This window comes from Strix uralensis, chromosome 3 (assembly GCF_047716275.1).
Source record: "Strix uralensis isolate ZFMK-TIS-50842 chromosome 3, bStrUra1, whole genome shotgun sequence".
In the NCBI taxonomy this organism is placed as follows: Eukaryota; Metazoa; Chordata; class Aves; order Strigiformes; family Strigidae; genus Strix; species Strix uralensis.
This window is the reverse complement of record NC_133974.1, coordinates 65,074,760-65,318,552: the sequence shown is the minus strand read 5'-3', so window position 1 is coordinate 65,318,552 and position 243,793 is coordinate 65,074,760. Positions and strand designations below refer to the sequence as shown.

At 38.9% G+C, this 243,793-nt stretch overlaps 1 protein-coding gene across 2 annotated transcripts; it reads right to left on the bottom strand.

The window, feature by feature from the left end:
* Window positions 1-5,912: 5,912 nt before the first annotated feature.
* PDE7B (phosphodiesterase 7B) lies at window positions 5,913-187,571 on the bottom strand. Of its 2 annotated transcripts, XM_074862599.1 has the most exons (14): window positions 187,281-187,571; window positions 187,036-187,150; window positions 125,820-125,880; window positions 44,382-44,465; window positions 31,232-31,383; window positions 29,954-30,017; window positions 28,254-28,349; window positions 26,476-26,576; window positions 24,933-25,064; window positions 18,672-18,763; window positions 17,470-17,614; window positions 15,386-15,482; window positions 11,332-11,412; window positions 5,913-10,817 (listed from the first exon to the last, which is right to left on the bottom strand). In XM_074862599.1, the coding sequence occupies exons 2-14, from the start codon at window positions 187,054-187,056 to the stop codon at window positions 10,600-10,602; spliced, it is 1,344 nt and encodes a 447-aa protein (XP_074718700.1). In that variant the 5' UTR covers window positions 187,057-187,150; window positions 187,281-187,571; the 3' UTR covers window positions 5,913-10,599. The 2 variants fall into 2 exon arrangements, with proteins under 2 accessions (XP_074718700.1, XP_074718699.1); XM_074862598.1 differs by lacking the exons at window positions 125,820-125,880; window positions 187,036-187,150; window positions 187,281-187,571 and adding an exon at window positions 92,206-92,527.
* Window positions 187,572-243,793: the final 56,222 nt, after the last annotated feature.

Sequence of the window (243,793 nt, the reverse complement as noted above, 5' to 3'; positions counted from 1 at the left end):
CCAGCAAAATGTACAGGTTTTTTTAAGGTACTTAGAGGTGATCAATTCACTTTTTCCACAAAACCGTGGTTTAGCTACTTTATCATTAAAGTAAATGCTGTCCTTTCACACCTAGCTCCCTACAGGATCTGTGGTGGTTTTCTTCTTGCGCTTTGAAGTAACATGAATCTGTTATTAAATTATTTCTATTATGAAGACTTGTGGTAGGAGCAGTATTGGTGTCCCTTTTGGGGTTCTGATCTATAACTAGAGCGCTCCAGAGTGTAACCATAGTGCAAAGAAATAAATTCCACTTTTATCTAGAATTTTATGTACAATGTGACTGTTGAGCTGTAATAATCAAAATACCAGATCATCTTCTTAGCAGTTTATATTTCAAAGCCTGCAAACATGTAGGCCTAAGTAGTGGAACTGTTCAGAAGAAAATGAAGGCTGTTGGTAGTGCGAGGTTATGTTGTGATATGTTTAGGTATAGGGCAGATGGAGAATTTGGCAAAAGACAGCTGAAGTCCAGACATTTTTCCTACACTCCTTCCTAAACAAACATTAAGAGTAATATTTTTATCTATGAATCCTTAAAACGGGGAAACGGAAATGTATACAATAATGTCTTAAAAAAAAATAGTCTTCATACTGTTGTAAAATGTGCTTAAGTAGTGTAACAGGAATTGAAGCTGACCTGAGCTTCAGGAAGATGTTTCTCTTGAAATCAAAAAAACATGTTTCAATACATTAAAACCTCATACATACATTAAGAACTCAGAAATTACCAAGAAAGACAGAAAATAAAAAGGAGATTAGAAGTAACTCTTCCTCCTCTTATTGTGCCCTTGCATGTGAGTCCTTGCTTCCACTTAACTCAGTACCTTTCTGAGTTGCAGCGAAGTCTCTTAGGCCTCTCTCATGTCTAGATGATAGCTAAGCTTCTCAATAATTTCATTTACTTGCTGTGTTCTCCAAGTGAGCTGTGAGCTGCTTGCTTATGGCTCTCCTGCATGAAATACTCTGCAGTATCTGACCTTTTTCTCTTCCAGCCCAATCCAGAGCATCTCAGAGAAGGAAGAATTCCCCCTCTCTTTTGGGCATAATGTATGATTGGGAACATAATAAATACCATACTTTCCCAAAGAAATTTTTTTTTTTTGTCTTGCTTGTGAGTAGTTGGTGTATTCAACAAGCTGACTGTAATTGGGGGGGGGGGGTGGGGGGCAGCAGGACATCTAAGAAGGTAAAAATAGGGGCTTAATCAGTTTTAGTCATCTTCAGAGGGGACTTCTGATACAGCGAGCACAGAGGAATTGAGGATCAAGTGCAGAAGGAAGTTGACTACACAGATTCCTTCACTTCAGTACACTAATACCTTCAGGTAATATAATTTGTGTATATTATCTTTGTAGCTACAATGAAGGTAAATGTACGAAGTGTATTTGCTATGTTGAAGCTTTTGTATACACCTTTATGCACCTGAAGTATACAATGTGCCAATGTCAGCTGTTTTGAGTAGCTGAAGTACCCATCCAACATCACCACTGACTTATTTATGTTTCTTAGTTTGCTTAATGTCTGTCTTCAGGCAGTCTTCAGGTAACAGCATTGTTGAGGAAGGTTTCCCTTTAAAGCGGGAGTCAGGGCAGTTAGCATACATATGTATATGCATCTTAGTTAGGCCTTAGTGCTGATAAAAGGTAGTTCAAAGCACATAGTGCAAATGGCTACTCCTTCATGTTTCTTGCAGTAATGGTAGAACTGATGGTGTTGACTTTTTTGCTACATTGAGGGGAAATGTGTTGTGCGTAGGTACCATAGAGGACAGTGCCAATGTCCTGAATAACTTGTTATATACATGGAACCTCATCCTAGCAAATCAGTACTTTTTAAACAAAGTAATTCCACTTGTGTTTTGGTCTCAGTTGATGATACTAAAATATATTTTTTTTTCTCCTCCCTCGAAAGGTTCAGTTAATATTTATTTATCCACTGCAAAACATGAAAGATACAAAAGAGTGGTCTTTGGGACAATATTTTATCTTTCTTGTTGAATCTGTCTCTAAATCTAGCATATGTTTCAGTATTTCTTTGGATTTCAATTGCCTGAAGTGACTAGCCCTGAGTTTGTCTCCAGATGTTAGTAGGCTCTGTTATAGAAATGAGGCTGGGTGTCAAATACATGTCTAGGTGCAGCTCTAGATTTTTCGTTTTGGTAGCTGTATTTCTTTCATAAATATGCTTATGTGTGAGCTAAGCTCATAGGAAGCCTCTGCACGTATGAATGAAAACTCTGGATTTGGAATTAACAGCTGCTGACCTGCATGAGTAAGTTATGGAAGTGTCATTCTAAACAGAAGGTTGATTTAAGTCTTAAAGTATGTTTCCTCCAAGATTATGATTTTAGAAATGTTTGTAATGATGAGTTTTCTTTTTGTTCATATAAGTGTTAAATCTTTTAAGTTTTGCTACGTGGTTAAAGGTTAATGTATTCTTGTGGCAACAACTTCCACATGTATTGCTTTACTTTGTTTTACCTATATTTTGATTTGGGGAAAACAGAAGCTCCCAATCTGCCCAAATGTTCAATTTTTTCATAGGTGGTACTAATGAAGCTACAGGTGGTTTTTTTCCTGTCTCTTCTTTCTGCAGGTTTTTCATGATTCAAATTGCTTTTTGCCACCCTTCTTTGCACTTCTCACTCCTGTACTTTGCACCTTCTAGAGAGGGGTGATTAGTATGAAAATGATGGCATAGAATTTATCTCTGGGTGGTAGGAGAGGTGGAGATAATAGTTGAACTCACCTTTATCCCTGTTTGTATGAATTCTAATACTCCGTTTTAGTTACAACTTACTATGAAAACCAGGTCCCCTTCGTAATTTAGTACAATATATTTAGAGCTCTGTAGGGTATAGGATTCAACTCTTCTCTCTGCAGCGTATAACATTGTCTGACATGAAATTCATCTGCTGTTGTGATACTTGCTTCCTTGTGTGTTTAGGCCCATGTGGCCCTGTGTAGACAGACACCCAAGGTAGCTTTTAGGAAGTGGTGCTGCTGGTAGCAAAATTCAATTGTCATGCATAGAGCTGTTGCATGATGTTTAGTTAAACTCTGCCTGAGACCCAAACTAGCCCAGGATATAGTAAGGTGATCCATCGATTTAGCAGCAGAGCTAATTTAAGCCTTTTCTTCTCTATCTTGTCGTTCATTTTCTGTCTGTCCATAAATAGCTGTTTGAGACTACTGTACACAACAACACTGAAAGAACAAGAGGTGCAGGAGTGGGAACCCTAGTCAGTCTCACCTCTGTGCCTGACAAGATTATGGAGCAGGTCCTTCTCAAAACTAAGCTAAGGCACATAGAAAATAAGGTGGTGATTGGTGACAGCCAGCATGGCTTCACTAAGGGCAAATTGTGCCTGACAAGTTTTGTGGCCTTCTACAATGGGGTTACAGCATTTGTGGATAAGGGAAGAGCAACTGATGTCATCTACCTGGACTTGTGCAAAGCATGTGACACTGTCCCACACAACCAACATCCTTGTCTAAATTGGAGAAACATGGATTTGACAGATGGACTACTCAGTGGATAAGGAATTGGCTGGATGGTCTCACTCAGAGTTGCGGTCAGCAACTCGATGTCCAGGTGGAAACCAGTGACAAGTGATGTTCCTCAGGGGTCAGTACTGGGACCAGTGCTGTTTGTTGGCGATGTGGACAGTAGGATTGAGTGCACCCGCAGCAAATTTGCTGATGACACCAAGCTGTGTGGTGCGGTTGACACACTGGAGGGAAGGGATGTGCCATCCAGAGGGACCTGGACAGACCCGTGCAAACCTCATGAAGTTCAACAAGGCCAAGTGCAAGGTCCTGCACATGGGTTGGGGCAATCCCAAGCACAAATACAGACTGGGCAATGGTCTGTGGATTGAGAGTAGCACTGAGGAGAAGAACTTGGTTCTACTGGTGGATGAAAAGCTGGACATGAGCTGACAGTGTGCACTTTCAGCCCAGAAAGCCAACTGTATCCTGGGCTGCCTCAAGAGAAGGGTGGGCAGCAGGTTGAGGGAGGTGACTATGTCCCTCTGCTCTGGTGAGACCCCACCTGGAGTACTGTGTCTAGCTCTGGGGCCCCCAGTATAAGATGAAGATAGGTCTGCAGGTCCAGAGGAGGGCCATGATCAGGGGGCTGAAGCACCTCCCTTATGAGGACAGGCTGGGAGAGTTGGGGTTGTTCAGCCTGGAGAAGAGAAAGCTCTGGGGAGACCTTATAGCAGCCTTCCAGTACCTAAAGGGGACCTACAGGAAAGCTGGGGAGGGACTTTTTACAAGGGCTTGGAGTGATAAGACAAGGGGTAATGGCTTTAAAATAAAAGAGGGTAGATTTAAGATTAGATGCAACAAAAAATTTCTTCACTGTGAGGGTGGTGAGGCACTGCAACTGGTTGCCCAGAGAGGTTGTGGCTGCCACCTCCCTGGAAGTGTTCAAGGTCAGGTTGGACGGGGCTTTGAGCAACCTGCTCTAGTGGAAGGTGTCCCTGACCATGGCAGGGGGGTTGGAACTAGATGATCTTTAAGGTCCCTTCCAACCCAAACCATTCTATGATAAGCCTGCCTTGTTGCTAAAATGAGCATATTTTGTAACTACACCCATGTTAGCTCGGAGAGGATTGGACTGTGTTGGACATTGGAGAGACCCTGCCTTCCTCGCTTTAGGGAAAAGGAGTGTCTGTCACCTAAATAATTGTCACATGCATATTGTATTGCTTCTTAATGAATAGTTATATTTCAAAGATTCTCCATCTGAGCTTTAAACCACGGTTAAGTCTCTGGCCAGGACAAAAAAATTGCCGTATTATTATTTTTTCTTTTGCTGTTAAGTTCGATGATTAATTTCAGCTTGCTCTTTGAACCATGAAACATCAGCATCCATACAGACAATGCCTGTGTAGAGTAGGAAGATGTATTGACTTAGCTGTACTTGAAAAGAACACTGCTAAATCTGTTGTGGAAAATTGTGAGTGGTTTTCCAATGCTGTGTAAAACTTCTCCTGGAGAAACCATCACAACTCCATCCATATATAGGACAAGATCTCTAAGGGGCTTCATTCTAGAATTCATTCTGCAATTCAGGTTGCATACAGGGAACACATGAAAACACTTTTTTTATGATTCTGAAGGGTGGTTTTTAAGAAAGTAAATTTAAAATGTTGGCTAAATAACACTGAACCCAAATATATTTCCAGCTCCTCTATTCAGTTCAGTTGTAGCATTTGCACTGCACAAACTGTGTAAGTGTTTTACTGAAAACTTTGTGGTACAAATGAATTCTGGCTTTAGAAATGTATCGAAGTCAAGAAGAGTCCCTGCAGTGACAAACATTCATCAGCTATGACAAGTATTTCTCACTTAGCAATACTTACCAGTGTAGAATTCAGTACTTCTCATATTTTCAGTTAAACTTCACAGGCCTCTGTCATGTTGCACATATATACAACATGGTCTGCAACTGGGAAATGAGAAAAAGAAGGCTAAAACTGACCCGTGATACTGGAGAACTAGTTACTGGAACTGAAACAATAGTAAAAGACAACTCCGTCTTCTTTAAAAACTTAAACAGGTAAACATCTTTTCTGGGGTTTGAAAATCTTTCTGGTATATGCTTAGGAGAAATATATGGAAATAGTTTACTTGCTGATAGCTCCATTGAAATTCCTACAGCAAGGCTAAGGGTAAACTTAGAGAAAAGCTCTTCTTAGAAACAGTGCACTAGGAAAGTGATTATCCTGCTGGTAGGAAGGAGAGGCAGTGGGAAGATGGAAGCAGCAGGGCTTTTGTTACCTTGTCAAACCAGAATGTCTTCTGCAAACTAAGGAGATGCTTTCAGTCAACTACCTCTACCAATGAACTTCGGACACTTCATTCTTTTTCTTTTTTATTAGTTGTCATTCTTTGACATGATGAATACTTACAGCAGTATGTTAAAAAAGATACAGTTAAGTCTCTTGGCATCACTGCATAGCAGTCACAGCATTTTCACACAATCTAGTGCTTCCTTTCAGAATGATGCATATGGCATATATACGCACATATGGGGGCTGATTCTTGGTCCCAGTGAAGCTGGTGGGACCAGTGTTTGGCCCATAGAGTTGTATAAGATATGTGAATATGTATATATAAAATGCTTTACAATAAACATGACATATACAATCTTGAATTCAAAGATAAGCAGAATATATTTTACATCCAAGTTAAACTTATGCTCTGCACTTAAAGTTTATGTACCTAAAATATTGGATGGATTATAGAAACAAATAATAAAATAATAATTTGCACCAATCAGTAATTTTGATACATATTCATAGCATGAAGCTTGCCTTGGGGTTTTATTTGTGTTTTGGGGTGGTTTTGGATTTGCAGGATCTTAATTCAAATTTAAGTATTGATTTTTGTGGGCCATGAGTTGGGGGTGGTGGTGTCGGGAGGGGAATGGGAATACTTTATGGACAACTTGGATGAGTGACTTAAAATATAAGGCTATAAATTATGACTGGTACCCTGACTGGTGCCTGAAAATAAAATTTTAACTACTTGAGTGTTTCTCCTTTCTGAGGAGAGTCCATTTGGAAGGACTAGTATGCATTCTGTCTCTGTTTTGTTGGAAACTTTTAATAGAAATTTCAACCACAGCTTGGAAAAGCTGGTGAGATAGCTATGCAGTGTGAAAATGGGCTTATCTCATCTACTGTGGTAGCAGCCTTCTCACTGATCATTCAGGGAGACTTGTGATTTTTGTCATGAAAAAAAGTAGTTTATAGAAAAATAATTGACCCACGTTGTAATTAGTTAGATACAACTGCAGATAATGTGTTGGTTTTTTTTTTTTCTCCATAAACTCAGCTACTCCTCTCCATTTCTGTATTTTGAAGGTACACATTTTCAATAGTCCTTTTTCACCCTTTTGGCTGGTGACTGGAACGTTGAGCCTTAAAAACCTAGGTTAAATCTTTACTTACCAAAATGCATACATAGACGTCATTTTAACAAGCCTAAAAGTTTCACTTATTGCCACTTTCTTTTATTATTGTTGTTATTTATACAGAATTTCCCTCTTTGATCGTATAAAATCTGCATTTAAAGAAATTGTATTTTAATCGAATTGTATTTGTGGGGCATAAAAGCATTTTAAGCTCCTGCTTTTAGTAGTTTTCTGCTTCTTTCCTTATATGAAAAACCTAACTCAGTTTTAAAATTTCAGAATCTTTCAGCAGCACTGGCTCAATAAGAAAGAAAAATCATTTATAAGGGCTTTCTGTAAAGTGGCTAATAGGGCTGACAAGACAGAAATTTGTTATCTGCATAGATGTTTTTCTATTCTGTGCATTCTGTTGGCATCCTGAGGAGAAATCCCAGGACAGAAATGTCCTCTGAACTAGAGAATACCAAATATGTATCACAACTGCTTATACTGAGCACTGGTGCTGTTGGATTGGCTGTATCAGGTATGATTTGGCTTCTTCCATGGGAAATCAAATGGTAGCATTTTGTGTTACAGACCCCAGTGAATCTGGCTAGCAGGCATCTGCTGCTAGAGCCCAACTCTTCAGCATGCTTTTGTCTAGAGCACCTGAGGCAAACTGGCCCAGACCCAAACTTGTGTAATGAGTGGTTTACAAGTACAGAAGCATTTCTGGAGCCACCCTGAACCTATTTCAAGAATTGTTTCATTAGACAAGGTGACTGAAATCTAGCAAGTATGTTCAGTGCACCAAAAAACTGCACAACCTGTTCATTTTAAGACCAGCTTTTCAAAGTTGGGAAGTTTTAACTTGGTAAGAGCAGACTTGTCATAGACCCTGTAGGCTCCAATTACAGAAAAGGTCTTGGTTTTATTGTAGCTGTAACAGAACTTGATTTGTACCTAAGCTTTCCTGTTGGACCTATTTTCTGGAAGCTCCTCAGAAACAGCTCAACAATGTATCTGTCAAGAGCTTTTTATGCTGCTAGACACCCGGTTTGTTTAACTAAACTTCAGAACATCTTAAAAAAATTCTTTGAACTAGATGGAAAATGGCTTCCATTTCTTAGTAAAAAGACAAAACGAGGGAAATTATATCCTTTTGTATGTGCTTAAGTGCTTCTAAGGAGCACATTATACTGCTCCCGCAATGTCCTAATAATTGTCCTAAATCTGTCAGGAGAAGGAAAGACACACCTAAAAAGCTGCAAAATGGTGATGCTCCCCATCCCCACCATCAGGTGGTTAAAAAGACATTTATGTCCTGTGGTTAGAAATAATTTTGTTCTTCAACAACTCTTTCTCTTTGCTCGTTATAGTACTCCTATATATGAGTCCCATTTAGAAGAGTGAGGAAGAAGAATGTTTTCTACTTCTTACAGTTTACAAAACAGTAGAGAAGAAAAACATCATTCTCGGGATGCTTTGTTCTCACAGTGATTTCCACCTTCCTACTTCAGTGGGTTTCAGTCTCTTTCTCTGAAGCTACATGTCCAATGAATTAGTAGAGTAAAACATCCTTTACTAAAACTTATGGTTTTTATTTTCCTTTAAACGTTATTAGTCACCTTATGAGCATGAACACTTTGTCTAATCAAGTCAATATTCTCTAATTGAGAAAAAGTCTATTATATCTCCCCTTGCACTGCTATGAGTAAATATTATCTTTCTCAAACACCAACTTAAATAGCTCTTTCTTTGTTGGCCTCTCTGAGGTATTCACATCCAAACATTATATGGCCATATCTGCTAGTTCTTTTGGAAAACAGCTATACAGATTTGATGTACCGGGGGTTTACAACAACACTATATTTTACCTGAATGCAATTAATTTTTCTGGGGGCATAGGAGAAGGGGACAATCACTTTGGTGCAATGCAGTAGTGTCTGAGAATACAATCTCATTGAAATGATGGAAGCTTAAGTAAAGTTTTATAAAGACTATCTGAACTGAGGTTGTTTATGGCACAGATAAGGCCATGTATCTTTCACAAACACATAGAAAATTCCTCAGCTACTATGATAGTTATGACGATTTTCCTTAATAGTCTGACTACAACATGTTTTTCCTTCACTGAGTAAGACTGATCTAAAAGTCAGTTGAAGTATTTTTTTAATTAAAAGAAAAATACAAATGCATTTTGATGCTGGATATCTAAGGAGGGAATGTGGGGAAAAAATCAGCTACACTGCAACATCACTCAAGAAAACAACTGGACTCCAGAACTATTACAATGTCGTGCTTTGCAGATCACTAAGCTATTTAATAAAAATTCACACTCTTAAATAAATGGTAATCAGATTGAACTGTCAAATTATGTGGTGTTGCTGTGGGTTCTGGTTTTTTTTTTGAACCAAAAACTTCAGGCTCTGTGAAGCATTTGTCTAGACCAATGTGCAAGGTGCCATGGATTAACAACACCGACCCATATGGAATGTGTTTGAAGTTTTCAAGAAGTTATCCTGCCAGACTTCATTCCTTAATGACCTTTGATACACCTTGGATAGTGGAAAGGCAGTTCAGAATCGTATCTTGTGATCGTATGATTTTGGCAGCTATCAGAAGATGAAGGATGCTAAAAGTTAAGGCTTTCATCCACAAACAATGGTGTATATTAATAAACTCTATACCATATTTACAAATGCTTTCTCTTGTATTAAAACTAACAGTATTCTGTTCACAGTGCCAATGTTTTTACAGGTAGCAATCCCACAGTACTCCAGTATTTTGGCATGGGAATCAGTAGCGCTTTGTATTTACAGAAAATGTACATATATGAATATAAACATGTTACTTGAAACAGTACTCAAAAGATAGATCTGCTCGTGTTTCAAAGGCTTAGACTGTATGGCACCTTCCCGTCCGCTTGCGAGGGAATACCGTTCCTTGCAATGAGAAGATGCCTGTATTTTATCCAAAGTGGCATAAAAATGATTACCAAAATGAGCCTTGTTACACTGGAGTTGTGTAGATGGAGAGTAACTTCAGTCCAAGGTTTATAGATCTGTTGTTTAGTGCACAGAATACAAAAGTTAAAAAGGTTTTTGTTTTAATTACTAAAATAACCAGATTCTCTCTGCCCTCTGTGAGCGCTGTCTCACTTAGCTAGTGTCCTCTGGATGCTGAAGATGCTGGTGGTTTAATGTGCAGCCCAGCTGCCAGCCTGGAAAGCATATGGCGCTCTGGGCCTATATACATATGTCACAGTATGACTTGTGGTAAATGAATATATAACCAAAAGTGACTTTATCTCCTCTGTTCTCTCAGTATCCTCCCTGCTTCATGGCAGCCGTAACCGGCCCAGCTTCAGTACTGCTGACTGGGACTCCGCATTCAGGCAGTTCATGATCAGGAGTGATGAATGGCATCAGGCATATGCAGGATGAAGAGAGGGGAAAGGAACGTGAAGGAGATCCAGAAAGGAACCCAGCAGAACTGTGGGCTTGTTCATGAGGACACTTACAGCTTCTGCTTTGCCACTTCTTCCCCTTCCACAGTCTTGACAACAGGCTCCTGGCTCCCCAGAATTTTGTTTGCTGCTGTGATCAAGATGGAGATAGCAGTGCTATAAGGAAAAGTGCAAAGCTGCCACTAAGGAGTCTCTTCCTTCTTTAAAGTCTGTTCTTGGATGCCAGTCACTTGACCTGAGTGGTCATTGCTCCTGCTACTGCTGTGTTGCTTGTGGAGCAAACTCCTCCACTTGGCCTTGTTCCTCCTGAGATGGTTTAGCATATTTCCAGATAGGGGGGTATCGCCTGTAAACTGGGCCCACCTCTCAAAGAGTGGCTCTACGATGTATGTCATGAACCCTGGGGAAACACACAAAGGACAGCAGGTGAGGAACAACTTCATTCCTTGAGTTCATCCTCTGTGCCTTGACAGGATACAGTAATATAAGTGGCAAAAACCTTGATGAGAAATAACAATAAACACTCAAGCAACCATCAGTTCCTTTTGAAATGCACAGCTTTTGACCAGCACACATGAGAGGATGTGGCTCTATCTGTGTGTCTAACAGTAAAACCTGTGAGAGACAGCATCCTTCTCTGAGGAGATTTCAGACCAATATTTAATCACATGGCTGCAGTTGTTCTCCACAGATATTAAAATGGCCCCTTTTCTCCCTATCCAATGTCTCCTTTGTCTTTCCGCTGAATATTTGGCTTGAATAGGTTTCCTTTTGAACATTGTTTAGAATGTGAATTGTGACTCTTACAGTACCTGCGGTTATTATTGTTAGAACAACTGGGGGGGGGAGGAAAGTTTCTCTTTGAGCTTGTGCATACTGAGATAAACATGCAGAGAGGAGAATGAAACTAATACCGATCTGTATGCTTGGTATTGTATCCTTCTGCTGATTACAAAGGGGGCTTATCTCCAGTTCAAATTTTTGTTCCAGGTCACCTGCAAAAAAAAAGAAAGGAGAGAAAATAACAGACTCTCACAGTGACTGCAACTGTGTGGATCTGAGCAGTTAGAATCTTCCACCAATGATGACCATGTCAAATGTCTATAAATACCATTGTTGTTTGGACTTTTTAGGTATCGGAGAAACTGAGTATCCATACAAAGAAAAATCTCTCTCAGGAAAGGTGACTTTTGAATGAACATTAAATCTGAGCACTTAAATGTGAGTATCTTAATTTTTAAAATAAGATTCTCTCACATGACGTATTTTTAAGACATTCTAATTCATATACTCACTGTTGAAATGTCTTCCTACTAGAAAACTGCAGAATATAAATTTTAGAAGAAATGCTGCTCTTTTAGTACTGTGAGTTGCTACTGTGTGCTTGTGGAAATGGCTGTTAAAGGGCAGTGTGATGGAGTCTGGCTGTCTGCAGATGTGTCTGCACTAACAAACTAATAAGGGCCAGAGCATGGGCTTGGGCAACATGTGTTCTTGTATCAAGAGCTATGGAGTTCAAGTTATAAATGCGGAAAAAGGATGAAATTAAAAGTTTGTCCTATTACTGTGGTGTAGCTGGGTATGAGGGCTATGCCTCTGCTGCTACACTGAACTTGTATCACTAATTCCCTGGGTGGTCCAGGAAGTCCCCAGAGAGTCATCTGCACAGGACTGACTCGAGACAGCAGACAGACTTGAAGTGCTTGAATGAACTCCTAGCCACCCACCTTCACAGCAGAGTATTTGATTAACTGGAGCAGGAGGCCTCTAGGTGCAAATCTGGGACAGCCAGATTCCTGCAGGCAGCTCCTGCCCTGGGGTCTGTTTCAAATTGTTGAAGAACAGCCTGGCTGGGGGATCTGCTTACTCCAAATGCCACCTCAGACTGCTCCTGCTGCAGAATTGACCAAATCTGGCATTGAGAAGATGCTTATAACCAGTCAGTAGGAAATATTCCTGCAGATGCAGAAATTGTCATGCATAACAGTATTCTGTACGTAGCTAAATCAGGAGATGTTTTTTATAAAGTTGAAGGTAATCAACAGCAATAATCATGCATATGCTGGAGTGGTCGCAGAGGACCACAGGCCAGCTGGATTTAAGAATTCAACAGAAAAATGGCTCAGGGAGTCTCATTCGCCTGTTGTCATCCAAACAACAATCACTCGACTTGTCCTGCTGGAGAGATTGCATTTCCCCATGCAAGCAATTACTCCATGCAAAGACTGCTGTAAACGAGTTAGGTTTTGGGTGGTTCTTTTTTTTTTTTTTTAAACAAACAGTCTCTCTGTGAGTGCAACACATTCATCCTTTGTGATTGTTAGGCTTCTCTGAGGCACTGCCACAGTACAGTCTTGGTTCCTGCATGAGGTACAGGACCTTTCCTGTCCACAGCAGGCGAGGGAAGGGAGACTAACTGTGATGCCATTTGCCCTCAGACAGTAATATTTCATCCATTTGTTTTACTAATAAGGATGTAGCAAGGACTAGTTATGCAAAACCTTCCTATAAGACGGGCCTGCTAAATCAGACAAAATATTGTATTCAACCCATAAAGAAACATTTTGCTTTAAATTCACTGTTTTTAAAAGCTCTTTTCTCTCTAGTAACAGTTTTGATTTAAATGCTACTGTGCTACTCAGGTTCTACAGCCCCATATAAAATACCATGTGAGTTTTTAAGTCTTGCCTTTCTTCTCTCTGCAGCATGCAATTTCTTCTTAAATGTGAGGGGATTTTCAGTTTTAATTAGATATTCAGAAAATATCAGGGAAACATTTTTAGCTTCGCAAACAATCAAAAGGAACAATTCAGCAACACTGAGACAAAATAACAGTTTGTCATGTTTCCAAATGTGCAGTTTGACTGTCCTCTTCTTCTCCTTTACCCCCTCCAAAAATTTTTGACCGTCTAACTCCTGTGACATCCCCTCTATAGGTATTCTAGGTTTAAAATGGTTGACCTGTCTTGCTCAAAGTGTATCAACATCTTGTTGTCTTTGACAAGTCATTTAATTGACAAAAATAAGATTTTCCTTTGCATGGTAAGAATTAAATGATGGTCAGTATTTTTATGTTTCAAGTTGCTATAAAAGTAACTGCATGAATTAGCTGCTGAGAACTTTCATGCTGGGGAAAACCTTCTAAGCAATTTTAAAACCTCACCAGAGAAACTGATCATTAATGTTGCTTAAACATTAGCCATTTTCTCAAAACCTTGTGTCTTCCCAGTTCCAGTTTTATATAAACAAATCAAGTTGCATTACTTGCCCTGTGTTCCTAATTGACTTTTAAAACATTTGAGAATGAATTATTTTTCTAGGAAAGGTTTGTGTTAGGAGCTGCTGTAGGCATCAGGTGCTCCTACCTGAGTTGTATATTTTATTTGGTAACAGATGTAGTGTAGATGCACCAGATGACTGGAAGATCCGGATCTGAGTCTCTATTGAAATGGCATTAGAAATGTTTAATACAAAAAAACATTGAAACTTTGTATGCATTCCAGAAGGAAGACTAAAAAAGGCACTAATTGCAGTATTATCTACCTCATTTATAGTTAAAAATCAAAACATGAGAGCTGTGGTTTTCAAATGTTAAAATACCTTCAAGCCCCAGCATTGTGTGTAAGGTCTACAAGAGAGGTCTACAATAGCATTTTAAAGTGATAATAGTATCTAAATACATGCTATTTGATACTGTTTTCTGTTTCACTTACCAGGATTATACAGTCACCAGTGATAGCCAGACCACAGTTTCTGTATATTCTCCCACATGAAATGCTCTTTTTCTCCCTGTTACACTTCTAACTGGTCTCGTATGCTCCAGTGTCCTCTTTTGGAGGTGTATTTTAGATGTTATACTAACAAATTTTGAGTCTTGGGGAAAAAGCTTACTTTTATAAGAGTTGAGAGTGCTGTCTTTCTCAGCATTGTCCCTCAATACACTAAAGGTGAGGTATTGCACAACTGGGGCCCCATCTCATGAGCTGGATATTGGTTATGCCTTGACTATACATATGACTAAAAAACCTGCATCTGGTAAGTTGCTTATGTTGCTTCAAAAACATGAAAGACATTTCACCAGCTTAAACTGACATTGCTGATCTACTTGTCCTTGTTATGGAAGAACTCTACCAGGTACCAGCTCGGATGTGGCTTAAATTTGTAGTGCAGAATTTTAAATGAACTGTGAACTTCACTGTGTGCTCTTCCAGTGTTTGTGCCACTTGCCTTTGGCTCTCAGGATGCTCCAAACAAAGAATTTAGCAGTGATTAAACCCTGCTGCACCCTGTGTTGTAGCACAGCGTGACCTTGCCTATGCAGATAGAGCCAAATGGTGTAATTACCGCGCTTCAAAAAAGCCCCTGCCTGCCTGCGCTCTCTGCAGGGGTTTGAAAACATTTGCAATAGGTCCTAGCTGAGCTTTGGCTTGCCTACTTTGGCCCTTTCAACAGTGTTAGAAGAGCTCAGTGTGCTGGGAACTGCGTTTGAACCCTTTCTCTGCGTTTCTGCACAGAAGAATGTCACATATTTGGGAAACAGCGAGGGTAAGGCTCCCATCGGAGCTGTAGTTGGAGAGAGTGTGAAAAGTGAAATAAAACACTGTGGACAGCAGTAGGATTTTGGTGCAGTGTAGGCCTGGCACCATTCCAGTTCAGAAATGCTAACAGTGACTGGAGGGTCCTCGGAGAAGAACCCAGCCGGGGCTCTCCAGCCAAATGCAAGCGCTGAGGCACAGCAGAGCTCTCCATCCTGCCTGATGCTGCTACAGGAGCAGCAAGGGCAGAGAAATACTTGCTGCTCTTCTACGCCTTCCTACTTTTCAAATGAGGCATAGCATCTCTTCAACAGCTCCTTCTTGAGGGACGTTTCAAGGCAAACTGGGTAGGCTGAATGCTACCTCTGTCTTGACATACAAAACGCCTGGAAAGCTGAGGTGAAAGAGGACTGCCACACATGAAGGGACTGACCTTGACGGTAAAACTCTTCGCAGACCCTTTCACTCCACTGTTTGCTCAAATCCCAGAGCCGGCAAGGGTTGCAAATGTCAGCACACTTGAGTGCAATCTGAAAGCAAGGAAGAAAAGTAGCGGTGAAAAAAGAATTTGATGTCCAGCAGTGCTTCAGCAGTATATCTGCAGTCATGAAACTCCCAGGCCTCACCAGCAACGTTGGGAAGGGTTAAGATCACCTTTTAGAGATTCAGCCTCACCCAAATATGCCTTTTGAGGAAAGAGCAATTTAAGCCGCAAACAAAACTTTCATTCAGCCCTCTGCTTTACCATAGTGAGAACAAGAGGAGGGCCAAATTCCAAGGCTGCAAAGTGTTTTGGATATTCCTTGCAAGGAATAAGCCAACAAAAGCCTCAGGCTGGCTCCTGCTGACTGCCTGGCTCAGCATCCATGGCTGATGACAAGGAAGGGAAGAGCCAAGCTGGTGTATTTGGGCATCATTTCTCTGCGGTCTCAGTGAGTGACCTTGCATCTCACTTCAGTTACACTTCATCTTAATGTCTGCATATTTTTGTTTACAAACCTAAGCACAGGGCTTTCCACACCACCCCTGGCTTGGTTTCACTTAGCTAACTAGTACTTATAAGTGCTTTGCAGGGGAATGAGTACAGGAGGGCAAGAGGTTTTTAAAATCAAGTAACAACTGCTTCAGAAAAGTAAACCATGTAATTGTCTGTCTTACTGCCTTGGAACAAGATGTCATGTGCCTTGTTCCTTCACAGATTGAATGCAGTCAGTTAGCCTGACAGAGGTCAGAAGTCGTTCTGGCACCCGGGAGGAAAACATAAGAAATATTTCCTGTATAAATTCAGACCTGTGAACTGGAGGAGGGAAGTCTCCAAGTCTCTTTTCTCTCTGTATTAAATTGATTAGCCTTAATGTGACTATTACAAGGGCCTGTGAAACATTCTTTAACTTAACCTGATCAATCAAGATTTCTTGATCTTTTTTCTTCTTCCACAACTAATCCACCATATAAGTAAATCTCACCATGTCTGTGCCCTAGTTCCTGTCTTCAAGAAAGTGCATAAGAAACTTTTTGCCACAGTTGAGATCTGTAATCCCTCTGCCTTTGGCATTTGCACAACTTTCTTGCCTAATCTGTCCAGAAATATGACACGCCCACCATCCTGGCCTGCATGGTCCATGCAGGAATCTGACAGAAGGATTGTGCTTGATGGAGGACAGGCAAGCAGATCGCTACATGTCCCACACTGCTGGAGAGGGAAGAATGAACAGATCAGCACTTCCTTCCTGTCAGCTTTCCTGTAACCTCGACAAAGTGATAATGTGTAGATGTTTGTTTTATAAATGATAATAATTATTTAAACTCCTTTATGTATTTAAGAGTGAAATTCACATCACTTCTCCAGAAAAACATGTATATGCAGCTACTTTAATCACAATAATGCATTAATAGGTAGAGGTTTATTCTGAAGAGCCTGTTAATGACTGCAGCTTAGCTGGAAGAACCAGTCTCCATCTATTTGATTTTTAAAAAAAGCATGTTTTCTTCATTAGCTGGGCAGCTCCACTACAGAAGCACCTGCTGCCATGGCAACAGCTGTCTCTGCAGAGGCAGTTTCTGAACATCCATCCCAAGAACGCGACTTGGGCACCTGATGTCAGGCTGTCTTGGAAAGAATAACAAGGGGGCTCTCCTGCACGGTGCCAGAAAATAACACCGGTGAAGTGATGTTTGCCAGAAGAGAGACTATAACCGAAGCATTACCTGGCAAGAGCAGCAGTGGTCTGGAAATAAAATAATTAATAGCTTATCTTCACCTCTTACCATCTGACACTCTCCTGTACCTGTTGCATTCACAGCTTTTTAACTCAAGGAAATTACATAAGGAAATACTGGAGGCACATTATGCTTGCATGACATACCAGGTGGCAGAAGGAAAGTGTTTATGGTGATAGGTAAGGAGATGCTGATGTCCAGACACACTAGTGTATGCTATTCTAACATATACTAGGAAATACTGTGACTTGAAAAATGAATAAAAAACAATAGTAGAAAAATATTTTTTAAAGTTACCTGAAGCATAAAATGTCTGTCTTGTGCATCCTCCAGCCTCAAATCCTGATTGTCAAGGTGAGATTTCAGACGGATCAAAAACTCATTCTGCCTGTTGATGTCTGTTGCCAAGATCAGGGAGCCCAACTGCTGCTCAATGTCCTGTCTGCAATTGAGGAAAGTAAGACCCTTCAATCATGGAACCATTGAACATTAATAGCTCAAAACAACGTGCTATGGATCATAGCTAGCATAAAGCTTCCTCTTTCTTTATGGATCCAGTCTGATCTGTTTGGTCTCTGCTGGGGTTTGCAGGGTACAACTGTTCTAGCTGCCTAAATGGGTTCAGGAGGAATAGATAATGTAGAAGAAAAACACTTGTTGGCATAGGTGGTTCTGAAAGCTTCTGAAAAGTGCTAGGAAAGTAAAACCAAAACAAAACAACAGCACGATGCATCTAGAAAAATGCTCACATCTTACTTCAGTTGCTCAGAGCTGGGTGGTGAATACTGCAACTTTGAAGTTGCAGTTAAAGTTGTGAAGGACTTAACTGAAGTCCTTTAAAGTACAACTGAAGTTGTTGGTCTGATGCAAAGGATTTCTGGAGGGATATGGAGTTTACTGTTTCCAGGTAACCTGTTTATATTCTTGGTAAGGTCACCTGTGATTAATATTGTAGGCTGTTCAGTGTCTCAGTCTCCATTCCTTGATGGCAGTAACACTGCATAAAACCAGCAGGTAAAAAGTTACCATCGACCTGGCCAAGGTACTCATGGGGCTTCTTTTTTTTGCTTCACCCAAGAAGATGGTGAAGGCTGAACCACACCTCCTGTCAGGGGTGGAAGTCCTGAGCTGTCTTGATGTTACTCAACCAACTCCTTCATTTTTCTATTTCATGCTTTTTAATCACTAAATCTTTCCATATTTGGTTGGTGCTATGTAGAACAAAAAATGCAATCAATGGATCTGAAAAGGTCCATTCCTGATGGGACTCCCAGTGTTTCTGGTGCTGACAGTGCCAATTCCTCTGCTGCTGAAGTGGCAAGGTCTTAGGAAATACTTCTGCTGTGTAACTTTGTCTCATGATTTCCTACTGCCACCAAGAGACGGCAGGAAGTTCAGCCTACTCTGAAGCCTGGGCCTCTTTCTCAGTGTTGTTTTAGGAACAATGAAGAAAGCCATGGGTTAGTTTCAGTGATGCATTTCCTCCAGCGGACACTTACGTCACCTCCTTGGGCAGATGGGCCAGGAGCCGTGATTCTCGAAGCATGCCTATCGTAGATCGCCAGTGATGATTTTCTAGCACTGAAACATTCTAGGAAGGAATAAAAGGAGTAAATTCAAGGATTAGGCAGGTATCTGCAGTACAGATACAGATTCACCATATCATATGATGCCTAGAGCTGGTTGGAAGTGCTGTAACATGAGCCTAAAACGTGTGCTTTTTAGCAACCTTCTGGATTTCAGGAAATGGTCTGGATTTCTACAGTTAAGGAACTTGTGCTTCTAGGTTTCCTAGCTAAGGTCAATCCTAGAGTCCTGTTGTTCTACAGTTTTTGAGTCCTGCTGTGAACAGAGGACCTAATCTCATCTGAGTGGGAGGTAGCTTGCATTCTAACAGATTTATTAACAAATGAATTAAAGCATGAGTGCAAAATCATATTTTTACCTCCTACTGATCCCAGGTTGTCTTGTTAGCTTCTACAGTTTGAATGCAGAGCAGGCAAGAAAAAGAAAACTAAACTGCCAAATTTCCCTTGGAGTCAGGGAACTGGAAGCTGCCTGCAGCTGCTCAGCGAAAGCAGGAGGAGTATCAGTATCACTGAGCATCTGCAGGCTTCAGCAACTTAGTCTGCAACAAATTTTGAGTCCTTTTTGTTTCTTTGCTTCCAACTAAGTGGAACCAAAGTTAGGCTGGAAAAAATTCCTAGGGAACAGAAACCCAGCTTTCTAGGTTGTCTGTAAATTACAACAAACTGGGTATCTTGTGTCTGATGACTTCATATTACTATCCTAACACACAATGCGTTTGTCAATCATCACTCGTTTAGTTCACAGAGTACTTTCTACCACTGAACACCTCAGAAATGTCACTTGTTCAGAAACCTCTAACACAATTCTAATTCACAAAAGCATCTGCTTGCTGCAGAGAAGCAGTCCAGCAAAGCACCCCTCCACTGAACGGCACAGTCCTGTTATCCACAACAATGTACAGTGTGAACAAGATGACTGTCACCTAGCAATAGGGACCCTCTCAGGGGACTTAATGATCCCTGTTTTGGGCAGTTTATGGCTTTTGCAGTAGACAATCACTGGACTAAGAAAAAACAAACACAACCAAACCTTTTGGGCAGGTAGCAGAGCAAGAACTCCACCCCATCACTGCCAACTGGGAAATGAGTCAGAATCCCTCTCTCCAGCCACTGTTAAGCTCTGCATCCCTTCTGCACAGTCCCACAGCTCTGAGGTGTAGTAGTGCTGCCTTTCCTGATGGATGTGATGCACAGCTTCCACTTCTCCAAGAGGGACTGAACAGTATTTTCTTCTTAAGGCTTCCCCATCCTCTTTTGTAATCCTGTCATACCTAATGACTGTTGCAACACTAGACATTGCCAGTAACCAAGATCCAATCTGCATTTTGATCATCCTGTCAGTGTTTTTCTTGAAATTTTGTGCTCAAAATTCGTGTAAAGGTGACAGTACAAATTTGATTGATTTCCTATTACAGTATTTTCTGCAGTATGATCTGTTGCTTTTGAATTCACACAATTGCTGATATGTTGCTTTGATATTTCTTTGTTTTGTTTTGTTTTTCCCCTAATAGAAATCACAGATACTGGGGAAAAAACAAATCACAACAAAACCAACCCCAAAACTTTCCAACCATGTAAAGACTAAGTCCTTTTCCTTAGAAGAGCTGACAGACTCAGAACTCACGATCAGCTTTGCAATATCCAAATTACTTTTGACAGCAATTCTGTTCATTAGCCAACTTAAATATCCCTCTTCTCCTTTTGTCCAAATACATCAGGATGGACTTTTGCAACCCAGCACTCTAACCAAGAAAAATAAGGGAATGTAACAGGACATAAAATTTTTTTTTCTTCTTTCACCTCCCTAATCTGAGCTGAATCCTGGTCACAGCACTCACCCCAAATTCATCTTCCTACCTTAAGGTAAATTAGACAAACCCTGCCTGACTGTCACTTTTGGCTTTTGGGAAGGCTTACCCTTGTTTAAGGCAGTGCTTGTGTGCATAGTTCCTGCACCCTGGTCTGACTGCACCCTTGAAACATCCCAACTGAGAAGATCCCCCATGGATCAACCACTCTGTGCCCCCTTTCCCTTCTAGCATGGTGGCATTACTTGCTGGAAGTTGCCTCTTCAACCAGGGAATTACACTCCATGGATGCAATGGCTCTACGGTCACACTGAAGGCCAACCAGAACAGGACTGAGCATGTAGGCATCAAAGAACTTTCTTGCATCCAACTAATAGTTACTCTAAGGAAAAAATCAAACTCATGTATCCATCCCAGAGTATTTCTACTTCTGTAAGTTTCTGCTCTTTGCCTGCAGCTATAAGGAGAACTTAAACCAAAGCTGCTGCACCATCTAGCTTCCCACACTTAAAGTACATGGAGGAAGGAAAAGGAAAGGTCAAGTTAACAAGCAACAACTGAGCATGAAGTCATATGACTCCCTTCTTAAATGCAAACAGCCAGAATCCCTGAAGCTGCTGCCAACAATTAGTAGAGTCAGCTATTCCACCTAAGAACACTCTACTGCCTTATTAAGACTAATTGCCATGAGCTATCTGATTGCCCAGGCTGGTGGGGAGGTAACCCATGCAGACAAAAGTCTGTGTGCTGGTTTACGGACTGGTGTTCTCGGCTCTGCTTCCCATAACTTTTTATTTTTTTTTAAAACTGAGTAGCACAGGTTTGTTTTAAAGGCTGCATGATAGGAAGACTCTGTCACATCTACCACTTAATACTAGTGGATTGCTATAACACAGACTTCAGAACCCTGAGGAAAAAGAATTTTTTTTACTTAGACTATCACAAAATCTCCAATCCGTGACCCTCCCTGAGCCATTCAAACCACCGCATTTGACATACGCATTTGGAAAAGAATAGTAACTTGAAGAGAGGAAGACTTGCTTAACTAGGTGCAGAGAAAAATTCAGTTTTAATTCGGAGTGGAATGGGATCTAAATTTCTTTCAATCTGGCCATCTATTCTTAGTCACTGAGCAGTTGGTTTAACTACACAATGTTAAATACCTGAAAATTATACTTTAATTAGAAATGGTGCTTTTAAGGAAGACTGCAAAGTAGAACTGTCATAACTGATGTCCAAAACATATTGTCCTGATTCTAGTTTATATACATCTATATTAAAGTTGCAAAGCATTCTTTCATAGATTTCTCAAACCTGTTTTGTACTACAGATATTGTATGTGATCATTCCAGACATCAAAACTACTACCCTTCATTTAAGAGCCAGAAAAAGATAGATCTCAACTCTCTTACTACTGAAGTAAAAAAATAACACTGTATTTATATCAATGCCATTTGTTTTCTCAGGAAATTCATACATAATTCTCAGTAAAATAGACCTTTTTTTTTAAAAAAAAAAAAGTATTACTTTTTCTGGTATTAGGTTTCATGTGGAGTTTTGGATAAATACAAGGCAGGATTGTATCTGGCTGAGCAACCTTGAATTGTATGCTACTTCCAGTCAAAAGAAGCAGAAATAATGATGGATAAGCCAAACGTATCAACCAGAATTTGAGTTATTTGTGACTTTTAAGACTACAGAGACCTAAAACAATGACTATCAAGCAAGAATAAAACTTCTATTTTTCATTTTAATGGCCAATGAAAGTTAGAGGCATCACATAACAAGGAATGCCGTTGTGCTCCTCACAGGAGAAGTAAGTGACCTCCAGATTCCTACTGTCACTTTCTACACTCTCAACTGTCTTTGTAATGCTGGAGACTTGAATGAGGCACTTACATTTTTGTGGAAAATTATGGTGCCTCACATGCAATAGTCTCTTGTGGAAATTACCCTATAGATTACAAAAAAAATGTCTTGCATCATAAAATATGGGTTTAGTTTGAAAATAAATATTGAAAGTTCTGAACTCCTTGGTGATGACACCTATCTTCCTGAGACATGATTCTCCTCATATATGCACTTCAGAAGCTGTCAAACACTCTGCATCTTTGCCAAATACTGACATTGTTTTGCATAACCTTTTTTTCCAGATGATTCAAATGTAAAGTTCTAATTTAAATGTGCAAACAATCAAGAATAAAGAGATGCCATAAACAGATAACCCTTAGTCTCAGTTACTACTGCCTCAGTGACAGGTGACTGCAGCTATGTTAAAACTTACTTACTTTCATTTGATCGTTTTTCTGATTAGTCCCAGCAGTTCTGTGGCTCTGCTACTTAAAAAGCAAAAACCCAAGTACTTTTTTGTTTCAGTTTCAAGCACTTGTTGAAGTACTAATCTTAAAAAGAATGTAATTGATTGTTTTAAAGACTATTCACTGAATCTAAATTTGGATTAAAAATGTTTTCAGCAAAACTTTTTTTTTTCCAGCATTGTTATTTTGATTGGCATCCATGTACTGTATACTACTAAAATCTTCGGAAACAATCTGGGTTCAATTTCAGATAAAATAATGTAAGTCAAACTTGCCAGTAAATGTCCCTAAACAGGATAGTTAAAAATCGTATTTGCTGCTGAAAGATTGCATTTTTCTGTATTGTCACTGCCTTTTCTAATCAACATTTGAAAGTATATTCAAGCCCAGTTAGCTGAGCAGAAGCCACCTCTCCAAGATACTAATAGTTTATTTTAGCTACACTTCTTTCAGATTAGCCTGAATTTTCAACCAAATTATATATCACTGTTTCCCACTATTAATTTGAGGACTTGTTGTTTATACCTTTTCATAGGACCAGGGTTTTTGTGGAATGGCTCTACCCACTCCTCTTCAAAGGATCCTTAACATGACCTTCCCAAAGTCCCCTGACTTAGTCCCCTGGCTCTTCTCCCTCCCCACTCAGCTGGCCTGACATTTCCACAAAATGCACCAGACACGTATGGGGATGACTTAAGAAGCTGCATCAGCTTGTGATGAGGACAGTCACAAAGTTTTAAGTGTCTGAGCATCACCATGCCCTGGCTGGGGCTCCCACGGTGCAGCCTGTTCCTGTATCTCAGGGCAGGACAGCTGCATTATTACAGAGTCCACTTCTATGGGAAAACCCAAATGCTGCTTGAGTAGGGCAGGACAAGAGAGAATCTCTTTTCAAGTAGTAAGCAGATCACAGCAAAATCTTGATTTGCTAAGTATGTGTAGAAAGGTACATAGCTATTAGCGAGTCTTCTTCAGTTAGATTAATTTTTTACTTGGGATACTCTGACACCTTATTACAAAGGCTGAAGCTGACTCTTCCAAAGGCTAAAAATCAATACCATCTCCATTTATTAGTTATGAATTATGGTTAGCGCAACCAAATGATTTACAGCATTGCTCTGGCACATATATTTAAGTATAATGTAAAGAATAGAGATGTACATATATAATAATGTATACATGCATGCAAAGATTATACACCTAGGACAGCTGTAGATAAAATTCAGAGTTACAGTGACTGCCATGGGCCAAAACTACAAATATATTCAAAAAGGACCACAAAAATCAGGGCAGGATGGGTTCATTGGTAGTTATTGAACAAGAGGGTCTGTGTTTTTGTTTCAGGGAAGTCTTCTACTGCTTGCCAGAGCTGGGAGGATGTATACCAGGTGAAGGACAGCTCTATACTTATCCCAGGCTTATGTTTCTCTCTGAGATCTTTTACTGGCTGCTCTTAGAAACAGGATACTGGTCTAGACAGCCTGTGGTGTGACCTACAGTGGCTGTTTTTAAGTCTTTATTTATATCTCTAGGCACGTTTGTGTAAATATCCACAACTTTTCCTTTGGTTTCCTTTATCTTTTTTTTTTTTTTTTTAAATTGCAGTATTCATTAAGTGTTTAATTTTACTAGAGCCACATGAAGCAAAAGTTTCTTTTAATGCAATGCCAATTTAGAACATGCCTGCTGCTTACTTGCTCACTGAAGGAAGATGAAGTACAAATTGTCTCACCATGATTTTTAATCTCCTATCCACAGTTCCTTACCCCAGATGATCTACAGCAGAAATAACCCAGGCAACTGATTTGGGTTAAATGTCCTCCACAAAATCTGACATTTCCACCTTCTTTCCCATTTATATCAGCTTTGCTGTAAGGAGAGACACCCAGTGAGGAGCTTAACTGAAATTGTCCAGACTCTAAAGTGCAGGTTGATTTGATCAACATCCCCCCGCTGCCAGATTTTGGCATTAAAGTTCACTGCAGATTGCTTAAGACTCTCCTTGACACCATTTTATGTATTATCAACTTCATGAGCAGTTTTACCTGGTAGAGGCTGGCAAGGTGGTGTTTAGTTTTGATCAGAAATGGTTGGTTGACCCCTGGATGATCCACATCATGAGCTGCAGCAGCCAGCAGTCCGAGCATGATGTCCGATGGGGTGAGGAAGTTGGCAAGCTGAATCACACATAATAATCACAACAAGAACATGAACAGTAACCACTTTTTTTTTTCTTTTGGTAAATAAACTAGCTGACAAGGCATTGCTCAGTTTTGTAGGCATTTGTGCACAAATGTCAAATATAAAATAGATTTTGTGAACGGTGTTTTTAAGGTGGCTGTTGAACAAACATCTATAAAGATATCAGACTATATAGTTGTATTTTATTACAGTTTGTATTTCTTATCTCTCTATCATTCATGGCAATATAAAGATTGTTGTTATACAAGTACTTGAGCATAGTCTAAAAGATTCACTTTAAAAAATAAGTATACTAGCAGGTTGGCATATGTTAGCATACATGGTCAGAGCTCTGTCTCACACGGTGTTTAGTAATACCAACAATACATCAAGCTTCATTTTTGCAGCAGAGTTTATAAACTTTTGAAATTTCAAACTTGGCTGTTAGATACCTCAGTTCAAATACAGGTATTTTATTACAGAACATAATTTACCTTTTTACTTCAGACATCCAAGTTTGAAAACCTGCCCAGACTTTTTTCTTCTACACAGCTTATCATTTAGAAGCAAATTTTGTTGTCATTGGAAAAACAAAATAGGAAGTCTTAGCATTTTCTATTTCTGAGAGTGAGGTAGCAATTACCAGCCCAATGAGTCTGTACAGAGTACAGGTCTATGAGCTGAATGAAGCATCCTGAGATGAGAAATCAGGAGCAGTATGGTACAGATTCTGGATGTTGGCTGTCCTCCGTACTTCTTGACAGAAGGGACTTGCAGATCTCGCAGGAGATGGAAATGCAGGAAAGCTGGGGCCTGCTTCTGTCCTCGCTTACCATTACTATATTCTGGTCTAACAATTTGCTAATTCTAGCAGAACTTTCTTTCACTGAAGTCAAGCCAGGAAGGGATTAGTTATATTCTTATACTGTGGTTCAGCATTACAGTATTACAGCACCCTCCAGTAACACACCAAGCAATGTCACACCCTCACATTGTGAGGGCTTGCTGCAGCAGCCAGAAGCTGCTGTTTACTTGTGCAGACAATACTCTTGCAACAGACCCAGTCGAAGGGACCGTTTTCCCCTTTTCTGGTGTTGCACTGCCCAATTTAGTATTTTGAAATATTGATGTGAGGATTGCAGCCGCTGGTGGGCAGCTGGTACACACGGTCACGGTAGCTGGAGCTCATACGACAGCACTTTGGTACGTCGCCTGCGTGATGGGAAGTGACTCCAGTAGCTTGAAATGTCTGTCATCTGTTGCTGACTCTGCTACTGATTTGTTGCTGACTTCAAGCATGCAATCATCTTCCGCTATCTAAAAACAGCTTTTTGGGTTTTTTTTCAATCCTGGGAAAAAAATTTGAGAATTATCTGGAAGCAACATAGCGTGAAAGGTTGTCATTACCTTGGGCTCCCTCAGATAGCAGTGCATAGCTTGTGTGACATCAGCAGCATGAACAGCATTGTGGTATGGGTTTTGGCTGTGGTAATCTTCTTGAACCATAACTGGGAACCAAAACAGAAAACAAAGATCCTTTTGTCTCTGAATGCCATGAGCACAAATGGGAACTGGATTTAAAATACAATTTGAGGTTTTACAGTCAGCTGCCTAAGGAGTTTCTTCAAATAGCTGTAGCTTACTTAGACTGGTGCTCTTATTGGGATACCTTTAGAGAAAAAATGCATGAAAGGATTTGTGAGGCCCAAGGGGATATACTCGGTCTAGTTCATAAATCAACTCTTTCTTGCCTTAGTGAAGGCTCTCATTCAGGAGTAAAATAAATAAGGAAGAGAGGCAAATTTATCCACAACGGAGTGTAATTATTTAGGCTGCTGTCATAGGGGAGTAATATGTCATTAAGGCAGTACCACCTATTTTACAGCAGCAGGGGGTGAGGCCCTGATATCCTGGCATCATTTGTTATTTGAGTGACTAACTACAGTCAAAGGCATTCCTACATCTTCCAGGCAGAGAATCAAAAGATACAGCATTGGAGTATTCAGAGCAAAATCTTCTGTGATAATTTTAGTCACATGTACGTGTTCATTTTAAAACACCAGTCCCTCTTGTTTTAGTTTGCAGTGCTGGAATTGGTTCAGCTGGACCAGGAGCACCAACCTTTTAACTCTCAGCTTTCACTTGCACAGAAAACCATCGAGCTCTGTGCTTCTGTTCCTTGCAGCAGTGCCTGCACCATTAGGTGGTCTCAGAACAACACCACGTGAACACTGGAAGCCGCCTGTGAACTTGCCCAAAGCACTCTCCTAGGCACTATCAAATTAATCAAACAGGAAGGTAACAGGCATGTTTCCCATGGCACTCATCTCCAGCATGGGGAATGCCAAAGAAAGTCCTAACCTTCAGTTTGCTTCCAGCTCCATAAGCATATGAAGTTACAGTAGGTAATCCTTTAAACCCTGAGTACCACTAGCTCTAATTATCTGAGCATCGACTTCAAGGCTGCCCACAGGAGTTAGAAATGGCAGGGAGATTTTGTCTGTCTCCACACTGGAGGAATGCTTTCCAGAAGCAACAGTTAGGCAGTTTTAAAGAAGACACCCTGCCTTGGAAACTCTGCCTGACAGCCTGACAAACCGGCATTCAGCTGCATTCAAAACATGATGCAAAAAGTAATTGATTTTGGCCAATTTCTTCTTTTGGTTCACTGACAGCATGGGGCTAATATTTCTGTTGGCAGTAACAGCAGCAGGGGCTTTCATCAACACTATTCAGTGCAGACAGCTTGATATAATTTGTTAAATTTTGTACATAAGCTTTTAACTGCCCTGGGTCTCAGTGGTCTATTAGTCACTAAAATAATTACACTGCACCACAATTGTACTGTGCACGAGTAGGGTCTGTAATGTCTGTCTGTCTGTGTGGGCCTGCTCGGCCGACCACATCTCTGCACAGCATACTTTTTTTTAAACCACCAGTGCAATTATGGTACAGGGATGCTTCAGCCCAATGCAGAGCTTTTTGAAGTCCCTCTATTGACTTAACAGGTACTGAACCGAGCACCTGAGTGCCTGCAAATTATGTGTATCACAGAAATGTTTTACTGAAATATTTGCAACAACATCATGATTCTACATAGATATGCAGACCAAGGCAGTGCCTTCTTTGATGCCCTACTTAAGCTGTAAACTGCATTTAAAGACGGCTTTGAGGTGAGCACTTACCTAAAAACCTGTGTAATGTAACCATATCTAATTGGAAATGGTGAATAAGTCCATGCACATTGAAGAGATGACAAAGCAGTGTTACGAGACTGTTTCCTAAAAGTAGAAAGGAACAACTCTTAGATTAACAAACCTTAACAATCCAAGCAAGACTAAAATCTTGGTAATTTCCTAACTACTCATCAGCTCCTATCATCTTAACTCCTATCATATGAGCTTAGATGACACTCATATACTCAAAAGTAGCTTATATAAATTACTCCTATATATCTCTCTATCAAGATTTGATGGTATGGCTGTACCAGTAGAGTGCCATTCTTGTGAACAGATGCCATAACGTCATGTTTGCTGTTTCAACATAACACAGAAAGAGAATTGACATGTTTTTAACTGGAAGTCTTTTGACAGGCTTGTTTGAGAACTACATCATCTTCATAATTGAGGTCTACCTCCAGAAATGACAGAAAGGAGAATGGCTTTTCTGCCACTTCAGTTTGCCATACTGTACTAATTAATTAATTACTGAGAAATCAGCAGGTTTTAATTACATTTTTTATTTTACACATGGCTTTAAGAACACATCATTAACCCATGTACCTAGCTCAGCTACAACTGCATCTCATAACAATGATGCAGACAGGAAAAACGAGTTGCAGCATTTACGGTCTCAAGTTACGCTGATGTTACACTGGCCTTACTGTGAATCCAATACTGCAAACACTGGCAAAATTGAGCCTAACTAGTATTATATGATCAACTATACATACACACAGTATTTAAAAAAGTTTACACTGCATAATTCAGCAGCAATGTTTCCAGAAAAGTAAGAAAACAACCAAAACATACAATGTATAAACAATGTCAGAAGGGGGTCTTTTCTTACTTAATGTAACCCAGGAAAGAAATAAATATATGTACAAAGAAGGCATGGAAACTTATTTGCCCTTGACTATTGAGCGGGGGTGCAGAAAGGTAATTTAGAAGAATTATGCTTTTGCTTCGCTTTGACATTTGCTGTTCTCTCCACTCTTCACTGCCAGTCACTCAGATGAATTACCCTCTAAACCAACTTTTCTCTACACCTTCTTCCCCAGCCAAACCTAATTAGATTGGGGGGAAGGAATGAAGGATCCCATTCCTATGATCAATACATAAAGGAGAAAGGTGTGATCATGATCCTCTTCAGCAGTTACCTGATCAAGAGGTATTGCCTAGACACTGGTGTGTGTGTGGTGTTACAGGTAGGTATTTAGACAAAACATTCCACAGAGTTTTACTGTCTTAATGAATTTCCTAACTTGTGCTGCTGAACAGAAGCAAATGTATCTTCAGTTAAAGGTATTTCGCGTTGATAGAAATCGACTGATTATGGAGGTCTGGACTTACTGACCAATGTATCTAATAGGTATATTTAAAGTACATTTGGAACTTCCTGGCTAAAGGAAACTGGAAAACTTCCTTGAAAAGGTGACCATAACAAATATAGGAGATTAGATTAATACAAAACCAGACAAAACATTATTCTATAGTTCACGAACAGCCTGAAAATGTTCAAGGATATGATTTTAGGAGAATTTAACTGTGTCCAATTTCTCTTCAGTAATCTACACTGGAAATGTTTAGCAATTAATTAATTAGGGTTTTTTAGAACAGTCATATATGAGAGAGATTAAAATAAAAACTTTTAAAAAATTACTTACCATTTGTCAAGCGGTCAAACAAGAAAATGTCAAAATCCCACATTCCCACTTTGGATAGCATGTGCTAGGAAAAACAAATGTGAAAAGGCAAATGACTGGTATGTCAATCTGTAAAGCAGATTTAAATTATTATTCCACATTAATCAATCACAGGATTGGTTGCTGCAGCTTTAAAGTTTTGTTTGGGAAAGCTATAGAGACGTGTTTCAAATATCAGACATCAGGAACTGAATTTAGCTGTACTGCATAAAATGTCACTTGCACTTTTAACTAAGGAGGTTTTGAACTTGACACTAAAAACACCTTCTAAATGGATCTCAAAACAACAAATAATATAAACAAAATAAGAAAATATTCCCTTTTACTGCACAACTTTTTAATTGTTCTTTCATGTCCCCAAATCAATTCAGTACAAATTCTCCTAGGTTTTTATTACAATTTGCTAAACAAACCAATACACAGGAATAGCCTTATAAACTTAGATACAGTGCTTCTCTGAAGCCCACTCAGTCATGCAGAAGAATCCATCATTACCACCATATACAGTGTTTTTACAGCTACAGCAGTTCAGTCAAGAGACTGAGTCTGGTCTAAGTGTATGACCAACAATGGCATGTGCATGAATGAAATGTGTGTTCACTCCCATTGCCTAGTCTATATTCAAACCAGTTCTGGATTCTTAATTACTTTCTAATGCCTGGCACATAATCTTCTCTTGCAGAGAGTAAGAATTGCCTAGGGACATAATCCCAATGCTACCAGTTGTGCAAGTTTTGTTAGAAAATACCATTGAAACCACGTATAAGAGCTGCAAGATAAGAGAATTATATTTTGATTATTGTGAAGTTCTTTGCAGTGAATATTCCCTGTTTCTTAGCCTTTGCCATTACGGAGAGCTATTGTGGGTTGCCTAATAGCTGCTCCAGACCAGCTGAGAGACAGCTGTCTGTTTGCAAGTGGATGAATTAAATCCCATGTCAAGACTGCACTTACTTAATTCAGTAATTCAGCCAGGGATCCTTCATCCTTTAATAAATCCAGATTATAATTTCAGTTGACAGAATCTGAAAATGCTGAATTTTCTTGTTGCTCTGGGACTAAGCCTTTAAAGCGGTAAGCATAAAAGAGGAATGGACAGTCTGTTTGCTGTGAGGCAGGCAATTAATGTGGGTCATTTAAGAAAGATCAGCCATACATTTGTTTATCTGAAGACTGAAACGAAACTGACACTCTCTGGAATATTATTAAAAGAAATGGAGATCTGGAGACCTGTCTTACCCTTGCTTGCCCAAGGTAGTCCTCATCCAGTAGGTACAGAGAGGCTTGTGGTACAATTCCACGCAGTAACCGGGATGCATGGAAATACCTCTGGAAACTTAACAGTCTTTTCACTTTTTTCTTGGTGCCGATTTCCCCTGAGAGTGTAGTATCTGTGAAAAGCAATCAGTACAGAAATCATGAAACTCAAGATGAAGGATGACATTCTCAGGTATTTAATAAGAGAAATAGCAAGAACTTTATAATAGTGACACAGAAATCATAAAGTTCATGCTTCTTCCCCACCCACACGAAGAGGCAGTATTCAATCCCTATATTTCAGCATAATATATGTGTTTATTTCAGAAAGAAAATACATTCCAGTAAAAAGAGTACTATCACAGGACTTGGAAGATCTTGAGTTCAGTACACTGCCTGTAACTGGCTTTAATGTGACCCAGGCTAAGTGACTGGGGGGCTGATATATCACCTAACTGTACATGTCTAGATGGAGCCTAAATGACTAGGCAGAGTTAGGTACAAGAAAGCTCTTACTCTTCTGTGCCTCTGTTCCCTAGCTGTACAACTGAAAGCAGCAGTAACTTGCTACCTCACAGGAGTGTCACTGGAATATATTAAAATTACATAGCACTAGCATACAAGGTGATCTTCGATATAAAACCAAAAATGTGACAGCAAAAGGAACCTCAAAGTACAGTTTGAAAGTACAAATGTATGACCCACTTTTGGAAAATGAGAGAAAAGAGAGAAAGAAGTAAGAATAGGTTAATAATCCTATTGTATTGTCTGCTGTCCTTCCTACATATTAATATAACTATAAATGAAGAAAGTATTTTAGTTCTACAATTAGGAAAGCAAGTATACTCAGGCAATACATGCATTTCTGGTTACTCAACAGAATACATTCTTTTCACTCAGTAGCAGGATAACTCTAATTCCCTAATGCTGTATTATGAGTTTTTCGTATAGGGCTAAACGTGACACAAAAACCAAGGCAGTTTTTATACAGTATTAAATCAGTAATTAGAGTAATTAAATTACCTTATTGTTAGTAAGGAAAATATGCAGGCTTCATAGAACTGATAATGACTTAGGTAATTTCATCTGAACTTTTAACAGAATGTCACGTACAACTGTGATGTTTTCATTTTGCAGTCTGGTATAAGTTTTGGAAAAAGGGAGGACAGAAACTGGGCAGTTGTTCGAAGGAAGTAAGATTCAACACAGTTTTATTCATAAAAGGAACTGAAGATTAAGCATTCCTTTCAGAGAACAGTAATGATCGCTTGAGATAAGAAGCTGCATAGCAACTCACTGGATTTCAGATTTAAATAACAGCTCAGGAAAAATATCCATGGACTGAAGACGACTCTCTCTATTCTACTATTTCTTTTTATGACAAAATGCTGACCATTTGTTCTGCTGTGAAATTAAAATATGACTTTGTATGCTGGTTTTATGAGTATTATTATTTTGAGAGGTTTTTCAGAGAAGTCATTAAAGTTTTTCTGGATCATAGATATTTCAGTATTTGATTTCTCCAACAGCAGATGTGTGAGCACCTTCTGTGGCAAATTTCTTCCTTAAGTAATCCAATGGCTATTGAATGACACAAAGTCAGCAACAACAACAAAAAACCATACTTACATACTGAGTATCAATAATTAATATATTTTATTACACCTGTAAGTCTCACACTTCTCATGGGCAGCCCAAAGATCCCACTGAGTTTTAATAATATAAAAGCACAAAATAATTTTATTGCGACTTGACAAGCCATGTGTTTTCAAGAATGCAAACAGTAACAATGTCACTACTGTACCAGCCTGAAGGTTAGATTTTCATTTATGATGTGCCAGCACCTGCCTTAATTCTCTCACACATTTTAAAAGCTGGAACAATTTCATGGCCCGTTGAAGGAGTGACTAACGTAGGTGCTAACAGTTACCCAGTGACAGCGACATGTGGAGGAACCGGTAGACTTGTTTTCACATTTCATTTATATAGTGCTGCTAAGAAGTGGCTGGCATTCAGTTTAATTCCTGGATAACAAAACACTTAAAATTAATTCACTTTTTAAACTTGTGTCTGCTGTTTCTCAACTTCCCAACTCTCCTAATTCCATTTTTGCCCCCCCGACTGTTACTGCTTTCAGGTAACAAGTTTAAATTTTAAAGTACAGAAAACTTTCCTTTTGTAGTACATTAAAAATGAGTAGTTGCTCCAACCAATTTTTATCTAAGTTACTATCTGGTTTTGAAAACAGATGACTTAAATTACTACCTATGCTCCTCTAAACCGTCTTTAAAACTCACATGTGGAGTGGCTGTGAATGACCTGAAGGTGAAGGTTTGGCCCGAGTCCCAACAAGCAGCTGTACGTTGGATTATGAAGAAGTGGTTACTTTATCCTTTGGATTATCAGATTATTTCAGTAGCACAAATACTACTTACCAAAGCACAAACACAGCAGGTTGAAATAAGTAATTTCTTATTGTGAAACATATTTTCTGAATTGAATGATCAAACTTGTTGCCACTCCTTTGTCACATTGCTCTGAATGGTTGTCATGGGTCTGAACTGAAATTTAATCATCAGCAGACAGCACCTCTGAAACATCACTTGCTGCTTCAGATGAGCACTGTATTACAATACATTATGCAAAAAACATTACCCACAACAATCTCTTGCTCTGTATTTTCATTCATAAGGGAAAGAGTTCATAACACTGGTAAAGAACAGTAGGAAATGTACTTTCAAAACTGGGCTCTTGACAGAACAGCCCAAAAACCGCACTGCAGGCTAGCCACATGCAAACTCTGGATGTTGACTTAAAGGACATCATGTTAAAATCACATCTTTTTGGTTATTTCAGTAATAACTGATTTGTCTATGAATCACAAGACTTGTCAGATGATTGCTATGACCCATAACAGATTACTATGCCATCTGCAGTAATGTACCTTATTATGATGGTGTCTTGCATAAAATCGGACTGAGACTCTGCCCTGCTCCAAGCACAAAACACCCCAAACTATTATTATCTCACCAGCATTTTCTCTTTCTCCTCCCAAGATCAGTGTCAACCGAAAGAGAAAAGCACAGCCATATGAAGTTGAGAGAAAAAGGACAATTAAAAAAGAAGAGTAAAAGGTGAAGCAGCTGAGAGTGAATGCTCAAATTCTGTCCTCAGTTGCACCTGAATCTCCCAGCAGTGAGGAGCCATTCCTAGCATATGAGATCCACCAGGTGACATAAAATCAAGATGCAGTTTTAAGAGGAAGAGTTTATGTGAATGACTTATAATAATATGCTGAACATACCACTTCTTTACTAACAACTGCAAATTCTAATTTAAATTTTAAATATAAAATTTCAGTGATGACACCTGATGGAAGTCATATAGTGACTTTGAAACAGAAAGTTATTGATAGCTATTTCTAGTTAAATTGAATTACAAGTAAATTAATCAAAAAATATCATTGCAGATATCTCTGAACTTGAGTTGTAGAACCACATGCTATATTACCTAGTTAAAGAACACAGGCTGGAAGCCTCACATGGGAAGGATTTAGTAAATATGTGCAATTTTGAAATTAACACAAAAGATGAACAAGAATGACTTTTGTTTATACCCATAAAACTTCCTTTGAGAACCACTGTTTATTCATTGTGGCAACTTCTGAATGCTTTGTTTACCTAAAAAAAGCATCATCTGTATCTCTTAAAATATGCCCATTCTCATATCCTGTGGAGTTACTGCCTAGCACGGCAGTTGGAGAAACCCTTCTTTGTATACTGAACAAAGTTACTGCAGGAATTACATAGACATATTGTATAAATTACATACTCATTTACAGAAGTGTCCGTATAAGCATTCCTCACAAAGCTTAACTTCTACCTTCAGAAAGCCTGAGCTCACAGCGTATCTCCTGATGTGTTTCAGCACGCAGCAAAAGTGGTTGCATTTTTCTGTGCGTAATTTTATAGCCAAAATCACAAATACACACTATCAGACCATGGATGATGTCTAGATACCGCACGTGGCCCTCAAGAGGTTAATAAGCTACAGGAATCAATGGCTGCCTTCTCTCTCCTTACAAAGTTCCTCCAGTTACACAGATCTGCTTGCCTTAACATGATCTATGGCTCATTACACCCCAGCTTCTGTTATTTCAGGGAAAGAGGTTTCCTGCACTAGGAACTGCTACCACTTTTCTTTCAGATTTCTTTCACGTTGCTGCGTTAGCGTGTGCCCACAGGCAGTGTGAATATAAAAATGATGGAGGTTATGTTAACAATGGTTGAGTTAACATCCAGAAACAATCACATAAATCAAATTTGGACAAGGATGTACTTAACTCTGCACCAGACATTCATTACATTGTTATTGTTCTTTCAAAGTAAACAAACTTGGTTATGCATTCAAATAAGGCCTCTGAGTTTTCCTTCACAGTATTGCCTTTTTCTATTTTATTGCACCTCAGTGTACAATAAAAACAGGTCACCCAGCAGCACGAGTGGATAACAACAGGTTTATTAATTTTCAAAAGCCAACTGATTCAGAAGCAGAAAATGTTTTTCCTCTTCTTTCCGAAAGGATGCAGAATAAATCAGGTCGTCAAGCACCTGCCTTTGACTCATATGGTTTATAATACCCTTCCCCCTCTTCTGAGGATGGAAAGACTTTCTGTACTCAGCCACTGCTCTACAACTGTATGCCTGAAGAGTCAGGCAGGATTGGTAGAGAAGTGCTGGAATATCTGGAAGATACAGTGAGAGGATCAGACCTGCAATTTACTGTCCAGACAGTCTGCAAACAGCAAGGACTCTGGAAAACAATTTGTCTCTGGTTCTATATGTTATGGAGGGAATTTCCTGCACTGGTTCTTGGCTTGACAGTTAAGTAGAATGCTTTTATTTGAGAGTCCAAGAGATATGTAATTGACTTATGAGGAATAATTGGTGTTTGTCCATTTTTTTTGTGTGTCAAATCATGCCAGGCATTTAGATCACCTTTACTGAAGTCTTGTTTGGCATACTCATTGCATGACTTGGTTGCTAAATTCTTCTTATAAAGAAGAGCACACAGCACTGATGATAGAAAAAAAATTGCTGTGCCTTCTTAATATCTTCTTAAATTATGGATTTATCATATTATCCAGAAGAAAACCACAGCATGAGTAGGGATAGCTGAACTAGCACAGGTAATCTAAATCTTAATTCCAAACTTAGTATTTCAAATTTGAATTTTGGAGAAGGCACTGGTAAACTGAAAGAACAGATCACCTCTTCTCTCTGCACTGTCTAGGCTTTCCTGTTACCTTTTATCTTGCAGTCCAAAAACCTTTTGGAAAGGAAACACTGCAGTTTTGAAGAAAGGCCTGAGAAAATGCACAAAGCACCAGAAACCTATGTAAAAGGATTGTCGCTTGAAAGATTTCAGTCTAGTGTAGAAGGACCAAAAAGCTCAGATGAATATCCCAGTTGTACTTCTTAATTGTCTGTGGCTGGTGTGAGAAACTGACAAACAGGTTTGATTCAAAAATCATAAGATTGTGTCAATTTCATCATCTGAATATACAGTGGTCACTGCAACTAAGAAGCCAGACATTAACACCTTGCACTGTATCTACAGATAAACAAGTGTTGTACTGAAATCTTGTAAATGTAGAAATCCTCATGAGACTTCCTCAATCCAAAAAGGTTGTGCTATAAACATTTTGGTTTTACTTGCTTCTCTAATGTCTAAACAATTTTTTGTTCCTTGACTTTTGATAAAAATCAATTTTAGGGGTCAAGTGCTTTCTGTTTGCTGGCATTTTTCATACGGGTTGCAACTGTATTATTTCTCTTTAAATTTTTTTCAATTAGGAAGAGGCTGTGAGAAAGAGATGGGGAGACGGAACACATCAGAGAAAAGCAGAAAATTAGAAGTAAAACAAAAGATCTTTAAAATTTTATGCTTTGAGTCAAGATTCCATTCTTCAACCACCTGCACAAAAACAATGCAGAGCCCTGCTTACAGAAGAGGTGCTTGTGTGCTTCTTTGGCTAATGTAGTTAATGAAATGTGACAGATTCTGGGACATCAACTTTCCAGGTCACCTTGCTGTGGGGTTTCCTCTTTGAACACCACTTGAGGTAACAGCTCAGTTTCCAGATCATAAAGTTCCTGTACATTTGTTGGCACCTTGAAGAACGCTAGTCGTGCAGCTTCCCCCCATCCCAAAATATATTCCTTTTGATGCTGTTTGAGACTACAGAACTTAAGAATTACGCAGATTATCCCACTTATATCTAATTATCCCATTACACCAAGTTCTGGAGCAACTAGGGTTTCAAAGCCCAGTTAGGTAACAGAATATTACAGGAAGAGGAGTAGATTAAATCCAAATTTCAGATTAATTTAGATGTGTTTCTCTTCACAATTTGCAGCCTTTACTGGGGTCATCAATCATCTTTATGCAAACAAACATGTTGGCATCTTTTAAGCCTCCTACAAGTTCTTAGGAAACGGCATATTGTGCTCCATTTCGCCACAAAGTCGTTATCATTTCAATATGAACCTTCACTTTGCCACTTCAATCCTTGTACAGTAGCACAGTCAGGACCTTTTTTTCCTAAAACTGCAAATGTTCTATAGCTGATTATAGTTTCTCCAACAGGAAATGGTACATCTCCTCCCCCTTCAGTCCCCTTGAGAAAAAGCAACATAACATGTAATAACAGCAAACCCAGCTTTCATTTATCATCTTAATGATCCCTTCTCCTTGTTCTTTCTTTTCCTTTGGTCATTTGGAAAGCATCCTCAGTGTTATCTTCAGTAAGCCCTTTCCCTTTTCTAATCAGCAAAAAGAAGGTGGGGTGGCAGAATGGGTCACACATCATTTGGAAACTTTTAAAGGGACATTCTCAGTTGAACTGAATCCCAAATCTTATTAAAAAAATAAGTTACAAACCTGTACAATCAGGTCAGTGTTCGCTAAGACTTTGTGTGTGAAGAACATCTAGTTCTTTGTTTGCTCTGCTTGCTCTTGTGAGTTCTGAAGCATTCATAACCCAAACTGCTGCATTTTGTTAGCATATGAGGGCACGTGCATCAATCAGTTTTACATTCTGGCTTTCATTTTCTACAAATGTAGCGTAAAAGCTAAACAAGGAGCATGAATGGCAGGAAGTATAATATACTTTTCAATCTACCTTGTTATTAAATTTTGGAGGTAACAACTCTTAAAAAACACTTAAAAGCACAAACAACATCTCGAAGCAAAAAAACTTGCTGTTATTTGATGAAAAGGAGGAACCAGACTGACTTCCAATGACAGGAAGAATTTTTGAATATAGTGAAGTATTACCAGAAAACATAACAATCTTTGTGCTGAAACATTAAGAGAATTCCAATTCCTCTTCCTTTAAATAGGTAACTGAAAGCAAGGCCACAGGCTGACTTCAGTTCTGGAAATGTTCTTCCCATTCAAACCAGACACAAGCTAACCAGATTAAGAAGCCCATGTGCCTGCAGGATGTTGATGAGTACCTTTTGGACATGCTTATCCATAAGGAACTAAGGGAGGTATTATGTAGTAATGATGCAGACCTTGTAAGATGTCTCCCTTTCTAATTTAATAACCATCTAGAACTTCGGACTCATCTCCACGAGCTGAGTTGGGATCCAAGTAACCCAATCAACCCTTGAAACTTCTTCACAAGACTTTCAGTGTCCTAATTTAACCTGGGTCAGAAATATCTAAAAAGGCATCTCTCACTCCCCACTTCTTTTTCTAGCCAAAGGCAACAAAACAAGACAGTTAACCAAACTCTTTTTAACCTCACTCATTTGGGTTCAGGTTACTTGATGGTTCAGTTTTGGGTTGGTGGTTGTGGTTAAGTTTTATTTTCCCTGGAGATGCGCCCTACCTGAAAGCCCTGGAGTGTTCAAAATCCAAAACCAAAAATAAATGTAAATTTTGCAAATGGACCCTTCTGTAGACAGGCAGAAACCACAGATTCAAACATCCACAGACTTATGTTCTTTGAGATGGAGACTTTTTCATGAGTTCATATATTCCCTTACTAACCCTAACAACACTTTTCATTTCTGCAGTACCTAATTCATCACTTGCAGCAAAGCATCACTTTATTTGCAAACAAACTGAAAACCAGGTGTATTTTGCTTGACTCAAATCAGACAGCAAATCAAGGACAGAGACTGAATGGTACCTAGTATCACTGTTTATCACCATCTGGTACTAAAAGTGTATCATCCATACTAACTTAATTTGCTAAGCTAAGCTTAAAGAGCAGGTGGAGTTCTTTTAGATTCGGCTTCTGCCTGCATGACAATACCAAGATCCTAGGTAATATGCAGATATACCTTTGGAGTGTCCATGTTTTGACCTTTTAGATATTCTCAGATACCACTCTATGTTCCTGTTCTGCAAGGTGTAAAGAAACAGAAATCTCTTCGGGTAACACCATTTTCATTCAGAGACCCACTTTGCTGGTCACATACTACATCCTCTCCTTGTTATCCCTCCTAGATCAATATAGAGAGAAGTGAATTCTGTCAGACACTGGGATACTGTGGATAGCTTACTGAAAACAAGTGGATGCAAGATAATGAAAGCAATGGTATGACTGATACCGTGACAAAAACAAAGTGTCCCTAATGAAGAATTTTTCAGGAAAAGTTAAAAATGCAAGCAGAAATAATTTTAACTACATTATTCCATGACAGACATATTTAAATATAGTCAATTAGAGGCTAAAAATTTTGTTATCTGCAAGCAAAAATTCAATCCAGAGGAAAGCCTAGCATAAACAAGATGGGAACTGGAGAATCACTGTTTAAGTCTTAAAAATCTCCTTGTCTTCTGACTTAAAGCTCGATAAGCAAATTTGTAAATAAAGTTACTCATCTCAGATGTAAACTATGTTATTTTGTTACTCAACTTCACCTGTCAATAAAACAATCTACATAATTGGAGCAGGGTGAGGTCTTCTTGGTTACTGCTGCACTCCTACCTACAGTTCTAGATTTATTACAAGGAATTCCCTCAAACTTCTGGTTAATGCAATGAAGAAGTGTGCCATCACAGTCACCAGCACAACTCATCATGAGATAATGAAATCTATTTTAATCAATGCATATTACTCACTGGCACGATCTGGTTCAATGACTCACTTGAGCAACTTTGTCAATCACAGAACTAAATTATTGCTGCCTTACCTTATAGTTCTTTATTTCTCAAATCCAAACTATGCTTTGCTAGAAGGAAAATTGGATCAAGCTAATTTTCACTGCAGAAGTGTTTCAAATTTCTGAATTATTACCCTGAAAATCTCCTTTACTATCCTGTGAACAAAAAGGTTAATTTAATTCACAGAAATGCAGAGGTGCCAATAAACTGCCATCACTAATTTCAACCTTTATCAGGTTAGGTTTTCTTCCACTGCTCCCATTTTAAGGACTGGCTTATTTGCATGAAGAGAAAACCCTCCCCTCATTTTCCTATAAACCTATAGGGCTGTGCAAAACTTGTATCTTTTAGTTTAGGAGTTTGTAAAGTCTGAGTATTTGTTCAAAAACACTCTAGTGAACATGGAGCCTCAAGTCTGCCATGTCCAGCTTTTTTTTTCTGGGGTATATCTGTGGCCATCAGGAGCAGGTGGTCCCCCTGCCTTACGACGTCAGGATGGAAAAAGGGATGGTTGGCTTGCCTCTGGGTGTCTTCACACCAGGCTGGCTAACAGTCAGGATGGAAAAAGGGATGGTTGGCTTGCCTCTGGGTGTCTTCACACCAGGCTGGCTAACAAGCATCGGCTGCTGCAGCTTCCCTGGGGAGAGGAGCTGCTACATAGCTTCCCCTCAAGCTTCTGGCTTGATACTGTCAACACAAACAAGTATCTGGTTGGTCATGCAGGTCTCCACAAGTTGCAGGGACTGACTCAAGAGACTGAGGCAAACCTATGCTTCTCGCAATGCAGAACCAAGGAGTTCTTGGTGACACAGGGGTATTTCACATTCAATTTTGTATTCCAGTGTCTTCTTAACATTCCCAAAACCCACCAGTGAACTACGCCTCAAGGAAAGCTTGCAACTAGGCAGAGAAAAGACAGGAAGATGCTAAAGCCTTGCATCTCCTCCAGACATGATCCTGCAAAATCCTCACAGTCCTGACAGCCTGGCACTGACAAGGTGAAATAACACTCACTAACTTCCTATATATTGCAGAGAGGCACCAGAGGAATGTGTAGATGGCATCACAGACGTTAGCTCAAACAGCAAGAAGCCAACATTAATCCAGTTGGCTTTGATTAGGGCTACAGAAGATCCCATTTTCAGAGCACAGGAAGTCTTCCTATCCAAAAGCACTTAATAGTGTCTTAAGTTACACAGTGACTTTACTGCAGGACTCCAGAAAAAACAAATGATATGGCCTACTCTGTGTTAACCCCTAATAGCCATCCTAAGGAAAAATCCACTTTGGTTTGACTGAATCTGTAAGTATGTTAAAAAAGTTACATTTAAGTAACCTTTAGTCTGACAATTGCAATGCCCTGAATTTTTTTTTAAATTTCAATTTTCACAACGAATGTCAACTCTGTTCAAGAATGAACTTCAGTGTTTTCCCTTAGTTTAAAACAAGGGTGGTACTGTTATTTGGAATAATATTTCAGATGGTAGAGGGAACAATCACTATTTAAGCTCAGTTTGTCTGAATTAGTGAGAAGCTGGAGTAATGTTGATGCTGCATTTCTTTATAACTTCTGAGGATATTTACCATAAAATTTTCTGTCTCATCCCTCCCTTACTGCAACAGCTTTCAGTTATTGCCCCCAAACAAATGTAACATGGTGCCAAAATTTTACTGCAAGTATTAGCTAGGCGCTTTTCAAAAAAGTCTGCAGTAGTGACATTTATATATTTCTTTTTGATAGGATGGGCAGCATCATGGGTTTTGCTGTTTATAGGGAAACTGTTTTGCTGTTTACAGCAGAAATTGATTTGACAGACAGATGTATATGAACAAATAATATGAAAGTTTGTTTACTTCCTGGAAAAACACATGTCTGCGTGCTCTGACACTGAGCATCTTCATTTACCTGTAGGTCACTGAGTCAGCCAGGCCCAGTGCACTTGCCATCTATGAAATTTGTAGTCAAGTGTCTAGAAATATCACTCCATTTTTCACTGAAAAAATAAGCCAACACCACTCCCTAGGCAGAAAGCAGTAAATACGTAAAAACCTGAAAACAATGGGAAATCCAAAATCAGGACCCTGCTTTTCCTTACACAGAGATCATGGTAAGCCGTCGTGACTTCTTTCAGATTATAGTAAAGCAGTAAACAGAAAGAATAAGTCAGATGTCCCCAAGACAGAGAGCACAGGAACATAAAGCCCCAGCTGCCCCACCTCTGTGGGACCAGAGATGCATGCGGAGAAAGGCATCGCTTCTAAGTTCAGCAGTTACAGGAGAAGGGTTATGCAGAGTGCCCTGCTCCTTGTATGATCAAAGGCTGAGTATTCGCCAGTACATCTCTCGACGTGGATCTCTCCCTAGACAGCCCACAGACAGCACCAGCAATTCCCAGAAGCTGGCAGGATCTGAAGGATGGCAGGATTCATCTACAGGCGATAAAAGTGAAAGCCCTATTGCCGGAAAAAAAGAGCTGAAAACTTTTTGGTTTCTTTAACCAGGTAGAGGAAAGAACATGTGATGAGAATTTTACATAACGTGTATGTATTAAAATTTAGTCACACTCGAATGTGAATATACATTGACTTCTACTTCATGAATGAAAATAACTGGTTTATTTTCTCTCAGACTTTATTAGGGCATCAACAGTAGTATTTCCAGCTAGCCTAAAACAAGTTTTCATTGGCAAGCCAGGACTAAATTATCCTCAGAGCTCTGTTCAACCAGTACGTTATTCCCTTTGTCCAGGAAAAACTACCGGACTGATCTTACCCCTTACATCTTCCCACCTCAGCCACAGCAAGCACTCTGATGGACTTACGGCCTAGAAAACACCTTTCATCAGTCAGACCAAAAGCAAGCACTTTGCCAGCTTGGGCAAATGCAGCCGATCAGAGTCTATGTCCTCCCTTTCCTATCAGTCCCTCTTTTCTCCTGAGTCCCAGCCAAACCTCACCCTCTGTGGCTGGGCTTCTCCCCTACTCCCTGTCACCCCCCTCCATTTATACAAAGAAGACATAAAACTTTGGTTTGATAATTGCTTTTTAACGAAAAGCATAATTGCTAGAAGCTTAAAAGTGTTATCACTAAACAAACTGCCGGAGTTGCAGTCTGTTTTCATGAAGACAGTGAATAACTTTTGTTTCAAAGGTTACACAGAGTGATCTGTGCAGTACACAAGGACACACTGAGATCTGCCTGTGTCTGAACACTGGAGTTAACACAGCATTCAGACTGAATGCTACTGGGCCCAAGACTAAGTGTTCTCTTTTTTTTATTTTTTTTAATTTTTTTTTTATTTTTTACACACTGCCTAATGAGTCTGCATCAGTATAGAGAACCCATCAGGTGAAAAAAAACCTAACAGGATCTCGATTTTTTTGTTTCTTTTAGTTTTTCCCTCCTTTATTTACAACAGTGGCAAAATAACTTCAATCAAAATGAGGTTAAGATTATTTTTAACAGATGTTCACTGCTGGCCTGACCCAAAATCCATTGACGTCAATGAGAAGACTCCATGGGGCTTTGGATTGGGTTCTAATTGTTCGAAAAATTAATGTTATTGTAAACCACTGGTCAGTGCTGTCACATGCTCCCCTTCTGTGCCAATTCTATATGACCGGATAACAGACTCACATAAATCTGTTCCAACTGTTGGCTAAGAGGCTAAAGGACACAGAGGTTTATCTTTTTAATTCTGAAGCACCCCCGTCCCCTCCAGCACACCCCATGGCACTACTGTATTTACTTGACAGACTCAGCATTATGGACAGTATTCATACAATCAAAACATTTCAAACACTGGGTGGGAATAATAGAATTATTAATGCTGACTGTGTGAAGACAGCTGAGCTACAGATACATATGAAATGAGATACTTTGGTTCGTATACTTTCAATACAGATTTTTTTTTTTTTAATGCAGACCTGAAGGAAGGGTTGCACTTACTGTTAAGAAGACGGAAGTCTATAAACGGGTAGGAGCCACGGCGCTCGGAGAGAACCCCTGTCTGACCTCTCACCCGTGCATCTCCTGCAAAACACAAAAACCCCAGAGACGTTAGAAGGGGCAGCTGCCTTTCTCTGCTGTTTAGATCTAGATCTATTTTCTATTCAAAGTGATGATGTTACGCTCCTCCAGTGGGAAAACTAAGGTCCAAAAAATCATCTCCCATGACATCCCTGGGTAATTGGGTAAAGCAGTACAGCTGATCCTCTTATCAGAACAAAGGCACGAAAAAACCTCATGTTTATCCTACTGAACAGCTTCCTGCCTAGTAAGTAGACTCTCACTGCTTCAGGAGTAGTGCAGAGGTCCATTTTTTTGCCCAGACAAGAGCAGTTGGATTCTGACTGTCATGGCATCACACACAAAGGTCTCAACCCTGGACTAGGCTCACAGTCCAACTGACTTCCAAAGCTGTGGGACTGGTCTCACAATCATGAGCTGATGAAAAAAATCCCCAAACAAAATACAAAGATTTTTTTAAGGTGGGGTTTTTTTGCATTGTTTTTGTTTTACTTTCTGCTCTTTGAGCACTCTGGAAAATGTCAGCCTCAAACACTGAAGCTGCTTTATGTAAGTGAAACCTTGATGTTCTCAGATAAGCATTACTCCAGAGCTTTAGGATGTATATTTAGATATCATAAAGTGACAACACTAAGAATTAGTATTGCTGTGTAATTCACATTGATTAGTTCCTGACTTACCATGTAACATTGATGAAATAGGCAAAACTCATTTAAGGAGAAAAATGCTACTCAGATGAGTAAGAGTTACAAAACCTCTGTCCAAGTAGATCAGAAGTAGTGGGAAGCAGACGTCATTTTTACATTTCTAAAACCTTAAATTATTGTTTCTTTATACGCAAATAACAAGACCAAAATATTAAAAATTCTTAAATAAGATGAAGTTTGGAGATTTTAGAGATTCAGGTTAGAGTACTCTAGTTCTTCACAATACCAATTTCTCCTCTACAGAAACACTGGCCACAGTGTTGAAAGCATACCCACTGCTCTTCCTCAGACAGCTCACACTGTAGGCCTCTCAAAGTTTGCAGCAAAACTACGAATTATTAGTTAGTTTGAATTGTGCTTCCTCTGGGATACGAATATAGCATCTGACTAATCTAAACAAAAATAATTTAAGAATCTGGCTGCTAGTGCTAGCTTCTACTGCTTGTGTTTAAAAACTAGAAAACATCTTGCAGCATAAAAGAAGGACCTAGTTAGATGCTGTTATTTTTTTCTATCGAACGTTCACTTAAAATGTGCTTACAATTATGTTTAAGGGAAGAAAGCCAAGTAGCACTATTAAGTTAAATATTTGAGGTGGAGAAAAACTTCTGTGCCCTCTAGGGGTCCTTAGAGGTATGAAAGACACTGGAATGTGCACTCAGATTAAGAATACTTCAAACACAGTCACTTTTGATTATAAATATAAATCTATTTTCCCTCTCTGTACTTTCGCTTTGTTTCTGTGTTTCCAGAGACAGAACACGTGTTCCCCATACTCAATTCCCCCTTGCCAACCACTCGCTCTATGGAACCAGCCCAAACCAACTCAAGTTGTTCTTGACTCCACTTACCCCTCCTGATAGCAGGGGCAGGAGGTGCAAACCTTTGCCTGCTCTTCAGCTGTTTCATTTCACAGGTATGACAATAGCGCAGGTCTACCTTCATCAGCAGTTTAAAATCATGTGCAACTTGTGGCAATGGAGGTATATCACATAATCATTCAGGTTGGAAAAGACCCTTGGGATCATCGAGTCCAACCATCAGCCCTACTCTACAAAGTTCTCCCCTACGCCATATCCCCCCACATCTCATCTAAACAACCCTTAAACACATCCAGGGATGGTGACTCCACCACCTCCCTGGGCAGCCTATTCCACTGTCTGTCTATTCCACTGTCAATCTATTCCCCTGCAATCTTTCTGCTAAAGTGCAGAAGGGTGGAGCAAATAATTGGGGAGTTTGTGAAACACCAAAGCAAGATGCATCAGCACCCACGAGTCAGAGCTCATACGGCAGCACCCGGATTTAAAAGCACTGCTCTCCGCCACAGGTAGACCCATCAGATTGGCTGATTTGCTCAGAAAGAGTAAGAATGCCAAGTATATGGTACACATTATATAAAACCCAAAAAATCAGACAGGCTTGTGCCTGTCACTACTACAAGCATCAGCAAATTAAGAACGGGTGTAAATGCAGAGCATGCCTTGATTGAAGCTTTTGTTTTTTCCGTATGCACCGATGAATTAACAGGAAACTGCAAATAATCCCCTGCATTAACACACTGATAAACATATCACTCCTGACTAAATCAACTTTGGAAAGATACTTTGGAAAAAAAGAGAAATTCAAACTCCAAAAATTTGAAAAAATCCTAAAACATATGATACTGTAAACCCAGAAAGATTGATCTTTCTGGACATGAAATAATGTATCTATCAGATCAAGAGAGGTACCACAGTACTAGAGAATAACAAAATTGTACACAGTTATGTATCCAAAAAATTGCCTAACTCTGATCTTAATGGTATGACCCCAAATTTTCAGGAAAGTAAGTAGACAACTGGAACACAGGAGAAAACACAATGTGGGCTTATCAAAAGTAGACCATACAAGATAAAACTTGATACTTAATTACCTTGAAGAAAATAGCTAACTCAGACAAAAGGAAAAAATTGATACTGTAGTGCATTTCAACCATACGGACTTTGTTAAACATGTAAGAGAAGGCAAGACAAGAGTACAAAAACTGAACTTGGAAAGGACTTAAGAGTAAGAATATAACAAGGTGCACTGAAAGGAAACTTTTGCTTGGGAACAATTACTGCATGAGGAGATTCATATTAGGAATAGTCTTAAAAATGGTCTCTAAAATGGTCTTTTATTGATGATCTCGACAGAATTAGGAGAGCACTAGTGAGACTTGATGATAACACAAAGCTGGGAGATACCAGATATATACAGCTAGAACTATTTTAAATAAAGTCCACTGTTACTGTCACCTTCTCTGCCCCAGTTGCTCCATGGCCCAGCTACCTGTAGTTTCATTTTACTGGTAGTCCAGCTCTCTCTCCTGGTGCTGCTGATGTCTCCTACAGAACTAAGGCTAGCCTACTCAGACACGTATGTACACTATACAGGCAAGGTAATTTCAGTAAAGAGAGGGAAAGCAAGGGAGGTATTGCTGCCATTAGTCAAAGCACTTTGTTAAAAGTTCATCTGAAATACTGTCTCTGAGGAAGCTGAACTCCTCCTGGAAAAAGTGGAGAGAAGGTCCTCTAGGAAGATGATCAGGACGCTAAAGGCCATTTTATAAAAGGAAAATCACCCTGTAGTAATGTGCACCATTGACAAGACCACTGATAAGCAGCAAAGTGCGAAAAGAAACACTTGGGTGATCAGAAGAATATTCTGAAGGAGGAGATGAAAACAATTGAAGCAGCTGATGGCATGGGCTTTATACACACTGAAAGATGACCTGAAATAGTTAAGGACAATGCATGATGATCGATAAACTTGCTACTAGCTCTATGTTCCTCAAACTAAGAAAATGTGAATGCGCTTTACTTAACTGGCAAAGTCGAGGACCTGAAGTCATGGAAAATTACTGATGATTCTGATTGGCTATTTGTGCCATTTTACGTTTTTTACAGATAATAAAAGTTTGGGCTGTCTCTAGCACTGTAGGAATCTATATGCAGAGTAAATCTGCATCCCCACTGACTTAGTAACAGCCACTAAAATCCTTATATTTGAGGATTATTAACTTCACCCTCAGGGAAGGCAAGTTTCTGATGAGTCAAAGATGTTATCAGTAGCTCTACCTCATGAATCTGTTATTTCAAAATACTTCGCCAGGTGCCACCTAGTCTCTTTCCACATCATTAGAGAAAGATTAGTTAGGAAGTGGTGGTGGGCTAAATCAACCACACCTGCCTTCCTCCATTTTTTCTTGGCTCACTTATTTGGAAAACATTTATATTCTTCCCTATTGCTTTTAATTACCTCTAAGTACACTCAACAGCGATAATAAAAATAGGGATTGCACTAGATGTACACCATACCACATGATTTTTAGTTTCTGAGAGGCAAAGGTTGTTCGCGGCAACGTACCAGACTCTCTTTTTTGCTTTGACAAAGGATTTTGAGGGTGACTTTCATCAGTCCAACAGACCTTTACATCTTTTTGCTCTCCACATCAAAATCAAGCTAAACAATTGTTCTGACAATTTATGCAATTAGCAGTTTTAGATAAATAATCCTTTTTGGAGCAAAAAGAAAGGATTCTGTGGAAACAGGGCAGGAAATTTTGACAGCTCATTGTGTTCCCAAGTGAAACAAGCAGGGTGAAGGGAAACGACAAGGGTACAGGTTCTCTTTGGCTGCTTTGGGCTCAAGATGCAAGGCTGGAACATTTTCAACCACAAACACAGAGGGCTGCACCCTTGCCAGAGCCAAACTGCCATAAGAACTTCCAGCAGGAACATCTCCCAGGGGCCACCACGCTCTTGAATTTTACTTTGTCCTCATTAAAAGAGACAAGAAAACAAATCGAACAAACCAAAACAACTTACATTAGGTAACAGGAGCCTGTGTGGCGCATGTGTGACTGACATGAATGACAGCTTATAGTCATGGGAAAATCAGATATGGGGCAAGATCCACTGTGCTACTGCGGCCATAGCATCAGCATGATTTCAAGATGGGCAGAAGGATTAAAAAAAAATAAATGAGGCAGCTCTTAGCTGCCAGTCACATCTGGAGGAAAGAGCCATCTGCACTGAGGAAAACAACTTCTCCGAGACTTGCCTGAAATGATGTGGGATTCAATTTCACTGAGCAAGCACAACAAATCAGGAGCGAAAACAGGGCCATAGCTGTGACAAAACAACAGAGCAGCTTCATGCAGCAGCAGTTAGGATCAGCCACCAAATTACTGATTTTAGTTAGTACACAGCTCCGTGTGGTAAGTCAGGAATACCACAGCAAATTCACAAGAGGTTAGAAGTATTTATTCTAGTCAAGCTTTTCGACAATTTGCATCCAAATATTTCTTAAACTGACTGTTTTAGAACACATACTGCAGTGGCTGAGTACTTTCCATGGAAAACCAAGTGACAGCAGTAAGGCCTCTCGTGGACTTGATGGAGCCCCTGACTCCTTCACTATTCCAGTTATGAAAAGGCTTGGGATTTCTGAGATGAAGGAAGATGAGTTGTTGATGGTTTAAGCATCATTCTGGTTTTGGTGGAAAGCTTTCTAAAAGAGGGAAGTGTTGCTGTGTAAAAGTAGCAAACTCAGATGAAAAGTTAGGTTAAAAACAAGTAGCAGAATTACTGTAATTATTTTTGATTTGAAGACGTCTAATGCTTGTTCATGGTGATTTCTGCTTGTTTGGATTATTTTCATTCTGTTGTATTAGTGTTATAAAGGTTACTGTAAATTCTTGTCTGCAGACAGAATTTTATGCAGATTTCCTCATGTGCATAAGATCTTCAGTGAACATTTCCTTTGAACAGACACAGCAGGACTGATGTTAGAGGTTACAGAGACAGGACGACTCTCCTTTCCAGCAGGAAAAACAGGGGGAGCCACCTCACTTCATCCATTTGTAGGCATTGAATTTTTAAGCATGTAAATATCACAGAATCATCTAGGTTGGAAAGGACCTTGAAGATCATCTAGTCCAACCGTTAACCTAGCACTGACAGTTCCCAACTACACCATATCCCTCAGCGCTATGTCAACACGACTCTTAAACACCTCCAGGGATGGGGACTCCACCACCTCCCGGGGCAGCCCATTCCAATGCCTAACAACCCGTTCTGTAAAGAAATACTTCCTAATATCTAGTCTAAACCTTCCCTGACGCAACTTGAGGCCATTACCTCTTGTCCTATCGCTTATTACTTGGTTAAAGAGGCTCATCCCCAGCTCTCTGCAACCTCCTTTCAGGTAGTTGTAGAGGGCGATGAGGTCTCCCCTCAGCCTCCTCTTCTCCACACTAAACAACCCCAGTTCCCTCAGCCGCTCCTCGTACGACATGTGCTCCAGAACCTTCACCAGCTTCGTTGCCCTTCTCTGGACACGCTCGAGTAATTCAATGTCCTTTTTGTAGTGAGGGGCCCAAAACTGAACACAGTAATCGAGGTGCAGCCTCACCAGTGCCGAGTACAGGGGTAAGATCGCTTCCCTGTCCCTGCTGGCCACGCTATTTCTGATACAAGCCAGGATACCATTGGCCTTCTTGGCCACCTGGGCACACTGCTGGCTCATGTTCAGCCGGCTGTCAACCAACACCCCCAGGTCCCTCTCTGACTGGCAGCTCTCCAGCCACTCCTCCCCAAGCCTGTAGCGCTGCTGGGGGTTGTTGTGGCCCAAGTGCAGCACCCGGCATTTGGCCTTATTGAAACTCCTACAGTTGGCCTTAGCCCATCGCTCCAGCCTGTCCAGGTCTCTCTGCAGAGCCTCCCTACCCTCGAGCAGATCAACACTCCCACCCAACTTGGTGTCATCTGCCAACTTACTGAGGGTGCACTCGATCCCCCCGTCTAGATCATCAATAAAGATGTTAAACAGGAGCAGCCCCAAAACCAAGCCCTGGGGGACATTTCAAAACATGAGGTTTTCTGTGACATATGAAGCACGGTTCTACTATTTCTGGTAATAGTCCTAATGAGCTCATGAGTAGTGATTTCATCCAATGCATTCTGCAGTTTCATTTCAGAATGCTCTGCAAAGGAAGGTAGCTGTTGGTACTCTCTTTTCACAAAAAGGGGATAAAATGATGGTGTAGAAACCATCATTTGGTTTTGTAGATATTTTTTATGCAGAAAATCACTTAATTTCCCTGCAGTGGTCCTACTCCATAAATGAATTATTTTTATTTTTTTTACCAGTCAATTACTTGAGTTTCAGCTATTCAACATTCCATCTCCAGACCAGCAACAGTTGCAGATGAAACATTTCACTCATCCTCCATTTTCTTACAAAGCTGTATTTTGGAGTAAAAGTTGGTTCTTATGCTCAACATAAACTAGTGGCACTGCCTGACTGTATCTGCCAACTGTAATTTCTGCCCTCCTTTACTTACCAAAATCCATACAACTGCTGTATCTTAATCTCTTAAACAGTATTATCACCATTGCTTGTGCCAATCAGTAAAATGCAAGAAACAGAAGCTGACAGCCTGTTCATAAAACCCTCTCCAATGCTAAAAGTCTCCTGGTAAGTTTGCTTTTGCACTGATGCATAGCCTATCTGGATATACAGCCAGAGGAAGACCCTAAGATCCACAGGCATGCCTTTAACAGCTGGTCCCTTCTGACAAAGGAGAATTTAGAGTGAAGTTAAAGGAGTATGTCACAGGAACTCTTGAAATCCTTCCTTAAACCGTATCAGATCACATCAGTAACTCTGGTGAAAAGATTCTGAATTGAAATATCTTGAGGCAAAGCTATCACAACATGCACACTTTGGGAAAAGTGCTTGCAGACAAGTGAAATCCAACAGGATGAGAAAACTGCCATAAAGAACCAGGTAACAGCAGTAATCAGAAATTCACATACTGAAGCAGTACCCACATTGCCCTCCTCATGGACTTGTTTACTCTTGCGTGAGCAAACGCAGAGCCTGCAAAACTAAGTCGCTATCTCTGACTGAAAAAATGGTCAGAGTTCATTAGGACAGACAATCCTGCATGTGCTGAAGAACGTAGCTTTCCAAAATGTCAATACATTATACTGCACTGGAAATACTTTCAATTGTTTCTGAGTGTGATAATGGGCTACAAATCATTGCCTTAAGGTCAGATGCACTCGCAGGTATAAGTCAGTGGAGTCAGTGGTGCCTCTGCCCAGTGACTAACGCTTAGAGACTGAATTGCGTTTCAGAATTGCATGTTTTTGTCTTTGACTGAAGATGGAGTCTAAGACACTTTTGTTCCTAAATTAGGTGCCATGATTATGAGCACAGTATACCGGGGGAAGAATCCAAGACTTTGTAAGGATCCTATTCAGACAGTTGAGACCACACCAAACCTCTTAATCTGTAAGTATGCTTTTCACTGTGATTATTCCTGTGAATGCTACTATTCACTTTGTAATAGATGTAACAGACACATACACCTTCAGTTCACAGCAATGTGAGCACACCCTCAAAAACACGCACTATGTATGCTCATATAGTTTAGCATTATCCCACACCTCAGTTAAACAAAAATCAGCACTTGTTATGCAATAGTAATTGAAGTACTGTTCTCTATAAAAAGAAATAAGTACTCTTTGATACTACTGCATGATACTTAACTATCACCATTTTCTAAACAAAAACACAAAAGTTTATATAAAAGTTTACATGAAGTGCTAAACCACAGGACACAAAGCCAGAAAGGGAGCATGAGAACACAAATTACACAGACTGCTTATTCACATACAAAATTTTAATTTTGGAGACATGAGAAATTCAGATATAGAAGTTTGCCCTCACAAAGTTTGCAAAATTCACCCAATGGCTTTCATGTGCAGAAGAAGAGATAGACAAATGCAGGTATCTAGCATCCGAGAGAGTTATATAATAATAATAATAAAAAATACTGTAGCAATAATATAAGAAATAATTAATAATAATATAATAAAATAATAAATAAAAGCAGGGGACAGGTCCTGGAAAAAAGAATCCAGTGAGAAAGCACAGAGACTTGTATAAATGCAGCATTTTAAGTGCAGAAGACTGAAGTAATCTATCACCACTTCCATACCTGAAAGGAACAGTTAGACAACGATCTTGACCTTGGTAGTTTGCTTGAACTATACTGTAACAAGTTCGCCATCTACTATTTAGGGGGCTGAACTCACTAGTAAAAGATGAAAATGAAAGCCTGGAAAAACAGGCAACTAGGAGGAGACGTGATTCTGCTTTTTTTTTGAGTGATCCATTTATAATTCCCATTCTTGCCTGCAGTTTATAGCACTCACAAGCAGCACCATATGACCGATGGCATCCTGAGAGTCTCACTGCTGCTGTGATCCTGAATGGCAGCACTTTGGCTGACCTGAGGCTTATTATAGCCCTGCTGCTCAGCAGGGTTCAGAGCAGTAAAAGAGGTCCCAGGGCACTTTGCTGGATCAGGAAACCAGACTTGCAGTGGACAGGGTCCTCTTAGCCAATTGGATATTACCATTTCTAATATTTCTAGGGCTAAGAACCACCTGTCTGTATTTTGAAGTTTTTATACCGCATTATTGTTGGGGTTTTACTCTTTTCTGTCTACAGGTATTGATGACTGACTTTCCAGGGAAAGCAGGTATTAATATAGATAGGGCGCTGAACTGTCTGATAATTCTTGTCTTCCTAAATGGTTAGATAGCTTGTAAATTACTCTGCATTAGAGGATGGGAGCCATGTTAGCAGAATCATGTTCTCGCATGGCTATCATTGCTTTTGCTCTAGACCCCTGCTGGGAAGTGGCAAAATTTACTGGTTTTCTTATGTATGAAATTGAATCTAAAATAACACCTTAAAAACTAAAGGATACATCCTGAAATGTTAAGAGCTGTAATAAAAGTAATAACAACAGCTACAGTATGATCTTAGCAACAGGTAGTAGGTTACATCACCATGGCAACTTTGAAGATAATATCTTACTGTCATGCTACTCCTATCCCTCTCCCAAATAAATTACAGCATAAATAAAACCACATTATTTAAATTGTACTTTTTGCATTCTAGTCTTCTGCTAGATTCCCAAATATTAAAATAAACATGTATTTAATAACAAACTTCTAGACTTGTACACTTCCAATTCCATAGACACAAATCTCCAAACTAGGTTAAGTACTTTAATATAATGACTTCCATTTTGTGTGAAAGAAAAAGCACAAAGAATCTGTGTTTTGTACAAGACCAATGCCAAAAAGAGGTATAGAGTTCAGATCTCTATGCATAGTGCATTAGGTCAAGCTACTTCTATTGCCATTGACCAAAAGATATGATTTTCTTCACTCATAGTTACACCCAGACCCTAAGTAATCCCTATAAATTATATCCTCTTAACTCCAATAACATTCTAGATACAGCTGCTCTTTCAGAGATCCCTTTGCATTTGCCTATGTATTGCAACTTCAAATGGAATTCTCGTAAACATCTACATCTTATTCATGGATTTCTGACCTCTACATGGATTTCTGACCTGAGCATTATCAAGGCTTTAAGGCTTCCACTGTGAGAACACAACCTAACTCCTTGAATCTGCCAGTGAGGGTTTTGCAGTTGAAGAACAGATTATTTTTCTGCACAAAGTTGAGGTGATGGATGAGCATTTATTCAACCAAGTTTGCGTTACTGTTCTGCGTTCTCATTTCCCACCTACCTATAATTTTTAAGTGATCTTTTAACTTTTTTTTTAAATTCTACAATTTCCTCAAGAACCACTATTTGAAAGTATATCCATTTTATGGGTTGCATTGATGAGCTACCTGAGCCACAAAGTAACATTCTCATTTTCTGCTAAAGCACTATTATGTAGACAAGCAGAAACTGGTTGATACTACAATCCATGTGTACTTAACATAGCTATTTATTAAAATTTGAGATATTATAGATACTTAATTTATGTAAAGTAACAACTGATATAATGACATAAATATTACTAGAAAAATGCTGATAATTCCAAAGTGGAATAGAACAAATGGAGCTTGTTTTGGGGAAATGTTCAATAACTTGAGATCAATGTTTTTTATTTCTGAGAGAGAAAGAGAGGGCACTCTTGGAATTAAAATGCAGGATGGCAATCGTAAACCCAGAGCTCATTTCCTGGTTTCTTATGGAACAAATTGCTTCCTTTCCATGCCTCAGTTTTCCACTTCTGTGTTTTGTTTGTTCTGTGTAGACAGTGAGTTCCCTAATGCAGGACCTCAGCGGTTCAACAGCATTTTCTACCTGCAGTCCTGGTCTACATCGCCACAATGCAAACACTAATTATCCCTGCTTTTCATGCTAGCAACAGTTAAGTTAGGCAACATTCAAAGAAAATTAATGCAGAGGGTTTTACTCATGCCATCAAACCAAAATTTGCTTTCAGCTCTTAACAGGACACTTAAGAAAATTTCCCTCTATTTCCACAGCTTTGCCCATGAGATTTCTACACCCTCCCTTTCAAAATATACGTGTTCAAAAATGTAAGTAGCAATACAGCAATTGCCATTACAGCAACACATCGCCTACTTCTGAAATGCTTAACATCAGTCAAAACCTAAAGTCTGTCAATAGCTTTTACAGATGGCAGTTTTGCCTGTGGAGGAGCCAAGTAGGAAAAGTGCAAGACTTTTGATATTTGCTGCCTTCTCATTTTGCCCTAGAATTGCATGGCTGCCATTCGCCTCACACAAGAGGAGATAAAGTCTCTGCTGATTCTGCCTGTCTCCCTGTATCTAACATGTCTGCCTAAAGATCATATGGTGCTTGCACAACCCTTTAAGGTACATCTCTGTACAGAGTCAACTACAGAGGTGAGACACAATAAAGTAAATGAGTCTCAATTTTGTGCATTAACCCCAGGATGATCCTTCCTCATCAGTCTCTGCATGTTCTTCACCTCCTCTTTTCCAACTCCCCTCTGCTCTATATGCATATATATGTATAAAGTCCTCAATCAGGTGTGACCCTTCTTCTTCCTCCCCTTCTCTCTGACTCACTGGTAATTCAGCCTCCCCTCTACTCACTGACTCCTCCCGAGGCTGGAGTACTGGGCAGCTTTGTACCAGCAAGCCCAGCAGTGTTGGCCACTTACTCCTCCTGATGGGGCTGCCCAGGAATCTCCATGGCTGGGAAAAAGCAATGAAAGGGGGAAGGAGGAGAAGAAAGCACTGAGCATTGGCTCAGCAGCACAAGAAGGTGCCTGTAATATCTTGTAGGAGAAAACTTTACTCACCACCTGAAGCTTTGCTCTGATTGAGAGCTTTACCTACACACGAGACTGCAGGAACAAATGTTTGAGATTAATCATTTGACTTTTGTTTATACATCATATATTGCAATAAATTCTTTTTTTGCATTCAAAAGCAGTATCTATGGCAAATAGCTGGAAACCTTATTGGTTTTATATTTGGTTTAGTTTCTCTGTGGAACATACAAATACCCCCATAGCTCAGTGGATTACTGAACAATAAGGCAAGAGAACTTTGTCCAAAATAAGCACAGGTAACCTTAGCATTATTTGCTTGTTCAAGATAAGTATTTCCTGAGCTAGTCCACATTTTATCACATAATATTTCTTCATCAAAAATTATTTTGATGAAAAATTCTTTTTAAGAATGTTTTACTGTTTAGAAAAAAATAAAAATAGCGTATAAAGACAACATAACTATTTGGAGTAGAACCTTCTTCATTTTGATGCTAGACACAGGAAAAAAGCTGCATAAAGTGGAAGCTTGACTGTTCTACCGCTTGGAAAATGCTCTTCTTTTCCTGTTTTTACACTGTATTTTTCAAATGATCGGATCTTCGAAAAAAAAACATAAAAAAATAAAAAATGCAAACTACCAAATCCAGAACCCTAACCTAACTAGAATTTAGCAAATATGCTACCTCTTGCACTTAAACAGATCACTGATTTGCACCATCTTTGCTGTGTACTATGCATTTAAAATTAAAAAATTTAGAAAAAGTGTGGCAAAAGCGAATCAACTTCATGTTACTCAAACACTAGCCTACTCTCTGTGCCCTGTTCTCTGTTATGGTTCAGCTGCATTAAATATTTACAGTCTAAAGTACAATTAAATAACAGTTTACCTTCTTTACTCGTTGCACATTCTTAAGAGATGTGAGCATGAGATGGCTCAAAGAAAAATAATTAGCTACATATTTCTGTAATTACAAAACAGTTGATCTATTCAGGTGTTTGCCTAACATCTAATTAGGTGTTTGCCATTGGCAAAGAATGGTATTTCCCCAGAACTTCGTTTCGTGTTTGCCTGACCGGGATGTCAAGCAGCAGCAGGAGCAGCTGGCGCTTGGGCTTCTTCCCCAGCAGATGTGCTGGCAACCATGGCTTTGCTGAGGCCATCAAATGGGCAAGCTGCTGCCAGGTAGCCTCTGCCCGACTTGTTCTGGTGAATATGGGGCTCTATCCCAGCTCCTTGTTCCAGAAACTGCAAAACTTTAATATCTGAAAGGAAGAGAAACTAGCAAGATATGCAGAGAGGGTTAAACATAGCTCACTGTAACCGGAGTTCCTTTCAGTGACCCTTTACATCACCAACTTCTTTCCTCATCCCACAAGTATGTACAGCTACTCTTTATTTCACTTTGACACTGAAGTTACGAACAGCAATGTCACATAAGGGACCTGCACTAAACACTACCCTTTGGGAGGAAAGGCCAGGCATATCTGAAGAGAGGGAAAACCCTCTCTTGCCCTGGAAACAGAAATGGATCGTGCTTGGCCTCTCGCTAAGGAAGATGGACAGAACAGGGGAGGGAAAGTATTTTCCTCCTTCCTCCTACTCTATACATCCTTCCACAAGAAATGGGGAAAAAAACTGGTTTTCAGATAGCGAACTACTTGCTGTTCAACTTTGCATCAATACATATTTGTTTAATAACCTTCCAAAACCACCATGAACGGACAAACACATGAATCAACATTGTAAAAACTGTACTACTAATCAATCTCCTAACTAGCCTAACCCAGAAGCCTCCATTCATGAACCACTACGCTGGAGCTACACCTAGAAGCCAGGTCTGCAATTCGGGCCCACCATGGGCATAAACCTTGCCAAAGCTTTATCTACTCTGTCAGTGCCAAGAACGCTACTGGAAGGCATGTGCAGGCATCCCACGCCCAAGAGAGCCTGCAAGGCAGCTTCCTGGGGATGCTGGCGGTCCAGAGCATGTTGGCATCATACCCCTTGCGGAGGCCAAGACAGCCTGTAAGAACTTCCTATTCAATGTTTTCCAATTACTTCATCATTTAAGAAGTGTAACTGGTAAACATATTTAACTGTGCTATCTACATTGCCTTATATTTGAAGCTAACTAAAAGCCCTGTGCATTTTGTCCATGTTTTTTGTTAATATAGAACTACAAGACCAAACCAGCAACAGAAATATTATGATTATTTCAAACTATTTTACATGAGAAGTGCCCAGTCCTCATACTGACAGCGTATGCTGCAACACTGCCTTTCTCCACAACTAGGGCTGAAAACAAAAGCTGAGGGTTTTGTCTCCTCTGTTTTAAAATGTTCCCAGGGAATTCAAATAATTGCTGAAGTATTTCAGAAAGAGGAGGAAACTGCAATCTAAAACTTCTAATACAACAAACAAACAGACCTTTTTGGGTGGAGGCAGAAAATACTGGAGATGTTTTCATCAATCCCAAAGGAACAGTAAACCGTAAAAACAATAATTTAATTTTGTTTTGTCTCAAAATTTACCTTTAAATTCCAGCTTAGCAGCCTAAGAGTTCTGTCTTAGATATTCATAGAACAGATCCTTTGCTGGGCAATCCAGCTCCTCAGGCTCCTCCTCAAATAGTATTTTAAAGGAGAAAGAGCAAGACAGCGCTTCAGTATTTGCTCTTCACAAACCCCCGTAAATTCCAATAGAGAATAACTCTGCAGAGATTTCTTGGCATGTGCATGTGAAGGTATATAAAAAGCATTTCTTGACTTATCATACTCTTGTGCAATTCATACCAAGCAGATTTCTTGGGAATTGCAAGACATAACACAGAAAAAGTAGTAAGATTACTGTCTTTTTCTTCAAAACAGATCAGCTTGAATAAATACTGAGTATATCTTAAAGTAACATCCAGAGAAAAGTTGTGTTTTTCCTAGACTCTACCTTAACAGTATATTCAGTAGCTAATGGTTACCAAACAAAAATCAAGAACTGTATGAAAAATAATCCTAACTAGTTAGACTCTACTTACAGATGATATCTAATACAAAGGTTCTGCAAATTAGCTTTTGAATTTATTACAGAAAGTCATTCAAAAGCTCTGCTTGAAAACTCACAAGAACCTTCTCTCCCCAAATATTTGGCTAGGTTTGTCTCACTGAACCAGTGAAACACGTACCTAATCACTTGAAAATTTTGAAAAAGTTAAATTTTAATTTGCTTCTACACTGAAGAGAAAGTCCATGAAGGTTTGTAAGAATCAGCTCATCATTATCACATTACTGCATAATGTCAGAAAATTCTGTCTGTAGTTGTAAAACTGACTAATGTTTTGGACCAGGCTCTAACACAAGATGTATATTACTGGGAAAAACGCTGTACTCTGTTAGTTCCCACACAAGTGTAACAAGGTAATGTATACTGTATTAATGGATATTCAAACACAGATCCTGCATCAACTACATGGAGAAAAACTTGATTAAAATTCTACCAGAAGACAGAAGCATACCTAAAATCTTAATGAAGGACGTATATTCCAGGTCACTTTAAAGTAAGTTTCTTGCTTTATTCCTCCCCCAAACCTAATGGCTGAGAAATTCTCTCTCCAGAATGCAACAGGATCCATCACAGAACAAAGGGATTGTTATAGAGAAAAATAAATCACTTTTTCTAGCATCATCTTATTTGTGTGGCAAGTATACCGCTTCTGTGAGCTCATACTTCAGATTTGTTGTTTCAGTATGAGATGTTCTTACTCTCTCTGTTTTTATGAAATGAAGCTCAGAAAATGTTTTTTTCCTAGATCTAGGAAGAATATTTTTTCCTAGATCTCAGGTATCAAGTACTGGTGCATTCCGTCCTTGTGTTGGCTACTGTGGTTGCTCTGCTGGCCCATCTCCAGGTGTCTCAGCAGCCTCGGATGCAGATGCGTGCTGGGCAGAGAGATCTCGTGCACAAAGGCCGGTGGAAGTGGCTACAAGTGGTTACTCCCCACAAGGGAGTTGAACAGCCTGTCCTGCTTTTTCACCTGAAAAGACAAATCTCATTTTCCTGAACTGATTTTCCATTTGTATTTAAAAGGGGAAAATAATTTCAACTCTCTGGAAACAGGAATGGGGTTCTGGAGGTGACTCAGTCGCCTTCCCATTGCCTGATCTCCTCTATGACATCATTTTCCAATCTCAGTAACTGGTATTATCACTGAGGCTCCTAGAAAAGTAAACGTGATGGTCTGGTGAGGTGCTGGCAGTAACAAGAAGAAAGGAACAGGTTGATGTTAACCTTCCATAGAAGGAGCAGCCCAGCCAGTGCTCCCCCCAGGCCCCTGAAACAGAGGCAGAAGTCACTGTTCCCAAATCTTTCTTTTTCAGAAACTGAGCATCTGCGTTCGGATGCTGCAGAATCTGCAGATACTGCAGGAACCACTGGGGTCAGTGAAAGAACAAAAGTTGGTGGGGATGCTAGGGGGTAGAAACAATCTCAGGCAAACAGGGTCCTATCATAATTACAAAGACACGCTATTCTGTTTGCATATTACAGGAGGAGGAGTCTTGATATTTCAGATCAGAAACTGAGTTGGAAATAATAACTTGAAAAAATCACATGTATTCAAGACCTTGACCCAGCAGCCACAGAACTCGGTCTCCTCAAAACAAGCAGTGACATCCTGCACTCCTAGGGCAGTCATGTCAGGCTGCAAGGACAGTTCAGTAGAGAACACTGCACTTTTCAAATAATAGATTCAAAATTAACTTATTATCCTTTTTTTCTCCTAGTCAGGTAAAAACCTGGAGTGGAACAGACAGAAATTGCAAGAAATTGAGGTTAATAGTTGCTTTCTAAAATGAAATATATGTAACTGTTAGTAAGAAGTAAGCCTTGTATCCATCCTTAACATACTAACACATACAAAGGAAAAATACTACATTATACACTAGTATTGATTGGAATTCAGAAGATTCTGGCTACAGAATGTTTGTCCTTCAGATATGGATCCTCTTCTTTTTTTGATCAGTCCAATCGGATGAGAAACTGAACTATGTTTTAGTAAATCACAGGTTTTGGTAGGGGAGGAAATTATTGCTTTGAGCAATACCTTGTCTAGCAGTTGTAAAAGGTAGGATATTGGATTTTCTTTCTCTATAAAATGAGCTTCTCAGAGAAAAGCATAGGTAGCTAAACCAGAGTAGTACAGAGGCTGTTATTTGAGTTTCTTCCACAACTACAAGGTACTGGAAAAAGAATCACCTTCCCCAACAATCTCTGTACTACTGCTTACCATCATCAGAAAACATGAATGGTCATAAAGAGAAATAGCAGCTATAGAGCACAAATGTCTTCTTTACACTACATTTAGGAGAGGGTTGAAGGAGTAGGGGGAGATCAAAGGCAACTATTTTACATCTTTCCCCACTGTTTAGTTCAAACTTCCTTCCCTGATTTTTTTTCTCTGAGATTTTATGTACGAAGTCTTATCATATTTTCTGTTGAAATCAAATAGATTTTAGCTTTCATGAAATCCTATGTTATCTAATCAGTAGTGGAGCACATAGTGTTATGAGAACTTTTCTGTAAATATTAATATTACATACAGTAAAAATAAACATACTGAAAAAAACGCTCCTACACCATACGGTATCTTCAAATATCTTCAGATTATTTCACATCCTACTTTTTGCAGGGCAATATATTCCCTGACCAAAACAGCCTTATATGTTTGATAGATTCTGAGAAGAAATTGTTTAACAATCTTAATTCCCTAATCTTAACAGCAGCAAAATATATTCATTTTCCTGAAAGCTATTCCACACATCTGAGAAAGCTTCATCTCTACCCATTCTTGAAAGGCTTTTATTATTTTAAACAGTACAATAAACTTTCAATAAAACCTTGTGTTTTTCTGTTGCATTAGTATGAATTCTTACCCTACTTGATGAATTTGAGGGGTTTTTCCCCTCCTAATTTTTTCAAAATAGCAGGCACTTAACATTTCAGATTTATCATAATTAATTTTATACCTGAAGACTGCCCACAACATGTGTTTGCTATTCTATTGCTTTTAAGAGGAAAAGTGGGTTTGTATAAACAGCCCTACATCATCTGCCTGGCAAGCTATCTGCTCCATCTGTGAGCGGCCCTTTAGTTTGGAAGTTCCTGCCTAATTGCTGCAGACAGATGTTCTCCTGCTGTAGCTGTAGACAACAGCGGAGGCTCCTGCCATGTAAATTAACCAGCTTAAAGACATTGCTTTCCCTGATTCAAAAGCCTAAAAATCCTTATACACAGCAGAAACACAAGGTCTCACCTTACCTCCAAAGCCACATTTTCCTAAATGCAATGTTTCTAAACATTCCCTCTAGCTGCTCAGTGGCATTCTCTTTGTCAGGTGACCCCCAGATAACACACCTGTTATTATTCTGCATTGTATAGCTCACAGCAGAGCTTTTCTATTATTATGTGAAATTTGTCCCCCTACCATGAATCCATACTGCTCTGGGTATACATACCTAATGTGTTCCTAGTCTGTCAGTACTAGTGAGAACTAGTTGATTTGCATGAATGAAATATATACAGATGACGAGCAGTCTCTTCTTTTAAGAGTATTACAAATACCTTTGCTTTCTGAGTTTGTGAACTTTTCTATTCGCTGTTTTGTGTAGCTATCAGTTATCTTGATTGATCAAGGGCTAGACTTCTAACCTGCCTATTGCCTTTTCCCCCAACACAGACTGCTCAGGAAATATTCCCCCCAATATTTGGGGGAGAGGGGACTGTGCACAGCAGCAGTCCTCATGTTCTCAGGTATCTCCTTCAGACCACTCTAGAAATGCATGTTTTATAATGGTACAATAATACATCTGTCTGTCTTTGCTGCTGTATATAAAGAAGGGCTTTTCATCCCTGTAACAGTTACTGAAATAATTTTTATTGGCTGATCTTTTCCACCAGAATTTACTAAGCCCCTACCCTTCCATTCTCTTTGTCTTCAGCACATAAATCCACTCCTCTCATAAACATAAACCTGGCCAATGCTTTTATAAACCTGCTGAATATCACCAACTGTATTAGGAAGTTCATTGATGAAAACTGCCTTTATTTCTCTGACATAAGAGTGAATAATCACCCAGGCTACTTCTCCAGTCTCTTTAATAAGGTTTCATCTTCTTTTGCCTCTCCTTTATGTTTTTGCCTCAAAATGCACTATAGCAAGGAAGGCCCAGTCAGCTCTCAGCTTTGTTAACCACTCAGTTGTATGTCTCACCCACCTGATACTTTCCTCTTTTCTTTCCCCCCCTCCTTTCCCCAACATAGGAAATTCAGCCTAGCTTGGTGACAAATATGTTTAACCTCTCCTCACCCAAGCACTGGTCTCCTTTTCAGACAATCTTGGCCAACTACTCTGAGAGACCAGCATTGTACTATACTTGCCAGAGACTACTTTTCACTGAAGTAGTCTGAGACAATGCCTGAAACACTCTTACATCCTCCCACACAAGTTGGAAGACTCTAGCTCTCTCTTGAATTTTCTTGAATTAATGAAGAGGTTGCCCACTGAGGCTGTGCAGTCTCCATCCTTAGAGGTTCCTAAGACCTGGCTGTGTAACGTCCAGAGCAACTGGGTCTGAGCTCACAGCTGAGCCTGCTTGGCGCAGCAGGTCGGACTGGAGACCTGCAAAAGGCCCTTCCACTTTTGTGGTTCTGGGGATTTTAACTCAATGTTATGATTCTGGGCTTGCCTGAGAGTAGAGGATGGCAATGTTGCAGGCAGCTCTGTGCGATTCTTTACCGCTGCAGCTGTTCCTGCTTCTGGAAAGGAAAAAATGTCTTGCTTTTAACATTTAACAGGATCTTCCTTCTCCACTCTGGGAGATTTTTATGTTATTATTTTCTTTCATGAATCTGTACATCCACCATATTCTCTGAGAGTTCTGCTCCCAATGTTTCTCCCCATTGTCCAGGCCATTGGCCCCACTAATCATTCCTCCTGCATCACATTTAATCCAACCAAATCCCATTTCTGCCAAAGATTTCAAGAGACTTAATTTCTGAGATTAACCTATCAAGACTATCTCTGGTAGAGATGTCAATGTACTTTTCATCTTTGCTTTGGCAGGAAGCAGAACAACATCTTGAACCCTACAAATCTTGCCTGCTGTAAGATCATGTTCTCCTCCCTGATTTTCTTTTGGGGAAACTGTTTTTCAAACTGTCTCCTCTTCCTCTGGTCATCATTCCATGCAGATGGGCAGCACAGGCAGTCTGCAGAGAGCCCAGGAAGGTGCAGTGCTGTGCGCCATCTGATCCAGCACAGGTCTGGGTCAAGGCAACCATCTGTGACCTGTCATAGCTTTTCTTCACATCAAAAAAGTCAACACGCCTCTTCTTCTCCCCCAGTGTTCATTTTTTTGTTCATTGACGCTTCCTTGTACATTCCAGCTTCAGACAGTACTGAAAAATGCCACTTTAATATTGATCCAGCTGCATCAGGACTGAAATAGACCAGAAATCCTGCAAGAAATCTTGCTTAAGTGTTAACCTCTGTTCAGAGTCATTGAACAGTTAGGCTGCCAAATTCCTGATGAGAAGATGGTTGTTATTAAAACCTTATCTTCTCATCTACAAGACCTTACTTGAAGTCTTGTAACTGCTAGTTTTGGGGACATATTTCACACCACACTTTAGCCTCATGTTCTTTGCGCCAATGAACATTTTTTTTGGCTCTGCAAGGTGTTAGACCTTCAACAAAGTGCAGGTAGGTGGGTGGTGGTGTTCCAAATCTCAGACCCTGTCGCTTTCTGATTGTTCAGATTTTATTTATGTTTTGATTTTGTAGTAGCTTTCCCACAGTCTCTTGCATGCGCTTATTAAACTGCTGAGGCACATGCAAAATCTTGCTATATAGGATGTATATATCTTGTTTCCCAGATATTTCTCACCTAGAGGTGTCCAAAGAGCAACTAGTCATCAGTGGGACAAAGTTTTAAGCAACACTTTCCTTAATCAACACAACTATTGAAATTCACTACATATGTTTGCAGAAATAATTCAAATCTTGTGAGAAAAGTCCCTTCTACTCCTTCAGTTGCATGACAATGAATCAGTACTTTGTAACTGGAACTATTTAGCTAGGCAGATTTACACCAGTAATTTACAAGGCTTTGAAAAACAAAGCATTATCAGGTTCCACTTGGGCATTTGGCATCTTTCAGACAACATGTCATCATAAGACGTTACACCATGCTTTGATCTGTGAAGTTTCCCATGTGTTAAGTGATTTTTAGAATGCAACTGCTTCAGAGCACACGATTTCTTTTTTAACTCTCACAGTTAAAAATACATGCTTCAAAACCCTGAAATAGATAATACGTGTGATGTATCCAATAGCAAGACCGTAAAGACGAGTACACTAGTCTCATCATAGGCTAAAAGTCAAAGACAATTCAACTTAGCAGCTGGAGAAAACAGTACCGAACTAACATGTATTTTACTCAGCTCGGCCAAGTCATCTCTACTCTTCTCTGTAATATCCGAAAGTTCCTGTCCCTGAACTGCCTCCACTGTTTTACTGCTGCAAATATTTGTGTGGCAGCCACAGTAAAAACTGACTCATCTGAAAAGGAACAAAAGCAGTCTGGTACAAATTTGGTTCTCTCAGCCACATCAGCTTCCCAATTATCACTTGGCATCAGCACAGCAATGAGAACCAGTGCACATCACCACTAGTAACATTTACATGGCAATTCTGCCCAGGAGTAAAATCCAAGTACATTGTCTTTTTTTTTTTTTTTTTTAAAACCACAGGATAGATCGCACACATTACTTATTCTAACGACAAACTATTAATGCATGGCAATGATCCAGGACTTCTCTAAAGGCTGTACTGGCAAAGCAGCAAGTGGCAAAGTTGGCCATGAATTAAATTAGACTGGTATAGCATTTGAGCAGCCAGGTGCCTGAACAATCCTCCAGTGGGAAGAAAGGGAAAGCACAAAAAAAATTAAATATAAATATATTATTTACACACATTTAAAACACTGATTTATGTACATATATATTTAAATACATTTTAAACATTTTTAAGATGTGATGTCTCCCAGAGCAGTGTATTGATGAGGCAGTCAAAATGGTTTCAGCATAAGTTTTTTTATTGAGGGAAACAAAGATTTAAACAGTGAAAATATTTCAGGAACATGCGCCTTACCCAAAATTTTATTTTACAGCGTGATTCTAAGATGAAAGAGTCTGACAAAAAGATTGACATTGGGAAAATAAACTGTCCTCTCACTCTCTCGTTTACACTTTTATTCACTGGGAAAACATATCTGGGGATAAACTGCGCTGACCCTGTTATGTCTTCAAGAAACACTGAAGATTTTTTATGAGTAGTGATTAAGATCACAAAATATACATTTTTTTCAACTAGTGTTGTTAGGGGTTGCTTTCCTTTGCAAACCCGTCTACAAATGGTCAGATGGATCCTGGCCAGTTCAAAATACAGGAAGAAGAACACCAGCATTCTGCAGTTAATGCAAGCAAGGCATGAATGTAATACAGGCTCAGTTCATTCTCATGTAGCTGTTAAATATAAAATCTATTTCACAGATGGGAAACCGATGCTGGAAACTGAAACTGACTTCCAAGAATCCAAGGTTTTTAAACCATCAAGTCCAAACTCCTTCATATCGAACATCGCTCATGCTTCAGCTGACTATTAATGAAAAGATTTAGTTTAACCTAAGATGTTTCGGTCTCCAAGAGACTTCTGCACTTCAGGACAAAGGTGGAAAACTGGGTGGCACCTCAGGTTTTCAGTACCTGTCCTCCTTACAACAGGCAGATAAGTGATGTGCCCAGACTGCAACAGATGAACAAATGAAAACCATCATGATCCCCAAATGTGACTTATTTTAAAGTAAATTAATGTTGAAATTGAAAAGGGTCCTGTATTTATACTCAGGTCACTAAATGATCCTACCACATAGCTCTGAGTTTTCATGACACAAAACGTCACTACAACATATGGAGCAAGGTGCAGGGCTGGACCTGAGTTTTGGGATTCTCCTAATGCAGTCCGTTGGAGGGGTGGCTCCTGGTTCTGGGACCCACTCCACAAATGGGCAGATTAAGTGCCATGTCCTAGCACCACTTTCTTTTTTCACTTGGATGCAATAAAAGGTGAGTCTAATCGCAGGTGCAATTGAAGCCTTCCGTCTGCCAGGTCAACGCACACTGCCCTACAGTAATTTTTTTCAATCTCTAAGACAGAGGCAGGAGACAAGTGGCATTAACTAAAACCCACTCATAACTAAGGGAAGTGCTGATACAGAGAACTGAAAAATCAGATGAAAATTAACAGAATAGCCAGAAGCAAACAGCATTATGTCCTTGAAGCAAGGGAGCATTCAAAGAGCATCTATTCCGTAAGTTATGGATAATTATCTCTCACTAGAGTTTTGAACCTCAAATTACTAAATTTCATTAAATCTTCTCAGACCTTAGTATAAATACCACTGTAGAAATAAAATGTCTTTCCTCTACAGGAGGTATTAGTCCTGAGGAAGTCACACTGCTAAGTGGAAAAGTCACTTTGAAAAAGACCTTGCGCATTGGCTGAAGCAAGACAACAGACAGCAGTCCGTTTCTACAGCATGGATCCTAAAGGGCTGCAATGTAACAGGTTACTGAACAACTGTGCAAAATGAAAATAGTAACATACACGCACCCCCAAAATACGTAGCAGGGACACAAATGATGCAGTACAGATGGCTGCTCTAAAGGATGTAAATACAAACAAAACACCCCACTGCCCAGAACATGATGTTCTTGAGCGTGTCACGGCTAGAGTGACATCTTTAAAAATATCTCATTTGTTAGGTATGAAAGATGGTATGTAATTACTTCTTCACAGCTCTCCAGTAGGTCCAACATCCTTCCTCCTTTGTGTGAAAAATCTATTACAGTTGACTCTGAGCCTCCATAATTGTTCTCCATTAGCGAAGATTTACATGATATTACAGCTGTCACTGAATGTCAAGGTAATTTCCCTGTTTTCTTTCTCTGGATCCTTTTAGAAATTCTAGTTTAGAGTACCTACTGTAAACATGTTCTAACAGAGGAGACTGCTAAAGAGAAAAAACCCTAAAGGACATGAGACAGTAATTTTGAAATATCTTGTCATTACAGAATTGACATTAATGAGTTCTAGCTATGAAGAATTTGTCTTTCTTTTTGCACCCAAGGAAACACTGTGAAGAGTGAAAAATTCAATTTTCTTATCTGACAATGGCACCAGGACAGGGTGGAACAATCTGTCACTCCACTTGGAAAGTTGGTAACGTGATGTTTTTAATTCAGTGGCTTCAGTGCTTCTCAAAAAACCCAAAGTCTCTTTTTTGTAAAAGGCACTTCTGAGGACTACATGCCAAAACTGGCTTTAAGTTCTGCAGGCCTGAGAACTGCCAGAAAGGCCATGAGCTGCCTCCAATTTCCAGCTGCAAGCTTGGAGAAGAAGCAGGCGCTGGAAACGTAAGCTGCCTCCCACACCAGTTCTGCTGTTGGAGGAGTGAGGCATGCTGGTCCATGACACGGTAAACGGGCAGAGCAGCATGGAATTAAAATGTCCTGGCTGTATACACACCTGTGAGACACCAGACCTAAAAAAGATGTAGCATAAGCATCCTCTCATCAAAGTTGTTGTTCTAGATTACATGGGATAGACCTGAACTTGGTCGCTATGAGAACCCAGGCTGCAGGTACAGCTTCTTGGTGGGTGTGACTGATGCAATTGATTACAGCGGTGTTTGCAACAGATTTGTTAAGATTGTCTTCTCAAACCCTACAGACCCAAGTTATGCCCTGCATTTCTTACTGACAAGTGTAGTCAAAGACAACACTGACTTCTAATCAGGAAGATTAAGATTCTGAAAGAAATACATATGACAGTGCTTTATAATGCCATTTAGATATGGAAACTGAACAGTTTGGAAAATCATAAAAGGCAAGAGGAATGTATTGGCTGATACAACTGGATCACTGCTTTTAAAATTGTTCCTAAAGCAGATTTAGACCTTGGCTGATTTTTTTTAGTATGGGTGGCTCTTTAATTTACACTTACTAAAGATTATTCAGGAACTACTTATGAAAGCATAAGTGAACTTTAAAAGGTGTAAGATCCATTGGAAATCTGCCCTGGGCAGATTTGGTTTCATTTTGAATAATCCATCTTTCTTCCAAACACAAGTCCCATTGATTATCACTATGGAGGAAATCTGCTTTCCGTTAAAAAGTAATTAAGAGTAAGTTGGTTTGCATTCACTTCTCTGTAGCCAAGTCTTCATGTCATAAAACAACCACTACCATTTACACTATTGGGTGAACTTCTCAGGGGTATTAGCAGGGAGTTTTGAGGGCTCTGCTGACCCAGAGGATGACGCGCTCTGTTATTCCTGAGGATCACACTGCAGATCAGGAGAGAACCATGCAAAGGGAGCTAAAAGGGAACAGCTACAGCCACCACTGACCATGCTGAGATGATTGAACAGAGCAATTCACTCCTAATGGCTCCATGCTGTCCATAACGACCTATCAAGAGCAGTACATTCTACCTGGGAAAAATAATTATCTGTCAAGTAGCAATTTTTCAAATAAAAGTAAAGAAGCAGTTCTTGAAGGCTTCAGACTATATCAAACATTGTTTGCCCCTAACAACCACTGTAAGTGGGGAGGGAAAATACTGCGATACTATTCTGTGCTGAAGGGGGGAGACCAAGAGAAAAGCAGAAAGCTAGAATTGTTTTAAGCTGTAATTCATTACAGATTTTTAAAAAAACCCCACCACCTCACAAAAAATAAAAACTATATACCTCCAACATGGTAGAGATGTTTCCTTAATGCTTTAGCACATGGAAGGAGAATACCATTTATCCACAATCAGGAAACTGTCCAAAATCATGGTCCACAGTTACACACATTAAGTATTTAGGAGAGACATCGAAATCATGCTTGAATTGCTAACAATTACTTTATGAGTGAAGTGATAAACAGAGATAACTCAGGTGAGAGAAAAATTTCCTTTTGCTCTTTCTTTTACTTTCTCCTTTTCTTACTTTTTAGCATCACACCAAAGGAAAGGCAGTTGCACAGGTCAAGAGACAAAAGTATTAACAAAACAGCAAACCTTCAGATCCTGTGAGCTTTACCAAAAATTATTTTGGCCTAAATCCTTAAAGAAAACTTCATAAGCTTTTAGGCAGAAGTGGGGCAAGCCACTTAAGGTCCATCCAGGCAAGTAGCTGTGTAGTGTGTTGGGTCCCACTGAGTGCTGGGTCCTGCTGCACCGACTTCTCCAGGACTCAGGCAGGAGGGATGAAGGAGGGGGAAGGACTGCTTCCTTTCCCTGTGGCTGCAATGGGAAAGGATTGGGGTAAGCAGCAAGAGCTGTATTTGCCCTCTGCCTGGTTTGTTTATACCTTCGGAGCTGCTGGGTGCTGGCAGCAGAGCAGGTGGGCAGCCCTGCCATGCATGTTGCATCTGGGGGTATGAGAGCACTCCTGGCTGCTCTTACTCTGGCAATGTGAGAAATAAAGGCAGCTTTGGGAAGGGAGTGGACTTAGAAGCTAAGATATAGGTTTCTCTTGAGCGTCTGATCCACGCCTCATATTGCCACCGAGGTGAGAGTCCCCATGGACCCATCCCAGCCTTCCTATAAAAATCTCTGGGGAGGTCTATTTGGGGAACAGAGAAACTCCCACTCACAGCCCGTACATCCATCTGAGCTCTCTCAGCCCATTTCTCCACATGCCCATCTGCTTCTCCTAGAGCTTCCACCCCTCTGCATGGCCTGGCAAGTCCCACCAGCCTTTCTCAGCCTTCCTTGTCCTGAATTTTACTGTCACCAAAATACTGAGCTCTGCTGCCATCAAAGGTAAGGACAGAATATGCATTCCTGTGTCTCTGCTCCTGGAGTGGCCAAATCCAGTTTTGCCTTCTCCATAGAGAAACCTTGAGCTGGCTCTAGATCAGACCATCACAAACTAACCTCACCAGAGTGCAGCAGAACCTAAAGGCTGAGAGAAACCTATTTCCCTACCTCAAATACTTAAACGTAAGCATTTGCATGTGAGCTACATGCCTCAGTTCCCATTACAGTCAAAGCCGAAAGTCGGTGGAGCCTAGAGAGGTATTCAGTCGACTCAATTTCTACTGGCTACAGCAGGAAGTCAGGTATCTAACGTCAGTACCTTGAAGCATCTAACTTGGAGCTGAATCACTGACCCCTAGTGACCAAGAACAAAATTCTCTAGAACGACAACAACTCCAGGACAAGCTGTATAGAAAGCAGATAACTATGTTAAATGCTGGGGGTAATTTAGAATAATGTGTAAAAGTCTATTAGATTCACCTTATTTTTTGTGTAAGTGATGCAGCAAAATATTTTCAACTGTTATCTGACACAAAACTAACTGGATTTAAAGGCTATCAGTTCAACAGTACCAAGGGAAAAAAAGACATCTAAATAGGTTTTCAGCAGAAACCTACTTTCTGGATATTACCCAAGAACACTTTAGCTTTCACCATGCTTTCTCATTGTAAATACATACTTCCCTTGTCTTAACTCAGGGAAACCGTAACATACTAAAACATTTGCTTTCCATAGCAAACTATGTTTAAACTTAACTAATTAAACTAAAACCCTAGCAACCAACTACTAACATAACACAACTATGCTTTGTGAAGTCAAAACTCAGAAACCAGTCATGACCACAGTAATTATATAATACTTGTGGTCACATTCATTGAGCTACATAGTATGGTGCCCGTATCTGAGTATTTACTGACTTATAGGTTTACCACAGTTCATTAACTACCATCTCAAACATTCTTGATTAGCAGTATGTGAGATGCTTTCAGGCTGTACAGAACCACTGCAAAGCAGGAAAACATCCTTTGTCAGTTTGCCTAAATCTATAAATCTTTACTATCTGAAATTAGTGAATACTTAAAGGCTCCTGTTGTCTTTCCAAAGTCCTTCCCACACTGTAAATGTAAAAATCACCACTCTTGTGAAGTATCTGATACTCCTACTTCACTGCACCCTCACAGCAGCTATATGCAACAAGAGAAAATGAGGATTTTCAGCAATAAGGGAGTAAAAAAAGGATCTTTAAAACCTGTGTGTGGGAAAGTGCAGTTTGAGATAATATGACAGTTTACTCAGCTAACTGAGGAATGCTATGATTGCCCAGATGATGTTCAGTGCATTTTCATATATAGATGAAGTTCTGCTTGCTTAACGGAATTAGTGCTAGAATGAACAGCTTTCAATCCTGGAGATGGAGATACAGTTTTGCTTTAATTTCTTGCCTTTAGGTGGAGTAGGCTAATGGAAAGGCAACATTTTTGGTCTCAGCAAAGAGACACAAAGAAAGTTAAATCACATTTTGCCTGGGTTGGAAATCCTGAGGGAATAGTCCATCTCACAGTATTTTTGTTCAGTTTCCACTAGATTTTAGGTAAAGAACTCTAATTGGCTATGATAAAATTAAACATAACATCTTCAGGTCAGGAGTAAAATTACTCTAAGACATTTCTCTACGAGCACACAAATTAACATCTACGGCTTTGACTATTCCACATACATAAGGCAGATGGCTACGGCAGACCACTTATTTTGGTCCAAATCCAGTCAAGGTTCACATAAACAGGCCTTGTATGATTCACAGCCTTCATGTCCTCAAAATAATATTGAGATAAGACTTCTTTGCAGGCTTTTGTGTAAGCATACATTTCAACTAGCGTGGGCTAAACCCAGAAACTGTAGGGGAAACAAGTAAAGCGCTAGCAAAACCCAAGAGCATTCTTCCAGGTCTCAGAAGACACTGTTTTTAGTGTGTGGTTTATCTGTCTTTTGGGGTACCCCTGTGCAGTTTCTAAGAAGTGGGTCTAAAATAAGAAACACAATGACAGAATGTGTTTGAACCATGGGCGCGCCTGCAACCGGAAACTGAATTTCAATACGAATTTTGCAAAGGCACCTCTTGTGACAGCAAACAATTACATTTCTCTGCTTTTCTAGATTTTTCTGAAACTCTGTGAGAGAAATGGCAGTTTTAAAAAAGTGCTGACGTACTGACATGTCATCTCCAGTTAATTACAATCACTAGCATCTCTGCTATTTGTAATTCTGAACAGATGAATTTCTATGGAACCAGTAAGAGCATGAACAGAAGTACTTTAACCCATGAGTATTTTTATTACATATTTCATACTTTATAGTGTTGTATCAGGATGAGAGAAAATAAGACAGAACTGTAAGGAAGGAAAGCTTGAGTTGCTATGTGACTACCTTCTGTGATTCTCACCTTTACACTCACAAGAACTCTATGGAGAGGATGATGATGTTCTCATCACTTCTGCAAAAAGAGACGAGTGCATGCTGTGCTCCTCTGGAGACATTTTTTTACTCTTCCTGCTTTTGCTTTCAATCTAAAGCAAATTCTACACTTAGTAGATACCTATGGCCACTCATCATTATTTTCTGATGTTCGTGGCTCAGTGACAAAACCTCTCATCAGAAGAAGGAATTTCTTCTCTCATCAGGATGTTTTCCACCTCTTGGCCTCTGGCATTTCCTTCATCCACCTGCCCATCTTATCAAGAGAGATGTATAAAGTTTAAAATATACTGCATCGGACACTCCTCCTTTCCGCAATCTATTTAGCACTGCCAGCCACTTTTGTGTACAAACTCCGCACCCCAGCATTAGCAGCAAGGTGGAGCCCGTGGGGTACTGCATGAGAGGACTGGCGGCTTCTCCCACCCAACAGGTTGTGTAAACTGTGCAGGTGACTAAGTTTTCGACAGCTCAGGGATGATTAAAATCTCCCAAGAACCTGGAATGTACCTCTGTTTAAGCAGAAAGAAAATGGTGGGTAAATAAAGCAAATTCATGCTTACTATTTAGCAACAGCTTTTCTCTCATCATGATTTCAGTTTTTGTAATCTTCCTGTCGAAAGTTGTTTATTTCATACACAGGCACTGCTGCATAAAGCCCTGCTAATCTGCCCTTGCCGCCTCCTCCTGTGCTTTGAATATAACAAAAGGTAATCTTTCGTTATTTTTGTAATGAAAAATGTGAAGGACAGGTACTTTTCATTTAAAGGCTTCTTTATACAAGTCTGAAATAGTATGTTTTAGATATAAGCATTAGATATTTATTAGATGTAAACAAAAGTACCGTCAAACCTGACACTTGAAACAAAAAATTCTCCTTTCCCCAACACCACTCTGTTCTTCCAGCTACCGTATTATTTGCTGTACTGAGCTTCTGACCAGAAGAGACAGTTCGCATTGGTAAATACAGTGTAAGTTTCGAACTCCATTAGCATCCAGCACATCTGCTTGCCTAAAAGCTTTCCTTTTGTTGTCTTTCATTAAAGAATCATGCAGTGAGGTGAAACACATCTGGATATATAATGTTCATGCTTTCAGGCTGGGTACGTCACCCAGAGCACGATAAGATGTTACAACTGCACTTTCAGAATTTCAGGACTGAAGTAAGAGTTAAGTGGACAGGACTGGCACTCTCACGCACCCAGCCAGTCTTTCATGATGCTCTGAAACTGGCTTTCTCCAGCTTTTCCTTCGTAAGAGTTGCTACCCACCATCCAGTCATGAGTTGCTGGACACTTAGGAAACAACCAAATCCAGCTTGCTTGGACTGACATTTTGAAAACTCAAAGCCATGAAAAGGATTCACAGCTCAGAGTGATCTAATGGTTAGAAGGGACAAAAGTAGAGAATGCAGCCTAAAGCTTTTCCATGCCAGCCCTTGTTTGATCCCATTCTACCCTAAAAACACCTTCAGGCCCAAACCCAGTACAGCCCCAGGATGGACAGGCCTGAAATGCATATGCCACGAGCCAAAGAGCAGAGTAAGTCTGAATTTTGACCAAGCATGTGTATTTCTCTAAAAATAAATAGGGTTTTTTTTGATCCTGCCCCAGTCCCTATAGGGTAAGTCAGATTTACAACAGGGTGTTATAACTAAGGATTTGGACCCTGAGCTATTAAATTTCGTAACTTTTTCATTTGGACATCTGCACATAAGTAAGTATCACTCATTGCTGCTCCCAACAACTTACTGTTGTGTTCAGTGACAAAATACATAACCTTGAAAAGCCTTACCAACCCTGCATTTCAAAGGCATTTCATAATTGTTTACCTCTTGGCCTGAACAGTAGTACTGTATGTACAAGGCCCCCTTGAACTTGTGTAACTCCAAACTGCTTAGAAACTTTTCCTCAAACGATTCTAATTTCTTCAGGAAAAAAAAGCAAGCAATAATTATAAAATATTCAAACAAAGGATTTTTGTTCAGGCTTTTTTGTTAAAAATAAGAAATTTGTTTTTCTTTTACCCCAGAAAGCCAGTTTTCATTCCTACTTATTTCAAAGGAATGCCTGCAATTTTGCGGTATTAAGCAAACCCCAATTAGCAGTCCACAAGGTGTTTTGAAAAACAGTGCCTAATGTGTTACAGACACATTTAGTGGCCAACTTCCAACAGCTTGAAAAAATGCCTTTTTTGAAAGAAAGTTTGGGAATTAAGTCACTTCAATTTTACTGGGAAATGCTGATAGAAATAATTCTTCCAACAGTTAATAAAACTTTTTTTTTTTTATTAGTTGTTGGTTTATGTTCTCTTACAGGAACAGAGCAGGGTATTTGTGGCAGTTGAGAAATTTGGTTTCCTTCAGACTTTCCTTAAAATCCAGTTCTACAACTACTTCCTGCTGAGCAAAGTGGTTAGTCTTACAAATCTTAGTCGTTATTTGAGAACAGTTCCAAACACATCCATTGATTACATTTGTTTATTTAGATTTTCTTTTCCGTTTTCTGTAATCTAATAGCTGTGGGGTTTTTTTCACCTGTAGAGTGCCTAGCATAATAGGGCATCTAGACTGCACAACAGAGCAACCTCCAAGATGGGGTTTTACAACAGTATGAACAATAAAGGATGAGGAGCAGTGTTTAATTTGGGAGTTATCCTGAGCTATCAAGACTATCACTGAGCAGAACGCCCTGACACAGCTTACCCACACTTCAGAAACAAGACCCCACAGATTTAAAATACCCAAAGGAGCACTGCCATATACAAACGACACTGAAGCTACCGCTCATTCACAGTGCTGAGGTTTTATTCCTCCCTTCCTCACCAGAAATGCGGAAATGTTTTATGAATGCAAAAGTCAGAAGGAAGCTAAAGGACATTATACATATGTGCATGTCAAATGCTTGTGACTATATTATGCCATGTATTTTATATTCCTTAATTTCTCTTCCCTGCAGAAGAAAAAACCCTCATCCTGTTGTTAGTAATCCTTTACAAGTGATCACGCCCTAGCCAACTCCAATAAGCACGTTTTATTGCTCAATTAGTTCTTTATTTCTATCATGCCTAGGAACAGAAGCTAGATCTTCAAAAGTTTAAACCTTTTTTTTTGGCTCACATTCTACGCACACTGTTTCTAAAACTTCCATCCTTTCTCACTGACACATAAAAGTTCCTGGCCTCCTTTTTCCAGTTGCTAATCATGCCTCAGCTCCTCATGAAACTCCAAGAGGCCGTGGCAGGCTCAGCTTCTTTCTCCCATTCATTTGCTAGCATGAAGTGGGGCAGAGTGGGCCTTATGGAACAGATTGACAGAAGGGAGAAAGCTTTATTAAAGTCACACTTGAAAGACTTTCATTATCATCAGGATAAACCCAAAGGGAACAAGTATCTTAAACTTTGATAATTTTTTACTGAATAACGTGCATCTCTAGAAACATCATAAATTACAGATCAGCAGTCTAGATAGTGTAAATAAATAATGATTGGTTGAATTAGACATACCATTTAATTCCTTCAATAGCATGTCAAAACTTATTTCTGTCTTGGTCTGAGAAGTCAGCTTTGCTGGCCAACTGCCATTTTACACTTTCTTGGATTAAAATTTGCAAAAGGAAAATATATATTTTAAAAAATGAAAGCTATAAATCAGTAAATTAAACATTTCTGAGGAAGGATCAGAGCTTTAACTGAGTGATTTTTACAATGTTGGCTTTACTTTATGATTTATTGGGCCTCAAGCAGCCAAAATGGGGTCAGACAGTGAAAAATTTTCCCTTCTGGTTCACTCCAGTTCAGTCTGGGAAATTTGGAAGGGTTGAGTCACTTACAAAATATGGGGCCCAATCTGTTCATTACAACCACCATACTGGTATCTGGTCTTGCTAACAGGCCACTGCTTTCAACAATGCAAAGTCTTCCAGGCAGTCACCAACCTTCAAGTATTAAGTGACGGTACTCAAAGTGTATATTGGTTTATAAAGTAACTGCCACGCTGCTGAAGGTACCATACCTCTAGCTCTGTTATGTCAGAGGAGCATGCAAACACCTCTAGCCTCCCTCAATGCAAAATGAGCTATTTAACCTCACTAATGAACTTGAACCTACTGCCACAGTTTCCCAACGTTATCATGGCTACGGTCCATCTGTACCCACATGTTGCGGGCTGGTTTTAGAGGTGAACTGTACAGGACACTGCAAGACAAATTCTGTTTTCACCTCGCTGCAGGCATAATAACCTCTGTACAGGAGATCAGCACTAATGGCAAAGTAAATCCAGAATGAGGGAGGGTTTGGCCCTTATCTTACCTGTTAACTAACACGAAGGCTCTCTAAATCCATCCAGTTTCAAAGCTAGAAATTCAAAGACAAGATTATAAGCTTTTTCTTGTTGAATTACAGCAGTAAGAAAAGCTGCCACTCTGAGCCTAAATAAAGTGTATTTAGGGCTTGGGCTCTATTTCAAGTTCTTATTAGCTCCTGGAAAGGTGCCACAGCAGCTCAAAATCTCTCTTGCCTGAAGTTGCGTAACTCTGCTGTACAAAGAGATCTGCATCTGCATGGAGATAAGACCATTCCTTTTGATTCCCCGTTTGTGGCCCTGCTTAGCTCTGTACAGCTATATTCTCCGTGTGCTGAGCAGCCCAAGCCAGAGAGGCAGGTCTGCTTTCAATCTCCACGTCCTCCTGCAGCCCAGGAAACACAACCCCATGCCACACAGCAAGAAGGCACCACCAGACCACCGCCGATCCGATGCACAGATCACCTGTGACATGTCAACACTGTTAGCCCTGAGCAACTTCTGAGTGCCTCATGCATAATTCACTCTTCCTTAAAGTGGTTTCTGTGTGTATTTTGATGGCTGACACTCCAAGATCATTTCTGATCTGTTGCACACTGGAATCTAAGAGCTCTAAATGCTAGCTGACTTCCCCTAGAAGGCATTAAGTTATACACAGGGTCTTTGTTCTCCACCCCCCCCAAAAAAAACCCCTAGCACCTTTCCTGTAAACCAGTTCATGCCTTCAGTAGCTAAAAAGGAAATAGAAGAAAGTCAGTTCCTTCCCCCACCCTGCATCTTGCCACAGACGCATACAGAACACCCATTGCAGTGGTCACCCATCCTCCTGCCTCTCCTGGGTATCTTTTCAAGCAGCGGAGACTGCTCTTTGAAAGCCATCTCTTGTGGTAACAGTTTGCAGGTTGCATTTTCAGAGCCTGTCACTGGTGATTTAGGATAATCACAATCTGCGGCTCCACCAGCTTGACTTCTTGCCTCTCTCAGCGGTCATGCTTTCAGGTGTGGCTTTCCACCCAAAGCAAGCAGGAAGATATATCACTTGAGGCGTGAGAACAGGAGCTGGCAAGCAGCTCCTATTTTTTTTTTTTATATATTTTTTTCATGATTTCCCCATGTTTCTTAATTTGTGGAAACATCCTGTAAACACAGACAGCAAAACCAGATATTTGCCCTGGTTCCATTGTAACTTCTGTGCTTGCAGATTTTACATTTGATAACAGAGAGAGAGAAGTAACAAAGTTTTCATTCTTCTACTTCCTCTCCAAAGAACAAGTAATCCTGTCCCCAAAAGGGAGAGAGTACCACCTCTTTTGTGCATTGCTGCCTCCTGTTCACTGGCCACCTTCCACCAGCCCCTATTTCTGTAAGAAGTTTGTCCACAGACATCTATTCATGCATATCAAGCCTTAAAGAAAGCATTTTCTTATTTCATCCTCAAGATGACAGCCTGCAGTGGAAGTGATATATAACCTTGCTTTCAAATTTTTAATTTATACAGCATTCTTACTCGATGGGCTACTTAGATTTGCGATGTCCTATAGCACTACAGAAGCAACGTCGAAGAAGTCATTCTTTCCTCATTTCAGTGCGGCTTACTTTTGCTCTCTGCTTATCCAGTCTGATTAAATTGCTGTTTTCTCCATTTAAAAGGTTTTAAAACAGTCATCCAACTGTTCTGATTTCCCATGGATTAGTTGCACTTCCCCCCCAAGCCATCTGTCTGGCATTCATATTTTTACATGCTTTTCTTTTTACTATCATGCTGCTTCATATTATTTGATCTCTGCTCCTTCCACTTCTGCCTCTGTGTGTGGCTCAGACAGTCCCGTGTTATTTTATCAGCCTCCAACTGTAAGAGCAACGTGGGACAGCAGATACAGTTTTGCTGTTGTATTTCCTACTTGTGCTTGCTCACAAGAGGCTGAGGCCCTTCTCTTGATAAAAAGATGTTTCTGGGAACAGGAACAGAACATTCAAGCAACAGTATTAAAGCCAAACAACTTCTACTGGCAGGACCTTACCAGTTCACCTGGGAAAGCTGCTGGCTCCTGCAAGCCATATGGTTTTGGTGGTTGCAATGTTTGAGATGCAGAATATAATGAGGTTTTCACAGAAAATTAAGTTTCGGTACCTACTCTCTCCTTCTGGACAAAGGTGAAAGAGAAGCTCCCCCAGGGCAAAAAATACGTACCTCCTGGCAGAGACACATCATTTAAATAGTTGCTGTCTGGTAGCACGTGTGACAGTCACCCCAGTAGCTTCATCTACCCTAACTACAAGAAGGTGTGGGGTGATTACCTGGGGGAAAGTAGGAGTTCTATTGACTTGAGCTAGGGACTAGGTATTTGTGAGGCATTTCACAAGCCATTCATAGAGCAACAGTGAAAGCTGTATTTGTAGGGGAGATTAAATGTCTGCAGTCTCCAACGGGACAGCCTTCTCTACCATGTGCTGTCCTTTGGTAAAGGAAGGGAGCAGTAAATGAAATTCTGCCTGTAACAAGGAGGAAGCGGGGGGGGGGGGTGTGTGTGTGCACAATAGGGGATAATCTGGTGCTGAAAGAAGCATCAGTTCTGCTGTGCAGAGGTGGAGGCTGCAGAAGGGGAAGATGTAAAAGGCTATCTTAAATACAGAAGAGGCAATTAAGACTGCAGTTTTGGGAGCCAGTTAAGTTGAAGACACAGGTGTGCATTGCAACAGAAGAGAATTAATTTGTAGTGATGTAGTCAGCCTGGTCATGGCAATTTGGAAAGATGCTTAAAGGCATGGTGGCTGAGGAGTATGTCAGGACAGACTTTGCAGTAGGAAAGGAGAACACATGACTAAGAAGAGGACTTGACTGATGGTGAAAAATAAATCCTGTATCAAACTGGTCTGCCTTTCTAATGTGGAGGAGAACTGGACCAGGAGACTGGATCTTCTAGCTGTCTACATTTTCTCACCCTTATCTCTCCATCTGATCTAGACTCAGCATGAAAACTGAAGTCACTAAGTCTAAATGGGAGAACAGGGGAAAAAGAAAGTTAAGCAGATGACCAGAAAAACACAGATTCTCAATTATGATCTAAGCTCCAGTAGCTCTGCCTCTACTTTGTAGTGTTGCTCTTAACTCATGCTGTTAACAAGGTCACATGCAAAACATTTTTCTGTCTGTATGACAAGACAGCCAAGTACAGAGTGCTTTCCCCTTCTAGTCATTTGATCCTATTCAAAACATATAATCTCCCAGGTCTCCAGTCTGTGCAAAGCCAGACATCAGCACATTTTTGGCTACAGGGCACCTACAAAAAGATTAGTGACAGTCTTGTGAGGCTTGTGTTGCAGATTCTGTCAAGGGGCCAACATTTAAATAAGGTACCTTGCATTTTCATTATGAGAATTCCAGCCCATTATTAGCAAAGTTAGTTTAACTTTTAGTCTGTTTTGCCAGCTACTAAGTACATATTTAATGATGTGCATTGCTGGCAATGGGGGAAGGGAAGATCTAGTCCATTGCTATTCCACTGGGAAATTAAATGAGCTTGCAGAGTATGCCTAGTTAGAGGTTATAACTTTATTCTGAATTCCACCTCTTTAATGTAATTATGATTTAATAGCTACACACCTTCAGTAGATGATCACATTTTACAGATCCCAGCTTACAACTCAGAAAACCAGAACACTGGGTTCTGTAGGTAGCTCAAGCATTTATTTGACATTAATCAGGTTGCTTCTTAGACACTTAAAGTCAGACTTGTATCTTAATGAACCAAAACTTCAGACCTAATTACTAGTGAAGATTTGAGCATCCAGGTTCAACCAAGGATCTGCGAAATCTTGTCAAAGGTCATACATTTCTCCTGATTATGCCAAGTGGGTAAGTCATGCAGACCACCCAGTCAACACACCCCATTCTAGTTAAGACTGGAAAATCCCTTCCTCCCGATTCTCTTATTTTCTCCCCATGCAAAATACAGTCTTAAGCACGCTTCTGTCTTAAAATACTTAATATTATTTGCTGCACTTCACTTTGCATGCAGTATGTTATCTGCACTAGCCAATTAAGTCCTACTATCCCTTTCACTTCTACGGTAAGGAACAGTTGAGGAAGAAACAGAAGATATCATATTGAAACCTGATTACTCATGAGGCTGGGCCAGAGTAGTCCTGTAACAGCTCCTCTATTCTCATGCCTGCAGCATGTCTTCAAGATGAGCGCCCACACTGCCATGACTTGAGTTGCTATCCTTGCTATTTTCTGTCACTTTGGCTGAGATGCACGAAGCTAGAAAAACTGGTAATTCACAACTCACGAGCTGCTCCTTAAAAAAAAAAAGTATATGCCAGTCAATGCACAACTGCATCAAGCTCAGCTTATCTGTACTGCCATGCGCTTGATCCACAGCTGCAATTATGGTTTCCAGTAAGAGGGCAGGACTACTTGACAGAAAAAAGGTGGGGGGAAAAGCTGTGCCATCACTGGTATATAGCGGTGATCACTTCCTTATTCATGACTGACAAGGAGGGAACTTGGGACTAAACTGAAGTGAGACACTCTAGCGCACTGAATGGCACTAAAGAAATTCCTCTTCTCTCCTTCCAACTCCTACCCTTTGGTAGTCTCCTGTAAGTGTCTGCTGTTCCTCGCTGCTCTGCTTTCTTCAGCTTGCTGACTCTAAGCAGGATGTTCAAACTGACCTCGCTGGGAAGCTTATGCTGATGCTCTCTCATGTAAAAGCCTTGCCCCTCTGCCATTTTAGGGCTGTAGTTCTCAGCTATGCAGTAGATTCTTCTCTGCTTAGTCCCTTTTCCAGTGGTCATGGAAAGCAACACACCTCTTTTATACACACTGAACTGGAGTTCAAGAAAGGCCCTAGGCAATTGCCAGTATTAATTTACGCAGTTAGCTTTAGTTCCCAAATGAGAGCATGAAATGTATGCTCACTAGCACTTCCAGGAAGAAGAGAAAGCAAGTGTAATAGCTGTGCAATCATGTATAAAGTTCAGAATCTCCACAGTTTTCTGTTTCTCATTGTTAGTGTGCTTGAACATCAACTGAATCATTAAAGTAATCTGCAAGCAGGGCATACAGAATTCTTTTTTTTCCTCTCCCTTCTTTTAATGAGACAAACCTGCATGCAAAACCCAAGCTGGATCAAATCACTCTTTTCGGCATTTCACAGGAGCCCAAACTCTCTCACCCCTTTATTGTCTCAGTTCCATTTAGAATTAGAAATGCAATTGCCGAATTACTGTGAAGGCAGCTGTTCCTGCAGTATATCCACTCAGGCTGGAAGCAGGAAATAAGAAATCTTCCATGAAAGCCTATAATTACAAGATTTCCAGCTTAAGTTTTGCACACATGAACTATTTGGAAGATGTTTGGATAAGCAAAGTTTGGAATGCACAGCTATTTGGATAAGCAGCTGGGTGCTTCACTGAACCAGGTCTCCTGATAATCAAGATACATGCACAGATAACCCCTCAAGGACTAACTGCTGCTAACCTTAACTAACGGAAAGCTTGTTCAGAGAAGCACTTCTTATTAGACAAGGAAGAACTTAGCCAACAGCTATTAAAAACAGGCTAGTGGACTGTGTACTTAAGGTGTTTTCTGCACCTGTCAAAATTATGATGGCTAAAGAAATACTCTGTGCCTGCACTTTCCAATTGTTCTGTATGACTTTTAATTGAATATTCACCTGGAGGATTTGTGCAACACACTAGTTTTGGACTATTTTGGAACATAGCTCTACCAAGCTGAAAAATAATTCCTTCTACTTAGATGAACCTACTTTACAATTTAACTTTCAAGAGCAGTGTTCAAACAGTACTGTGTAGTGTAGTACTTAGTTTAGAGTTATTCTGGTTGATCTGTAATTCCAGCACCTGAAAACAAAACATTCAATCTCAAGGCGGTGCTTAAGCAACAGGGAATGAAGTAATGCCTGCCACAGCACAGTGCATTCTGAAAACCCTCCAGGATATCGCTTCATTTCTAACTGCACCTGCACAAAGCATCTTTGAAGTAGGCCTTCGAGTTAACACTTTGCCCTTATCTTAGGTCAGGGAGAGCAGGAGAACACCAAGATAACAGTATTTGAAGCGCATTTCCTCCACACAAGTCAGAGCTGGCTACAGAGGAAAGGATTTCATACTCTCCCAAGGGAAGTGGAGCTTCACAAGTTTCTCTTTCAGAAGGGCTGGGGAAGTTTACAGCAATTTCTCCAGATGGTCTCCTGTGTATAAAGAGACACTTAAAGAGTGCACCTTGCACAGGATTTCACCTACAAGTACTGCTGAACACGCCGGTTTAGAACAAAGCCCATCCATGTCCATGGAAAGACCCTCCCTGGCTTCAGTGCAACTTGAACCAGGTCCTCAGCTCTCCAGACTGGGGAACGCTCCCACAGGGCAGCACTCACAAGGATTGCCAGCAACCTCTGCTAACTGTTTTAAAAATTTCATTTTCTGAGAGAACTTTGGACAATACCTGAATTTCAGGGTATTTTGTTCAAAGATCAATGGAAGGGGTTTGCCCCTTTATTGCTACAGTAATAAGGGGTAGATCTGACAGGAATACTCTTGATGGTGAGCCTGCTAAACCCTTCTTGTGTTTGACCCTCCTCTTTGTACACACCTTAGACCACACTATATTCAGCTTTGCAGCATCAGGACTTTCACAGAACAATGCCTCCTCCTAGCAGGTGACAGGTTAAGACAAGGAACTTTTATGATCTTATGGAGACTTGAGGAGGCAAGAGGGAAAACTATAGTTGGCTGTCCACAGAAGAGTCGAAAGAATGCTTTATCTAGGAGCTTAATAAGAAGGATTTATTCCTTCTCTCATACAGAGTTTGTTTGTTTGTAGCCATAACAGCGACAGAAAACATTTTATGTCGCAAGCTGAGGAAAAAATGAAGAGCTGAGACATTTTTGTCTTGTGTTTGCAAGTCTACACCAAGAATTAGTCAAGTACTTAAAAGTTACTGTAATTTATCCCGTAATTAAGCAGGCTAAATGCTCTTTTTGAACAAGGTTAGGATGACTTACAAAAAGCTTTTAACAAATATCAAAGCATGTTTCAAGCTGGAAGTATCAAACGGGGTTTTTTTAAGTGTTTGCACTTTTTAGTCCAGGCCAAGGGAAGACAGGAGGACTAGCATGTTTTACAGCATCATGGCCAGAACCAGGTGCCTAACTGCTGTGAAGAAACAGCCTGAGGTCAATCAAGTTTTTTCAGTCAGCCTAAAGCAGCTGACAGTGGGGACTTCCTGCGGTATAACTCCAATTCAGACAAGTTTGCCCATTCGTAAAGATGCCCCTTGGAAACATGACAGCAGTTAAGCAGCATGTGAGCAATCATAAGTAACATGGTTTAGCATATTCTGAATGCAGAGCCCTGGGGAGGGGGTCAGAATAGACCATAATGGAGAAGATGGTGACATGGGCACCCTTCTCCTTGTGTTGCCTGAAAAACCAAACTCACACTTCATAAAGCAGGACTACAGAAAGCTGTCTGGGATGCACGACTACAAGCAAACAGTTTGAAGAAGTATGACAGACCACAAGCTGTAGGTTTGTTATGAAGGAGCACTGGAATAGCAAACACGTTGCATATAACGCTCTACTCTGACTTTAGAAGCACTGGAAGTTAGATGCAGTATCATGCCACTCATGGTGCATTTTAAATGTTTCTCACAACATTTAAGCAATACATAATAATAATAAGGCATGGCTAATACCACTACTACTTTCTATTGGTAGTCGTTTATCAGTTTAATTCTTCACAGAGTATAAAGCACTTAAGAGTCAATTTACCAAAGATAAAACTATCAGCTCTAACCCTAATGAAGCAAACAAGCATACAAAATAAAACCCCATCAGAAAGCCTGTTTGTATTATAGTGCAGTAACTTTTCCTTTAGAAACACTATTTTTACATATAAAGCTACATCTTTGGCTCCTGATATTTAGAAGAGCTTCACTGAAAGCAACAGATCTCGCCACCATTTTACAGCTCACCGGAATTTGCTCTATTTGTGTTTATAGTTTCCAGCAGACTGCTGATTTATCTCTGAGTCGACATATAAATAAAACCTCTGTCAGTTTTCCAGCACACGAGCCGCATTACCTTCTGCATGTTGGCCAACACCCAACCTGGGCAATTACATTTTATCTGCTAACTTTATCCTGAAGTTATCCTTAACTCTATATTGTAATATTTTTCTTTCTGTTGTGGTTGTACATAGTTGAACAGCTGCTCAAAGAGCTTCTCCAACTATTTCTGCAAACAAATTTTGTTTTCCAACATTCACAATAATGCAAACAAAAAATGTGCCAGCAAGGCTGAACTGAAACACCATTCAGAAATTGTTGGGATTTTCAGATTATTTCTTCTCTACTGTTTATCCCTGGCCTAGCTCTTATTTTGGTGGACCTGACAGTGCTAGGTTAACTATTGGACTTGGTGATCTTAAAGATCTTTTCCAACCTAAGCAATTCTATGATTCTATGATTCCGAATACCCCAAAACCCTAACAAATCCACAACAGAATATTTACAGAAGAATGAAGTAGGAAAGAGTGGTTAAGCACTTAAAGGTAGAGTTGAGTGAAAATCTTCACCCCCAAATTAAACAGAGTCTGGCTGACAAACACATCGGCTCATTTTGACATGTTCAAAACCAAAGACTTATAACATCAGTTCAACTTCTCATTCTGCACTACATTTTTAAAATACTCCTAAAAAAGGACCATAATTTGAACAGTGACCATGATTTAATGTCTCAAAATGGATTTTTTTACTTCTGAAGCCAATTCTCTAATTAGTCAAGTATTTTGGAAAAAAAGTAACTCTAAATCACATGCATTACTAACCTAAGTTCAGCCATAAACCAAAGAGTTATGTTTGAACAGCACAACCTACAGATGTGGTCTGAATTCTAAGTCTTTTATTGCTTGGTCTACATACACACACTATAGAAGTGGTACTGCATACTGTTTAATTTCACTGTTCTTAATGAAATCATCACACGCAGTTCCACTGATTTAACCAGCTCTTCATGAGAATATGGAACAGTACATTTCTTCTTCTCAGGGGCTGGAGTTTCAACACAACAGTCAGAGAGCAATCAAAGTTGCCACAGGTAGCCTTGATTCTATCAAATTCACATTCTTTGTCCCCAGTATGTGTAATAGATTTAACAAGTCTCAACATAAACCTTAAAAAACAAAACAAAATAAAACAAAACCTAATCTCAGAAAGATACAGCAAGCTGCCCTTCTGCCTGCTGTGCATCTCTCAGTAGGACACAAATGAAGCTGTTTTCAATCTAAGGAATAACACAAAAGACTGGTCAGATGCTAAGACAATGCCATTTGATAGCTCATGTGGTTTATTTATTGCTGGGATCTACATCTGTGGCACCTACATGCTCAACATTAACTACAGAAAATCATGAGCTTTCTGTTCGCCAAACCCCCATTTGGTTCTCAGTAATTCATAGCATGCATGCATGAGTTTCAAGACATCACAACGAAACATGATTCAGCAAATGCACACTGGAACAGGTTGCCCAGAGAGGTTGTGGATGCCTCCTCAAGTGTTCAAGGTCAGGCTGGATGGGGCTTTGAGCAATGTGATCTACTGGAAGGTGTCCCTGCCCATGGCAGGGAGGTTGAAACTAGATGATCTTTAAAGGCCCCTTCCGACCCAAATAATTTTGTGATTCTATAAGTAATGACAGGAAGGGGAAACATGAAGTTTATTTTAATGTGCACAGTAAAGCTACTGCACAGCATGATAAAAGTTGTTCATTGCAAAATAAAAATTAAGTAGAAGGCATGTTTCCTTGGATATCATGGAAGAACTGAGTCTTTGGGAGGTCTTGTGAGTAACTTCAGGGAAGACCTTCAAGCAACCACTGAAGCAGCACACAGATGATTTAACTCCGACCTCTCAGGTCAGAGAGGTGTATCACAAGATTGCTCAGCACACAGCTGCAAGGTTTGAAAGAGCAAGGGCAGTTTGGACAATGGCAAGTAGTTTGAATAGATTACTGAGTTGGAAAGGAGGCAGCTGATTGAAGAGAAGTAAACGGCCACACCAATAATTGGGGGAAATTTTCCCAGCAGCAAAGTGTAATAGGAGTGATGTGTGGTACTGCTTGTTTTTCCTCCTCGTGGCAAAGGGACTCATCAGTTAACAATGAGCATGATGCATGCCTGAATCAGAACCTACATTTCTGAGAAAACATCTACAGACAGAAAGAGGTGGAAAAAAACATTCAGAGTTGTTTCAAAAAACCCACAGAGATCAGTGTCTCAACAGACCTCGATAATTCTAAATACCACTGCACCTTCTCTGAAATTCTCGTATGTCTGCTCATGTGCAAGACTCAGTACAGAAACTCTCACTGGAGTTATCTGGGATGATCACGGCAAATTTAAGAGGTTGCTAATGCTCATAAGGAAGACTCTTGGAGGCAGACCTGTACCTGTTCCCCAATCAGGTTTGTTTAATCTGCAAAGCTCTGCTGCTGAGCTCTAGGAGAGGGTGATAAGAAAGTTAGGGTCATAAACAGAACACAGTTCCCTCCTAGAGATCAACATGGTTTCAGTTAAGAATTATTTGAATAATTCAATTGTAATAATATCAACACATGCTGTTATTCAAGTAAAAAGTGTTGGCTTGCAAATAATCTATTTGAAGCATTGTAAGGAATGACACTGAATTATACCCATTTCCCACCCAACGCTTTTCAAATTAATTATGTTCCATTATTGCACTTTCTTACTATCACATGGCCAGTCTGAGTGTGTGAAATGGCTTCTGGCACAGCCACACAGAGTCTTCACCAAACCACAGTTTTGTGCTGATTTGGTCAGGGATTGAAACAGGGGAAAAGGAGTTACTAAGCAACAGCAGGCCAGAAGCAGGAGAAAGGTCTGCAGTCTTAATTGATCCTAACTTTAAAAAGCAGTGCAGCAGTAAGAGAAGGCTCAAATCGTGAATTTTATTGCTTTGGAAGGGAAAATAAATCATCATTAGAAACCCCAGGCAGGCAGTCTCTATGAGATCTGGGTTCTTCGTTTATCCCAACTATATGCTGCATGATGTATTGCAAACACTTTTTTTTGTGGAGAGATTGAGTAGCTTATTCTCAGTACTGAACAAGAAGATGAAAGACCCAGATACAGATCTTTTATTTGAGAGCCCAGGATACAGAGACAGTTTTGCTCTCTAGCAACTCTCTACTCCTACCTCAGGAAAGAGGAATGCGGTAAGAATTATGGCTATATGGGTCCCCAAGACACTGCCATCCACAGAACTGACATCATGTCCAGATACAGCTCTCCTTCCTCCTCACCACCTATGGTTAAGCGCGTTGTTCCTTTCTAGAAAGCCAGTCCAAAGCCGAGTCCAATCACTCAGGCTGGGACAAGGGAATTTGCTTAGCTAAATCTCTCTTAACGTGATCAAGCAAGGCAGAAATCCTGACAGTTTCCTTCCAGAATCCACATCTATTTCCTCCTCTTCTACTGTAAACAAAGTAGTTCCATGAAGATGTGATAACAGAACATGAGTTATCACATGAAAACTTATAAATTTAAATTAAAAAGCCCTTGATATGGAAAGTGCAGTGAACTCTACTACTGAACAATCAGCCTTTATTTGCCTAGCTAGCAGTATCTTGAGCAGAAGTTATTTGCTTCAGCTTCACCTGAAGAAAACTTGATTTCCTATTGAAATACTGCCTTTCTATAAGATACAAGTTATACAGTTTGTTTTTTTTTAAAGGAGCCAAACATGTACAAAACACCATACAAACACAAAGCTGAGTAGCTCATGCTACTGATCCTTCCAAATTATTATCTTTTCTTCCCATTTCTGCATTCTTTGATTTTGCACTTATTTAAGTATACCAGATTTCAGCATTTACTGGTTTTCCCACATACTCCAATGTACTTAAAGTGACTAAAATGAAACCACAAGAGGTAAAACTACTAGAATGAGTGCTGCTGAGGAGGAAAAACCAGCAACCCAGGTCTCTCAAACTGTCTGATGATTCGTATTTAAAGTGTTGAGAGTTAAGAGTCATCCTCTGCTCTGATTTGTACTGGTGCAAGTCAACCGAGCTTATGAAATAGGATCTGGCTCCATGAAGAGGACTGTCCCTTCACAGGATACGAGTAGTAGCCACTTGAGTAAATGCAAGTTACTCATATCCTGCGAGTGGACTAATCTGTCTCTGTACATTCATGCACATTTTTAGTTGCCTCCAGGAATCTGAAGGCGAATCTCATTTGTTACCTAATGAAACTAATTTCACCAGATATAACACAAGCATACTGAAAAACCACTATTACTCATACATGAGTGTAACCAATGCAGCATTGCTTAAGTTGTTTGATTAGGGGTCACCTCTGAACACTCACCATTCACCACACAAACCTCAATCTCCCTAGTTGGCTATGGTACATTCCCAGCTGATTTGCTCCAAGTCCTAAAGAGCAATTTGACCTCCTCTTTCTTTATCCACAACACTCGTACTTACTATTCTTTTAAACTAAAGTGATTCCCAGAGTGGGGTGGCAAGTTGCACATCTTCCTTGGAGCCTGAGAACTTACCTTCCCTTGTCCAAAACAGAAGTGAACCATGCATTTCCTAGTTTAACTGCAAACATCTGAAGTAATGGACATACAGTGACCAACCAGCCAACCTTGATGGGCATCCAAAAGTGATACACAGATACTTGTTTACTATTTAACTTTATATATACAGTTACACACACAGAATACATACATACACACACGCGCACTTTGAAATACCTGCAACGAGATTATTCTACATAAGACATTAAATTATTCTGGTTCAAAATACTGTAAATTGTTGGTCTCAATAAAGGGTACAGCAAAGGAAGATGAAAGCACAATCTTCGAAGACTGAATGCACCGGAAGAGTTTAGTGACCAGGTTGCAGAGATGGGATAATGCTGAGTTCTGAAGGAACGAGCCACACAGTTCCAGTATGTCTGTTAAGTCACAGTAGTATGACGATGGGAGAATAAAAACATCATCAACTGATACTGAGACATACGCCTATGAGCCTGACTTCAACAGAAGCCAAGAGGTTTTGAAGAAGGCAAGAGGTTGCTTCCATCAGAAGGCAACAGGTTTTGAACCATAAGCAATGTGGAGAATGGGTTAAGACGCAGTATCAACTAATCAGAAGAAGTACCGTGCTAACATGACAACTCATTCCCACCTAGTGAAAGTGCAAGAAGTCTAACCTGGACTTCCATAACGCATTTGATGTGCTGCCATATGGCTCCGTAACTGTTAGTGAGTTAGGAAAAAAATGACATGCGAGATTTATGCACTTAATAAAAAAGCATGTGTCCTTTAGCCAGTAATATACCACTCAAAGAGAAAGTGGTGGGATGGGGCAGTGTTACTCCAAGAATGGGCCTCGAGTTGTTAATACTGGTAGCTAACGACCCACAACCTTACGAGGCTGTCGCTCCGCGCTGCAGATGGGAGGCACGGGAAGATCGTGTCGAATGAGCCAAGCACAAAGATCAGGGTGAAGTCTGACGGCGTGAGAGGAGAGGCCCTGCACTGAGAAAGGCACAGCGGGAACAAGCGGGGAAGCCCTCGGCGCTTGGGGGGGGGGCGGCCACCCCCGCTCCTGCAGCGGCCGGGCGGCCCCGGCGGCGCCCCCACCCCGCCCCGGCACCTCGACCGCGGGCCGCCGCTGCGGAGCTCCGTGCGGCGGCCGGGAGAGGCTCTCCCGCGCCGGCAGCGAGCCCAGCTGCCCTGGCTGAGCTGTGCCTCACAGCCGCGGAGCGACGTGCTCTAGTGCTAAGCTGAGCTTTTGTCGCCCCGCGTATAAAAGCGCGCAACAGATGGCACGGGAGAGCGTCGTCTGCAGACGGACCTGACTTCCAGAGCCGGCACAAACTCCGCGTGTGCGTGCGGATGCGCTTGTGCGTGTCCGCGGGGGGAGAGAGCGAGCGAGAGTTGCCAAAAGCACGGTTTTAAAGGCGGACGCCCGTCGGGCAGCGCTCGCCGGCCCCGCGCCTTTCCCACCCGCCCCGCTCCGGCCGCGGCTCCCAGCCACCCCCGGCCCCCCGCCACGTTTTCCCCCCGGCTTCCCCCGAGCAGCAGGGGCGGGGGAAACCTACCTGCCGAACCGCCCAGGGCATCCTCGCTCTCCAAAACCCCTCTGTGCTTCGCCCCGCGGAGCTCCCCCTTGGATTTCCAAACGAGCTTTACCATCTTGATCATCTCGGGCAAGTCCCAGGCCAGGGTCCCCTGCTGATAACCGGGCAGGCTGCCCATGGGAAAGGGCATCGGCTCTTCCCCCGTCCTCCTCCGCCTGCCCGGCTCTGTCGCGGGGAAGAAGCGCTCCAGCACCGGCATCCTGGCCCGCGCCCCCCGCCGGGGAGCCGCAGCCCCCCCCCGGCCCGAGCAGCCGCGATGGGCATCCAGAGCGGGGCGGGGGCGCCCGGCCGCCCACCACCGCCGCCCCCCGGCCCCGGCCCCGGCCCCGGCCCCGCGCTGCCGGCGCGGAAGGAAGGAGCGAGCGCCGGGCTCCGGCCGCCGCCGCGCTCCGGCCGCCGCCGCGCTGGCCGCCCGCCCCGCTGCGCGCCCTCAGCCCGCCGCCAGGCGCCGGCAGCCGGGGCGAAGCGGCTGGCGGGCAGGCGCGGAGCCGCCGCTCATGCCGGCGCAGCGCCGAGCCCCGGGGGCGGGGGCTCGGGCCGCTGCTGCGGCGGCTGCTGCTGCTGCCGGCGGCGGTGCGGGGGCCGGCGCAGCCCGGCAGCGGCACTCGGGGCAGGGCCGCCCCTCACGCCCCTCTGGGCGCTAAGGAGTGGGGGGGGGGGGGTGGAGCAGGGAGGAGGCGGTTTGACTTTATCCCTGCTGGGATGCCATGGGGGAGCCCCCACCCCGCCACCACCCCCGCCTTCCTCCTCGCCCTCGCCTTCCTCCTCGCCCTCGCCCGGCTGGCTACGGAGCCGGTGGGGGTTTTGGCCTCTTAGTCAAACCCCGCCGTAACCTCGGCTGCCCCGCGGCCGGGAGGAAGGGCGGTGATTCACGTCCCGCCGCTCGCTGCGAGAGCCGGGAGCGGGACACGAGTCCGCGGGCGGTGTACGTGCCCCCCCCCCCCCCCCCCCCCCCCCGCCCCGTTTTCGGACGCCAACCCGAGGGAAAGTACCCAAACCGAGCACGCAGGAGGGCAGCGAAGGTGCCGGGCGCTCGACGGGTCGGAGAGGAGCGAGCTGCTGCAACGACGGGTTTGGGGAGGGTGCGGGGTCTGCCCCGCGTCCTCATGGCTGGGGCCGCCGAGCGCCACCTGAATGGGTTCACGCTAGGACACTGCCTGGTGGCAGCGATCATTCACAGGCTCCGACGAGAAGACAATTATTCATCGCTAATCTTTAAAAACAAGGCAAAGCCGCCCGGGAGAGGGCTCCGTCTCACGCAGAAATGAGGGGGGGTGCTGGGGCTCTGCAGCCGTCAGCGACCCTGTCCCTGGGCTTGGGGGCGGCCTTCGGCCAGGCACCGCAGCAGCACCCGTCCCTTCCCCGGGGTCCCTGACCGGGAGGGGCCTTGCGATTTTCAGAACTTTTATTTTGCCTTTATACAATATATGCCTCTTAGCCTGCCACTGGTACGGGTCTGTCCTTTAGCTGTCAGTTTACAGAGGGTACAGCAGAGGAAAATTACAGAAGACTTACTTAATGGGATTTCAGTGGGCATTATAGTACTTCCTAGCATGCATAGTAATACATTTGTCTTCTCCAGGTTACATTCAATGTTCTGCCTTCTTTCCAGGTGGAAAAAAAAACCAAACAAACCTGGCAAAGAAGCAGGATCTTCCTTCACAGAGGAAGAGGAGCCAAGAGAATGGACTGAAAATTAATAAACATCCTTAGGTGTAGAAAACAGAGAGCACAAGCCTTTCCTCCTCATGCCATCATCAGCAGGGGCAGCGTGCTGTTCCCCTGTTCTAGGATCCTCTGCCATCCTTATCTTAATGTTCCCACCTCAAACTGACAACTCTAATGCTTTTCAAAAACTAGCCCTATTTTGACTGCAGGCTGTAGTGCCGTACTGTTTGTATACTACACTTTCAGGTGGCTCTGTCCTGAAAATTGTGAAGCGCTTCCGAAGTATTATACTATTGTTGTACTGTTATTTTGCAGAGACCTTAGCATCAGGATATCCTGACTCTTGGAACAAAAGGGTTAAGAACAAAGAAAACAAATAGATGATGTGCAGTACAGTAGCACAAGCATTAACACATTCGTACAATCTATGGTTACAATTTTGTGGAAAGGCAAATTTATTGTTGTTAGGTTCATATGGCTTCTTGTGATATTTTAGGTTTTTCATATTAGTGCGTGTTGTGCAATTACTCTAAAGCAATGTTGTTCCTGTTAGAGAGGGGTAAACTAGGCAACTGAAGTCCAAAAGACTGAGAAGACTACTTGCCTACAGGGCGAGTTAAACCTTACACCCCAACTGCTTCACTTTGGTTTTGAGCTACAAGGAGTTGCAGTAACTTTTTTTTTCAGTTACTGTTTTTCCTCTTTGTTTACCTCTGCACTTCCTGCTCCTCGCTGGGGCAAAGAGCAGAAGCGCCAGAGCACTGTTAAAGAAAGGCTATCCTTGTGGCATTTCCAGCTTCACTGGATACAAAAAATACCAGGCATCTCAGAAGAGAATGTATTCATAGATGCCCAGCCCAATTTTTAGATGAATATCTGAATATTTAAGTGCTTAACAGAACAGCCATCAACCCTCTCGATAGCAGCAACAGCAATCTTCTGAGTTTTCAAAATCTCCACTACCTTTTTATGTCCTTAAAACTGTGGAAAGTTTTGTGCCACCTGTAGTCGGGTCACTTGGGTATGTACCTGCCTTGTCGATAGGATCAGGCAGTCAGAATCAAAGCATTAATTATTGTATCTCTTTTCACTTACAGTTCCACAGGTGCAAAGCACGAGGCCAATCAAAAACCAAACTGAAACTGTGATCTGTTTGTTAGAGTTTTAGTATTTCAAAGAAGTTATGTAATAAACCTAACTATGTATTTTTTCTGGGAAAATTAGTGTCAAATGAAAGCAACTGCTTGAGATTGCCTGGAGTTTCTCCCCCCCCCCCCCCCCTCCCCATTTCTGGCCAGTTTAAGGATCAGCAGTGGCAAATGAAAAAGAATAAATAGTGTAAAAAATGTTGCCTGGCACTAATGGGTATGTCTGTAAATTAATACACCTTATTCTTACTAAACTTGTGCTTCACAGTTGTACTACAATTCAGTGATTACTTATCCTTAATTCATCCAAGATTTTGCTGATACTGATTGACTTTTGTTTTGTCTTTTTTGTTATAAGAATGGATCCAGATGAGAGCTGCTCACAGGAAAGCCTGGAAGATCCTTGTTTATGAGGTATCATCTGTAGCATCACTCTCAGAGACTTTAAAAAGACAAAATGCTCAGATTTTGCAAGTTCTCTTTTTCTCTGACTTCAGTTGTGCTGTGATGATTTGCCCAACTTGAAGATGTGACCTCAACATAATGCTTTTCATTGTGCTTGAGAAAAGCCATCAGAATTAAAAGATAACATGGTCCTACACAGCAATGTACCCAGGCATTTGTGACTGCATTTTGAACAGTCCTTCAACAAGCTCAGCTCACCTAAAACTTCTCTTTTGCATTCCCACTTCCAGCCAGACTTTAAGAAGTCTTTCAACAGAGATGGATGACTTTATTGCTACTAACTGCATTTCTCTCTGACTCCAAGTCAAAGCAGCTTAAGTGATTACAAGAGAAATATAAATGTATTAGCTCTGGCCCTCGTTCATCCTGAGAACCAATGCCAACGAAAAGGCGAACAGAGTCATCTGAAAACCTGACAAGGCAGTGCATATTTTCACAGGTAGACACGAGAACTGGAAACGACCTGAGGAAAGGAATACTGTGGTGGGAGAAAAGGGAAGGGAGTAAACTGACAGATTAATAGCTGGTGTTTCATAATTGGTGTCTCTTAAAAAGCTTTACTTGTTTGCTTATTCACTCCAAAGTTATGTACTAAGAGCAGCAGCAGCAGAATTGCATGCCAGATGGTAGAGGAAGTGCCTCGTGTATCTTTCCAGTCTACTGAAGCCTGCAGGGCCGTCGTTAACCCACTGCTCTGGTTTTCATTGCAAGTCCCTTTCTTCCCCTTTTTTCTTTTCCTTCCTTCAAAGAAAATGGAGGGAGGGGGAAAGAGGAGGAAAAAAAAAAAAAAAAAAAAAGAAAAGCCATGGTTTAAACTGGCAATAGCACCATCCTTTTGGCTTTGAGCTACCCCGTCCTGTGCCAAATATACTGTCTCCAGCAGCTCTCCCACAACAAATCAGTCCAGACACACAAAAGCTGTAAAAAAAGAATGGTGAAGAAAGATCCTTGATTCCCCCCCTCTACCCCCGCCCCCTCCCCCCTAGCCTTTTCCTTTTGCTTCCCTCCTCAAGCTTCATTCTCCAGCAATGACCTCCTGCTTGCCAGTGCTGTAAGTGATACTGGGACCTCCAGCCTGCAATGTTGCTGACAGCTTCCTTAGAGTACAGGCGTCTTTGCCTTTCTGTACTAACACAGCATTGTAAAGGAGAAGTTATATTCTATTATTCCTCTCACTTCTATCTGATAGCCGATGTTTGAAAAAATGGCTCATAAATTAGTAAGAGTGGCAGATTCATTACTATTGGAAACTTTGTCTATTCTTTCAGCTAACCCACACCACTGCATTGTGTCACAACTTACAAAGAATATGTTCCCAAACAAACACCTGAAAAAATTTGATATTGTCTATTTATACAGTACATTATTAAAACAAAAAAATGGAAAAAGGCTACCATTTTTTCAAGTGATTAACAAACATTAAATACTCCAAATGTAGAGACCAGTTTCAAAGACTATCAGATACTGATTTTTAGAAAGTGTAAAGCATGTGTCTTTAGATGGCACTCATTAGCAGAATCATCTTCAATCAGTAGTCACTTATGAAAAGTATGCCTTTGCCTCTGTCCTAGGGGTCGCAGAGTCATGCAGAGACAATAGGCTAGACCATTGCCTGGGGTCAGACCCAAGTGATGACACCATCACTGTGATCAAGTTTTAGAAGACTTCAGGGGTGTGATGTGACCTTAAGAGAAAAGAGAAGATTGCGAATGCCGGGGCACAGTCCTTACACATAAAGTAAAAAAAAAAAGGTGCTGCAGATTTGCAGGGCAGCCTAAAATGAGCAGTAGAGAAAACAAGAATGTGAGTAACTTTTAGAAGGGACAAGGGAACAGAGTACCTAAGAAGCTTGGAGAATAGGATAGTTGAAACATAAGCAGGCAGAGTTATGCAGAGCTTGCAAGAATTTTTCTAATGACCTCCTGGAAGGTTTCTTTCATTGCTTGAAAAATCTTAGTATAATTTTCTTATTCTTTGCCCCACATTTGTCTCATTCCAGATGTCTGTTATTTTTAAATGTATTCTTACTAATCAGAACAATTTCTCATTTATTTTTACCATTGCCATTACTTTATTAAGTATGTATAATTTAATATTTATGATTATGAATAATTTTAGATTTATTTGGGGAGAGTTACTATGTCTTTGCTCTAGACTGGACATACTAAATTCTATAAACTCTATCTCAGAACTTTTTCCCCAACCCTGACATTATTTTAATATTTTTACTATGAATTCTTAACAATTTGCTAACATTTTTTTTTGATGCATACTCAAGGTACACAGTAGGAGATTTTTTCATCTGCTACCATCTCACTGTCAAGAGTAGTGAAATGAGTTTCTCAGGGAATGGTATGATGTGCTATTTGTCATTGCCTGAGCTGCACACAGCATCACTCTTTGAGAGTCTCACCTACTGGGAAATGTTGAAGACAGTCAGTGGTGTTCTATGAGTTCATGGTAATCTTTTGTTTGTTGTCATCAGTCAATCAGACTCCTTGGAAAAAGGTTCTGGAAACAGAGGAGTGAGGATTACTTGAGTTCTGCAGGGCAAGGAGCCAATTCCTTTTTCTTTCTTAGCACATGTGAGATAGCACATTTTTATGATTAACAATTTGTACTACTAACTAAGCAAAAATGCTTGTGGTAAAGGAATAAACAGAAGTCCGTAACTAATTGGAAACAGTGAGGTTGTGTAATTTTTCCATTGCCTGCACTAGAAAATTAAAAGTTCAGCATACTGAGTCTGATGCTTAAAATCTCCCACAGTACACAGTGAAATTCTCTGTAGCTTTAAAGGAAATAACAGATAATAGACTCATTTCACCTTAATAAACCATGATAAGAAAATAATAATGATAAGCTGAAGGAGAAGAAGGGAATTGCCAGCGCTATATTTAACTGTGTTGCACAATGTATCTGATGGACTCTATTAGTTTATCTCCTCCCTCAATTCTTACATGCAAGCGAGATTTACCTGAGCTAAGGTAAAGGCAAAAGATTTAAGAAAAGCTCATTGCCATCCCCAAAGAAGCTGTTATGCAGTGATCACTGCAATGGTTTTGCAACAGATGCTTAATAATGGACTAGGGTAATGGAGTGGGAGGTTAAGAACAGTGCGTCTAATTGAAAATGTAGGCAGAAATCAGGTAGGCAGAATATAATAACCTATTATACGAGACAGTGCAAATGCTAGTCATCATCTTTATGTAATAAACCTATGACAAGAATAACTGCTGCATTCTGCAGTATTCCTTTTTGTGAATAGGTAAAAAAAGACTGAGTAGAAAAAGGGACTAGCCAGATGAGAGATGCTTATCTCTTAAATGCATAACTAATATTAAGTAACTGGATAGTCTCAATGAATTCAAAAGGATTACTGCTGTCTTTAAAGCTGAGCATGTGCATACATATTAAGTACCTACAAATTATGGCAGCATTTTGAAAGATGAGAGATGCACCACATTTGAAATATTTCTTCCTTCACCTACTACCTTAATGAGCCGGCATGAGTAACTGTATAACCTATAGTATCCTTGCCCCTTATGGTATATGGAAAAGACTTGCAACTATAATTTTGTCTTTTCCTGTCTTTTGAAATTATAATAACAAAGTTAGTAGCTGAAAAATCTGCATTAAGTGATATCTAGTTTAAATTTTTGACAAAGAAAGCATAGTACAGTAAGAATAAATGGGATGGAAATATAATGATAAATACAGAGGAATAATATGGCTTGCTCCTTCATTTGTAAATCAGATATCACAAGATCTGATAACTTAGTTTTTCATTTTAGATTGCAAAATGGAGAGGACATAATATTTGACTAGGAAAACAAGCACGATTTAAAATAAAATTAATACATATTTCTTTTAAAACGTTTCATATATTTGATGGCTGCACATATTAATATTGCAGAGTATCTACTCCTTGTTATTCTTCATTTTTTGTCTTTTTGACTTTAATAATTCATGGTGAATTTCTCTCTGTGTGTAATCCCATTTAGACCCTATAATGATCATTAGGATGGCATAGGTTAGGGATAGGCCTTGTGCAGACCTCTCCCAAATTTATTCCTATTTGCAATGCAAGAGTAAAGTAATACAACTGAATTGGGTTTTGCCTGATGCCATGTACGTTCTGATAGCAGACTTATCACTAGCAGTGACTAAGTAAGCTTGATACTTTGGTCAGGTTGAATACCTAGGCCACTAAATTATAGCAGAACAAATACAGATGTGTATTTTGGATGAAATATCTATGGGACATGAGTACTGTTTCTACATTTATGCTCACACTGTAACCACACTTTCTGTGTCTTTATTCTGTCTGCACATCAGCTTTCCAATGATGTACACACCCCAAAGCTGAGGTTATTTGCCCTCTTACAGAAGTGCTATGGCTTCATTTCCCTGTTTGTGTCTTGCATGACAGCAGCGAGTACAGTTTGCTGTGGGGATGGACAGGAGATACAGCTGGGAAGTCATGGGAAAGGTCTAACAATGATACACAAACATCCTAGTGATAAACTAAGCTCCCTCTGACCTAGTTTCTCATGACTGCAAAATCAGGCCATATTTACTGTAATCAAGCTCTTTGCGTTTCTTACAAATGCATTTGTGTAAATGTAGCTCCACCACTATCAGCAGCTTTGGAGCTCTGCTGTCACCCCTGTGCTGGCATTTTATTACCATGCTATCAAAACCTATTGATAATCACGCAAACGCATGTTTGTTCTTTTCTTCACTACAGCTTCCACTCGAAATGTAGTCTTGCTGATGATGCCGCTGCAGAAAGAAAAAAACTCTTGATAGCCTGGGAGGAAAAGCTATCTATAACTGGTTAAAGGCATCCACTAGATCTGCAGATGGAGGGGAGGCTTTCTGGAAAAACTGTTTCTCTCAGATGTATTTGGGCAGGCTGCTCTCAGTAATTCAGTTCCAGCTGAAGTATGCTTTCCAAGATATCCTGACCATATGTAAAACCATAAATGTTTTCCAATGTTTCCTAAGATATCTGTTACAACTTTTTTTTCAATCCAGGCAATCACACATCATTTTGCAGGGCTCTGCACAGCTCTTATGATAGCAATATTCATTTAGATACACAGTAATTGTAAGATACGTTATTTTAAAAAAACCCATAATTGATCAAAAGCTTAGTAAAAGAGGAAAGCATTCAGGTTATTTTGATAAGATGGTCATGCAAATATTATACTCTATACAGATTTTTTCCCAGACCTTAGCCACACATCAGAATATGAGCTTTGGTCATGGTATTGACATCCATAAACATCTCTTTCCGTCAGTAGCAATGGGATTTCAGAAGTTTTCAGGTGGGATAGTCAGGCCAAAATTTCTGTCTCCCTTTCACTGTCTGTTCAATTCTAGGGACTATATTTGCCTGTGCTTGATCTATTTTTCTGAGGTCTGCAATATCATATGCCAAGTCAATTACAAGACATCACTCGTTATTTAATCTCACAATCTGAAGACTTTTGGGTTACTCTCTTTAGCTTGCCTTCTGCTGACAGAGATGCTCTAGAAACAACAACAAAACCATTTTCAGCCACCTTTGAGTGGGATGAGAGAGCTAAACATAAGAGTGATTGCTCCCACAAACATTTTCTCCCACCCACAGTTGCAGTCTGAAGATGCTTAATTCAGAAACCAAGCTCAGATCCTTAGAATGACAGGCATCATCTTCTCTCTATAAATGCAGGCTTGGCAAAGAGTCACCCTTTTTTTGAAGTCTGCAAAGTTCTGATCACACTCAGAGATGCTGACTGAAGGAGATTGCTGTGTGTCTCCATTAGCCAAGGCAAGAAAATTTCAGTGCTCAAGGGAGCACTGAACTGCCAGGGACAATTGTGCTCCCCAGTTCTGTATTCCACGCTTTTCATACAGCTCTGGTCATGCTCTTGAGTGCTTTGAAAAGTGGAGGTGTTAGACAGTGTTCGTTACTGTCCCAAAATCAGAATTAAAAAAAAAGTCCAAACGATGGTCTAGTCTGTCTTCTTGCTAATGCTGGCTTGTTTTTAATGGAATATTATGCATATACTAAATAAGTAAATGGTTTCTGTTATTTTTATCAGGAACTTCTTATGCACTTCAATGAAACCCATTACACAGCTTTTGCTGTTATTTTTAAAGTATAATATCAATGTTCAAGTAATACCAGATGAAACTGGTTTCAGCCACCATTAACTTTGGCTTTTCAGAAAGGGAAAGAAATCCTCCAGTATTTCCAACTTCAGCTGGAACATTGGCACAGGAAACAATTTAGCGGGGCTAGCATGCAAGGAAGTGATGTAACTTTTACCAGGTTTTGTGACTGTGTGGAAAAAAGTCAAACATCAGTTGGCCTATCACCCTATTAAACCACTAGTTTCCTATGCCAAAGAATTGGAAAATGAACTGCATCTCCTTTGCTGACATTTGCCATCTGTATCAGCTGTTTTTTTAATGGCTAAATCTCAGGTTTCCAACTGTGCCATCACATGTGCTTGTATAAGTCCAATAAGAAATACTTACTTAAGTCTAATTTTTGCATGAACATAAACTTCCTTTTCTAGTCACAGCATAAACAGAAGTGCATGCTCCTCTAGGACTACCTGCCGGTTCCTTTCTATTTTCTTTTAAAAATCACAGTTCCTTAGTTCAGAATACAATTGCTAACATAATAAAAATAATGTTAACAGTAGCAAGTTGGAAAGCAGAATTTGTTTTATGAAATGTCAGACTTTGTTTTTATTAGAAATTAGAAGTTAAAACCAAATGTCCATCAGGCAGAATTTAAAAATTCACAGTAAATTACTTCTGAGAAAATATTTTTTTCCTTTTGATGTAACAAGTATTCTGTTGAGATAACTTCAAAACATTGCATTAGAATAACAGATCTTATAACCTGATATTTGAATAACATTTAACCTGGTATTTGAATAACATTTGAATAAACATGTTAGAATATTAAAGTCTAAATAAATTAACAAAACAATAGCAAAGGAAAATTACCAGAAAAGGTCAGAATGTAATGCTGGTTGTTTTCTTAACAAATGAGAAATGAGAAGGAACTTTCCATCATCGAAAAAATGTTAATAAAAATAATTTTTTTAGAAAAAAAAATGTAACACTGCCTTTTCTGAGGCGAAATTACTCCACTGAAAAAATTCATCTTGCTGTAGCTATCTTACTGAACATTTTCTGTCTGAAAGTGTGTGGAAGCAAGAGCAAGCACTGGACAATGTGAATGCAAGAATGGGGATGCAGTTGGGTAAAAAGCTTAATGACTTGCAGGTGGCTTGTATGTGGCATGGAAGAGAGAGGAAGACCTGATAGCATCTCTGTAGCACTCAGATATCTTTGAACTGACAGTGGTAAAAAAACAGCCTTAGCAAATCTGCAGTTAATGCCCTTTCCTGTGGCTGGGGCCAACGGGATGTGATGTACCGTGGTAAGAGGAACTGGCAGAAATTTCCCTGTTGAAGCATAGTGAAACTATGGAGAGAGAAACAGGAGAGAATGAATGGTAAAAAAGAACTCTATACATTCAGTGGCTGGTAGCTATTTACTATGGCTAATTACTTTTATTTTATAAAAAAGATAATGAAAGGGGCAGACATTTATTAAGCAAGCAATAGTTGGTCTAGGTAAGATGAAAAATGCTAACTTTGTAGACTATATATTTAAATCTTAAAGGCAAATAGAAGTTTTATTTAACATGTACATCAATTTTAGGTTATTTTTGTCATTTCCCTGCAGCATAAAGCCAAATATAACTTTCCTAATTGCTTTTTTTTCTTTATTACTGGATGCCAATATGGATGCCAGTGCGTATGTGGGAGTACAAATCATTTTGGATTAGATCAATGCTAACAGATGTCTGTGTGGTTGGAGCCTTGTTCTACTAGATGTAACACAGACAGGTCCTAATTATTATTCAAAGGTCAGTGTAAGAAACAGGAACTCTTTTTCAACACTGACTTTAGATACCCAGCTTGGCCACTAACTTAAACAGAGAATGAGACAGTCACCAAGGTGCAATTCAAAGCACCCAAATTAGCTTTCTACTCTGTATCACCCTATCACAAAGCCTGCGTCTTCTCTTTGACTCAAAGAGGAGCCATGGGAAAAACAGCTAGATAATTTAACCAGCCAAGTTTTGTGCTGGTGTTTGGGTAAGCTGCTGTACCCTAAATGACAATAATGCACAGTGGAGTAGCATTTGGCACAGACCAAAGACCCTAAATTATAACAATTGCTGTTTAACAATTGTTTAGTAGAATTCATCACATCTTTGGCAGAAATCCAAACAACCAAACTTTCCTTCTTTTTGTTTTGAGGTTCAAACATTCCATTGCTTTCTAAATAAATAAATATTGGAGTCAGCTGTGCGCCTCAGTTTCTGCTGAGATCAGAAGTGGAAGGATGAGAATGGTGCGGAAGGTGGTCCCCTTCAGTTGTTTCCAGGGAGGAGACTCTCATGAGAAAATTCTGACCTTAGGTTTTCTGTCTGTATTCCAAGATGCTAAGACAAATTGAAACAAGCATTCAGAATTTTAAATTTTTTTTTTTTTTTTTAATAAAATGGACTCACCAAAGCTTTTGAGGTTTGCCTGTTACCTGCTTAAACATATCAACAGTATTGCTTGGAAAGTATAGATTTTGCAAATTCAGACTCTGAAGCTCAAGAAAACAGCAATGGTAATGGCTGTATGAATATTCATAAGTTAAGAGAATAACCAAGACAGTCTTGTTTTCAGCAGTTTTCACAATATCTGATTTATGGGGTTTCACTGTATTAAGGGCATTCTCTCCCTTCTTCTCTCCTTTATACAGCCCTTATGGGAAAATTAGCTGTGCTTTTGTAATGGTCTTACATCTCTACAGATGTCAGCTCAAGAGTATCCAAAAGATCTGACACACATTACACATACTCTTAAAAAGTAATGTACTTCTTTTCTGGACAGATACAGATTCAGCTCCCTGGTCTAACACATTGCCTCTGTGATACTAAAAAATTAGTTTTAATCACTTTGGCTATATCCAAGCTTCCTAAACTTAGGAGTTCCTTCTGGTTCCAGGGTTGGCATTGTGAGACTCAGGGCTTGGATGAGATCTGGAGCCTACTTCTCCTTTCTCTCTTGCCCCCTGATTTCTGCGGGAAAAAGTCCAGGGATGTAAGCTGCAAAAGCACCATGCTGCACTGGATAATGTTGGTTGATAAGGAAACCAGAACTAAGTGGTTTGTAGCATCTTATACCTGCCACATTGTATAGCTGTAACCATTTTCTTATGGCTAATATGAGAATAGTGTTACCTTTCTTCAAAGAAAGAAAGCAAACAGAAATCTTAGGAATAACGAACCTTTAGCATACTGTAGTAACAGAGGCCTTATACCTCTTCTTAGATACTTACATAGTTATTCTGGACTATTCAAGATTTATAGTTATCTGGTCACCCTCAGGGTTCAAGTACAATTGGCAAGACAGTACAAATAACAAATACATGTTGAAATGTAACACTGTTAGCCAGGCTCAGAAATGGTGGTGTTTTTTTCAGGGAGTCGAGTAGGAGTTCATCACTTTGCAATGCCTATGAGTCACACCAGTTAGCACTGGCAGCCCTGCATGACCCTGCAAAGTGCTGTCTCCCCAGCTAACCTCCAGGCCTGAGCGTCTCAGTTTGCAGGATGTCTGAGCAGCTTTCCCCTGGGCCAGGTGTGGGCAGGGACAGAGTACTTGCAACCACCCCTGAAGTCCTCAGCAGGTGCAATGTTCAAGAGGTGTTAGAATTGTCCAGCTATCTTATTGTCCAGTCCACTTATTATTGACAAAAAGTGTCTAGCATCTGCAGTTGCATTTATTCTGAAGAAATATTTAAAAGATATTTTTTTGTCCATCCACATTTGAAAATGTTTTTTTCTTTTATTATTTGTATTGTCTTGCCAATAACATCTGGGTTATTAGGTGAGGGGACAGTTGCAAATTGTGGTAATAGCTATAAGCTCTGCTGTTCACCCATGACTGAAGTGTGAACACTACTGAAAAGGGTTGGATATAAACACTATTTGTAACTATGTAACTTGAATATATTATGAGGGAAAATTTAAAGTAGTGTTGTGGTGAAAGCAATGTTTTGATCAGAAAAGTGGGATAAGGATCAATTTGGTCAAAAAAAGTGGGATAAGGACCAATCCTAAGAGTCATCTTTCATAGCCACAAGTAACAAAGGACTCAGTTACTTTATAGTCTATATTCTTTGGGATAAATAATTTCCCTTAATTTAACACAGGGAAGAGTGCTTACCTAATTCATCTTTTATTTCAGCTCTGTCGTGACTGATGGATCAACTGAATGGTTACAGTTGGCAGCCACAGCCCACACTTGCAGCCTAGCCCATGTTGGGCAAAGCTGCAGGCCCAGATGGAGGCTGAGATGCTCTGGAAGTGAGACGTGCTCATAAATTGCCCTGTCTGGCCTATCGCCAGCACTGTGCACTGTAGCACTGGAATCAACTGCAACAGATCCTTGCCTTCCCACCTAAATACCAAAAAAGTAATGTTGATGTTGAGGCAGGCCAGTTTGCTCGGTATCATTAAGTGAAGGGATGCATCTCTGAGAGGAGCTAGCACTTAAATGCTTTTCAACATGAGCTAAACTGTATGAAGAGCTGTGAAACAATAAGAGAGGGAGGGAGAAATTCCTGTGTGTGATTTTTCTGCTCCAGCTGTGTGTGGCCTTGGGTGGGAAGAAAATCTTCCCATCCTGTCTGAAAGTAACGGTGTCTTGTTCCTGAGCAGAACTGATGTGCAGCAATAGAATTTGGAAAGTTGTCATTCTGAATATCTGTAAGCAGTTTGCATGCATTGCTTTAACATAGGCTATTTTCCACATTATGGAAGATACTTATTTCATTTTGTTGTTAAAAATTTACATAAAACTCATCCAGTTGTGCCACACTAAAAAGCATTTAAATGTATTAAATCCCTTTTCATTATGAATCAGTAGATTTTAAAACCTAGAAGCATCAGGTTTCTAAGAGGACTGCTGATTTTGGTGTCCTGATTTCAGACAATCCAGTTAAAAGCATCCAAAATGAATTGATTTTAAGGAACTAATGAATAAGTATCATCTGACTATGGATATCTTTTTAATATGTTGCACATTGGTATCATAAAATCATAGCCTGAGGTTTTAAGTTGTGATGGAAAAGATAGAATAGCTGAGGAAAAGATATCATCGTCCCTTAAAGAGCCAAATTTCTTTTTTAAATGTGTGGTATGTTTCTTGGCTGGACTAATTCCTCCCATCTGATGGAATATTATCTGCATTCATGGAGCATGTCCAATTTAGTGATTTTTCTCTATTATACCATGTAAAATGCCTTTTACATACACAATACAGTACCGTGCACTTGCTTAGTACATGAGCATTGGATGTTTTCTGGAAAAAATCCACTCCTACTAATGCTCATGTATGTGGAGTAGGTATGTGTGCAGACATAGAAAGACAAGGCAAACACACCCACTCTCACATGCATATAAGGGACATTGAGAATTAAAACCATAAATATCAGGCAATATGCAACTCCCTCTCTAGCTGAATTACCTGTGATGTTTTTAAAATATGAAAATTGGACATCAGTTGCAACCAAGTGTTTTAAAATTCCCTTAAGTATTCTATAATCAGAATTGGCTGTTTTTAAACATGACTCCTCTATAGAAGGGCATCAGAAAGTCTTGAGCAGACAAGTGGACATCTGACTCTTCATACATGTGAGTCCTCTCAAAGTCTTATTACCCTTTCTTATTTTACTCTTTTATTATTATTCCTCCTCACAGAGGAAGAAACTTTTGAGCCAGTCATCCTTGGGTCCCTTCTAGTTAACCAACAAAAATAGTTCATTTGATTCATGTGAGGTATTTACATTGCTATACTATGAGCTGAAAAGAGTTCTCAAAATGCCTGTGTCTTTCTAGGGACTGTCAGGAAGCTGCAGATAAACACATTCTTATTGTGGACATACAAATGTACAAAAGAGGTAAGGAGAAGGCATGCTGCTCCCCTGGAGATGCTATGTGCTGTCTGTGAAGAGAATTTACCACTCTTAGTATTGTACAATATAAATTACTTGCTTGGAGTTGAGATCCTTCATTTGTACTCTTCAACCAGTTCTTCCAATGCCTTTCTATTACTTATTGCCTCCTACCTTCTTTCCTTTTCCTAAATGAAACTCCTTCTTAAGCAGTAATTTAATGGAGTAAGAGAATATAGTCAAAGGCTTCAGAACTAGGAGATTTTTTATTATAAAGTTCCATAATTTCTTTTGTAAATTTATTTAATATGTTGGATCTATGCATGAAAAACTATGCATGAAGATATGTTGGATCTATGCATGAAAAAATATGCATGAAAAAATGTTGAATCTATGCATAAAACATGACTAAACAAGCCTAGGATCTATGAGTCTTGATATTTTGGCTAGGTACCAGTCTCTTACAAACTTTTCCCCACATCACTCACCAAAAACAATCTAGAGCTTCATCCAGGGTTATCCATTTCCATATGCAACCTATGATGGGAAAAAAGCTTACAAACATTAACAGCTATTCCATAATGATAAGTCAACGAAATGAAATACCCCAAAGAACTCTGGTAGAATTTTTTTCTTCTATATAAGCCTAAGGAATTACATCAAATCCATTTAGACAGACGAAGTTTCAGGGGACAATTAATGACAGAAACAGTAATTACAGGAAAGGCTACCTCAAAGAGCCTGAGTTCCACATCAGTAACGAACTGTTACTGATGGATCAAGAAGATAAGGCTACCTTTACGGAAAAACGGGAAAGGGTCTAAAAACAGATATTCCTGTTAACAATAGGAAAGTATCTGGAGAAAAGCCAAAGCTTCATTTATTTGTGCAGCCTTTAGGGAAGAAAGTATTGTAATGTATGGTTGCTGTGTTAGGAATATGAAAAAGCAAAGGAGCAACCAAGAGGCTGTTCAAACAAAAATCTGTCTTTAAAGGTAGTGTGTAGGATTTGTGGGATTTGTGCATGCTGAAGGTTTTGTAGTGCTTATGTGGATGGTTTGCGGATGTTTATACTGAGAAACACAAAAGTGTGCATTAGCATATGAAAGAGAGAGCACGGTAGGGAATCTGACTTCCTATCACATGATTGAGCAAAGCATTGAAGAAGAAGAGGTATATCAATTTTCTAGTGCCAGGAGATGTGAGGGAGAAGGCTGCTGGGATCTGCAGCTGGCCCTAGACAGAGGAATTACTTTGTTTGGTATAACTTTGTGAGCTTTCATGTGTTTGTTTCCCTGGGGGCAGGAGCTAAAACCTGTTGTGATGTGATAGTCCTTGACTTCCTGGAAGCAGGAGATAGCCCACCAGATGACTCATTGCCTCAGCACACTGGGGTGACCAAGCCAGCTACTTCCTAGAATCTCCTGGGTCAGTCACCGAGTGATGTGATAAAAACTCTCACTACAGTTCCAAGGGACGATTAGGACTGCTGGGACACAGCTCTAACACAATTTCAGCAGAGGGATGGCTGAGCAGCCAGAGAGCAGAAGCAAGGACAAGAGGTAGGTGAGGACAGGAGTAGCAGACTGCCTAGGTCTTGTGAGTATTCCCAGTATTTCAGCAGCCCAGGGTCAGCTGAAAGTGGCAAATTCAGGCACAGTTAACAACAGACCCCACCTGTATGTCAGCTGGAATTTTTATTGCACTTGTAGGATAAAGTAGGCCAACATGTAGGCAGAACTTGGTGGCAATAGCAGGTATTCACTACAGCTGCTCACTGCTGGCTGGAGCTAGAACTAGACCTTCACATCTGCTGGGGGATGTACGTGTTCCTTGCTTTTGTCAACTGATAACTTCCTGGACTTCTGAATTAGGAGAGTCTAAGTTTTACCCTACCATAGCAATGACATTCCAAGAGCACCAAGTCTGTAATTTAGCAATAATCATGAAGCCAGTAAGTCCCAGATTTGTTTAAGTAAGACCTGGTTAGGTCAGATCTCTTAAAAGTAAATGAATACGAAAGATTAAAGTGGATTCAGCAGCAAATGATTATCTTTGACCACATATTATCAACTAGATGGCCTTATGCCTTTAAATCTGGGATAATTATGGTTTTCTCCAACAATATCCAATTACATGACGAATAACCTTGGCGTCTAAGGCAGGAACCTCTGATATGCGTCACTTCGTACCTCAAGAAGACTGTTTATCAGAGTTATCAGTGCTGGCTGCTGAAAAACCAGCCTGCTATTGTTACATTCCCATTCAGATCACACTGTCTTCCAAAACATCCGAGCAGACCTGACAGACTGACGGCTGGGAGTACTTTGACATACTCTACCAGAGGGAACTCCTGGGGGGGGAATAAACATAAGCATTCATTGCACTTCCTCCTTTATAGTGTGTGATAATGTAGCTGGGGAATGCAGGGGCTGTCTCTCCTGTGAGAGACAAAGCAGCAAATATGTATAGGAAATCTTCAGTGCATATTTCTGATTTGCACTGATTTCATTCCAGGTTCTTGTTAATGCCAGTAGTTGGATAGTACAAAGACAGAAATGTCTTGCACTGTGAAAAAAATGTCTTTTATATACTGGGATCAATCACTCACACACAGAGTGAAGTGTTACATTTCTGATTAGGCTTAGACCCCATAAGCAATAAAGACTGAAAATTGTTATTAGAACAACAGGTGTTATCATTAAAATGCTTCCTAAGAATAGATTAGAAGGTGATGTGAATGAAATTTGTACAGTAACATCTCGTACTGTGTTACAATAAGAACAGTCTCTATAAAGTGGAAAAACAAAGCATGAATTTCATTACAGAATTGTTTGGGATATTCTTTAATAGAAATAGCTATTTGATATATTATGTATTTAGCAATTTAGCTATATAATGTGCTAATTATCTGGGGAGTTGCATTTAATATATCTAAATGTGGTTTAAATTTTGCGTTATTGCTTTAAAATCATCTACCATTAGAAAGAAAAATTATCTTCCCAGCCCTTTGCCAGAAAAAGAGAAGCTTTTGACTCATGGCTAATAAAACTTTTATTAATAATTAAAGAATGTTGATGATTAGAAGCATCCTACAGCTGCTATGCATGGATATTACAGATGAGATCTATCAGTCTCTGTTTCTTATTGAATGTGAGAACATAGCATAGGTCATCAAGGTGTTAAGGACTAGATCCAAAAAAATGTTCCTGAAATGGGATTTAGGAATTCCAAATAGGATTTTGTGCTTAAATCCAAGGGCAAGACTCTGAAAACTCCCACTTAGCTTTTGTTTGACATTGAAAATGCTTCAACACTGTGCCTGGTGCAAATTTCTTGCTTTGCTTGCTTGCTTTTTAGCCTTAAAACCCAGTCGGTGTCTGAAAGATCTGAGTGTGAGCATGCCCAGAAGCACCTGGGAAAAAAGCCACTGCTACTTTCATGTTTCCATCCTATTTGCATCCAGATATGAAGCATTCATCTGCTGAAGTCCCCTTGTGTTCACTCCAGTCGACGTTCTCAGCATGTGCCAGGTACAGGGTGCGGCTCATCGCAAGCTCTAGTGGTGACCATTACAAAATAGAACCAGGAGAAATAGAGATGCCTCTTCTTTATCTAACAATAAAACTGTGCATGGAATTTATATAGCAGTTTAGCATTTACATGAGTTATCCATAAAACGGGAGGGGGGTTGGCCAGATTAAATTTTATTGTCTGCTGGGTGGAATGCTTCTTCCATTGCTTGTAGCTCCCAGCAAATCGCCTTGCCTGCAGCATTAGGTGTGGTAAGCAGGAACAGCCTGTCTATGCAAAAAAGAATTCATGGTTCATTGTGTATGTGTGTGCAAGAGTGAAACAGCTTTGTAGTGTAATGGTTATGACATGCACCTAAGATGAGGGAGAACGGGGATCTTGTCTATGCTTCAGTCTGCTCTTGGGTTTCATTATAAGACTTTCATGGGGACTCCTGGTTCAGAGACCACAGTGCAGGAACACTTCTTCAGTAGTATGGGATTTTAATTGGAGCAGATTGTGCTGTAATTTTAAAATTTAATTTATTTTTGGCTTTTAAAGTCAGTCTTTTTTTATTTAAGATTTTTTAAAAATTTAAACTAACTTTACAGTAGCTCGCTCTCGTTTAACAGTTGGTCAGGTGCTTGTGAGCCAAATCAAATGCAGGAGTGAGTCCTCAAGTGAACAGGGACTGTTTGTCATTAGTTTCTTCATATTCTTTTTCTAATTGGTTGATAAGGTATATCCAGATGCTTTCAAAGCCCCACTGGAACTGGAGTGACTGTTTCAACACTTAGTAACTATAGAACAGAGAAGCTGCCAATTCTCTGTTCCAGTGTTGCTACTTTGTTTAGTGGACGGACGTTTAAGTTCCCCCTTTGAATTGACATTTGCACTTCTCATGCACTCTGAGACTCAGACACAAATTGCTGTGATATTTTGCCTAGGAGAAATTACAAATAACTTGCCACAAAGCCTTGCATTACACACCAGCCAACACTTTAGAGTAGCTTTATGAAGACAGGGAAAGTGTAGACAAAAAACTGTTCTACCAAGACAGATGCACTCATTTTGATGGTCTGGCTTTGTCAAACTTCATTAAAAACAGCTTTTGTTCAAAGGGTAACTGGCAAGTGTTTTGTGCACCAGCACTCATGGGAGAAAGCAGCCTGGAACGTGGGAGCAGGTGTTGCATTGGCCAACCTGAAATGGAGGGAGGATGACTAAAACCCTCCTTCATTCTCCTCCCTTGCCCAATTAAATCCAATTTAGAGCACTGTTTTGCTACACATTGCGCCAACAATTAAAGGGAATAAAAGCCCAACTTATTTTACAACTGAAGAAGTCCTTTTTCAGAGTACCAAAATAACTGCTCTTATGAAAGAGACGCCACAGGTTCATCAGTGAGCAGAGGCGTTAAGAGCAGAGTTTTATATCTTGTCAAGCAGACAGCTCTGCTATCAGCAGGACACTCTCACAAGCTATACAATAGTTCCATCACTCCCATTACGTCATCCACGTCCATGTGTTAACACAACTCCGTCTTGCTTTATGTCAGTTAAGTTACTACCATAAAGCAGGGTCACTGCATTTGGGTAGAGATCTCATTAGCTCTAACTGAATAAGCTCAATCAAGAAACATGATAGAAAACTGGACTTTAGGCTACAAAATAGTTTTATCAAAAAGTTTCTGAATTCCACAGGAATTGTTTCTATTTGTCAGAGCAATTTAGTGCTCATTTTCTCCCACAAACAAAATTTCAGTTTTCACCTGGAAATATTGGATTCAGAGATGCCTTAGGAATTCCTCAGGTGAGCTTTAGCATGCCTGTCTCATTATCCCATTTTCCCCTGTGACTGAGGTTACTCAGCCAAGCTGAACCTGCTGTGAGGTGTCACCAGGGACTCCTGTCATATGCTGGAGTAACTCAGCAAGAGACACTGTGATGCACATCCCACATAAAAGACTGAAGTGTACAGACCTTCAATGACTGTGCCTATAAAATGCTGCAGCAGCTCTTATGAATCTAAAGCTTGTTACTGGCCAAAGGACTTCCACTAAAAGTTATTGGATTTGGGTCCCAAGTTTTCATCTTTTACTGAAATGTAATTACAGGATCTAATTTCAGGAAGACAATTTTTTCAAATGTTTCTGAAGAAACTCTTCCTGCAGCTAGCTTAGATGCATACCTGTTATCAAAGGCAGGCAAGTTTTCAAGTGGAAGAGAAGCAGGCATAGCGACAGGAGAAATAAAGACAGGAGCTGAATGATGGGCCCTGCCTATGTGAACCTGTATTTCTGGTGTAGCTCCTACTGAGGGAGTTAAATGTGTCCATAATCTGAGATCCTGCCGCACATCTTGTTACTCTTGAGGCAGCTTCAGCAAGAATATAAAAACCAGATGGACAAAGGTGCTAGTAGTTTAGTAATTCCTGCAGATGATCTTTCCATGTTGAGGAAGAAGCTTTCTGGCAGGACAGTGTTAGAGGGATTTATGCTGTTCCCTCTTCAGAGGCTGTTTTGCAGAGGGAGGGCTTGAGGCTGCACAGCTGCCAGCCTAAAATCTTTCTAGATTTACTACTGGAAATTCACTTAAAATTAAACATAAGTGACACCCTCCCCCAACAAAGATGAAGAACAAAAAATGTCAAGTAGGAAATGTTCAGGGTGAAGAGAGAATTGTGGTGCTTCTGATTAAAATCAAAATCAAACTCTCCCCCATCCCATCCTAGGAGTTCAGAAAGCTTTCCAGCACACATCTGCGTCCAGTTTCCTCTTTGTTTATTCAGTCGTCAATTATCAAGACACTTCTTGTTTTGTCTCAATGAGCTGCACAATTTGAAGCAACTGTAGTATCTAAGATGGTTCTGCCTAAACCAAACACAGATTTCTTCATGGCACAAAGAAACTGGATTGGATTAAAATAAAAATATCCAAAATCAACAGAATTTTCTCTCTAAGCTGTTCTGAGGGTTATTATAATGTTGTTTTCCCCCGTGAAACAAATAATCCACGGCTTCAAAAGCCCTGAGTGTTGTTCTCAAACAACAGAAAATGAATGAGATTAAACATCATGATTTATGACGCTTCCATTCCTTCTTTTTAAGAAAAGAGAAATATGTTAATAATTAAAGTCACATGAACTCAGATTCTTTTGGCTCCTAAAATATTATGACATGCACTTGCCTAAAGAGCCCTCTAGGACAAATGTACAACGACAGCAATTGCACTTGTGCCTTGGAAGTGGTAGCTCCCTGGGCATATTATTACCTCTGATTAAACCAGTAGATTAATGGCTGTTTTTATGCTCTCTGCTGATTGCAAGAAATTACAATGGAGCATCTGCCATTCATCTTCCCTTTCCAACAGAGCTCTGTCAGTGACTGCTATTGTTGCTACATCATGTAACTACTAACCGGGGACTCGAATAATTTATGCTACCCCTTAGCTTACTTTCACATCCTCACAACTCTTTCCGTAGGAGCAGTCTTGTGATGATTTTAATTGAATATCCACAGAATGGCTGGGTGTATTGGCAACTCTATTTGAGGTTTCCAAAGCAAAGCAAAATAATACCCAGTTTAACAATGGTTTTGTTTTATGGCAGATACTGACCTGATCTGAATCAGGAAACCAATAGGTAAAGAAATTAGGTTCCTTTAGAAAATCTTTTCAGGGCAGTCAGAGCTGAGGGAGGTAAAATTTCTGTCTTTTTCTTAGACAAGCAATGACAAATGCCTGTCTCAATGATCAAAGTGACAGAGCACGTTCTGGGACTTGACAAAGTGCCCACTCATGTACCTTAACTATAAATTTGTTTTCCTACTTTTGTATAAACCTGAAATACAGCTCATGGAGTGCAAATGCACAGGCTTCTTTTTAAGATGATGTTCAAGATGTCATACAGCATTTAGTAACAAAATCAACAATAAGACAAAAGTACTTATATCTGTATGGGCTATCTTTACATACTGTTTTCTAACTGGCTGAAAGACACTGAAAATAACTATCTCTTCTGTTAGCATGTTAATATGTTTTTTGTTATGATAATGTTATACAATTCTGACATCAGTTTATTACTATTTTCAGATGGAGAAGTCAATTCTAGGGTACTAGTCCTTGCTTTCTTCTAAGAAATATCTACTAATAAAGTGTATGATGCCAGTATTTCTGCGTTCCTTTCATTAGCACTCTGTTATAAAATGAAAAGATATTACAATATTAATTTGTCTTGTATAGGCATAAATAAAATGTGAGGATCTCAGTACTGTATATCAATAAACAAAGCTCCGGAATATTAATAATTCATTTGAATTAAGTGTTAAATTAAATTTTCTCTGTATTAATCTATAAACTCAGTGTGAAATCCTGACCTAGAGTAAAAGTCATTTTACCTTAAGTTTCAAAAAGGATAGTATTTCACATTGGACTAAAATCACATTTGCCATTCCCCATAAATGTGTTTTCATTTCAGAGTATAAGACAAATGTCTGATAAAGTTTTAGGTTGCATGCACAAATTGATGGCATATGTACTGTAAGCAGGCAAATGATATCTGGGAAAACAGATGCTTACAACCTGTCATAAATTGCAATTTATCTATATCCTATGCATCCTCAGTTAAACCTTAACTGAGCTGAATGGTCCTGAAGGCAATGTGGGGGTACAGAAATCTGCATGTTAGAGCAGCTGTTGGGTTGAAGTCACAACCAGTGTTGACTCTCTGACGAGGTTCACAGATGCAAGTAGCACAAGATCAGACTGGTTGAGTTAAACAGCCACAGCTGAGGCCCCACTGTCTCTGCTGTATATGCTTTGGAGGATTTGGTTTGGACTACTTCTAATTTATTTCCATTGACTAAATGTCTAATAGCAGTTTGAATGCACTAGAGCTGCTCCCAGAGCACATGTCTTGCTCTGTTTCATGTGAAAGTAATCCAGTTTGCCTGTTCTGATACTGCTCCATAATGCAAACCAAAGTTTGCATTAACTTGGGACAGCATCTCAAAAACACACTCCTGATCTGACCTAAAGCACTAATGTAGACGTACTGTTTACAAGAGGCTATAGAGTACCCTCCTTAAAAATTTTACCATGGGTTGAAATGTGTATTTAAAATGTTCTGAAAATCAAAGCCGTATTTCATTTTAATGGCTGAATTTAGTCTTCATATCCAAACATTTTGTGATACAGTCAAATTTTCTACCCACAGGACAGTGTGATCATCGGGCCAATCTTGACCCCTTAAGCATCTGAAAAATCTTTTATCATGCTTTCAATTTACTTTATTCAACTAAAATTCGGGAGCTATTCAGATGTCAGAAAAGATGTCAGCAGCTATGTCACAGGGCAAGAGTGAGAGAAATTAAGACTTCATAAAGGCAATGAAGAAAATAATTCAGTTAATAAAACCAATTTGCTATCTACATTACTACAAATATGCTGAAAATGTAGAAATTGATCTTATATTAAAAAACAATAAATTATCTTACAGATGAGGTTGATTACCCTGATTTTCTATATCCCCCATACTTCAAATTTTACAGCTTTAAACATCACAGAAAACAATGTCCACACTCCAGGAGTAAGATTAGTCTCCTCCAACTGCTTTGCATTCACACTTCAGCTTCTTTAGCAGTCAATGGGCAGAAATAGGCACTCTCTGAGTAGGGTTCCTCAGACCAGTTTTAGACATCTATTTTGCAATGAGCTGAAGGGAGTACCTCCTTATTATTTTCAACTGCGAGAGGGAAGATTAGATAACTGTGGACTTTAAAAATATTTTTTTTACAGATGTTTACAGACATTCTGTCAGATGAATCACATCCCAACAATCTTCAGCATTATTTCATCTGCAGAGTGAGAGGAATGCCCTATAAGGGAAATCCAGCAAGAGTACTCTGAACTTTTCTATAAGAAATACAGTAATCTCTTGACATGGCTATTTGAGATTCAGAAATTCCATTTCTTGTTGCTAAATTGAGTTCCTGTCATTTACTACCAATATTCACAGTCACAGTCTATGATTTCATAAGCCCAGAGCCCCAAGTATTTGGATCAGATCAGGGCTTGAGCATGCACAGTGCTGGACACTGTGACTGACCCTGGCATGGAATGTATTCTAGCCTACGCTTTTTTTGGCTTCAATGAAAATATGTAAATACATGCTTAAGTAGTTTGATGATCAAGGGATGATCTAAGAGATCAACTTCATGCTTTAAGAAGTATGAGATGTACAAGGAAACAACCGATTATCATTAGAAAGGATAATTTAATTAAAAAAAAAAAAAGGGGAACTAAAGCCATAAAGAAAAGCTAGCTACCCAGCTAGCAAGGCCAAAGAACAGCAGGTGTTTGATTTTGTGTGTTTTTCTTTTTTACAGTAAAAGTGAAAAGAAATCCTACAAATAAGATACTCTCAGTTCTCAGTAAGAATGGTAAAATTATTAACAACACTTCAGAACAGCAAAATTTTTTAGCTCCAGAACACAAGAATACAATGAGACATCCTTTACAACACAGAGCAGAGAAGAATATAAGAAAATGCATTCTTAAGATGAGAAGTTTATGAACATTTACAGCCAGGAACTGAGTGCTTGAAAGCACAGGAACTCCATGGCTTTCTCAGACATAAATCACTCTTATTAAGGGTGGCTACACAGTAATCTATAGGAAAATGCAGAGACTGTGAAATTTCAAGGTATGACCAAGTAATAATTAAAAGAAACAAAGATTAATTGCTAGAGATGAGCTCAAACCACAAAATATAAATTTGAATGATCTAAATCTAAGTTTGGAAATTTTATATCTGGAGATTTTATTACACTTATGCTATCATGAAGGGATGGCTGGCTGTAAAACTGTGGATAAGTGTTTTCTTCTTCAATTTGGTCCCATTAATAGATCTAATAATTGCTTCTTTCCCCTCTTTCCCATTTTTTGAGAGAGAATTATTACAGCAGTATGGTTAGTCACAGCAATTTTTTGTACTGCAAGTACTTTGGGTGAACACATCCCACTCATAACAGTTTGGACAAAGAAGATGGTAAATTACATGAATGCAGTCCATGTTTAGGCACGAGGAAAAATCAAACTGTGAGGCAGTGTACTGAATAGGCACTTGAAATCTTTTTTCCAACAGGGGATCAGCAATAACTCATGTGACAAATACCATGAAATAAGATATGAGATCATCTTCAGTAAATCAATCAAGCAACTGTTTCTCTGCTTTATCTAAGAAGTGCCTAGTTAAAAAAATAATTAAAAAAAAAATAAAAGGAAATGTCTGGAAAACAACACTCAGGATTATCCTTGTCTTATATGTGTGTGCTCCTCCAGATGGGGTGCAAGTCATAGGCCTATTTGTTACCCTCCTGGAACCATACCCAGCATTTTTCCTTGTGCAGGGTCACAACAGGTGGAACAGAGAGCACATAGCCCCAACCTGTGTTACCGTGGTTTGGTGGGTAAGAAAAAAGTGGGTGCTGTGGGTTTTAACTACTTAAGGGTGATGAAAGTCCAGAATTCAAAGTTTAAAATTCCACTAGATTATTACATACATGGGCAGCTGAATGCAATCCTTCTGTCTGCAGCATGCTTTGGACAAAAAGGGGGGTACTTTCTGGCTTTGCACTGCACTAAATTTGCTCATATTTGTAGCCACAGCAACTGCTGGATAGGACTTACAAACCTGTGTTTTTAGTAAATGTGCTATGTGCTGAGATTCTCAGCCAAGTCAAAAAGCCTTCTGATAGACAAAGAAGCTGAAGAGTCAGGGGTTAGGATATTTTTATCTGGGGAAGGAGGGGCTTTTTAATAATGTCTTGAACTTTGGTATCTCGAATGGATCCTGTGGTCCCAATGAATGGCTTTTGTAGATGTGGGCAACACAGTAACTCTCCCTTCTAGAGAAAGCCATCATGGTGTGTTTACATCATATTAATGGTGTCAGATCCTCATTACTGCATTCCCTCAAAGTCCTCTGACACCCCCATTTCTTTCCTGCACCAAGCTCAGACATAGGATAAAACTATATATGGTTCAAGTTAATGTAAATAGAAAAAACCAGCCAGAAATTACATTTAGAAAAGTGTTTCATATGCCTATTCAAAATGCCAAGGCCAGTTTTTGTCTCCTTCAGCACCCTTCTAAAACGTAGAATACTGCAAGACAAGTGGTTTCAGTCTGACCTGATCTACAGGACAGAACAGGATAAACAGGTGGTCACTGTCACTCAGCTACCAGGCTATATAATTACCTAAAATAGTAATTAAATCAAAATTACTGCAATAATAAGATAGTATTAGAGAATTGCTCTTTAAAATGTACTACGGGCATCAGAATTTTAAATTTATTTTATCTTTCTTGTAGTTTCTTGACCAAATTAATTGAATAGTCATGAAACTAGGAGATGGATTTGATATTTATGTTCTTTGTGGTTTTGGGCACAAATCTCATGATAGTAAAGACAAAGAGTTCCTACTTGTTTAGCATGAAAACATAACACAGTAACAAAGTGGCACAATGACGGTGTGTGTACACTGTAAACTCCTTGACAAAGGAGTCTCTGTTGCAGCCTCGTGCCCACTGGTTTGCCACCTTCTGTCTCCAAGTCACACTCAAACGTAGGCAGCCTGGCATCTCCACTGGGGTCTTCCAGGTAAAACATGGGGCGATGCACAAAGTCCTCAGCCTCCTCTGTACTGCTACAGCAAACAAATCATGAGCAGTCTTGGAGAAAACAGGTGAGATTTAGAAAGCACTGCATTTCAGGAAGACACAGTCAACTGGGGGGGTGAGGTCTTAAGTGACATGAAGGAGCAATAAGCCACTATTTTGATGGTGGCAAGGTCACAGAGATACTAGTTTTTAAATGCACTCACAAGCATAACTGTAAGAGCAGCAGTTGAGTCTTATTTTTAAAGTGCGTTAATATACTGGAATGATGTTTTAGAAAAAAAAGGAAAAAGCATTAGAAGTTATTTGAAAATCTCTACCTTTTTTCTACTCAATTGTGGAAGAACTACAGTTCCAGAATTCTTATATACATCATACTGTTCTCAACAGAATAAATTGTTGGTAGAGAGACTTTCATGGCAGTTACAGTATAAAATAGAAGTGAAAAGCTTCTAGTGTGGGCTTATATGTTAGATTTGAATTTATCTACATTAACAAGATATCAAAAAGAGACATAGTGTTTACCTTTCTGTATGCATTCACACCATTGCTTTATAGTGGAAAAAAACCTGCTTCCCTTCATCCTGTGTTGCAAGCTGCTCATGGAATAGAAACCTATCTTTTTGTAGCAGACATCTTAAGCCTCCCCCCTCCCACCACTATGAAGTTCTGAGTAATGCTAATGGGCAGCATGGTGATGAGTGTAGATTTCTTGCTAGTCACTGTAGATTTTAGGCCTTTCTCCCATAAGCATATTGCTTGATTTTATAAAGATTAATTCCTGTGCTTATTGTCATGTTATTTGCACAGATAGAATACTTAGTTGGCATAAGGTCGAGTGCACGTGTAAGTCTTCACATGACTGGGATATAAATAGTTCATATATTTGGCTATTTAGAACACCATTGGTCATGCATGCCTATCAGTTTCAGTAGAAGTTTTGCGTGTGCAAGGGATATAGGATCACATTTCAAATGATGTCAGTGAGGGCTCCAGAAAGCTTTGCAAAATTGCAAAGCTTGACCAGTGCAGAACCATTTGACTAGCTGCCTCATTTCTTTTTCTTCCTCCACTGCAGGGCAAATTGACACATTTAACTATTCCTCAGTATTTATTTTTCCCAGTAAGTTATATGGTTATTTACCTGATTAGGTTTCTCAAAGTAAATTTTAATAGAATTTTTTTCTCCCCAGTGAAGGTGAGTTCAACAGTTATGTAAGGCAGAGGCCAGCCAGCCAGAGCCTTGCCAGTACCCCTCAGTCCTGGCTTTCAAAACAGTTGTTATTCCAGTAATGTCTCTCTCTGTTAAGCTGCGGCTGCCAACTCTGTTCAAATGTGTGGTGGTTTTCTGCTGTGGGCAAACAGCCACCAAGACTGAAGCTGCATCCACGAAACTAATTTCATGGCTAAATGCCGATTCCTTTAACCATAAGTCTCCATAGGTAATAAACAGTGGAAGTATGCCACAAAGCAGCCTTTTTTTTGGGGTGAGGGAGGTAGGCACCTCACTGTGCTGGAATATGAAAAAGTCTGTTGCCCCAAAGCAACACAGTTATGTTCTAGCAGTCTGAGGAAGAAAAAAAAGAAAAAGGTGCCACCCCCCACCTTTTTTTTTTTTTTTTGATTGCTTTTTTCTTGGATGAATTTTAAATGGCTATTTGTGAGAAAACTACTTTTATTCCAAACAAGGATTCATCTGTCTGGTTTTTCAAGGATTAAGTCTACACCAAAAGGGAAACAAAACTCACTGACATTATTCCTGTCTGTGTGGAATTTACAATAATGAAAAGAAAGCACCTCAGCCATTTGCCATGGGGCGTCTGGAAGTCTTGTGTTTTCATCTTTCTAACTAGCTCCTTAAGGAGGGCAATTCACATTTCTAATGGAAAAATCTTTGCAGACAGCAGAGTTGGCCAGCAAGAGATTTGGCCTCTTCAAAATCCATCCAGCATTTCAGTAAGGAGTGAAGAGCAAATCTGGTGGTGGAAGACTGCTTACTAGAGTAACAAACCAGATAATTTGCAAAATTTTATCATCCATCGCCCTTACTTCACTGTCATCAGTAAGGTTGAACAGATTAAAACTGATGGGATCATTTAATTTTATATGTATTATGATGAGTGCAGCTACCTACTTTCTATACAGCAAATATAAGAATAACCCTATCTATTCTGTCTAAACTGGTATTTATCTATACACTGAAGTTTCTCTTCTAGTTGGCCGACCTTTCTTCTTCTGTAGTAATCCTAGAGCCTGATATGGTAAAGTTATTCTTGCCAGGATAAATTCATAAAACTCAGTGCTCTGCCATGTAGAGGTTACTGAGTTAGCTTTGGAGGAGATAAGATGTGAGAACTGGTTAAGTTGCCTTAACTTTGGACTCTTCCAAGCTAGTATGCAATTCTTCCCAGCATAGTTAATTAGCTTAGGCATCCAACCAGCAATTTTCACAGCAAACTAACCCAATTATCTCTGCATGATACGGCATTGTGTCATGTCTGAGCCTAGAATATGTCTGTCTACATATGGGAAAAATTAACCACAGGTTGTGCCATTGAAAATAGCAGTGGGTGCTCTAGGGAGAGGGATAGTTCCTTTCTGCCCTTCATAATATGAATATCTGGACTAATAACCACATAGTGAGTACCTTGCTATATGCTCAATTTTTGTGCCAACTATCATTTTTTAAAGTCAAAATCATTATAAGTAAAGGGCATTGAGAAGCAGTGGTTCTAACTTCTAGAATGTAGCATAAAGCAAAAGCTTTTTGACATCCAGTTCAGCATTATCTAACAATTTTGTCATTGTTGAGTGCTTTCACTAACTTGATAACAGCTCCAATTTAAGCAGAACAGTGCAGATTTTCTACCTTGCACGGGAAGTGGTGGCTCTGGAGAGACTTGGAGATTCAAGGGAAACCTGACAACACACTTCTATCAACAGTGTGGTATTTTTATAACCTACATTACCATAGTACTTCAGCTTCTCATTGTACTTACAAATTTATTCTTCTTGTTTCTAAGAATTGAGGAAGCATTTCTCCTCCCATTTTTCAAAGGACAATGGATGTGCAGGGATGTTTAAAGCCTTAGCCAATGCCAGGCTCAAGAAATCTGTGATAGATTTAGAATCTGAACACTGGTCTTCAAAAGGCTAAGGTGGGCCACTGACTGACTTTCTTCTGTGACAGTTGCAAAAGTTGTGTGTTTTTAACTAGTATAACATATGAAAGGGTAAAGAAACAAGCACGATATAAAGCATAAGAGGGAGAACATAATTTTCTGTAAGAACTTCAGTACACATAATTACACTGATACTAAGCATATCCTAGGCAGAGCACATAGTTATTATCTATGATATCCTCAGGAAGCACTGCTAAGTGACCATTTAATTTAGTTCAAGTCATTTTTCACACTTTGATTATAAATATTCAGTACTCCAATGCTGTAAGATGAGGTATTAAACTGATTCTTTTGCTCTTAACGTCGGGTTGAGCTATATCTAGTCAGTCCATTGAAAATTTACCTACTTTCACTGTAGCCATTGTAAGCATTTAGGCATTTCTTTATCTATTATTTCCTGCTTTCTAGGAGGAAGATAGGAATAGAATAAGATTTTCACTGCAAGCCTCTCTTCCTCAACCTTTATAGTAAAAGAACCTCAACCACATAATCCATGTTACCTCAAGAAATGGGACTCAAAACAAGCCTAGCGTTACTCCTAAAAACCTTTAAAGCCAGAACCAGTAGCATAACTCAGATACAGACCTTTTCTGACAAAACCAGCTGTTACCATTTTAGAGTACTGCTCGATAATGTACTGTTCCAAGTATGGACTGGTCTTGCGTCAAAGATCCCTTAAGAAATACAGTCAGTACTCCAGACTCCTGTGTTTCTTTTCTTACTAAGTAATTATCTTCTTGCAGTTGCTGGGACTTGCCCTCTGGATTTCTGTCAGCACTGTGTCACTGTTACAGTAAATGACAGCATGACTGTTTCAGCATATTTCAAAGACCATGCAATCAGGAAAGATGTCCCTCTCTGAAGACACTTTGTGGTTTGTTTACTAGTTACGCCCACAGACGTTATAATGTCATCTTTGCATTGATCAGTGACAAACTTTATGTTTCATTCTCCTGGAAATTAAATTCCCTTGTAAAATCTGAAATTGGACACTACATGATGCATTCAGCACAAAGTCTTAGACCTTTTAGGTTGCAAGATTTCTGCCTCCTGCTCTTCTGTACAGAGTTCAGTATGAAAGGAGGGCTACCAGAACGGACACCCTCTGGCTTTATAGCACTACCAGAACCACACACATTTCTGTGACAAATCAAGACAGTGGAGTTTGTCTCCAGTAACTGCCCTCAGAGCAACCATATAATGCTAGTTTCTACTTCCCATACCTCTTACAGACAGTTGCAGGATATCCACTTGCACTTAGAATAATCTCAGCTCTGTACATGATTTGGGATACCTTGGGGTGAAATGTAATATCCTATATCATATATGACAGTATAGTCCTTAATTTGTTAGAGACACTGAGTAATAATAGCAAGCGAAATATTTTTAAATACAAGAGATATAACCTCTGAGAGCCAGTCACACCTTTGGCATGTCCCCTTGGAGTCATTTTTACATTCCTAGCAGTTTCCTTACAGAGCACAGCATATGTTCTCATTCTTGCACATGCATATACTACAAGACATAGATAAGAATATATGTAATGGAAACAAGATCTTGTTCTGCTCACTGCTTCTAAAGAATCATTTGCATTAAGGATGATGCCAAACTTCCAGTTTTGGACTGACTTGTTATAAAAATGCCAAACCAAATGATGAACCAGCCAGTGCAAAAGACTTTAATCTTCAGGTCATTTTTTTGTTCTCCCCTCTCCTACCTCCCTGTTCTTCTCCCTGATGGATAACAACATTTGCATGGATAAAACTTCCTTAGAACTAGAGTATTATGAACTCAATAGTATTTAAACTGTAGGTTATAATTGGCATAATAAAGGATCACAAGTGTATCTTTTCTGTCAGCTTGTTCCATTAAGAACCTCTAACCATGGATCACTGATGTAACAGATCATTACGGCCCATTGTGTCAGTTCATCTGTTGGGATCTGTGCACTATAAGCATGACAGATTTCCTCTGCAGCAATTATAGTCTATTGTGACAATAGGATTTAATGAATATAAACAACAAACCACATAATCTGTTATTACAGAACACAACTATGCACCCAGATGGGAATTAAGTTCCTAGACATTGCCAGTTGCAGTTTTAAAAATTGTGACTATTTCAATCTTCATGTTATTAGATGCAATGCTCTAATTTACAGCATGCGTTTATATCAACCCTGGCAGGTGAAAGGTCTTCAGAATTTAAAGCCTAAACCTGCAAGTGTTCTGTGATTTCATTTTTTCTGAGTAAACACTATTTTTTAGGTTTTTAGACACTTATTCCCCGTCTTTCACTGTGATACTAGCCATGCTGTTAATGTTTCAGTAGTAGCATTGGAGATGAAACAAGCAAATTGGTCACAGAAATTAATGAAACATAGCAGAACATTGCTGTATTGTTTCCAAAGAATAGACACTTCTACTTAGTATTAATTTTTACAAATGATAGGCAAAGCGCTACACCCACGCAAATCTGTAAAATCACTGATTGAAATTTTTCTGACTGATGCAGCTGAAGGTCTGACCTAGAGGCTTTTGATACATATTTGTGAAAGTAATACTCTCTTTCAAAGTCCAGATTTTCAGCTTTTGAATATGGGTTTTGGACTTGAGTACATTGGAGGTTACAATTATAGTTACAATTATAGTGTTGGTACACTATTTTTGTCTATGCAGATGGGCACTATTGGAATATATATACACTTTGTTTCAATAATTGAAAATTCACCATAAAGAATATATTAATGAGGACTACACGTGGATGAGATATGTAGAGGCCACTGTGAATCATCATGGCCATTATCATGTACTTTCGAGAAGAAATCCCCACTTAAATGTACTTCCACACACTTCTTGTATCAAAAGGGGAAAAGACTCTTACCCTTACCTAGCATGCGAACACATTTGGCATTCTGGTCAGGACTATCAAATGAGATTTCTCCGCACCTCTGAAAAAAAAAAAAAGGATATATTTAGTTAAAGACTCTGTGATAGTATCCCTGTCCTTGTCCTCTGATACCTCCGTTTATGTTTTGGAACTAGAGATGTTCAAAGATACATTGTAAAAATGTCAAAATCAAAAGATTTTAAAGTAGCCAAAGGTTGAGGAAGAAGACATTGCTAATGTGCAAGGATGGGTCAACACTGTATTCCAGGGTGTTCACCAAGAAAAACTCAAGGTAACACCTATGACCTTTGTATCTATGGCTTAAGCTACTGCCTGATCCATGTTACTGTTTGTTAGCATCAGACCCAATTATACAGGAAGCCTCATTTACCACCGGTAGATATTGCAGGCCTCTCCAGTATACTGATTTAGTTGTCACACAGCTGCACCCTACACAGGATCTGTGAAATGATCTAGTTGAAAACAAAGCAAACAGCTATGCTGATCCAACAATTTGTATTTCTGTAAAACAAACTTCTTTTAAACCCCCCCACAACTCTTAAATATTCATTAAGGAAAGCTGTCGTTTCACAAAATTTGAAGTCTCCATAAAACCTATGAGTAAAATTGGGTTTGTAAGGTGAAAATAATTTATGTCTCTATGCTAACACGTTTTGTTAATGAAAAATAATATTCACATGTACAGATATACTATCAGGGCTGATGTTCTGATCCTATACAAACCCAGTGAAGGAACATCATTAGAATTAGGATCTGAAGTGTTGGATTGTTTTCAAAGATAAGACATAATTTTTGAGTCCTTTATACAGACAGGCATGTCAGTTTAGCTGCCAGGAGAAACATAATTGGTATGGCTCATGGGTCTGATCCAGCTCTGATTAAAGTCAGTGTACAGATCCCACTCACTTCAGTAGTGGTTGCTTCAGGTGCTACAAAAAAGATTCAATTTTGTATTATTACACTCAAAGCTCATGATAGGGGCTTAAGGATAGCCCCATATTTTGTAGGTAAAAGTGGTCTGTACTTCCTTATCTACATATTTATGGTTTTGGTATCTATGACCAAATGGGAATAAAATCACAGTGGATCAAGTCTAGAGAAAGCACTAAGAGCTATCTGTTTCCCTTCCTCTTCCTTTCTCAGGCAGTTTCCCCTTTTCAGCACCTACAGCTTTCTCTCTAATGTAAGACAAAGTGGCTAGTACTGTCTTTTGTTGTTGTTGTTGTTAATAAAAGTGATATTTGCAGCAAATATTAAAACCTACAAAGAACCAGGTAAGTAAAAAACCCCAGAGCTTCAAAGAAGATGAAACACAGCAAGTTTCATAAATGAACACACGTTTGGAACTCACTATTTTTAAAATAGCCTTCACCTCCCTTACACTGAAATAAAAATAAACAAACAAACAAAAGCCCATCTCCCACACAGAGTCTTTTCATATATCAGTACATCTAAAAAGAGCAAACAGATGTCTATATTAACCTTCCTAGGTGGGAGCACATACTACTGAAAGATTGCAACAGAAAAACAACACCCAGCATTTCAAATTATTAATTTTATGAACGCTCTTATACCAGCTCCCTGTCAGTAGACATAAAAAGATGCTACTTATTCTTCTAGGAAGAATGTTAAGATATGGGCATCTTTTCACAGAAATCTCCCAGCTTATTCTTCATGACCATAAGTATACTTAGACAAACACAGATGTAAGAAAGCACGTCAAAATTCACTGCCCGCCTCACCCCTGAATTTATGCTGCTCTTAGAAAACCTTTGGTTATTTTTGATTTAGTCCCTCGGACTTATTGTATGTTCCAGACATATTTATATAAACATCACATTACAGGCTGGCAAACGATGTCTTACAATATCTAACAATACTCACCAGTCCTAGTGTTATGAAATTGGGAAAACGGCTAATGTTCCCCAGAGTCCATTAACAGCCCACAGGATCCATTATGATGATGGATGAACTTTGAAAACTTTGCAAGTAAAATTCAGATAACTGTATACAAGTTCATAGCCTTATCTGAATTCCCTTAACCCCTGCAGCCCACAGAAAATCATGCTACAACAGTCAGCCTAGGAGATTTTTCACTACTACCACTGCAGCTGGAAATACCAGGAGAAAAAGCTTCTGCAGTAATTTAATTTCTGATGCCAGTAAAAGCTCATAGGTACACATCAATGGGATGAAAAATAAGCTGTTACCAAACTGCTCAGAGCATCAGAAAAAGACCTAGTTGGGTCCTGGATGTGTAAAGTGGCACAGAAATGCAGCAGGGACTCATTTTTACTCATCCAAAAAATAGAGTTGTTCGGGCATTTTTGCTGTTAGCAAACATTTTCCATGAACAGGAAGTAAGGAACGACTTCAGGTTTTAATCTTTGGGATTAAACTGAGACTTTGCCACCACTGCTATGAATTCTTGGATAAGCTTCTCCTGTCCTCCTCCTGGCCCAGCTTACTTCCCTTTCTGGTTTGGGTTTGTTCTGCCTGCTTGTATATTGGGGCTGGTACTGAGAGATGAGGACAAGAGTGTCTCCAGTCCCTATCCATTTCCAAACTAGTCCCAAAGCAGCTGCTCATTCTCCCCTGAAAATTTCTAAGTTGGCTACAGAGTCAGTCATGGATCCATCAGAGAGCAGGAATAGGAGTTTAACATTTAGCTGCTGGTTATTCTACTTTTTAATTTCAACCAGTTGGAAAGCAGAGAGATGAGGAAGAATAACCCTGGACATATTGGCTGTACATATGCAGACCTATTGCACACGTGTAGCTCACCATACATATCTGTTGGGGAAGCTGAGAGAGAAATATGACATCTCAAGACTGGCTAAATGGTCTCTAGAAGATGCTGCTTCTAAGTAGCACTAGCTGTATTCATAGAAGACAGGTCTGGAAAAAGATATCAGTTTTATGTTCCTGTTTTAGAGATATAAGAGTATCAATGGCGAGCTGTAAAGATCAAACATATTATCCAGTTAGGAAGAGCAATGAACTCAAACAGGAGAGCTGCCTCTGAACTTCATTTGTTGAAAACTATGAAGTTGGGTTCACAGTCCTGACCTATATTTGAAGCTTATTAAAGGTCAAAAATTCCACTCACTAGAAATATGATATATCACATTCTTGGATCTAAATGATCCCTGAGTTTGAGACATTTTAAATCTCAGTTTGGGCTTCATGGTTAGGACTAATACAGCACTGATAGGACTGGCTCTGCTATATGTAGTCCTGGATGTTGGGCTGGTGAGTTTATATAGGCAGCCCTGCTGAAAATAATACTTCTCGCTTTCACTTCCCCTGAAGTGAGAGAGGATTTGTTGTTGAAAATCTTAAAACACTGCTGCATTTGGAAGTGGTCAGATTTAACAAAGAAGTGGGTAAACACAAGTAAAATTAATTCCTCCAAGACTTCATTATACCTTCATATCTCTTGAATCACTGAATTCTGGACTAGACTGTGGTGGTTTATTTTCTCTTTCTGGAGAAGAGGAAAGTGTAGTTACTTTCAGTTAATAATATTTTCAGTATTTCCACATAGGATTGCTGCCTGAAATTCATTATGCATGTGAGAAAGTATTTATATTCATATAAGAAAATAAGCTAATAAGTTATCTACTCTCAACTCCCTTTTTTGAGATCAGATGCATGCCATGATGGTGTGTCTGTTACAAGACAAGCTGGAACGTAGTAAACTAGAATGGGACTCACAAGTCCCCCCATGGAAAAAGAAACTGAATCACAGAGCAGCTGAAAGTGGAGCTTAAAAAAAACAGAGAAAAAATGAGAACGTTGCTTTTAGAAAACAGGGACGAAAGGACATAATATTCAGAAGAACTGTGACATGAACTCAGGTCCTTTGATAAGTAAATTGGAGAGCTTGAAGCCAGTCTGGCTGGCTATGATGGCCCAGTACCACCTGTTGGAAAAGGGAAATACCATATTGCAGAGGCACCATCCTCCATAGTGAAAGACTCTGCTGGAGGAGGGTGCTCTCAGGCAAGATGACCTCTTTGCAAGATACTATGAGGAGTACACAGGAAAACAGGAAGCCATCTGCAAGGAGCTCTGTGCCAAAGCAGTGTAAGTAAAACTGCAGAATAGTAGGGCACAACTGGCAGAAAAAGTTCATGCAGAGAGCAGATGGAAAATCTGCTCTAGTGAGTTGTACTAATGCAGTGATACATCTCATATTACTTCTGCAGTATTACGTGATCATTCACAGGTTGGGTTTCCATTTCCAGCATGCCTGGGCTCACACCACCTACATTTGAGGATTTGAGATGTGTAGCAATAAACAGGGTGTATATACCCCAGACAGAATATGCCTGTAGTTTTTCTTTTTATGTTGTGGAGAAAACTTTATCTATGAAAAAAATGTTTTTGAAGTCATTCTATTCAACCTGTATCTGTATGGTAAATTAAAGCATTACACTTTTAAAGAAGCGATGCAAGTCAAGTAATTGAAATAAATAAGGCTAAATTCTTAACTATGACAAAATTCATCAAGCAAAGATCTGAAAGTGTTTGTCATGAGAATGGCAGTAAGTGGCATGTTAATCTTCTACTTATTAAATGCATGTAATAAGCATTTAACTGTTTCAATAATTTTAGAGTGTATAGTGTTTTAAAAATATAATAACAGTTTTTCTGGCGTGAAATTTGAACATGCACAATTTTGACCTTTTAAAGCTGCAGACAACCAAGTTTTGAAGAGCCAGCTTAGTCAGTTAAAAGGTTATTAGAGTAGGAACTGTATTTATAGGTTTCTTTATTCTGTTGTGTTCTGCATGTCCTGAGTATGGTGTTCAACTCTTCCAACACTTCCAGCTTCCAGTCTCTTCCAACACTGCAATAATCAATGAGGTACTTGATGTACATGATCAGCCAAACATGACAATAAAGGTTGGATAATTTTCTTTTTGCAGGAGGTGACAGGGATTATTATTCCTTCAAACAGAAGAGATGTGTTAATTGCACATTGATGGCATGGCAAATATTTTTTAAGAATCCATCTGATTTCTTTTTTGAAGTAACCTGAAGTTAGTACGTTTTGCTCTTACCAATAGTAGAAACAAGTGGATTCCATATACAATATTATTTGGTAAAAGAGTATTTTCTTTCCTTTTTTATTTTCAGAGTATTGCATATAATGTCTTATTCCTTTAGAAACCAGAGTCAAAAGATATACTTGTAGACATGATTAAAAGAATTTAAGGCAGAACAAACAGCTTCTATGCTTCTATGAAAAAAACTATGATCTCAGAGGCAAAAAAATGCTACTGTTATTTATATTTCTGTTTTCCTGTTATGTTGCTTTCCTCATCACCTTTAAAAAGTACTCGAATAATGTTCTCTAGTATTTAAAAGCATCATTCTAATTGCCTAGGTATTTATAGATGTAAAGTCTGTTAGTGTGAAAAGCAACACTACTTCGTAATTCTTAGCAGTCTTTTATAAAAACAATGGCCACTCATATAAATAGCTAAAAATTAAGGGCAATATTTCACAAGAAGTTAGGCGACATGATCTTCCTCTTCAGGGTGTCTGGAAGATTTAAGGAGATTTAAGGTGGATTCATCCTGAATGCTGATGGAATATCAGAATGTAGGAACTGTAGGATTTTCAATGGCTTGTTACACTTGTGGTATTTCCAGTTCTGTCGTTCTGTCTCTCCTCTCTGACAGGGACAAAAGAAAGTACAGGAACTACCAGAGCAGACTGACATACGTGATCTGTCCTGCCTGCAGCCTTTTCACAAGCACCTCCCCCAAATTAAAGCCTTGTAATAATAGCTGCTAGTGATTAAATCACTATTTATGTGTAAAAAGGAAGTTCCTTACCAAAACTCCGCGGAATCTTGAGATGCACTTAAATGTCGAATACTTCTGAATTTTGCTGAATCTTTACCCATGGCCTTTGTTGGCCTTAGCAAAGGAAATTAAGCCATTGTTTTTATTTATTTAGAGACAAAAGCTTCTTTTTTCTATATCACACCTTTTTCTAAATTTAACAGGCCTGCATATGATCAATTTTCTCTAGAGTGAACGACTGCAAAAAGATCACCCTATTCATATGACCTTGAATTGCCAACTCTGAATTCTTTGAGAACTTTACTTAGCCTTTCTTACATGACAATATGTATATAATGAATACAACTTGAGAATTGCATATATACATATTCCCATTGGTAACGAATACCACTAGAATATTTCAGCTAATGAAACTGCCCAAGTTCTATAAAAATTGTGATTGTTTACATATTACCTTCCTGGGCCTTATTAACAGTTCCTGTAATGATTATAGATAAAATCTTCCACTTACCTGAAAATTTAGACCTACATTTGCCAAGTTAAGTGTTCCACTAAATTGGGCTGCAAAAACCTACATTTATCTTGAACTAGTATGTATTGTGTGTATGCCCACCCATTTATAACTGTGGTGTAATCACAGCATACTGTCAATTGCCTTTAAAATACTACTAGCAGCCAGAATGCTGCTACATTTGCTGCTCTTCAAATTACTACTATTACATTTCAACTATTACATTGCAGCTATACAATATTTCATGGGTAAAGTTTCCAGCTTCCCTGTTCAGTATCAGAATTGAGGCATACTTAAACTGAAAATTCAGGTTCTATTAACATCTGGATGATTTTCTGCAGAGTAGAATAGCTATGTCTGGGCAGACTTGTTTTGAGAGTTACTCCCTTTGCAAGCTTCCCAGTGAAAGAGAAGGTTTCTTTTCCCTTCAGGAAGTTAAAACATGTTGCTCAAATAACCTTTCAACACTGTCAGTGTTAATCTCCAGCAGCACCTTGGCAATGCATTTCATTCTGGAATTTACCACGCTGTAGACCCTCAGCTAGTCTGAACAGAAGGCAAAGCAAAATAAGTAATTACAACTAAATTGAGCAATAATTCCCAACCAACCATTGTTGCCAGTAGTCAGCAACTTGTTTGTGGGCTAAATAACCCGAGGTGAACCTTTAGGCAGTTCATTTTCTCACAAACCTGTGATTTACTATGGTTAAGAGTGGTTTGAAATGGATTAATGTTGCTGGAAAATGGATATAGCAGTTTAACTGCTTTGTTTTCTTCTTCAGTTAAGGAAAAAAAGTTTAACAGTGTGTGACTTCATTAGGGAGGCGCCAGTAGCCCTGACCCCCTGAGAATCTGTCACTGTTTCAATATGGCATCTCTACTTTTAAGTGTTTATAACATAGGCACTGGGAGCCAAATCTAGAATTACTAAGCAGTAAAAATGTTGGGTTTTAATAAGCAATAAGTCACAGTTGAGTGTGCATTAACAGGCAAGGCACAATTTGTAGGCATGTTCTGAGGGGGTGCCATCATCCAAGAAATGTTAAAGAACAGACTAATTTTTACCCTCATGGGATGAATCTGTATTACAGTTCATTTTCTAGTTTACATTTTAAAGAATGTAAAACATCTGTAGATTACGTAATGGGTCCTCCCACCAGAAAAACAGTTCTAAGTGGGAGGGAAGATGGGAGGAAAATATCAATACTAGGGAAAAGGCAAATTCGTTGTCTCTATTTATTGTTGCTCTGATGTGAAACATCAAAGTTCTCTGTATTTAAGCATTTTCTGGACTACATTAATTGCCTTTCCTCCCCCTCTGAGTTGCTGAGCTGGGCTGTTCTCCTAACTGCTTTCTATGGTCACTGCCATTTTAAATTTCACTTTCTATTGAAATATCCAATGGGAGGAAAAGAGGATTTATTTGCGAAAATTTAGGTCCCAACTTCAACCACGTTTTTCTCACACATTTCCCACTGATCTACTGGATCAAAGGAAGGGTCAAAGCCTCAGAAGTACTGACTGACACACCACTCTTTCCAAGAAGCAAATCAAAGGTCTGTGGGAGAACAAATCTCCTGAAGCATCTCCTCAGGCTATTCAGAGCTATGTGGGATGAATTTTTGCACCTGCTTATTTGTGTGTGCCCACTGCATAGCTTGCGCTTTGCATACAAAAGGACAGTCTCAGGAAGGACAAGAAGACTGAGTGCCGGTAAACTGACACAGGCATCAGGTTCCTCCCTCCTAATAAGACTGTCTCCCTGACCACTTTCTGAGCGGTACCAAGTGCCAGCGGACACCTGCTTCTCAAGAGCTGGGCATTCATGGTTCCATAAAACATTGGCATCACCAAGGCAATCCTATTTCACCCTTTCCAGGACTTCATTTTTAAGAAATGGGAGTTGGTGAGAACAACCCATGCCAAAAGCATACCAACAACTAGTAATGTGTTCACAAGTCTGCCGCCTTCACTCACCTTCTGGCATAGATGCAGACTTAGGTAACAGAACTCGCACTGGACCAACCAACCACGTAGGAGAGAGTTAGAAGTCATCAAACAAACCTCAAAATATACATGTGGAACATCTGGTCAAGCAGACAGCTTCAGCAGAAGTGAAAATAGAGCACTTAGAGGCAGAAGGCAGGAAACCACTTGTCCTGGTTTAGCTAGGATAGGGTTAAGTTTCCCCAGCAGTGGGGGGGAAGCTCTAGCCGGGTTATTCAATACCATGCTGACGTCACGTCTGGGCGCCCAAGCGAGGGAGCGCGGGAGAGTCATGTGTTATGCCATCTCTCTGCTCTCACTGCTGTATCGGTACATATCTTGCTCTGTTCATTGTTATTACTGTTATTGTTATTGTTGTTGTTTGTTGTGTTGCTGTTGCACTGTTGTATTAAACCTTTCCTTATCTCAGATCGGGGCTTTGTATTTCACTCCCTTTGCGGGGGAGGGGCAGCGGCCACGTGGTCTCAGACCCCAGCAAGGACTAAACCACCACACCACTTTTCCCTAGTTCCTCACTTGGGCACCACACACTGCTTGAGTCTGAAGGTAGCAGGGTCCCATGGATAGCTATACAATGACTGCAAAATTGGTCATCCCATTAAAAGTGAGCTTTTCCCTTTCTCTTTTCTTGCTCTTTTTCTCTCCTTGCTCTTTCCCTAAGGTAAATTTGTGTTTGATTCTGCCATTCATGAAGGACTCTGCAAATAAATCTTTGTGTGAACAAAATCCTTTCTGCAACACTGTGTCATCACATGATGCCCTAAGGAAACCGGGGTCCAACTGCTGTGCAGAGGACACAACCAAAGAATGTCCTCAGTCCTTGTTTTCATTAGCTGTGTAGATGATTTCAATGTGTCATAACATGAAATCGTCACTCCAGACTGTATCTCCTGAGCTTATCACCAATCATTTACAGCTTTACTCCCAAATTTGATTCTGGTTATCCTTCGCAAACATTTTTGAGCTCTCCTGCCTCATACTTATTTTTAAACTCTTTTGCTGCTATAAGCAATCTTAATATATAAGCACTGTCTTCAATTGTCCTGTACCAATGTCCTGATACAAAATTTTGTGGGCACCTGTCCAGCACGTTACCAAACACAAACTGTAAAAATGGGATCTATAGTGGTATTTTAGCTTGTTAACACATGCTTCTGCAGTCATAACTATTAATTAGAAGTACTCTTAGTGCAGTTTAGAAAAGGAGATCAAACCAAAAAGCTAAGTAATCTTAGAACTGCAAAAATTACTTTCAGAACTTCAAGTACAGCCAGCATACATCACATTTCTACATGCAGAACATATGGAGCTAAAAACCAGCAAGTGTTGTTTTGACAGGAAAAATTTGCATTTCAAAATTTGTCATATTAGACATTGGGGAAGAGCATCTTCTGCACTAAAAGGAAGTGTCATTGATACTAACATGTCTTTTTGACAGCTTTCAAAGCGGTATTAATAATGTATCTGGAAGCATACAAATGCCATTATTATCAGGAAACATTTAGATGCTACTTCAATAATTGCTATGAACATATTTCAGACAAAGGGAAATCCATGGTTTTTGGACATATTAGTTACAGTTTCCAAGGTTGCAGTCTTTTGGAGCAATGCTAAAAAGACTAATTTTCTCCCTGAAAATAATTCCCAGAAGCAGAGACTTTCTTTTAGAGTATTTTTTCAAAATTTTTTTTTTGTTTTTAATGTGTGAAAGCATCAGTTCAAAACAGGTGTATTGTTGCAAATGCTGCACAAAGCTGCTCTTTTCTCTCACTTCTCAACAGATTCTGGTTATAATCTCTTAACCAAGTCTACATCTATGCCTATCCTTGAGATGGTAAAAGAAAAGGACAAAGCTCCTGCAAATGTTTCTTTTACTCGTGGTAAAACTCATCATAGGAGTTTACACAAGGAATTAATTGCCCAAGTAGCTTCCTTCTTCTCTTGCAGGCCCATGGCCTTCCCAAGTGATGTGCGTCTTGATTCCCCATACAAAAATCGTAAAGGCATTTCATTCTACAGAGGCTTACTCTAATAGACTTCAGAAACAACTGGAATAAAAAACAGCAAAAAGACTCCATGGAACAAAATGTCCCCTAGGTCTGCACTCAAAGTCTTCTTGAGCCATCAATCACCAGTCTAGAGAAAACAAAGCCATCACAGTTTCATAGTTATGTGTGACTGTCATAATCCTGTTTTGCGAACAGGTATTCAAACAAGTCTGGAATGATACTGTAGAGTTTACTTCCGTGTCTAACCCAAATAAGATCATGAGCATACTGGAGCGTAAAAGACCTCTTAAGTCACCCTACTGCAAACACTTTACCTACCACACTTCATTTTCTTAATAAGTTTTCATCACTAAGGAACATGAAAGTATTTTAAACGTGATTATGAAGAACTTTATTTCTGCAGAAGAAAAAAGATCTTGTACCTCGCACTTCAGATAACTACGACATACAGTAAAGCACATTATATAAGAAAGGTAGTATTTAGTGAAAAGCAGGGTACAAATTAATTTCATAGAATGCCTCTGTACTAAACCACCTTTCCTTGTAATAGAAACACAAAAAAGGAAATAGTTACTATTCTTTCAGTCATTGCTAAGAAGAGCCAACACCTACTATTTATGGGAGCCAAATGAAGGTTAGAAAAGGATTTGGTTGAATGCAGTTCCCTCCCTTCATCTGGATTTACCTTCTGAAGATAAATTCTCTTGAAGAGACATGTCCTCCTGCTGTATGTAGTAATCCTCAAGTATTTTGCAAAAATGGCAAGGCCTTGTGTCCTGTTACTCCCTATTCAACTAGATACTGTTTTTCTGAGGGAAAACTGAGAACTGTACTTCATCTGTAGAAGAAAAAAATGTTAACCTCTTGTTGTCATGGGAATAATCTTACATTGCCTTTTGGCCTGGTTTTGCTCCTGTCTTCAACTCTTAGCTGTCAAAGTCAACACAGTGAACATGTTACTGGTGCTGTTTCTACCATATAACCCCTAGCCACCTGTATAAAACCAGACAATACCTTTGATTTTTAGTGTTAACCAATTTGATTCTGACTAATATGCATGGCATCATTTCTATTCAGTGTTTGCTACCAACCTCATCACCATACATCTGAATTTGTTGCAGTAGGTGTATTAAGTAATGTGACTAATATCCGTCATAAATAGTTTGTTCATCTGAACCCCAAGGGGAAAACTGGGTGTACAATATAGCATTTTCTTTTCAAAAGACTTTATTTTTCAATGTGTTTGGTTTTGTCTTGTGCTATTTAAGTGTGATTGTTATTGTGTATTTATGTTAAAGATCGGATTGAAAAATAACTCCTAAAATCTACCGTTTTCCATTTTTTTCTTGAATTACCAATTTTTACATGATAGGCTTCAAGAAAAATCATCCTCCCTGTATATTTTCAGACAATTGCTAAGATACTAAATGTCTTACCTAGTTATTTCTTTAAATTAAGCCTCTGTTTTGGTAGAACATTTGTTTTATAAAACTCCCAAACAATTACATCTACATCATATTTAAAACTACGGTGGACTTTTTTGAATCTCACTTGAGGGAACTGTCCTCTAGATTTTTAAGTTCATAAAGGAAGAGAGATGGAAATTTCTAGAGATTGATTTCGCTCACCTGTTTACAGAGAAAGCCTGGATGCCTAACTCTTCATCAGTTAAAGTTAGAAGGATTTAGCTAACTCTCAACATAAACATCTGCTGTACATTTGGACTCTAAAATCAGTGTTAATCCTGAATGTTAAAGGATGGATTTGTACAACAGAAGAAACGTTCCCCCAGTTGCCACACTATGGCAAGGTGGTTGGCAGGTAAGCAGAAATGAGGGAATTGCAAATGGTCTCACCAGGACACGTGGCATATCTAGAACATTTGGTTATAGAGAGAGGCCAGCATGGACTGTTTAACAACTCTAGATTAATTGCATTTTTGTGAAGGAATTAAAACAATGTTTTTAATACTGTTTTGGTCATGGTTATTAGGACTAATTGACCACTTGGGAAGAGTACAAGGTGAATAGCACAGTACAGCTGTGAGGCTCACAAACAACTAAGGGAAAATATGCCATTTTCTTAATAGTAAACAGAACACCTTTTCTGAAGCTATTATTTCCTCTTAGCTTTAAAGAAAGGATAAAGTAATAGGGAAAATAATGTTTCCAGTTTTCCTATTTTAGTTTGTTATATACCATTGTATGCAACATAAAATGCTTCTAATGAAGTACAAAAATACAGTTATAATTTTTGGGGGGTAAAGCTTGGTGAGTGAATCATACTTTGCGGGAAGCAGTGGTACATTTAGAAGTTGTGCAGTGCAGTGATCAAGAGAAAGGAAGAGAAGCACATTCCTTGTCAGAATCTGAAAGCACCTCTTAATAAAAATTCTCTTTTAAAAGCATTAATACATTTTTATGGTGTCTGCAGTATTTACATATGGCACTTGTCATCCTTCACAAATGAGTCATGGTTTCCCATATATTGCAATATACCCGAGCCACGTGACTCTGATAAAACTGCACATATTAGAAGTGGGACATTCGTATCATTTTACAAAGAAAGAACAATGACGTTTTTTACAGCAGCAATTAGAATCTTTGTTTAAACTTATTTTCTTAGCATTTTAAAAAATCCTTTTGAAGCAGAATTTACATAATACATAAATAATGAAGTTATACCTAATTATCTTGGCTGACTTTACTTTAAAACTGAAAGGTACTGTTCACTTTATGCCACATGATCCTAATTAATAACCCAGGTGAAAATGCTGTTCACTGCAAACAAGTTTTTCAGTGGAACTGTGCTGTGTTCCAATTAAAAGAGGTTTTGAAGTACCTCCTGTTTATATGAAAACACATGAAATTTGCATTTGGATCTAAACTCCTGTTGCTCAGACACATCTGTATTATGGATGCAGATGTATTTGTATTATTTGAATGCTGGCAATGCAATGCTAACCTACTGCCTGAAGTAACTGCAGCAGATCTCATGCTGAGACTGATACAAGCAATGTGATGAGTTTTTAACAGGTCTCTGCACATGGAAAACATCTGGTGTCTCTGTGATTCTTTTTATTTTTCTTTTTAGTCCTTTCCATTTTTATGTAGTTACATTACCCTTGAGGGAGGCTAACTTTTACAGTTAGATACTGTACAGATGGGAAATGAAGGAAAGGACTTTATTACACAAACTTGCTTAAAGGTCACCAACCCACTGAAAGAGCAGGCAGTAACATTCCATTTGACTCTAATTCTGTGTACTAGTTCTTACATTAACAGTATGACTACATTTACCTTGTTGAGTAATGGATGAGTAAATACAGGAACTAATAGTGGAGACTGATGAGTGCTCTAACCTCATAAAGCCAACTGAGCAGCTTAGGCCAGAAAAATCAGCTTTGAGGGGAAGTATTTTGAAAACAAGTGTCACATTAGATCAGAAACACTGTAAAGATTTTATTTCCAAAAGGCACCTTGGTGACTTAAGATCACAGTTACTAAATCAGCCCTGTGCTTGTTGACTGTTTGTTTTTTCCTTATGGACCTGTATGTAAATAAATCCATCAGATACAGGTAATGCGTTTCTGAGCACATGAGCAGCTCTGTCTTTGTCTCTGATCTGCAGAGGGAGTAAAGACCCTGGCTGGCGCAACAGTGATTCTTGCATAAAGCTCATTGGATTTGTACAAAAATGTGAATGAGGGTAGCGATAAAAACTGCCTTCTCAGGCCTTCCCTTCAAGGAGAAACATAAAAGAGTTTATCCTAATGAAATGTCTGTTTCAGAATAATCAGACTTGGTAAAAAATCATAAAACTGAAACCAAAGAGATTCTAGTTTTGAAAACAATCACTAAATAAAAACTCCTTAAGTTAAAAAATCTCTAAGTAAGACTAATCTTCCCATCTGGATGTACAGTAATCCAAAAGGAGGATAACAAAATTATTGTGTGGGTTTTTCAATGTTTTTCTTGTGTTCAGTGTGGTATTTCACAACTGACTGAGGCCTCCTTCCTCAGTACATTGGGAAACATCCATTGCAGTATTAGATTCTATAAATGAAAAAAAAATAGTTTGCCAGACATCTAACTCCTGTAACATAAGAATTTGGCTCTTTGAGTAGCTCAGTTTCCAGCCATTGCTAAATTAATCTACAGATGGCAGACAGCCTTCTCTGGCCACTGGAAATCATGCTCCAGCTGAACTAGGAGGTCTACTGACACTGGGTTAGTGCTGCTTAGACTTTCTAGCTTCCACAGACAGTAATTGTCCCAGGGACTGATGTGGATAACACTCAGCATCCCCCATATGTAGATAAATCAGGTGGCAGCCACCAACCCAGATCCCAAGCAAGACTCAACCCTGCCTTTCTGAAGAACAGAAATGCAGCTTTCCTCTCTATGCCTAACTCCTAAGTCACTCCTAAATCATTGAACAAAACTACTGTTTTCTGTTGCTTAAGCACATACAAGTTAAATAACAGGTCCTGTTCATCACTGAATGTCAATCAAAAATCAAGGCCATCACACATCAGTGGCATTTTGGATATTACTGTGATGACATAACCCCTCATTCAAGGCTGCCTATTCACCTTTACTAGACACTAACTGTTTAGCTACTAGTGAACTGCTCTGGTGGTGCTCGCTAACAACAGCATCTTTAAATGTCATGGGCCAGTCTGGTTAGTATTTTGAAGTGTATTGGTTTTCCCACAGTTATATTGCTTTATGAGAGAAAGTTCTGTCCTCAGTCTACCTCCTATCTCAACATGGAGATTCAACATTGCTTGATCGCACATTTATTTTTATCTGGAGACTATATAGAAGGGATTAAAAAAGCCTATTGTAATAACACAGAAGACTGGAAAAAGATTAAAAATGTGTCTTTCCCATGCAAAGGATGTTAATCCAGTATCAAAAAGTGTTTAGGCTATGATATATTTGGAAGCTTACGGATGTCACCTTACAATGGTGTGATAACTATGAAGGGTCTGATTGGAACCAAACAAAGCTGAAATTCAATGTCATCCTGCTTATCCTTTACATGTTATATCACACTAAAGCAGGGAATTTCAAAACAGTAAATCACTATATTCCCAATGAGAAATCAAGGATGGAGAATTTCCTGTCCTTTGATATTTAAAATCAGAAATGCTGATGTTTTCTTTCAACTTACTTTTATTGGTTTTGCATAATACTTGAAACAATACATAAAATAAATATTTCTCAGTTTTGTTCCTGAACATTTTTACAAAACAAACACAAAATACCGTAACCTTGTCTACTCTGTTGACCTTCGCCACAAGTGTCCAGGACATGAGCGTCTCCACCCACCAACCAGCTACATAAAGGATTAATATGGTATTTTTAAAGGGAAAATCAGGAATGTGCAAGGACTGCTTGAGAACCCGTAAGAAGAGATAATGGAGAAAGTACACTGTTAGGAGTTTCTCCAACAGTCTTTACCAAAAACACAGGACACGGTGAAAACTCAAGGCTTCTTTTATAAGGAAGAACAGTTATTAAAAGGTTGTCAGCCCTCTGTAGCTAGACCAGTGCAGTAGTCACAAAAGTGACTTTTCTAACTGTCTTTGAAAATTTTGTCTAACCATAGTTTTGAATCCTGGCAACCTTATCTTACATCTGACATCTGGGGGACCTGATATCAGCAAAAAGAAATGAACTATCTTACCTCACCTCCCGCAGAGAAAACTAACAAAGAACACCAATAGCCTTCATACCAAAACACTGATACTTTCAAAGTCTGCCAGAAATACTCTTTATCCCATGCACCATAACAACACAGCAGATAACTGCCAGAGAAAAGAGCATCAGCAAACCTTCAAAGAAACACTTCTCATTGACCAGTCCACATCCAATCTGGCCTGTGCTTCCAGAACACTTAAATTAACAGATATGTTGACCTTTTTCCAAATCAGAAAAGGTTAACATACTTTCAAACCTCATTACACCTCATCCAAAACGAAATGAAAATGTTTTGCCCAGTATACTTGATGTACAGGAACAAGTGCAAATTTACATGTGAACACATAAACAAGCTACAGCTTCAGTTCTTCAGTTCATAATGTGCAACCATCCTTCTGAAGAGCAAAATAAGTGATTATCACCAGCTCTGCAATACAGCAGAAGTGGAGAACAGAGGATCAGATCAGTCTTTGGAGAGAATTTAGAATAAGTATAAAGGCCTGAAAGAGGAATTTAAATTCATGCTTTTGTGAAAAGTACTTTCAAATCTCTCATAATCACAAATAACTAATACTTTGCTACATAGCCTTTTTACATCGGTTTCTAGGAGCTTATCAGTGCTTTCATCAGAGACAAAGTGTTATCTGGAAAATCATTCTTCACACAGATTTTAGTAAAACATTATTATTTTCTGAACTTTCCAGTTTGGACATAAAAGCTTTGTCTATACTAGCAAATTAAAGATACCAGGGACTGTTCTTTAAGGCCAATGGCACAGAACAGTTCACATACATCATACTAAATTGTTAGTCTCCAAAACAGTGGCCGCAACAGAAATACTACTTAGTCCCTGGCCAGTGCACTCCTCAAACCGTACCATGAATTCTTTGGAAAAGTCCTAGTCAGTCCTGGCGAAAACTGCACCCAGTTATTGCTAACGATATAATGATATAGTTGACAAACCCCAGGACTTTTTCTAACACCATTTATTTTATGGGCAGAGCCAAAGAGTGGGGTTTATGTCACCCAGCTGTAGGTATCTGCAGCAGAGTAGTTACTGCAGACTCACTTTATTAGACTCAGTGGCGGTTTTGTTTGTAGTGCATACTCCAGGGGTCCACTTAAGGATGAAATGGAGGACCCTACAAGTGTCTGTTTCTCTCTGCAGATTAAAAGCAGCCCACAGTGACAAACTGAGTGGGACCAAGCCCACCTAAAGATTATACTGCTCTGAATCAAATCAAACCCCATGGATTTGCAGTCTTCACAACTGAAGTTTTCATGAACACAACTAAAATAAAGAACTAAGAAGCAATGCCTGGAACTGTCTGAAATACTGTAAGACTGCTTCTCCCTGTAAACCTGGCAAGAAAGCCAAGTTCTGAGCCTCCCTTTCCCTGTTTGCAGTGTGAGGTTTGTGTGTTTAATTACCTCACAGAGATGTTGTGAGGCCCACCTACATAATGTTTGCAAAGTAATGTTTGTAGAGCACTGTATGGTACATGAAAAGTAGGAAGGCGAGCCAGGCACCGAGGTGGAGACAGAACAGGCGATCAAGCTCTGGATTCCTATGTTTTTGTTCACTCCTCTGGCAGCTTTTGCACTGTGGCTGCAGACATTTAGATAGCTCAGCTTTGCAATTCATTAATTATTTTCTTGGTAGAAACTGTATTGAGGTCCCCTGTATAAGACTACTGTTCACAGATAGCTTACAAATTGCTGCTGTTTTCTACTGCATGTTATGTCCTGGCATAGCTACTGCATTTGTACACACAGAGTGGCACAGATTTTCTGGTCAGTGCTGACTCTGGACAGTTTTAGCTCCCAAGAAAACTGCTTAGGAAATGTGTGTGAAAACAGCACTATTAAGGGAAATCATACCTATCTGAATTGTAACAATCCTTACCGGTGACTGCTACAGAGATATTTATGCACATGTGTGGAGGACTTCACTGTGGGCTCACAGCAATCAGAGAAAGCCAGAGCATCTAGCATGAATGGTGGCTGTTTAAGCAGGGCACAATATTGCTACTGTTAAAGACAGCTGGGAGGAAGTCTTAGAGGGGCATCATGGTCCACTGACCGCACACTTCTGTCTGACAGCTTTGAAGGAGGCCAGCAAGAAAAATCTATGCCTATTAAGCAGCAGCAAACCCTGCTCCTCCCTGGGGACCAGTGAGAGCTGGGAGACAAAAATTCAGTTGCCTTAACCATTCACTCCAGAAAGCAAAAATATCCCGCAATTTAAAGCTCCATTTTACATTCTCTATGTTGGCTCAAATGCATTAAAAGAACCGGAACTGCAGAAAGCTGGTCTCTGGCTTTTGAATCCTGAGAGTCTAAGCAGGCAGACACGTAGTTATAATCTCTGCCTATCTCCCATTTAGGCCATTTGGCTCAGTGAGTTTCAGAATAAACTAGCCTGTTGCTGGCATTTGAGCACTTGCAAAATGCTGTCAGCACAGGAACATAAGACTGGTCTAAATCCAATTTCAAAGTATGCAGTCCAGAAGGTGTGAGCTCTCCTCCCTCATTTCATTAATACTCACACTAGGCAGCCTTCTCTGTTATTTCTTGTTACACATGCTGTTATGATATGACTTCTGTGCTTTAAAACCAGTATGCGTGGCCAGGTGACTCTCCAGGAGATGGCTGACTCCTATTGCTTAAATCCACTGTACCATTTCCATTGGCAGAGACTCATGAAAGCCAAAGTGGGTTTAGCTGGTGGGAGAGTAGTACCTCATAGCCAAGTTTCAAGGTGGAAATCAGTGTAGAATTACACTGAGCATTACAGCAAGGGCCAAGAGGGAGAAGACTTCCTTGCACTGCCAAGTGCTTCAAAGGAGAAGGATTTATGACTCCTTTGAGAGATTAGGATGGTGCCAGCTGTTGATGGTTGCTAATATGGCACAAAAGAGAGGCTAAATTCGCACTGGATTTAATGCCCCTGAATCAACAGAATTGCACCAGTATGAATTTAGTTTGACTTTTTGTGAAAAGTGTCTATAAAAGGTGATGCAAACTCTAGAAAGCATTTCATTTAGCCAGCTCACTTTCTCTTTATTGGTTCTTAGGTTATAGTGTTAACTATTTCATCTGTCACGTACATTCCCCTTCTACCCTGAAAAACCATCAAGGCTGCTTGAATACTCATTATTTTTACTGGCTATAGATATCATAGTTTTTAAAGTTAAGATGGAGGACTGTTCATAAAAACTTTTGTGTAATTACTGAAATCTGCAAAGAAAGTTATGTTTCTTTTTTATATTTACAGTTAGAATGAACTGTCCATAATGAAGGCATAGATATAAATGTTATAGAATGAACAGGATGTGAAAGGAAGGCATAAGGAGTATAAATAAAGATAAAACATTTGTGCTAAGTTTGAAAGTGTGAAAAAAAATAGTTTATTCCTAGAAAACTTAAATTCTTAAAAGATACACGGATTTTCTATTTTCAAAACTGAATTTTGTTTTACGAATAAAAAAAGCATTATGACTAATACATTTAGCATAAAGGAAACATTTCTGTATAGGGCATTGAAAAAAGTAGTAAAATCTTTAATTTTGAGAAACAAAATATGTAATTTCAGTATTAGACCTGTGCTTAAATAGATGTTTCCTTGTCGATTTCTTTTTAATTTGGGGAAATATAGATTATTGAAAATAGAAACCTCAGTATTTTTAGCATTTATGCAATGAAGGAAAGTTGTGTCTGCAGGGATCAGAAATAATATATCATGGCAATGTCTCCTTGTTACTGAAAATACAATAGAAGAGAAAGGTTAGTTGTCCACAGCTGTTGTCCTTTGTGGTATGTTCTCTATATGCATATTCTTTAATAGTTATTCACAAACACATAAAAAAACCTACCATATCCATAGAGAAAGATACAGTTACTTTGCAGATAATGCCATGCACCAGTCTTTGTCCCTGCCTCTTGCTTTCTTTGAACTCTAGTAGTTCCAGAAAATAGTATGGATTCATGAGAGGGGATAAGTTAACGGATTGTAAATGAGCATATTGACAACACATTGCTAAAAAGTCAAGGAACTTCCTCTTCAGAATTCTTACTTTATAGGTACAATTTTCACTATTTCACAGAATACAGCCAATGTTCTCCACGAATCACTATTTAGCGAAAGGAAGTGCTTGGCATCTCAGGCTGAATAAAGAATGAAGGTTTGCTCTTCAAAGGTGGTATGGTGTCTGGAGACTTCAGCAGTGGCATAAAAGCTGATGAAGGTGTGACCAGTGCTCCAGGCAGCAGCTTTGCAAATCTCAGTGTTGAGGACATTGCACAAGCAAGGTCACCATTTAAGCTCTGGCGTTTCACCAGTGAAGAGAAAGCAGACTTCACGCAGAGTTAGCCAGGAAGACACTTTCTACTGGTATCTTACAGCTTCCCATTGGAGGCAAATCCAAGATGTTTCCTTGAATGCGTTTCCTTTCAAAAAGGGAAGACTGACCTAACGTGCAGTATGTGTTTAGCAATACAACCTATAGACATGAGGGTAGTGTCAAGCTCAATGAGATGAAATTTTGACACTATTTTAAGGAGAAATTGTGTGACAGGAGGAACAGGCATGAAATCCTACAAAAAAGTTACAGCATCAGTAAGGAAGAACACTGAAACATTCTTACTGCATCTCACAGCCAGGTACTCTGCAAGAGGAGTAAATGAGAGCCCTCTTCTCCCAGTTCAAGCAAGAAATCTTGGAGAAAAAATGGAGAAGGGAAACTCAGGTAGTGAATCCAGTTTTTTAGTTTCATTATTGATCAGGCAAAAGAGTTTTTGAAAGTGTGTACCAACCTCTGGACAAGACCAAAAATGTATGACATGGGAACTGAGCTATAGTAGAAGCTTCACAGCTCTTGAAACTCAGTCCAAGGAAGTATTTTTCATAAACCAAATATGCTGACAGGACTAAATCATCGTCCTTATCTTTGGGTAGGCAGAAGCTGGGTCCAAAGCTTTGGGAAATATCATGAATGCTAAAGAAAATAATCGCAGAAGCTGATACTGGGAGTGGTCCTAATTCCTGCATAGATCCTTCCAATACAAAAACTTGATTTAGACATGGAAGTTCATAATTTGTAGACTGAGATGTGCAAATTATTTGAGAGGACGGAATTGTGATAGCATCCTGAACTTGGCACTTATGAAAAAAATACATACCTTTCCAAGCTCATCACAGAGCTCCAGTTTTCATTTTTATTCGTGAAATGTTAGTGGCCAAGGCCTAAAGCAAAAGCAAAACTCACTCACTTTTCTGCCAAGTAATTCCAGGATGGAACAAGAGACTAAATCAGGAAGAACACACTGTTAATATCTTACAGAGAGGTGGGGAGTGCCTGGGATGAGTGGTCACCCTAACCTAAGTTTATAAACCTCAGCATTTGGAAGCAGAAGTTATGGCACAGAAAATAAAGAACAACAGAATTTAAGACTAAGAAGAATTTATTAAAAATTCTCCTATTCCTAGTGTGCTAGAGACATCCAGCCGATGTTAGAAGATGATAATCCTAGTTAAGTGTTGCTGCACTAGTCAGTACTTTTGGAATCAACAGAAAAGCTGAGGTGAAGGTTTGAAGGCTTGTCTTCATGTTACCTACTGCTTGTGGGATATTACAGTGGTATTGATACTGCTGTCTTGTTGCTCTGATGATCTGCTTCTTGTCCAAAAACTAGTGGTTTTTGTTTTGCCTGGAAAAAGAGGTGTTGAATGATTCAGAAGATGCACCAACAGAACAAAACAGGCATTTTTCATTCTGTTAGAGCCTTGAGAAACTCGTAGGCTTTTTCAATACGAAGTTCCAGGGATAACACTGACATTCAGGAGCTATATAGTACCTAAAGCCATTGTAAATAGAGCACTTCCTAGGCCACGCTCCTCTTCCTCTATAGACAGTGAGTATAGAAATCACTGGTGGTGAAACAACTGCACATAATATGCCATTTGAAACTGATCCAAGAGGCAGAAACAGCAATGAATTCTTTGACCGAAGGATCACTCAGCACTTGTAAGGTGAAAAAAATCCCTTGGTAGAAGCCTTTGAAGGTAGGTAGAGAATTCAGTGAAGCTCCAACTTGAGAAGAGATTAGTGATGCAGATCAGGATTCACTAAATTGTTGTGATTTCTCTACTGCCTGGCAGTAGAGAAAATAATCTTTCATGGCTGCATCTAAAGCATCAGAGCTTGATGAGTTGGACAATAATCAGGTGAAAAATCTCTGGCTAATAGTATTTTGTTGGGTATATCCATACCTAAACAAGCACTTGAAGAAAGACTGGGGAAAGAGCTAAAAAAATAAAGTTGAAAATGCTGTAGGATGTCATTAGAATATAGTTACGTTTGAATAAGGAATCACAGTAAATTTAGCTGATAATACATGGAAAATATTTTATCCAATAGTGTAAGTAACTTAATTTGAAGAACTTATTTGTAGTTTATAGAAACCATTTTCTATGTTTTGAGTATAAATGAAATATTTTAAACATTGCTCCATAATGCTTTCACAACCACTGAGATAAAATATTTCAGCTGAAAATAAAAAAAGATTTTATTTTCACTCTTTCTCAGTTTTTCCATAAGCAGGCCTTAGAAAAAAATCTTGGGGAAATTAATTTTTATTTTGAAAATGTCCAGACTTTTTTCCCCAAACTTTCTCATTTTTAACGTTGCTCCTGTGTTGTAGTGCCTAACTTACTATTTTCTTTCTTAGACCCAATTTGCTATTACATCAGCTTGCCTCAGATTTAAAAGGTCAGTTAAATTGACCTGACAAATTTAATATGCAGAAGAGGCAAATCAAGTCCTTCATCTCTACAATAATTTATCTAGGTATTTAACAGTTTAAAAATAATGTTTCTGTTATTTACCATGATATTATATGTTCATGCTTGTTCAGGGCTGTATTTCTTCTCCTATTGTTCCACAGCTTTGCTGTCATTTCCCAGGTCTCTCTATTGAACTGTTTCTCTGTGTATAGTCTGTGATACTTTCTCCTAACACTGTCATCCTCCATCCTTTCCTTAATATGTTTTTCTTATATCTGCTCTACCTGAATCTCCTATTTATCTTTTACCAACTTGGATATAAATTAACACAAAATGCTCCAGAAACTGATGCCTTGTCATTTACAGTTTAAAGAAATTGCAGCAGACCACAAAAATACAGAAGGTGCCAAGGTAGAACAGCTGAATTTCAGGTATTTGAATGTGTCATCATCAAAACTCCTGCTCTGTAATTTTTTGACAGCAACTTTTCCTCTCTGCTTAGAGATGCACTTCTGGGGATACTTATCATTGCTAAGCAGTTTGCTGCCTGTCTCCAAGGGTGTGCTGACAAATGCACATCAACCTGACATGAACTTGGATCTTCCTCAAAGAAGGAGAGATTTCTGGGTCTGAACATGGAAGGGAAGGAGGAGAGAATTTATCTGCTGAGGCAGCTTTCAACAGAGGTATTCCTGAGAGATGACAATGGTGACAAAGTATGAAACTTGCTGAAAGTAATTTTTTAGAGCTTGTTCACAAATTGGTTGTGATTTTAACAGCTGGTCTTACTGGACTAGGTGGAGTCATCTCCAGAAAAGTCTGTCTCATGTAAGAATATCTCATTTGAGAACTGGAATGGGCCCTCAATATCTCTCAAATGAGGTATTCCCACATGTGCCTTGAAGGGTCTGTGCTTAGCGTATATCAAAATATACCTACATACCTTGTCCAAAAACCAACTTGACTCCCTAGTATGTCACAAAAGGGGATGAAAAGATGTGACTGCCCCCTCTTTTACTGCAGTTAATGGACAGCTTAGGATATCAAAGACAGTTCAACTACTGAAGTGGACTGAATGTGAAGTAAAGAGTCAACGACTGGTTTGCAATAGGGAGAGAGAAAGTGCCCAGTGTTTGGCACTCATGGTGCTCTCACCTGCGAAAGGAAGGCCTGGGGTTCGGATTCCTGACTCTGCTCTGTATTTTGCATTAAATAGCTCTTGACCAATAAATATAAGCAGTCTAGAGAGCAAAGACCATAGATCCTTTGGCCTTTCCTTTCCTAACACTATTGTCCAAACCATAAAGAAAGAGAACCATGCTTGCTCTCACTCCTGGCCCTGGTCCACTCAATCTTTAACAGTACCAGGCAAAGAAGAACAACTTCAAGAGGTCATATGGAGCATATCTGTACTCCAAACAGCATGCGGTTTGGTGGTTGGGAAGGTAGAAGATAGTCTGTCACACACCAAATCACTGCTTTTAGCAGTAGGCCTTTAGGACTGTATCATATAGCATTGGTTACAATATAGCAGAGGTGCTGTTGTAATGTCTTTCACTGCTTATACAAAGGTATGTTTTTTCAGTTTCTCAAGGGAGGCAGGATCAACTAACAAGTAAAAGGGATTCCACTATGCATCCTGGACAGAGGTATGTACATAAGCCTATGAAAAGGGTAATGTTCAAGAGACTTTTTTATTGTTACTTATCCTATTTGCTATCTGGAAGTGCTGTTGTCTCAGTTTACATAATTGGCTCAGTTTATGTATGCCTCAAAAAAACAATTTGAAGAGAATCAGCCCTTTTTACTAGCATATTGAAATGCTTTCAGATATTTTTCTGCCAGAAGTCCACCCTCTGGGAAGATTCAGATGCAAAATTATTATATAGGATAAAGAGAAGTCAGAAGTAGTCATTAAAGCTATGGGTGGCACAGGCATTTTAACAGTTACTTAGCAACTTTTAAGGAACCCCACTTCAGGAAATGGTTTAAAGAAGAGTTTGGTGGGGCAGATGATAGGTACATAATTTAGACAGAAATAAAGAAGAGGTCACTAGAATATAAAAGCCCTGAATGTTTGTTTATTAATAATGGGAAAGAACAGTTGCACAATACATGGGCACTCAGTTCCTATAAGCAACACAATCCATATGAAATTTTGTAAAAATCAACTGTAGAGTAATAGTGAATGCTGATATTTTGAGGTACTCAGCAGCTGATCCTGTTGGTCAACTCAACCTTGTTATTCTCTGGAAAGATGCTGTAAGGAACGCTCTTCAATGTTACTGCTAAAACATTATTTTACTTGCATTTCCCATACTGTATATGTGTTATTGGGTAAAGCGTGTGAGAATATGTTTGCATGGCAGATGCTCCACAAAATAAAGCTGTACTGTACTTTTGTTTGCCACTAACAACATCTTGGAAGTTGGGAGATATGCCAATAACCATGAGGCAGCTATGTTGTTGGGATAAACCACAAAGACATTGCAAGCTTTCTGCTATGTATTTTTTCTGAAATTGTAGTTAACAATTTCATTCCCATGTTTGCTCAGCAGTGTTTGCTCATTCTTACCCCAGCAGTTGACCTGATTTATTGATCAAAACAAATGAACACAAATAAGTAACAGTTAAGTGAAAGTTGTGGAGTTCCAAGCAAGCTGTGGGGAAGGAACAAGCTGCATTTAGTCACCAGTGAGATTTCACAAAAAAGAAGACATAGCTAGGACCAGTGCTTCTTGCTCAGCACTTGTTCTTTTCTCTATGCAAATCATTGGAGCTTTTAAAATTATTTCTCAGTTGGATGAAAACTTATGCTGTGCTCATTTCATCCACTGTTTGGCATCAAAACCTAACAATGGAACATTGGCCATTTATGATAATGTCTTTTAGAAAAACTCTTGTCCTGTGGCTACTTGCACCACAGATTTGTTTAATAGAACATAAAGTTCAATAGAAATCCTACATTTCATCAGACTCTTGCTGATGGAAGTTTCTTGCCATGGCTGTCTGGGATGGTTTCAAACAACATGCATGATTTTCTTAGCAAAAAGCAGTGAAAGAGATGCTCACCTCAAGGACACACTGTATTCTTGAACGGGTAGATTTTATCTACTTATTAAATAAGTACATAAAGGCTTTCTTTTTCCCCACAGAAATGTCAGTTGCTTAAGTGTAATGTGTTTGTATGTGTCCATAAAGAAATCATCCAGGTAGAAGTGAACATATTGCAGAGGACAAGGAAGAAGCAACCTAATTTCCTTCATTATAAAGGTATCATAAAGAGGAAGAAAGACAGAGGGAAGACACAAATGTTTACAATCAAATTCATCTTATTTAAGTTGTACACAATAGGAACAAATGCAGGTCAAGAATCAAGAGGCAATCAAGAGGCCTTGGAAGGGCGAGAGCACACAGGTCTTATAATACATTCCCTTTTAAGCACTGACTTGGAATCCATCGCTAAAATGTAAGCAAAATAGCTGTAAAAACTTTTGATAAAATATTTCACACAACTTTTGTGGCTATTTTGCATAGGTGACCAAAGTTCACCAGTGTTACTTTTACCCCAACTCATTACAGGTCCCAGCCCTGTCAGCAGACCATAGAGAGTCCGATTTAGGCTGGAATTTTTGTTTCTTCTATAAAAGCTGAGATAAAAGTATATAACAAATCTTTGCTAAAATAATGTCAAGAAGTATGTAATGCCATTAAAGACTGTGTGATACATATCCATGTTGGAGTGGCATTAAGGCAACCTTAAAACTTACTATTTTTTTAAGGAAATGTCATTGCTTTCAAGCTTGTCAAGTTTGTCATTGCCATAAAGTTTTGAATCTGCCTTTATGACTTAAATGTTTCTTAACCACATTTAGAAAACATCTAATGACACATGGAAGTTGAAAATATGGTAACAGGAAGAATGTAAAAATTATATATGAAAATATAGTTGTGTATGTTGCTTCTGGACTCACTTCATGGCAATGTTAATTGGACCTGTGGTGCTGCAACTATTTAGATATAATCAGAACACTTAAGAGCAAAGGCAGTACAGTATATACTTCTAAATCTAAGAGCAGGAGGCTAATTATTGATTCTGTCCTCATGTCTACACATTTGGGATGAAACCTATTTCTCCCAAAATGTTATCAGTCTTAATTATTGATATACAAAACCTACAAATCTTAGATGAAAGATATTTTGTAGATTAAAAAAGTCTTATTTGCTTCATCATCAGGGTCTTCTAATCACTGATGGTTTACTGCAACAGTGTATAGAAGAAATGCACACCATATTGGATCAATCAAAAAGACAGTACACATACTATGATTAGAGAAGTGACTAGCCTCTAAACGTAAATTTATCACTTGTAAATCTCATGGCTATTTTTTTTTTTAATTTGTTCAGGCTGCTATGTACTATTGCTACTGCCTGGACTATTTTACAGTGAGCTCTTTACAACTGGGAATCAAATCTCTATCCACATAGTATGATGTGGTCAATCATTTTTCTTCTGCATATGAGTTTATGCCTGCTACTATATATCTGTCTTTTACTTATAGATGAAGTGAGAAGAAGACATTGGGTCTCGATACAGATCCTCTTTTTTCTGTCTGGACTGAAACACAAATGGACTTCAAGATTCAAAATCAAAATAAAACTTCTGGGAAAAAATGGTATGACAAAGGGTCTATCTTTCATTGAAATCACAGCTGAAAACATTTTAGTTTGCATTTCAGTTTACTACTGATCTCATGATATTTTAATTAATCAGGAAGAATTCTTCCTTGAGAGTAGACTCTGTCCAAAGAAGGCACGAGTTTGGTGAATCACGAACCATTCACCCCTGTACTCTAAAGCGCACCTCGGTAGGGTATTTGTGATCATCTGCTAAAATAAACCGATCTCCTCAGCTGTGATGGTGTCATCACCAATCTCCAAACTAGGTTTTACACTGCAGTATGAGACCCATGACACCACTTGAGAACCCTCCAAAGTGTGTCTAGGCTGTATATTTCTCTGCATTGTTTATAATTTGTAAGAACAAATTGCACCATGGGTGTAACAGCTTCAGATCATCACCACACCGATTATTAGTCAAAGTTATAAGATAAACAATTAATTTACTTTATCACAGTGAAGGTAAAGCACTTGTGTTATCTTTAAACAAGCTACACCAGATAAAATAACATGCACTGTACATCTGATGATACTTGTGTCCTATCTCTAGCAGATCCTCCAGATTTCTTGCAAGATCTCACTCATTTAGGAGAACCAGAGATTTCCTTATCTGACTAGCCAAGTTGCCAGAGTGATTCTTTGTAAAAGAAATCATCAGGATATTGCACAGCATGTGGCTGTGGACTTAATTACCACAGCATACCTCATCTGCCACAGCTGCTCTTCAAAGTAGCAGTCCTAAACTTGACTTGTGGTCCTACAATTACACCTTCCCCATTGTCCGTAATAAAACTCTCTTTGCTTGGTGTAGATGGAGGCATTGAAAGCTGTCAATCAAATCTAAAGAAAATCCTATTCATTCAATTAAAAAGAACAGTGATAACTGACAATCCCAGTTTCAGAAGAACACCTCCCTGAATATTCAGTATGTAAACACACCAAGATTTTATCCACCTGGCATTCGCAAACTAATCTATTCTCCAACATTGTGCCTTAACAGAAACAACTTGCATAATTTACATACATTTTAAATATGAATAGATGCATACAGTACAATTTTAAAATTTTCTAAACTCAGATAATCTCAAAAGTTTAGAGCCCAAGAGTACAATAAATAGGGCAAACTTGTAAGTGCAATGTTATGTCTACCAGTTATCAGGTAACACCATTACTTGTCACAGTTTCATGTTTGGTGAAAGAATAAATTATTCTTCTGATCTTTGTTATGAAGATCTGTGATAGCTCAAATAGGAGAGAGGCAGAAAGGTGATCTAGAGGGGTAAGTTTTTGACCCCAAAATCTTTCAGAAGACGTTTGCTAGGAAGTGGTTTCCAATAACCTTACAAAAAGGAGTGTTCCCAGTCTTGTCGTACAAGAACTACACCTCCAGATGGCTGTCTTCATGTTTTCTAATTCTAGTGTTTTCTTCTTGTCAGAGGAACACTTTTGGTTTGTTATAAATTGGTCAGTGTTGCTTTTTCAGCTCTAAAAGGTTTCTATAGTAAATATTTGCAGAAGAAAGTATAAAGCCTGCCAGAAAAATTATTCAACATTTCAACATATCCACTTCCCACCTAAATGTAGTACAACTTGGACATACCCCATCTAGTTTCAAGCAGAAGCAATCAGAGCATATGAGTTCAAATCTGATCTGTCATTTTTTCTTGGCTACGAACCTTGACATAGACTGTTTTCTCCTTCTATTAGCTGAAATAGTATGCTAGAGAGCTGGTGTTTCCATGTTAAAGAAAGAAAGAAAGAATGGGCTTGGTAAGTGTACAGTACCTACATTTTATATGTGGGAACTGATTAGCGTAACATGCAATCTTAATAGAAAAATACAATATTGATGAAGAATCTTATTAACTTGTACATAGGCAGATTAAATGAAAACTCGTAAAGCTTCATGAAAAAAGAGCACTGCCCGTGCAGAAGACAACCACTAAATATAAAACTTCGGTAAAGAGCTACTAAGCATTCTTTTAGGCATCTTAATAGACAAGTGTCAAAAGACAGCAGAAGTCCTCAAGCAGCATAACTGGTATGGTAAAAAACGTGAACTGTGCAGTTAATTTTGAAATGTATAAATTAAGAAACAGTAAAAACCTGTTTATTTTCCATTTAACATTAGACTGCTTACTATAAAACATGTTCCAGTGTATTTTCCATTTTAACTGTCTGATACAATGGACTCTCCCTCTTTGTGATGAATATTCTGACAAAGAATCAGTGGCAACAAAGATATGTGTATTCTAGGTATTTCTGATGTTAACATTTTTCAGCCAAGTAAGACTGCCTATTTTTCTCACTATTCCACCACAGACACGCTGGATGGAAGTAGGTCTGTGCAAAACATTTCTTAGGGATGAAGTATCCACAAGTATTAGCCTGCCCACTATGACAATGACAGTAAAATCTTGTTTGGATATACCAAAATAATGCTGCTGAGTATAGCTATTTATCAGAAGCATAAAATGGTGCTTATTCTATTCATCTAACAACATTTACTTTATGCAATGGAACCACAATAAGGGAAACACTTCATAACACCAGCTCTCTGCCAAATCCCTGAAGTCAGGGGAAACTGGCTCTGTGCAGAAACCCACTGTTTACAGCAGCTGAGAGAAGTAGGGTAAAAGCAGGAAGAAGTGCTCTGCAGTCAAAAGGCCTGTCAGTCAAACAGAATTCCAAGGAAGGGAGTTGTAGGGGCTGTTACCAGATCTTCAAGGACAGGTTAGGTGGGCATGAGAGAAAATCATCCAGGCTGTAAGAGGCCAAGTGATTCAAGAGCTTTCATGTAACTACTTGCTGTTTAAGAGTTTGTGTGAAAATAATTCTGCTGCGTTTATCTATAGATGAAGAACTTTCTCTAATTAAAAACACTGGAATTTATAAACTCCAAGTCAGTGGCAGAAGAGTCAATGCAAAATATATTCTACAAAATACAATAGGGGTAAAAAAAAAAAAAAAGAGGAAACAATTGGAACTCTTGTGCAAAACAGCAGTATTCTTTGGTGTCACTATTCCTTTGTTAATCAGGAAAATAGAAAAATGACCCCACTTAACTTCACTCCAGAAAAGGGTGGAAACACAATCCAGCTGACAGCTATCCAGTCAGGCCTATAAACAAAGAAATCTAATTTTTATCATCGCATCTGCATACCATATTCAGACTTGTATTTGCCTGTGACTATATTACACATACACACCATCTTTTTGTATAGATACACAACATCTCATTGTGAGTTTGAATATGACAATATATGGCAAATCTATAAAGTAATACAAAAACATACAGAATTTTTAGTCATACAATTGAGATAAAAACACAATCAATGCTGCTCTTTAGTTTAATATATAAATAACTGTGATTACTGTAACCTCCACAATTTTTTTGATAGTATGGAAATTTTATCAGGAAGTGCCACACTAAGCTTTGATAGTAAACAACTGTAATGAAGAGATTCTGGTTTCTATTTTGGATCTTTTACTTTCTGGTTCTGCTCCAGTAGCACAAAGTGTTATGCTTGGTTTCATCACTGTACAAATCTGCTGAATTGCTAAAAATAAAAATGATTAAATAAAATATAATATTTCAAAGTTAATTTATAAACAGAAGAACAAGCTGTGTTAGCAATCTAACATCCAGAGCTTGTCAAACAACTAAGATTATTTCATCTATTCTGCCAACAAATCATAAGTGATGACTTAAATGTGTTAAAATTATTCCTTCCCCCTCTAACAAAAGCTTTGAAATTGTTTCTTTTCTTGAAGAAAATTATTTAATATCAAAATGTGTTTTGCATTTTTTCATCCATCACTTTTCTGTTTTGTTACATGTTAACTTACTGAGAAAAGACTAAAATCTTTTCTCAATTTAAAAAAAAAAATTTAAAGAAGGGCAATTCGTATTTCTTTTACAAATTTAAACAAGCAGAAAAACTAATTTTTTCCTTCTTCTTTGAAATAGAACTGTGCACATGAGACCATTATTTCAATAATTTTTCTTGTTTTATCACACTGCTTTTTTCTCCTGTCTTTTCCGGATAGCCAAGTGGCAGAGGGGAGTGATTAGAAAAAAGAAATAAAGTCTTGAAAACTTAAAAACATCTTTACAGGCAATGATTTTTTCCGAAATAGATTTTTTCTAGAATGAGTCTTGTGAGAAAAAGATCATTGGCCAAAATTGTGATTTTGAAAGAAATATTGGAAAACATCAGCCACTCTTAATAATATCTCTTTACAGTTGTCTCCTTTTCTTATTTGGAAATAATAGCTATACATTATTTTGCACAAATATTTTATTTAACTGGTGTCTTCTTTGTAAATCTGGTGACCAAAGAGTTAATGAGATTTTTGGAAGGCATGGTGGTAGGCTATGCTGGAGGGCCCTGACCGGCTAAGAACTGCTCCAAGCAGCTGTGGCTCCATGAAGTTCCAAGGAATGGCAAGCACTTACACCAGATCTAAATATATCTGTATCTGAAGAGTTCCTATTAACTAAAATAATCAGGCTTCAAAGGTGGGTGTTTACCATGATTTCTGTATCTAGACAGTTGAATTACAGCACTCTTCTGAGCTTTCCTTGAGAAGAGCCAAAACTAGTTTTTGTCCCCACCTGTGACAGAAAATGTTTTTTTTGGTTTTCTGATGAAGGAAAAAAAAAACCACAGTCAAAGAAAACAGACCCTTTCCTGTAAAATCTTTCATCAAAATATAAGTGAGCAGTTGTGCTGTGTGAAAATGATATATTTCTATTGAAAGCTCCTTCAGCAACCTTTTTTGTGTTACATAAAGTTAACTATTTAGCTATAGAAATAAACATGGACATTTACAACATCTAGTGACTACCTATAGCATGTCATTATATGAAGTCCTGCAAACTAGCAGCTAATCACTTTGCTTATAGACTGACCAGTGGCTACACTACGCATGGACCACAGACAGGATCCTTTGCTTTTTTCTACTTCTGTCCACTTTCTTCATGTAGACCACACAAAAAAATAACAAAAAGAAGGTGATTTAAGAGTTTTCCCTTTGCTAAAAAAAAGAGTAATGGAAAATTCTTGAAATAATGCCATTTATGTAAAGTGTATGCCCAAGCAGACATGTAAATAGTCATGAGATATTATCATATTCTTCTGGGCTGCCTCTATAAAAAAAACCCCTAATGCCAGGAAAGGCTTTAGGAAAGGGAAGTAACGTTCCTAGCATGTTCCCTCAGACACTGGGTTTAGCTAAGGGCTACACGACGGTACCAGGGCTGCTCTTCATGGGAGTTTAGGACAAAGCTAATACGGCAGGTGCGTTTGGAGATCCCTGAAGCTTACAACTGTTCTGCATGTCAGTTCATCCCTGCCTGTCTCTGCGTCTGAATGTATAGCAGTATCTGAATCAGATTCTGTTCACAATTAACAAAAATAAAACCAAATGGGATCAGGGTAGAGATCCTTCTGTTTTGTAACCTATTTTAACAATGACCAGCAACACATATTTAGATAAAGGCCATAAGAAACAGAGAACAGGGAGAGTAAACCTTCCCCAGTAAGTAGCTGTCCTGTTTCTGGTATTCAGTAGGGATTTCCTGAGCAGGTTGAAGCTGGGCCACCTTGTTTAGCAGCATTTAATAGATCTATTCAGCATGAATTTGCCTTGTCCCTTTCTGACTCATTTGTACTTTTGGCCTCCTCAACATCCTGTGGAAATGAGTTCTATGATTTAATTATGCATTGTGTGAAAAAGTACTTCCCTTTCACTTAATTCTGCTGCCTGACGTCCTCATTTTCTGTTCCCCAATTCTTATGTTATGAAAAATAGTTAATTTCCATACCTTTTGAAACTCCTAGATCTCTGTTGAATCCTTCCCCTTCTCTCTTATGACTCTTTTAACCCTCCACTGCTTTTTCCAAACCAGAATCTGAATCCATTTATGCAGTAATGGTCAACAAACCCTACTGCATCCAGAGAAGGTTGGCTGACTTCTGGCAGGGCTGGCTGACTGACTTTGTTGTGGCAATAAAGAATGTGGCTAGCATGGATACATTACTTAAGAAGCTTTTCTCTGAGATACTAGAATGACAATATCCATCACCATTTCTCTCCACAAAGGAGGTTTCATACGGAAGGGGTTTCGCATTTCAGTACTGGAGTGCAGTTTGGTCCTTGGAAAACACTTCACCTTTATTTTTACTCCATAATTGTGGGGGAAACCAAGTATTACCTTTCTCTTTATGTTACCAAATTCTAATATATGGAAGACAACCTCTAAAAAACCAAAGCCAAATTCCATCCTCAGTTATACTTTAGTAATATCTTTCAATATCCACAAAGTTGCAAACTCCTAGTCAGTGACTAAGTTGGTGCCTGGGGGAAGGGAAGTCTCTTCCCTTTTTATTCTGGGGAAAAGAAGTCTTCCTGGAAAAGTCACTAATTTAGCTTTGACTGGAGTTACCATGGCAGTTCATTTATATAGGCTTGAAATTATTTCTGTAAGCAATATTTGTTTCTGGATTTACATGACATTTTTGGCATCAGCTATACAAGTGCACCATAAAAGTGGTTTATTTACAGAACTTTCACTCCCTGTCAACACACAGCTGCAACAGAATGGAAGACAGACGAATATGGCCTATTTGTATCTCTTGAGAGAAATGTATTAATCATGAAGCCCAATATGAAAAGGTACAACCAACTTCTTAAGCACTTTCTCTGCTATGGTCCATGTTTCACTTATATTACCGGCATCTCTGAAACACATGTTCTTGGGAATGAGGGTGAAATTGTCAGCAAGTACAAATCTTGAAGCCATTTCTTTCTGGTTGCAAAAAACCTGGGCTGAATAATTATCAACTGTTTCTGTCATCAGCTTTAAAGAAAGCTGAACTAAAGTAGTTATGGATGTGGAAACTAAATGTTTTCCTGGAACTAATCCTAGCACTACTTGGGGTTGAGACACAGGCTGCTGTTAAGCCAGGCTTTAGGAACTTTCTGCTGTGATACTAAAAATGGAGAAACCTGGAAGACGAACAGATTAAATTCCTCACCTTCTGCTTCAAACACCCAACATCAGCTTATTACACTGCAAAATACATGGACATGACATCTCACTGATGTAGAATGCAGAATGCAGAAAAAGAAGAAAATGAAGAAAATACTGAGATAATGAAAGAAAATTTAGTACAGGAAATGAAGATATGGAGGAAATGTCAACAAGAATTAGTGTGAAGGAGAAACACTGCCAAACAAATGGAAGGAGCCATGTCAAAAGTTTAGGCACAATATCTGTTGAAATTGGCTGAACTTGAGAATACCAATCTAACAGAGAGGAAAACCCCAATGCAGTAGCAAGAACATGTACTGACTATAACAAAGTGCACCAGGGAAGGTTTAGACTGGATGTTAGGAAGCATTTCTTTACAGAACGGGTGGTTAGGCGTTGGAATGGGCTGCCCAGGGAGGTGGTGGAGTCCCCATCCCTGGAGGTGTTTAAAGTTGACTTAGCACTTAGGGATATGCTGTAGTTGGGAACTGTCAGTGTTAGGTCAATGGTTGGACTGGATGATCTTCAAGGTCTTTTCCAACCTAGCCAATTCTGTGATTCTGTGAAAGCAGATAAGGTTGGTATTTGATACAGAAAATGAGAAACAGGGATGTGGGTAAATTTGAGGCTGCTGCAAAATCATCATAAATTCTACCTGAAAGGAAGTAAAATGGGAGGTAGTTCTTAGATGAGAATTGGAAAAGAGGAATCAGAAAAGAGGAACTCCATGGATTTCTCAGAAAATATGATTGGCAGTCACCTGTAGCTGCTGGAAAGCAGAAGATGACAGATCAGGGAAGAAACACAGCAAACCTAAGGCAATCTGTAATGCAGCCATAGAAATACTGGCCTTGAAAACAACAGGATGGAGATGAACAAAAGGGAAAGGCAACTTTGCAGGGAAACTTAAAAAGTGTTGGAGATTAACCTTACAATTATCATAAACTGCTGCTAAACACATACCCAGAATTTGTTTTTAATTTCTCTGTTGCTAAGTAACTTCAGCTAGAGCACCTCAAGTTTATTTAGGAAAACAAAATTATCTTTTCACTTTCTTTCTTGTAATTTTTGACCTTCTTTTTTTGTTTTTTCTCGTGTCAAAAATTTAGCTTCAGAAATCTGTCCACTAGTTATATAAAATTTTGTCCACTTACAACAGTTTAATTAGTTTGATTTTGTGATGAAATTTATAATTTGAAGTTCAGAACTTCTAATATCTGAAGATGTAGCACAGTCACTATTGAACATCAATTTTGATCATAAAGTTCATGGTGCAATTCCTTAAATTTAGTGGATATGAATGTTCATGATACATGGAATGCATTGTTTGTCCCTGCTAAAAAAAAAAAAAAGAAAAAAGCAATAGAAATAACTCCAAAAGTTCCGGCTTAATCACTGCAAAAATCAGATAAGCTTTAGATATCCAAAGACAAATCTCATATTTAAACCAGAATGAAAATAATTCTGTAGTGTAAATTAGAGTTGTTTTCATGTTTAAATTCTGTAGACAGTGGAGGCAATATGTTTAGATGAAAACAAGATAAAAATGAAGACCTAGGAATGCAGTCCTGCTAAACTAATTTGAAGTTTCATCAACTTCAAAGCAAATTTATGGCAAAGCATAAATTCATACCCTTCTACAATACCTTCACTATTTAAATTGGCCTTAGAGCGTAATGTTGGAGTGGCAAAATATCAGTCATAGATTCAAATCAGACCAACATATCAAGAGAGAAATCATAAATATCTGCTCATACACAGATGGCAAAAGACTTCTTTCAACCCACATCAGTAAGGGAGGACTCAATATCCCTGATTTGTGAACATGCGAGTAACAACTTCATGCACTGCCTGAATCAGAAAATGTTAGCTCCACCTTACTACCTGCATCTGTCCCTCATATACTGCACTAAAATCGCTACAGCCTCACTCAACTTCAGTCAACTAGTTCTCATGAACACCTGAAGCACTAGGCTAGACAATCAAGATATAAACTGGATAAGAAGACAAAATAGAAATACAGTGCTGGGTATCACTCACACTTTACACCTACCTTCTCAACCAGCTCCTTAAGGACCCCAGCACATGCTGAAAAGAAAGGATGACAAGATGGACCTTGAATAAGTTTACATTATAATGTCCCTTACAAAAGAAAAAAATCCCCCTATGACTCTCTGAAGGTATTTTGGCAAGAAGAAACATTCCTCCTCTAATATAGAAACTGGTCATAATCAAAGACATTTAGAGCTTCTGTCAAATCAGTTTAGGAAATGAGACTCAGTTTTCATCACTGCTAGGAGAAGCTTATCTGCTAATGCAGTCAATGCCATTTCAGTTCGAAATATGAGTGCAAAACTTCTGTATGCTGCCAGAAGTTGACATTTCAACTACCTGTTCACTTGCCATCATCTTTGCTGTCTCATTCAATGACAGATCATTTCTAAATGATGGGGATGCAAAATTACATTGAACAAAGAGACTCTTCAAAACCTTCATGCTACTGTGTTTCCCATCACACATTATTTCAGTCTTAAAGTAAGCAAGGATTATGTTATAATTCTTCCTGATTTGAAATGTCTGGGTGGCATGTAGGACATGATTCCCTTTTAGTCACAGCCTGACCTCAGTGAATAAATGGAGAAAAGTGGGGTAATTACATAATTTTTTGTTGTTCTTGTTAATCTTTCCTTCTTTTTTTTTTTTTTTTTTTTTTTTTGTGAGGAGAGAATTGTATTTCTGATGTGGTGCTTAGGAACACGGTTTAGTGGTGGACTTGGCAGTGTTAGCTTAACAGTTAGACTTGATGATCTTAAAGGTCTTTTCCAACCTAAATGATTCTGATTCTACAATGTGAAGACCTCCAAGCTTTTAACCAAAACATGTTTAGTACCTATTAATGGCATAGGCAGCTGAGGTCACTATGAAAGGTAGTACAGATGCTCTGTCTTTGAGTAGACACACTCCTGCATGGTTAATGTCAATCAACTTCAGCTGGCAGAACAGAATCGCTCTCAGCTGTAGCAAATGTTAGAGTCTGAGATGTTAGGAAACAAAACAAATTCTCCAATGCCTCTTCAAATTAAGTTTGCCTTCCAATTAGGAATGTGGTGATATATAACACAGATCCTTTTCAGAGTAATTTGTTTCCAGTTCTCTGGTTGATTTCCAGTGGCAAAGATGTCTTTGTCCCCAGTTGAACAATGAATAATGCATGTGTTCCCAGGTTATTCCACTTTTATTTCTTTCCCCTGAAAGAGCAGGAACTTTTCTTGTTTTTATAGAGCTACGTCTACCTCAGTACTAAGTCTCTTTGTATCCCTTAGAGATGTGGTTAAACTGCAGTACCTGACTTTCCATTCCTGTGTCCAAGTACCCTGTCTCTTCACTCTGTCACAAACAATGAAGGTGACAACATTTACTTCAACGGACAAGAGCAAAGTACCTTTAATGTATATTTAAGGTTGCCAGTCACGTTGATTGACACAGTGGGCTGCCAGAAGCATTAATTTATACCTTTAAAAAGGTGTACATTTCATTCTGTCCAATCTACAGTGGGACAAGTACCACAGAACATGAATCATTTATGCTTGACAGGATCTGGCAAATCAATAGTAACCTTCTTTGATCTGCTACTTTGAACTGGGTGAGTTCATAGAGCTGTACTCAGTCTAAATCCACAATGGACATTGTTTAGAGACTACTTAAAACAGCCATGCAGCATTAATAAAATCAAGAAGGAAATATTTCCCCTGGCATCTGAAGAAGCATTGCCTGTCACTCATTCTAAAGGGTTTCTTTACTTCTTCAGAAATTTCATACTGGAAGATCTTTAGGGAACATCCAACTAGCACTGAAATGGTGTCAATAAAATATTACTAACAGAGTTCTCCAACAAGACTGCACGTACTTTGTCCCATTGCTACAACAAAAATCTGTAAAGAAAAAACCTTTCAGATTTGAGGAAGAGAATGATTTCTTTAGTTGACATAAAAGCACAGTAGTCTGAGACACGATTCTGCACTGGATTTGTAAGTACACTACAGTAATGAGTACCATAGCTAGAAGAGTGAAAAGTCCAACCATCCTCTAGAGTCATTACATGCTTAGATAGCAGCAATGGATGAACTCATTAAATAAAAGTGAATTAGACTGGAGCCATTCTTGGAAAAATACTTGGCTAATGACTTTGATGAGAAAATGTCAACATACATTTTCAAAGTGTTTCCAGCTGAAAAGATCAGGTATTATTAGAATGTCCTATTCCCTTGAGAAATTTCTAGACCAGCTCTTCAAGTGGCAAAGACAGCAAACAAGATCCCATACTTCTCAGTTCATAACAAAGCTTAGCTACAAGTATTTTCAGATTCTGCTGATTTTGTGTACAATTTTTTAATGATAATATACAAGCATTAGTACTCACTCATAGCATCCAATTCAGATTATGCAGTCTCTTTCCTAATTAATGATACCATTAGGCAACATAGGAAGAAGATAATCTTATGAAGGGAATCATGTAGACCCAATGCTTTCAGTAGAACTCTACCTGGACTTGCTGGAATGGTTCTTTTTGCAGGATCCCCTCTTCCATTTGTAACATGCATGATCAAATTATGGGAGCTGTATTATCTTTACCCTTTTTAACTAAACAGTACACACTTTCTCTACAGTAAGATCTTAGATTCTAATTTATTCCCACACATTAAAGGAAAAAAATAAGTATTGTGTGCAAACACTGTGTGTGTATGTATGTGTGGGAGGTATTTTGCAATGTAGATGCAGCTGTTGCTTTGTGAGCTGCAGCTAGTAAAACTAGAATTATGAGCTGAAGGTGTCCACTTTCAGGCTCCCCTTGTGGAACTACAAGGCCTTACATTTTTGATTCTGCTATCAACAAATACCTTTGAAGAATTCTGAAAATTACTTTCATTTTTGTCTGGAGGTGATTTCCATGCAAGATGAGGAGCTATTCTATTGACTGTACTGGAAACCTGGATACTGCTGTCTTGCTGAATCGCATCCATAACAGGTAGAAACACTCTTTCTTAAGTTTGGTTTTTGTTTTGTTGGGGTTTTTTTTCCCCCCCTTTAAAAATGCAGGAATCTGTCCTCATTTCTCTGTTAAAAAAACATTGAGACTATACTACCAAGCATTTAAGAGACACAAACAGTGTCAGTTTAGTTCAGTTAAAATAAAAATAAAAAACCCCACACTCTCCTGTGAGTCTGTATTCTGAGAAAAACCCAACTTCACAACCTCCTCTTTTTCTCCCTGGACCTCTGTCTGATTTATTAGGTAAGTGATGGTGCTGATTGATTAGCCATCCAAGTACCCGATGCTCCCATAGTGTTTGCTTCCTAATTCAGGGACAGGTTGTTACTTTGTTTCATAAAGATGCAAATAGACATCAATGGGGATTTCAAGACAAGATATACTTCAGCTTTACAAATGCCTCAAACATATAATTTAAAGTTGGTTATGAATTTATATTTGTTACTTTCTCAGGGTCCATATTCAGCTGATGGACCCTCATTTAAGAAATCTAAATATTTTCTTCTAGAATACAAATCAATAGGCAGTGTTTTTTTAACATATGAATTTCTAAATAATACAAGTAATTTGGAATTTAAGTCCTGATTGCCATGTAGAAGTATTTGTTATACAGAACAAGAATCAACAGTACTAGCTCACATTTGAATGTGTTTGGGCATATACCAGGGTAACAGCCCTGCTGTTAGCATTAAGTAGCTAGTAAATGTATATCAAGTGTGCCCATTCTCAAAGACCTCTGAAGCACACAGAAACAGAGAAATACAAGAGGCTGAAATAATTAATTCTGATAAAATGTGAGACCATGAACCCCTACCAGACAAAGTTCTTGTTCTTATTTAAGTCAAGGTGTATAAACATACACGCAAAACTTCAAACACTGCCAAGCACTTAGTATACAGAAATAGAGATCCTTCCTTCTGCCCTTTTGCAAGTCTTACTTCAAATGAACAGTGATAATGAGACGTGACCAAAGGAAGAATGTACAACAAAGCCAGTAAGACCTCATGGGCCCAAACAATAGGTAAAGTGCCCATTCATTTTAGCATGGGCACTCTTTACACTATTACACAGAAATATAAAAATGTTAGGTGGCAACCATCACTGTTAACGCAGCCACACATGACAAATGAAATGGGTGTGCCTAGCATAAAATGTTATTACTAGGTTGTGCAAATATGGTAAATGACAATATTTATATGTCATTTACAAATGACAACTATTAGGAAGAAGCAATGTAAACACCGAGCAGGCACTCAGTGTTTCCCTACCAGGAACCTGTGAGAAATGCTCAGACAAGAGACTTAATTCAAAAGGTACTGAAATCAAAGAGAGACTCCCCTTGTATTTTAATGGGCTTTGGATTTGCTCTTAAATTACAAATAACACTGCAGTTGAGAATAAGAACCTTACCCTAAAGAAATAAGAACAGTTCATAGAATAATGCACTAAAAATTACTAACTTGAAAATTACAAAATGCATTTTTTTATTATGGAATGATTTTTTCTATTTTGTGGCATTACTGTATTCTCTTTCTGTTTCTGGCAAAGGAAATACCGCTATACTGTATATTCATCACAGCAGATTTCTCTATGTCAATGAACTAACCAGGAAACAAATAAGAGTTTGCAAGTGTAGTATAATTAAAGATTCTTCAAGATGACAAACACAGCTGTGCAAGGACCACAAATATGTAGGACTTACTTAAAAGCTTTTTACAGCTCTAGTATTAAAAGTCTGGCTCATTAAGAACTAGTAAGTCTATCACAGTTAGTGTCAAGGCTGACATCAAATATTCACCGAATTCTCTTTTCCCAGCCTAGTATGACTACAGGCCTGCTGCTACTGTGTTATTACAACAACTAATATGTGCGCTAGAAAAATTAAGAAAAAAAAATCTGTCATACACATGTACTGAGAGGCTTGATTAACACATTTAAAGTATTTTGAGTTTGTCAAACTGAAACACTTCACAAAATCAGCATCCAACTAATCTGTTGACTATTTCAGAAAACACTATTTACATGGAACCTTGTACAAACAACATAGCCTTGTGATTTATGAATTATTATAACTAGAATATGCTGTCACAGTTGGAAGGTTCAAATATTCTATTGCTAAAAACACACTGTAAAACTTGGACAGAAAGTGTGAGTAAGCCATGTAACTTTATAACAAAGTCTTGACTGTTGCTGATACTAATGTGATGAGGTTCCAAGGCATGCCTGTGTTAAATTAAATTATTTCAGCAGACTGTATACATACAGACAACATAGGAATCAAAACATACTCATTCACTTTCACTATATTGAATGCTGAACCAATTTTGGTTGCTAAACAGGAAAGAAACCTGTTACAGCTTCTGATCAGCTGCATCCCCTAACAGTTATGAACACAAAACACTCAAGTTCAACACCAGACCCAAGATAATTATTGCCAGCAGGTGGCCAAGAATTGGCAAATGCAATTAATCTATATCTTGTAATGGAATTTAAGGAGTCAGTTCATCGGAATTTAAGCAGTCACTTCATCACCTAGATGGGTGACTTTCTTCAGATGTTTCATGGAGGTGTATTTTTAGTGTGTAGCTACCAAAAAGGATTATGCCACAACACAGAAGTGTCAGAATGCCACATTTTGACAATTTCCACACAGCTATTTGTAGTTCTGCATCCAGATTCTCAATTTCTTATGCTGGTAAGAAGGTTCTTGGCTGACTAGTCACACTGAGTACAAATGAAGAGGTTCCTAACAATGGAAATAAGCACACTATAGCAATCAGCTTAGAGAAAGTGTCTAAATAGAAAAATAATTTTTACTTGAGAACAGAACAAATCCCACTCAGATACACTGAGATAATAGGTGTAGAGCTCCACATTACCAGAGTGTAAAACAATCTTGTGAAAAACTCCTTGGCCTTTCTTGATCAAGATAAATCGCACGGGTTATTGTATTAATCAAACAGGGCAGACTGGGACATGTCAGGAGATTTAATAAGTTCTGTGGAGTTTTGGTTCCTATTGTTACGCTAGTTCCTCATGGTTATAGTGATATTCTGGCTCTGTAGTAGTCCACAGGAGATTTATTATAGAGCTCATTACATTAATTTGATACACTTTAATTAAAATATTAATTAAAGATAACTGTAACAAGGGACCTGGAATGTGGTGTGTGATATCAGTTTCACAGAATGACATGTTGCTTCTCATCTTCAAATGTAGACTTTTAAGCAGGGCTGCCACACAAAAGTAGGCTTTTGACTTTATCTGTTGATGGTTTTCCAAGATTGTTCCCAAACTGATAACTATTTGGGCTTTTTACCTTACTTGTAGTAAATTTCAGTATGTATTGGTTAAGAGCCCTAGAAGTTTTCGGGATGTAAATCTCTGAATTATAAATTATTATTCATTATTAGTTACAAAAAAATTTGCAGCAGTAGGCTATTAGAGCAGAGCACATGCAGCTGATGCTTCTCTGTCTCTCTTTTGTATAACCCTGTCCCTCTAATACAAGCTATTAATCAATGGGTTCAGAAACATCCTCCCTTGTGAATTAATCTAGCAAACACAGGCAGCAGACATGCTTGAAAAAATTAGAATTTGTAAAGGTAAATGATGTGCAAATTACAATGTGGCTTCCCTGTGCACTGTCTTTGGAAGAGATACAAATAGCAATGCCTGGGCATGTGCACACACATACATACACGTAAACAAAATCAGGCCTTCAAATTACCTGTAGTAGAAATTATTTGGAACATCATAAGAAATGGAGCTCCTATTAATCTTCTAAAAACATAAATACTGAATGAAAGCATATGTTAGATTTAAAACATTTACTATCATGTTCCTTTTGAACTCTAACAGTATACTAATGGATGTGCCAGAAAAATATGAAAGCACAGACAACCTAGAAAGCCCAAAAGGGTACCTCATTGAATGTGAATTAATGGATAAGATGCACTGAAACAGAATTGGATCCGACTAATAATAGCAGCAACAGCCATATCACAGAATATCCTCAAAATATTCTGAAACAAAGTTTAAATTATCTGCATTGCTTTGCTAAAGAACTAAAGAAATGAATTTCTACATTTCCTTGAAATCATTTGTCGGCTTGACCCTCCCTGTTACAGAAAACTTTTTAATAGAGGGGTGTTCCTCCTGTCCTCTTCGTAGATGATATTGGCATTTACGTTTACAGCTGGTGCCTGCTGGCAGTCCTATCACACCTGCAGGGCTTCGCACTCTACCGATCTTATGTGTGTCATGTCTACTGCTCAGAGTCACAGGATGGTTGAGGTTGGAAGGGAGATCATCTGGTCTGTAGTCTGTCTTCCTAACACCCTCCATCAGTTATTTATACACAGTGGTAAGACCTTTGCTGAGACTTCTCTTCCCCAGGCTGAACTGTGCCAGCCTTCTCAGCCTCTCCCTGCATGACAGATCCTCCAATTCATCTTTGTGGTGCTTCACTGGACTCACTCCAGTAACTCCATGTCTTTCTTATAATGGGGAGCCCAGAACTGGATGCAGTGCTCTGGATGTGGCTTCATAACACTTGTTGTTAATAAACTATTAAGCCCTAATGATCTCAGTAGAAGATGTCATTAAGGATTGTGAATTAAGAAGGCCTACAAAGTTTTTGTTAAATCAAATCAAGACTGATTCAAAGGTAGGCTCACAATTTAATCTAACTCAGCAAGCATGGACCAAAAAGAGTAACTTCTAATGAAGGTACAGTGTGAATTCCTCAAAAAGACCAATCATTTCAGTTTTGTTTTCTCTGTTAAGTAAATATGAAGGATAACATCTAAATCACTGATAAAAATGTGACATCTGAAAAAGTTCTGCAATTCTTTAGCTCATTTTAACACACAAACATTGAGATATCAACTTATGCAACAGTTAACCAATGCAAATATCTAATCTTATTTTTGTGTGCTTCCATTGCTTCTCCCCTTTCATTTGTTATACTTGTTTCAACTTAAATGACCAAACTGGTGTCTTTCTGTTTGTGTGGCACCTTGATTATACAGCAACTAGCACAACGGAGATGGCGGAGGGAAACAGACATAACTGTAATGCAAGTAAATACATAGAGAGTAAAGACATAGGAAAAAATGTTTAGTGAAAACAAATATTCCTTTGTCTTTCATGCAGATCTGTCTTTAGTTTTGTATTTTAAAGGAAAGACAGACTTTGGTACGATATCATGAAACCATTTACAGATCATCTTTGACAAAATTTGGTGTAAAAAAAGGAAAACATGTTTTGTCACAATAGAAAGGTTCACTGTTCTACAAAAGTCTTGATCAGATTATTTCTGTTCTTTGATTTTTACTGATGAAGACAGGAGCAGAATCAGTTTAGCTGACAAATAGTTCTATATGTCAGGATTAAGCTGTCCAGTAGAGAAATAACTTTGCATTAAGAGAAGCCATACCAGATGAGAAAAACATCAAATCAGATATCTGACTGTCATGAATAGGTAATTTTTGCTTATTCACATAAAAATATAAAACATCTATTTGTATCTTGTTGCCATACATGTTGGTGCCGGTAATGGAAAATTTCTTCCTGATCCTGTGGAACACAAATTCATACTTTAAAATGTGAATATACTACCCTTACCTTTTGCAAACATCACAAATGTATTACAGTTCCCTTCTCACTCATTTCTAGTAGCAAATACGCCTTCAGATCATAATTACTTGGAATTTATACCCTTTTCTGCTAGTTCTCAAGTCCATCCTTCAATTAAAGGAACACTATATTAAAAAAAAAAATAGTTTGTTCACAGCAAGATGAACTTCTTCACCTTAAAGATAATGAAGCAAATTAAGCAAGACAAAAAAACCCTCTGCAGAACCCAGATACTACAGGGAAGCATTGTGGCTTTGAAACAGATGGCTCCTGTGGACCCGTCTTGTAACAAACTCCTAACTGCCATGTGGCCATCTGACATTTGTATCTGAATTAAGAGGCACAGTGTTCTTAAATAGCTATGGGAAACGCTAATTTGACATGATTATGATGTGTACAGAAAACCAAAGGTAACAAGATATTATGGATACATCTGATTTTGTAAGCTGTTTTTACTCTGTACTTGAAAATCAGCACTTTAGGCTTCCTACATGTTGTACTAGAAAAGGATGTTATGGATCAGTGATTTTTTTCTTGTAGTATTGAACCTATGCCTAGCGATACTCATTTTTACAAGAGTTCTACTCAGTTCATTCATGTAAAAATTCCCATTTGAATTCTAAATTACCTTTCTGCCGTAAGTAACAAATTCATTTATAAAGATTTAATAAGATCTCTAAGCAGGTCTGGAAGGCTAGCTTAGCTCATCATAGTATTGACTTGAATATATATTTTCTTTAAATTATTGTATTTTTATATTAATGTACTTGCTTTAAATCTTTACTTCTTACAGATAGTTTTATACCATTTTTAGAAAACCTTATATTTTAGGGAACAAACTCCTTTCCAGGTACTGTCATGAAATGAAAGGAGCATATTTTTTTTCCTCATTTAAAACAGAGAAAACTAAGACTGTGATATGTGATTTTCTACATATTAATATTAAGGATCAAGTACAAGTCAAATTTTACTGAGTTTGTACTAAGATGAATCACCAGTACAGTCTAACTTAATGGCACTACTTCAGTTTTTTTGTATTCATCCCTGGCATTTGATTTATTGATTCCTTTTTCCATCCTCATTTTAGTGAATGTTAATCTCTGGGGTTACTCAGCAAACAATGTTCTTCAACTGACTGTCCTAACTCACTAGTACCAGACCTGTCCCATCAGGAAAAAAACAACAAACCCTCTCAATAATATTAGGTAGACACTGCTAATAAAGAGCAGTGATATACTGTGGTATATCAGAAGACCTCAGTCACCCATATCATGGGCAGAACAGTCCCCAGGGATAGCCAGCAAGGGCTAACAAAGGTCACCAATGGCACCACGTGGTGTGCTGGGTGACTTGTCACCTACACGGTGAGGCACAGCCAGGCAGACGTCTCATCAAGTGATGGTCTGAGGGCGGGCAAATCAGGGGCACACTTGATCCACAAATGGCCTTCAGAATTCTGTAGAAGACATAGCTAAACAGGTCTGTAGACTAAACTTCCAGCAGGCAGAAGTACAATTAGAACTGCACTATAAAAATTAAATTGTGGAAACAGAGTTGCCTTCCTTTTTTTTTTTAGCAACAGATATATACATATATTTATTTTCTGTCTTTGTTGCTTCTTGATAGGATATTTCTGTTTATGAAGAATGACAAGTTTTGCTGTGCAGAAAAAGCTGCTGCTTGTCTGCTTTTGGAACAGACAATGAGAGTAACTTCCAGGCTGAAACCAGTCTCTTAAGAACAGCCAAGACCTGGAAAAGTCTGAGAATACAAATATACAAATCTTATTGAGTGTTTAGTTTGTTTCCTAGCAGTTAAACTATTTCCTAGCATTTAAACTATTCTGTGTCAAACTGCATCTTTTATCAAGACTTCCTACATCGTAGGGTGATATTACAAGAATAACGCACAGCTAATGTTTCAATGTGGCTGGTATGAGCTGAGGTACAAGAATAGGGAAAATAAAGAATGAGACAGGCCGCAAAGGCTAGAGGCCTCATGCATTGTTTGTTGTCAAACACTAATAGTCTAGTTTGATGTTTCTGAGAGTGATGTAAAACATGGGGTAACCTTTGCCCATTCCTTACTCTGGAATTCCCATGTACCAAACGCCACTGAGGCAGAGAAGATTCCCTGGGACGGCTGCCAGCACTGTGAGTACAGCTTGCTGAAAATAACTCGGTGCCAAGAAGATGCAAAGGGCAATCACTTAAAGGGAAAGATGCCATCAGAAGATTTAGCACAAGCACAAAAAAACTACAGCAAAAGGGAGAGAGGAATATGTGTATTTCAAGTGAGATCCAAGTGACAATTGCAAAGCAACCGTTGCAGTTTCTAGAACTTATTTCATTAGTTACAATAACTTCAGGTGCCTGTAGGCAAATTTATTTTAAATTTGTACTGATTTCTTCAGAATGATTAAGAAGCTGGAATCTAGACAGAGGCGTAGACTGATTTTCTGATGTGCTAGTGACAAGACAATGAAATAATTCTGCCAGGTTCATTGACTTATGAACAAATGTTTGTTGGGAGATATGATGAAGGCTATGTAACTGCAGTGTTAACCTTGTTATATCAGAATAAAAGATAGCAAGGGAAGACATTAAGAATGAGGCAGATTTCAGAAAGACACAAACTGTTAGATGGCTTGGCTCTTCAAAACAAAATGCAGTAGAGATTAGTTGCCAGAGTATTAACATAGAACTTACGTAAAACACATAAAACAGCAAGGCCATGTTGATAAAACAGGAGAGCAGGATTTTTCTTGTTATCAGACTCAGATATAAACTGAATGCCAAAACTGGAAACAATATTACTTTCTGTATGTAACATATACAACCCTCTTTCATACATGGATGATTACCGCAAAGCAAAGCAGACTTCTCCTTCCATGTATAAAAAGAGATTTTGGTTTATATCTACTAAGTTTTCTGTACCATGCAGTTTTTCAGGACCCGTTGACAGGTTATATACATCCAGTCATAGATCTGATCTTTCATCTTGTAAATTTCTGTTAGGCCCCAATTTTTTTCCCACATCTCTATTTAATAACTCACAAAAAATTAATAATTAGATTTTTTATACTGTTATAAAATTTAGAAGGATATACAAATATTTCAATCCACAGATACATTCTATCAGTTTTCCAAAACAACCATTGAATAAACATTTTACAGAATTTCTAAAAATGTTATCATAATCGAATAATCAATTGCTGGTGCTCTGAACTAGTATTGTCAAGACCTGCAGAGACACTGGAATTCACTCAGTATTCAAACACTCCTAAATGTAAAAGTATTCACATGATTAAATACATTGTTAAAGATCTGAAAGATTCAGAGTATTTAAAATCACCATTCTCCATATGAAAAAAAATGCATGGCCATATTATTGTTGAGGAACACATTATTTGCAGGTACTGCCATCATGATTTTTCTTTTACATATTAAGTAAAATTGCCATAATAAATTCTCAAAGAATGTGTGAATGGTCCAGATATTCACACGTAATGAGATGTCACAGGGTGAACCAGTGAGGGTAATATATGTTCTCAAGTAAATAAGTAATGATCCTCATTACTTCTTGCTTCTAAACATCAAACCCTTAAGTTTCCAACACTCTTCTCAGAGTTTTTTCTATTTTATCCCTCATCTTCAAGGGTGAATACTTTCCAGTACTGCATAAACTAGGGCTATAGTATCACTTCTTTATGATTTGCTGTCTCAAATATTATCTTTTAAACACGTCATGATTTCTTTGAAAAATTGGAAGAAATATATCTTGCACTTGGAAAGGGAAGTGTTGATGAATATGATAATTCTGTTTCTTAGCAGTTCATTTTGAAATTTTGTGGAGATGTCTCTTATACAAACAATCTTTATCCTGATGCTGGAGACAGCCTTTATGTCACCAGAATCATGAGGTCAACCATTGTAAAGAAATCTGTGTAAAGCTGGGCCCAAGCCCCCGAGTGCCACGATGCTGAACAGACTAAATATTTCTATGGGTAGCCAGTGTAGAAATAATGGAGGTCAAAAGATCAAGATTTGATGGAAAAAAGGAGAAAGAGTGATGAAATAGACTTAATATCAGAAAATTTATAGTCAGTATTGGATGGAAGAAGGTGCATTATTACAGATGTTTCAGATAGCAAGATACAGTGCAATTTTCCCCCGTCGTTCTCTGTATCCACCCTTTCCCATTTCTTCCTCCTCCACCCTTTCATTCACTATCTGCCTGCACTCTTCCCGCACAATGCGAAGCAGAGACAGGCTTTTGCCTCAGAGACAGCAAATTCTCTGACGGAGGTTCTGTTTGGAGCCATGCAGCCTTGGATGTGGCCAGTGATGCTAGGAAAGGTACACTGTTAGCAGAGCTATGGGATCAGACAATTTAGCAGCCTCTGCTGTGGGGGCTCCTATAGGGAACATAGCTCCACGGGATGTAAGGTTTCCACCCTGCCTGCTCTAACAAGTCTGTGCTTTGGGTTCAGCTGGAGGCAGGTACAGCTGGCACTCAGTGTGCATATGATAGGTGAACTGAACCCTTAATTTTTGTTTAAAAAAAAAATAAAATAGATGTTTGAAGTCATTCTATCCTCAGTTTAGGAAGAACTCCAAATGCCTAGGATACAGAGCAATCTTCCATCACAAATTATTTATTTTACAAAATGCCAAATTTCCATAGTAGAAGACTCTGTCAACATAAACTGCTTATACAAATGTTTGGTTGTTCTACAGTCAAATAACTAGATTCATACACAGAGAATAGAAGATCTAAATATTACATTTAAACTCTTAGATCTAAATATTATATTTAAACTTAAAGTTAGTAAAAAAAATTTTTCTGAGTTAGAAAATCTGGAGTGACAAAAGCTTGCATCTCCAACTCTTATAAGATATTTACGCACAGATAGAGAAGCCATTTCCAAAAAGTAGCCTTTAATACACTTGTGTTTCCCAAGTTTCTCTCTGTGGGGAACAGAGATGTCTTACTTAAATGAGTCTTACTGATCTGACTAACCTGTTATGTACAATATTTTCATACTCTGCTGGTACTGCAACACACTTTGCAACATAGAGCAATAGCCTTAAATAATCTCTTAGCTCAATACAATTTTTCCTTAGTTAGTATTTCTTTTGATATGAGTCTGAACATGATATCACGTTCTTATCTGGGATCCAAAGTCTCTGAGACCACCTCTGCTTGCCTTTCTCCCCTTCACTCTGTCATCAGTCATAATCAGAAATGTTTCTGATGTTTCCTGGTAGCCGAGGACATACCTTATGCCTGCCTACAGTCTGCCTTAAGGCGATGCATCAACTTCCTGTAAGGATCTGCTCAGAGTTCAGGACAGTGTAGTTGTAATGGTCCAAATCAGAAGACAAAAGATTCTCTTTTCTTTGATATTTCATATTTTTTTTTAAATTAGATATAAAATTCTTTATCCCTAAATGTAGTAATAAGTCAATTTTCTGTCTTTGTTTTTCTACTCTCTAAAGAAAAAGAATTTAAAAAAAAGTGATAAAAGAAAAAAATGGGAAGTTTTCAGAAGTAGCAAGCAGCTGTTGTGAATGTAATATAAAATAGAAGAGAAAATATTGCATTAAGCAAAAGCTCAAGAGTTTAAGGAAAAATAAAACACATATGCTTATGAGTTACAAAAAATATTTTATATTTCTGAACAGTAGTGAATGTAAAATATTTGCCCCAGCATGCATTCTCTAGTTCTTCTACAGAGTAAAGGGTTAGCTGAGATAACTCTGCTTCTCCTAGTGGTGTGCAAATAGCATTAATTTTATTTTTAATAAATAATAAATAAAATTCATATTATAATGAAATTATAATCAGTAACCGTTTGGCTATTTCCGGTATTACAGTGTGCAACCCTTTTGAAAACTCTGGCCTACCATTTTGTTGAAGTCTACCATAGCATGGCTGATGTGACATATTTGATATTTTGATTTTAAAAAATTCTGAGGACCTCACAAACACAGCAAAGGCAATGGGAGCATTAGGTGCTCCATCAAGGCACAGGTTCCAAAATGAGCTCCCCAAAACATTTTAAAGGAGCAGATAATTTAAGAAATTCTGAGTCTGGTCCTTAAAAGAAACTTTGTTTAAAGGAAAAGTGTTGGAGTGACCACGTCAAACTACAACTTTGTTTCTATGCCTCTATTTGTAAAAATAGTAACTGTAAAACTTCTCTTAAAAAACCCTTTTTCTTTATTTGTCAATGAGTTCAGAAACATTATCTTTCTAAATTATAGTTTTCAGTAATATATCCTTTTGTACTAGACTCTTCTACAACAGTGAATGCTATTGCATGCATGTAGCATGAAAAATGTCTTATCATTTCTTATACCACACATGATAATGTCACAACTTAGGCTGACTCATATCTGCCTGGGCTAAGACCAAGGCCATTCCCTTTCACATGACTGGCTTTCCCATGAATGCCTCTTCCAGCCCAGAGGGACTGCGGGAACACTGCCTGAGGTTCATGGGCAAGATGCAGTGGAACATTAATTAGTAAACCACCTGTGTGCTCAGCAGGTACTTGACTCTGACAGGCATTGAGGTCAATTTAAGGGACCAGCTGAAAATTACACCACCACTAGTGATTCTTGTAGAAAAATCTAGTGGTGGACTGACTCTTCACAAAAGCTTTCCAGATCTCCTTGTTGCTGAAATCTACAGGTATCCTATACCTCAGAACCACCCTATCACTCTCTACAGTGCAGATTATTTGTAGCCAGCACATACAAATCTGTAGTGTCAAATGTGAGGGCAGAATATGTTGAATCTTATCTCCCAACAGCAACCACAAGAGCAACTGTGTTGACAGTATTATTCATATGTGACTTTTTAATATAAATTAGCTAAACCAATTTTTTCTCTCTGCTGCACTCAAGTGGCACTTCTCTGCAAAATTCAGTGTTATCACAATTCAGATCCCAATTTGCCACAAAGGATACCTTACAATAGTGACTTTATAAATTAATTATTGTCTCATATATTTGCAACATGGACAGGAACTCCCTGGTTTGTTCAAAGGCATTAGATTTGCTTGCATTGAACTTAATAAAGTGTAAAACAGTCTAGTTAATGAAGAAATTGTTAACATCAGATTGTGACTAATTTTCTGTCTGCTACTAGGAGAAACAGCATTAGTTCCCGTGCCAGAACCTATAAATCAGTGTGGTGAAAAGGGAATTTTTAGACAAGTGTTCTCATGAGAAAATGAGGGTAACTAAGAATCAAAAAGGAGAAATGTCCCTTTAATATAATCTTTCAAAAAATGTCTCTAGAAATTGAGAAAGTAATGCAGAGGCTTTTGAAGTTCTCCTAAAATGGGAGCTGAAGAAGGTCAGCTGTCAAAGTACTGTCAACAGATGACAAAGGGTGGCTTCATAGCACTGAGGTCTCTCTGCTAATTGTTTTCTATCTTTTAAACATCTGTACCTTTTGAGACTTTTTTAGAGAATGGTTTGTTTATTTGCAAACTAATTTTCATCAGCTATCATAAAAAGGTGTAATGCCAAACACAGATTGACATTAAATGCTTTTTGCTTTATTCCTTTATGAAATGTGAAATAGTTTTTATTAATACTTAAAAAACAACAGAAGTCAGCTCAGGCTTGTTCACATTAGTAGTAAACATGACTAAAAGTTAAAAAAGCATTAACCAAGTGCTGCTTTGTGGGTTTTTAAACTAAACTGTAGAATTTAAAAATTCTAATGTAGTGAGACCAAGCTGCAGTCGTGTATTAGGTGGTCCATATGAATGTGAGGCTGCCCCCCAAGAGGCTTTCTTTCCATCTGACATGTTTAAACATTATAATCCTCTCTTTCTCATATCATTGGATTTAAAACAATGTTTTATAGCATTTAAGCAAAAAATAAAAACCAACTCACACTCCTTTACTCTGCTAGAGAAGACCAAAGGGCTAAATTTGCGGGAAGGATGAGAAGAATAATACATCTGTGGTGCATGTGCAAGCCTCTTTTTGAAGTGTGTTTCACAGATGAAAATAAGCACTACAAGGAAATCTTAACAATCTCTTCAGCACTATATAGTTATATAGTTATCACATAAATAAACCGTGGAGTGCTGTTGGTTTTTTTTTCACTTATTTTCAAAAAAACCCCCCAAAAGTAGTACTAGGTCTACTGGGAGGAGGGTGAGGATTGCTGAAAGATTTGGAAATTCAAGAGTTCAGTGACCTTTGAGCTTTCAATTCAGGCACTATAAAATAAAAAGACCTAAACAGACTTTTCAAAATGGTCACCAGATTGGAACCAGATTTTCAGTCACCTTTACCCACTAGCAGGCACCCAAAGCAAGCAAAGTCTCTGTGCCCCTCAGTCCTCACAACCAAGGTGGGAATTCTGTAGTAGTGGTGAGATTTTTTTCCCCTCAAAATATATCCGGGCTTTCCTCTTAAAATAACAGTTTGTTGGAACAAAAGCTGTTCAGGAGGAGGTGCTCATTTGGAGAAAACGCCCAGTAGAAAGGTTTCTTGGGTCCAGGACAGAATTCCTGCCTGAAACAACCTTTGTGTGCCACTACAGCAGTGGAGGAGCTCTGGTTTCATGCCAGGGCTCAGCATGGGGCAGTGGGCTGTGGGCTCCGTCTGCCAGGCCCTGTGAACACAGAGTTCAACCCTTGGGGGTCACTGCAGTGGTAATCCACCCTAGGAAAGCCAACACAAGCAGAGAGGGAACTTGAATGTTTTTCTCTCATACCCTCTTGAGAGCACTAACCACAGGCTGTTGGCTACTTCTGTCTGAGGTAGAATGGGAAAACATTACCCAGGCAAGCTCTCGTGGGCAGCAATTTTTCAGATCTGGCCATTTCATTTAGATCCTAAAGTGAATTTGAGTTTTTTTGAAAGCTTGAACAATTCTATCAGCTTTGATGATGATATATAGCACGAACTTCATTCAACATACTCATGTTGCACTGGTTTTTATTACCATACTATTACAGAGGTTGTATTTTGGTAGTGGATAATATTATTACAAATATAACTTTGTGGTTCAAAGAGACAGGATGTTATAGCCTTACTAGATGAAAAATATATTTTGTGATACAGTGCAGTACATGTTGGTCCCTAAACAAAATTATATCCCTGTTATTCTTCAGCTTTTAAAATTATTACTTACATAGCTGTGTCACTGAAGCACATCATGGTCTATACTGAAAACAAGCGAGATCAGCCCCCTCTGTATTACAAACATATACACTTTAGCAGATGCAAGCACATAAGCTAAAAATTAACTGTGAGCTTGTGATTTCAAATAAAATCTGGTAAACACTTTTTTTTCTGTGAGAAAGGGAAGGAGAGAAGGGAGGTTTAGAGGATGATGGAAGGGAAAGAATGCATTGCAGCTTCTCTGGAGTCATCAAAAGCAGCCGATGGTACCGCAATGCTGAGGAAGTTATGGGAAACTGGTATGAAACAGGTATGGCAAAAGGCTAATGAGCCTAAAATTTGATCTAACTGGTGAAGAGAAGGAGGGCTTATAAGAGTGAGAAGCTCAGCAGGTCTGATATTTCACAGATATAAATTAGTGAAGTCCTATTAATGTCAGCAAAACCATGTCATTTTACACTCTCACACACTGGTCCAATTTGAGTCTTCTTTTTATCTTTCAGTTGTTCTGCTTTTTAAAGCAGTCCTACAAAAACAAAGCAACTGTGCACCTGAGGAATTTGCTTGGTGCAGAAACACATTCCAGTTTTATCTTTCTAGCTGGCACGTATAGTTTATTCAAGAAAATGCGGGGGGTATTTTATTAAAAGAATTATAGAATTTGTAAAATATACTTTCAGTATAGTAGTTCTCTCTCTACAGTATATTATTTTCCACTTTATCTAGTATTATAAGGGCATTTTCGAGAAGGTTTTTTAGTAACAGTGTTCTCAGATATAGCATAAAGCAACTCACTGTCCTCCCAAGCCTTGAACAGGCAAAACTCCCTCCTCTCCTTTGCTGATGTGTGCAAGTTCTCCTTTATTAATCAGGACTAATTATTGTTTTCCTGGATGTCTTACAGTCTTCTAATGACCATATTGATTAAACTGGAGATACACTGCCTAATTAAATTTATGATGGCCGTTCTGATGCCACTTGAACATTGTTATTAATAGATACACAGATATTACAGCAGTGTGTGAAACAGAAATGCCTATGAATAAGTAATATAGAGCCAAGTAATATATCAACATATGAAACAGAAAGGGGCAGTAGCCTGTTTCAACGTGGTTGTCAGTTCATACAAAGCAAGAAGTGTGCTTTCTCCATGAAGACCTCATGCATCTGCTTTCATCTCTCTCCGAGTGTCTGAGTTCTCCTTCCCAGCAGCCTGGTATGCAGCAAGTCCTCATTCTATCTATATAACCTTCTCAGAGGTTTAAAGCCAAGTATAAGTGGTAAGTTGAGGGAAAGGCAAAACCAAATGTCAGCTGTTGCCCTTATTTAGTGTACTTCAGTGTGCAGCTGCATACATAAGTGAACCTTACAGCACCGCTACACACTCAGTTCCTTGTGGAAACTGGTGCTCTTCTACAGAAATATTAAGCAGATGCTGGCCTCTGGGGCTGTCAAATCAGAGGTCCTAGTTCTTGTTCTGTACCAGGATTGTCATACATAAAGGGGAAAAGAGCTACACCCTTTGGATGACAGCTAAATGCCTGGGAAAGTACTAAGGCATTTCATGCCAATATGTGTTCGTTTCTAAAGCACAGCAACCACCTAGGAATTGTCACCCCTCTTTCAAGGAAAAAGTCCTTGAAAGTCCTAAATATGGGGTCTACCACCCCATATTAGGACAAGCCCCAGAGCTTAGCCAGTCTTCACAAGCACTGCAGGAAGTGTACTATGGGAAAAAGGTTGGGTAGGGGGAAAGAAAGGGAATAAGAACATGAGAGTACACATCCTTTCTTTCAGGAGGAATAAAGCGCAGTTTCCAAAGGGAGCAGAAGTGATTACACAGTAGCTTAATATCATCCTCCAGGAGTTCTCTAGTTGAAGTTGAGGTTTCTTAATTTCACTTTTACAGATGTCTATTTCTCTGAGCCATCACTGAGTTGCTGAATATTGCAGCCAAAACATGCCTACCTCCAACTTTATTCTTGGAAAGGTAATGATTGTCCTTTCTAAAACATTTTTCCTAAATCCAGACGGGTTATCACAGACTCTGCTATGAACAAACATGTAGAAAACTGTATAGAGATCCTGTCAGCAGTTGCCCTATAAGTGTGTTTTTCTGCCTGTGTGACAATTAGCTAAACTTAGTTTGACAGGAGATTCTGTGCTCTACTTCTAAAAACTTTACACTGCCAGCATTAACACATGCCACAGTGAGATATTAGTTGGTGAGTTTTCTCATACCAGGAATTTTTGTGGGTAACTAGTGTAAACCTACCGGCTGAGGAAAAAAAATACCTCTGCAACTATCTTCTTCTAAATATTTGTTTCTTATTTTTAAAATAACCTACTCAAAGAGAAATAAATCTTGATGTTTGTATCTGCATGCAATTCTTTAGCTAAACTGTAACAAATTTGTCTCTGTGTGTGACTGGGAGAATCCTAACTGCTCCTCCCCACCTATTAAGAGGGAGAGATCATCAGCTATGTTTATCCATCCAGGCAACCTGGATGTCTTTTTTGGTTGGATAGTAAGCTAGCAGAAGCATATCATATACCACCATTAGACTATGTGGTTTAAATAAGTAGCTAAACTGAGTTCTCATCCATCCTCACTCACAACCCCCACTGGGAGGAAGAATGGAGTAAGAAAATCAAACTCAATAGGGTCCTTTCATTAGTTTAATTTCTATAGTTCAACACTTTACATAATAAAACGATAAAGCTATAAATTTTTTTCACTAAGAACAGAACAAGTGAAAAATGAATATCAAAAGTACAGCACTGATGGACTGCAGATACCACACTATTAAATGTGTGCAAAAGAAATGCTTAAATCATTTGACTGTTGTTTTTTGAGAATTGTCTCTGCCCCAACTTTTGACTTACAGTTTTGCCACGGAAGTCTGGCTTCTGGAACTGCTCTCTCTTCTATCTGATCTGGCTCTGATTTGTTAATTTTCTACTTTAAAACTGGAGGCTTTAAAACAGATAGCTATCACTAGCCCAGATCTGAGCACTGTGAAGCCTAGCAATGTATCTCCTGAATCCCACAGTCTGTTACAGGAAAACAGAAATGATAAGTTCAGACGTTCAAATATTGTTTTCTAGTGCAATTTTCTTGGAATGCTACTGTAGTAAGAATAATAATAAAAAAGTGTTCTAAACAATTTTCACAAACATACAGAAGAATTCTTTTTGCTAAAAAATCTTTCAGAAGTTGACTTTGCATTTTAAATTTCTATAAATTGATTAAATAAATTGTCTTAAATACAACAAGTAAATTTTTTCTCTCTTGTATTTATACAAAGCTAATACTTCAGACCTGGAAAATACCAACTACTATCAGAAGACACATTTTTTGATTTCCACTCATTTACTGTGAAATCACAGAAAAATGTTACCAGCCACCCTCATCTGATTGCATATGTGATGCTTGGCTTTGTGGCCCAGTTTTTTAGCTACTGTTGTTCATCTTTAGCAGCCTAAAAACACTCACCAGAGAAAGCGAAGGCACTGGAACTTCTGAACTGCTTTGGACACTTAGACTACATGTCTGTGTGTCCCAGTGCCCCCAGGGAATAAACTCTAAATAACATCAGTTCCACATCCTGAAGCTTGTGACTGAAAAGTGCAATTTTCACACTAGATATAAAGCCAGTGAGCACGGAAAGTATAAAGAATGATGTCCCTGCTTTCTGGCTGAGGAACAAGAAAAGTGAATGCTGTAATTCCAACATAGAGAGTCCCATCTTCCACCCAATATGGATGTGGGAGGAGAAATACTGAGCCATCATTTCATTACAAAACACTTAATTTTGTTCTGGCAGCTGGTAGGACCCCAGCTGTCCCTTTCACTTTCACCCTGTGACAAACACATGGAGTGCTGTAATAATTGCAAGCACAAAAATGGAGAAAAGATGAACAATAGTGAGTTGCTAAGAATGCTCATTTACATGGGATGTTTTCCTGGCTGCTCCAAATCACTTGTTTTTCTGTTAGCTCAACTGCATCAAGAGCTGTTGGCCATATATCTACCTTGATTACAGGACAGATTAGATCTTAAAGATTTTTATGATTAAATAGAGGTGTCAGGTTTTAGTCTATTGACAGTAATGACTTGGTTAGTAGCAGGCATTTCTGCTTCATACAGCTCCTATAAAGGAAATTACCAGTACAAGAAAAGTTTTTTCCCTATGAGATTGAAAAATTACAAGAAAACCATATATACGTCACAAAATTTCAATTTTCAGACTGTTTCTCATTAAAGTATGCTTTAACTATTGGCAGAAGAACCATGGGGTGAACGAAGAGGAACTACGTATGACTGAATGTCTCAATTATACTTCATAATTGCAATGAAGACACTGGAAAATCAGTCTGCTTGAATGACCTACCTAGAGGTCTGGTAAGGGCAAGCAGAAGGCTGGGTTTCAGAAGGGATAAACACATAAACAGGGAGGAAGGGGAGGAAACAGCTGCTGTTATAATGGTATATTTATATACTAGTTTACAGAACTAAACATTTCACAGTTTTAAAAAGCGATCTGCAGTACACTGGATCAGACTCAGCAGACTATGCCTTACTCTGCTGGAATCACTAGAACTTCACTGGTGACAACTCTTGTCCACGCTACGGAAATAAACTCAGAATGAGCAGCCACTCATATCACATGAGAATTCTGCAATACAGAATTATTTTTTGAGACAATGTGACTGCAAATATCAGTAAGTGTTTCACCCCCTGCAGAGATGCCAACCTTAAATTGTATTTTGTTCTTGATGCTGAATTGAGAATATTCAGAGAAAGCACTGCAGAGAAACTTTTCTTACTAAAGTAGAAAACCAGTGTCATTTCCTCAGCTAAGTCTACTTAGCATATTTACTATTAGTATCACCAGCAGTAGTTGCTACGGAACACAGATGCAGCAAAATGTGGGTTATAGAGCTTAAAAAATAAGCCTCTCTAAAAAATGTTTATCAAAAAAGTGAATAATTTAGTTCTAGGAAATGATTATAAACAAATGTCTTACAGATTGTCTTTTGGAAACTTGGATATCCTCATGTAGTTACGGGGTTGTTCCTTACAGAACAGGCTATAGTCCCTACAGACCGAAGCTTCTCCTTAGTCAAATTTACTAGTTAATCATCTAACAAATACTATACTAACCTTTCTAAACTTGGGGCTAGAGAAGCAGTGCTTTAGTTTTTGAAAACAGCTGGCAGTTCACGTAGGAAGATTTTGGGGAGGGCTGAGGAGGAGAGAATGGCATGGAGATTACAGAATAACAGTTCAACTAATGAAGCTTGACTTTGGGTTGTTGGATGATATGAAAAAAAATATCCTCAAGTATCTCCAAAGAGATGGGGCACTAAAGAGTTTATCTGTGACAAGCCTCTTTGTTTCTGCAGTCATCTGTGAAGATACAGCAAAGGAAATGGAGGAGCTGCAGTTATGCATTTGCAATACACGAAGTCCTTGTTTTCCCACTAGGCACTGCAGAATAGCAATTGTCCATTCACAGCACATATCACATCCTCTGCATTTCAGAGCTAATATTTTTGCAGTCCTTAAGCTAGCATGCTTCAGTCTAGTGTAGTTAAATTTTGTAACCCTTTGAGGTGCATTGCATGAGGTAGGTGTGCTCATGTTCTCTTTCTTGTTCTATAAATTGTTTTTTCAGGTATAATTTTTAAAGTCAAACTAAAAGGTTTCCAAATTGCAGAGGGTTTATATCTACAGCAACATTTCAAACAGAGCTGTAAAAAGTCTTGCTTCACAAACTGGAGAAATATGAAGATTGCCAGTCATTGAGCATACCTGTATATTAACCCAATTAACAATAGAAATTGGTTGTGTTGGCTAAAATTATTTTTAAGACCACTCATGCACACACACACACACACACAAGCTCTGACAAGTGGCTCCTTCTCTTGTATTTTAGAATCACACTCCTCAAAACAATGTTAGTTTTATGCTAGCAGTTGCTTTCATTTCCTGCAGCACACACTGTCCACTGTAATGCTGCAATACTCATTCAAGGCAGATCACTAGCTCAAATATGAATTGAAACTATATGCCATCAAACAGATGTCAGGCTACATTACTTCAACTTCCAAGCAAATTTCCACTTTTTTGTGTTTAAGTAGCAAAAGCTATCTGAAAACTGGTGTTGATACAAGATGATCAGCTCCCTCCCTTCCCACTGAGGATCTGCTTGTAAGTCAAAGTGCAGGCAGCTTCTTAATTTTGAACTTCTGAACCCAAATCAAATAAAGCAATCTAAGCATATAGTAAAAAAAATGATGTGGTACATGTAGTCCTAAAAATGAGGCCGATATTCTTTTCTGCTTGACCTGTTTATTTCCAACTCTTTCTCTCTCTGCTCTAACTCTCAGACAAACTCACAGCCCCCTCAGGATAAGACTGAGTTTCTGCTTTCTTTTCCCTTCATCTAAGCCAGCCAAGTCCCAGGTCTCCTCTCCTGCCATAGAGCAGTAGGAAAACATATAGAAAAAGCAATCACACTTTCATCAGTGCTGTCAGAAAGGACTACAATAATAGATTGTTCCTGCAATCTTCTTTTGCCATCAAATGGTTAAATCAACATAAGTTAAAATTTTCATCTAGTCTGAATAAAAAGGGAGGAAATTCAAAAACCGGTTGCTGTAGTAACAATCACCAGTAAAAATATTTTCCACTAAATAATAGTATTATCTCCCTCTCCCCCTCACATTTTTAGTTCCCCTTCAAAAATCATCATGCTGCCTCTTTTAGATTTGCTGTACATACCTCAACCATTAAACAAGACATTTAACCATAGTGGCAGTTCTGTGACCTTTGAATGCCGTGAAATCTCTAAGCGGTGCAGCTTGTTCATGAAGACTTGTACTGCAGAATCCAGTAACTGCATCCAGGATTAGGAACAGAATTAAGTAACAACAGCAAACAAAAACGAAAAAGAAAAAAAAAAAAAAAGGAAAAGAAAAAAGAAAAGAAAATGTCCCCAGGTCCCCCAACCCAGCCAATAAAACCACCTTAAGAAGCAAAAAGACTCGGGAAGAGAGTGCACTTTTCTGCCAGTGTAGGGCTGGGTAGAGCTGAGCTTGCTGCAGTCCGCCCGCCGCGCGAGGAGCGAGGCCGCGCAGGGCTGGGAGGTGCTGTCAACTGCCACGGGCGAGCCCGAGCAGACCAATCCGCCGCCGCACTGCCAGCGCCGTGCAGTGAAGCCTCTTCTGTTTATGTTTCCTCATTTCAGGAGTGACGTCAAAGGGTTTAGTTTTTCCTCTGCATGTGCTATTAATTTTAAACGACTACTATGGGAAGAATGTGGCAGTGATTTAGGCAGGCTACCCTACTCGAAAGAAACCGGAGTCATGATTTATCTGTCCTGCATTTAGCTTAGAAATATTTTATAATGAGAGGTACCGGAAAGATCCAAAATACCCTCACAAAATGGGGAGAGGCTATAAATATGCTTATATATATTGAAGTGTTCTTAAATATACCCAAGATGTTTCCTGGTGAGAGCTGGATATCTGTGTGGGTAGTGGTGCAAAATCAGACCTGATTCTGCCCTTGCCCTGAAGTAAATAGGGACCTGCTCTCTAAATTCAGTGGTGTCACACCAGTGTAAACCTGGCAAAAGAGATAAAACTGAGAATACTGTACACGTTCCTCCATCAGTCAGCAGTAGCCACCATTGCAAATTAGCAAACTTCTTTCACTGCCCCCTCAGAGTCATGGATGCAGTCACCCTGAAGGTCTGCTGCTCTGGGCAAACACCCGTTTGTTCCACTGGCAGATTGCAGCCCCACTGTGCTCGCCTATGAGCTCCGCTGTGGATCACCACACAGCATTTTATTTCATACCAAAGTCCATGTCTAAAGGCAAGAGGCAATGGTAAAGCCTGGCTTCCCGTATCACGGCATCATTGTCAGTGGAGAAGCTATGCAGCGAAGCTTCAAAAACCAAGTCAGTTAGCATGGGCAACAGAGACCACAACAGCACAAGATAATTGATAGGAGGTCAGTTGACAACGTTAACTGTTATCTTCATAACTTTAATTTTATTGATTTGCTCTTCTGGGGTTTCCTTTCAAAGAGATTGGTTTATGAGGCTCAGTTCATTCCTAAAAATTCTTAACAGTTTAACATTTAATTCTAAAACATATATAAACGCTTTTGAAAGTGGATAGGCTGACAGCTCTTGAGAAAGAAATTTCTCAATGACCCACAGAACACGTACAAAAATAGTAGAAGTAATAGGAACTTCTCCATGACCACCAATTGATGCTACTGAAATGTTACTCCAGAGCAGGCAAAATATTTAATTATTTTTTTCTCACTGACTAGTCTGCCTGTGCTATCACTGCTGATGTAATCAGCTCCAGCAACAAATGCAAAGGGTTATGGTGCTGTAAATGCTTGAATAACATATTAAAAAGTGTTAAATAAGTTAGAGATTTACAAAATCAATTAGAGCTCATTAAGTTCATCCAACTGTACTTAGAGAAGTGTATGAAGCAATCTGGAATGCATAAATAGGAATATTATTTGTAGTACCCAGAAAATAATCATGTTAATCTTCACACAGCATTGGTGAGGGGGCAGCTGAGAATTGCACTTTGGGAATTACACTTCAGGGACCAGCTTTGGGAATGTCAGTTGAAAATGATATGGGTTCCAGTGAGAGTGATCTGGAATGTGGAATCTGTGAAGAAAGCCTGAGACTGACATTGTTTAGTCCTAAGGACCTATATAAAGGATACATTTATCTAAAAAAACCCCACCAATACTAGAGTTTATTCTTTGGCCTGGAGACATTATCTGGCCTTTAAACTCTTTTACAGCCTTCATGATGACATAGCTGCATCTGAGCTGGTAATAAGTCTCAAACTGTGTTTGGGAAGTGATCAGGTAATTCCCAAACACTGTGAGGGCCTGTTCTAGGAACATGACATTGTAGATAATCAAGTCCACTGTTTGGGCCTGTGTTCTGGCTCTGTTTATTTTACCAGTATAGATATAGTCAGTTTGCAAAGAAGGGACTAATTTTTTGTCCATATTCGTTGTGGTTAGAACAAGTAAACTGCAGCAGAGGAAAGTTGTTCGACATAGGAAAAACTAAAGGTAGGAGAGTGAAGTACTGAAATAGATAGGCTGTGGTAGTCCACAGTGTCCTATTACTGGCTATTTTTAAAAGCATGGTTAGACAACCATTATTCATGAGCAGTTTTGATATAGATGATCCTACTCTGGAGTATAGAGGTAAGAGTAGGAGATTTCTGAATGTCTATTCCAATCCCATTTTTACCATTTTCTGCATTTTAGTATCAATCTTATTAATAATATAACACTGTGTTTCATGAATTAGGGTCCTGTTGCATTCATGTTCTGCACAAAGTCTTAGGTAGGTATTGTCTCCTAAAGATGCTAGACATTAATTCAGCCTCCCATAATCATGTGGCTCTCTGACACTAAGTGGTCACTGTGGTGTTTGTGATGTAGATGCTTCTTGGGTGAAAAGATGGAGAGGCCTAGAAGCATTTATGATGCAGTTTTACTTAGACAAAGATAATCTCAAATAAGTACACGCATGTAAGGATGGGAAGGAGAATGCATGACTGTGCAGACTGCTACAAGGAAGACCTTGGTTTCCTCAGCATAACCACATGCTTTCATGATGGGATGGGAAGGGCTGCTGAGAAGAAATGAAAAGGAGGAAAAACTTTAGCGTGGATTTGCTAATCTGATCAGATATACACTAAAATATCCTGAAAAAATAGAAACTCTATGATTCTTTAAAAAGTGCCATTGGAGAAAGAAGAAGAAGAAGAAAGCAAACCAGCTGATGCTCAGCATCTGTATAGATGTCTCTATACTTATGCAAAATGTATTGAAAATAATAGAAGGAGCTGGAAAACTTAATGCAAGATCAAAATTACAACTTAATTGACATAACAGAAACTTGGTAGGGTACAGTCATGAATATGTGACTGGAATAATAATACTGAAGAGCACAGCTTGTTTAGGAACAGGAGGGAGAAAGGTGAATGAGATGTTCAGAATGCAGGAGGAAACACGAATTGAAAGTCTGAATGATAATACAAAGTAAAAGAATATACGCATTTTGGGGGATCTGCTGCAGACCCAGGCAGATCAAGTGGGTAATTCTTTTTGTTAGCAATTAGCAGGATTGTCTGAAGCACAGAGCTTGGCCATAATGGGAGATTTTAATGATGCAGCTCTTGGAAAAAGAGCTGAGCTGGACTCAGACACCTTGGTTCATTCTTTCCAGAATAAGCATTCAGAGTACATTTGGGGATCCCTCAAATTTATAAGCCTGGTTTTTTGAGCAGTCCTGCTTGACTAAGTACTTTATTTGACTTCCTTTTATAGTCCTGGCTCAGCACTTGTAGCACTTTAATATATGTCTTTAGCTATTCTCCCTTCTCAGCATAAGTGGCATAACAACACATGCTATCTCCTACCATGGGATGACATTCCTCTTGTCAAATCTTCTACCCTTCCATTGTGGTCTTTGGAAAGAAACGTTGGTATTAGAGAGACTGATTAATCTGCCTCACCCAAACTACACTCCTTATACCCAGACATACTCCCTGAAACCTAAAAGAAAAATAAATTAATCCAAGTGCCAGTAAAAATTGTGTTTCCACACGATAGAATGGCAGGCACTGTGCATGGACAGGCAAAAAGATGCCTCCTTCCTAGGTACTTTCCACTTTCTTCCCTCCTCTATTTCTACCCTGGCCATCTTTAGAAAGGGGTCTAGCGTGGGACCACATATTGCTCTTCACATTGCTGTCAGTGGCATCTGAGGCAGTATATTAGTTTTAGTGTTGGAATAAGGAGTGGAAAAAGATGCATCCTTTTCAAGCTGCTGCCACTGCTGAATGAGTTCATGCCTGACTCTTCCTTTCCACATCCCTCAGCTGCCCCCACAATTGCTCTGAAATGCAAGGTTATAGATGTTACAGTAATTTCCAGAGGTATTGCTACTTTTCCTTAGGGCATGAAGACTGAGAATGCTGAAGACTGATAAAACTTGTGCTAAGTCTGTTGCAGCTTTCTTTGTCAAGGGACAATAAAGGTGAGGAACTAGTGCAGAGGCACAGTCTTCTGTAGTCATGAAAAGAAAGGAAGGAGAGGGTGGACAATCACACTGAAAGAAGCATAGTGTCAAGGAAGTTTATGCTTATCCCACCCCAGGACAACAGATATACTACTCTTGCAGGTGAGTTTATATGTTATGCTGGATATACTGCTGTTGGGAAACTTTTTAAGGCAGATTTCTCCAGGCTGAATCATGTGAAATGGCTGGATAGTGACTAGATGCGGACGTCCTGTTCCTGTTTATTTGCAAATTAATGCCCTCAGTTAGCTTTTAATCTTGTTACAGATGCAAGGAATGGCTGGAAGCACCCTTGGTGCAGCATCTGTGGAACAGACTCCTTTACAGTTCTCTCCTTCACCTGGGATCTATGCAATGTTTTCAGTGTACTTACAGACAGCCTGTGTGAACTGTCAGAAGATGCTGTCAGCTGGTGATTAGCTGAGGCTCAGGGTTGTCTGGAATGACCCAAGGCCAGAATGCAGAGGGCAGTATGACTCAGACAAGCGTGGAGGTAGGTTAAGGGCATGATGTTGTTCAGAGAGAGGTGGTCCCCAAAGGAGGACACAGATTGCTGATATGACTGTAGACCTCATTTATCTGACCCATAAAGCTGGTGTATTGGTGAATGGTTTAGACTTCTGGGCTTGACTTTATCTGACAAAGTGCTGTCATAACAAGATTACACTGCTCCTGAGAAAGGTGTCTACAACAAGAGAGTGCTGTCCAGCTCCTACACACTTATCTGCATTATTCTGTCTGGCTTTCCAGCCTTCATCCTACCTACCTATTGTCAGACATTTTTTCCAATATGATCTAGAAATTCAGCTGTTTCTGGCAAGTAACTTTCCTCTAACTGTCCCCTATGCCCTATCAGAGTTCCCAATCTCCTTTCCATTTAGCATCTGCTCTAATCTGAATTGATGAGTTAAAAACCCCCTCTTTCTTTATATGACTCTGTTTCTTTCAGCTTTCTCTCTCCTTGGACAGCACAAAGCTAAGGACATATGCACAGGAGAAAGGTCCCTCTCTTATAACATCTGTTGCAACTCAAATACAGTCCAGGAATCTCAGTTTGGAAAGACAACAGTTGTGATCTGAGCCCAGCTATTATAGTGTGTTCCCAGGCAATTTGGGCTGACCTTAGACATTTCCCTGGCAAGGGAGAACACACGGGCATTTGGGCAGAGGGTCAGCACTTGGGATTTGTGAACAGCCTCCTATTTCACAGGGCAGAAAAGGAAATCTAGGCATGTACAGAACTTTAGGTGCCCATGCAGAGCTACCGTCAGGATTTAAGCAGGTAGAGTACTGAAGGAAGAAGGAAATTTACACAGTAGGAGATCTGGGGGCATGAAAGTCCTTAAGTAACAGTAGATCAATTAGGTATAAACTGTCTCTGTATTATTGGTGATAATTTTTCTGTCAAGGCTAGGGTACCTAGATAGAAGGCTACTTCTCTGATTTATAAAATATTAACATATCACATTACTGATCTATAAAATATATATTGTCCAGTATATTAAAATCTATAGAAAAGGAGTAAAGTTCCAGAACTTTAACTTCGTTTGGTTTAACCTAAGAACGTTTGGAGTTATGTAATGTGACCAGATTCTTAGAAAACCACTGCACTTACTTCTGTATACTTATACATAAATTTTAGTGATGGGAAAGATCCCTAATACAATGCCATTTTTTTTTCTATCAAAAGAGTATATAAATAATTTTTCTTCTGTGGATTAGGTAGTTCACATAAACAGCATTGGATAAGCTCAACAAGCATCATATGGGATGATGAAAGCATCAGGAAGAGAGTTTCAAATGCCTGTTAACTTGGGGCACTGATCTAGAATATAGTGTGGACCTTGATTTTCAGCAGACATGACTCCTGAATTAATTAAAAAATAACTGCATACATGAATATTATAAACTAATTTAGGTTTCAGTCACAGTCTGGTTTTTGTTTTACTGTGTTTACATGAGTTTCAAAGGGTGTCAGTTGGATTACTAGTGAAAAGGACCATAGCATGGCTTGCTCTCAGAGTCAGACTTCCTAGCCAATAGTGCACAGAGCAGTGGTAAATCCCTCAAAGTCAGCACAGAGCCATATTGGCAGAGGTGTAGGTTGTGCTGCTACTGCAAATCTGTATATAAGCACAAAGGACTTCACTATCTGGGATGAAGATGATGACACACAGTTCCCAGGCATCAAAAAAGAAGGGTGAGAAAACATCATTGTGAATGACTCATATTTGGTTTAGTGATCAGACCATATGCAAAATCATTTGTTTGCTTCCTAATATGATGTTTGATTTCAAACCCAGGAAAATTCAAAACAGAAAAGTGAAAAGTTTAGTGTTTTCCCTTACCTGAAAGATGACACTTTCTTTTATTTTGGCCAATGCTGAGTACTTTTGTCTTTACTCTGAACACTCATAGGCGGGCGGCACAACTTCCCTCTAAAATTCAAACATGTTCAGAGAAAATTTTTAGCTGTAAAAAGCAGAAAGATCATCAAATCCAAAACTTTTATCTTTTTAATACTACTGTTGCTGATACTTCTCCAAAAGCCTAATTTGTACAAGCAATTTTTTACTTTATATCTGCTTTGTTTCAGCCAGTGGCATCTTTTATGAGGTTTCTGGTATTTAACACAGTTGAAAAAGAAGAGATAAACCAAAATCAATGCTTTTCTATGCCACAAAGGAAGTCGAAACAACAGAAAAACAAACCAGATGCAATTCTGCATTGAAGAGTCAAACCAGTGTCAGAAATGTTAGTATATCAACTGGTGAAACTGCAGAAATCAAAAAGTATTGCAAGAAAAAAAAAAAAAAAATCACCTTGTTTATTCGGTTGAGTATCTTATATTATATAGCCAGCAAGTAAGGACAGGTAGGAAAAATAATAATATGGTAGTTTCTAATTCAAAAGCTCTTTTTTAATATTTAAAAATTTGTACTGCATCACTCTTTTACACAGATAAACACACAGGTACATGTTTGTACAAAAAATTGTGCACAATTCCTATTTTTTTATTTCAACATACATAAACTACAAGGAGCTTCATTCTTGCTTTTTCTCTGCTTTTTTCCTGCCTTCTATAAAATTTTATGTGCAGAAGGACTTGATTGTTCCTTAAGAAAATCTTTGAGCAAAACTTGGAATTAGATTGTAGAGTGGATTTTGTAGAATAAAGTATATTTCAATCTATTTTAACAATTTTACCACTTAGGCACTTCACTATGTTTTTCAGAATTTGAAGATTTTTTCTTATTTCCATTTTATTTTCTGTGAAATAGGCATTACTTGAAATTAAACTGAGACCAACAGTTTTGGAAGAAGATTAATCTGTCAAAGGGAATTTTAGCTTTTGCATTAAGCTAATAATGATTTACTTTCTTACCCTGTTGAATTGAAATGTGGTAGTGTGAGACAGCAGGTATAGGCCTTTACAATCAAAAGTACATATAGACATGCAAATGAAAATTAGTGAAAATCATTTGGTTTTGCTCAGCAACTAGTACTTCCACATGAATGAGGATCTGAGCCAGTTGTATAGCTGTCCACCTATTTTTTTCCTGCTCACCTCCTCACTCCACAGCCTGTATCACCCCTGTGTTTTGGGATTCCCATAGAGTCTGCAAACATTAAATGAGCTCTCTTCAATCTGTGTACCCCAGAAAGTTGTACGTATTTCATCATATGTTATGCCTTTAATATACAGAACTGAACACAAACCATTCCTCTGGTTTATGTGCTTATGACAAAGCGTGAAAGAAGTGTAAGTGTACAGTTTAAAGCGTCATTGCCATGGCTGGTGCCCCTCCCCAGCACTGTGACTACACGGACTGAGTAGTAATCCTAACTTTGTTTTATTACTTGAAATTAACCAATGTAGTGATAAAAGTAGTATAGTCAGATGAAAGAAAAAAACACTCCTAAGCTAAGAAAAAGGGATCAATTCTCTTACAAATATACAAGAGTCAAAAATTCTCAGCAGTTCTAAGATCTCAATGATAATCTCTTCCAGAGTGCAAGGTCTGAGTCTCAATTTTTCACCTTATTTTTTTTTTAACCTATCTTGTTTAAATCATCTCAGTGCTATGCTCTCTGAAATGCAAGTCAAAACATAACTTCTTTCCACAAAAGAGGAAGGACATTGTTGGGGTCACAAAATTCCATTTCCTTATCATCTTACACAAAAACATCTCTAATTACTCTGTCATCACAAACATGTAAAACAGTCTGCAAAGTTAAAGCATATGTAGCAATGTACAATCAATAACATTTATGCAGTAATAGATTGGTTGTTTTAAAAGAACAGTAATGATTTGAAGCGGTTTTCTATGCAGTTTGAACCTTTAAAGTAATCCTAATTATAAATTTTTTGAAAGAGCAAGTTGAAACTGGTATGAGTTCATTCAAATGCTAAAGATGTGAATGCTAGGTAAGGTAGGTAAGGGTTGTTAAAACAATGGAAATGTGTTGAAGATACATAATGGATAAAATCTTTGTTTGATTGAAGTCAATGGGAGTTCACCATTCACTTTAATGGATTATACCTGCTATACTTTATGACGATATACTCATGGAGTATATACTCAGTGTTAACAGTGAGGAGATACTTCAATCATGCAAATCTTCACACTTTCTTTACATAGATTCAGAATCTTGATAAACAGGCAAACTAGTTCTGTAAGATGCAAAACGTACATGCTCAGCTCCTCTTGTGAAGGCAGATCCATTAAGGACAAATACAGGTTGCTCTGATGTTGTGCCAAACATCTGCAATTTTGTAAATTACAGAATACAGTAACATTTTCAAACAACTTACCTTGGCAACAGTGACAGAGGACAAACCATTGATTTTCTGTCAGTTGCCTTCCTCCTTTTTCAGTCCTCTAATTCCAAGCATCTCTGATCCACATCTTCACAGACCTTAACCAAGACCATAGCTTCCCCCTGGCTTTGTAGGCAATGGATGAAGTTGGGCAATGGAAGTCATTATTCCCTTAGCTCCTCAGCCTACCTGTCACCTGGAGGCTGCCTTTCTTGCACTAGTGTGCTTTTTGGAGCTGCTTCATGTACAATTCAGTTGCTCTTGATGTGACAACAGTGACCTCCAGGAGAGGCATCTCCTCCAGCAATCTGACTTCATCTATTCCATGCATAGATACATTATGTTGATTTAAAATTCAGGACATATAACATCCTAGGTTACTGAAAATCATGGGGGACTGCATATAATATTGCACATAGAAATACTTGTTTTAATGTGTCATTGGTCTTGTGTAGGCACAGATTAGCTTACCTAATGCTTAGATTTTATTTATGTTGAATGCTATCTTATTTATTCATATATTCTAGACTTGCAAACACATGTAAATGGTGATTTGAAAAGTTGGTTCCTTTCCTATATACTACTATAAATCTTAGGAGCTATCTTTTCCATTTTTTCATATAGAAATGTTATCAGTGGATAGTTCTGGTAGAACACTGGAAAAGTAAGCTCCAATAATTTAAAGGCAGTATATAACATTAAATGTAAGAAATAACAAGTATAGTTTCTTTGGAACTATATACGGTGCATTATGCATTCAGTATAAAATTCTGATTGCACAAATGTTTTCCCAGATAGGATAGAGTAACAATTACATCAGCAACACACTGATCTGACAATATGAATATTTCTGTTAACTAGCATCAGAGGCATTTTTTAGCACAACAATAATTCCAAAGTTACTGTGGCATGCAGTCACTGAACAACATTAAAGATAGGACATAGCTACCAAGGCCCCCTAGATTTTGGAGCAAAGGTCTCTCCTTTTAGAGTGATTTAGGCTGAATTTTTAATGGCATCAAACAGGATCTCAATTAATGCTGCCTGTTAGTGCATCTGACCCGTCCTCCTCCTGCACACACACTTTTGTTTTATGGACAGAAGTCTTTCCCCGTGACCTCTGCAGATCCAGCCCGCAAACCAGGTGCTTGGTGCCCCTGTTTTGCACTCTTAAAATATGCAATCCCCTTCCCAGATGCTTGCAATACCGAAGTACGTACAGTGTAGCTCTCTTTGATTTCTGTCTTTCATGGTCCTTCTGTCTGAATTTTATTTTCAGGGTCACAATGTTTGCTAAACACATGGAAATATGTTTTTCCAACTGTTATCCAGGAGTAACTACTAGGAATCACAGTTGAGCCAAGCTAGGGGATTGGATCCATCTCCTGAAGGTCAATAAATACATATTTAAATAGTAGCTAAATAAAGACTATTAAAAGTAATTTCTGTTCTATGCAATTGTCAGGTATGGCTACGTATCCTATGCTTCTACAGTTTGGTTCACATCTGAAACTCCAGGTTATTGTGTAGCGAAGAGAAAACATGGAATCAAAATGCTAGGAACTGTAACTGTTGTGCTTAAAGAACCCCAGCCATTTGCACTGAAGTGCAATTGCTCTTTATCTAAGATATTTTTCTACGTGATATTTTTCTGTGATGACTAAGATCACAAAGTACCGTGAAACAAACCAATCTCTAATAAGGGAAAACACGACATAAATGAAAACTACTAAAGAACAAAAATGAGCAGAAAAGAAGGAAAATTTTACCACCACCAAGCATTAAGAAGAGAGACATATTTTTACATGGTCCTAAATCTTTCCAGTGAGCTTAACTATAAATCCTAAAGGCAAAATGTCTCACCCATGAGATACATAAACAGGCTAAACATGACCCAGATTAAGGGCAAAAGCAAGCACGTGGCCTGCACTGACACACAGAAGGAGATGAGCTCAGTGATGCTCAGAGATTAACTCAGCTACCCAATGAGGATCACGAGAGATTTGATAGCCGATGCCTTGTTAAAAAAACAGCAGCATTACAGACCACTCTCACGCACTGAGATATCCAGTTGTCTCATCAGGAATGTGAAACACACTTTGGTCTATCAGTCTGGCTGATCTCTTACCATGAACAGTGATTTTTATTTCTGAAATCCCGAATTTAGACTTCCCTACCTACACACAAAATCCTCTCTGGACTGCAGCTCTGTATACTCACGGACACACAAACACATACATCCATTTATTTCTTACTCTTGTTCAAAATGTCAGTATTTACCGTTATAAAATCCAAGTGATCTTTACATATTCCAAAGAGAGGACAATATGTTAGGCATGGATGCAAGTGTCTGTTCCTTTTTACAATGGTTAGTCACCTTGTGGAAACATTGTTTTGTGAAAGTCTCCTGGTTCATTTTTCAGTCAGCTACACCATCCCATCCCTGGAATTTCAAGGTCAGAGGACAGCAGGATTATTTCTTACAAAGTTATCACACATATAAAGAGAATTAGTTCAAAATTAAACTTCCTTTAAAAATATTTGACATTGACTGAAGGAGCGATTCTTTAAAACAAGAGTCTTTTATACTTCGAATGACAACGTGTCTTTATTTGCACCATTTTCACTGCTGTCTTGCTTAGATCATTCAGATAAACACTGATAGAGACAATAAGCAGCTGCAATTGTTATTTGAACCAGTATTAAGGAATAGAAGCGGTACTGGATGAAAAACTGACATTAGAGAAGACAACTGAAGATTGTGTTGGTATAAAAAATAGGAATTCTGACTCAGGGAGTTACATTTTAGTCACAACAAGAAGCAAAACCAGACAGTTCATGTTTGTCTGAAAAGTTATGAGAAAGATTTTCCACTGTGATTGGGTGCGGAAGCACTAGAACTCTCCTGAGAAAGCATCTTCTGCCCAAACATGAAAAGCCCGAGAGACTTGCCTTGCTGAACTTGGATGCAGCATTATAAATAATGAGCATGTGTCCAAGAAACAATTATGAATTCTGAGGTTTGCTGCATGTGATTCATCTCTACCCCACTAAAGAGCTATAGGAGCAGAAGTACCTGTCCAGGGTTTGTGACCATCCCTGTATCACAAGTTGTGCTCATGTATTGTACTTGAACTTTTTAGTTGCATTGTGTACAATGAATCTCTTATGTAGTTGCTGTTCTGGGAGAATAAAAGTGTCTTTGCTTGTTGTAAATGGACAAAGGAGAGGAGCCATAAGATCAAGCAGTAGGTAGAGGAAGCAAAATCTGGCTCCTCTATTGGATTCAGCCTAGGACCTGGATTTGTCTGTTATATGACTACAGGAGGATCCCACCTTGTTGGCTCACGGTGCAGCTTTTCCCCTACTCCTACCAAATGTATCTATTCATACCACTGCTTGGTTCTCTTTCTTTGGACGCTATGGTGTTTTCCCAGGCTTCCCACGCATTGTAGAACAACTGGTGGGACACCTCCCAAGCCCTCAGGGGCCTGCTGATCACACTTGTCTGCATCACAATTGCCTTTCCACCTCCAGATCCAGAGCTCTATAGGAACTGGATTTAGGTGGAAAGGAATTCTAGGATAAATAACAAAGTATGGTGGGAAGAAGTGGACAGTCAGGTCTCCCTGATCTCTGTATAGACCTAAAATTAGAGCTATCGTCTACTATCTGAAATAAAAATAATTCCTGGAGATCTCTCAAGAACCAGAGGCAACGTTTCCAAATCATCAATTTGACAGACATGGTGCTTGCTGTCTCTTTCTCCAAGAGAGACATAATGTCTTCTGGTTCTCTGTGACTCCCAGTCTAGAGAAAAGAGGAATTTACAAGTCCCTACAGTTTGGAAAGGGAATGCTGTGATGTGTACTAGGCCATGTCAACGCAGACAGATTCAGACTGCCCACAATGGTTTTGCCCATGTTTTGTGCTGCTAATGAATGAGCCAGCTTAGACATGAGAATCCCAGAAATGCATCCAGGAAAACAAGATCTATATGCAACACCTGAAGTGGAATTTTAAGACTTACTGTGGTAAGTCATAAAGTCACTTAGATCTTTGAACGGCACTGTACAGCTGCTTATAGAGTGAGTAGCTATTCTAAATGCTGGCACTAGCTGCAGCTCGACAGGAGCTGCCGTCTTCCAGAGAGGCAGAATTCAGCTGGGGAATCGGTGGCTCCTTTGAAGTTCTTGCAGGCAATGCATCCACATTGCTGTAGAAAGCTGCTTTCTAGAAAGAACTGTTGGACTCAGTAATAACTACACTCAGTGTGTGCTAGTAATAGCAAAAGACTGAAGCTGAGTTATAATTTTTTGTCTATATTGTACTAAAATACAGAAAAATAATTTTAAAATGAAAGTATGTCCCATTAGCACTACCAACAACATGAAACTCTTTACTGTCTCAAAAAGAGGGTCACATATTTTACTTGTGTTTGCTCAGCACCTTTCATTGTAAAAATCCTGGTCCGTGACTCACAAAACACCAGTAACAAGCAGAAATTTCTTCTTGCACTTTCCTACTGCATTCTCTTATCACACTATGAGCTTTCTGAAAGGATGAAGAATTCTTTGACAGTTAGTAGTTAGAAAGCATTTGAAAGTGTAATAGGCATGCACATTCAATACTTTATTAATTCTTCTGCTATTGAACATTTTACTGAATATACCTATTAAGTAAAGCAGAGGTGCTCATGAAATTACGTGACTGCAAGGCACCGAGAAATTCCTTATACATCAGCTCAGTGAAAGGGTAAACCACTTTGACGGTAAGATGCACTTCATTTTGGCTGATGTGTTCAGTTCAGCTGAGTCATTTCCATCAAATCAACTGTAAGTTTATTCAGGACCATTGGAGAAAGCTACTGATTTATTAGGAGATGTGTACAAGCATTAGTCGGGAAGAGAGGAAGTATTTAAGCTTTTGCTAGTATAACACATGTTTTATAAATTTGAAACTCACTAAAGTGGGTATTGCTCTGGAAAAATAGAACAGGATGATGATAATTACTAAAGACACTCACTACAGTAATCAAGAGTGGTAGAGGTCATGCAAATGAACGTCGTTTAGAGAACAGGATATGAGACACCTGACTTCTCTGGACGGAGGACAGGGAAAGAGATGGGAGAGAATGTTAAACAGGAGTGCAAGGGAAGGAAACATGAGACAGAGTGAAAAGAAGGCAAGTCCATATCATTTACATCAAAACTGCCTTAAATAAGAGCAGCCAGGAAGATATTTCAGACTTTTTCCATTTTGGTGGTACTGAAATAATTTATGTATGAAATTTGTAAAGAATCTTACAATCATTTGGTTTTAGAGTAAACCACAGATGTTTGAGATCAAACACATAGGACTTGATCACGAACAAAATGACAGAATGGGAAACTGATGGGAACAAAATGAACTGAACAGATCTGATTTTGTCACTACAAATCCCTCTGAATGGATATGCACATTATATATCTCAGTCCTTCCAGGGACTTTGCATCAGTCTGACTATAAATGAGCATGCTCAGCAGTTAGAGGAATCTTCCTTGACATCCTCCAGCTAAACCTTACTCAATCCTCCCCCTAGGCTCAAAGAGAGTCCTTTTCTTTTCTGGTTCTCCCAAACAGGCCTGAAGGTCTCCCTCCTTCTGTAGCTCCTCAGCAGTTTCTGATCAGCAGAGCACAGCAGAAGCTCAGTACAGCACTGAGCCTGACATACTGAGGTTCTCCTCAACTCACCCACTACTGCATCCGGCTGGAAATTTCCTAGAGGCCAGGGAAGGTCTCTGCCTAGAAAGTTCCAGCAGGAGTGGATATGTATTTTGATACACCCTGAAAACAGTATTCACTACATTTATATGTAGCAATGATTTGCTGCTAGCATATGTATTAAAGAAACTTCCTTGAAGTTTTCTTCATGGAATTCTGTTTCCTTCCCTGAGCTGCAAGAGCAAAATCAGAGGTGTGTGGGCAATGTCATGATTTAACAGGCAATTTCTCAAGCATGATGTCACAAACATGATTTTAATTTCACTTATTCAATTCAGTTCAGTCTCAGGAAAATAAAAAGCAGGGGATTTTTTATTTATTTATCTTTTATTTTTCCAGTTAGATTTTTGTTAGAAGACATTTCTTCAGGCTGAATTCTGCACTGTAAATGAGGCTTAAACAGTTATTTTCTTGAATGTTACTCTGTAAAGATTTGATTGATTGATCTAGCCTCCCTCTTAGCTAAGTGACAAGTGAAGGAAATCAGTGTCATCCTTTATAAAGAGCCAAAGGCTGTCACATTAACCACCGTTTTGTTAGATGTAAAGCTAGAGCCATTGAAATTACATGCAGAAGTTAGGCAAAGAGTGTGTGTAGGAGTTATCATGATGTCCTAATAATTCCTCAGTGTAAGAACATGTCTTGTGGAACTACTGGCTCAGAAATAGAGAGAATATGCATGCACACTGCTATATTCTTACTGTCTTCAATGGGAGCGCTGAGATCTCAGATAGAGGTCAGTTCCTGTTGGTTTTCTTGTGGTAATGCCATTTCCTTTCATCTGTGTGCACCCAGCAAATTATTTGTAGATTATCTCTACCATTCTGCATACTAATGCTTACTGCATGCTTTACCACATGTTCCTTTTTCCTTGTAACTCATCAACAGACCATTCCCGGGGAAGAGCTTATGAAAAAAACAGTGTACAAATTCAGCTCTGAATATAGTTCAGCCCTGAATCAGTTGAGAAAAGTGACTACTGTGCAATTGATCAGTCATGTATGTTTTAAAGATTGAATATTTCACCTGAATTCTGCTTTACCTATCCATAAAACCATATTAAAATAGACTGATGATAAAACATCTACAGAGATTCACGTTCCAATGCTCTGTTTCAGTTGATTCTCAAGATATACTATTCCCCTTAAAAACACTAAGTTAGTAATTTGTTAGTATTGTTTTCCACGACAGGAAACATCTGATTTGTTGTAATTAGGCAAGGCAGCAATACATGCCATAACTTAGCAAGCTGAACAGCAATTGACTTTCATGATCGTTTGCCAATCTTCAGGCATTAATAGGAAGCCAAAATCGTTTCTTTTGACGTAATCTCTGTACAGTAAATAGGGCACTTGTGCAAATTTGATGGGCTTCATTAAAGCTTGTGAAGCAAGAGAAAAGGAAAAGATGGTGCAGTGTAATGGAGTGTAGCCATGGGACACTGCATTCTGTGATAGTAGAGAGTTGCCAGGGGAAACTGCAAGATGCAGATTCCAAACATGTTTTGTAAGGGAAGAAACACAGATAGTGAGATGGTGTCCTTTCTCTCTCCTTTTCTATGTGTGACTGCAGTATGTTCATGGAGCTCATAACCGGTGATCATATTACTCCTTCTGTAGTGTTATGTCTTGAAAGACTGTCCAGTTTTAAATCGAGTGTTGTATGAATGCTTAGCAGAAGTTTGTAAGTACCAAGCTAGTGTATGGTTTGCCTGACAGCAGCTTAATTTTCAAATGCAACGCACCCAATTTCATAGGTGCCATGACTCACACTTGGCAGCCTCTAGACAGACCAAGAAAAGGAGTACAGTCAACCAACCTTCTTTCCTGTTGGTTTTGGGTTTGGCTTTTTTTACACTCTCTGATTTGATCAGCTGTTTTTCTCCAAGAAATGGAATTAGATTTCTGAGATGGGCTTGCTAATTAATATATACCCTAAACTCCATTTTTTACTATGTACTACACTAAAGGTAGGACTTTCAAGTTAACTAGAAACAGATCTACTTTCACTGTGCTTTGTACCTTAATCAGGTACCTTTCTTAACAAAAGTATAACTTGCATGTCAGGAATGCAACTGAAAGCTCTAAGTAGATCAATCAACAAAGTCAGATAATAACCACAGCTTTTCTTTCTGTCCCTTCCTTATGACGTATCTGACTAGACCTAATAATTGCACATGCGCAAAACAAATTTCTCCTTTGCACAGGTGAGAAAACCAGAGAACACAGGGCGATCTTCCCATGCCCCTCATAAACCCTATATCTGGGTCAGTCATCATGGCAGTTAGTGATATTATCTGAGTATGTAACCTGCTTTCTCTGAGTATCCTGAGTAGTCATTTTCCAGAAAGCAGCAATGAAGCAGGAAGATAATAGCTGAGAATTTAAATCACATTTTTTTCAAATGAGGCAGCAGAAAACTTTCTGCTTTTGCATATAACACTCTCACTGAACATAAAAGTATACATATCATGCACGGGGCAGGGCAAACTGGCATTGCTAAGTGCTGGCCAACAGTTAACACTTGTAACTAAGCCAAACACTCAGTAAAAACTCTGAAAAAAAGAAGAAAAAAAAAGAAATCCCACCCACTCCCCTCAAGGCAAAGCAAATAAATCCTTCCATTTATATCTAATGCACTGCCTGCCCCAACATACAGCAATCACCCCTGAATTGCTGAAACCAAGTCTGGAGTTTTTTATACAAGTGCTTTTGATTCAGAGTTGCATTTGTGAATATCCCCACAGCACTGGAGAAATCCTGCCTTGTAATTAGCAACTCTGAACACTGTAGAATACAGCTGCAAACCTTGTGATTTTATCCTGTCTCTGAGGAAAATCACAAGGGAAATTTTTCCTTTATCTCACAGCCTAAGCCAGATCTAGTCAGCCTGCAATTCATCAGGTTATAGCTCCTGATGATGAGACATATTCTTATGTAGCAATTAGATTTATCAGATGCTGAACTGAGTTGATCTTTACAATGAGAAATAGTTAATACATTTTCATTAAATCAGCAAAGCTCTTAGTGAAAAACAACTAGCATATTAGAGAGATAACTACAAACAGAATGGATTCTTAATGCCAAAAGTCCCGGTTTCAACTCTGTTGTAGAAAGCAAGCCAGTTCAGCTAGGAACTCATGGATGTTCATAGATCATTCCTAAATTTGAGATGCTCTGTGGTGTTTTGACTACCATGGTCCTGTTCTGAATCCCTGTTTTTAAATATTTCTATGCTTTTTTCCCCAACACACTTCATATCGAGGTTTTATATACTTCTTCTATTCCAAGCTATTAGAGATGCTTGTATCTAAATATCTTTCTTACTGTCTTTGTGTTTTACAGATTGGGAAAGGGGCACAGTGCTGCAGTGATTTATCTGAAACAGTGAACAAGGTGAGACATACAAATGAGTGTTCTGTCCAGGAAATTATGTTGTTTGCCAGCACACAGTCACGAAGTGATATATTTCACAAAGAAATACTGAAATCAGAAAACAATCTGTCTATGAAATACTGATACAAAGCCAAAACACCATTATTAAAAAAACCAGACTAACACATGTGAAAATGAACAAAACTCCCAAAACATCTGAATATAAGGCCTACCACTAAATACAGCATGAATGCTTTGCTAAGTTGGAATCCGTGGGGAAGCGGGGGAAAAACTAGTTCAAATGAAGTAAAAAGAAATGAATCAACTTTCAAACATTTCACCAATAACACTAACAGATGAATAGAAATACAAATTATTTGTAGTGATTGAAGTAGCATATATTTTTCAAACCACTCTAATTTACTTAGATATTCTGACAACCCCTTTAGTCTCTTGGATTTGTCTTGTTATTGTGTATTATGCAAAGACTTTCAGGCTTTAACTGAAATAAAAAGCTTACAAATTGAAAAGAATTTGGAATAGTTCTACAAGAATTATTTCAGGTCTGGAAGTGCTGTCTCAAACATCCCAGTCTTCCCTATGTCAACTAACTGGGCTAAGATGCAGTTTGTTCTTGATTGGTAAGTACCTTCACAGAAGAGAGAGTTCTGAAAGTAAATGCCCGAACTACTCCAGAGAAAATTAAATTTAGTGGTTATCTGGATTCAGTTTCCAATCTAGATGTGGAAACGTAGTTAGCTAGGTACCTATAAGGCTCTCTATCATCTGGAGTCTTCAGCTAGGTATTAGATGGGTTTTCTTAAAGAAATACCGTAGGTCAGACAGAAGCGATGGATGAGTGTTACTTCAACTTCTGTTGCCCTGTTATGTAGCAGTTCTTAGCAGATCATACACATGGTGCTAAAATGTAGCTGTGTGATGGAGAAACCATCTTTACATTCAACATGTAAAGATACTGGTTTGAGATTAAGGCCCCTAGGCTGCTAGTATGCTTGTAGTTTGAGCAAGGCCATCAGAGACCACACCCTGGTGCAGGCAGCCTTCTCAGCATCTGCTTTTAGCAGCACTCTTTCCCCTTCTTTGCCATGTTAAATACCAGAACATGGTAGTGTGCTTGCTTCATGGAAGCAAGCTGTGATCTGTGCTGTCACCTTAATTTTGTCTGTGTATTGTCACTGAGAATAGTAGTTGTTGTGGGTCAAGTCATGCTGGAGAGCACGTGCTCAGGTAGATAGCACAGTTATTCCTGAGCTTGAGCTCTGCCCCTGTTAAATTTATTAGAATAGCTGTAGCCCTGAATTTTATAACAATATAAGTATTAATATGAACTGGTGAAAAATACTTTTAAATGAAAACTTCTCTTGTGGCTGATAGGATCAAGACATGATGGTCGCACTCAAAGAGTTGTGGTCAATGGTTTGATGTCCAAGTGGACAGCAGTGATGAGTGGCATTCCTCAGGGGTCAGTCTTGGGACCAGCGCTGTTTAACATCTTTACTAGTGACATGGACAAGTGGGATTGAGAGCACCCTCAGCACAGTTGCTGACAACACCAAGCTGTGTGGTGCGTTTGGCATGCTGGAGGGAAGGGATGTCATTCAGAGGGACCTGGACAGGCTTGAGAGGTGGGCCTATGCAAACCTCATGAAGTTCAGCAAGGTCCTGCACATGGGTCAAGGCAATCCCAAGCACAAATACAGGCTGGGTGCTGAGTGGATTGCGAGCAGCCTTGCAGAGAAGGACTTGGGTGTACTGGTGTGTAAAAAGCTGGACATGAGCTGACAATGTATGCTCGCAGCCCAGAAAACCAATTGCATCCTGGGCTGCATCACAAGAAGTGTGACCAGCAGGTCAAGGGAGGTGATTCTCCCCCCCTACTCTGCTCTTGTGAGACTGTGTCCAGCTCTGGGACCCTCTGCATAAGAAGGACGTGGAGCTGTTCAAGGGGGTCCAGAGGAGGCCATGAAGATGATCGGGGGGCTGCAGCACCTTGCCTATGAGGACAGGCTGAGAGAGTTGGGGTTGTTCAGCTTGGAGAAGAGAAGGCTCCAGGGAGACCTTATAGCGGCCTTCTAGTACTTAAAGGGGACCTACAGGAAAGATGGGGAGGGACTCTTTATCAGGGAGTGTAGGGATAGGATGAGGGGTAACAGTTTTAAACTGAAAGACAGTAGATTTAGATTAGATAGAAGGAAGAAATTCCTTCCTGTAAGGGTGGTGAGACACTGGAAGAGGTTGCCCAGAGAGGTTGTGGCTGCCTCCTCCCTGGAAGTGTTCAAGGCCAGGTTGGTTGGGGCTTTGAGCAACCTGGTCTAGTGGAAGGTGTCCCTGCCCATGGCAGGGGGCGTGGAACTAGATCATCTTTAAGGTCCCTTCCAACCCAAACCATTCTATGTTTCTATAAGTCTATGATTCTATGATTTTAAGGTAGGTGTAATAGCAAGATTTAGAATAGTCAATCCATGCTGTGTACCATGCTCATCTTTGAGAGTTTCTCCTTTATCTCTCTACCAGTTTCACTTGGGTACACCTTTTTAACTGTCAGTGACATTTGATCATATATTGGCCTTTATAGGACACAGTGTCAACACCAGACTATAATTGCAGGAAGAAAACATTTATTTCCTTCTTTAGAGTTAAAAATCTTACATGTCTCCAGTACCATGTTTTTCTAAAGAAATGGAGCCTCTTAATATATCTACAGACAAAACCAAAGAGTAAGGAACTACGTTTATGCCGATTTGAAATGAATGTAGCATTGGCTTTTGCTTCTTATTGTAGAGTTAATATTTGCTAGCCTTGCATTATTTAAAACTTCTTTAGGTGGACTTCATGCTGTCTGGGAGAACATCAGTAATATTCCTCCTCATGACCTTCCACTCAAATTCTTACAGATATGCTGACTCACTGTCTGGATATATTTTGGGATATACATAGTTTCTTTGCCCCAGATTACTAGGATTTTGGACAGAGGAAAACTGTGTCTTTTTTCTTACACACAAAAGTGATTTAAGTGGAGCTCATTGGGCAATGCCAGTGACCTCAAATGGCAATGGCCCGTCCTTATTCATCAGAAAAGCAACAATGGAGATGTTCCAGGGAAGAGGAACTAGCTAGGCTTTGTTCTTAGAAAAACAAAACCCCAAACAAAAACCCAAAGCACAAAACAAAACAGAAACAAAGAAAAGGAAGAAGTCTTGGCTTCCTGTTGGCTTTTTTGATTAGGAGTCTTGTTAGTGGCCCTACACTGGCCCCCAGCCATGCTATGACACAGGGTCAGGCAAGATGCATCCTGGCTGGTCACTGATTAGTAGGAGTCCAGCTCTCAATAATATTCAGTCTACATGAAAAAATAACCTTGGGCAGTCAGAAAGTCCATCAATGTTCAAGTGTTTTAGCTTGTAAATTAACCTTGTTTTCAGCCAGGTATCATTTTCTGAAGAGGCTGAAACATCTAGGGCTATGGTAATTGTTCCCTGTACCATCAGAATTCAGTTTTTAATTTTTTCCAATGTTATATAAATGGGCATATGCCCTGAAAAAAAATCCTCTTGTTGATAGTGCATGACACATCAGATTATCTGATGCAAATTGAAAACTCATTAAAGGAGATTACGGAACAAACTATTGTTTGTTTTGTCAAATCACAAGACCCAGTGGTACTGCTTGAGAGTTTTAAAAAAACTCAAGAAACAGCTGAAACTCACTGTGATGTATAGCCTCCTCCTTGGAACTGTTTCGTGTCTGATGACTGGAAGGTAACCAGCGTGGCAGCTGTTTAATGAAGTGGTTTCAGGGATGGTCTGAGGGAAGTCTACAAGCTAGTAAGTTTATGTCTGTGTTGGGCAAATCAGTAGACATTATTTTAAAGATGTAAGTAACTTGACACTTGAAGGAATATGATATATGTGCTACTGGGAATTGCCTTTGGGTTTTTGTTTTATTAACAAAAAAGATTTTGACTGGCCAAAATGTATCCTGCTGCTCAAGTGATGGAGAACCTTCATGTTTCCTAACATCTACAGTCCCACTGCATAACTTGGTCACTGTTTCTCTGCGTCAGGCTACTTTTTGCTATATTTCAAAATACTAATTTATATGGATGGCCCTTTTGGTCTAATCTAGAACAGCTGTTCTTAGTAAAAAATAATATTTTCCTTATGTCTGCTATTTGCATATTAAATGCAACAGAATGTATCAAATTAAACCAGATTTTTTTGCTTAACTTTGTGTACTTTAGTATATTGTCAAATATCTAGTAAATCACAATATAAACAGAACAATTCTCTCAATTCTGACTTCATTCTAGGAGTTTTGTATCTTAATTAACTAAATGGAACATAAATAGATTACTTAGAACAGAGACTGAGAATAATCTGTTGTTCTGGGGACTAGTAGGATTATAAAACTGTTTATAGAAAAAGACATACAAGGAATTGTTGGACTGCTTTATATGTCTTAATGCAGCTTTAAATTATATTAATCTGCTAATCTGCCACAATTTTTTAAAGAAAATTTCTGTGGTCTGATTTCTATATTATGCTTTTGTGTAGCGTAAGTTACAACTTGCAGCATGAAGTTGCTACTTATCTTGCCCAATTCTTTGTTTTGAATATTTCTGTTCAGATATCAACATTTCAGACATGTGGTCTCATAGGAGAAATAATAAGGCTACGTTCTGACTGCATAATATAATTTCTCCCCCTAAACCCTCCCCCTGTACTCCCACTATATCATAATGCTAGATAGTGTTAGTTCTCAGAGGAAAGTAAAATTCTACCATTATTGCTTTCTTTAATAACTGTAAATTCCAGAAACTTTTGGTCATCAAGTACTTAATAACACCTTATCAACCAACAAGCCTACCTTATTCTTCTTATACTCTTTACAGACAAAAGATATTTTTTCCATTATTTACTAGTGTAAACAAATTGTGATTGAGAAAGGATATAAAATTTGGGCAATACATATTTTTCTGAAAGATATCGTACTAGAAGTTAGACTTCTAATATGCTGTTCCATGCCACAGATGTTACTTCAGCCACAGATTCAGGTTTAAACAAAATTTATTGACTTTTTTTTCTTATCTTTTTTAAAGATTTGCATCAAAAAAGTAATTATTTTTTCCAAGCTGACTGCCTAATCATCCATACTGCTTAAGACTACAAACTCTCAGTAACAGTACAGTACTACCCTATTTTTAAAGCTTTTTTTCTCCACTTTGTATTAGCTTGAAATTTATTCTGACAAATATTTCAGAATAACTCTAGTTAGTTTCAGACACCATGTCTTCAATATGAAGTTCATGATTCTTTTTTATGGGTCAGTCTCTCTAGGTAATGTTTTCTAACATAACCAGCAGGGGTATCCCAGTACTGGTTTTATCTTTCTGTTCAGTCTCGCAGCTACGCTATAAATATTGTCAATAGTGTTAAGTCTTTCTGATGGAGAAACAAACTGTTTTCTGAACTGGAAATTAACCTTGCTTACTTAAGAGCAAAACCAGCAATACTAAGACAAGCTTATGACTTGAGCAAATGTCTTTGATTACATCTGAACATTCCTCCATTGCCTGTCTACCAGATAAAATCTCAATATAAGTAACTTGGCTGGGCATCAGAGCTCTGTATGAGCACTGCTTTGCTTCCTGGAGGAGAGGTAAGGATTTAGTGTTCCTGTTGTTTTGATTTGGCAGATAGGATTGCTCTTCAGCTCTTCCTGAACTGTAGCTGAGAATGATGACTTTTGGATTAGCTGCTAAACTGTAATAGATGGAAATCAAGTGCATCAGATGGCTGGTTAACAATTTGCAGATGATCTCCTGGCATCTGTGAATGTATTTTTCTATCAGCAAAATGTATAGATAGCCTTCACTTCATTTGGTGTTTGGTTTGGGCTTGGGTTTGTTTTTCTGACATACTTTTCTCAACTTGCAGTATTTTCCCAGTACCCCATGTAAGGGGTAAGGAAGGTTGTCTGGCAAAGGAGAGAATGGTACAGAACTTTTCATTATTCTCTATTGTCTCAGCTTTTATTAATAAAGAAAAAGTTTTTGAATTAAATGCTTCCAGTGTGATACAAGTGTATCCAACATAATGAATTTCTTGAATATGCAGAGAGATTAAAAAAGAAACCATCGTCTGAGGTGTGAACAGCCCCATTCATTGCAAGACTGTTACCTCATGTAAATAGTATTTTCAAATATCAGACCTCTCAGACTATTTTGCTACAGAAAGCATGTAAGAACAGATGGGAAGTACAATACAAAGACTTACGCAATGCACTCTGAGAACTGCTCAGTTGATAAAGGTTTTTAACAACACACAGTGAAAGGAGAATTTTATAAAAGATTTATTTAAGTACTTCTAAAGAAATAAGACCCAGCTTTCAAAATGTGCTAACTGTTGCTGGTGTCTTGTCTACTTTCCATAGACAGACAAAGCAGACGGAGCACAAGTTCTTTATGCCATCTTCTCAGGAGCTCAGGCAGTTAGGGTGCCAGTCACCATGGGAGGTGTTGTGCCTGCTCCGGTCTCTGCAAAGGGAACTTTGTGCCTTTCCAGCGCCTGTGTCACCTGAACAGGGCAGCCAGGCCCACCTGGCAGGCTGACAATACTGCACCAACTACCCCTTCCCATCCTCTTGAGTAAGGGCTGTGATAGGTGTAGCATTACAAAACCACATGTGAATAATACAGGGGATTGCTCAGCTGTCTGAGACCTGGAACTGACTCAGCCCGACCAAAAGAACTGGAAGGCCATCATTGTCCTGACAGCTAATTCTCCACTTCAATTTCTTTTCCTGTCCAACACCTTTTAGAGCCAAATCAAGATGCAGTGCAGATGAGTCTAGAACAACTACAAACTCACTATCTTGGGAGAAATACAGGATTAGTTCCCTTAGTTATGTGCTAGGTGACATGTCAATGTATTCAAGGCTATAGACGTGCACCGAAGGTGAACTGGGAATTTTGCAGCCCCTTCTATTTAAGCAATTCAGAACAAAAGAATGTATTTCATCTCTTTGTATTTGAACTTCTCTACCCATTTGGGCCTTTCTGACTAGGGAGCTGCATTTTAAAGTCCTTAACTAGTAGCTCTTCAAATAACATTTGGCAGTCTGTGATGGATGTTATATTCTTGTTACAAATAAATCAGCAATGTAATTATTAACATTAGGGTTGTTATTTATTTCTAGTATTTATAATTTGATGGGCCTTAAATTCTCTAGTGTGACTTCTACATCATAGTTTAGTTTCATCTGTATCATTTCAACAGGTCTTGTTTGCATTAAGACAAACATCTGTAACAGTTACGAGATGGATGCTAATTGCCCTTCTATATACATAAAGTGGATCTTTTTTCTGTAAAAAAAACCCCCAACCCCCCCCCCCCAAACAACAAAAACTACCACAACAAAAAACCCTAACCTTTCAAGTTGATCTATAATTTGGTTTATACAAAAAATGAAAACTGTTCTTACATCACCATACTTACATTGCTTACATACTTAAATACCATTCTTACATTACTGGTACATGGATGTTCACTCCTATGTGATCTTTACCGGTCAGCCATGTACATGTTGTGACAGAACCATGGCCAATCCTTGTGCCCCTACTGTGGCTTGGGTGGTTTCTTTCACATTTGTTCTAGCAATGGTTATAGGCTGATACTTTAGAAGTCACCATTCCCTTAGGTAAGGCAAACCAGCTACCTAAGCAGGGTGATAAAGATCTCTGTAGCCAAAATAAACCAAAGAGTGAGCTAAAGCAAGGGTCTGGCTTGGCTGAACGGTAAGGGATGAAAAAGGCAAATCCAGCCCAGTGGAACCAACTGCACATATAAGAAAAAGAAAATACATAATGTGATACATAAAGTTACTGCAATTGCCAAGCAATAACGCCAGAACAATCTTATTGCTTCACAAACACAGACTTAATGTAAAGCCTGGCTTAGATCTGGCATGGTTTATCTTTGGCTTCCCCACCATCACTGGCTAAATAACAGTATTTGCTGCATTCTGTGCTGTGCAATGCATAAATCTTTTTGAATATTATGCTATGTAAGGCACAGTCAAGTCAGTCTCACTGTGGAATACAGAAACAGCTGTACTGATGCACTTGCACACAGGCACCTTAAAGCTGATTTTACATTTGTATTTCTTACTATCTATTGTGATTTCTGTTATTGCTAAAAGACAGTTGCAGCCTTTTGCTTTCACTGAAAAATGATGATTTGCAAATTTTCCAAGACCAAATTTGTTCTTGCCTAACTTGTACTTCTTGGAATTGCCTTCTGGAGTTTCTTCTTTTTATGGTGTGGTTTGAGAAAAAAATAGCACTTCAATAAGTTGAACCCACTGACAGTAAAGGACCATTATGTGGAGGGTTTTCTGCTTCAGCCCCATCTCTTTAACTTATTTGATCTTATGTTCTTAAAACCATATTATATATTCATCAGCCTGTAATACTATTGCAGGAAAGTTCATAAGAACTAAGAGACAAGGACATTTTCAGATATTTTCAGTATATGTATTTAGCTGCCATCTTAAGCAGTAACTATGGTGTCTCCTTTCTCTGGAACAGAAAAACCTGGGGATGAGCAACATTAGCACTGGACTAAACTATTCTGCAGCACTCCTTGTGTGCATTAACTAAAATATGGTCTTTTCTTTTTTTTTTTTTTTCATCCCTTATACAGAGCTGCATAATTTTAGATGTGTGTTTTGGACACATCTGACATATGTCTGACTGGAAGAGTGCCTGATGTACTGTTATAGACATATAATCAAAAGCAGAAACTCCAGGCCACATATCCGTGGTGATTTTGACATAAGGGCCTTTTGCTCTTTAAATTCATGCATGGTTTTTGAATCAGAGTTTTTTTAAAAATAGGTGTATAAAAAAGATGAGTTTTACAACTCCATTTTAACACACACCTAGTCAGTTTTAATGCATTTAACATGTAAAACATTAATTTTGTGTCATTCTAACTTCTTAGCAGAAAGTGCTATTCTGCATCAGGTCTCATGTTTCACAGAAACCTATGTGTACTCAATCAATAGCATTACATTTATGAGCTAAACTTAACAGCTCATTAAAAGACATAATTTGACAAGTCCTATTATCCAGATATTATTTTTATAAATTTGTATATAATTTATAAATTTTATATCATTTTATATATGAGTATCATTTATATAAGCTTCTCTTAATTGAGTTTTGTATCAACTTTTCCACTGTTTTTCCCTGGGTTGATGCTAGTCTGACAGACCTATTATGGCTTGAATTAGTTTTTTCACTCTTTTAAATGCTGGCTTTTTTTTTTTTTTCCTGCCTTGTTGGGGTTCTGTAGCATTCTCAGACAAGTTCTAGATCCTCTTTGCTGGTGTCTGCAAGGAGCACTTGCAGGCTGTGATCAGCCTTTTCTGATTATTCTCTGCTCTATTTGGACACTAACAGAGGCCACTGGAAATTACCATCAACAAAAGGAATCATAGAATCACAGAAACGTAGAATGGTTTGGGTTGGAAGGGACCTTAAAGATGATCTAGTTCCACGCCCCCTGCCATGGGCAGGGACACCTTCCACTAGACCAGGTTGCTCAAAGCCCCAACCAACCTGGCCTTGAACACTTCCAGGAAGGGGGCAGCCACAGCTTCTCTGGGCAACCTCTTCCAGTGTCTCACCACCCTTACAGGAAGGAATTTCTTCCTTCTATCTAATCTAAATCTACTGTCTTTCAGTTTAAAACTGTTACCCCTCATCCTATCCCTACACTCCCTGATAAAGAGTCCCTCCCCATCTTTCCTGTAGGTCCCCTTTAAGTACTAGAAGGCCGCTATAAGGTCTCCCTGAAGCCTTCTCTTCTCCAAGCTGAACAACCCCAACTCTCTCAGCCTGTCCTCATAGGCAAGGTGCTGCAGCCCCCCGATCATCTTCATGGCCTCCTCTGGACCCCCTTGAACAGCTCCATGTCCTTCTTATGCAGAGGGTCCCAGAGCTGGACACAGTCTCACAAGAGCAGAGTAGGGGGGGAGAATCACCTCCCTTGACCTGCTGGTCACACTTCTTGTGATGCAGCCCAGGATGCAATTGGTTTTCTGGGCTGCAAGCATACATTGTCAGCTCATGTCCAGCTTTTTACACACCAGTACACCCAAGTCCTTCTCTGCAAGGCTGCTCGCAATCCACTCAGCACCCAGCCTGTATTTGTGCTTGGGATTGCCTTGACCCATGTGCAGGACCTTGCTGAACTTCATGAGGTTTGCATAGGCCCACCTCTCAAGCCTGTCCATCCCTTCCCTCCATCATGCCAAACGCACCACACAGCTTGGTGTTGTCAGCAACTGTGCTGAGGGTGCACTCAATCCCACTTGTCCATGTCACTAGCAAAGATGTTAAACAGCGCTGGTCCCAAGACTGACCCCTGAGGAATGCCACTCATCACAGCTGTCCACTTGGACATCAAGCCATTGACCACAACTTTTTGAGTGCAACCATCCAGCCACTTTCTTCTCCACAGAGTGGTCCATCTGTAAAATCCTTGTGTCTCCAATTTAGAGAAAGAGTGTCGTGTGGGACAGTGTCAAATGTTGTGCACAAGTCCAGGTAGATGACATCAGTTGCTCTTCCCTTATCCACCAGTGCTGTAACCCCATGGTAGAAGGCCACAAAGTTTGTCAGGAATGATTTGCCCTTAGTCAAGCCATGTTGGCTGTCACCAATCACCACCTTATTTTCCATGTGTCCTAGCATAGTTTCCAGAAGGATCTACTTCATGATCTTGCCAGGCACAGAGGTGAGACTGACGGGCCTGTAGTTCCCCAGGTCTTCTTTATTTCCCTTTTTAAAAATAGGGGTAATATTTCCCCTTTTCCAGTCAGTGGGAACTTCACCGGACTGCCATGACTTCTCAAATACAATGGATAGTGGCTTAGCCACTTCATCTGCCAGTTCCCTCAGGACCCATGGATGCATCTCATCAGGTCCCATGGACTTGTGTACCTTCGGGTTCCTTAGTCTCAAACCTGATCTTCTCCTACATTAGGTGGTTCTTCATACTCCCAGTTCCCACCCTTGCCTTCTTGGGTGGTTTGGCTGGAGCACTTGCTGATGAAGAATGAAGCAAAAAAGTTGGACATTTTCATTCCATCAGCAGTCTGAAGTGAGGTAAAAGGTTCACGCTCCCTTCCTCACTGTGAAAATAATGTTATTTTCCTTAACACTTCTTTCTCTTTTTCCTCTGCTGCCATCGATATCAGCTCCCATAAGCACAAAAATGAGTCACTGCTCCTGTCCCTACCTCTTTTTTCTAACACTGAAAATGAAGTTGCTCTAGATATTCTAGGAACCAGGTATTGGTCCAGACATCCAAACGTTTAGTAAACACTTCAGGGAAAGAAACACAGCAGCTGTTGTTCTTGGAAGTCAGAAGGTACTACGAAAGTGATATTTTTTCAGTGTAACATGCAAATATTTTTTTGTCTCTGAGGTAAAACTAGACAGAAAAAATGTATGTACTGGATAACTTTTGTTGTTTACTGTCTCTCTTCAGACTTACTCTCACAGTGTCATTAATGATCACAGTACTTTAAAGACAAAGAAGATATTAATCTAATGCTCCACTCCTGTGAAATGTTGACTTTAGGTAGACCGTTGCGCCATGTCTACCAAACTGTCCCTTTTTGAAGGGGCTCAGATTCTGGAATGTCCTATTAGCTCTGAGGACTGACTGTAAGAATATGTGTGAATCATGTACTATGAGGAGAATCTTAATAAAATGAATAATAAAAATAAATGAACTGAAATATTGGAGGAAGACACTGCAGTTCATTTTGGTTGTAGTAATCATTTATTGTATATGGAGAAGCCCAAATTCTTCTACAGAAATTTCTGCAATGCTGATTTGATGTTCAAATTCATGCTACGCCCTTCTGTCTATAATGACTCCATTTTTTTTTGTATTTTTGGTAAATGTAGCTTGCTTGTCTTTAATGCTCTACCTTGCATTTAATTAGTTATTCAATGAATACAATTCTGGGCTCTGAACTAAGTGGCCAAAGAACATGAAGTAAGGATTTTATCTTCATTGTAATTGAAAATTATAAGTGTACATTTCCAAAACTATCAAAAGGGCAGTATGACAAAAAACTGCAAGTGTTGGTTTGCAGTGGAAATGCCAATAGGCTACACAATTACCAAGGGATTGATGTGCCACTATGTTTACAACATATACCAAAGTATATGTTTCCAACATATACCAAAGTGTATTACAACAGTAATGATTGGGAGGTCATATGAAATCATAGAGTGACTGTAAAACTGGTTTATGAACTATAAATGCTGGGCTTTGTAAATAAAGTCATACTAATGAAGTGTCAAGAACTGACAGGATTATATTGTCAAATATGTGAAATCCTGATTAGTTTTGACACAACACCAGATTAAATGAATATATAATGGTGGAATATGTACTGGAAGGACTGCAGAAGTGAAGTTAAATGTCAGAAATATACATAACAGTTGACTTTCTTCCTGTTCTACGTGCTGTGAAATTTTGATCCCCTTTGCTCTTTGAATTCTTTACATGAGTATAAAGGCTGGATCATTTTTAAAGTCTGGAGAAATACACATGCGCCAATTATTTTAAAATTTACTGGTTAATAATCTAATTAGATTGAGGCTTTCACAATGGAGCAATTTTGAAACAAGGCAAGATTGTTATTAATAATAGTCACACTGGTATTGTTTTGTCTCATGCTCACTTAATCACTCTTCAAACTCACAATGTTTCTGCTTTTATGAAATTATGCTTCACATTTTTGATATCACTGTTGATGTAATTAATGTCAAGATAACTTTCATATGTAAGGCCCAAATATTGCTTGTTACTTGTTGAGATCCTACTTGGAGTAACATCTCTTCTTATCAAATCAGCAAAATTGAGACCAATCACATATTGATGCTTTTCTTATGAGATAAATAAGATTTATTTCAAGATGCCATATAGAGGCAGACACTTTCAGCAGGTATAAGAAAGATTAGATAAATTAATGCACAACAGGTCTGTAAACAATATCAGGAAGAGGCAAAGTTCTGCCCTCTGACATTCCTAATACAACAACTGAGGGTAATGGTGGAGTAGAAGGGGAGTGGATGACTGAAAGCAGCCAGGCTCGGGTGTTCTCCCAAAGCAGCACCTCCTACTGCCATTAGAGTATTAGGATAGGTGGATCAGTGATCTCACCCAGTAGAGCAATTGTTACATTCTTTACTTAAACTCAAATAAGGATGTTTGAAATGGATAAAAGATGTTAAAATAAGATTAACATGAAAATAAGACAAAAGTGATTTTGGTAGCAGAGAAGATGAAGCAAAATTTCTTGCAGTGGACACTCGACTACTATGATTATTACAAAGACAGATAAATAATATATAGGGTCAAAGTAATTAGAAATACATAAATGCAAAGAAGAAAATACAATAAAATTTTGAGAAGAAAAAAGCAACTTGCCACATGGAGTAGAGAGAGAAACATGAAATACAACCGTTGAGAATAGTAACCAACGGTACAGTAGAAATTAATATAGAAATGAACAAAGACAGTATGACTTTAGATTTCTGGGCTACTATTAATCATAAGTAAACAGATAATGTGAAACTGATCTTATTAAAAATCTCTAGCTTGACTTCACGTGCTAGGTACTGGGGTGAAAGGTATAACAAAGCATCTGAATCCAGTGCTTCAATAGATAGAAGCACCGAGGATCTTATTTTCCAATAACTTCAAGTAGTATTAACACTCAACATTCCTTTAAACTAATCATACATGCAAAGTCAAATGATCTAACACACTGGGTTACTTAATACTGCTTCATTTTAAGTATCTGAATAACTCCACACAGTTTAATTCATTCAGTTGCATTTAAAGTTAGTAATATCCCAACCATTAATTTTGCTTTAAGTATAGTTTTGGATACTTCAATAAGCAGAGTGGTGAGGATTAGTGAAAGAGGTTTTGAAGAACAGTGATTATTTATGAACTTGGAAGTTTGTTGTAATGAAAGACTGAATGAACTAGATACAGATCCAAGTTCTGTTCTCAGTTATACTGCTGTAAATCCAGAACAATTCTATTGATGTCACTGGGTGAGACAGACAGAAAAGCATGTGTTTTGATACAAAGAGCTAAAAGAAGACTTAGGTTAACACAGGATATAACTGGACAGTCACTGAATGTTTTTTCTCTAAAAAACAAGCAAACACTCTTCTCTCCTTCCAAGTTTGCTCTAATACAAAAATGCTAGTCAAATTACATATCCAGGCAGCAAATTTCCAAAGAAGAAAGCATGTGTGCATGTCTCTACAGCCCATCTCCACCCTTTGGAAAGAAATCACATAGATTTTACATGCAAAGGATGAATGCAAATGCCAGCTCCCCCCCGAAATTTTCATGGCACACATAACAGGATGAGAAGGGAAGCTGCGCAGTACCTGATGCATCTCTTCAATCCTATCAGTCTTCCTGACAGTTGCGCGTGTCAGGTTAGCCTGCTTTTGGGTGAGAATTTAGACTACACATAACGTTAGTGAAGTTATCCTGGATTTATATCAAAAGCTTTCTAAACTTCGAGAAAACTATGAAGTCTGCTATGATAAGAACTTAGAAACTGTAGGTAGAGACATCAAAGAAGGTGTAGGACTTAGGGCAGATAGTAAGGCTGAGTGCCAACTCTTTAGAAGCATTATTTAATAAAAGCAAGGGCATAGAGACTGTCAACAAGAGGAATTGTTCAGAGATAAATTGAGAGAATGAAGCTTACATTTAAAGAAAGACAGGTGTCTGCTGAACATCACGATAAACCTCTTTTATTTTACTCTGGAGCACTCTCTATATCCAGTTCCTAGCAGGTCACTGTGCACTTAAGAAAAGTGGACTGGACAAAGCACTAAAACCCATGGGTATTAAGGAATTCTGCAGTGAAAGTGGGAATAAAGTGGGTTACCTAATAAAACACAAAAAGTTTAAATGATGCAGGTTCACAATTTATAGCAAATGGTATTTATCACATTTAATTAGTCGCAACTTTTCCAGTCACTTTTTGTCCTCTTTTAGTCTATTAGTAACCTAATAAGAGGTGTAGATCAAAGCCCTCAAAAGCAGTAGTACTCTTTTCAAACGTCCTCATTAAAATGATTTCTTGCCAGATATTTTTCCCAGTGAAAACTATTTATACCATCATTATGTGAACAGTTCGGACAGGTGAAAAAGACTTTCCAGACTTACAGGTTTGACCTGGACAGTGTGAGCTTCAAGGTTTTTTCAGGTGCTGGGGGCAAAATGCAAGCTATACCATTAAAAACTGGTTACGCCTGACTCACAGCTTGTGCAGCCAAACTGTGCATAGGAAAGATGCTTCACTCTGAATGTCACTGTGGTTCCCGAGGCACTTTTGGCTTCAACCAGTAAGGGAACGTTTTCAAGCTCTGAGTGTCATTTCTGCACCACAGACTTGGCAGGAGCCAGGCTCACTGTGATGATGTCTACAGAGCTGGAGAGGACTAGTGTTACCCTTGTTTTAGTCTAGACTGATCTGGTAGATCTGCCTCAAGTTAACTTGAGAGGATTTTAATTTCACATACTTGTCAGTCTATTTCTTTCAAACTGATTTTTAGACAGTAAGCCTTGCTGCAGTGTTTTTCATTCATTGAAGAGGTTTTGCAGATGAAATATTATCTGTAGCTTCACCTTCTGTTCCTCATGTGATTTAAAAATAATTATTTTAACATTTAATTTGCATTAATTAACTGCATTAATAAGCAATGACTAATTAACTTGTAACGTCAGAGGCTTTCCAAAAGCTTTCCAAACACTTTTTGTTTAGGAATATTTGTGGGCTGTTTATAACTTCCTTGCTTATCTGTTACTATATTACACATATAATAATGAGTTAACTTCTTGCTTATTTGACTATAATCAATAAGTTATGCTGCAGTCAAATCGCCTAAGGACTTCTCTTTTCCCAAGCTTACAGAACCTATGTCTTCTTGACCTGTTGTCAAGCCAATGTGTTAAGTATATTGTAATCTTAGATGTGAGAATCTACTGTTGTATTATCAAATTAGACATTAGGGACAGATCCAACAGTGAGTTGAGGAGCTAAATGCCATTTTAGTCATCTGAAGTCATAGAATCATAGAATATCTTGAGTTGGAAGGAACCCATAAAGACCATTGAGTCCAACTCCCTGCTCGTTGCAGGACTACCTAAAACTAAACCAAACCACATGACTAAGAGCATTGTCTAGAGGAGCAAGTCAGAAAAAATGCCTTAGCTCCTAAAGATTTCAGGCCAAAATCTCTTATGTTTAGTTGTAAGATAAAAAAAAAAAACAGGCACCTCTCTGCCTGGGTTTCCTGAACAGTTCGGTTTACTGCCTATGCTCAGAACATGCCTCAGTCTAGCACTGAATTCAGTTAAAAGCATGTGATGGCTGTGGTGGTCTTCCACATACTAGAGGAGGGATGAGGATCCCAGGACTCCTTCCTTGCCAGCTGTATGCTCAGACTGCAAGACTGGTGTCTGGCTTTGACACTGGCCACTTTCCTGCTAGATCCATTGTTTTCGTGTCCTGGCTGCACCACAGTGTTATTCAGAAGGAGTAGCAAGCTACCCCATAGCCTGGGTGTGAAGGTGTTCTTCTGGAAAGTAGGAGAGTGAGTATCTGTAAGTAAGGACCACAAAGACTGAGATCCAGGCAGAATCGAGCTCTCTCGTGGCTCTAACTGATGCTTACTACACAGAAATTGGACTGCCTCTGTTTGCATCAGGAATCGGACTGCCATTGCCATATGACCAACCATTTCAATTGATGCCACTGAAACCTAATACTCAGAATATAGATAACGACTGGTGTCACAGATAGATTATATCTACAGATGTTTTTCCATAATTTAAGAAAATTCAAGTATATGAGCCGTATTTACTATTGAGAAAAAAATAATATTTGTCATATTCTGTGGTTCTCTGAGTTTGGTTAGTTTTAACTCCTGCAAACTTACAAAGCATAAAGAAGTTTCATGTATCCATCTAATGAAGACCACTGATTTAGATGTTCCGAGACATATCTGTAGCTTCAGAGATCTCTTCCTCTATGTGTAAACCTGTCATTTTGTGGACAGATGGGCAGAACACCTCCTGGCAAGTATCTGCTACTCAGTCATCTTGTTTAGACTCCTGACTATTTAGACATCCTTCTGACAGAGGACTGGAAAATAAAGGGGATTATGCTTCATCAGATAGCCACATCTTCTGGATTTTCACCTGGAAGTCTGTGATGATACAGATATCACCGGACCTTTCTGACTTTTCTAATTAAGTGGAGACACAACACTCAAATACAAAACTGGCTCGACTCCTGATGCTAGGGAGCAATGACACAGTGACTCCTGTCTTTATATGAAGTGTTTGTTTCTGCAGAGGGGGTGAAGCCCCATCTTGGCTGTCCCCAAACATGATGGAAAGGGGCAGAACTCTCAGTATTTATAGTATTCAAGAGGACTGAGCTTGACTCCAGAGCAGAACTTGACATCCCACTCTTCAATATGAGACACTTTTCCATCCTTGGCCTTGCACTGCTGATAGGAAAGCCCTGGCATTTTGATTTAGCTTAAAAGTTAGTTAAGGCCTAATGCTTTGATAATTTGTCTTACATCACTAAAAAAGAGGTTCGTACTTTGGCTTATGATTTTACAGCTCAGATGGGAACCTTTTAAAATACAAAGAGAAGAGAATTTTTTTCTAGCTCTGATAACTAATGCTTAGTTGTGTTAATCCTATATCTGCAATAATATATAACAAAGCAACTGAGCATTCCTCATAAGGTTTGTTGCGGTTTTGAAAGAGTGTCTCAGGTTAGACCTTTCTTTACACTGAGCTTTTGTCATTGTTGTTAATAAAAGATAGTTAAGCAAGCAAACAAGCCTATAAAGCCACTGCTCCAGATTTCCTTTTAGAGGATCCAGTCCTATATATTATTACAAAACCTGAAATTTCTGGAAAAATAAGGTCTCTTAGCATGCTCTTAATTTTCATTAAAAGTAAAAATATTACGGCTAATATCATTGTGTTATACCATCAAAACCTGAAAAACCAGCAAATCATGTCAGTAAATTAGCAGAATAGTACAGAAAAATGTAGTGAATATTTATGAATAAGACTAAAAGCCTGACCTCAGTGAAACCAGTAAGAGTATTACCATTCAATGTGACAAAGTTTCACTGAAACAGAATATTTTGTTGCTATTTATGTGGTATTTATTATTTATTTATAATCTAGTGTTATTCAGAGACTTGGTAGTTTATTCATAGAAGAGTTGTGAGTCCCAAAACTAATTCAAAAGTTTACACAAATGAGCATTCATTGCATTTTGTCTTGCTATTCATTATTTATTAAGGTTTTTTTGTAGTAATGTCATATATTGACTCAGAGGACAAAAACAATAACGTGACTCAGTGAGTGATACCATATTTCATGTAAGTGAGCACAGAAAAAGCTATCCAAAAGCTGAAATTTGTTTGCATAAATTATTTGGTGAATAATTATGACTAACAAGAACATTAAAATAAAATCTGGATCATTGCAGAAGATGGCAAAGAAAAAAGCAGCCAAGAACAAGATAAATTAGCCCATGCAGAGCACTGTAGTGCCACAGCTGAGCTGCCACTGGTCTTCAAGCTACATCACATCAAGGTAGCTTAGGTTCTTTTCCAAGTTGCTGCTGTCTTGTCTAAATAAACAATTTACAATAAATAATTCAAATAATTCTAAATCTCAGAATACATCAGTTTAATGATAGATACTGTCTCCAGCAGTTTCAAAATGTCTGTCACTCCGTACCAAGCACTTTGAACTCATTCTTTAATGAACACATTTAATCATAGGAATAACATAGACAAACAATGTTTTACAAATGTTTGAAACCATAGAAAAAGAACAACTAAACAAGAATGTGTGAGTTGTTTTTTCTCTGTGGTACTATTGTTTGAAACATGCAAAGAAAGATCAGGTTTAGTTTGCTGCTAGCAATTTCTCCATTTCTCTTTTCTCATTCTGCCCAGGTTTCCCTATGGCTGAAGGGTAGTAGTATAAACTAGCTTCAGAAGGAAGTACCACAGTTTTGAACTGTGTGATGTCCTGCTGGGTTTTCTACGTGAAATTGCTGTTCAACCAAATAAATCAATTACAGTCTAATAAATCCAAATACGTTTGAAATATTCAGCCTGATTTCCATATTATTGGAGAGAAACACTGACATTTGCTTCTTCTGACTGAACTTAATTTAAAAGAGGAAGCAACATCTGCAGAAAATGAAGGCTCTTGCTGGGTGCTACAGAGAGCACCACCCCCCTCAATTTCTGCCACTGGATAGCACCAGATGTTTAACGGAAAGCAAATGCAGAAAATAGAAATCTTTATATTAATGTTTAGAACCATGTGAAGTAGAGATAGAAAATAAACTCTGTGGATGATGTTTCCTTAAATGGAACATGAAGCCAGAACATACTAACCTTTTTCTCTTACATTACTTAACTTTTCCTTTCGTGGAACATAACATAAGCTTAACACAGCCTTAGGTCAGGATAAAAATATTAAAGACTACATCTTCTGTTGGGTGTCTGCTTCCACTTGAGAAGGCCTCTTTGCCAGGAACAAATGCTGACAATTTGATCTGGTTTGGGATCTACTCAAGACTGCTTGCCCAGCTTCTGCTCTGAATTGTAACATTATGGATGACCAATTTATACTAAAAAAGGGGTGATTTATGTTTGAACTATAGTTTTTAGTTGTGATTTTTTTCTTTTTTTTTTTTTTTTACTATAAGATCTTAATAGCTTTTGCTAAACAGGGTTTTGAATGAGAAAGTTTTGTGTATTCCTGAAAAAAATAAGGCTTTTTCCTTAAATTATCATAAATGGTGCAATGTTTGACTTACTCCATTTGGGATTTAGTTGATGCTGAGTGAACTTGCTGATCTACTACAAAACATATTGTAAAAACTTAGCAAGTAGCTGCTCTGTTCCCTTATAACGAGATTATAAAAGTATTTCTCTATCTCACAGGGGCTTCATAAAAATCAACACATCAAAGAATAGGGGTAATGTAAATTACAGTAGAGAGAAGATAGACAACAGCTTGGACAAAAAGTAGAGGAGAAAAAAGCTATTTCTGTAATAGTGCCAAAGGTCCTCAGTAAATTATGTTCAGAAATAGGTTGAACTTAATTTCCTTGTTTTAAAAGCCTCACTGAGAATTTATATAGCTTGCAGTGCTTGTTGTCAATAGTTTCAAGTGGCCATGTCCACCCAAACTGCAAGAAGGTTTCAGTCATGGAAACATCTTTTTTATTTTTACAATCTAAAACATAGTCTGTACCTCCATATACATATTATTTTAAAAGGACAGAAAGGTTCATATATACTTCAGAATTTTGTAAAAGTAAACTTTTGAAAAACTTGAAATCATTATAAAATGTTTCCAAGATTTGTGCTTGTTTTTTCAAGCACCAGTAAGAGTCTGTATACATTATAGGAATACATTTATATAATGCAATAAAATGGGGGGAAAAACTTTAATCCAAATGCATTGAAAATGACACATTTTTCTATGACGTTTGTTCAGCTGCTATCAATAAGGTCATTATTTAACTATTTTCTAGATGGAGACAGTTTATCTTATAAAAAGGTTTTATTTTGTTTTTTAAAGGACATAGTTCAACTTTGGCTTGGCTTTTGCAGTGGAGTACAGCAAATCCTTTTTCTACAAACAAAATGTTCTAATTTACTGCCCTCGATAAGATCCCCAGGCTTGCTTAAATTGTTCAAAGTGTTAGAGGTGTAAACTATGCCAAAAAACTATACTAGAATAAATATTGCATATATTTTCAATTTGCGGTGAATGTAATGCAAAACAATTTTGGTTGTTAGGCACATTGCAGGCAGGCTCTGTGTAGGCTTCCCACACACATTGCTACCAAAGCACTTCAGTCCTGACAGTTAACGCCATATGATATTCCACTCTTGAATTACCTTACGAGCAGCAACTGCCAACTTGGTCGCTAAGTTTTGGAATATTTGAACCCTATAGACCTGATGACTTGTTGGTTTTTTGGTTTGTTTTCCTTAGCACCATGCTGTTTACACACCAATGCTATGAATATCTGCTCACTGTGAAGGATTTCTACTGCATACTTAACTTTGCCTCCTAGAAAGCCGATTTTCCTCAACTTACTTTCATTTAAAGACATGGACCACCTTCTTTCTAAATGAAGCTACTGGATTGTTTCTTCAGCTTCTGTTAATATAAACCTTGTGTTTATTGAGAATATGAATACTTAAATTGGTCTTCAGTCTCTTTCTAAAATTTCTTAGAGCATAAGAAAATGTTTAACTGTGTGTCCAAGTTGATTCACTTGATTATTAGAAAAGATACACTCAGTACTTTGAAATGGGAATGGCCCGAAAAGTGTCTCAGACGAACAAAAAATATTCTTCCTCCAGCAGTACTGGAAAGAAAAAGCAGCAGGTTGTGGGGAGAGAAAGGACAACATGCCTGGTTTTATGCATTAGCTTAAATTTATATTGGCTTATTCTGTATTACACACTAGATATTTTCCAGTTTTGTTCCACAGTGGTCAGATGAAGAAATCTTAGAGGATGGAGAAAACAGGCAACGTGAGGATAGACTGCTTTGGAAAGACACTGAAGACCAATAAACACTTACTTAATTTTATTCTACCTTGCCTTCTATCATTTGTACTATGAGAGCTCAGTGTCGCATGTGGCTTTGGAGCATTTGTCATAGCAACCAAACAAATTTGTAAATGCCTAACAAGCCAAAGTGTTGTCCAGTCATACTTCCTTCAGACTCTTGCTGTCAAAAAAGATTTGTAATAATGACAGCTATGACTATAGTCTATATATAGACTATATATGTCAGAGAGAAGCTTAAAAAAATCACTATTAGTGCATACATGTAGAAAATCGTTACTTGTTTTGGAAATGTAATCTGTACACCTGTAGGATTAGAGAAAGCCATTGAATTAATGGTGCCAGAAAGTCTACCTACCACCTACACACCAGTAAAATAAAAAATACAGAAAGACATATCCAGCTGAACAGTGCAGAGAATCCTAATTTTATTCAACAGTTTAAGTATTTTTTATGATCCTAGGACCCTTTATATTGAATTTGGAGTCAAATCAAACTCGCTAGGGATTAGGGGTGTTTTCAGAAACAAATCCTGCCACAAGGTAACCGCCAAGGGCATGCTGACTTTTGGACGGACATTCAAATAAAATTTAAGTACATGATCCTCTTTAAAATGTAATGGCTATAGAACACATCCATTTAGTTCATCTGCTACAAGAACCTCTGCTTTCCAGCCGTATGCCTCTCACAGAGCTGGAATAGCATGGTTCTCACACAGCTTAAGGTTAGAGCGCAGCACCTGTCCACTACGCTTAGCTAGAACACCTGCTGGGTTCTGCTCTTTCTGTCTGGTTTTGGGAGGTATGAAAGAGGTGAGCTTGGCAATTTGACAGTCCTGTTGTTCAACATTGCTCAACTATGGTTCATTTCTAAAATTACAAAGTATTTACAGGAAGATGATAAATAGCATGCTGGTTTTATTCCATCTACAAACACTGTGCTTAAATTTATTTGTTAGTTTTCTCTGAGCAGTTCCCCAGTAAGAGAGATTATATTCACCCAGCTGAAGTTCCTCTGCTCTGGCTCATTCTCAGGTTTTGCCTTTGTTTGTCCAAACCCGTTCATCAGGCTCACCAGGACACTGAGCCCAACAGTTATGTCATTATCATTAACGGCACTCATATGTTTGCTGAGGTGTGACCGATCTTGAATATGTCTTCCTTCCTTGTTTTTAAGTTTACCTAAAAGAGCTTATTTGCAAAATAAACACCTCATAAACCCAGTCAACCTTGCTGCTTTGTTGCTGCTTTGTTGAGCCTCACTTCTGAGCTGCTCTTTGCTTCTCTCTGTTGCCCTCCATCCTTAATACCCGTTCCTCCTCATCTTTTCATCCCTTTGCTAACTGATGCCTGCCCTGTCTTCAGTGTGGTTATATTTGGCCACTGACATATTTAACACAGGACATATTTTAATGTGAGAAATTCCTGCATACGGATGCACTCAGATGGACAGTTGCCCACCAACATCATTCACCTGTGCTGCCTCTTCAGAGCAGCAAAGAGAAATGAAGTGAAATGGCAGATTCTTCTCCATTTCTTGAACACTCCTGTACTTATTATCGGTCTGTGAAATTTCATCTTTACCCTGACTCATTCTTGTCCTTTCTTCAATCAAAAATACTGATGGGAGATACAGAAAAATTGTGCCACTCACACATTCACTACAAGTAAATACAGTAAGATAAGAGTTCAATTATCCAGAGAAAATCATCCTGATGCACCTTGTTAAAGGCACCAAAGTGAAGCAGCAGACATCTTAGCTGAGCAGACAGTGCTGCCTTAAATGGCTGTCAGAAAAGGAAGAGAGGACTGGGAGAATATTGATTATGTGGCAATTTACAAGGCAGGGGGACTGATGTACTGTTCATGTTGACATAGTTCAGCAATCTTTTCTACACAGTGTGACAGCCATGCTAATCCTCTGTGAGAGCCTGACAGGCTTATACACCACAGCCTGGCTTCCCACATAAAAAACCTGCAAAAAGATCCTGTGTGAAATAATGTTTTCTTACAGAGTTGCTGTTTTGGGGGTGGATCATACCTAACCATCCTCCCATAGGAAAAGAAGGTAATAATCAATGACAATAACTTGCCAAAGGGAATAGAACAAAGTATTTCTGTGACAATTCCCTTGTCAGGCTATCAAGAAAAAACAGTGTCATATGTATAGGAAATAAATTAAAAGTGCTGTTTAAGTGTAAGAATTTTTTCTTTCATTCACCACTCAGGGAAAAGAGCTTTCACACAGAAAAAAGAAAAAAAAAAAAAAAAAAGGTTTTCTGTGCTGATCTGATTACATGTGACAAGAGAATCCTACCTGTTCTTGGGATGGAGTGAAAAAGCAGTGTAATTCAACTGCAGACAATGAATGAATAGGAAAAAAGAGTTGAAAAAGGGAGTAATGCACTACAGGAATCCTGTTGTGATTACAGGATAACTCATTTACTCATTATTGAGCATTTTGATTTAGGAGAATGGATGAAAGACAATTTAGCTGCAACAAGATTCAGTATGTAAATTGCTCAGTGCAAAGATCGTGTGGGGGTTTTTGGTATTTACACATATCCCAACTCCCACTAGAGTTTCTGGGGACTACTATAATACCAATATTATTGCTTCTAGTACTACTTCTATGGTACTAAATGCTACAAAAACATTTATAAGAAACAGAAAACTGATAAAAATCTTCTGTAAAGAAAAATAAAATTTGAAAATGGTTCTAAATTATATAGGATATACTGAGGTTACAGCACTTGGCAGTTCATGGTTCCTCTCTCTTTTGGACCATTGTTGAATTAAGCTTGGAATGGCAGGTAAGGGGGCTGAAATATAATTTCAATCCTGTTAACATGAGAGCTGCATCATCTATTTTTTTTTGTGAAAAGAGGTTAAATGATGGCCAGTAGAAATCTATTCAGCCCGGGCTAAGATGCTACATCTGGCATAGATGGCATAGACATCTCACAATTCCCAGTGCAATCCTAACGTCTACCCCTTAGCCTTGTATGCAGCCTTGGGAGTGTGAAGGATAAAGATGCCCCAGCTTTGGGGTTGTATGGATCTCTGCTCTCCAGTGTGGTATTGTTCTGCTTTCTGGGTTTTCAGCATCTCCAAGTGGCTCAGCATTGCAGCCTATCATTGATCACCCATGCCACAAGTGATAAAGCAGAGTCCCAATCAGTCACAAAATTGGAGTAGCTTTTTGTCTCTCCAAAGTTGAGTTTCCGTCATGCTGACAGTGGTCTAATCATTCAAACCAGGCTGAGCCTGGACACAAATGTCAGCACCCATTTCTGTATTAGGGGGCATTTCCTACGGAGTCGCACCCTTTCTTGTGATAAACTTCCCTACCTGAGACATGAGATCCCTCCATGTTGCTAAGCTCTAGCAGGTCTCTTCAAGTGCTGGACCCAAACTCTAACAGCTTCACTCTTGTATGTGGCATTGTGTCTTATTCCTCCCTGCTTTCTCCCTTCTGGACCAGTTACCGCCTCCAACTATCAAGTGACACCATTACCTCCAAGCATTAGTTTACTTCCTCTGTGTTGCATCTGGTGTTTATCCCATTCCCCATGCCAACCTGAAAAGAGAAGGAGGTACCTTCCAATGTGCACTATTCCCCAAACTTTTTTATTGATTAACAATATGCCAAATTTCCCCCCCTCCAGTCTCCTTTTATCTGTTTCCCTTTTTCTCCCCCTCAAATAAGCCAGCTGCTTGAAGATCCCCTGGTTAGTATGCTGACATGAAACTTGCATGTCATGCTGACATGCTGCTATCTTGTAGAGGAGAAATGAAACTACACCTTACTATTTAGAAATTAAAAAGCATATTTTATTCCCTTCCCCCTCCATATCTCTTTGCCAACTTCTAGTTTGATTGCTAGCTTGGTTTTTTTATCCCCCTTGCACACAGCATTCTGCTGAAAGCTTCTGTGTACTTTTCTGGATGCAGAAAGCTGTAATGTTCCACCCACTGCATTGCAGTTGTGATTGAGAAATAGTCTGTAAAATACAGTGGGACTCACAGAAGATCTGAGACACTATTACAAATATATTTAATGTTAATATCCTATGATGATGTTTATTTAGGAATTAAATAATGGCATTATTGCTCTGCACAAGGAGTGTAGTCTCCTCCTTTATTTGAAGAGGTTCACTGTTTTTTTATTTCCATTTTATTTTCATGAAAACAGCTAGCTGCTTATTCCTTAGCGACCACTTTCTTACTGAAGAAATTGTTGTGTAACAATATGCTTTATGCCTGAAAGGCAAAGCTTGTCTTCAATCCGAGCCCAAGTGAGAGAAATGCCCACCTTACAACAGTCCTCTGCTTTCCTGGCAAGTCCATTCTGTGAGTCATCACTACATGTTGTGTAGTGGAGCTCACAAAAAATCTTCTTGGACACAGCTACCCTACAGCAATTCTCAAGAGGCCTAGAGTAAAGCCCAGGCCATTACTACAGGTCAAGAGGTGGATATAATACTGTAATGAATATAATGTCATGCTCTCAGATTTTCTCCAAAACATGGACTACAATCACAGGAACCACCAAAGCAACCACCTAACTTAACAGTGTTGCCAACAGATGAGATTTTCATATTTCCTACGTTTCATGCACTTCAAAATTATTTTTCTAACAATATGAATATCATCCTAACAGCTAATTGAACTAGCCATTATATGCTATTTTGAAATGGATTTTCTTAATTGTTTTGCAGTAGTTTGAAATGAAGGACCCACAGTACATAGAGCAACAGCACTAGAAAGATGCCTTGCTGGAATGGGAGGGAGAAGGGAAGGGAAGGGAAGGGAAGGGAAGGGAAGGGAAGGGAAGGGAAGGGAAGGGAAGGGAAGGGAAGGGAAGGGAAGGGAAGGGAAGGGAAGGGAAGGGAAGGGAAGGGAAGGGAAGGGAAGGGAAGGGAAGGGAAGGGAAGGGGGTGAAAGAGGCAGAGGGAGGGAGGGAGGGAAGGAGGGAGGAAACAAAACTCCCTCTCTTAATTTATGTCTTCCACCCCCATTGAAGCAGAAAGTGATGTAATACTCTTTTTTTTCCTTCAAAAGATTTGCAATATATTTTACTTCCAAAACCTCTTATACCTGGTATACAGAGGACAGTGTTATCATAACAACAGGATTCATGACATACTCTTCTTTCTATATTGTCTATTTGAAAAACTAGCTCTGCCAAGAACTAGTTTATTATGTGAAGAAAGTGCTCACTTTATTTTCTGGCTAGACACAATTCATTGTTTTCCTATGGGTGATGACAGGTCTCCTCCCTGTTACAGCTGAGATCTGGCAAACAGCTATTTGATGCTGTTAGAAAAAAATCTTTAAGACAAGTAAAGGAAATGTAAGCCTGATTTAGAAACTCCTTTAGAAGGTGAAAGGCAGAAGGATGTCTGTTTACAGGTTAGTAGGGGATAACAAATCAAGGTTAAGTGAAGAGTATTTCAACATTCACCTGTTTCCTATTTATACTAATAATTTTGGATATGTCTTTGTACATGTCTGTTATGAAAAGATTTCTAAACACAAAGCATATTTTGGGCTTTGGTCTCTTGGGATTTATAGTCCCTGCCTCTAAGAAGAAGATAATTATAACTACATATATCATAGCTGTATTTTATGTTAATTTGTTATTGTACATTTTACATTGATATTTATATATATGTGCATCTATATAAAAGCCTCTAGGGAAGACTAAGTATTATATTTCATGCTCTATATTATGTTTCATAATCTTTAACACTACTTTCCGTTTCATTAGATGATGAGCTGTTCCTGAAAACTTCTTGAAAAATCTGGAAACAATTACTGGGGGACTGTGGTAATGTAACTAATTCAGCTGTGATTCAAATTCAGAAAACCTTTTAATCTCCTATTTCTGTCCAAAACTGAGAACTATCCATAGGTAAGATGACTATATAGAAAAAAGAAAGGTGAGCCTTTGGTCTACAAAAAGATTATTTGTTTTGAGTTAGTATTATAAAAAAAACTTCTTAAGTGAAGTGCCAGGATATTCTGTAATTAACAGATGAAGCAGAATTCTAGGACTTACTGCCTTTGGTACAAAAGTTGTTGAAGATTTCACAAATAAATTGGCAATACTTTGTAGAAGATATACCAAACATTGCTAATCAGAAATAATCTACCCATTGAATTCAGTAGCTTCCTCCTTGAAAGAGAGGTGGTGGTGACACCACCTTGATAGATGCTGACAAATCTGCCTTTAACTGTTGTTTTCATTTTGAAAGATTACAGAGTGATTGGAATAACAGCAGTGAAACTACAACAGGCTTTCCTTGCTCTGTATTTGGATGGTGAAGCCAACATTCAACACTGATTTGAAACAGATTTTCCAGAATACTTGGAAATCTTGCCAGGTATTTATCATCTTGACCACACCCAGTACAGTAAATCAGAAAAAAAAAAAAAACATATTTGATCTTTTGATTATCCTCCTCTTGAAGGAGGATTCTGGTCTGGATGGCATGACACCCTCTTTTCTGACAGTTGTTTGTTGGGCCATAATCTGCAGTTGTGTGCTACTTAAAAACACAGTATACATCAGTGAAGCAAAACCAAAACACCTGGGATTTGAGAAGGTCAAAAGTGTGGTGATTTAGATTGTGCAAGCAAACAAAAAAAGCAGGTATATATATTTTTTTCAGAAAATACTTGCTCCTATAATTTAATGTGTATAAAACCCCCCCATTCATACTATCTACTACATGTAACTGGAGCTGAAAATCCTATGGGAAAAGATGTTTGAAAAAAGAAAAAAATATTGCTATCCTGATCTTTTTCAAGGATACAGGCATAAAAATGAAACAACCTTGCCCCTTCCCTCTGCCTTCTCTTCCTCTATCTTGAGCACAGAGGTGTTATATAAACAAAATATGACACCTAAAGATGAACAAAAATACAGTTGTATTTTTCTTGTATCCAGAAAATAAAGACCTCAGGAGACTATATTTTTTAGGAGTGATGCTTTGGGCAGTATTTGCACATCCAGAAACAGAAGAAAATTTGTCCAAACTTTCTTAGTTACTCTAACATTTACAATTCTGAAATTATTATTCTAACCAAGAGGACAGGAAAAAACTCTTCCTCACATTCCAATCTGATTTATATCTAAACTGTAAAGAGCGACTCTAAACACTCCTCCCTTACCCTACTGCATCTGTGCTCATATCTCAGCCTCTTAAACCTCAACTTTAGTACTATAGTATGCAGTCTGTCTTTTTAACACTTTCTTTGTCATAATATCTCCAGTTTTAAGTGTTTGGTCTAAAATTTTCCCTGCTGAGTATCATCTCTGGGCTGAGTTTTTAAGTAATAAAATTATGTGGGAAACCAAATAGTCTAGTATTTGCCATATTTAAAACTTCTTACGATAGTTTTGTTCAAAACTTTTTGGCCTCCATGCTTTGAAATGAAGATGGTAGATTCTCTTGGTGTCTTTTTATTCCTCAAGAAAGACCACTTCAGTTGGACATGCTCTAAAAAGTTGCAATTCATGTATGTTTAAAATAGACTTGACAGAGCTCGTTAGCTTAATTTTCTAAAACTTCTGTCTGTGTTGAGCATACTCAAAGCAACATAGGCTTTTCTTGAATTTCTGCAGACTGTTGTAGGACCTGACTCTAGAACTTGATATCAAGTAAAATAGCTGCCTTCTTAGACTGTTCCCCTTGCTGAGGTCCAGGCAAGTTACAGGAAAAATTAACCACTTTGGAGGAGAAGAAAAAAATAGAATAATGGGATCCCATAATTAAAGACTTACTGTAAATCATATGCAGAAGTAAGCAAATTTATGGGAAATCTCTACTTCAGTGTTGTTCCTTAGCTTTGAGGATCTTTTCTGAAATTTTATATTCTTTTGACATTTTTGGAATAGATGTTATTGATCAGATTTATTTTCATTCTTCAGCCGTCTACCAGCAAAATTCTTACTAGTTTCAGCGTGTAAGCATTATGGAGTAAGACTCTCCTCTGTTAATTGGTGAATGATTCATATATACAAGCAGCTGAAAAGCTAAAGTATATAGATTTAAGTGCATATCAGCTCAAAGCATCTACAAGTTATTTCTCAGCACAGAAAGCCAGGCTACCTATGGCATCTTTTCTGTGACTGTAGGCAATGGATGGTGATTGGTGGCTAAACCAAGACCTAGAGGACACTGACACTAGTCTGTCTCACCCTTTTATTTCCCACTATAATGCCAGTGCTAGCTTCTGTATTCACTGTTGTTTGCTCTTAGCTTTCCCATTTTTGCCCTACAAAATGGCAGCATCTATTTATGTTTTCCCTTTATCTGAAAGTATCAGGATATTGCTACACTATACTACAAGCTTTAATAAACCCTCAAAATACTTGAAGTTTTCACAGTGCTTATTTCATTAATATGAAACAAATCCAGGGTCTCACATCAAGATAATTAGTAGCCTGAACTTTTGGTCCCATCCAGAATCACAGCTTTGTTCAAATATATTATGGATAATTTTTTTGAAAGCAACCTCTTCAATGTCAGCTACAAAAACTTAACATAAAACACTGACACCAAGGAAGAATTTCTTGGTGTTTTCTAAAAACCCAGTTTCCTGAACGCATGCACAAAGGCTGCAGACATCCATTTTTTCAATCACAAATATAGGCAGCGATGTTTATAAAAAATAATTTCAAATGTGTTTTAATGAAAATAAAGTGGTTGAAGTGTGGCTTTCCAATTGCAGTCCCTTTAGGAACATCAGCTGTAGCATACTTTCACAAAACATGCATTAAAAAAAAAAAAAATCAGCCCTGAGCTTAAAAAATCTTCAGCAAATACATTTGCAATTCAGTTACCAATATCTGGTAACAAAATACATGATGAGAGCACATCAGAAAAACACTGAATATGGTCAGATGTTGAGTTAACTATTTATCCTGATTAATTATAAAAGTGTCAGTGTCTTCTGTGTTATTTTTAGAACCTTGATTTAATAAAGAGGAAGAAAGTGTGAGAGGGAAGAACTTGGTGCAGGATAAAAGACAGTTTTATACTAAATGCAGTATTTAATGCTAATAAATATGCCATATTATTGCCACAATAAAAAAACTAGCATATAATGCTTTCCCATGCAAAAGCAGCAGACTGGCTTTCCATGGCTATTGCTCTTTGCCTTTCACACCCGCCTCATCTACCAACTGGATCTATCTTGAAGGAGAGACCTTAAATTCTTGCAAGCAGACTAAGGCACATGCAGTAGCAGCAGTGTACTGACATTTGCTAAGCACCAGCGTCCCTCAAGTGACTGGGAGCGAAGCCATTGACGTCACTGAACAATAGGCAAAATATTTCCTCCTCCTCCATAGTCCTGAACTGTAAACACCCAGCTTGCACACAGCAGGCTGAACATTTGGGGAGAGGCGGAGAAGGAGAATGTGAAAAACTCTCAAGTGATGCTGCTGAAAACAAGCAGCTGTTCCTGCATAACCAGTCTCTCCTTATTCCTTCCATTTTGTTGTGAAGATTGCTGGTGTCCCCTTAAGTGTAGGTCACATAGTATAGAAGATAAAGCTAAAATAAAGTATAAATAAAACTGTGTCTACTGAACTCACAAGGAATTTTTGGAAATAAAATGCCTCATATTCATTACAAGAACAAAAACCACTCTTTATCCCTATTTCTGTCTGTTATGGATAGCTACAGTATTGTAAGTGTCATCCATGTGTTTTGGGCAAGGTGTGGTGGACTGAATGTGAGAGAATTTCCACCTCAGTCACCCTCCCTCCATGCACCTACATTATTGCAAGCCAAAGAGAAAAAAAAATTCAGAATTATAATTACAAAATCACATATAGATCAGTGTTTGCTCTAGATTCACTGTAAAGACTGGTTTAACTTCTTCAGTTGGAGTGTTACACTTATGGCATAGGCAGAAAACAAAAAGGCAGAGTTAATCCTAAAAATGGAAATGTAACCACAGCTTCTTGTGATTATATCTTAAAAAAACGGAGGCATGGATTTGTTAGGATTTATCAGTTGTTGAACAAAATATTTTACACATGTATAAACAGTTAGACAGTGCTAGCAAATAGTAAACGCAGGGAACGTAATTCAGCTCTTTTTTTCTGCAGCCTCTTGGAAGCAGCTGCAATCCTAGAAGTAGTAAATCTTCCCTGTCTCTAGAGCATCCCTGGGAAGATCCCTGGAGTGGAGGAAAAGGAGACCACTAGAAACAGGTAGTAGTGAGGGGCTGAAAAGAGCTCAGAAATGCTGTACCTCTAAAAAAGCTCAAGGAAACCACTGAATCAGGGAGGCCTGAAAGCTGCTGTAAGCCACCTCAGGGAATACAGTGGCTTATTTGGTCCATCAGTGTAAGCTAGAGAAATGAATCTCACTTGGAGTCCTCAGCTTTGGATTCAAAAGCCAGCGTTGGAAGAAACCCTAAGAAAGAGCTCCATAAAGATACAAATTTTGTTTTTAAAGGTTTGTCTGAAAACATCAGCTTGATGTGCCTGCAGAGAACCTTAGGGTGCCAAAGAAAATACTTGTGTCACCTGATTGCTAACTGAATAGTCGTCTCCATGGAAGTCAAAGTGATCCAGGCAACCATAATTTTTGTCTTCATCCTGCTTCATTTAGTTTTTGCTCACTTTGTCCGCAGAAGGTGGTGAACAGCCCGCTTGCATCATATTTGTTCTCAAAACAAAGACCAAGGAATTACCCCCGTTACCACTGTCTGCAGAGGGCAGCAGGTAAGAGCCAGGGAGAGACACCTTTTTTTCCTGTCCAGTGCTGCTCTCTGTTGAATGAAGCTGTAGATGGCACAGCACATTTGCAGCGTATATTGATTTGTGATTTCAAAGTGCTGAACAAACAACTCCTTTCTTCCAAACAGACAACTAATTACTCATTATTGCTCATTTAATACACAGGAAAAGTAGGTGGGCAAATAACATAGTTTGCGGTGCAATTAATCTAGTAGGCCACAATGCACTAATGATGTTGCTTCATGTTCAGCTGCTCTGCCCTCACTGAATTAGATCTACTGTTGGAAGCATCCAGCTGAAGAAGAATGAACCTCACCACCTCTCTCACATGTGCAGCAACAGCACACATGATTGATTGCACTTCTGGGGCTTGAGACATACTGTCGCACACGTTTTGCCCTGTTGGTCGATGCACTGGCACTGAACCTCTGCAACCTGCTTGTGCTTTCTCCACAGTAAACAACGGTTCAAATGCAGCTTCTCATCTTCCCAGGGAAAGGGCATGTTGCAAAGTAACATTTTGCTGGGTTGTTTTCCCTTTCTTCTTTGTCATTTTTGCCTTTGCATGGAATGCTCTGTGGTCAAATACCTCCTTCCTGCTGAGCTAGGTGGCAAAATCAAAGCATGTGGGGAAAAAAATAACCAGATTAAGTGAATAAATGGCTGCCTGGCATGACCAGGTATAGTCAGACAAGTATGTGTAAAACTAGCATAAAATACTATTTTTCTGATCTGATCGAATCCCAGCTTTGTTTTACCTGAACAGCTACCTACAATGCAAAGCAGTGTGCTTTCCTCATTCATGTACATCTTCTTGGAGACTGAGAAAGTCTTGTACTGCTTTGGGAAGCCAAACATGCTCAGCTAAACTTGGAAACCTGTGTTTTACTGGACATGCACTATCAGAGAGCAAGTGCCAAAGCCAAGGCAGAAATGCAAATGGAGGCCTGAGTGTAGCCTGTGCTACACAGCTGAGAAGATCTCAGATCTTGGTGTATGCCCTAGTCATATCCTGGTGCCACAGTGGTGCAATAGTGACGTGTTCAGCAACTGTCTTTAGCAGTATTGTTTTCTCCAGGAGGAAAACTCGGGCATCTGGATTTGAATGGGACCAAGACCCTAGGACAACCTGTAATAATATTTGCCACTAGTCTAATGTCTATCTTGGCATCTTCTTTGAGTAAGGCTATTGCTGGAAGCCAAGTGCAAACTAAGAGAGAGCTACATACTCTTTGGGGAATAGCCTAAAAGAACAGCCTGAAATGGTAAGTACATTTACTTCATTCATAGTAATGCACTTTTTAAGCAGACCTTTAGGCAAACATTTGTACATTTAAGTTTTACTAGTACAAATATTCACAGAAAATACATCTTTGCTTGGCTTCTTGCCCACACAGATACGAATACCATTTGGTGCATTCTTACTCTTGGTAACTTTGAAGGTTTTCCACCTTTTGCCTTTCACACAGCTGAAAACATATTTCTCAGTAAACATTGTACATAGGACACAAAAACATTTCAAGTTACTCCCTGAACATTTTTGTTGAAAGAATAAGGAATGGAGGAAGGAGTGACAGAAAGAAAAGCAAAGGAAATCTTCCCTCATTGAAGGAAACATGCTTTTTGCATTTTGATATCTCAGAGTGTATAGCTGGATTCTATGCATATTCACCTTCAGGCAGAGCATGAGAAAAGAAAATGTGGTGAAAGTACTAGAAAAGTGTGCACTGTAATGAAGTCTCCTACAATTTATCTTCAGTGAATTTGCATAAAATTAAAAGATAAAGGAACATAATATTTCCTCTGGTTCCCACCTGAGGTAAAATAGTAGAAAGTGTAATATATTGAAAAGAATATAAGCAGCATTTTCCTTTCCATTAATGTGACCTATGACAATCAGAAAAACCAAAGTAAAGCTAAACCACATGTGTATAATTCAAAACATAATCAGTTTCCTTAGTTTATGCACATAGTGTCAGAAAATACTTTGGTAAATAGCATCACTGTGCTCCCAGGAAACAATGGCAGAGCCATTGCATGGCTAAATTTTCAGAGGCTAATGTATCTTTACACAACAGTCTATAGAAATTTGTTCTATTGATCTTGCTTTAGGATCTATCACATTATAGGCATGTCAATCACGTTGAATTAAGACTTCTGTTATGACAATGAGTCCTTCAGTGGTCATGAGAGGGGAGTTGATTAAAAACCAGGTTTCTATGCATCCATATGTTCTTGGCATCCATAGGTCAACTATGTAAGTATCTTTATTAGGATTTAGAAATCTAAACTTGAGACTCAGATTGTGAATTTTAGCAAATATGGTACAACCAGAGGTCTAGACTGAAATGTGGTATGTGAAACAGGTATTGCTACTTAAAGTAACTGAAGAAAAAATAATCTTCACAAGACAGTTTTGAACGTGGAAACCAAAGCATTCTCTGAATAGCTTCTTGAATTTCTCTGGATGTCACCTTGAATTCATATTGCTGTTGACACATAAGTATTTGATGATTGGGCAGTATTTCCAGACCTTACGTAACAGCTAGATATTTATTCCCAGCAAGAGTACTTATGTTATAATCATAAAGTGGACACAGCAGGTAAAAAAACCTTATATACTGTCAGAAGTGATGGAATTTAGATCAACAATGATAAAAATCAAAGACAGAATGATGTTACTTACTTCTTAGCTATGTTTTTTTTAAATACTACTGATATATTTGCCTCAAAAATTAGTGCCTTGGTTCAGAAAAACCTCAAGAGCTGTAAAATTAAAGCAGTGTGATTTCTACTACTTGGAATAATTGAACCCCATAGAGATACTGGGAGAAGCATCTTGGTGCTGCTGGCCCAGTGTTTAAGAAAGTCCATCGACAACGTGAGTGAACACATACCTAGCAAAAGGTGTTCAGAAGACCTTACTGAACTAAGAAAGTTGGATTCAGTCTTTTATTGAGGACCTAAGTTAGCTTTTATCCAGTAACTACTGAACTGTAGAAACTTTATTATACTTCTGTTGAAGTCAGTACAGCTTTGACACGTTAAGGAAATTAAGCACAGGTAGGTCTATTGTTCTCACTCTGACTAATTGCATGTTTAAAATTAGACATTCATTAAAGAACACTTAATTGAAGTACAGAACTGCAGTGGGAAGAGGATTAGTTCCTACAAAACTGTCATTATTCACTGCTCTGCATATAAGCAAAGCTTTTCTGGCTCTGTGTTCTGTGTGCCAGGTCAGAGAAGATAAACTTTTATAGTAAGCACAGTGGCTTCAGCTCACAGAAGCTTACAATATGGCTACAGTGTTTGCCTTGTACCAGAGTAGATTGGTGTAATTATTTTTATCTTGAATTATCTGTGAAAGACCTACCAGGCAAACTTCCTAGGAAACCTTATGCAGCCTGGAAATATTTGCTATTTTTTAAAATTGCTTAATATGTAGCAAAAAGAAATAAAATTAATGTTAAACCCAAGAAATTCCATGTTGTACACCAGTCAAACACTGATAAAGGCTAAGATGCTGACATGCAAGGTCATAGCAGCTCTGCAAGGACTTGGCTTACCCCCAAGGTGTCCCTGACATTCCTCATGTTATTTCTAATTCTGGAAGTTAAGAGCAGATTTATTTACTTAATAGGACGCTCAATCTATTGCTCCAAAGCTACCTTAGTTGAAAGGCTCATATACATGAAAGGCTGATATTTAGGGATAGCTGAAAATATAAGGCAAGTGAAACAAAACAGACTGAAAACTCACCGAGGGTTTTGAGATGTACCGGTAAAGAACAACATACTTCTTTTGGCTAGATACTCACTGTAGATTTAGACGAAGACCGTGATTTCATCCAACATTTTTGTGGTCAATTTTCAGCCAGGATGTTTATATAAAGTAAATAGCTGGAACTGGAAATTTGATTCTTTGCTTACCAGTAACATCTCAAAACTGAAATGCATTTCATGAGTTTAGCTCAGAACCTGGCTTATACAGAGCTAGAATTTTACATTCACATCTAGAACTCCCTTAGTATCTTTCTCCTGACCCTGATTATTCATTGCCATCCATCTCTTTCACACAAATGCAAAGGAAATAGAAAAATGTTATAAAATATTATGAAAATGTAAAATGCATTCACACACTTTAAAAAAAGTGCAAAAGACAACTGTGCAAAAGCATGAAAAACAGTTTCACGTTGGTTAATTCTAGAGGAAATTATAGTATGAAATGACATCATAGCATATATAGAAAGTAGTCTTTGGACTTACTCCATTTTAGGAATAGATCAACACTGTGTATCACCCAAACCAGCAACTGATTCAGCTGATCAGTAATGAGGATGTGGAATACAGTTATTCTATATGATACTGACCTAGGGAAAAAAACAGACAATTCAATGCCATGCCAATATATCTTCTTAATTTGGATTAAAGATTTTACTGCACAAAGGGCCTGTATTAAATAAAAATTAAATAAAAAGTGTTTAATAAAAGCAGGTTCTGGTTTTAGAAACCATCTTAAATGTACATTAAATCAGGCACCTGCAATCTAGAAGAGAGACCAGAAAATGAGGATTCAAGCAGTTATTATACTTACTTTCTTTTCAAGCATTCCCATCAAATACTGGTATTGGATGTGACACTACTTTACTTGAATGCTGCTCTCAATTGCACTGAAAATTCTGCTATTCTTTTGCTTTAAATGAAGGTAGCTATAAGAAGGAGCAGTTTCATTTAACAGAATTCTAGAGGAAGCTCTAAGAGAACAGAAGCTCAGCCTGCATGAGAGTAAGAAGCATGTTCATTTAGCATTTGCCTCTGGCTTTAGGCATATACCACCAAAGCTGCTAAGCTTCAGATGTTGAGCATCAAACTCTCAGAGTGGATATTCTACACGAAAATACAGTGAAAAAAACTAATTCATAGCCATCAATAAAGGCTTTGAGTCTTATTCACGAACATGCAGTTGCAGTCTCAAGCTATGTGATTTCCAGCCTGCCACAGAGTATTACAATTTTGAAAGTATTTTCAGCTTTGCAAAGGTCAGAAATCTGAAATGGAACATCATATCTCACCATAAGTATTTAAAGATATGGATCCTTTATGTGTCTCCATAGTTTTTTATTAGAAACAATACTGTGGCCACTACCTTAATGCGTTCTATTATTTTGACAGAAAATACTAATCTTTTTCACAAGAGAAAAAATATTTGTCAAAAAGATACACCTTAAACTGGGCCATGCAAAAATGAGACTTTTTGTGATTAAGGCATTCAGAATACATTTTTCCCTAGTTCAGAAATTCACAATTTATTAATTCTTAAGCACTAGAGTGGTTTTCATAATGGCATACCATTGTTAATCAAAAGGTCTCCTCTGTATTTCTTGGAAGAGAGCCAAAGAAAAATCACATTATGCCTGAAGGGCAATGCAAATGATATCTCTTGCTTATCATCTATTTAATTTCAATTTTTTCAACGAACATTTGAATTTCCTCTCTTAAATTATATTAAAATACTGGTTTATATACCTACATCTACCATTCCACTGCCCTCTGCTGGAAGGAATATGTCCTATAGCCTATTTAGGAAAAAGTAGACTGTGGTTGAGTAGAGGCTGATGTTTCTGGACCCAAAAACTGGGTGTTCCTCCCTTGGTGAAGCCTGCAAGCAGTTGGCTGGTACATGTTGTGTGTATCCACAGGCAGATGTTTGATCATTATCTGTCTCTAGCACAAATAAACATTCCATTTAAAAAAGTAAAAACACCAAGTTAAGAAAAGATGAAAACTGCACAGTTAAGTACCCAAAAGTCAGGAAATGCCAGAGGTAAAGTTTCACATGGAAATGTGTCTCTAATCCCATGTGCATATGCATTTACAG

Coding starts and splice junctions, on each gene's coding strand:
- PDE7B (XM_074862598.1), bottom strand. CDS start 92,443: ATGCCGGTGCTGGAGCGCTTCTTCCCCGCGACAGAGCCGGGCAGGCGG. Junction 44,466..92,205: donor TGCCCTGGGCGGTTCGGCAG/GTAGGTTTCCCC, acceptor TGTGTTTTGCAG/GAGATGCACGGGTGAGAGGT. Junction 18,764..24,932: donor ACCTTGCCAGCCTCTACCAG/GTAAAACTGCTC, acceptor ATTCCTTCCTAG/AATGTTTCAGTGCTAGAAAA.